Genomic DNA, 288358 nt, shown 5'->3' with positions numbered 1-288358 from the left:
GGCTTACAATCACACACTTGTACCCCAGCGCTGCCACGGTCTCTAACACCTATATATCTTATATTTTAATAAGCAAACATAGAAAATATTTTTATAAATTATATTAGAACAGTTTTTGTATTGGACGAGGCGTCGCCTTGACGACGTCTGCCGGAAGCAGCCATAGTTTACTACCTTTACACAGGTATGAGCGTACAAAGGCCAACCCATAAAAGTTATCCGCGTAATTGAACATTCATATCTTTTGATGTCAGATACCTTATAAGGAGAAATAATGAAGATTTTAGCATTATATTAGTATGAAATGATAGGAATATCTATTAAATTTCCACATTTATTAATTTTAAGGCCAGTGATGGCACTGGGACCCAAAGAGTGATGGTAAACGCGACTGGTTGTAGGTTCGATCTCCACTCGAGGAAATGAAATATTTATTTCAATTTATATTTTCAATTTTTCGGCAACTTTTTTCTGGCAACACATTAAAGAGGTTTGGAAAGGGGAGTCTCATCACTCAACACGCAATGAATCAAAACTTTGGCAAAAAATAGGTAACGAAGTGTTGTAACACTAAATTCCTCTGCCTATCCTGTTACATGCGGGATACAACGTATCAAATCGTAAAAAATATGTATTTAAATTAAAAAATAAATTAAATCAAACGTCAACACGCTGTATCCCGCACACAAATTTTAAAGGCATTGCGTGTTCAGTGGCGAAACTCAACGCCGCCCTTTGCCTCGACACCAGAGCGAAGACATGGAAATATACATTTTATATGTATGTCTTCATAAGTTTATAACGGTAGTTACATAGTAATTTTAGAAACGGTGGCTTAACTAATATTTCTCAGTATAATAAAATTCAATCATCCACTGATATTATAAGCGAAAACTCAAAAGCGAAACTGTCAGTTCAGTCAGTATAACACGAGTCCAACTGACATTTTGTAACTACTAAAATCGTTATATTTCAGCAAGAAATTATTCAATTTTGGGATCGCTTAAGCTACATAATTTTCCACTCTCGCTTATTATATTTTACCTTTACAAAAGTTTCCTCTTTTGCAAATCTGTGAAACAGTTTCGCGACTTCCTCCTTTATTATTTTCGGTAAATTTCTTTTATACGGAACCAGTGAATCAGGTGCTTCAGATAAGTGGGTGAACACTGTACTGTTTAATAATATTGTATTAAATTTAAATTTTATAAATATTTATTTAGAATTTGATCATTATTTTTAATCATATGTAAAACATAAAAATATTTTTTTTCTAAATTATATCACAAAAAATACTTAAAATATTGTCTCTCAACACGCAGTGCTTTCGGAGTTCGGCAGAAAATGGAAAACGGAAGTGTCTAATAAAAACGGAGTGTATTAACACTACGTTCCCATTTTCCTCCCACCCAGCTAGGTGCTGGATACTAAAAAAGACCAGAGCCAGGAAATGAAAATAATTTCCCGAATACATCCGTATTTACAGTCAAACGCTGTACTACTCCGCCATGACTGAATAGTTAGTCTATATATATAAAATCGAAAGGTCACTCACTCATCACGAAATCTCAGAAACTACATGTGCTAGGAATCTCAAATTTTGCATAGGAGTTACTTATAGGACGTAGGTGCTCGCTAAGACGGGAATTTGCAATATTCGACTCCTAAGGGGATGAAATAGGGGTTGAAAGTTTGTATGGAAAGAAATTTAAATTGCCACCGATTTTTATAAGATTTGAAATTTAGACTCTTAAAAATATTTCATTGAACACGTGTTTCATGGTTTATTAGGATTCACCCCTAAGGGTGCAAATAAGCGGGCGAAGCTGCGCGCGTCCGCTAGTTAATTATAAAACTGTCTCTTTTTCTTTTATTTACACAAATTTTCTGAAAATTAGAGTAAAGCTAAAGCTATAAACAAATAGAAACTAATTATAAGTCACAATGTTCTCCACCCATTTAAATACATAGCAATACTAAAACCCAAAGCCCAATTTCTTATGCACAAAAGTAAAAGTATTTAAAATACTGTTAGACTTATATAAAAACTTTATATTTTTACATTATAACTCAATTATCTATTTCTCCCAAGTTGGGCAACTTCATAAACTCTTTAATTTCATTTATTACCTTCTAAATTGACAAGCCGGATTCGCCTGATACTATTAATTTAAAAGTCTTCACTTAATAATGTAATAATCAACTATGTTCTGTAAGATTATTTCTTATTGTTTTTATTTTATACTAGTAACTGCTCGCGACTTCGTCTGTGTGTATTTTATGGCCCTTGCTCTGGTATACTTCCATATATCACCGGTTGTATAACAAAACCTACAGCAAGTGACAGATGAAGAGAAACCAGTACTAAAACACTGCGTTCTCCGTTTTCTATTGAAATTCGAGTGGCTTGTTGCAGTAAATAGTTGCAAAATAATAAGTTTAATATTATAAAATAATAATATATAAAGTAATAAGTTCTTGATAGTATACTATCAAGAATAGCGTTGATTTTATATTTTTAACTTAATTTTTTTTTTTCAAGAATTGTTCATCGAGAACGAACAACTGTACTACACTGTTTTAGTAACAACACCCATAAATATATGTACAGTTGGTAAAGTTTTCGCACATTCCCAAGAGTGTCTACGAAGTTGTATAAAAAACTTACTTTTATTTATAAGCTTTCTGTTTATTTGGCAATAAAAAAACGAACTACTAAATAGTTGGTATGTCTATAAAGTTATAAGATGACCTCGAGGTAAAGGGGTTCGATTTCCATTTGGGGAAAATGAATTATTTTTATTCCCTTGCCCAGGTACGGAGAGTCTTGCCACTATATTCCCTCGGTATACGCTGCTATCTGCGGGATACAGTGTAAGGTTAAAAATCGTTTAATCTGAATAATTTAATAACAGTAAGTATAATTTCAATATCACACGGATACTTCTCGTCGCGGCAAAGGACATTTCATCTCATCTCATCTCTCTCATTTTTTTCATCCTACATATAGCTAGGAAGGCAAAGGGAACCTAGGAACCCGATGATAAAATACTTCGTCCCCATCAAAATTTCATGTTCCACTTTCCACCAAATTCTGGATGCGAGTTAAGTTTAGAAACTCAACGCCACGGTTCGCCTGTTATATATCATTATTAATATCAAATAAACTAAACTATTCTATCATGGAAATGGTAAACTCTTGAACGAAGACGTACATACATATGTAGGTTCATTACGTCATTGTAACCCACATAGCATTACTTATTAATACAAATCTCATACGATTGCGTTATAAATTATTAAGTGTTTTAGAACTATAGGAATACCATTGCAGAGAAATAAAATAATTTTACTTAGGTGAGAAAACTAATAGAGGAACAGCTGGATGCGAAGAGCTGAAGATCGAGCTCAGTGGCGTGCCATTGGAGTGGCGTCCAGCAGTGGACGAGGGCAGGCTGATGATGATGAGAATACTAATTTATTTATCTTTTGATAGGAGTATTGTTTTATACATAATTACTTTACAAGAAGACAGCTGATACAAGCAGATTTCCTAGATGGTAACGGGTCACTTCATCATTGGAATGTTTCCCATACATTTGGTCGTATATGGAGTAGCATAATTTCATCATAAAAGCTCATAATTATTGCACCTTACAATCGAGTATATCATAATTTTTATTGACAATTTTTATTGTAATTACTTTTTAAATTATTTTAAAAATCTACTCGTAAGTATATCAGTGAAAAGTTGGCTTTACTATTTAAAGATGTTGAAAATAGCAGATACCATCATAAGCGCTATTATGGTGGGTTCAGATTGCTCTATTGCTGGAAAATACTTCTTCATATCTCGCAACGTCTTTAATAAGCAGAAAGTTAGGGATAAAATGATAAATCATTCACTGGTGCTTCTGACTATACCAAAATTACTCGTAAGTTGTATGTTAAGAATATACATAACATAAATGTGGCTTCACCTATGTAAATTATATAATAAAAAATCTTTATATAAATGGTAGGCCATATGTTATTCTAATGTGTAACTAATTTTATTGTAAAGTTTCATCTAAGATCGTTCAGTGTGTGAACAACAAACAAAAAGTGTAACAAACATCCATCCTCACAAACTTATACCTTTATATTATTAGTAGGATATAAAAAACTTTATTATAGAATCGAAATAAAATAATTACTAATTATTAGGGTAATTGTACTTACAACAGCAAGTTTAATTTGCAAAACAACATTTAAAGTGTACCGCAAATTGTCAAGCATTTGAGTCGCTAAGATGAGAGGCTCACAAAAACAATCCACAGAGTTTACGAGCGCGCCGCCATCTTTATTATCACCAGAAGTGATAACGGTTTTACTGAAATTGATTTGTGAAACTGGTATTTTACGTGATATCCATATAAAAAACTAGCGGCCCGCTCGCGGTTTCACCCGCGTGAACTATGTTATTATTAATTTCTGTCTCCATGACTACGTCCTAGTGACGTCTATCCAAAATTTGAGACTCCTAGCATTTGTAATAACGAAGTTTCATACAAACTTTCGACCCCAAAAACAACCCCTTAGAAGTCGAATATTGCAAATTCCCGTCTTAGCGAGCACCTACGTCCTATAAGTAACTCCTATGCAAAATTTGAGATTCCTAGCACTTGTAGTTTCTGAGATTTCGTGATGAGTGAGTGACCTTTCGATTTTATATATATAGATAAGATGAAGTACACTTATCAATTATACATGTTATTTAGGATTAAATTACTTTATTATTTTACGGAGTGTTTTGACACTAGGTTTCCAGGATCCCTCTGCTATGTGCAGGATACAGCGTGAAGCTAAGAAAAAGGAAAATATTTATATATGTATGTATATACAATGACAATATAAGAAATATTTTTATTATATCTAAAACGTATTTTATCTGACGATCATTACAACGTAACTGGCCATGTGCTTATTATCACACTTTATGACTATACCTTAATAATATAATGGAAGCGCTCGTGGCGCAGGGGCTTAAGGGAGTGACTGTAACACGACGGTTGTGGATTCGATTCCCCATTCAAGGGATTGAATTATTATTTCTTAATATTTTCAATTCTTTGCTCTGGCACCAAAGCAAAAGCCCGGCGTTGAGTTCCGCCACTCGTAACAGTAACGGTTATGTAAAGATTTTGATTATTATTTTATTTTTAAGATTATCTATTTGGCTACGGTATGTTTAATCTGGCTAGGCCGCGTTTAGATTGTTAGTTTTTATATAAAATTGATTTAATATAAAATCTTCAAAATCAAAGTTAGTTTTCAATAAGATTTTTTTCTTTGCCTTCACATAGCAAGGAAGGCAAAGGGGAACGGGAACCTAGTGTTAAGAATGTCAGTTCTCATTAACACACTTCCGTTCCCCACTCAACATTAATTATAAATATCTCTGTTTAGAAAAAACAACACCTATATTCCATTATTATAAGAGGCTTAATATTCCATTATTATTATAAATATTTTATTGTCTCAATTGTTAATTAAAAATCATTATAAATATTGACATAATTTATAAAATTTATCTATAAATATTTTTAGCATTAAGACCGTTCATATCTCTTTGGACTTCATTGGACGGAATAAATGGTTTTAATTATAATTTGTTATTATTTTTAAAAAAACTTATTAAAAATATCTAACATTAGATAAGTTTTTAATTATATATTTCCAAAGCTTTCTAAATTTTAATATAACTCCAGAAGTGCATTCATTATGTGTGACTCACGCGAATCCTATCCAATATCTTATAAAACAAAGTCGCTTTTCGTGTCTGTCTGTTGTTTCTAACTCTTCTTCTTCTAAACCACCCAACGGATTTTGATGTAGTCTTCACCATTAAGTCGAGTGTTTTTCGTAGAAGGTTTATATATAGTTTATTATTAGTACATTGTTATGTAAATTAACATAAATACGATAAATGTGTATAAAGTCCTACCCGCTGAGACACTTTCGCGCATGCGCTGCTCTAATGGTAAGCACTACATGAAAAAAATGTACTGGAGTATTGTTCCTCTTAATAAGATCTACAAAAAAGTTCCTGACAGCATATTCGTATCTTTTAAGAATAACGCGTAGTGATCATTTTTCTGTCTAAAAATAATAATTTCAATATATTTTTTTATTGTGAGGGATATTTTTCCATAATGGTATTAATCCTTATCTTTTAAAATACTTTATTAATTTTCTACGTTAAACGTAGATAAAATTTGCTTTTTACAATATTTCGAAATTGCGAATAGTTTTACAGAAAAACGCATTTAATAGTTGACACATCCCGCCGTTGACACATCAGCTGTATGTTACTCAAGTTTCACTTATCCCTTACTCTCAGCATATAAATAAGTACATTAGTTACGTTGGCCATTTAATGTAGACCAAAACTGTCTTTTACTGTTTTTCATTTTAATAAGTACTTTAGAAGTTGTTACAATATCAAAAAAATCCTTGCTGCGAAACGGCTCGCCACTCGCCATGCGTCCGCCGTGCCCGCTTGCCTTACACGCATCGGTGGTTCAGTGGTAGAATGCTCACCTGCCACGCGGGCGGCCCGGGTTCGATTCCCGGCCCATGCATTCTATTTAATTTTCCTTACAGGCAGCCACGTCGTGCTTGCTTTTCATCAGGGACAGAATACCCCCCTCAGCATTAACCACAAGCTCGAAAAAAAAAAAAACCCGGCTGCCTCTATAGCAACGAAGATTAAGTTAGATGCGTTTGCACGTATTGGATAATTGGAGTTGAATGTATTATTTAAGCTCGATATATTTGGATTCACATTTTTTGTAGTAGTTATTAGTAGGTAGGTTTTTGTTTATAATTTCTTCCCTTTAAAAATAGTCATTTAACTATCTAAAAATAGTCATTTAAATATATTTTAATAAGTACTTGAAAAGATTAGTAGCACAGATTTAAAATTACGGTACCTACTAAAAAATCCTTGCTGTGTAAAAAACAATTGGAAAATCCTTATTGAAACTACAAAAATGCGGGTTGCATTAGGGTTTAATTAATTTTCACATTATCTTAAGTGCTTTGCAAACATACATTACATGAATAATCCAATAGTTAAAGCGGGCGAAGCCGCAAGAGGGTCGCTAGTTATATATAAAACTATCTTTTACTCCGAATAATCATTGACCGTACATCAGCGCAATGTTAGTAAAACATATTATTTCAAACTATTCTAACTTTCAAAGTATATTATAAAATTTTTGAGACCAGTCGCACTCTACAGTTAGTGGATTTGATTTCCACTCAAGGAAATTTTTAATATTTTCATTTCTTCGCTATGTTGGCAAGGCTTAAAAAATTCTCTGGTCTGTTCGAAAGTGGGAAAACGGAGTGTTCTAACACTAGATTCCCTTACCTATATGTATACGGTAAACAGCATAAAACTGAAAAACATATATATATTACAATACCTATACCTCCAAACAACATAATGGATTCATACATACATTATGCAGACGCCTAATTACTCATCAGCCAAGGCCATCTCTATAGATATAACTGGCGTTGTTTAACACAGCAGCGTTGACAGGAGTCGTAAATAAGACAGTGTTATTGTAACACGTTGTACGTCAGTTACGACAGACGGGCTATTTGAAACGAACGCTTAACCCTTTTTTTATATTATGAATTTGTGAAAAATTTGAAACAAACGTTTTAAATGATGACTGTACAAGTAAAAGCTGGTAAAAGCTCATTTTAATATACATTATAAGGATGTTATAGTGCAGTGCCACGAGCGTGTAATTGTAAATGTGATGCTTGTAGGTTCGATACTCACTCATTTATATTTATTTATATTTTAATTTTTTCGCTCTGGTAACGAGGTAAAGCGCGGCGTTAAGTTCCGCCACTACACGCAAAGTCTCATAAGTTCGGTTTTGCTTTGCCTCGACACCAGAGCGAAGAATAACGATGAAAATTTTGTTACATATTACGCATTGGACGCATATAATAATTAATCAAGGTGTTGATTCTATGAATACTATCGATATTTTAATATAATAAATTAATAATCAAAATATTATGTTATATTATTAAGTTTATTAGTTTTAAATGTTATGTTATATTATTATTATGAATTTATCTATAAGAAAATAAACTAGATCAAACAAACAATAAATAAAAAAAAATCTTTATAACACTACATTATAAGCTCTCAAAAACTTAAAATATTATGTATTTGCAATCAATTGTCACTTACAAAGATATCGTTTTATGTGCGTGCAGAATAGGTTTGAGGTTGAGGTTTTATCTGTCCTCGTAATTTAAACAGCTAATAAACCCCGAGATGGATCAAATAATGCTCCAGACTTCCAGAATAACAAAAATCAATGTCGACCAGGATTGAAACTGAAATCCTCAATTATAGGGAATTTGCTCTTTCAATATTTAATAATAATAATAATAATAAAACTCTTTATTTCACACCATAATACATAGCATAACTTAAAATTAACAATAGCTTATAAAATAATAAAATGTGAAAAAGGCGGCCTTATCACTAAAAGTGATCTCTTCCAGGCAACCGAATTGTAGGAATAGATAGAGGGGTGCGGGCATAGTGCATGGGAAAAATAATTATGACAGTACACGAAAATAAAAACTATATATATATATATAAATATATATACTAGAAATATATATAGAAATATATATGAAATATAAATTTAAAATATATTTTTTTCCGCATATAGTACCCTACTATCAGTCAGAGAGAATCTGGGAACCTAGTGTTAAAATATTCCGTTCCCTTTAAGACACTTCCGTTTCCCATTTTCCGCTGAGTTCTGGAGATATTGCGTGTTGAGTGGCAGAACTCAACGTCGTGTTTTGGCTCCTTAAAACAGCGAAAACTCAAAAATAATAAATATTTCATTTTTCGAGTGGTAAACAAGCATACACTCGTTTACGGCCGTACGCTCGTTCCTATAATATCAACATAATATAAGGAAAATGGACCACCACTATATTCTAAATGAATGACATACGTTTTTTGCCCTTGTATATTATACATTAAAGCATTCGTGACGACGGTTGTAGGTTCGATTATCACTCGGTGAAATGAATTATTTATGTTTTTTTTTAATTTTTTCGCTCTGGTAATAAGGTAAAGTGCCATTGACTTCCCCCACTAAACAAACAATACCTCGAAAATTAGCATGGCAACGAATGCCTTAACACCGGGTTCCCTCAGCCTACACTTCTATATGCGGGATACAGCTTGAAGCTAAAAAAAATGTTTATAATATCAATGGAAGACAAAAAAAATCTATAAAATATTTAATAAATACTTTTTCAAAATTTTCTTTCCTTTTTCGATATTAAATTAAAATCTTATTGAGATTTTATAGGTGAACCGTCACGATTCACAAACAGATTATACTTAAGTTGTTTAATCTGTTTTCAGATCGTCTTCAGATTTCGCTGCCCGGGGGTTTGTTTAGACTCGTTTGTTTGTCTATTTATATATATGTATGTATATAAGTTGAGTAAGCTTTTAAAACAAGTAGATTAATATAGTACATTTACGATTAAATTTAAAGTAACTTAATAATTATGTTTGTATCGTTTTTCAAAAAACGTAATAATTAAAGTAAAGAGACTCTTACTTTCAAATTTTAATCCAAAATTATTTCTGTAAATAATAATAAGACAACATACGAGTAGATGGGCCGTCGATCATTTTGTTTCACGTAATAAACAATATAATTACTAAAGCTACCACAACGAGACCTATCGTCCTCTGAGGATACGTTTCAATTACACTTCGATCAGAACAGACATTCCTATAAGTGAGTATAGATATGTTAATGTATATTTTTTGACAATTATTGAGATGACAGCACCTTAACTAATATTGCACATAAAAAGTTACGCAAAGGGTACCTGGAAACCTAGTATTAGTTATTTCTTCAGTTTTTGAGTGATAGAAATCAACGCCGTGCCTTGCTTATCCTAATTTACCTTATATGGGTAGAATTATAAGAAAAGTATATTCCTTATAAGTCATTTTAATAGTTATTTTAATATTTATATATACTATTAACAGATATGACTAAAAAATCACTGACATTATTGAGAAAACGTTCGAAAACTTTTAATATCGAACTGTGCGTCCAAAGCTCCTTAGTCGTTGCACATATTAAAGTCCACGTGGCGGTCTCCTTTATGCAAACGACTTTCATACGTAATGAGATGCTGTAAGAACTAAATATAGAAGAAAGTATGTAAAAATATATGCTTCAAAGTAAACCAGTGGTCGTTATAAATCTCATAAATCCTAGCCTTTGCATGCTAAATCTTATTTAAAATTTAAGAAATAAGAATCGTGGACGTCTTAGGTGAAGTACAAATAATACTATTATTAAAAAGTTGGAATAACTTTTAACTAACTAGAGGCCAACGTCGCGCAGTGGCACAAGCGTGAGACTGTAAATGCGACGGTTGTGAGGTCAATTCCAATTCGAGGAATTAAAATATTTATTTAAATTTATATTTTAATTTCTTCGCTGTTTCGGGGCAAAGCGTAGTGTTGATTTTCGCCACTCAACACGCAATGCCTCCAGAATTTAGAAAGTGGGGTACGAAATGTCTTTACACTAGGTTCCCTCTGCCTACTCTGCTATATGCGTGTAAACAGCATGAACCTGAGAACCAGAACCAAATTATTATTTTTTATTTTTTCTTGAAAGTGCAGCATATTTCCCACTGATTTTGTGTTAAACGTTCTTCAACGCTTATTTACCTAAAATCCTACATTACTTTTAATTTATTATATAGACGGCGCACCAAAAAAAGTGATTTTATCATTATAATATTTTTTTTAGCTACACGCTACATCCCGTGTGTCGAGGGACCCTAGTGATAAAACACTCTACTCCCCATTTCCACTGAAGCTGCACTTTGAGTGGAGAAAGAGAAATTAAATTGACGACTGCCCTCATTATAATATTAGTTATCACATATTTTTATAAAGCAAGAGCTACCAGATTCTTACATAATGTCATCCAAGGAACACAACAATACACAAATAATAAACTTGTAAGCAAGTTCGTACAGTATTCGGCGAAGCGACAGGAACGTCTGTTATTCAGTCTCATATTTATGATATTAAAATTTAATTTACTCGACGCTCGAGTTATTCGAAAATGTATTAAAATTATAATTAAAGTAATTATAATAAAATATATGATTATAAGAGCGTATGGCCGCAAACAGATGTTTGTCAACTTTAAATGTTGTTCCCTTTGACCTACAATTCCAAAATTAGTACGGAATACTCATTGAGCGAGTCCGATTTTAACTTGACCTGAGTGGAAATCGAACCCAAAACAGTCACGCTCATCGTCCTATACTGCACAGCTGCGCCAAGACGACTTCTTTTCCAATTTCTATGTAAATACTTTTTCAATTTAAAATCTTGTATTGAAAATAAATCCAAGATTTTTCCAAAGCAAAGTCAACAAATCCTTATTTCCCTTTAAGCATCTAATTAAACAAGTTAGTTCATTTAATTTATTGCGAATAATTTACTCGAGAGCTTAAAGGAGAGGTATGAAGAGGTCTTCTCTTTTGTGATAAATGTTTTCAAGATCGGATAAGGCTTATTTTTTGTTTGAGATTTTTGCTAAAATGAACATACTGTACATATTGTTTCTTATCATTTACACGCGGTATCTCGCATGTAACAGAGTAGGCAGAGACATCACACACCGTTTTCCTCGAGTGGGAATTGAACCCACAAGCGCCACGAATGGCCTCACTTGACTTGGAAATTTCCTTTCCTTACTTATTTGACAACATATTATACAAAATTATAAATATTAACTTAAATATAGACTTCGAAAACAATCAATTGTACGCCATTAATTATAACTTCAAATTCAAATTCTAATATACCGTAAAGAAATTTGAACTCACATTTTTTTAATGGTCTACCCAAGAAAGATTATAAGTTTTATATTGAACGAATTAATTTTCTACACTTCTAGCTTATTTATAACAAGATAAGGAAAGTTGAGAAAATCAATGTCCAAAGTATCGCGCAGAGCGATGTTGAGGATATTTACTGTAGAACTAAGTAACAAAGTAAACTTCAATTAGAATATGAAAAACGAGGTACGCGTGGGCCGCGTGGCTAGCTATTGAATTATAGGTCACAGATTTCTTGGGGTTTACTGAACGTACTTCTTTCTATAATATATTGCAAAAAAAGCTTCATTCCGGATGGTCTACAATTATGAAATTTGTCAGCTAGCATCAACAGGTAGTACGAATTCAGGAAAAAATCTGAAATCTATACTTTTGTTGTCAAATCCGAGAAAATTATAACGTTTATTTGGTATTAAAGCCGCTAGTGAAAGTGACGTATCAGATAAAAGGGCTTTGGCTAAGTAAGCTAAGTCAGAATTTTAGAAAAAAACTCGAGCCTTTCAATTTTGCGCCCGACTCGCGCTTGTCCGGTTTTTTATGTTTAGCTCGTACCTTCCATCTCTACTGAACATACTCTCCAAATATACCACTTCATTCACTTACTCTAATATCTTATCAATTACACTGATCTTGCATTCTTCTTTCTTCATAATTTCGTTATATGCAAATATTAAAATCATTTAACTAATCAATTATAAACCAGAAAATCCAACGAACGCTGCAGGAACACTATTCCCAGGAATGTAAAATACTATAAGAAATGCCATTTAAAAGGCATCCTCATTTAGATATTGCTCACTAATGTACTGAAGATAAATATCTCCAGCATTTAAATGGATTCCTAACTGGCCTTAAACATTGTATAGTGATAGAAGTAATTGAAATATCTTCAATATCCTAATTATACTTGGTAATTAGTAGCTAAGAGTGTTATTTACTTAGGAGCACATAATTGTGTTACTCTAGAGAATAATATAGGGGACCGGCGGTTTTGGTATTGACAAAATGAACAGTTTAAACAAGGCAGTTGTAGCGCAGGCACAAAGTGTAACTGTAGACGAGACAGGTTATTGGTTCGATTCCCACTAGAGGGTATGAAGTATTTAATATTTTCTTTTTTTTCACTTTGTTGTAGAGACAAAGCGCGGCGTTGAGTTCCGCCACTTAACACGCAATGCCTCTAGAAATAGGCTGAAAGTGGAGAACGTATTGTCTGGACACTAGGTTCCCTCTGCGTAAACTCATACTGGATACAGCGTGAGGCTGATAAAAATTTACATAAAAGTTATAGAAATAGAATTTCTTTGTTTAAATTTTAGTCTCATGCCAAAATAAATGGAGTATAATCATTATAGCAAAATTTTTAAACATTTAATTGAGAATTTAGATTTTTATAACAGGAACATCACGACGTCAAAATACCATTTAAAATTGTACTAATGGAATGTCAATAAAAATCTACAAACCTGTTAAAATGGGCAACCCCTTTATAAAAAAACATCACTAAGATGAAAAAGCGGTTAAGTGCGAGTCAGACTCGCCCGCTGAGGCTTCTGTACCAATTTCTGGATTGTAAGGCAACAGGAAGTATAATTTACTAAAGTTGCCAAACTTAAGTTGGCGGGCATGTGCGCTCATTTTGTATGAAATGAATTACTTGTAATTTATTTTTTGTATGAAATAGCTATGAATTCAAATTTTTCCAAATTTTTCCTTTATATATATTGTTCTCACAGACAGGCATCAAAGTGATCCTATAACGGTTCCGTTTTTAACTTTTGAAATACGGAACCCTAAAAACCAACAAAAGAAATGGAACTTGACTTTTTTTTAATTTTCAGCGTTTTAGACAGATAGTACGTAGCAAACTTACAGCTTCTCGTTTTTTACCAAGGATTTCCGCTTTGCTGAATTATATTTGTTTTTCAGTTCAACTTTTCAAAGTTTCTGTTCAGTAATATAAATTGCTGTTTTTTAATATTTTAAAATGTATATTTCATAAAGCAAAAAACCCGCGACGGTTGATAAATTCCTTTTCTGTTTGTTTTCTTTACATTTATACATTTAATATACCAGATCTATGCTTATTTCTCCTTTTTCCTATTCCTTAGTCCAATTTTCAAAGACCAAAATTTTAAATTTTCGTAACGTTAAAGTTTATTGAAGTAAAAGTATGTTTACTAGTTTACTTTTAGTTAATGAAAAAGGTAAATAGTTGTGAGTTCGATCCCACTTAGACGAATTAATTATTTTAAGTTAATTACGTTAAGCGTGTTAAGATAAGAGAGCGAGGCTCGCTCTGCTAGGAAGACATGGTCGGCGTTAATGTCCACCACTCAACACATGAAGGTTTTTACACTACGTTCCCTCTGCCTACCCTGAATATGTAATTAAGATAAAAAATATACAAACACAAATATACTAAGGGCATTCAATCGCTGGCAATCAAATTTAGACGACTTTTAAATTTATTCATAGAATATATAACGTTCGCGCTAGTAATTGATACAAACTCTGGTATATTCGTTTATAAAGTTTATATATCTATATTTGAAATATACGGTAAACAAATATACGGTATATTTGAGTCAAATATTTTACATCGAAAAATTTTATACGAGACCAGTCGTGGTGCAAGAGCACAAGTGTGTGACTGTAAACGCGACTGGTTGTGGGATCGATTCCCACTTAAGAAAATAAAATAATTAATTAAATTTATATACATAAATTTATTTCTTCGCTCTGATGTTGAGGCAAAGTGCGGCATTCCATCATTCAATACACAATGCCTTTAAAATTCGGCGGAAAATGGGGAACGGAGTATCTTAACACTAGGTTCCCTCTGCCTTCCCTGCTGTGTACGCGATCGTACAGCGTAAAGCTGATTTTATTTAAACAAGTATATTTAATTTTTATATTTATTGCTATTTATTGGCTTATGTGAACAAGCCATGCCTAGCAAAAAACATTTAATGTTTAACGTCAAAAAACAATGAAGAGGCATTCAACATTGTAACATTTTTTTCGCGTTTATTTTTAAAGTGATCCTTTAAGTGAATAATACTCGAAAAATATGTGTCCATATATTTTTACCGCTTATAGGTGCTTGTGTGTGTGGGTGTGTATGTGTTTTATAAACAGGGTAATAATATATTATGCATTTTATTAGTGAAATAAAGTTTATCACATATTTACCTCATAACGATGAAATTAATGTATGCTTAATACATGTACCCACTCGTAGCTACGGTCCGAAAAGCTACGAAATATATATATATTTTTTTTTATTTCTCGCCCTATTCCGCTCATGGAGGGTAGACAGAGGGAACTTAGTGGTAAGGCACTCCATTCTCCACTCTTCACCAAATTCTTGAGACATTGAGTGTTGCCAGAACGAAGAAAAAATAATGTTTAATATTTAATTTCCTAGATTGGAAATCTAAACCACAACCTGTCACATTTACAGTTACGACCTCGAGCTTTTTTTTTTATGAAATGACTAAAATACATAAACTTTATTATCTAGACCTATTGATGAATAAGAAAACTACCAGTTAAACATATTAATTCTGAATACTTAAAACCAATCCCAAATTAATAATTCACTTATTTCCAACCCGTATTTCAACTAAAACCAAATACACTAACTACTAAAATCAAATATGTATTCTACCTCTATACACTAACTTTAGTGATGTAGGACTCTATCACGCATGTGTGGGTGCGCAACAGGTCACCAGCGAGCTGACAAAGCCTCCCTCGGCCAAACTTAATTATCTGCTTTCAATGTTTTCTGACAGAGCACGGTCCATGCACTTTAATTTAAGGCTGTTTAAATATTTTTGCGTTCATGGATTTGAGGGCAGTTGTACCGCTGGTTGTGAGTTCGATTTCCACTCAAGGAAATTAGTTATTTTTAATATTTTCATCTTTCCGCTCTGGTGTTGAGGCACGCAATGCCTCCAAAATTCAACGGAAAGTAGGGAGTGGAGTGTCTTAACACTAAGCACTCTCTGTCTATTCTACTGCATGGAGGAAACAGTGTGGAGCTGTAATTTAATTCAGTAAATTAGTTAATAATATTTTAATGAATATTCATTTAAACTACACTTAATTATTTTTCAACGTGCTCATGTCGCATTCCATTCAACACAAAGTTCCTCTCGTATGCATTACGGATAAAATTTAATTATATTTTGAATTTATCAATTTATTCTTTTAGTAGACTTTGTTAAGCTTCTGGCAAATAGCCGGATAGACAAAGGGAACCTGGGAACCCAGTGTTAAACTAACCTTTTTTTTAGTATATGGATAAATAATAAATTACCCGCTTATAATAATATTTTTGATAGACTTATCAAGCAATAACTGACAACAATAATGTACGTGAGATACCAAAAAGTAAATATTTTATATAAAAGACATTACGTCGTCCAGTCACGTCTTAAAGACGAAAGTTTACGACAGCGTGATGAAAAAAGCTGCAACTTTACATTTACTGCCATTTTATAATCACCATCGTTATTTTTTTAATTAGATAACACGGATATCTTTTTTATCTTTTGCATTTTTTTAATAAATTAAAATATTTTTTTCATTACTTCTATAAAATAAGGAAAATATATTAAGTTTTTGCTACATGTAGCAGATACAAGGAGTTTAGTGTTAAGGGATCTAGTGCTGAAAAAATATATTTTGGAAATAATCACTAAATAGTAAGGGGTTATGTGCCCCCCCCCCCCTTCTCCCCTACCCCGGTGACAGTATGGCCTCAACAAAAAAAAACAAATTAATTTAGTCATAATATAAACAACTATTAAGAGATTGACCTACGCATGACAAATTCGTAATTATTCGATATATTAACAACAGCTACTTTACAAGTTAAATGAGAGGACATTTCCATTTTCTTATTTAAGGTAAAAATCTAGATTCCATTATTTGTATTAGAACTTTACTGCAGAATTAAATATCGACGAGGACTTGAGGAGCCGCTGCCATCTAAGATCGTTTACCGCTCTGCTGAGCACTTCATGTTTCACAGGGCATCGCGCTGGCTCGCACTTTTATAATTATGAAAAAATGAAAGATTTTTTCATTCTTTGTAAAAAAAAGTAAAGGAATTCTTTGTCAGCTTCGTCATTTCCTTTTATCTTTTAATTTTTGTAAATGTGTTAAGCATTTTATGTCCTGAGTGTATATGTGGGTAAGTTATAACTTTTTAAGAGATATCATGATATATCAAAATATTAACAAAACTTCATCTTACAAAATATTAACCTACTAATTAATAAATAAAACTAATTAATTCATTTCTCAATACAAATTTCACAGAAACAAATTTTAAAAAGTTAATCTACTAATAACAAAAAAAAAAGAAAATAACTCGAATGAAAAACCGAATTCGTTGAAAACAAACCACTTCTTTTGAACGAGTGTCATACAATCGTGCAATGTACGAAACCGCAGTCTTTTATGTTACGAATTTCACATTTCTGCACAAAGATAAACTGACATGGAATATTGAAAACAATAAAATAAGAATTATACTTTTTATTTATTTATAATACTAATATTTTTTACGTGGCTATGTCTGACAGTGAGTCCGTCGTGGCATAGCGGCCCAAGGGTGTGACTGTAACGCGACGGTTATGGGTTCGATCCTCACTCCAGGAAGTGAAATATTTATTTACGTTTATATTTCCATTTCTTTGCTCTGGTGCCGAGGCAAAGCGCGTTGAGTTCTGGCCCTCAATACGCAATGCTTCCAGAATTCGGCAGAAAGTGGGCAACGCAGTATCTTAACACTAGGTTCCCTAAGCCTATCTTATACAGCGTGAAGCAGATATCTGACAGTAAATAGTCACCATTCCCTCGATTTCATCTAGATATGGGTAGAATGTTAATAAAAAATCATTAATTCCCAGTTCTTGGATATGAAGGCAGTACTATTACTGTTGCTTAATAATATTAATTTCAAATAGGCTGTCGCGGTACAGCGTCAGCATAACTTCTTAGTATAACAGTTGTGAATTCGATTCCCACCCAATAAATCATTTACCCACTGTAGTAATAAGGTAAGGTGCGAAGTGGATTCACCACTCAAAATAATGTATCTTGAAAATCGAGTGAAAAATGGGTAACGAACACTCTGTTCCCCCTTAACACAAGGTTCCTACCTACCTTACCTACCTTACTACATAAGGGATACAACGTTAAGTTGACAAGAAATTATATCTATATATTCATCTAAAAATAATATTATCTAAGGCACAAAGCAGAGAAATGCCAACACCGTGTCACCAGCACGTTGTGACAAGAAATCGATGTCCCGTTAATTGGAGCCAAGCGGTCTGACAAGCAATCAAAAATACATAGAGTAAACGGTCGCCCGTCCGCGCCATAACAATTTGTTTTCCATCAAAATCACTGATTATCTTTAAAGCATGGCCATGTTGGATCCTCTTTATCTTTTAAGGTATTAAATATTATCTAGAAGCCGTCGTGGCGAGAGGGATAGGGGTGTGACTGTAACGCGACGGTTGTAGGTTCGATCCCCACTCGAGAAAGTGTAATATATATTAAAAGCTTTTATTTAACTTGCAATGTATGTATGTGGGTTCGGGTGAAATCTTAGAGCTCAATTTTGAAGTAGATATCGTCAACCGATTGAGCTGAAATTTTGTATACACGTTTACTTTGAATGACAATGCACGATAAAATATGTGACTTCACTCTAAATGTAATATGGCGGACCAGGCAAGATGGCGGAATTGTTATTTTTAATGTACTTCTACAATATGGGTATCAAATGAAAGGACTCGTTGAGAGCAACTCGAAAAATAATGTGATGTCACTCTAAATCCCATAAGGAGGATATCGAAGATAGCCGAGTACCTATTTGGTCTACTTCTACAATATAGATATTAAATGAAATGGGTCGTTGACCGTAACTCTAAAATTAATGTGACGTTATACTAAATCCAATATGGCGGAACATCTAAGATGGCGGAATAGTTATTATTTATGCACTTCTGCAATATGGGTATCAAATGAAAGATCTTGCCGAGAACAATTAGAAAAATAATGTGACATCACTTGAAATCCAATAGAATTGACACGATTCAAGTTTTTTATGCTTTCATATAATGTAAGGTATGTTCGTACGATTGAGCTGAAATTTTGTATACACGTTTGGTTTGGATGACAATGCATGATAAGGTTTGTGACTTCATTCTAAATACAATATGGCGGACCATCCAGGATGGCGGAATAGTTATATTTCATGAATTTCTATAATATGGGTATCAAATGAAAGGGCTTGTTGAGAGTAACTGGAAAAATAGTGTAACGTCATTTTAAATCCAATATGGCGAACCATCCAAAGTAACAGAATAGTTATTTTTGATGCACTTGTACATTACGGGTATCAAATGAAAGGGCTTCTTAAGAGCAACTTGAAAAATGATGTGACGTCATTCTAAGTCTAATAAGGCGGACTATCCAAGATGGCGGAATAGTTATATTTAATGCACTTCTATAATATGGATATCAAATGAAAGGGCTTCTTAAGAGCAACTTGGGAAATAATGTGACGTCATTCTAAATCCAATATGGGGGATACGCGTTAATCAATATTTAATTAAATTGAAACTTTAAAAATTGAAACTTAGCAGATTTTACATAATTAAATTAGCACTAGTTTAGTTACACAAGTAAATCACGCGACAAGCTTTTGTGATCATATAAATTGTGCACAATGAGGTTATGAGTTGATAGTTAAAATTTAAAAGACAAATTTTATTTTCTCCTTTTTAGGGCTTTTAAATAAAAGCTTTTTATAAAAATGATTTTTTGCTTATAATTTATTTACATTTATATTTCACTCAACACGCAATGACTCCAGAATTCGGCAGAAAGTGGGGAACAGAGAGTCTTAACACTAGGTTCCCTCGGCCTACCCTGCTTTGTGCGGGATACAGCGTGAAGCTGAAAAAAAAATATTTAAAAAAATATCTATGTTAAATCCTTACTACTAATATTACATTATGTGAAAGTTTATAAGTATGGATATTTGTTCCATTTGCAATAACTACTAAACGGATTTAAATGAAACTTAACAGTAATATCCTATATCTTATAAAACAAAGTCGCTTTTCGTGTCTGTCTGTTGTTTCTAACTCTTCTTCTTCTAAACCATTCAACGGATTTTGATGCGGTCTTCACCATTAAGTCGAGTGTTTTTCGTAGAAGGTTTATATATAGTTTATTATTTGTACATTCTTATGTAAATTAACATAAATACGATAAATGTGTATAAAGTCCTACCCGTTGAGACACTTTCGCGCATGCGCTGCTCTAATGGTAATTACTACATGAAAAAATGTACTGGAGTATTATTCCTCTTAATGAGCTCTACAAAAAAGTCCGCGAGAGCATATTCGTATCTTTTAAGAATAACGTGTAGTGATCATATTTCTGTCTAAAAATAGTAATTTCCATATTTTTTTTTATTTATTTATTGTATTAATCCTTATCCTTTAAAATACTTTATTAAATTTCTACGTTAAACGAAGATAAAATTAGCTTTTTAAACTATTTCGAAATTGCGAATAGTTTTAGAGAAAAACGCATTTAATTATTGACACATGACGCCGTTCACACATCACCTGTATCGAGTCAAGTTTCACTTATCCCTTACTCTCAGCATATAAATAAGTATATTAGTTACGTTGGCCATTTAATGTAGATCAAAACTGTCTTTTCTGTTTTTCATTTTAATAAGTACTTTAGAAGTTGTTACAATATCAAAAAATCCTTGCTGCGAAACGCGCCTCGCGACGTTATGCTTATACAAGCGAGTCCGCCGCGCCCGCCTGCCTTACACGCATCGGTGGTTCAGTGGTAGAATGCTCGCCTGTCACGCGGGCAGCCCGGGTTCAATTCCCGGCCGATGCATTCTATTTAATTTTCGTCACAGGCAGCCACGTAGTGCTTGCTTTTCATCAGGGACAGAGTCTCTTCCCTCTCTCTCCCTCTTCAGCATTAACCACAAGCTCGAAAAAAAAAACCCGCCAGCCTTTATAGCAACGAAGATTTAGATGCGTTTGCACGTATTGAATAATTCGAGTTGAATGTATTATTTAATGTCATTTAACTATCTAAAAATAGTAATTTAAATATATTTTAATAAGTACTTGAAAAGATTAGTAGCACAGATTTAAAATTACGGTACCTACTAAAAAATCCTTGCTGTGTAAAACAATTGGAAAATCCTTATTGAAAATGCGGGTTGCATTAGGGTTTAATTAATTTTCACATTATCTTAAGTGCTTTGCTAACATACATTATATGAATAATCCAGTAGTAAAAGCGGGCGAAGCCGCAATAGGGTCGCTAGTAGCTTATAAATTAGAGTGACACAAAGGTTACAAGGTGTGATTACCGCCGTGGTGCAGGAGCACAATGGTGGGACTGTAACACGACGGTTGTAGGTTCGACTCCTAGTCCAGGGATGAATTTTTTTTTTAATATATTTTCATCTTTGCTCCAGCACCAAGGCAAAATATCTCCAGAATTCAGCGGAAAGTTTAAAACGGAAGTGTTTTAAAGGGAACGGAGTGAATTAACAGTAGGTTCTCACGATGCCTCTTCATACCCTGCTATATACGGGATACATTGTGAAGCTATAAAATAAGCTACTATTTATTATTTATAAAGCTAGCAAGCAAGATTGTTTACACTTGTACTACTAAACAAGGAAAATACATCATATCGATTAAATATTAACCAAGCTTATGCTTTCTTTCGATACATATACCTTAATGAGGATCAAGCAATTATTATTTCTATATTTTTATGTTCAAGAGAGCTTTAGCGTAGAAGGCATTAAATTAGATAAAAAAAAATAATAATAATAATAATATATAATTGATATATATTTGATGTGGGTTTGTCCATCACCTATATAATTCAATTATCAATTAACAAAAAAAATATCATTAAAAATCCAATTATATCGTTTAGCCATATTTGTTTACTGTATGTACCAAGTATTAACAAGATAGCAAAACATCGTTAGCGTCAATCTGGCGGAACTTGGAGCAGCTAGTGACAGTAGGAAGTAAATAGCATTTGCTACTCATGGGACCAGCCACTCTTAGAACTCATTATGGACTTCAGTCTTCTTGCAACTTTGAGCTGTTAAGCTGTTTATACAATGGATGATTTGAAGAAAATATTGCTTATGATTGTAAAATGTTTATATAAAATTCTATTATTAACTGAGTGACTGACGGACAACGCACAACCTAAACTATGGGGTTTAGTAGATAAAACAAAGTTATTCTATAAAGGTTTTTTTAATAAATAATAAATATTTATTTCAAAATTTTTATGTTGTCTAAAAACTAATTAACAAGTAAATCAACACTAAGACAATAATAACAATTTAAATTTGTTACTCATGATTAATATATTTTTTGTTTAAAATATATTTTAATAATTCTCTAAAACTGGGAAATGGGGAACGCACACTAGGTTCCCCCTGCGTACCATGCGTACATGCGTATATGCGGGATACAGCCTGGAGCTAAAAAATCTCAAAAAAAAAAAATTGTATAACGAACCACGCCCATAAACGGAAGGCGTCACTCAGGCTTGACAAGTATAACTAAATAAACTTCCTAATCAGTGACCGTAGAGGGATCTCGATGGCATAATCTCAAACTCAACCACTGATGGCAGATCGGACATTTCCACTAATTCTTGTCGACATTTTAGTTTCGAGTGCGGATTATTATTTAAATCTTTGTAATGTGACATACTCTTGGATTGTTTTAATTCTAATTAACTTCAGACGGCTTCAATAAACTACTGATGTCAAATAAGGCTGATAGATAAAGATTGTTTTTTTTACTGCAAGTCTCCGCCGAATGCGTATTTTGTATTTTTTATACGCGATATATTTTATGTTTGTATTGTATCTTTATATTCCGTTATATGTACTAACCTGGCAATTATTTACTTCCACTTGTTGGCAGAGAGAGATTTATTTTAGAAATAAACTTCTATTTATTTCTTACATGTTTCATGCCAGTCATGGTGCAGAAGCACAAGCGCATGAATGTAAATAAAATAGGTTGTGAGTTCAATTCCCACTGGAGGAAATTAAATAATGAAATTTTCATTTCTTCTCTCTGGTATTAGGGCAAAGCGCGACTTCTGAGTAAGAGTTGAGTTCCACCACTCAACATTATATGCAGAATCAACGAAAAATGGGAAGGGGAGTGTCTCAACACTAGGCTCCCTCTGCCTCCCTCTGTGGACTTCCTCTACCTCCCTCACTGAGATATAGAGATTACACTTACATAATTTTTTTCAAGTAATTGTTTCATTTTCTATTATTTAATAACAAAAAGCTTAAAATCCACAATATCTATAGCAAAACATCTAAATTTCATTGTTAACCTATAACATTTACCTATAAACTATTTTAGTAGAAATGCAATATAAGTTTAGAATTCGAGTCCAGTCCGTGCTACGCGCACAACTCAAACCCGAACTAGATATTAATCTACGTTCAGACGACACGGTTCCTCTTAGGGATGCCATATTTAAAAAAATATATAAAACAAAATTTATTCATTTATTTTAATATAAAAACGCTTATAGCATTATGTTTTGAAAATAATAAATAAATATCACTAATATATTATATTTAAGGGTTAAATATAATCTTAAAATAAATACATAATGTCCATAATTTAAATATAACTTTCCCTTATAAGCTGCACAAAAAAATCTAAATATATAACCTTTATATTCGAATAATGTCACATTTTATTTATACAGTGGCAACCCTACGCCCGGGGAGGCTGGGGGGTGGATAGGAGAGCAACAGGTGCCTGGAGCGTTACTCAGAGTATCTACAATGATCCGAGGACTCGTCTCGACCAATTTAATTATTGCCAGACCGTAGCAAATGTATCTCGACACCATTTTTGTTATTTCGTTATTGTTGTTATTACTGTTATCGTTTATGTTATAATAATGATAATATTATAGAAATTGACCTATTTTTTTGTAAGAGGAGGGCAGTAGTGGTGCACAAAGAGGCATTGTAAAAGCAACTGGTTGTGGATTCAATCTCCTCTCGAGGATAGGAAATATTTACTTAAAATTTATATTTCCATTTTTGCGCTCTGGTGTCGAGGTAAAGGGCGGCGTTGAGTCCCGCCACTAAACAGCCACCGTACAGTATAATGATAACTCTCTCTATATAATCTACCTATAACAAAAAAAAATCAGCTTCAAGGTGGATCCCGCACATAGCAGGGTAGATAGAAGCATCTCTCTATTATAGATACAATATAGATCCATTATAGATATATATATATATAAATACTTAGAATACTAAACTCATACTATTAAACTTTGCGATCTAAAAAAATATTTCAATATAACATGTTTATAATAAAAGATTGTAAATATTATTAAAATTTTCCTAAGTCATTATTTGTTTTTCTTTTTACCTCTACGGCGAAGTCTACAAGGAACGCCTTCTAAGAAATCATATTGAATCGTCTAAAATGATATGGATAGGATGTCATTGAAGCCAGAAAAAAGTTTTTTTAACAGGTAAAATTATTTAGGTGAAAGAAGTTCACCAAAACTTTTTAATTATTATTATTTTTTCTTAATTATTATTTTTTTGTTTTTTATGAGCTTCTGTATCCCGCACATAACAGAGTAGGCAAAAAGAACATGGATGTCTAGTTTTAAGAAACTCCGTTCCCATTAAGACACTTCCATTCCCCACTTTTTTTAATTCAATATTACACTTAAAACATTTTAATCTTCCTTGTAAAGGCGACGTTGAGTTCTACCACTCAACACACAATGCCTCCAGAATTCGATGGAAAGTGGAGAACGGAGTGTCTTAACACTACGTTCCCTCTGCCTACCCTGCTTCGAAGATACGAAGTTAGAAGTAAAAGCAAGTTAGCTATGTATATGGTCTATTCAAGCGTACCGTATTACACACGATTGATCTGTCAGCAAGCATCGTCGTACACAATAGGGATGTAGCGTTGTGTCCCTGACGTGATGTAAGGAAATATATTGTTCGTATGGAATATCACGATTTAATTATAATATGGATAATGGATATTCTAAAGCGGAAAACGTATTGTATTTCTTTATTATATAATATTTAGGAGTTAATATAATCAGTTAATTTTGCATTCTAAATAATATAAACTGTAAGTACGATTTCGAGTTACGATTTCACGCTGTGAGTTCAACGCCACGCTTTACCTCGACACCACAGCCAAGAAATGAAAATATAAATTTAAATAAATAATACAAGAACTTTAACAAAATAAAATGCGATACGATATTACAAAACAGAATATAGAACAAAATTACAAATAGATCTCTCTAGAACGTCAGCTTAAATCGAATTTGCTCGCACAACCCTATCGCACAACATTGTGTTACGAGCGTAAGAGCCTTTGAGAGTGCATCATGGCATCATGCTTATATTAGGCGTAATATCCTCCTGTAATTGACGTATCTTTGGATATTATATTAGTCTTGTATTAAGTAAAGTTTATAGTCTCATTTTCTTCGCGATGTATACCAACCCCCCTCCTCCCCATTGCATGGTAGGTGAAACAACCTAGTGTTAAAACTCTCTCCTCCCATTATCATGCTCTTGGTCCCCATTTTCCAACGAATTTTCGAGGCTCTTTAATGAGCAGAGGAAAAACATTGCTTGAGCACTCCGTCCTCTATCCGAATTTAAGATACTTAGTGTTAAGCAGCGGAACTTAAGCTCCCTCCTTGTCAGAATTAAAATAATTCAATGTAACAAAACGTTCCAAATGATGAGGGTTTTATTTTAAATCTCGGGTCAGCTCAGTAACCATTTCATGTTTATTCTTATCTGTTTTTACGATTTCAATTGTAAAACGTAAAATTGCTGGGCCTTTCCTCTATGACTATCACAACTAGATTCTTATAAAGTTATACAGTAAAAACTTTTATTAAAATTTAATTTATCTTATTAGGGCAAGACGTGACATGTGACGTGAAGTGTCACACAAAAAGTGACTGTAAAATCACCTGATTATAGATTCTGGTGTCAAGGCAAAAGCCGAGTTCGCCACTCAACACGTAAACCCACGAATTCGGAGGAAAATAGGGGAATGGAGTGTCTTAACACTAAGTTCCCTCTGCCTACCATCCTGTGTACAAGATATAGCGTGAAGCTGATTTAATTTTGATTTGAAATTTGATTAAATCTACCTTATAAATAACAAAACAACTAGATATTTTAATAAAGAAAAGGAAACAACCTGAATATCGAGTTTCTTTAATGTACGCTGCATTATAAGCTTGCTATTATCTAGAGAAGCAGAGGACCGTAAGACATATGGACTATGGATAATCTCTTGCATAGTGAATGGGTATATAATCTGCCCATCGATGATTGAATTTCATACTAAAATAAACAAAGCTACATATATATATATGTAGAAGGAAGAGATTAGAACAGATATTATATTATCTTAGATGTTTAATGATTAGCTTTAATATCATCTGTAGCAACTGTTTATAATATTACTGGCTGTGTTCATGTGAAAAATGACAATGTGTCAACACATTTGTATAGCTTCAGAGGAAGTGATCGAAAAGACACTAATTATTGGTTATTGTAGAATTACGATTAGCTGACTTATGTTAAAGAGTCTCCAATATGACTTTTATTAGACCAGTGAGGTAATTTGACCAATAACGCGGAGGCTTATGCCTTGAGTAGAGTCGTGACGTGTGAGGGTGAAGTTCGATTTTAAAATAAGGAGGAAGTTGACGATCGTGGAATGGTGTAGTCTTCTTATGTTTTGACGATCGTAGAATGATTCAGTCTTCTGATGTTTTGGAGAAAGGAAGGACTAGTGACGAGTGTCACGAATCTGCTGCGTTATTCCTGCTTGCATTAACCCACAATGGAGCCCACAGGTCCAATAAGAGTCATTTGCGAGCAATCTCCTACATATGTATATTATACTAGAAGGTTAAACGCGGTTTTGTTCGCTTAAACCTTTTATTATGTTATAGCTAAAGGATAATAATTTTAAAATATTTTTAATGAAAAGTATCCTATGTTCTTTTCAATACCTCTATAAATATGTGTACAAAGTTTCATGATAAGTAGTTCAGTAATTTAAGCGTGAAAGCGTGACAATATTAGTATAGTATGACATACGAAATGTATCTTGTATGTATATATAGATATACAAACACCGATCCTTCACAATTTTATTATAAGTTTAGATATAATATAGATATATACAAAACTTTATCCTTAGTAAACATTCACTTAACAGCTTATTACTTAAGGCTACCAAGAAATGTTAACACAAAGGCGACCAGATTTTCTTTCCCGTGAAGAATTTACATCCCAATGAATAATACATATCGCACCTTACAAATATTGTTTGCTCCTTATTCAAGCGTTTTATGGCTAATATATATATTTTTCATTTTCACGCTCTATCCCGCTTATAGCAGGGTAGGCAGAAAGAACCTAGTGTTAAGGCACTCCGTTCTCTACTCTGGAACATGGGGGATACAGCGTTAAGCTGATTTTTTTTTTCAAGTTAGTCACAAACAAGCCATTTTGACGTTAAAAATGTAAAATATTAGACACTAGACGATAAAAGATTTAGTGAATGTTCAAAATATTTTCCTTTTTTTTTCGTAAATTACTAAATAAATGTATAATCAAAAAAAATATGCAAATGCCTCTTCAATTTGGATAAGCAAATATATGACTACCGGATATAACGGCAAACGAAACCCCTATCCATTTGGGAACCCTTCAACCAGACCGCGACGCGTGACTTTTGGCCCAATTTTATGAGTACGTACCCATACTCCAATAACCTTCAAGCCCTTGAAATCAATTCATAAGCCTAGGCTATGTAAGGAGTGATTACATAGTGACAAAACACTTGCTGAAATATAAAACCTATATTATGCACCTTGGGTGATAAATATATGACTAGAATCTAAAGCCATCGCAGTAGTCCAATATATGATTGTAAATAGGATAGTTGCAGGTTTAATTCTCACTCGGAGGATGACTTATTTCCAGTTCCTAGGTCTGGTAGGGTAGGGTTAGGTAGAAAACAGACAGTGATTTGATTCTATTTTCTCTACCCATCTTACCATTTATATTTTAAGCTTTTCTCAGTATAATAAAACACCAATCCTCTAAAATAAACCAAAATATTAAAGTAACTATATTCTTATTTTATTTTTATCGTGTCAAAAATCAGATGTGACCCAAAAAACACAATTTTCGTTCCACATCTTGACTTTTCAATCAAGAAAATCTATATCGAGGACTCCCCTCAAAGGCATACATTTTGGGGAACAGCGGGGTAAGAATAGATGTAAAATGTAAATAAAATAAATGTTCAAAGAAAACAATTATTTGCTATAAGTAGAATATATTGCTTTTGTTGTTTATTATCAAGTGCTTTTGTTTTTGAGGTCAATGTGAATATGAAATACGTACTCGAATAATTAAGTCATCGTCACTGTTAGACAATGAACAGCAAAAATATTATTGTTTTTTCATATATTTGTGTTTCGCCATCATTAGTAATATGAATACCTAGTGTTAAGACACTCCGTCAATATTTTCCACCGAATTTCAAAGGCATTGCGTGTTGAGTAGCGGAACTCAACGCGGCGCCGTGCCTCGACCCTGGAGTGAAGAAAATGGAAATATTAAATATTTCATCTTCTTGAGTGAGAATCGAACCCAAAACCTGTTGTGTTTACAGTCAAACTTTGTGCTTCTGAGCCACGACTGGCCTCGTTTTAACTGTCCATTTTGTCTATACCACTTGTATATACACAAAACTGCTTGTCCCCGTCATTAGAGAATAACACAATTATGTGCTCCTAAGTAAATAACACTCTTAGCTACTAATTACCAAGTATAATTAGGATATTGAAGATATTTCAATTACTTCTATCACTATACAATGTTTAAGGCCAGTTAGAAATCCATTTAAATGCTGGAGATATTTATCGTCAGTACATTAGTGAGTCAATATCTAAATGAGGATGCCTTTAAATGGCATTTCTTATAGTATTCTACATTCCTGGGAACAGTGGTCCTGCAGCGCTCATTGGATTTTATGGTTTATAATTGATTGGTTTTAAAATTTCAATAGATACATATAATGAAATTTGTTTGGCGTTAGCACGTTTTACGTTTAATTTTTTTTTTCATTTTAAAGGTTTTCGGGAAGAGGGCTAGTTAATCGATGCAATTTACGATTGTTTTCACCTAAGACAGAAAGTCCTTGTTCCTATATACACCATAAAATGAAGTACTTACCTAAGTATCCATATATATAAACAAATCTTAAATTAAACTTATATGAACTATTTTATTTATATAAGTTTTTATTAAGTATAATATGGTAGCTCATAGCCCCTAGAGGAACAGTAATATTTGTATGACTAATTTGTAATCAAGTGTGCACCTTCAAATATTTTCACACTCATATCACGTTTTGTAAGAGAATCTTCCTGTCTGAGGTTTCTGAAGAGAATCATTTGCTCGCAATTGGATTTAGAATTCATTTTACGGAAAGTTAAAACTCCCCTCTCTATATGGTAATTCTTTGAAAAAGGCGAATATTTGCGGTTTCAGCTTTGATTATGATTGTTTTTTGCCTTATTCAATGGAAGATTTTGAATATTTATGACATTTTTAGATCGACAGCTTGAATATTTTAATGAATTAGAAAGTAAAGAAATACTTAATAAATCATTGCAGGATTTATATCATTTTATTAAATAATTACATTTAGAAATTTCAAAGCAAAATTTCAATAGCATGTAATATCATAATTTTTTACGCCAATTATAAACATAAAGTATAATTATTATTCTTGTATGATAAATAAAGGAATAAAAAAATCCTTTTAAAGGTCAAAAATATAAAATAAAAATATAGGTATGCTAAAATGGCTCGAGCTACGTGACGTAGACCATCTACGTCAAAACACCGTTGCACTTAACCCCACACCTTTCTGACCCTTTTACGATGCCGTGCTCTTTAAATAAGTAAAACAATAAAATTTAAATACCTTTTTTGTCAGCTTCATGGTGTACCCCACATCTGCAGGGTAGACAAAGGGAACACCATTGGAGGCATTGCGCGGGAAGTAGCGGAACTCAACACCGCGCTTTGTCTCGATACCAGAGCAAAGAAATACAAATATTTAATTTCTTCGAGTGGGAATGGAACCCATAAGGTTTCTCGCTTACAGTCTCACGCTTGTGCCAATGCACTACGACTGGCCCCAAAAAATAAATAATAAAATAATATTAGCTATAATTGTTTTTTTTACTTATTCTATTTAAGCCAAAAGTTTTAGTATTATACAAAATTTAGTTTTATACAAATAAAGACAATGTAGCTCATACAATAATATTCATATAAATAAGCAATATTAAAATTTACAAACTTTCATAAATAAGCCCTCGAAATATCTCAAGGGAATCCTTTGTATTCCTGCTATAGAATATTTCAAATACTGGCCTAGATTTTAAGTATTGCTAGCCATTAAATATTACTATGATACAAGTATTTTGGTCTAAATAACAGCAAAAGCTATGATATGTGTACATACATATTTACATGTATATATATAAAATCTCGTGTCACATTTTTTGTTAACCCAATCACAATTTGCTCAGTGGTTTGGTTTTGGAGTTTAGCTCCAAAACACCAAGATCTTACGATCGATTTACGTTTATATTTCCATTTCTTCGCTTTGGCGTCCAGGCAAAGCGCACAATGTCTCCAGAATTCGGCAGAAAGAGGTGAAAGGAGTGTTTTAACACTAGGTTCCCTCTACATACCCTGCTGTGTCCGGGATAATCTAAAATCACTTCTTACATGCGAGATCATTTGAAATTATTTTTTTAAAAGTAAATATCGTCCTTTATTTACTCATCATACTCATCCAAAGTTTCTCCAAATTTAAACAGAAATGTTAGTATACCTAAAACCAAATCTACATCATTTCTATGTTATTCTGTCAAGCAACATGGATATCACATCCACATCAAAGAGCATGATCTAAATACTAGTACGTCCAATAAATAACTATTTAAACTGACTCCCTCTGCCTTCTCCTTCCTCCTATATTTTTAGCTACCTATGTTATAACATACTAGCGGACCCGGACGCGGCTACGCCTGCTTGAAATATAAGAATATAATTTCTATAGAAATATAATTTTAATCTAGATGAAATGCTAAAAGTGACTATTATATTTATTTTCATAAGGATGAATATCAAAATGACGCGGTAACGAACGCGGTCGCGTAGCGACGACGGTTGTTATTAACATGGCAGAATAAATTGCATGTCAAATTAGAAAGTATTTTAATTTATTAGTACATATGTGTAATCTAATGTTATATAGCCTATAGCACTTCTGAAGAATGCAGCTTTCATACAAAACAAAAACAAAGTAAATCGATCCAGTAGATCCAGAGATCTTAGCGTTCAAACAAACAAACAAACAAACAAACAAACAAACAAACAAACAAACAAACAAACAAACAAACTCTTCCGCTTTATTATATTAGTATAGATATATAACATTATTATATTATCAAACTCTGGTATGCTACGACCGTTCAGTTCAAAACTAATTAAATAGAATTATACACTGGATAGAATTTTAAGCACTTTAGTTTTCAATATTCATTAATAAGTCAAATAATTATATAAAATTAATAGTGACTCATTAACGTAATTTGAGCATAATGGATGCAAGCTTCCAAAGTAATTATTTGGTTTCATTTCAGCTTCACACTATATCTCCCATATACCAGGGTTGACAAAGAGTCCGTACACTGCTTACTACTTGTTACATGTTGTATAGCGGATATTAACGCCGCACTTTGTCTTATCGAAGAGGGGAAGTGAAAATAACTCAATTCTCCCAATTGGCGATCGAAGTCCATCCGTTTAATGTTATAAAGTTACATTTACAAAATATTTATATAACAAAAAAATATTATCAAAACATATGAATGTGCATATATGGACAGCTTGGTATAGAATTATTCCTCTAATTGCACTCTCAAATCTCAATCTAGATTTTCACAAAGCAATCAAGTACCTATACTGCAGGATCTGAGTCTAATTGAATTTTTAAATTGCTAGAAAATGAAATAGTGCCAATGATTTCACTCATCTATTTTTTATATTATATTTTTATAACCTAATTTTGAATTTTAGGGAACGTTATGTGATGTGCAATCGTTTTTAGAGCCCGCGCAAAATAATTATTTAAAACATTTTACAAGCCTTGTAAAAATAACATGATATTTATATGCAAAACATATCTTTTGTTTTAATAAACATAAAATTACATTTGAATAAATCTATATTTTTGTGGCTTCACACTGTGTATTGTAAGGGGGAACCCAATGTTAAGACATTTTACGATGAATTCTGGAGGCATTGCATTGTGTTAAATATTTCATTTCCTGGATTGGAAAACGAACCCACAACCCGTCGCATACACAGTCACACACTTATGCCCCTTCATCACGATTGGCCTCACAAGAAAAAACAAATATCAGCTTACTTTATAAATAAAATAAATTCATACTAAAGAAAGAAATACCTGTATAAATCTAAACAAATTGAAAAATCGACTGCTGTTATTGATTCACTAAAACACTGGAGAAATATACGCACGAAGAAATACAAAAAAATATTTTACAACTAAAGAAATATGCCTACGTGAAAAAATAGTATACGTCATTTATTTTCCACGGACTGGAACGAACAACTAAAATTTATTTGCCAAAGCTTCAAAATCAACTAAGCGTAAATAGCAGTTGCGTTTAAATTTCAATAAATTAACTATTGAATTAATAGACAAATTGAATTAAATTTCATTCACTGATGAATTCTGTCATTTGAACTGGAACAATATATGATACTCGTATATATTTGTAGCTTCACACAGTCTCTCAGACTATTATACTAATAGCTGATAACATAGTGTTTAGACACTCCGTTACCATTAACTTCTATTCTCCGCCTTGTTTTGTAACCAGAGCGAGAGAAATGAAAATATAAAATATATATTTTTCTCCAGTTGGAATCGAACCCTCTACCTATCGAGCTTAAAGTCGCAAGGTTTTGCCTCGAAAGAATATATTTAAAGCACAATAGATAATATTTGTACAGAGAACTGGAGAGATATGTTTGAATTGTCCGTATGAGCCATTCCCAAAATAAATTGTAATCACTACGTACGGATAAAATAATATTTACGGTCGGTCTAACCTCGAAGAGCTTTTTGAGAAATGTTGCCACATAAAAAAATTAGTCATAGTTTTACAATTGGATTTTCGTAAAATTAAAATTTATTTAAGATATCTTTAGAAAAAATATTTAAGTTAATTTTATTTCTATTTATAGTCGTGCTATGTCTGTATTTTTTTTTTGTACCTACATTCATATTTGAAGACAAAGACATAATAACGATTAATGATATTTTATTGTATTAAATCTTTTATTATTCATACTGATAAAAGATTTAATACAATAAAAAACCTTACTTAGAAAATATATTTTCTTGATAATATACTTATAATGTCATATAATGGCAATTTATCTTTTTTTCTTCAATTTCATCAATTATTTAATTTAATTTTTAAATATATAAATTACAAGCGGCCTGCCCGCGGCTTCGCCTGCGTAAACTACGTTATTATTCATTTCTGTCATTTTGGAAAAGTTCAGGTACCTTGGATCCGTCATGCACGAGTCTGGAGGCATCGATCATGATCTCCTTGGCCGGATAAGAGTTTAGACGGTATCCTGCGATCACAGACCACACCAGTGACCTCCCGCCACTTAGCCCAGGCAACGCTTATCCGACTTAGGGGCTGGCCCAGGACTTATAAGGATAGTGCTCGAGTCCGAGCTCTCGCAGGCCATATACTCGGTCTTTGACACATTGCCAATATGCATTTCATTCATGGAGAATGGTTATGTAACGCAAATGCTGCAGTTAGAATGTATCGGAAAAGATACCAAAACGCTGAACGTCATCCCGATTATCGTGTATTTCGATTTTTCTCTCTTCAACAAAGAAGTAATCCAGCAAGTGTCGTACCATATTTGAATCCAGATTAAATGCACCAACTTTTAAAGTTACTTGCAAAAACAATGTAGTACATTTTTTTATAGTACAGTCGGTTAAAGTTGGGTGTAGTAAATATTTTGAATTTAATGTTTGGCAAAAACACCACATTTTTAACCGACTTCTGTAAGAAAAGGAGGTTATCAATTCGACTGTATTTTTTTTTTTTTTTTTATATATATTTTTTTTTATGTTTGTTACCTCATAACTTTTAACTGGGTGGACCGATTTTGATAATTTTTTTTATTTGAAAGGTATAGCTTCCCGAATGGTCCCATTTTTTTTTGGTCCATGTCTGACAATGGTATCCATGAGAAAATCACATAAGTCTTAAATTTGCATTATGCATGTGCGCGACTAATAGCCGAATAACTCAATGTCGCGCCAACCGATTTTGATGATTCTTTTTTTATTTGAAAGGATACACTTCAAGGATAATTTGGTGAAAGTTTGGTTAGGTTTCGATTATGGAATCCGGAAAAAAATTGAGAAAGTTTGTTTTTTTTGGTCAAAAATTAATTATACTGTAATAGTTACAAGCAAAAACTTGTTAAATTGATGTCAGAAGTGAGATTCCTGATCGTTGCATTTCTTTTCAACCAATCTCAAAAAAGAGGATGTTCTTATTTTCAACCAACTTCAAAAAAGGGAGATTCCGAATTCACCCGAATACTTTTTATGTTTGTTCTTGTCAATATACCAAAATGTAACTTTGCACAAAAATAATAGCTAATTAAATGAAGTTTTACATAGAACAATCACAACCACTCGTTGACAACCACTACCACCACCATCACCACTCGTTCAATAAGCATCATTTTAAGATCTACCCATCACTAAAAATCGTAAAATAAATTAATTTTTAACAAAAACAAAAACCGACTTCTAACAACGAACTAAAAAGTGAAAAATAATTATATAAAGATTTTATAATTTTGAAGTCGGTGTCAAACTAATGCTACAACACCTTTACTACAATATCTAATTACTAAGCCTGTTTGTTTTACTTGGCACCGACTTCAAAATTATAAAATCTTTATATAATTATTTTTCACTTTTTAGTTCGTTGTTAGAAGTCGGTTTTTGTTTTTGTTAAAAATTAATTTATATTGAAAACTAATACAGGTATGTTTCAATCTTAAACTGTAATTCACAGAAGAGTTACTCATGATTACATTACAGAAAAAAAAATGAAGAAAAAGTAATATTTGTAGTTCTGGGACTTGAAAAACTATCACAGGCAAAACAATTGTCGGTTTTTCCGATATTTTTTAAAATCAATATAATATCAAAAATACATGACAAAGATTTTTTTTTATACTTTTCTGATAAGTGTCACGACTTGGTCTATCACCTGGTTTCGTTTTATCGTTGACTCCTGGGACACCCTGTATATAGATAATATTTTTTATAATAAGGTAAAGGATACATAATGATAAAAGCATACTGTACAGTACGTTCAAGCAGTCGAGGCCGCTCTGAACACGCACAACCATCTACAAATAACCTCACAACGACCAAGACTCGTCGACCATACTATAGTTTTATATGAAAACTTACTTGTATAGCGAGTGGTCGAGCGGCGGGAGGCGCGGCCGGCCGCCGTCGTCAACTCGGCGGCATGGCTACCGCCGCGGCGGCCGGCGACGCGGAACGAACTCGCGACCACTGCCACCGCAACCACTTCACTTCACTTCACCACATACCACTTTGATGTGTCACTACCACTCTCATTTAAACCTCACTACACTTTGAACCTGAAACAAATTATATGCAGTTAGAAGAAATATCTGTTTATACATACATATACCATTCGTCGTGGCGCAGCAGCGCTAGGGTGTGACTGTAACGCGACGGTTGTGGGTTCGATCCCCATACGAGGAAGTGAAATATTTATTTACGTTATATTTTCATTTCTTCGTTCTGTGGGCGGTGTTGAGTTCTGCCACTCAACACGCAATGCCTCCAGAATTCGGCATAAAGTGGGGAACAGAGTGTCTTAACACTAGGTTCCCTCTGCCTATCCTGCTGTGTGCGGGATTCAGCGTGAAGCTTGAAACTGATTTTTTTGCGATAATGACACGTTATACTCGAAGCAAGAATTTGACTTTTATTCCAGTTTATATGTACACTGGCTTTGCCATTCGCTTTCCAAAAGTTATGAAGGTTGAACGAGAACCATTTTAAATTAAATTACTTTTCCGAAGTTCGAGTAATACGTTTTTTTGTAATTAATGGGCTAACATTTAGTTGCCTTTTTTAACCCACTATTGTAAAAGGAGGTTCTCAATTTGACTGTATTTTTTACAGTATTTTTTATGTTTGTTACCTTAGAACGCCGCTTAGAAGCCGTCCATGAGAAAATCATATAAGTTTTAAATTTGCTTAGTTTACCGTTTGATATCGGGTTTTAGTTGCATATTATAGAACACTCTTTTATGTTCAAAATTCTCCTACATTATAATTTCAATCCCGTTATACAACTGATACAACTATTGGCAACGTATGCTATGACGTCTAAGAAAACAACAATCAATCAATCAATATAATTTAAAATTATTTAAATTTAATTTAATTATAAATTAATTAAATATTTCAATATCATTCCTTTATATAGAAAAAAAAATCTGCGTTGTACCTGTCTGTATATTTATAGACACAGATAATATAACGCGATAGTTAGTGGATTCGATTCTTTTTTTCTTTTTTTTTTATTCTTTACTCTCTCGAGTCTCGAGGCAAGCGGTATTGAGTTGAGCCACTCAACACACAATGCCTCCATAATTCAACGGAAAGTTGGAAGCGTAGTGTCTCAACACTACACTTCCTCTTCAGGTTCACGCTATACTATAATATAGTTAACAAAAACAAATCAGCATAGAATAGCTAACACTATCGTGATGCTAGTACACGCACTCCATAGATTATCCTTATCTGAGTTTTAAGTGCCAGTAATGTATTCAGGTGCTGTTATATCGTCGTCTGATTTTAGTTCAGCTTTAGATAGAGTCGTTTTTAGCTATAAAGTAAATAGTTTATAGCGGAGTGTTTTATTATTTATTTTGTTTTTTATTAAATAGTAGCGGCTCGCTTGCTGTTTCGCCTGCTTGAACTACGTTATTATTAATTTCTGTCTCGATGAGTACCTACGTCCTATAAGTGACGTCCATGCTAAATTTGAGACTCCTAGCATTTGTAGTAACGAAGTTTCATACAAACTTTCAACCCCAAAAACAACCCCTTAGAAGTCGAATATTGCAAATTCCCGTCTTAGCGAGCACCTACGTCCTATAAATAACTCCTATGCAAAATTTGAGATTCCTAGCTCTGGTACTTTTTGAGATTTCGTGATGAGTGAGTGAGTGACCTTTCGATTTTATATATATAGACGAGGCCGTCGTGACTTAGGAGCGCAAGTGGGACGCAACAGTTGTGGGTTCGAATCCCACTCGGGGAAATGAACCACGTCCCACCCTTGTACCAATGCACCACGGCATCAATGGATATTGTTAGTGTTATGCTCATATTATAATCTAAAGAGCTTTTATATGGAAATACCGTGCTTGGCTAATAACTTTATAGGGCAAAAGTTTTATGAAAGCTGTAAGCAAGCGTATTTTCTTGTTTATAACGAGGGAATCAACAAGCATGAATTTTGTTATCGTATAATAATAATTAATAAATCATCGTTTTTCTATCAAAATTAGGCACTAGAATCAATTTAATAATATATTTTTTTCATCGACACGCTATAGCCTACCTAGTCAGTGTTAAGTGTTAAGACACTCCGTTCTCTGCCTTCTACCGAATTTCTAATGCATTGCGTCTTGAGTGGCGGAACTTAACGCCGCGTTTCGTTGTTTGACTTATATAAATATCAACAGGGTTGAATAATATTAAAAGGTAATTTTCTAAACGTCACCCATCTACCAATATCTTAATTACCGCATTTCACCCATCAAGATTTTGATGGTTATCAGAGCAATTATACTTAATGTTCTACTCTCACCAATAATACTAAAATGCTATTATACTCATAGTTTTTGATAGCCGCCATATTGCATTTGCAGTAAAAAATAATTATGTAAACATTAAATAACAGTGCCTAACTACATATATCGATTCATGGAAGTTACAAATTCTTTCATGATTTGCTTCTTTCTGATGATGATTTTTTGCTGTTATGGAGGGTAGAGGTAAGTAGAAGTAGGAGAGTGTATGAAGTGTCCGCTAGTAAACAATAAATTATAGTGCAAAATTTGACCGAAATAAAGCTAATATCAGGAGAGGTATGTATGATATTGACTGAGCAATAATAGGATTTTTTTTATGACTAGTTATTTGAATCGTTATTTTTGTTTTATTCTATGGCATCTATATTTGTTTTACCTATTTTGATTGAGACTTTTCCAAAAATGGCGACGTTCCTCCGTACCTCTATCCTCCCTGGTATAGTTATAACCTTCACATTACATAGATTATTAAATACAAAAAACGATAACTATTTCAAATTTTATTATCTTTTTTTTGTTTGCTTGTCACTGTTAGAGAATCTTATTCATTCTACCTAGTTTGTTATCTCTTATCTTCTATAACTTATATTAAAAGCTTAAAGTTACTAACATAGAAACATAGAATAATATTTCAATAAGTTATTTTGGTGCCTAACCTTTAGATAGCGTAAACTGTGTAGGCGCCCCAAAATCGAATTTTAACTTGATTGTAAACTATTGAAAATGGTTGTCAATATAAAAAAGACACATTTTTAAGAATTCCCTCAATAAAGTTAAAAATCTCATAATCGATTATGTGATGTGATTAAAAACGCATACGAATGAAACCAAACTTGCAATATACATCCAATGAAAAAAATATTTTTCACATATATACCTACAGGTGGAAACGTAACGCAATTAAAGTTTTGTGGATATCTTCTGGAAAGTGTTATATTGAATATTAATTAATATTATTCATACACTTAAATATATATTTAAATAATTAACCCAATTAGAAAAAGAAACCATTATATTCCACAACCTAGAACACATCCTCCTTATCCTCGCCTACGCACAAATACGCGTCCACTTCTTTCTTCTTAACGCTGTCATTAATAAATTTTCCTCTTCAAAAAAACAATGGTATTAGTAAGCCGCGCTAAGAGTCACAGCTTTGTTCTAAAGATTAAAATATAGACAGAATTTCCTTGTAATTTATTATATAATATATTATATTTATTTCATTGTTAAAATAAACAATAAAAATTAAACATTAAACATATATACTCGTTAATAAAAAGTAGAATAAGATAATTAAATAAATATATTACAACAAATTAAGTTATAATTAATTATATATTAATTTAAAAAAACACCAATTTACCTCCACAGACAGCACAAAAATTCCAAACTGAAGCACAACACTTGTAACTGGCCACACAATATAGCGTTCCAAATTCAAATTCAACGCTTATCCCGAGAGCTGTGACGTCGCAACCTCACTTCAACAGGTCGCATCCCGCACTGGCCGCCAGCGTCCCGAGCGCGCTCGCGCCAAAAATAATACTCCAGAAGGACTTCCCATTGACCGTGGTATTGGAAAATGGCTTTCCCTGGTACTTCATTATCGCCTACGATGAATAGAATTTGATTTGTCACATGTTGGAATACAATGAACGTTTGAGGTTCCTGATTTAGTTTTTTAGATAAGCTCCTAAATTTTTTTAAAGCTCCGTGAATACATTGCAAGCTATTTAATGTTATTTATGTATTATTATGTTTCATTAAATTACTGATAAAATTATATTTTTCATAATTAATTAACATAGTTATTTTTAATACATTTATCTTACACTTATCCGTATATTTCTTAAACGCACCATAGAATGACTTTAAAAATAATAAAAAAATGATCAGAAAAAAAATTATTATTTCATATATTGGTTAATTTCATTAAAACAAAATTTAAGTTTCTTAAATTATTTCGTTTATTGCTCTACATAAATATTTTGCCTTGGTATCATAGCGAAGAAATGAAAATATTAAACATTTCATTTCCTTGAGTGGGGATCGAACCCACAGCCTGTCGCGATTACTGTCACAATGTGCCCCTGCATCACAACTGGCCTGAAGTATATTAAAAACCTATCTTGATAACAGCATCGGCATGACTCGATGATAAGAACTTTATAAAAAGTCTGAATCACCGGATAGCGTGTCTGACACGGCCTGTAGGAAGCGGATGCCATACATTAAAATCTAGCACGAATACGCGTTAAAGATATAATTTTTTATCTCGATTTGGCCAAGCCTTATCCCGAAGAAAGCTTCCGACATCAAAACACAGTAAAGGGCAAAAAGAGAAAAATGATTTGTCATTATGCTCTTAAAAGATCGAAAAACAAAAATCCTTATTTTACTCTCCAAGTATGTATATTTTTGGCAAATTTTATTTGTACATGTTCATATGATTCTCAGGGGAAAAACCGATAACGCTCGTAAAAATCTACTTAGCAGGATATGGGTAATGGGAGCCACAATTTCATTACAGTACATTTATGTGTAATATATTTTGTTTACGACGCGGTGTTATTAAAAATTTTATAATTTATAATAACTTAAGTTCCTAGAGACCAGTCGTGATTGTAATATCGACAGGTCGTGGCTTCGATCCCCACTCGAGGGAATTAGATATTTTTTACTTTCATTTATGCGCTCTGTGTTGAGGCAGCGCGGCGTTGGATTTCGTCACTCAACATGCATTGCCTCCAGAATCCGGCCGAAACATGAAAAGTGTCATAACACTAAGCTCCCACTACCTATCCTGCTACATGAGACAGCGTAAAGCTAAGAAAATAGAACTTAAATTTCTAGTCTAATATTCACCAAAAAATGTAAAAAAAGAAAATTTGTTAAATTATAAAAAATCATTTCTACCTAAAACCATATATATCTCTTACCCCAATCCTTGAAATAGAAATGAAAAAGAAAGTTTTCATCCATTTCTATAGAACCTCCCTTCAAAACATGCCAAAACCGTAGCGTTACTTATGACTTTACACCAGTCGAATGGGCTTACTCACGCTCGCTGCTAACGGTTCAACACCTCTGATTGATTGCCCTTTCGCACGTAACGCTCTCGGAACATCACTACGGTACGCGCTATGGAATTAATAACATCACTAATCATCAAAACAACACTTTATAAGAGGAATTGCTCTTTATGTTTCTTCAAAAGAAATTAGGGGAATTTTATTTGGTGCAATTAGGTATGGTCACAAGTGTGCGACTATAATCGCTACAGGTTGTGAGTTCGATTATCACTTCAGGAAATCAGCTTCACGCTGTATCCCGCACACAGCAGGGTAGGCAGAGGGAACCTGGTGTAAGTCACTCCGTTCCCTTCTTTCTGCCAAATTCTGGATGGACTTGAGGAACTGAAATATTTAATATTTTCATTTTCTAATGAGCCCAGGAATGTAGTGTAAGACACTCCTCAGGTCATCAGCTCATCAGGTCTTCAGGTGCGTAAAACTAAAAAAATAACAAGGTGGATGATTGAATTTAATTTTATCCCTGAAATGATTTCAGTAATATTTTTGTTTTAAGCCTGAGCTTTTTCCCGCTTAAACCCGTTACCAATGCAAGACACTAACCAATTGCGACACTAGATCCACTTCTCTAATTAGTATACTAAGAAAATTTCTCCATCATCATCATCATTATATTCTTAGCAATTTTATTACAATACACGATAGGAACATTGGCTACAAACGTCAGAGAACAAAATCCAACACTATGATAAATTAGCCGGCAAACTATGAGCGTGGGTGTTTATTAGGTTTTTTGTTTAGCACTAAAATCTTAATCCGATCAGGTATTTATGTAATAAATTATATATATGTGTACAGAGTATATACATGTGTACAAAATATACATAAAAATTCAAAAATTAGTATTCTGCACTGCGTTAAGACACTCCATTCTCCACGTTTTGTCAATTTTTTCAAGTCATTGTGTGTGTAGTGATGGAACTCAACGAGCTTTTGCCGTGGTAGAGAAGAAATGGATAATTAATTTTCTCGTGAGATTCGAACCCACAATCATCGCGTCACAGTCGCACACTTGTGCCCTAGGACCAAAAACGTATATGTATATATACTAAGGCAGTATTTCATTTTAATATGTTAAATTAGCAAGAAAATGATTACTTGTGGTTAACTGAAACGTTCAAAATGAAAACTTGAAAAGTTAATTAATCATACAATTATAACAAGTAATTAAGTGTGAAGGGGCACACGAGTGCAACTGGTAACGTAAAAGCTTTTGGGTTCGATTCTCACCTGAAAAAAATAAGTATTTAGTATTTTCATTTTCTCGTAACGAGGCAAAGCAAATCAATAATTCGGTGGAGAGTGGGGAACGGAAGTGTCTCAATGGGAACGAGGCCTCTTAACATTAGGTTCCCAGGTTTCCTGCGTGTTACAGCGTGAAGCTAAACAAAAGTATAAAAATATTTTATGCATTACTTTACACTATTAGATTAAAACTTAATTTACAAAAACCAAAGTTGAACTTTATAATAAATAATATTAAAATGAAACAGCATAAAATCTGGAAGCGAAATTTATTCTTGAAAGAAAAAACTTCCATCATCTCTTGCATATATCGGGCCAAGAGTAAAAATTTACGTTTTCCTATTATCAATTCTTTTAAAGACATTTCGTATTAAGTAGCAATGCCTAGTTTTCCTTTCCAAACTAGGAAGATGGAGAGAGATATAATTCAAATAAAAAATAATTTTATTATACCTTTAAGCGGATATCGAACCAATACTTAACGTTTATACAGACCCCATACAAATAATATAAATTAGTCTAAAATATAAACTAATTCAATTCTACATGTTAAGACAGAAACATGAAGAGATTACACTAGTTTCACAGAATCCAACAGTTGTATACAGTGAACTATGCAAATGAGGAAATCAATAGTCAATTACGAGGGTTTATAACGTCGCGTCGGTACAAGCCCGAAACCGATACATTTCCATATTAACCTTCCAATCAATCAAAGAGCACTGGATAGACTCCAGTTAAATAAATATATGTCATATAATCGACCTGGTTTTTTTTATTTATGGCGGTACATATATTTTTTTGCTATTTTTCTAGTAATTATTTAAATGTAAGTGAAACAGATATTTATATATCTGTGTGCCTAAACTTTTTCTTCTTCCTGGCATTAATCCCGGCAACTACCAGGGTCTGCCTTCCTACTCAACCTACTCCACTTTGCACGGTCTTTTGCGTTCTATCTTTTGTATTTGTGTGCCTAAATTATTTAGTTAATTCTTTCTGTGACTGACAGTCGCTGACTGCTGCCATATTATTGTTAATAGCTGATGGTGGAATATGCAGTTACTTATTCAAAGGACTTCACATCCTTGTTTGTATTTTTTTCAGCTTTTCGATGAATCTATCAGAGGAAACCTAGTATTCAATTACTCCGTTCACTACTTTCCGTTGAACTCGAGGCATTGCATATTGAGTGGCAACGTCACGCTTTTGCCTTGATACTAGAGCGAATAAATGAAATAAATATAAATAATAATACATTTATATAAAGGGGAACCGAATTATTTCTTGTATGTGATGTATTTCTAATGAAAGTGAAGCTTGGGATCGAGGTAAAAGGTCACAACTCCTTAAAATTCAAAACGAGCAGGTAGGAATCAGTTCACCCACGCTGTTTCTCTTCCGGCATCTCATTACCATAAAACTATGCCCATTTCACTTTGGCGTATCAAAAACTTCAGTAAAGTATATTGATTTATATATATTATTTGTTCATTTAACATTTGTTCAGTTATATATAAAACATTTACAAGATGTCTGCCAATATTGAAATTTAAACATACCCCTAATTTCTGCATTATTAAATATATATATATATATATGTGTATATATATATATATATATATATATAAATAAAGGTTGCCAGAAAACCTTTATTTATATACTGGAGGAGGAGAGAGCTACTTAGCCATAATACCACCTTTTGTGCATTTTGTATTTAATAGGTACCTACCTATGTATGTTTGTTTCTATTGTGGTGTACAAATAAAGAAATAAATAAAAAAAAAGTGTTATCTGTTGGTAAGAAATCGTAAGTTTAAATCTTTGTAGACATTATTTAAAATCCACATAAGAAGTACCTGAAATAATAAATGTCATATAATGCAAATATCACTTTCAAAATATTGAAAAATTCAAAAACTTACATATAACAATTTACATATACATAATTTAATCACTAAAAGTTGTTTCAGCAGCTATACACATATAAGAAACAATATAGCTACTTCCGAGGCCCAAGCTCGATTTCTTAAAGGTTTTTCTATCAAGGGGGGCCATCGAACTGTACAACGGAAATTACTCCCCAAGAATTGGGCCGATCTAATCTAGCCGTTGCGTGTCCCGCCCGCGATCATTAGCGCCATCCCCCGGTACTGCCACACTTTGACCAGAACCAAGACAAATAACGATTTACTAGTGAAACAGTTTAGTATTTTATTACTTATATTTAAAATCGTATCTATGAACGAATGGGGCAATTGATTGACTGATTTTATCGTTCAAAGGTAGAAATTAAAGAAAGATTTTCAATAAAGAAGAATAAATTTCATATTGGATTCACATATAGTCCGCGAGATGTAAGTGTGGACACAGATTGTGTAAAATACACATACATAGAGACATTCCCTTTGAAATATTTATTGTATTCATATTTCACCTATAATATTTATTTGCGATAGTAAAGAGAGCGCTGTATTTCTAGTTTTATTAGTTTGACCTAAAGAATATCTTTCGAAATAAAATGAGAAAGTGTTTGCTGTACCGGTTTAAAAGAGTTTTTTTTATATTATTTTATTTAAAAGAGTTATCCTAAGCAAAAAAACATATTTTACGTACAAATTATATGTTTTTAAAGCTAGTTAGTCAATATGAAGTCAACGTCTAAAGGATATTCGAACTTTCTCTTTAATTTCGTAGAAGGTTTGAAACTTTCAATGTAATTAGGTTATAATGCTTCGCAGAGTACACGTGTATGACAATTGTAGATACCTTAAAATATCTCGAGACTTTGAAAAGTTCACCTTAAAGCAGTTCCTGTAGTTATTTATCATTTTATAGGATACCGTACCTCAATAGGTAAAAACGGATTGCGCTTCTGTCAGTCTGTCAAAACCATTTATCTCAAGATCATGAAGACGTATCAAGCTGAAATGAATATCAAATATTCAACTGGAAAATGAAAAAAAAATAGTTTTCTAAATCAACTCAGTTAAAAGATAGCAACTAGCATTTATGCATCGATTTTACTGCATTTTATATGAAATTCGCCGCGTCATCAAATCTAGTACTTCCCGTGGACCTATAGTTACAAAATTTAGCACTTACTGAATTTAAAAAACAAGATAACTTAATCTGAAAACTGTAAATTACAACAAACTTATATTTGTAATTTATTTCATAGAAAATGACTACCTACGCCCGCAAACTTAAGTTTGTCAACTTTTATAAGTTCTACTTCCTGTTGACCTACAATCCTGAAATTGGTACGCAATCCTCGGTGGGCGAGTCTAACTGTCACTTCATCGATCTTATTTGATCATACAAATGGAATCTGATGATGATGATGATGATGATGAATGATCTATCTCTCTATTTTCTATTTTTAGGCTCATTTTAAATGTTTATAAATATTGTTTCTAATAGCTTATTTTTTAATTAAGAAACATTTCTTACATAAAACTACTTTTTAACCTTACACTATATTAAAATTAATCTTACATAAAATATATAAGAACAAAGCTCCTTTGAAAGTGAATTAAATTTCTTGAAAACACTTAGTTCTTTAAAAAAATTCTATTCGTGACTAGCAATGTTGGGAACGAATTAAATAACTCGTTTCGAACTTAATATATTCTACGGTGGATTTTATCTGAAGCCTCGATGTTGGTCTGTTGAAAATGATTGTACCTTCAAATATGCACATAAATTATTAATAAGTTTTTAATTATTTTATTACATTTATTAAGGATTGTTATTGTGCTCTTTAAAAAAAACCGCTCAAACAATTTTTTCTGCTAAGGAAGGGTTATTATAAGTATACATAAAGTAAAATTATGACATTTTTACAATATTTAAATATCTCTTCATTAAACACACGTAACATAAATAGACTAATATATGTAAGTACATATAAAATTAATAAATTAAATTTTAATATTTAAATAAAACTAATAATTATTATATACTAAGAAGCCTATAAAATGCCGTCACAGCAAGGATGAGCACAATTACTGTCGCACCGAACGACGAGGGAGTGTCCGTACACCATTTATTACCAACGGCATTTAATCGAAAAACTTCGATTGACACCGGTTTTAGTGCGTCAATCACTATTAAGGCTAAGTACGTGAGTAAAGTGTTAATGTTGCGAAATCCCAGATTATTCTACTGGTGATATAATTAATTAGCTGATAAGTACTTAAGGTTTTACAGCTTATGCTGTGAAACTGAGGTCTTCCTATATTAAGTAATAGTAAAATCATCTAGATCTTTATTATGCAAATTATTTAACTGCCTGTAGAAAAATTAAATATATGAAATTTAATTATGTAATTATATCATATTTTTTTAGTATTATTTACGCAACTACAATGTTAAATATAAAAGTTAACATATGAAAATATCGATGTTATTATTATCTCTATTATAGTACTCTTCATATATCTTTAGTATCGGCGGAACGTTGACTTCCAGAACGCATATCTCGAAAATTTGCAAAAGAAATGTGGAAAGTGGAATTTGAATCACGGCTATATAGATAAAGTTCCCTGGTATACATCACAATTAAACACATAGCAAGGTAAGTAATTTTTTTAGCACCCACACATAGCAGTGGTACCTGGGAACCTAGCGTAAAAACCCTCCGTTCCTACTAAGACACTTCCGTTTTATTGCATATTGACTGGGGAACTTAACGCCGCGCTTTACCTCGTTACCAGAGCGAATGACAATATTAAATATTTCATTTTATGAGTGAGAATCGAACTCACAACCAGCCTCCATACGTACGTAATTTATATGTGTTTTTTTATTATCTTAATGCTCATTTCGATACATTAGACAAAAATTGCCTACATGTATAAAACACGTCAAAAAGCTCACGACCGTATGGCCTCAAAGAGTCAGTTGAATTCGTAAAACGACGTCTTTCGAATACATTTATTTACTTGTATTTATTCCTTGTAAAAGTGAAAGCATATACGTGTAAATATTTATAGGGTGTTATATCTATAAGCTGAAATTTGTCCCCGAAAAGGTTATTCTACTTTATATTTGAAGTCACGATTGTACACCTTTGTTACTTTCATTGTTCTTTCTAATATTTTTATAAAGATAAAATAAAAGTAAAGAATTTATACTGACAGATTGTTTTGCCTTAGCATAGGCCTCCCCCAAAGCCTTCCACATGTTCCTTTCGTGGGTTGTCCTCATCAACAATGTACCCGCAGCTAATAAACTCTGTATTATGATTTTTTAGATTGTTAATAAAGGCTTTATTATTATTATAATTAAAATAAAAGTACTAGTTGGATGCTTTTATAGCGCAGGTTGGCTTTTCCGACTAAATATAATATTGTGGATGAAAGTCCCACTAGTATAGTAATATATTTTTTTAGCTTTTAGCGGTATCCCGCACATAATAGGGTGGACAGAGGGAACCTAGGAATTTTATGTTAAGACACTTCTGTTTCCTACTCTCCACCGAATTCTCGGGGCATTGATGGTTGGGTGAGAAAATGAAAATATTAAGTGTTTTATGCATTTGAGCGGAAATCGAACCCACGGCCGTCACGCTTACCGTCGCACGCTTATACTGCTGCGCCAAGATGGCTTCATAGTAATATTATAGCTTGGTAAAAAAATAAAAAACATAGAACGGAATCATATAAAAACAGAGTGAACGATGACGTATATTTTAGTTAACCGCGTTTTTCAATTCATTTTTTTTTTCATTTTTCCTTCTTTATATTTTCATTTTTTCATCTTCACTCTGTATGTAGCAGGTAGAGCTTCCGCGTGTAGGGTTCCCGCAACACCGAGCTTTTTGGCTTAGTACCAGAGCGAAGAAATTAAAATATTAATAAATAACGATTTAATTGCCAGAGTGGGGATGGAACCCACAACCATCGCGCTACAGTCCCACGCTTGTGCCCCTGCACCACTACGGCCTCTGGTCAGAACTAAATTTTCTGATAATCAAATACAAAACCACTAAAATATTTCAAGTTTTTTATAATACCAGCTGATAAATGCTTTCTTTATACTACGCCATATAAGCTTTTAGAAGGAAATAGCTAGTATACTAGAACAAAATGTATATCTCACTCCGTAGAAAACTAGTTTAAAAGCTTTTGCAAAGTATTTGTTAATTGCTACACAGAAAATTTTCTAAAGTTTCATTGAGTTTTATGTCGTCCTCTTTAAAATGTTAAACTGAAATTCTTCTATTTCTATGACGTAGTAGTTGCTTATATGAATTACTAGCGGCCCGTCCGCGGCTTCGCCTGCGTGAACTACTTTATTATTAATTTCTGTCTCCCTGAGTACCTATGTCCTATAAGTGACGTCCATGCAAAATTTGAGACTCCTAGCATTTGTAGTAACGAAATTTCATACAAACTTTCAACACCAAAAACAACCCCTTAGAAGTCGAATATTGCAAATTCCCGTCTTAGCGAGCACCTACGTCCTATAAGTAACTCCTATGCAAAATTTGAGATTCCTAGCACATGAAGTTTCTGAGATTTCGTGATGAGTGAGTGACCTTTCGATTTTATATATATAGATATCCTTATTCTATTACTGGTACAATTAAAATTAAAAAAAAATCAAAAATTAAATTAAATCAGCTTCACACTGTATCCCGCACATCGGGTTAGGTAGAGGGAACCTAGTGTTAAGACCCTCAGTTTCCCATTTTCCGACAAAGTTTTGAGGCCAATGCCTCATGGTACCAGTACGAAAAATATCAAAATATTCATTCTTAAATAATAATAATTTATTCCTCCGACTGGGAATCGAATCCACAGCCTTTTACAGCTTCTCGGAATTAGTTATATTTTTCAATAACACAAACAAAACAGCTCAAAACTCCAGTAACCACCATAATTTACTTCCCCCCAAATGACAGAGGTGTGTCGTTCTATATTACGTTACGTCTCGAGACTTGTCTTGCTTAATCGAAAAACTTCCATTCGCACCGGGCTAGTTCGTTAATCATCATTTATACGGCGGATGTTTTATATTAAACATGCTTTTATTTTACTTGTTTGTTTGTATCTAAATCTATATTGAAATATTGAAACGAATGCAGTGTAAAAATAAGAAATATATGTAAAAAAATAATTATATTAATATTAGTATGTATATATATATAGGAAACATTACTTTTGTAGGTAAAAGTATAGTCGATGCCCATAAATTATTTTTTTACGAACAGAATGTAAAATATTATAACATAAGTTTGCAATAAGTAATTAAAAGGAACTCATGTTCCTTTAAATAACTTTATTTATGTTCATACATAAATAAAGTAATTTAACACTAAGTTCCTTACGTCTATGTTAATCTTATCTTATTTTTTTCCTTTTAATTCAGCTTCACGCTGATCCTGCATGTATTAGGGTAGGCAGAGGGAGCCTAGTGAAGCCTAGAGAGCCTAGAGTAGCATAACTCAACGCCGCGGTTTTGCCTCGACACCAGAGCGAAGAAATGACAAATTAAATATTTCATATCCTCGAGTGGTAATCGAACCCACAGCCCGCCGTGTCTACAGTCACGCTTGGCCCACTGCACCACGACTGGCCTCTATATGTCTTAAAAGAACATAAACTATGAAAATGTGTTTTCACAAAATGAAACCCATCACGATTATCTATTTGATGTTATCTGATAACTGTAGTAAAAGGAAAGGGGCTTACATAATTTATGTACATACATATTTAGGCACCTTAATCTGCTTAAGAGCCTACCATTAATAGCACTACACCTTATTTTTTATCAATTTCGTTAACATGGCTAAAATAAATTAATTGTAGATTTGTAAACTGTCAATATTGAATAATAAAAAATAAAATACCACATTTGTTAGGGTAGGTAGAGGACCTAGTGTTAAAAATCTCCGTTCTCCACTTTCCACCGATTTTTTTTCAACACATTGCTTGCTAAGGACTTTTTCTATCTTGGTGCCAGAGTCAAGAAATGAAAATATTAGTGAATAATAATTCTTTCCCTGGAGTGGGGATCTCTCCCACCATGTGCCCTTATAGTCAGATGTGGCCTTATAGTCACATCCTTGTGGCCCTGCGTCACGACGACCTCAATACTGAATAATAATAAAAACTTAGTATTTTAAATAAATACCATTTTTATTTTTTATTCTATATTAAGACTTAAGAAGTACATAATCGTCTCATTCCCCAAACAGCCTCGTTCAAAACGATCGTAAAATGTCTTATATGCTATAATTTTTTATATTATATAGATATTAAGTTTGAAGATATTCATACTTAAATTATTATGTTTATCAATAATTAATTAATTTTAAGTTCCATTATATATAATATATCCCCTCCTCCTCCTGCTCCATATATATTCAAAATTATAATCTTTCGATCAGTCGCAAGTCAGATAACGAGACAACGTGCTGCGTTGAGTTACGCCATTCAACAATTTCCAGACTTAGACGAAAAATGGGAAACAAGTGTCTTTAGACTAGGTCCACAGGTTCCCTCTGCCTACTCTGCTATGTGCAGGATATAATGTAAAGCTATAAAATAAAATCTATTTCCCCAAACTCCTACGTCTATAAATTGCTTAATGGGACGTGAAATGTGACGTGCTAAGTAGTTGAACTAACATATTCTACAAGTACGTAAGCCGTGTGAAGTTTGTAAGCGGAAAAGATCTAGTTAATCTATTTAAAACTTTTCACAGCATTGCTTTAGAAAAATATATAAGTATGTTAAAAACCAAAATGGATTTAAATCAAATAGAAAATTAAGATTAATGTGTTACGTGAGGTCAGGCACAAGCGTGTGACTATAAACGCGATAGGCTGTGGGTTCAATTCCAACTCGGGGAAATTAAATATTGAATATTTTTGTTTCTTCTTTCTAGTGTCGAGACAAAACGCGGTGTTGAGTTCCGCCACCTAACACCAATGCCTCCAGAATTCGGCGGAACGATAATAATAGTAAATGTACAGCATATTTATATTTCTACTATTATACAAGTAATATATTAACTTGCTCTACTTCTATTCATTAATATTAACATTCGAAATGGAAATTTCATAAAAGATTTTTGTAATCATTTTAACATTCGAGAGCTAATGTGAGAAAATAAAAAATGTATACAGATACGAGTATTCCCCACTTTCAAATAAACATGGTGTCAAATACCTTCGTTAAACTTATGAATTACTGTCTGACCTATTTTAGCCGGCGTAAGCAGTCAAAATATGCATGAAAATGAAAAATAGTCTTATGCATGTAAAATTTATAAACAATTTAATTAAAGTATTTTATTACAGTTTAAAATTGAAATAAAATAAAAAAAAAATTGTATTTTATTATAGTTGTTTCTGGTTTACGTTATTATTTGAATACATATTATAGAAGTACATTAAAAATAACTATTTCGCCATCTTGTATGGTCCGCCATATTAGATTTAGAATGACGTCACATATTTTATCCTGCATTATCATCCAAACTAAACGTGTATACAAAATTTCAGCTCAATCGGTTGAAGATATCTACTTCAAAATTGAGCTCCAAGATTTCACCCGAACAGCAAGTTAAATAAAAGGTTTTAATAATGATATTTTAACTGATAAATGTTAGGTATTAGTGACGCGACAGATTATGGTTTCAATTCCCCCTTGAGAAAATGACATATTTATTAAAAAAAATAATATCCCATTTATTTAATTACTTCTCGAGTGTAGAGTACACTGTGATAAATTTGTTTTGCAGTAAAATTCAATGTTGTTTTAAATGTTATCGATGATATATTATTCTAATTATTTCCATAGTGTATAGCAATATTAAATTTCTTGTTGAAATTAATAAACTTTAGTCTAAACATTAATATGAAGGTTATAACTTTATGAATTATTATAATAAGATCAGATTGTACGAGCATAAGTCTCGAACAATAATTACATAATAAACATTAACAGTCATAAATCACAATTGATTGATTAATTAATAATTCATATATACTTTTAATTAAAAACTTTCACCCTCCTTATTTAGGCTAAATGTTCAAATTTGATTAAATAAATCCCGCATACAGTAGGGTAGGCAGAGGGAACCCAGTGTTAACACACTCTGTAAAGTGTTCCACCGAATTCTGCTTCTTCTGGTATACAGCGTGAAGCTACTACAATATATAAGTATGTTTTTTTTCTATTTTATTCCGTAAGTATATATTAAGAATGTATAGAGCAATTCTATAAAAAAATATTTATTATACTCTACAGATTCCGCTACAGTATTAAATGTAGAGAATGAGTAAAGTAAGCCAAGTTAAATTACATTATCCAATACTTTAGCTCATAAAGTTAATTAATGTTCACATTATATTTTGGTAAAGGACCATTAAAATATCCGCTTAATCTATTTAAAAGCAGCCTATCAAAAGGAATTGAACACAAACCGTTGATCGATTACGGAAATCATAAATAATATTTTCAAGTTAATTAGATCAATATTAATAAAAATAATAAAAATCATAATTCAATCGTTACAATAAATATTAAAATTATTTATATATTTTTTATTTTGTGACAGCGTGAGCCATCTTAATAATTAAAAAAAATGAATTTCAAATAACGATTTATTAATAAAAAAGAAACGAAAAATATATTTAAAACTACCCATCTTTTTTAATGCGTACAAAACTTATTGACACTTATTTAAAAAAATATACAATTAAATACTAACCTTTTCTATGAATATATTTTAAATAAATCCATATATATAAACGATCACACCATTATAAAAACACTTTTTAAATATTATAATTTTAAACATAAACTCATATAAAAAAACCTTTAACGGTTATCCACGGTTCACTTCGCTCAGTACTGGGACGTCCTAACGATAATAAATCGCGTCACTCACTGGCCGGGACGCCTTCGCGCAGTTCCTCACACCTCTTCCTATAACTGTTGCTTCTCTTCAGATTTCTATAGAAATTATATATTTTTCTTATATATGAATTTGTCTGGAAATTTAAATGTTTATTTAATAAATAAATTTAAGTTGCATTAAAGTTTTTTGTCTATTTTGTGGTTATAAAAAAGCAATTATAAAGAAAATATATTGCAATAAATTGCTCCAGTGTTTTTCTAATATAATTGATATGAAAATCCTTTTAATCTAAGCCTAAGTATACACAGAAATCATAATTAAATTTCTAAGACATTGGTGTCGAACAAATTCCATTATTCCAAGATTGTTACGACCGATAAGCAGCATAAACTTTCTCTATTATACAGGGCAAGGGTAATTTCAATATTCCATGATTCATAATATTAATATGGAATTTGACCAAAAAAATTTTTCTTATAAAATAAATTGCATCTGGCAATAGTATTTATATATGTATAAATTTTATATATTTTTTAAAGCAGTAAAACGAGTGGAAAATGAAAGAATTATTGTATTTTCGCTGGTATGTCTGGTGTGCTTGGTAATAAAATCTAAAAGACAGGATGTTCTACAACATAAAAAGAGGAAATTAAAAATACTTATATTCTTATACGATTCGAACTACCAACTCCATATACAAAAAAAATATCTAAATATCCACTGTGTCAATAGGGTGATAGCACAAAAAGTTTTCTTTTAAATAAAACAGCTGCGACTATGCGCGCGTAGATAACGTGATTGATTACTAAAGTGCTATTTGACGCGCCTGTGTCTTGTAATTATATGTATTCAGAATGTATTACCTTAATATTTAGATTTGAGAGTTTAAGCGAAGGATTATTTATTTATTAGCTTCATATATTGTACCCTCACAAAACAGGGGAACCTAGAAGGAACCTAGTAAGTAAGTAAGACACTGCGCTACCCATATTCCGACGAATTCTGGACGACGGTACTTAACGCCGCGCTGTACCTCGACACCGTAGTAAGGAAAGAAAACATTAAACACGTATTTTATTACCTCGAATGGGAATCAAATCCACAACCTGTCGCGCTTATAGGCACACGCTTGTGCCCCTGTACCTCGACTAGCTTCAAAGAGAGCTAACGATTCTGTGTTTGAATATAAACATAATAACTGTCATAAGAAATAATTTAATATGAAATCACATTATTTTCGCAAAAAGTAAAAGCTTTTCATAATTGGATTTCTCAATTTTAATTATTAGCAACACTGACCCAATTTTCCAAACCGAGTTATAAATGTAGGTAATACAAGAAACTTAAATAAAAACTAATAAGTATACAGTTTTAAAGGCACTAAGCTGAAACAAAAGTAAGAACTTAAAATAAAGTTTCTAACAATAGAGTTTTTTTAACCAAAATATTAGTTGGTATTACTTTTCTCTCATTCAAACAAGCGATTGTTCGTATCTTACTGAAAGGAGCCCAGCTCGGCCTAGCGTAGCGCTAGTGCTACGTGGCTACGGGCTACGTAACTTATTTTATTCGTAATAAATTTGTTTTCTATAGAGAAAGGTGTGTCAAAAAAATTATTTGAAGGCCTTTCGTGGATCAGGCGCATGTGATTGTAAACACGACGGGTCGTAAGTTCGATTTCTACGCGACGAAATGAAATATTTTACATTTTCCTCATTTTTTTTATTTTTTTTTCTTCGCTTAGTTCCTTAGCTTCTCAGCACGGCGTTCCGCCACTCAACACGTAAAACCTCCAGAATTAGGTGGAAAGTGGGGAACAGAAGTATGTCTTGATACTAGGTTCCTAAGTTCCCCCTGCCTACCCTTCTAAGTTTATGATACAGTGTGAAGCTAAAAGAAATATATATAAATAGATTTTTTATATAATTTACATAATATTATATACAAGCTGTTGTTAATTAAAATCAAAAACATCAGGCATACTAATAATAACAAAACAATAAATTTTAGTACAAAAAGTTTTCATTTTGAGTTTCGAGTTTATTTTATTTCATGAAATAATTATATAATTTAAGGTACTTTTTCGCTATAATAGTTAATATTTTTTATTTTTATTGCATAATAGATCTTCTTTTTAGTATCTTAATCGTCTTTTTCTGAAAAACTAGTATGCAAAGTCGAAACTTTTATGTTAATAAAAGTAACAAGCATCGTAAATTCAATATTTATATAACCCATAATTTTTCATAACTCTTAAAATCTGTTCCTTTTATCTTTATACGAAATATTCCTTTGAGAACTGAAAATAAATGCAAAACTGACTTCTGAAATCTAAAGGTAATCAGAAAATACGTGTATATATTCTTTCAAAACTTTTTCTTAAAGATTCACATTGAAACCTTTGTAAAAAAGTTTGCTACCCAAAAATGACTTGTCTACCGTAAATGTTTTTTTTATGTTTCCGTATAAGATGTTATTTTTATTCATATAATATATGAATATAAGAAAAAATAATATACGGTATAAAAAACTCAATTACATACTACTAGTTGCAATAGATAAATGTTCCCCTAATAGAATTTAAACCCATAACATCCGTGTTCTGTCAGGCTCATGCACAAAGCCACACTTAATATACATAATTTATTACGTGAGAGAGTTTAGAGTGAAAATAGTGTCAAGTCACTCAATACTCCACGTTCGTCTAGAATTCTAAATAATTTCTTTAGCGACATAACTAAATCGATTAAATCACGTTTATCTATATATATAAAACTAGCGGACCCGGACGCGGCTACGCCTGCTTGAAATATAAGAATATAATTTCTATAGACATATAATTTCAATCTAGATGAAATGCTAAAAGTGACTATTATATTTATTTTCATAAGGATGAATATCAAAATGACGCGGTAACGAACGCGGTCGCGTAGCGACGACGGTTGTTATTAACATGGCAGAATAAATTGCATGTCAAATTAGAAAGTATTTTAATATATTAGTATATATGTGTAATGTAATGTTATATAGCCTATAGCACTTCTGAAGAATGCAGCTTTCATACAAAACAAAAACAAAGTAAATCGATCCAGTAGATCCAGAGATCTTAGCGTTCAAACAAACAAACAAACAAACAAACTCTTCCGCTTTATTATATTAGTATAGAAAAGGACTTGTCCTCACTGACTGAGGTAAGACGCACGCACAGCCGTAACCGCTGTGCGTAGAAACGTGAAATTTCGACAGATGTTTACTTTCGCAATCTGGATATCTACTAAGAAGGGATTTTGAAAAATTTTAACTCTAAAGGGGTGAAAAAAAATTAAATCGGCACCGATTTTTATAAAATTTGAAATTTAGATTTTTAAAAGTATTTAATTGAATACGTGTTTCATTGTTTTCTAGAATTCTCCCCCTAAGGGTGCAAATAAGGGGTTGAAAGTTTGTATGGAAAAATTCTTAAATCGCCACCGATTTCTATAAAATTTGATATTTAGAGTCTTAAAAATATTTAATTGAACATGTGTTTTATGGTTTTCTACAGTTCACCCCCTAAGCGTGCAAATAAGGGGTTGAAAGTTTGTATGGAAAAATCTTTAAATCGCCACCGATTTTTATAAAATTTGAAATTTAGACTCTTAAAAATATTTCATTCAACACATGTTTCATGGGATATTAGAATTCACTCCTAAATACGCAAGCGAAGCTACGCGCGTCCGCTAGTCATATATAAAATTATACCTACAAACGCTTTTAGACTGCGTTTATTTAGTGCTTTGAAAGTGTTCCCGAGTCTATACTTAAGTTGTAAATCAGCCATTCCATTTGAGACCATAAACTGAACGTTTACGAAGCCCATCTCATTTACAACCGAGTGCTACCTGCAATAAACCGCTCACACTAATATAAAAAGCATGAAAGTACAACTGAATTAGAATCGAAAACCCTATGGTAAAATGGTTAAAGTAATTGTTTGCTAAGGTAGATTAAATTGCAATAGTCGACATTAATTTTAAAGTCTATAGGCCAGTCGTGGCGCCGGGGCGCAAGCTTTCAGGTTATGGGTTCAATATCCATTCGTGGAAAAGAAATATTTAATCATTTAATTTCCCTCGCTCTGGTAACGCAAAAGCGCGGGGCTGAGCTCCGTCACTCAATACCCAATGCTTCCAGAATTCGGCGGAAAGTAGGGAACGGAGTTGCCTTAATAGAAACCGATTGTCTTAACACTAGGTTGCCAGGTTAACTCTGTGAATCTAAAAAAATAATTATAAGTGCAACACCACACTATAAGTAAAGTCAATAATATTATAATATCGCAACAGTAAGTCCGATAGATGTGTTTATATTAAAATCGGGCAACCCTAAGAAAATTTTCATTAAAGTACTCTTATAGAAATAAAAAATTACATCTGAAAAGGCAGCTAGCGAATCCAGACTAAAAGAATTTCTATTTTATTTGCTCTTTTGGAAGCGAGTTCAAACATTTTTAATACACTTAATGAAGGACTTGAATAAACTGCACCGTTAATGTTTCGTCTTTCTACGTAAATGTCCTCTAGCAAAGGAAAAATTAACTTTACTTTTTTTTCTTCTATTGTATCTTAAATGCATATTTTTTATAAAGTTTTTTTTATTTATTTATCTTGTATATTATATTAAAATCGTACATAGAAATGTACATATTAGTATATTAGGAAAAAAAATTAGGGTGGTAAAGAAATAGTATTAGGAAATAAATCTATTTTTAGTGTTAGCAACACCAATTCTAATTTCAAATTTTCTTAGAACATGCTTAGAACGTTATAATCAAAGAGGTGAAATGAACTTTCTTTTAAAGGCAGTTCTAGTACTTCAGTTCAGTGTTGAGTGGCGGAACAAATCAAATCAAATCAAAAATACTTTATTGCACAAAGATACATAAAGATACATGAGAATTATAGTATTTAAATATAGCGCAAGGGCGGCCTTATCACTGTAAGTGATCTCTTACAGGCAACCTTTTATTTACAAAAACTAATAATAGGAGATCATAGTTGGCGGACGCTGCACAAAGATATTTTTGTTATATATCATACATTTATATATATATTCAATAAATACATATATACATACATACAATCATACATATATAAATAAAGTAATATATAAACATATAAACATACATATATATCAATACAGTATTATACAATAACAAGCACAACGATAGAAAATATTAAATATTTCTTTTCCCCCAGTGGTAATAGAACCCACTACTGTCGCGTCCGCCACGACGCCCTCAAAACAAACGATCTTCTCTATATTATATGATAAACAAATCAAAATTAATATTAAAAGTAAAGGACGCGATGAGGCTGGCTTACCTGAGCCCACATATCCGATATTAAATTAAGCATAGCTAATGGTTGGTCAAAGGGGCTTTATATCTTTTTTAAGCCTCTTAAATAATATTACGAATCTGTTCTACGTACTTACTTTGTAAGATATATTTTATATAAAAAAATCAGATATAGTTGTATGATAGCCAGAGGGAACCTAGTTTTGAGACACTTCGTTCCCCATTTTCAGGCGAATTGTGGAGACATTGCGAGTTTCAGAACTTAATGCCGCGGTTTGTCTCAACATATGCTTTATAAATGTTTATTATTCTAACTGATATCTAGACATATACGCTTTCCGAATGTTTTGTGTTTTTTTTAAAAACTTCTATATATATTTAAAAAAAATACATTTTGTTAAATTAAGAAACAACTATCATATTAAAAAAATATTCTTTCTTTTCCTTAATATTCTGAAAACATACCATAACTTGTTAATTACTTCAATTGACTTTTAAAACATCAGTTTTCAAACCATAAAAAGATTGAAACAGCCTATACATAATTATCTCAAGCCATAATATCCGGGGAAAATATATGGATAAAATATAATCCATATATTTTAAGCCACAGAGGGTAGATTGAAATAAAATACAAAACTCACACATATTGGGAATAGCACCTCGCTGTGTATGTTTAGGACGAAACAAATTAACCCTTTGACTCACATTCGGTATCCATTGACCTTCCTATGGATTGATCTTATAAATTCAAAAATAGTATTTATTATAGAATAATTCGAAAATATTGCTACAGATATTACTTTAGTTTCAATTTGTGTTTTTTTTTTCTTTTAATTAAATGTAATTTGTATAAATAAAGCTTATACCTTTGATGCCAAGGCTAAGAGTTAAGTTAATATAATAATAGAGGCCAGTGGGTTCGATTCCCACTCGGAAAAATGAAATATTTTATATTTTCATCTTGACTCTGGTGTCGAGGTAAAACGCGGCGTTGAGTTCCGCCACTCAAAACGCAACGTCTCCCGAATGCGGCGGAAAATGGAGAGTGGAGTGTCTTAACACTAGGCTCCCTCTTCCTACCCTGCTACATGCGCGAAACAGCGTGACACTGAAGAAATAATAAATACAAAAAATAATAATAGCAAGCCCAGATTAAATAAACAAAATAAACAAAATTTCTATCAGAACAGACTAAATAATACGATTATCTCGTAATAAAATCTCACCAGATGATGTGCAAAGGAATTTGAGAAAATAATCAAAGCTCTTTCCGCTCTACATTTAACAAATGCAAAGTGGAACTTCACCAGAATGTTATTTTAATGGTGAGAATCTTAACAAAGCCGCCGTTTTCCTTGTTTGTTGTGTTTTATTCTTACGTTGTAAAAGCTTGGAGTTCTCCTGGTAATTCAGTTAATTAACAATTTGGTTAATTATATCTAATTTTGTTTCTGTATACAGCAATTAAGTCAAATGTTTTTGCAGCAAGAATATACTCGTATATACCTGATATTTACTTAGACTTGTTAAATGACCAAAATTATGTATTTAGGGTTCCGTACTTATTAAGGAAAGGGTTCCCTTATAATATCATTTTGTTGATCGTCCGTCCATCTGTCTGTCTAGGACCTTTATCTCAAGAAAGCTTGGAGATATCGAGTTGCAATTCACACCATATATCTACTAAAATATGCGATCTTTCTTCCCTTGATTTCCTGAAACTGGTACTTCTGGTTGACCCAGAACTATGAAATTTGGCAGCTAGCATCTACAGATAATACTAGTTCAGGCAAAAATCTAAAAACTATACATTTGTGGTTAAATTCAAAAAAAATTACAAAATATTAAGTATTTATTTCTCTTTTCTTCTTCTTCTCCTACTTGCGAAATGTACGTCTATATTATAATATGTACGTATATACTGTGTTAAAGATAAGTGTAACAGTTTGACCTTAAGTTGCCTACATTTATATAGTAGACTACGCAAAGTTTATGAGCACACACAAGTGCTAAAACAACATCTTTAACGATACATGCGTAAACTACGTATTTTGTATATATATATGTATAATATATAAATTGGGAGGCCGTCGAGAACCAGGGGTACCAGTGTGTGATTGTAACGCGATGGTTGTAGGTTCGAAATTACTCGAGGAAACGAAATATTTACTTAAATTTATATTTCCGTTTCTTCGTTCTGGTATCGAGGCAAAAGCGCGGCGTTAAGTTCTGCCATTCAACACGCATTGCCTTCAGAATTCAGCGGAAAGTGGGGAACGGGGTGTGTTAACACTATGTTCCCTCTGCCTATCCTGCTACGTGCGGGATGCCGCGTGAAGCTGATTTATTTTATTTTATAAATATGTATGTATTATATCTTTTAATATATGTGAACGGAATTGTACAAAATGAAATTTCAAATTATACAATAATTACAATTTAAAGAAGAGATGAATAATTCAATTTGCGATTATTTTTATCCAATATACAAATATTTTAGGGTATAATTTATGCCTAAAATAATTATTAATACATTACAAAAAAAATTCTGAGTAGATTTGAATTCACGCCCACTAATACCCTTTCAAATTGTTTCATAAAATGTCATAGTTGACTGAATAAATTTACAAAATTATCTTTATCCATATTTGATAAAAGCCTTGAGGCCTGTCGTGGCATAGGAATTTAAGCGTGGGACTCCTCTAAGCGCGATAGGTTATGAGTTTGATTCCCATTCGAAGAAATTAAATATTTAATATTGTCATTTCTCCGTTGACTTCCGCCACTTAACACGCAATGCCTCCAGAATTCACAGGAAAGTAGGGATCGTAGAGTTTTAACATTAGCCTCCCTCTCTCCTGTTATATGCGGGATACAGCGTGAAGCTGAAAAAGAAAAAGGTTTTATGAGATCATATGTTCAAATCACCAATGCAATAATAGAAAAAAATACTTTTAAATGAATCCAACATGAAATTTCAATGAAATAATTTCAAACTATACCATTCAATTATATAGGTATTCAAGCAGTCGTGCCTAGATCAAAGTGTAAAAGAAATCAAGATACAAGACCCGAGTTATTATGGAATGAGGCGGAATCGAATGCAACTTCCTCTTCCATTTTTATTTGAAGAACTTTCAACTCTCCATTTTGTTTGCCCTGCTTTGATTTATTAAGTTTATTTTTCTTATTGCGTCCATTTCAAAACTAAATAAGAATTTGCAATTATAATATTGTATTGCCTAACAAATTATGAATTAAAGTTGTCGTTGAGGCGCAGGGGCACTAGCCGTGCAACTGTATTCGCGACACCTGTGGGTTCAATTTCCACTGAAGGGAATGAAATACTGAATGGTTTAATTTCTATATTTAACTATATTTAGTAGCCAGGCAAAGCACGGCGCTAAGACGGAAACGAAAATATCAGAATGGAAAACGTAATGCCCTAATATCAGGTTCCCAGGTTCCATCTGCCTACAGAGCCTAATTTAGCCTTCTTCTATAAATGTTTAATCCAACATTAATCATAATCATTGACGTAACCAAACAAAAAATTAAATTTTATAATATTAGTACAAATTATTACCATGAACGCAGTCCAGACTAAAGAAATGCCGTAACAAGAACTCAACCTAACAAATATCATATTTATTTGAGCAACTAACAACTGCGCCATAACAGTGTAATATATAGAAGACTTATTTATATAATACATACATATATACTGCCTTCATTTATAGTAGATACATATTGATTGTATAAGGAAAAACTCTTCGTATTTCCTCTGTTCGCACTCGTTACGTCGCCGAACCAATTTTTCAATAGGTGACATTAGTCAGGCCAGGGTAAGCTGCTAATCTTATCGTAGACCGCGTTGTATCGACACATTTGTTTCGTATTTGCTACCTCCCACCTCCGTAAAAGGCCAAGACCATTAATCTTTAGTTAACGTCGCTTTGAAAACATTGTATTGATTTAAGGGTTGTTATAAAAACTTTAAGGGTATGTATATTATATGTATGTTAATTTTCATTATAATAATTATTATTTAAGATTTAAGCCCTTTTTTAACTTTTTACGTATACACTATTCATGAAGTGCCGAAATCATTCGAAATGCGTAATAAAACAAAAAAATTAGAAATATTTTTAGTATTAACTGTTCCTATTAAAATGTTAGTATTAAAATATTTTAAAATTATTTTCAATGTCCTATTATTACAGTTATATATTGTACAAATCGGAAGGACCTGAGAAAGAAATAGGTTCACACTATCTAACGGATCGAAATTATGCACTTACATGTAACGTTGACATTTCAAAAGATTTCTAGGATTGATACCCACGGGGCTCCTAAAACAGATTGTAGATTTACGCATTTTAGGTGAGGATACCCTCAAGTATCTCTATATGAGTATTTTATCACAATTGAATTAGCAGTTTGGCCCTGATTGCGTAAAAAACAGACAGACAGACAGACAGAGCTACTTTCGAATTTATAATTTAAGTATGGATTGACATATTTTATAACACTATCAAAACTTGTGAAACATCATATTTAGTCAAGAAAAACATGCCAGGTAAATAACACATATTAGACATACATACAATACTTAATATCTATATATATAAAATCGAAAGGTCACTCACTCATCACGAAATCTCAGAAACTACAAGTGCTAGGAATCTCAAATTTTGCATAGGAGTTATTTATAGGACGTAGGTGCTCGCTAAGACGGGAATTTGCAATATTCAACTTCTAAGGGTTTGTTTTTGGGGTTAAAAATTTGTATGAAACTTCGTTACTAATGACATTTGTCTTTGTCATTCGTTACTAAATGCTAGGAGTCTCAAATTGTGCATAGACGTCACTAGGACGTAGTCATGGATACAGAAATTAATTATAACATAGTTCACGCGGGTGAAACCGCGAGCGGGGCGCTAGTAATGGATATATACATAATTGAATGTACATTTAGTGCTCTGCTCGGCGCACACTAGTAATGTATAGAAATGAGGCAACGTTTCAAATAAAACTACTACTGAATGCGAAATAAGTGGAGATTTTAATCTATAGGAATTTAGAGTTTTTGATTTAATTTTATGATATAATCCAAACTAATATAGTAAACTTGAAATAACTAATTCTATACAATATTAAGTAATTGTTCGATTTTAAACATAATGTTTAACTATAAATATGGTATTTCTACTGGCCCTACCGTCGTAGGGTATTTTTCAAAATACTGCAGTAGCAAGACACTTTTACAGTAGGTAGAGATCTTACAAAGCTAACTTAATTAACTAAGTTGTGGGATCGATTCCCAACCAAGTAAATGATGTATTTAATATTTTCATTTCTTCTCTATGGTGTCTCAATAGGCAATACCTCCAGAATTAAGAAGAAAGTGGGCAGAGGAGTATGTTAACACTCCCTCTGCCTATCCTCCTGTATGCGGGATAGAGCATGTAGATAAAAAAATATTCTTAGAGTAACATTGAAAACATTTTTAGTTATATATCTTCATACTTTAAAACATATACAGTATATAGCACATATTATTATAAAATTTATAGGCTAATAAAAATGTTTTTACTATAATTGTACAGTGCTATAAGGCCTATATAATACAAAACCCATTAGTATTCCATAGGAAAAATTACTTACAATGCTTTTTGGTATAATAACACGCTTTATTCCTTGTGAACTCTCTGGGGTGGAATTGAGAGAATCGTTTTTGGGGGTGGCCGTTTGCCGTCAATGTTATAAATAAGTTTTTAGGGGTCGTGGTGGAATGTAGAATGTTATGACAGCGTTGATAGTTTATTACATATCAAAACGTAGTGGATTATAGTTTATTTTTTTTTAAATCTTCACGCTGTATCCCGCACACAGCAGGATATGCAGAGGGAACCTAGGGTTATAGACACTCCGTTCCCCATTTTCTGCCGAATTCTGGAGGTATTGCGTGTTGAGTTGCAGAACTCTACGCCGCGCTTTGCCTAAACACTAGAACGAAGAAATGGAAATATAAAGGTAAATAAATATTTCACTTCCTCGAGTGGGGATCGAACCCACAACCCTCGCGTAACAGTCACACCCTTGTGCCGCTGCGCCACGATGGCCTCAGGTTTATTTTATTATGACCTTAATCTGAGACGAATCGTATAGGATTTGCTCTTGGCAAAGCTTTGATGGCAAAGTAGTTTTAGTTATTATAATCCTTCTGGTTTAAAATTCTATTCTTGTAGCTGCTATTGTATGACTCTAGATTTAAAATTATTTTATTTATTAAAGAACTGACGATATACAATATATAATATATCGAATAATATAATTAAATTAAATAAATTATTCACAACATTTTATTTGAAGAAGCTATAAAAGTTTAAAATTAATAAAAATATATAAACACAGAAGAGAAAACAAAATAAACAAAATTTTATTACTCATAAATCCATACAAAACACACATCAGAAGGAACTCAAGAAGAATGAACCGATTCTTTGTGGGAAATTGAAATTTGTATTATCCTCATGTTCCAAGTCCACAATATTAGATAAGTCCCGCCGACAGATCCACAGGTATTTGTGAAATATTCCTCTCTTGCAAGAGTTTTACTAAAGGATGTAAGTTTTTTGTGTGAAAGTCTTACATTACTAATTCATTTATGATTATATCTACATTTGCTTAATAATTTAGATTATTAATTGAACGACAATATTTTACTTTTGAAAAATTATTGAATACAAGATGGTGACTTGAGGCCAGTGGTGGTGAAGGCATAGGGCGGCGTTAAATTCCGCCCCTCAACACGCAAAGCCTCCAGCAAAGTGGGAAACGGTGCGGGATACAGCGTGAAGGTGATTTAATTCAATTTAATTATAAAGATGGTGACTGCAGCTTTATCCGTGTTGGCTTCGTTTTTAGCATCTATTCTCTGAGCGATCCAATTTAGATATTGGACTTTTAGATTACACCTTATTATACGAGCTTTTATATATATAGTGAATTTTGTATGAAATACGAAATCAGATATTTTCCGTGGACCTACAATTGTGAAATTTAGACTTTCGACCAACTTTCGACCCCAAAAACAACCCCTTAGAAGTCGAATATTGCAAATTCCCGTCTTAGCGAGCACCTGCGTCCTATAAATAACTCCTATGCAAAATTTGAGATTCCTAGCACTCGTAGTTTCTGAGATTTCGTGATGAGTGAGTGACCTTTCGATTTTATATATATACTAGTGGGCCCGGACGCGGCTACGCCCGCGAAAATATAAGCCTAAATAATTAAAATAAGTTAAAAAATAATAATAAGTGGAGATTTATTATTAGAAAAAATATCTGAGTAACCGAAGTGAACAAACCAAAGAAGTAAAAGTAACTAAAGGAAATTCTTAATATTAGAAAAAAAAACCTAAAGTTTGCTGTGCGCGCGTACTAAACATTTTTCTATATTAAATAATTATTAATTTTTGCGAACAATATTAAATAAAATCTCAAATGATTAAAATTACGATATTTTAAGTGTATAACATCGGTATAGATAACCGAACTGAGATAAATTAATTATAAGCAGCAAATAATTACATAAAAAATAATAGTAATTCGAAAATCTATAAAAATTTACAAAATCATCAAAGTCATCCGCCCGTTCGCGTCGGTCATACTCATATTATGCCGCCCGAAGGCTAGGTCATTTGGAATCAGTCACATCTTAATTACCTATATATTAGAATGTTATACAGTAAACTATAATTTCCATCTAGACGAAATGCTAAAAGTGACTATTATATTTATCTTCATAAGGATGAATATCAAATTATAGAAATCATCTAATTTTTGTTAATGATTTGTATAAAGAGATTTGTATAAATCTATATCGGCGCGCGCCATGTATGCATTAAGCAAACTCACTGTGGGTGACGTTTTCTTAAAACAGCAAACTTTGCAAGCCGTTGCTTAGCAACGCGTAGCGACGATTGTTATTAACATGGCGGAATAAATTCCTTGTCAAATTAATTATTTTAATATATTGGTATATAACGAAAATATTACAAATATGAGAAAAAAAAGTATCCTATGTTCATCCCGGGACCCTCAAGTATCTCTATATGAGTATTTTATCACAATTAAATTAGCGGTTTGGCCCTGATTGCGGAAAAGACAGACAGACAGACAGACAGACAGACAGACAGACAGAGTTACTTTCGAATTTATAATATAGGTATGGATAGATAGACAAAAACTATTAGATACAAATTTAAGTTTTACTTCCTGCTGTCCTAGCCATAAAATTTCTACAGAACTCTCGGCTGGCGCGTCCGACTCGCACTTGACCAGATTTTTAGATAGATATACCAACTTATAACCTCATTTCTACAATTACTTATATATAAAAATTTAAAATTGCAAATAAAACATTTACCTTTATAATTTGTTATACTGCTATTACCTAATAATGACGTTGGGCGTCCGACGTGTATTTATTGTGCGAGTAACATGGCTGCTCTATTAAGGCGGTAATTAATCAATCAAGCGTACGTCATATCAAAATAGCTATAAATAAAAATAAGTTTTGACAGTTAATTATTTAATTAATTTAATAATTATTATTTGTTTATAAAATTACGGGAAATTTATTTATATAATTATATAAAAAAATTATATAAATCATTAATTCGATCAGTGTGAGCATATTTAAAATAATAATCAAGATTATAGAAATGGAAAAAAAATATTGAATTAGTTTTTGTTTATTTGTTTCTCTGCATAAGGCCGTCACGGAATGTAGGTGTCTTTTATACTGAAATATCTAAAGCTGCTATGGCTATACACTTAAGGAATTCATATGCAAATTTTCCAATTCGTAGTATAAAGCACTGAATCGCCATATAAATTTGTACTGAAAATGTTGTAAGAGAAAGTTGCAGCTTTTTAATATACTTTAACAACTTTTACATATGTTATCTATATTCTTTTATCTATATAAAACAGTGTAAATGTTGTCTACATATAAAACATATTTGCGAAAAATAAAAAAGAGAAACTATTAAACTTTTAAAATATTTATTTATCTGTCTCTTTGTTCGTAATAGTAGCGTAGTGGTCCAGCTAAAATATACTGACTGACACTATACTTGTTGTGGGTTCAATTCGCACTCGAGGAAATTAAATAATGAATGTTTTCTTTTCCTCGCTCTAATAACGAGATCAAATATGCGAAAGTGCAAACACATATATGGAGGCGACATCAATTGTGAGGACGAGAGATCACATGTGTAGACGTGACATTAACCGTGTGGATGTTAGTCCCTACAAGTATGTGTAATGTATATACCACAGCCATATATATATTAGCTTTCTTTAAACGGGCGAAGCCACAAGCAGGTTGCTAATAAATACATAATTTCTCCATTATTGATTAACTTTTAATATTAAAAAAAATTAAATATCTAACGAACACACTACTAACTCATCAATATGATAAGGCGGGGATAGAAAGACGTTCCACAATATCCCAAGGGCTCGCTGACCTAATTTTTCTCGCTTTATCTTCTATAATAGAGACTGTATAAAATTATGGAAAGCATATTACTGGGAACCCCTGTGGGTTACCCTTTATTTTTATAGAACTACTAAGGAAATGTTCCGGCGTTGCTTAAAATATAATGGTTATAAAAAATCAGCTTCACGCTGTATCCCGCACGCAGAGGGAACTAGGGTAGGAACCTAGTGTTAAGACACTCCGTTCCCCATTTTCCACCGAATTCTGAAGGCGTTGCGCGTTGAAAGGAGGAACTCAACGCCGCGCTTTTGCCTCGACACCAGAGCGGAACGACTTTTCCTCGAGGAAATATAAACGTAAATAAATAGTTCACTTCCTCGAATGGGGATCGAACCCACAACCGTCGCGTTACAGTAAAGGAACATAATAAAACCACAATATAACTACTAAATTTTTAATTGCATCCAACAAGTTATTATTATTAAGCAAGATCCTTAATAACTCTGTATACTCTAGGACATAATGGCTAAAACACTTTATATTCATCATTTGCACATTAGAAAAATATGTGAATCTTATAAAACAAATGAAATGCACACTCATCTCTGATCTGACTGGCTGACTACTTGATGATACACGCTCGGTCGATTGTCCGTAATTCCGTAAAACTAATAAAACCTTATTTATATATAAAAAAAAACTATTCACAAGCCAAAGGCCGAGCTCTCAATATGGAGCCGCTATAAACAGATCGCCGTCTGTGCGCTATCTGGAACAAACATAATCAAAATTAATAGAAAATAGTACATTTTTACAATTATTAAAAGCTGAGTCCATTGTGGTGCAGTGGAAATGTTTGACTCTAACTGGAATGTTTGTGGGTTCGGACCTCACTCGAGGAAATGAATTATTTTCATTTTCTTGTCCTGGTAGTAGATAATCTATCGAGTTTTGCCGTTTGAATTAAGAATGTATTGACAATAGGATCACTTTGCCTACCATGTAGTATGCGCCCCAAAAAGTAAAATAATAAAAGATCATCATTTTAGTGAAAACAACTAAGACTTTATAAAAGTAATACAGATTCTCTAATAACTAAAGTTTACACAATATTTTAATATAAGATGAAGATATTTTTTCATCACATTTATGAATTTATAGCAACATTACTACAATTCACTTATATTTTTTTTACTGCTCCACAATTTTTAAATGAAAAATAACCACAAAATATGTGGTAATGAGAACCATTCCACTCCAATATTTAACATAGATATTTGCACTAAGACGGTAAGTAAAAGGGCAACTTGAGATGTTTTGTTTTGTGAAATAAAAATGTGGAATCCCGCATGTTTGCTTATATAATTGCGTTAAAGAACGTTGTGACCCTCATACTTTGCCCTTTTACACAATAGTAAACTGTTCAAATTCACAAGAATGTTTTGGAAAATTGCTAGAAGTAGTTTGAGAAAAATGGAACATTAAAAAGTTATAACTAATAAGCTATATATTAGGACTGGTTCACAATATGAATACACTAATAAAAATAAGATATAATTATGATATTATAATATTATTTTACTATGACAAAGGACCCTGGGAATTGGAATAATATAAAAGATTGAAGTAAATGTCTAAAAGTGAAAGGTTGAACACTAATAAATATTAGGTATATAAAACCAAACAAATTGGGATTCCTAAATATCTAACAATCAAAGCTACTGGCCTTGTGCACAAGCACACAACATATTAGAAAGAAAAATATTACTGATAAATTGGAATAATATTTTATTTTCACATCATTGAATAATGTAATAAAATATTATATCTCACTTAAATCAAATATTTTTTTTTAAGAATAAATAGTTTACATTAATATATTAAAGTGTAATTTTAAAAGGTGAATAAACTGACAGTTGTTCAAGGCAGGTGTGCCTCTCACACCTGCTTATAATACCACCATTATGCATGCATAGTACTTTTAAAATACAATTTCTAGAAAAGATTATTTATATGGTAAAAGATATTAATCTTTCTTGTTTATAATGGGAATAATACTAATCAAGCATACTTTAAATCTATATTGGCTTAGTCGCATGTATATGATGCAATATTGTACAAGTTTATTACACAATATTTCAAAGTGTTAATGTTTGACCATATCCATAAAAGAAACTTAACAAATAATTTGTGAGACCCTAATACAAAATAAGCCTTTAACATCTCTATACTGTTATTTGTATAACCTTTGATATATTTTAGAGAAAAAATGTCTTGAGTATAGAGAAATAATAAATTAATAATATAAAAACTATCATAGTTTCAGTGGCCCTGTATGTCAAAGTGCACCTACATCCTACCTAAAGCACAAATATAAATTAAAAAGATATATAATTGATTAATTAAACTTACCAAGCAAACATTACGTGTCACTCTTCCATAGTTTGATAGTCTTGTCATTCTCTAGAGCAGCTGAAGCAATAATATTTTCAGTGGGATGGCATGCGGTGCATAACACCGTGTCTGTGTGTCCGGAGAGCCGTTGCACTATCTCCTTTGACTGGAGGTTCCATATGTACACGAGATTATCTTCCGATCCTGATACTATCCACTGTTGGTGGAAAATTTTACTTAGTTTATGTTGGTATATATTTTTACATCTTTGTATAAAATACAGCTTAAAAAGTTAATTATTAATTATATATCTGTCTGAGAGATATATATTTTTTATAAAAATACTTTTTTAGACAACATATAAAAATTAAAGATTTCTTTAACTCTTAAAAGTAAAACCATATTATTTAAAATGATTTGAGATGTGTTATAATAGTTAATAGAAAAATTCAATTACCTTTCCACCAGTAACACTGAAGTTAGCAAAAATACAATATTTCTCATTCTTATGTCCAGTATATGTTTTCAAACATTTGCCTCTGCTGTAGTCCCACAATTTAAGTGTATTATCGAGTGTCGCCGCTAGTATATATTTGCCGTTTGGAGAGAATTTTACAAAGGAAACTGGTGGATTGTCATCGTCTATAAGAGTTTTAAGGCACTGACCGGACGCTGTGTCCCAGATTCGACTAAAATAAATAAAAATATTAATTAACAATATATGCAATGAGGCTGTCTGAATATTAAAATGCTAACCAAAAAGAATTAGTTATTTTTACTCTCTCAGTCTGGTAAGACATTGAATTTAGTATAAAGAAAATAATAGTAATAACAATCAGCCAATCAAAAAAGGGCATCTGTAGAACGTTTAGAAAAATTCCACACTATTGTCTAACATTATTATTTATTATCTAACAAAACATAAAATAAAAATAAATGTGAAATATTCTCACCATAAACCATCATAACTTGAAGATACAATAAGACTACCATCTCTGTTGAAATGTACTGCCGACACAGGATCCGAATGTGCTGGTAGTGTCTTTAAGCATTTACCTGTTGAATATAATACATAATTAGAGATATAAATAAATAATTAAATAATAAAGCAATATTAAATTTTAGAATTTATAAATAACAACTTTTATTAAAAAGCACTTGTATGCATAACATTAATAATATAAATTGTTTTTAACAAAATAACATATATTACATGACTATTTTCTTACCTGTCCTGACATCCCATATCCGCACACTCTCATCAAAACTACCAGAGACAATAAGATTACTTTGTGGGTTAAAATTACAGCAAAACACATAGTTGCTGTGTCCTTTTAAAGTTTTTAGACATTTTCCAGAACTCAATTCCCAGACCTGAAATATAAGTCATAGATTTATAAAAGTACATTAAGTATTACTTACTAAAGTATATTTTTTAAGTATTTTACAATATTCATATAATGAGAAAGAAACTTTTTAGCATTCTATTGTAGCTGAATTTACCAAGCTATTGATGTATTGATTTATTTCCTACTTCTACCAAACAAATAAACTTTAATTTACAATTTGAAATACCTTTAAAATACAACTACATATATATTTTGATTCATAACATGTTAAAAATATATAACTATTGAACCTTATCAAAATACCTTAGTTGTGAACATTCTAATCAGAACACTGGTGTCACTTATCTCTTAAGATAAGAGGTCAATTACCGTGAGAAATTCAAGTGTTGAAGACACAAAATAGTTTTTACCCTACTTTTCAACACTTTACTGCTATTTATATATAGGAAATGCTTCTTGTTTGTAAAATTATTTACACATGCATATGTTCAATTTTAATAATTAACTAAAACACATTTATTATTATGGAATAAATGCAAAAAATTTAGAAACATCATTAGCTAACTAAAAAAGTACCTTTAAAGTTTTGTCATCACTGGCACTAACAATCAACCTGCTATCTGATGACCATGCCACATCACTGATTCCCATCTTATGTCCCGATATAGTCTTTTCAAATTTGCCATCATAAGCTCCCCACACTTTAATAAGTTTGTCAGCAGCTGGAAATCAAAAATATAATTACAGAAATATAACAATAAAAAATGTAAATATAAATAATAAGAAATTCAATATAAGTAATACATTAGATAATAATACCAAGGTCATCAATTCATTCTTTGTATGGATGTTAGTGAAGTTTTTTTTATCTAAACTCAAAACAAGTTTCTTTTCTTTGTATATTTTTTTATATTACACTAACAATTTGGTAAATAAGTTTTGGTAACTCTAACTATGAACTTATTATCACTTCCATTATGTCAAAGAGCATGTGACCTAGTTACAAGTGTGCATGAAATACATATTATATGGAAAAAAGTAACTAGCTTTCAATACATTTATGTAAGGTATACCATTTCAAGTATGAAAATATATACAAATATGTAAAATAATATATTTAAATTAAAGCATCATTAAGTAGGGTATTGAATTAGTTTTAGAGTAAAAGCCACTACATTTTTTGTATATGATAATGGATACTTTATATTTTAGCATAATTAAAATGTTACTATAGCACAAAAAGAGTAAAATATTTATTTCTTATTTAGGTAATACTAATGTAGTATCTTTTTTATTTCTTTGTTATTTAATTTGCCTAATGAAAATGCAAATGCTGCAAATATTCAATATACAGTCTACTATTACTACTTGTAGCGCAAATTCTACGATGTACGTTTTACCAGTTCAATAATTTCTATTAGACATAAATAATACAAAGAATAAACAAATTTCATGAATATCTTATCCAGTATACTTACAGGAGCTAGCGAGCCATTCGCCATTGGGACTAAATTTAACGGACGAAACGGCTTTTGTGTGTCCAGCGAGAGTAAATTTTAATGTGTAGTTCGGCTTCTGAAAAAGCAATATTAAAATTAGCGCCAAATCGCACGTGCTCAAACTAGAAGTTACATAAACATGTGCGACCCGCCAGATTGATGCAAAACCGTTTAAAATTAAGCAATATTTCTCAATACACACCGCTACTGACGACTTGTTCGATTGTGACGAGCTCTGTGATAACGAATTTGGACCGGATAAATTTGTAGATGGCCCGCCGTGCGTTTGATGTGCGGTAGGATGGCCTGGCCCGGGTCCTAGCGGCACCATGTTTCAACTTTCGACGCACTTCTGTTAACTTTGTTGGTCAACCAAAACAATCACTAATACACACTAAACAAGAACTCAAATAAAACTTTTGAACACAAGAGTCACAAAACTTATCACTTCGTAAAGAAGTTTCATTTAATTCAACGTAGATTTTCAAGGAACATTCTAAATCCGAGCGTCCCAATGCGTGCATTTCGCGAAGAACGAGCAGTGATGCCAACATAAACCGAACAAAAAATCCCTCCCGCGTTCCTATCACTCGCCTCCGCCTACCAACATTACGTCATCAGCATATATAGTTTATGGTATTCTAAATTTACATCTCTATACGACTGTATAAAATGTCCGTTTTGTTAAGTTTGTCAAAACTTAAAGTAATATTACATTTAATGACCAAACCTTACAATTATTGAACTAGTCTGGGGTAAATACAATTTTGTAGAAAAAATCACACATTACAAAACACTATAAAAGATTAAAGAAGTAAATTACTGAAGTAATATTTTTTTAATATAGCAAGAATATTTGACCCTATTGACATTTACAAGGTCAAAATTGTCTAAGATTGACCAAAAATTACTGTGCGCCGATTTATAAATTTCCTCTGCAATTACATTAAAATATTAAAACATAATTATGGCTCTTAACAAACTCAGCATTGATGCCCTCAACTTAAGTGGGAAACGCGTGTTGATGAGGTAAATAATTAATATAGGGATACTATTTTACATATAATTAAGTATACAAATTCTTGTTTTAGTGTGTATATATTTTTTAATTTTTAGGGTGGATTTTAATGTACCTTTAAAAGATGGAGTTATTACCAATAATCAACGCATTGTAGCCGCTTTAGATTCGGTTAAGTATGCTCTGGATAAGGGTGCAAAATCCGTAGTTCTTATGTCACATCTTGGTAGACCAGATGGTCAAGCAAATAAAAAATATACCTTGAAACCAGTAGCAGAAGAACTTAAGAAACTACTAAACAAGTAAGTGTTTTCATTGTCATTTGAAGGTCGTACAGAATTTATTTCGAAGACATCATAATATCGTAAATTGAATCCGTCGTGTTGTAGTTTTTCGCGCTAAGAAGCGAACGGAATATCTTAACATTAGGTTCTACCTACCTATGAAAAAAAATAAAATAAAAAATATTAATTAACAAATTTTAGAGAAGTACAGTTTCTGCCAGACTGTGTGGGAGCTGAAGTTAAAGCAGCTTGTGCTGATCCACCAGCAGGTTCAATAATTTTACTTGAGAATCTTCGTTTCCACATTGAAGAAGAGGGCAAGGGTGTGGATGCTAGTGGTGCTAAAGCCAAGGCTGATCCTGAAAAAGTTAAAGCATTCAGAGCTAGCCTAAGGAAACTTGGAGATCTCTATATTAATGATGCATTTGGTAATATAACAACTATTTCTTATACTAATCAGATATTTTTTTTTAGTTTTGCTACTTAACAATCAATGTCCTGAAGTGTCTTGATAGTGGGTACACCCTCCCTACCTTGCTAAATGTCGAAAACAATTAAACTCTATAACTAAGCTTTTAAAACTCTATAACTAAGTTAGAGTTTTGCTTCACCGAATAGGGAGGAATAAATTAGTGTCCACTCTTCTCTACTAACTCATTTGTTTTTTTTTTAAATAGTATAAATAGAACCTTTAATTTATATTATTGTATTTTAGGCACTGCCCACAGAGCTCACAGTTCTATGATGGGTGAAGGTTTTGATCAAAGAGCCAGTGGATTTTTACTCAAAAAGGAATTGCAATATTTTGCTAAGGCATTGCATGAACCAGAAAGGTATGTTTTAAAATATTTAATATATCTTAATTTGCAAACAAGTAAACTGCAACAGTTGATGCAGATTGAAAATATTGTTATTTTTTGCAGACAACTTCTTAAAAATATTTGTATTACTAACCAGAGCAACATAGTCATCTTAGTGATTCAGCTCTTAAAATGAGAATAAAAAAACTTAAAAAAAAAATTTTGGTAGAAGTATATTTAACAGTATACAGTATATTTAAAAATTAAGGTACAAAATCAAATATGTACTATATCTGCATATATATATTTTTGTTAGCTTCACACTATCTTGCGCACAGCAGAGTAGGCAGAGTGAAACTAGTGTTAAATCACGCCATTCCCCTTTTTCCACCGAATTATGGAGCATACATATATTTTGCATTTAACTTTTTCCATATATATTTTTTATTGTAGGCCATTCCTTGCCATCCTTGGAGGTGCAAAAGTGGCAGACAAAATTCTTCTCATAGAAAACTTATTAGACAAGGTTAATGAAATGATCATAGGAGGTGGTATGGCTTATACCTTCCTTAAAGAAACTAAGGGCATGGCTGTAAGTATTCAAATTTTAAGTACAAAATCTAAATCAAATTTTATTTAAATGTTGAATTTCATTACTTATAAATCACAAAAATGAACTAGAGGCTACTATAAAAATTGAAAATTATACTAACACTAGCGGACCCGGACGCGGCTACGCCTGCTTGAAATATAAGAATATAATTTCTATAGAAATATAATTTCAATCTAGATGAAATGCTAAAAGTGACTATTATATATATTTTCATAAGGATGAACATCAAAATGACGCGGTAACGAACGCGGTCGCGTAGCGACGACGGTTGTTATTAACATGGCAGAATAAATTGCATGTCAAATTAGAAAGTATTTTAATTTATTAGTATATATGTGTAATGTAATATTATATAGCCTATAGCACTTCTGCAGAATGCAGCTTTCATACAAAACAAAAACAAAGTAAATCGATCCAGTAGATCCAGAGATCTTAGCGTTCAAACAAACAAACAAACAAACTCTTCCGCTTTATTATATTAGTATAGATTTAGACTGAAATATGCTATTTATTTTCAGATTGGTAATTCCTTATATGATGCTGAAGGTGCAAAAATTGTTGCAAAGCTCCTGGACAAGGCTGTTAAGAACAATGTAAAGGTGCACTTACCTGTTGACTTTGTTACTGCTGACAAATTTGATGAGAATGCCCAGGTAAGAGAATAGTATTAAAATAATAAATACTTCATGTAAATTTTATTATTGTGCAAAAACTATTTTTTTTGTAAACTATTATATATATATTTTTTGTAAACTATTATATATTATATATATATCCAATCTAAAGTTAAACAAATATTTTAGAGACCCTCCAAGTCCTGGATAGTTTCCATGGTGTTTCATTTGAGTCCTTTATAACTATATACTTTTTTTACTTTTTCTAAAATATGATAAATTATTCATAAGTCTTACAAGGACTATATGTCCTACAGATATTATTATATAGTATTATTTACAGTGCTATTAGCACATCTTCCATCAAACTTGTAAAATCTTTTTCTGATTTGTTTACCATTTATGTCACAACTCCCTGAATAGGGCATAGCAACGCATGCAGGGCTTCGACTGCTTTTACTTATTGATATATTATATCCAAATTATACAAAATCTTAACATAAATTGCTGATGCTAAAAGCTATGTGTTATTCTTCTATATTATAAGGTTTCATCCAAATAAATTAAGTCGTTTTTGAGTGAAAGTGGAATCCCTCCATACAAACTTTCACATTTATAATATTAATAACATTGATGGCTTAGAAGGATGATTGAAATTGAGAATTTCCATTATAAATCTTATTAATAGGTTGGATCAGCTGACGTGGCTTCTGGTGTTCCCGACGGCTGGATGGGATTGGACGTTGGACCTAAATCTAGGGAACTTTTCGCCGACCCCATTGCTAGGGCAAAAGTTATTGTATGGAATGGGTGAGTCTTACAAGAAGAGTAAATAGATATTATGTGTTATTTCACAGACATTTCTTTGTATGATTTCAATTTTATTTATTGGGGAATAGGTGAATTTTCCGCATGTAACAGAGAAGTCAGAGGATGGTTGTGTTACTGACACTGTTTTACATTTTCCACCCAATTTACTATTTGTCTGACAAAATTGGGATGATGAAAACAATTTTAATCTATATATTTTTCTTAAGTCTTATGTTTAATAAGAGATTGAACTCACAGCCATCACACTATGTGCCTATCTGACATACTATTTAAAAGATAATTTAGCATATCATAACCTGGATTTTTTTTAGCTTTACTGTGTATCTCGAGTATAGCAGAGTGGGTAAAGGAAACCTAGTCTGAACAGATTCTGTTCCCTACTTTCCGACTAATTATAACTGAGACAATGCATTTAGTTAAGGAATCCAACTTTATTTTCTTACCAGAGCGAGATCTTAAAAATAATTTATTTCTCCTAGTGGGAGTTGAACTCATGACCTTCGTAACCATTTACTATCAAACACTGTGGTTTCAAATGTCTGCTTACATTTCTATACTATATTGAGATTTCTTTCTGTATTATTCTCATTTCTTATTTTAACAGACCCGCCGGCGTATTTGAATTCGAAAAGTTCGCGGGCGGCACCCGCGCTCTCATGGACGGAGTTGTTAAAGCTACAGTAAATGGCGCTGTCACTATTATTGGTAAATATATATTTTTAATATTTAAGAAAAGCGAGATTTATTTTATACTTTCATATCAATTATATTTGTATCCTGTTTATTATTTATATAATGTATAGTTATATTGGTATTCATAACATTTCTTAACATAAATTGTAGCCTTTATTCTGAGTTAAAAGCTATATTATTGTAAAGTTTCATCTGAATTCGTTCAGTCGTTTTTGCGTGAAAGTGGAACAAAAATCCATCCTAACAAACTTTCACATTTATTAGAAAATCTAGTAAAATTATATGTTTTTTTTTTTGTCCAGGTGGTGGAGATACAGCAACATGTTGCGCGAAGTGGGGAACTGAAGACAAAGTATCCCACGTGTCCACCGGTGGTGGAGCTTCCCTAGAACTGCTTGAAGGTATAATATTTAAATTATTTAGGTAAAAAATATATATTAAATCTATCAATCGTGACCTGTAAAATAAACGTTTTCTGGTTTATTTACCTCTTATCTCACGACTCCCTGAATAGGGCATAGGTTCCCTCTACCTACCCTGTTAAGTGCGAGATACAATTAAAAGCTACAATAAAATGTACTTACCAAAGATGTACATCAAGCCGTCGTCTTATGATAGGCTAAAATTTGTTGATTTTTAATTTAAAAATGGATCTATCAGTTTCGCCTTGCCATTATTCCTTCACCCGAAACAAATTGGCAGATAACAAATGTATAAACAAAAACCGATTTATAAAACTTCTAGCTGTGTATTCGTTTGGTATACGATGACGATATTTGGGCCATATGTTATTCATATAACATATATTCATAGAGGGCAGTCGTGGTGCAGAGGCACAAGCGTGCGAGGTCGTGGCTTCGATTCTCACTCGGAGAAAGTAGGGAACTATAATGTTTTAATGGGAACGGAGTGTCTTAACACTAGGCTTCCAGATTCCCTCTGTCGATCCTATTATGTGAGGAATACAGCGTAAAGCTGAAAAATATATATATACATAATCCTTATTTACATATGTACATATGTATGCAGGCACCGCAAAACTCATAACCGTAAATAAGCCGCTGAGCGTTGCAGTCGTTTGAATGCTTTTATAGTTTGGCCGACGGATTAAATACGACCTATTTATATAGGTGCGTACTTATTTACAGTACAAAACGTTAAATTTAAAAATATTATTAAAAATTTAATCTTCTAAACATGTTTTGAAGTTTGATCCTATTTAAAAATGCACATGGTTGGTTGGACCTTTTTATTACGTTCCATTTATTTATTTTATGTGTATTTGATATTTTTTTTATTTGATATTTTTATTTAATTTTTTCTACTGTCACGCTGTGTCCTGCACTCTGCAGGGTAAGCAGAAGGAACCTAGTCTTCAGTTCAGACACTCAGTTCCCCATTTTGTGCCGAATGCTGGAGAGATTGCATGTTGAGTGGCGGAACTCAACGCCGCGTTTTCCGTCGACACCAGAGGGAAGAAATAAAAATATTAATTAATTAATTTCCTCGTGTAGAATTCGAACCCACAACGTATTATCGCATATCCAGTCACACTGCCCCTGCCTCACGACTGGCCTCTATATACATATTTCATATATAGTTATAGTGTTTAGTAATATGTAATTGTACATTTCCATGTAAAAAATTGCTTTAAATTCAAAATTGAATAAAGCAATTTACTGCAATAAATAACCTTCGCTACGGCTGCGGTCGTCGAAATAAATTGCCTTACTTAACCTTAGTAACAGAGATAACAATCTACTTTATGTAATCGTAACATGAAAGAATAGCGATTTAATTATAAAATACGTCTCTACATATGCATATAAATTATATTTAATTTTTTGTATGAATGTTTCATAAAAATATTTTATGAAAGTATTTTCAAATATTGAGTCAATTCCGTTCCGTCACTATTATAATAGCACTCGGAGCACGCGAAAAAATATTAATTAATTAATTCCTCCGCGCAGTAATCGAACCTAGAACCGTCGCGTTTACAACTATTTGATGTCCTTCTCTTCAGCTTCACGCTGATTCCCGCATATATCAGGGTAAGCAGAGGGAGACATTGCGTGTTGAGTGGCAGAATTCCACGCCGCCTCCACACCAGGACGAAGAAAATGAAAATATTAAATACTTCATGTACTCAAGTGGGAAACGAACCCAAAACCTGCTGCGAGAAGTCACACATCTGTGCCCTTGCGAGTTGACTAGTCTGATTATATAATTATTTAATGTATGTTATTTTTTCTATTTCAGGCAAAGTTCTTCCTGGTGTAGCAGCTCTGTCCGACGCTTAAATGAAAATAATATACGAAGGGCCCAGACAGTCAATCTATTTTAAAATAGAAATGTTAAAAGTGAAAATGTTATACAAAATATTATAAAAATAATATTTGTATTAAATATTAGCACTGTTATTGTTTACTAGTCGTAAGTTGAAAATTGAAACAAACTGTGAACTGTATTGTAGTAAGATCATCGAGTGTTTCTGAATAAAATAATATATTATATTTAAATCAGATTTGCGTGTTTTATTATCTTAATATTTTTTTTATTTTCTGTTTGTTCTTGTATAATCTCAAATTATTTTATTTTCTATGGAAGAAAATCAAATATTTTCTTCTTGCGAAATCTTAATAATAGTGTGATTAATTTAAAAAAAAAAACGTTCATCAAAATATTACATACAATAAGAACATTTTTAAAATACGATTTAAATTATTCATATTTTTAACACAAACTCTTCGAAAATAAAAGAAAAACATGTATAGAACAATCATAGCCTTAATTAATGCAAAACATAATATTCGTAATTGGACGTGGCCTGCATTTATTGAACCTTGACTCTGTAATGAGCACGCTGATGTCCCTTTTCCCCTACCTGTTACCTACTTTCGTATCGGAGACCTAGTATCGATCTGACCTACGCGCAAGCGTCATTGCTATACCCTGGACAATTTACCAGAATTCTATATAATAAATTACTAATATAGTTTATATCAATAAAGATATTTATTTAAATATAATTTATATAAAAAATCATCATAAAAATTGAAGGAAATTAAATCTCATAATAATCGAACGATTAGTAAACAAAGCAATGCATCCTAGGCCCCGGTCAACCCAATACATTATATGAGTTCGTTCCAATTGGATATAGTCAGCGCATGCCCAAAGCGCCTGATCGTAGAGTTCCCCAGCTAAAGTGTCAGTGACGCAGACGAGCTCGGTTGCCGCCGGTTTTCCGGCAGGCGCTAAAATGTATTTTCTATCAGAACTCGAAGTGCGTCCTCCTCACGTTTAAATATAAGATAAATTAAGTTACTATCGTCAATTTTTGTATAGTGAATATGAATTATTATTTAAAAAGTTGTTCTAGATATTCTTAAAAAGGTGAGTGTTAATTATTATTCTTTTCTCTACATGTCATCCGTATTTTGTTTATTTTGCACCTGAAAGAATGCCTTAGAAGTGATGTGGGAAGGTTAAATATTGCTTGACATTGATTTCGAATGCATGCTTAATTATAAGAGGGCGTATACGTAGGTATGTGAATCATCGCAGTGGTTGCCGGTTTAGATTAGGGAAAAATAAAATAAATTATAATCATTTTTAGAGATTAAGTAGAGTTCTAAGAATATATTAACTAAAATGTACACTATGAATAAATTAATATGGACATAGCAAGCTGTTCTGGTTGTATATACTACCTGCTTAGGTACATGAAAATCGATAGTCAGTAGCTATGTATATTGCAAAATATTAAAAAAATACCAGATACCTAAACAAATAATAACAAAACAATAATAATAATATAATAATAACTTTCTGACATCCCAATCCCATTTTTCTTTATAAGGAAAGTTGTCAATTTAATCCCCACTGGGAATATCCTCACATATCGACCTTTAGCGCAAGCAGCTGACTAAGAACCTGTTATATGAATTCGGAGTATGGAATAAAGGAAATCTTTTTAGTTTTATATTATAAACTTGAGCTTGTAAACATTTTTTTGTTTTTATTAAAAACCTTCTTCCTTCCTCCAGGCCAGGCCAGGCCAGGCCTATCCTCCTATTAAAAACCATACAATACTATTCAATTGTAGCTGCTTAACGCTATATTCCGCACACAGCGGGGTAGACAGAGGGAACTTAGTGTTAAGACACTACGTGCCCCACTTTCTGCCTAATTCTGTGTGTTGAGAGCGAAGAAATTAAATGATTAAATATTTAATTTCCTCAAGTGGAAATAGAACTCACAAACAATGTTTATATTAAAACAATAATAAAATTCATATATCATCTGACTCCCAGATTTCTTTAAATATAGATTTAAAGAACAATATTAAAAACAAAACATATTTCAATTTACTTTATTAAATACTAACCCAATAGTTAATTCTAAGACGCATTTATTATTAATATATAATAATAAATTAATCAATTCTTTAAAATCCTGTATTCATCATCGCTTCTAAGCTCAACAACTCGTTCTCAACATTTGTTTACACTTGTACGCCTCGCTCATTATGTCAAGCATCTAACAAACAACAAGCATTAGTATATCACAATAGAAATAATGCTATATTTTTTTTTCTTGCTTTCCTTATTTATTAATTAACTGATTTTTAAATTATTGATTATAATTATAGGCTTTCTTGATATAATTTGGATTTATTAATAAAATATAAGTTGATAATAAACAGTTTAATAAACACATAATAATCATTAAGGTCAGTCGTGCCTGCGCACACAAGGTGTGACGGTAAGCGCGATAGGTTGTGGGTTCAATTCCCACTCGAGGAAATCAAATATTTAACATTTTCATTTCTTCGCTCTGGTAGCGAGGCAATCTCGCTCGACTATGTTCCCTCTGCCTACTTTCTTGTTCGGAATTGAAACTGATTGAGCTGAAGAAGAAGAAGAAGGTCCCTTGTAGCTGATTATAATTATATTACTTATACCGAGTATATTAGAAGTATCGTATTACAATATAATTATGATCATACGTTAGTGATCATTCTCATATTTTAGTTTACACAGTCATTTCTTGGGTGATATCCAGCGATGAAACACGGAATTTCCTATTTGTCATTATTATCCATCATTACCTATGTAGGTAAATTTACAAATTATAAAAACGTACCTATATAATTACAGCAAGATTTTATTAACGCTCAAAAACAATTAAACTTCGTTTTATATTATAAATTTAAATTAAATCAGTTTCACGCTGTATCCCGCACACAGCGTAGGCAGAGGGATCTTAGTGTTAAAACACTCCGTTCCGTCCATACTTTCCGTCGAATTTTGGAGACATGAGTGGCAGAATTCTTTGCCTGGATACCAGAGCGAAGAAATGAAAATTTAAATGTAAATAAATATGTATCTCATTTCCTCGAGTCCCCGCTCGAGGAAATACCATCGACCATAATCGAACCCACGACCGTCGCGTTACAGTCACATTCTTGTGTCGCTGCGCCACGGCGGCCTCGTATATATTATATTTATTAATTAAACTGGTTCCTGATTCCTTTTTAAACCATTTACGTTTTTATATGAATATAGCAGTCTCTCTTTTTTTATTCGTTCAGTCTAATTAAATAAAAATAATTAAGAATTATGACAATAGGACCTATTCTAAACGCCTAATAAACAATTAACTTAACCAAAGGCATGTTACAATTTACTTTCCTCGACAAATAAATCGGACACAATAACATAACATAACATAAAAACTCTTTATTTCACACCATATTAAATATTTAACAAAAACAAAAAAAAACGTACAAAAAATAAATGTGAAAGGGCGGCCTTATCACTAAAAGTGATCTCTTCCAGGCAACCTAATTTTAGAAGAATCTATTTAAAAGACAGGGCATGGCGCGATCAATCATATATATATTTATACACCTGCATAAATACTATCTCATAAACTACATAGAATACACATACATAATAAAAATAAATAAATAAATAAGTAAATAAATAAATAAATAGATAAGTGCATAGATACATGACAATTACGTCGAAATATATAAAAATACTACATACTAAGACGTTTATAAAGAAAAAATAAAAGTCCTTATTTCAGCCTCATACTATATGAGGTTAAAGGGTTCACATGGAAACAAGGGGAAATATAAACGAGGAGGAAAATGCACCCTTCAACTTTATACTATTATAGCATAGATCACCCACTGATAGGTGGAATTCAACTAACCTTTACTCCACACGACCGGACAAAGGTCAGCATGAGTACCAATGAATGTTCCCATGCACGAGATTGGAACTTGGAAGTACTGGAATTAAAATAGTTAAATCAGATGTGATGAAACTTTAATAGAATTATGTTGTCATAAAATATTAAATGTAGGTATATCAAGATTTAAAAAATCTCACAGCAATTTTGAATGACACTTTAAAATATTTTAAATTAAAGTCATCTCTCTATTAATAGACGCTCACAGCCCACTTACAAAACTTAAGAATCTAAATTTAATACTATTCAAATTTTAATTAATATATTTTATTAATAGAATTGTCTGAAGGTAAAAAAAATAAGCTTCGTTATATTAATTTTACTTAAGAATGACGATTTTTCGTGTATTTCTATACATTGCGTTATTTCTATTTTGAAACACTTTTTATATCGGATTCACACTCATGCATTGATTACGAGAAATGTCTTCGTTTCACCAATTCTTTATTTGGAGCCAGAGGCCCCTCACTTGGGGGGAGGGTGGGGGCTTCAAGAGTGCCCTGTAATCAAGTTCAGCGTGTAATAATTTATAATTTATTATTTTCCGACTGGGTTTCATATTAAAGTATACTTTAACAAACTAACTTGGATATACATAAGGCGACCAACGTGTCCTCAGACTGCACACACTAAATGTGATAAAAAAACTAAATATGAATAAACAAGAACAAATTAAGTTACATTTAGGTTCTTTAATTTAAATATCTTTTTTAATTTAAATAAGCATCAGTTCTTTCGAAATAAGATAAATAATAAATATTTTTTTCTGCCGATTTAAATATGTCACAGGTAACTAGAACATCTATTATAATCAACATTCATTTTGGTTTCCGATCGCGTCAAAGCTGGGATCTCTTTACAAAACGCGGGGAAGTATTCGGTTCATTGAATTGAAAAAACTTGATGACGATATCTTTCACGTAGACTTAATACATACCAACATATAAGTATTCACGATTGCGCATTAGAGTGGAAGCGAATTTATATTTACAATATTGTTGATTAAGTCAACTTTAAAAACCTGTAATTTATCTTGACCTAATGAGATGTTTATAATACTGTTAATTTTGCAGAACATAAACTACTTGTATAAATAAAAGTAACTTAGTAACTTGGTGTCATAAATTAAGCATTATATAACTCATTAATAACTATCTTCTCTATTTTATAAAGAGAAGAACTGGGTTCGATTCCCACTCGGGGAAATTATATATCTTAACACGCAATGCCTCCAAAATTTAGCAGAAAATGGGGAACGGAGTGTTTTGACACTAGGTTCCTTCTGACTAACAACTAAAAATAATATAATAATAATAACTTTTAATATATTCTACAGTGCGGTATATGCCATTACCAATATCATGTCTATTTTTAGAGAAGTAAATTTAATATATTTGAAAATTAATTCAGTGCAGATATAATTTAGAGGCCTATGTAACGAACTTTAGTTTTATATTAAGACCTTAATTAAATTTTAAGATTTATGAAGTGCCATAGAAAACGTCATTAATTTTAACCACGTTTTATCGTATATCGATCGTTGTTGACACAGAAATATGAAACAAAGAGAGTTAGTTATTTGTCTCGTAAAGAAACTTTTGCATAATTCCTACATATTGTATGATATAATACATATATAAACATATATATATAACTTAAAGTTTGAAAATAAGCTGTTGTGATGCTGTTCTGATGAATATGGCTTGCCATACCTGTTTCAAATTATAACTTTAGTTTGCCGATAATTAAAAGATGATAATATAATTTTAATAACATTCTTTTCATTTTTTATTTGATTCAAAAAGAAAAAGTTGCTGCTATTTATATAATGCGAGATATTTGGAGATATATTACGGACGACAGTTGAAAAGATTCCAAAATAGAAATGTTTCTTAGAAAATATTGTGGTCTGCAACTCAACACACTGCGTTGCTTACGAAAGTAGAAACGGTGGTGATTTTAATTATTATTTCATTAAGTTATCTCTTTAAGGAGATTAAAACCAAAAAACAAAACACAATTACATGGAAAAACATAACTAACGGTATAAACCATTATAATATATCAGCTTCACGCTGTATCTCGCACACAGCAGGGTAGGCAGAGGGAACCAAGCGTTAAAACACTCCGTTCCCCACTTTCTGCCAAATTCTGGAGGCATCGGCATAATTACTCAAATAATTATTCATTCGTATATTTTCAGATAATTAAATAAATAATCATGCCGGATTGGACCTGGTTGCTGCTGGCAGCTCTCTTCGGAGCACTGTCAGCACTCGCTGTACCTCTAGCACTGCTGCTATACTTCGTACGCCCTTTTGAAAAGAAACCACCTGTAGAAGAAGAATTCAGCATACCTATTACTTTGCCGCCGGTGAGTTTTATTTGTAATACAAATAGAAATACTCAAGCTATCTGCAATTTATTAACGTTTTAATTTAATAATAATTATTAAAGTATTTCATTTAATAAGGCCAAAATTTTAATTGTCCTTTAATTAAATATAAAAAGGGAAATAATTAAAATTATACACTGAATTAATTATGAAAACAATATTTAAAAACAATTTAATTGCTTTACTAATTCAATTTTGCAATATTTTCCAGCGTAGCCTTAAACTTAGATTGCAATTTGATAACCGATATAATTTCATTTTTTAATAACTAATATATAATATTCTTGACGATGGCATCTCTCTCAGTTTCACTTAAGGAACTGCATGTGTCTACATCCGCCACTAAAACTATCAGTTGAGATTCGCGACTAAAACGCGGCGTTAAGTTCTGCCACTCAACATTTTTAATTTAGAAAATTGTATGGAAAATAGGGAACGAAGTGTCTGAACGTTTGTTTTCTTCTGCCGAGATACAGTGGGATACAGCGAGAAGCTATTAAAAAAAATACATAAGACTTGGTCATACTTGTAGAAAGTGCTCTACAATTCTATAACGATTCTTTACTATAACATACAGACTAATAGAGACGACCTCACCCCCCTTTCAATATATGTTTTTCGCGACTGTTTTACCAATAACTTTGCCACCACGTAACTTATATGAAATATGATATTATACATTTCCATTAGAATAATTGAACTTCGATATTGAATATTTCATACTCTAGGGACTGTAGAGATATTGCGGTACCAGACGTAAGTGTACAGCTGAAGAAACTAGCCTTATATATTGGATTCTAGTTTTTATAGTCACTTGCTTGGTTTATGTTCACATAAAAGGGACGTAAAGAGTATAATTTATTTTCTTGACATATATTACTGGGGGTATAGGGGGGAGAGATTAAGCACACACATTTGTTTTTTAATTTCTATCAATTAATTGACGCTATCGTATCGTAGTTCGGCTATATCGTAAAAAAAAAAACAATAATTGTGGGTTTACATACGCAAAAAAATATATTTATAATTTTTTTCACTGCTTCACGCTGTATTTCCCTTATAGCAGAATAGGCCTAGAGACAGACACTCCGCTCCCCACTTTCTGGAGGCATTACATGTGGAATGGCGAAATTTAACGCCGCAAATTTGTATTTATAATATATATATTCCCTAGTCTCAACGTTTTCTAATACCTATTATTTCAAAATGAAAAAAAAGTCGAGAGGGGCTACCCTAAAAAGGTTCCCTAAGCTCTTACTGTCTGTCTAAAATTATGCAGCAGATTTTTAAAAATAAAAAAACTTATATAGGTTTCGATTTTCGTAGATTTAATTATAATTAAATTTTAATTGTCCCTTAAATAACTAGCGGCAAAGCATTTCATTACCACTTGTAGTTTCGGGCTGCAGTATTGCGGATCGACTGCGGGCAATAGCGTGCGATTTGCAGCGAGTGCACGGCATTTACCGCTTTCAAATATTTCTTTATTGAAAAGGCCGTTTTATTATAAACTGCTTTTAATATTTTTATTTGACAAATTTATAGAATAATAATTTTAACTATAGCCATATAATCTTGCTCTTCTTAAAAACTTCAAGTAAAGATTTGTTGACGAGGAAATTTCCTATAATTGTAGGTAATTATAAATTCTAAAATCATCCCAATTTTGTAGCTATCCCGAGCGGAAGAATCCGCTTTTCACGTATTGTGAGAAATCTTTTTTAATTACTTTATTTTTTTAATAACTTAGTAAGAATTTTAGAGATATAGCCTCCGAAGACTTGATTGCGTTAGGTACAAAATAAACCAATCAAGATATTATTATAAGTATAATGACGTTTTACCATTAAGAAATATGTTATAGTTACAATAAAAAGTACTATTAATTTATATTTCTTCTATGACCGACCCGCTTTTGGCGACAGAATCCAGCTTTTTTACTTAAAACGTTTAAAATTTCCTGTTTTTTCCCAAGGTAAAAACGCTGCTACACACAAATAAAAATTAAAAAATTAAATAAAGTGCTGGAAAATGCAGGCTTTGTATAAAAACAATCGACATATTTTATTAAACTTAGAAGATTTCGTGAACATATTTAAAAGATCAAATACGTCAACAAAACGTATGAAATTTTATATTTACTTAATTAAAAGTTTCCTTTTGTACCCTAAAACAACCTTTATGCCATATTTTCGTGACCGTAGTGTAAGGGAAAACGAGGGATCGTTTGATGTTTAAACAAAGGTAATCTGAGCAATTCCACGTTATTTTCAATGGCCTCTTTTTATTTTAGTAGGGAAAGTTGTCCTTCAGCAGAGAAAAATATTTTTGCTCTACAATTGTGTTTGTAGATGTTATTGGAAAAGCTTTTGTTTTTAAGAAAACAATAACTCAGCCTAGAGTTCGCTAGTTTAAATTATATTTAATTTTTATTTTTATTTAGTTAAAGACGGGTATTTTTATTATATTCGTTACCATAATATTAGATTCAAATTTCAGAAACTTAAATATATAATATCTTCGTTTAATTACAAACTTAGGACTGGTTTAGGTTTTTATTTTTTGGCGTTTTAATTGAAAAAGATTATACCAAAATTTAGTAATAGATATACTATTATAAATCTTAGTTATCCCTCTGTCTACCGTGTTATATGCGGGATACTGCGTGACACAAAAAAGACTAAAGTACTAACTACTATTACTTGCACTATCGACTTACCTTAACGCTTCTTTATGTACCCACCCAGCTTAGGATAACCATATTATTTTAACTATAATATAAACATTCCTCTGACTGGATTATGAACACAACCATTTAATATTTGATAACTTCTTACAAATTAAATCTTTTTTTATCAACCTAGACTTAAGACACTCCGTTTACCATTTTCCGTCGAATTCTGTAGACAACGCCGCGCTTTGCCTCGACACCAAGAAATGAAAATATTATTTTTTTTTTCCTCAAGTTAGAATCGAATCCACAACCTGTTGCATTTGCAGTCAGGCCACACAGCCTCCATGCTTTCTACGCCACAACAGGCTTCAACTAATCAATAATAAGAAGATTTTATTTCATTGCAGGAAATTTTAAATGAGCTCACCCGCGGTGCAGGAAGCACTCCCGAGGGGGCTCTCAACGCGATGCTGCAGTTCATCTTCCAGCAGAGCACTGCAGACACGCGGTGGCTACGCAGGCGTATGGCCAACGAATTAGCTGAATTACTGGCTAAAACATCTTCTGGGAAGATTTTTGAATCTCTTACGGTATGTAATTTAATATAATATTAGCTGTTACATACAAAATACCTTGATGGCTCAGTGGAGCATCGCCTGATTGTAAACGTAATGATTGTGGGTTCTTTAAATGGAATAATTAATTATTGTCATTTCTCCGTTCTCTTAAGACAAAGGGCGTGAGTAGAGAACATTAATTTCACATTAATGTCACAAATTCGAGTGAAAACGATAGAGTATTGACACTATCTCTTGATATAAGCAGGATAGAGCGTAGAGGTGTAAAAAAAACACTTACACCAGTAACGATTTTGTGACTATGAGTAAGACATTCATTTCATAACCTAGCAAAATAAAAGGAGTACAATTTGAGTAAAAACATTGTAAAACGGAAGTACTGCAATATGTTTGTATCTGGTACTTATCGAGGGTAGGATATAATAATGCAATAATATCGATTTACGTAAGTCCTTTGTTGATTCATAAGATAGTGTCATATTAATATGAAATTGTTTTAATTATCTTGCCTAGATTAGGTAAATAATAATAGGATTATTACTATAGAATTGTATTAATATAATTTATTATTAAATAAATAAATATATAAATATATATGGGTATATACATTTTTTTATTAACAGCTCCGATCATTAGAGGTGGGCACAGAGTTTCCTAGTATTACAAATTTACGCCTCGTGAACGGAGAGTTAGAAGATGACGGTGCGAGGCTGCGCTCTCTAGACCTAAAGTGCGACCTTCAGTACGACGGCAGTTTTAGAATAGAAGTTGATGCTGTCATGCTGTTGGGAAAAATAGCTAATATTTCTATTACAGGTGGGTAAAGTAAATAAGACTGAGGTGGTGATTAAGGAAAGGCATTAACATGAATAAATTGATGGCATTTAATATGTTTATTTCTTCGCTTTAGTAAAAAGACAAAACGCGGCGTTCACTTCCGCCATTCAACACGAAAATTTAAAGGAAAATAGCGAACAGCGTGCCCTAAAACTAGGTTCCTTTTGACTAACCTAGTATATGCAGGATATATGCTGGTACATGTATGATACAGTTTTAATCCAAAAAAATAAATAAATAAAATAAATTTGTATGCAACTTAGATAAAATTGTATCTCTCTCTCTCTCTTTCTCTTAATATCTCTTATTGGATCAATACAAATATATAATTTACCAAGCAAAAATAAATAATACTTAATTTTCAGTGGAGAGTATAAGCGGCAACGTTCGTATAATGTTTCGACGCACACCCTATACACATTGGGCAATAGCGTTCGAAGTACCCCCTCGTCTGGAACTCCGGGTACGAGGACGATTTCAGGGGAGGCAACTGAAGCCACGTCTGGCGGCGTTAGTGGCTTCCCATATCCGCCGTGCTATAGCTCAAAGACATACTCTTCCTAATTATAAGATCAGGTAAAATTGTTTTCGTATACAAAACTCAAAAGCATAAATTCACTTTGTTAGCTGAAAAAATATCATAGAACAATAAAAAAGAAAAACCATTTAAAATAGTTATAAATTATTATATTATGTTTCTTACCAAATTACAGGTACAAACCATTTTTCCCCAAGTCCGAACCTGGTAGTGCTGATGGGGAAGATGGACCGACACCGCACGGCCGCCTAACTGTAAGACTAGTTGAAGTGACACGTCTTCATTATACTGGTATTAACGGAAGTGTGCGAGCTGCTTTAGCTGTTGACTCTCATGGATGGGTAAATAAATATATCCTTTTGTTTTTATTTCTTGGGGAATGGTAATCGGTCCCCCAATTACTTACAAAATTAATAAAAAATGTATGCCAGTTGTAAATAATAAAAAACATGTTACATACCAATCAGCCATTTGTCTATGCTATATTTTTGTATTCAGGTGTCGCTTCGTCGTGGTATTTTAGTTCTGGATGTAGTGCTGCCAGCGGTATCCGGGCCTCTAGGGCTTGTGTGTTGTCAAGGAGTGGGTGCAGTATTAGTAGACACTGTTGTGCCAATGTCTCCCGCTTATCGAGCTGATCTGCGGCGTGATGATGTAGTACTTGCTATTGATAATAAGCCTGTTAATAATGTGGCTCAGGTATTTACCATTACTTGTTATTTATAAACGCTTAAGCTTTCGAATTACATATTGCATATTTTGAGATAATCATTTGTTATTTCAGGAACTAAATAATATTTGATTTTTATCAGGTTGGTAAGCTGCTACGTAATGTAGAGCGTCGTGCAGTCACAGTTCGTGTTAGACGAGGAGGTGGTGGAGGTTCCGCTAGAAGAGAGGACGAGCCAAAACGACTACGAACAAACTTCTCCTTCAGACGAGTTTCTGAAGTCATGGAAGGAGTTCGGCTGCAAGGGATGCGCTCAGCTGTCTCAAAGAACAATTTAACAGTAATTAGTCAATTTAATTTTAATCATAGATTTTCTATGAAATACCTTATTTCCTATAAATCAATATTTTCAGGAATCTGATTCACCTTCAAAGTCGCCAGAACAGCAAAATGATACCGAAAGCCATTCCAAACAAAAGGGTGATTCTGTCCGTCAAATGTCAAAAGCACCAGAAATAAGTCCCGCAAACTATGGATTACGCAAACGTAGATGTTCAGTGGAAAATAAATCGTCAGATAGCTCTGCGGGAAGTACTCCACCAGCTTCAGGAGCAAGCACACCATTACGACAAGCAACCACTACAAATAAAACTGTAAAGCATCCAGATATACCTATTATAAGAACTGACTCAACAGAGTGCAGAATAACAGAAAAGGCTGACAATACTTTAGAAGAAGAAGAATTATTTGAAACGGGTGGACCGAGACAGACTGAACATGTGGAGATATGTCAAATGTTTTGGACTAAATGTGTACAAATTAGGCCAATTATACCATTTGACGAAGAAACCGAATTTAAATTAAATGAAAATCATAAGTACCTGAATATAAATGTATGGGCAACAGTGCCTGGAGAGAAAGAAGAAGTGTTGTTAGGATATTTAAATATACCATTGGCGGCATTGCTAAGCGAATGTCAAGATTCTACCGTTCCTCATAATATGAAGCGGTACCAGTTCTTACCACCGGATGTTGATATTAAATTTAGGTGACTTTTTATTCACTTACCTTGCCTTTTTTGCTTATATTCTTATAAACTAAATGGCAAATACTTATATATATAGTTTTTATAGTAAAACCCACAAACTAGCGTCTCACGCTGGGTTCGAGCCGTGCCTGTGTTTTGGTGACGCACTTGTTTGGTGGGAGTGGGAAGATGCTGGCAGTGTAAGGACTCCACGACCACCTACCCGAGGGTCGGTACCACCACGAGGCCCCACTCAGCCAGCAAGATCAGTTCACGATTTTGTTCGCACACATTTTCATAGATCCACTCAATGTGATTTCTGCAACAAAAAGGTACGACGCAATTTTTCAATGATGCGATTATATTTTTAATTTTTATTTTAAAGTGTATTATTAATATACAGGGAGACAAATGCAATCACAAGAGATATAAATTCCTATACTACACTGGAGGTGAAGGAGCGTAAAAAAAAGCTAGCATTATTATTAGCCTCCCCATAACTTAAAACTTCCGCTAAATATTGATTCTAAATAATGTGATACTCTCTAATAATAATAATATTGTAATATGATAATTAAAAGTATACATTTTTTTTATATAACTTGTAGTTCCTTTCCTATTTCATTCTGACTGATCAGTTATATTACGGTAAAGTTTCATCTAAATCAGTTACCTAAGTACTTTTTGCGTGAAAGTGGAACAAACATCCTTACAATTATAATATTATATACTAAATTTCACATAATATTAGTAAGATTTAATAGAATTGCATTCTTTTTAGATATGGCTCAAAGATGCAATGCAATGTCGTAATTGCGGTCTGTGCTGTCATAAGAAATGTGTAACGAAATGCCAAGAAACTTCGCCTTGTGTGGCAAGGCAGGACCGTGGTAAGTAGAAAACAAATGTAATTTACACAACCTAAAATACCACGAAAAATGCAATCTTTTTCAAATTGCAATTTTATAATATAAATATTGAAAATATCATGAAGCCGTCGTAGCGCATGGACACAATCGCGATGATTATGAGTTCAACGCCCACTCGGGGGAATGGATTATTATTTATTGATATTTTTTACTTCATCGCTCTGGTAAAAAAGGGAAAGCGCGTTTCGTTTCGTCACTCAACCTGCAACGCCTCAAAAATTCCTTCCGGCCGTTCCTTCTGCCTACCCTGCTATATTGGGGATAGAGTGTGAAGCTTTAAAAAGAAAATTCTACATATAAGTCATACTAAACAGTTCTTAGACTGTTGTCAATCAAGATAAAACTAAAGTACATGCCATTATTTTGCTATTCAAATAAACAATGAACTTGACTCGGTTGTATTCTAAAATATGTTTCTAAATTTATAGTTAGACATTTCAAAAATAACAATATATTTATCTGTAAACTTCATTTTAAGAAAAAATACACAGAGAACATCAAAAAACATTTTTTGCGGAAAGATTGACGGCCCCTAATGTCAGCTCCTTAATCGTCAGACATTGGTTAATTAGCTTACCGACAATTTTTATCTTGCATATTGTTTAAAAGAATACTTACAGGACTTTTCTGTCACTTTGAAAAATTATATGTCATTACTAATTTATTTATTTATAAATATTAATTTTGATGTATTCGATTCATCCTCGTAGCATATACTCGTAAATATAAAAGAGTAAATATAAAAGAAAAAACACTTTATATATTTAATTAACCTATATAAAACTATGTGCGTCATGATGATATTATAAATAATGCTCATTTTTATTTCTGTGTATTACATATTGGATTTAGAAATATATCAACCAATATTCCTTTGTTACACGTCCGAGTAATTATAATGTAGAAACTTGTACGTCTGGAAGGACGCGTTTAGGCCTTATTCCATTTTTAAATACCTTTGTTGACGTTCCGCCAAAAGTCTTAAAAGAAAGAAAAACATACAAATGCGGCCAGTAACCTACACGCTTTCCTTGTATATTTTTAAATTTTAAAATGTGTTAAAAGTAATTAAAGAGTTAAAGGATATTAGGATTAATAACCGTCATGTTGCTTTTTATTTTATTACCTTTCTGCTCTACTTAATCACAAATTAATTTATATTTTATATTTTGAAATAATATTTCCATTCATTTGAGTCGTGGTCCTTAATTCAAATTATTTTTGATATAAATACTAATAACATAATGCTTCGCTTTGAATACATTTTCATAATTCTTAAACGGAAACTGTAATGTGTACCAATAATAATTCATAATTAAATTTGATATTTTGATATTTTTAATTCCAAGTCTTTCGTATATTTCGTATATATATTTTATTAAACACATGTTAAATACATGATACATACTGAACTCCATTTAAGTTACTAAAGAAACTTTATATTTATGTAATAATATTTGTAACAGATATAATTATTGTATTTCGAAAAGACACGAATGAAATACACCCAGATTGCGTGGACGTTACGAGCGAGATGTACGAAACGCGGAAGTAGAGCCGTGGCCGCGTATTCTATACTATATTACTATATCAATTTGATCTAAAAACTTAAATTAACAATTAACTATAATAATAGTAATCTAAGTAAATTTATTAATTAGACATATTTATCTATTTTTTTTTTAAATAAAACTGGTTTAAAATATTTATCCTTCACTTTGTTACGCATGTTCTTTATTTAAATGTACTAAGCATTCTAAAATTCAATATTGTGTACAAATATTTAAACAGTTTACTTATGTTCATTTATTGCATTTTTTGATTAGCTTTTCATAGATACAATTATAAAAAAAATACATACTACCAAATGTTAGGATAATAATTGTATGAATCTAAAAATTACACATCGATTATAGAACTTAGTGTTTAGACACTCCTTTCCCTACTTTCGTCGAATGTCGTGTATTCTGGAAACGTTGGTTTTGCCTCTTGGCCAGAGCGAAGAAATGAAAATATCAAATATTTTCCATTTTCCATTTTTTGTTTCCCCAGCGCCACGATTGGCCTCTACTCTACATGAGACATAACACATACTAAACCTGCTTGACCAGTGGTAAAAGGAAAATATAAAGTTAATGAGTCATCTTTTTCTTTCATTTATGTAGATTGTAGGTTTTATTTTTTTATAACTGTTATCGAAACCAACTAATTTAAGATACTTGTATGACGCATACAAATCTCCATTAGTTTGAGGATAACATACTACTTAATTAATAAATAATGCGTATATAGTAAATCCATCATCCACTTTCTCTTACGCGTCATATTCTCTACACGCTATATTTAATTATGTATTTATTTTTATTATTTTGTATTTAAAGATTATATATATTTTCATAAGAATTATTTTTTCTTATTTGCATCAACATATAAATGATATTTTAAATTAATTAGGTGTCTAGAAATTATAAAAATGTGCAATTTATTTCATTTAAATATAGTTAACTTATATTTAATGTGTAAACGTGACCTTGATAAATTCAATTAATTAATATTTTATTACAATACGCAATTAAATTTAATATTTGTATAAAAATATTAACTATTTAACAATTTTTTTAGCTCTGCGCTGTATCCCGCAGCAAGATAGGCAGAGGAAACATGTAGACCTACCGTCCAGGCACTCCGTTCCAAATTAAGACATTTCCATTTTCCACTTTCCGCCGATTTCTTGAAACGTTGCGTGTTGCTTGGCGGAACTAAACATCGCGCTTTTCCTCGTTACCAGCGAGGTAATGAAAATATTAAATTTATTATTCCCCCGAGTGGGAATTGAACCCACAACTGTCAGGTTGACAGTCGCACTCTTGTGGTCAGCTGTCTAATTGTCTTTACAATATATAATTTTTACAGATCAATCATCGGGGGCCAACTGTGCTCCTCCAGAGCTCATAATGACTGAACCAGATATTATTATAGATCCTGAATCTGATGACGATGAGAAATCTGAAAGAAAGGACTCTTTAGACGTCCAAGAAGAAGGTACGTTGAGAATAGAAACACTTGTAATAGCCAGTTCAGTAATGCTATTATTTCAATAGATAATTTTTTGCTACATATTACAAATATATGTTATTTTGGTTCTAGTTAAATTTTATTTTAATTAATGATCAAAAGTATTTCAGAAATTATACTCATTTTATATCTTACTGAGTACTATATGTGTTATCATTTCATTGTGTTTTTATATCAATTAGTTGCCAACATTAGATAAATAGATAGGTATGTTGCTTGATATGTCTTATAACAACATTAACGAAATTTTCATTAAAATTTGAATAATTTTCTCTAAATTAATCAAATATATTTAAAATTTAAGGGAAACAATACATAATTAGTTAATTAAGCCGATATTATGGTAAATCTATCATCAACTTGACCAGATGAAACGCGGTATTTAGTACCGTCACTCAACACGCAATGTCTTGAAAATTCGATGGAAAGTGAGGAACGAAGTGACTTAACACTAGGTTCCCTCTGCCCTGTTATATACGATATACAGCGTGAAGCAAAGAAGTAAACAAAAGATTACTTTTGAATATAATTTCTTTTGTACAGACGAGCTACTTGAATGCTGACGAAAGTGTTATTAACACACCCGGACTCTTCCGACACGTACCGACACAAATACATTCAGGTTTTTCTCAAAGTCTGTGTTTTGTCCCAAAAGAGATTATTGAAATGATCTCAGAACCATTTGTAACTAATGAACGCCTCGTAAGAGAATATTAATCCTCTTAGTCATTATGCTAGTTGAATGCCTGGATTGCTCATCTTTAGAATCGTTGGTCTACTGGAATGTTGGGATGGTATACTGTATATTGATATTTGTTTTGTCCTTATTATTATTTTCTGTTATTACCTGATATGACTGATAATATATAAAGGTCAGTCCTGTATAAAAGAAAATATACCCATCCATTTGAAAGTTTGGCAAAAGTAACTAAATATTGCATAAATAAATAATAAAAAATCCATTGAGTAGCAACTAGCATGATTCAAACTCTTAGACGCTTATTGCTGATCAAGAATTTAGCAGCAGGCGAAGAACCATAAAAGAATAGCTTAAAACCCACCACCACTAGAATAGAAATTGCTTATGTCTTTAGGTTACGAATATGGATATTACGTACCCGTAGCTGCCTGGTTTATCGACCGCATCCAATTAAACCCACTAGTGAAATTTAGAAGCCTATATTATACATTTTGCCCAATTCCTTGTGTAATTGAAAAAAAATTCCAAATTTTTTTATGTATTAAGAAATTTTTGTATCACAATCGTAGCGAATGTACGGTCTGGTTAATTTTCAAGGATAATGAGTAATTAGAAGACAATGCAACACAGTTCTTATGTTTTATCTATAGATCTTGTTCAAGCCTCGCTCGCCGATGAGTTACTATTTTAATTAATTAGGTTCGTGTGTGAAAATAAACTCTATTTTGTAATACACACGTTATACATTGCTTTGGAGTTTTGGAATTTTGTGTTGAATAATAAACATACTTAATAAAGAAATAGGTATGTAAATCCACTCGTTTTCAATAAAGTTGCTTCAAAACCTAGAAACATAAACAGCTCATATAGAATATTACTCATTGAGCTAGAATTATTATAAAATAAATATAATAAAATAGATATTCCTAATCATAATTATTATAAGTTCATTCACCTGTATAGAATAGAAAGTATATAATATCTAATTGGACTATCGGTATCAGCAAAATACTTTTACGCTGTCAGGAAATAAATATTATTTTAACGATAACAAAAACGAAAATATAGGAAATGGAAACTACACTAATTGGCACGAAAGAATAGCGCCATTATACAAATATATATATTATTATATTTAGTTAATAAATATACTATAGAATTGTAATTTTGTAAGTAATTCGAATTAATTTAACGTAAAGGCGGAGGTGCAATGAGTGCACTGGTAGCGGGTCTGCGGCGCGCTGGTTCTGCTCATTCTCTCTGCGCGCCAAAGAACAACGCATCCTCTCGCTCTCTGCCTCCTTCACCCAGCCATACTCCCAGGTAAACAAATAATCACAATTATTGTAAGAAAAAATATTTAAATTATTTATTTTTATTAAAAAAGGTTTTTTTCTAAACATAACTGAGTTCCACCAATCAACACACAATGACCACAAAATACGGCGGAAAGCGGAGAAGATAGAGTCTTAACACTAGGCTTCCTCTGCCTAAACAGATATAGCATGAAGCAGAAAATAAAAAGGTTATTTAGCTATTTACAATAGGTTTCGTTACTAACATTATTTTTTATTTTAATTGGGAAACGGTGCGACCTACTGGACTGGACTCTATTCTCTATTTATTATGAGAATCATTACAAATAATAGACAACTTGATATAAATTAGGTATGAAGCTTAAAAAGCGTATAATCTATATATATAAAAGGACTTGTCCTCACTGACTGAGGTAAGACGCACGCACAGCCGTAACCGCTGTGCGTAGAAACGTGGAATTTGGACAGATGTTTACTTTCGTAATCTGGACATCCACTAAGAAGGGATTTTGAAAAATTTTAACCCTAAAGGGGTGAAACAGGGGTTGAAAGTTTGTATGAAAAAAAAATTAAATCGGCAACGATTTTTATATAATTTGAAATTTAGATTTTTAAAAGTATTTAATTGAACACGTGTTTCATCGTTTTCTAGAATTCACCCCCTAAGGGTGCAAATAAGGAGTTGAATGTTTGTATAGAGTTTTTTTTAATTGGCAACAATTTTTATAAAATTTGAAATTCAGACTCTTAAAAGTATTTAAGTGAACACATGTTTCATTGTTTTCCAGAATTCTTCCCCTAAGGGTGCAAATAAGGGGTTAAAAGTTTGTATGGAAAAATCTTTAAAACGCCACCGATTATTATAAAATTTGAAATTTAGACTCTTAAAAATATTTCAATGAACACGTTTCGTGGTTTATTAGAATTCACCTCTAAATAAGCAAGCGAAGCTGTGCGCGTCCGCTAGTAAGCATATAAATGGTAATGGCGACATGGATACTTTAAGATAACAAGAAATGATTTTCTCCTTTGTTACCCTTACAGAACGACCCGAGAAACGAAAGTAAACATTACGGAGATTGTAGGTACTTACTTTAAGAGATATTATAAAAGAAAGTGTCGTTAAAAGGTGCTTGCTTAAATTATGATCTTGTTTTTTTATATTTAATCTTTTCGAATCTCATTGTAACTGGTGCAAAAATAATAAATAGCACATAGGTATATTCTTTTCTAAAACTAAACAATAGAATACAAAAAAATCTAAAAACTATATTAAACCAAAAAATATTTAATTAACCATTTATTTATTTATTCATTTATTTTATTTGTCATTCGCGGCAAAAGTTATAATTTAATTGGAATTTGAACCTTACTATACATTTTTCTTTATTCTTTATAATATACTAGCGGACCCGGACGCGGCTACGCCTGCTTGAAATATAAGAAATATAATTTCTATAGAAATATAATTTCAATCTATATGAAATGCTAAAAGTGACTATTATATTTATTTTCATAAGGATGAATATCAAAATACCGCGTTGGTAACGAACGCGGTCGCGTAGCGACGACGGTTGTTATTAACATGGCAGAATAAATTGCATGTCAAATTAGAAAGTATTTTAATTTATTAGTATATATGTGTAATGTAATATTATATAGCCTATAGCACTTCTGAAGAATGCAGCTTTCATACAAAACAAAAACATAGTAAATCGGACCAGTAGATCCAGAGATCTTAGCGTTCAAACAAACAAACAAACAAACAAACAAACAAACAAACTCTTCCGCTTTATTATATTAGTATAGATAATAACAGACTAAAGGTGAAAAAGCGGAGAAAGATAGGAACTGTGACGAAATGATGGAGGATTTTATCTGAAACTATATCTATTATTCTTCATTTATCTATCTATCATCTATCTTCTTTTTTATAGAAAACAGTCGCTAGATTCAGCCAATCCGTTCAGTGGCTGCGGCGCCACGTGGTTGGCTCAGGGCGGCGTCAGTTCCATGCTGCAGCCCGCGCTACGGAGTGCTCTACCACCGGACGCGCTACTGGCCGCCGCCCGCGACTCTGCCCCCGACCTGGCTTCGAAGTTGACACCTACACAGATACATGAAATGGTCAGTGAAGTAATATTTGTTGTTTTATTTTTGTTTTAAGACGGACAAATGGGGAGATTTTGTTAGAAAATTGAAAATAATTATAAAGATTTTACGGCTTTCGATATGTATAATTAAAATATAATACCTATCTAAAAAAAATCTTGAGATGTAAATTGCCAATCATTTACTTACTCATACCTTGGTAGGTAAGAGATGGTTCTCTTGATGAGTAATCAAAGCCTAACCTGTTTCTCGTGGAGCGTGCAGAAACGTTCATGTAATTTCTTATATTTAGTAAAGCTTTTTCCTTGTACAGTTCGCGGATACCTATTAGATTTAGTTTTAACTGTTTCTTACTTTCTTGTTATATAGTAGTTATAGAGGTCGTCGTGACGCAGCGGCACAAAGATGTGACTGTAACGCGACGGTTGTGGGTTCGATACCCACTCGAGGAAGTGAAATATTTATTTACGTTTATATTTCCATTTCTTCTCTCTGGTGTCGAGGCAAAACGCGGCGTTGAGTTCTGCCACTCAACCCGCAATGCCTCCAGAAACATAAACCTAATACTAGGTTCCCAGGTTCCCTATGCCTACCCTGCTATGTGCGGGATATAAGTGAAGCTAAAAAATCTATCTATGAGTAGTTACAGAATACAGTCATTATAAATCCAATATGGCCAGGGTCCCCGCGACGAAACGATGCAATAAATGCATATTTTGCAGAATTCAAATCAAATATAACCAACATCGTAAAAACAAATTGTTTTAAAAATAATATTGTAGATACTTGTTTAAAAATTACTAATATCATATATTTTACAGCTACAAGCAGTACGCGAAGAGCTGTCGGCGTCGGACGCTGGTGGTGAAGAAGGCGGTGAAGGTCGGGCGTGCGCTCTCACCGCGCTCATGCTGCACTGCTGCGCGGCAGCACAGCTGGCGCAGCAACGCGCCGCCGACGGCCTCAATACTGGATAACGTTAAATAGATTAAATTAAATAAATATACATATATGTTCATGTAGATGTGCTGTTTTATTTGGAATTTGATTTCATATTTAAATTATTTGAATCGGTTTTCAGTTCGTATAAAAATATTCTTATAAACATGTAACTTGTACACAAAAGAAAGCTTTTTCCTCGAGTGGAAATCAATCCCACGACTTGTCGCTTTTACAGTGACATGTTGCTGTGCCGACTAGCCTTTTTACAATTTATAAATATTTATATGTTTCCTTTTAGCGTGATTAGTGATATTACATTACAGTATGAAAAAGTATGAAAGTAGTTGAATGAAAGATGATAGAAGAACTCTTGAATACAATGTCTCTGGGAAACTGTTTCTGAAACTACCTTAACTTTCTTAAAACTACCAATATAATTTTAAATAAAAAAATTTGTGTGCGTAAAATTCTTTTATTAAACAATATAATAAACAACTACAGCAAAAACACACAACGTAAATATTTTTTACTACATAAAGAATAATTTCGAACTAGTTAATAATCCCATATTGTCTAAACAAAGAAAAGTCAGAAACGTATCCAAATTGTAGAGATATGTCATTTTCACTATTAACTCTAGGAGTTAGAGTATATTTTCGATTGCACCTAAATCAGATCAAAGACCCGCGAGCGTGTTCAACTGCGCCGTTCGTCCGTTCGGACTTGGCCGTTTTCCAGATTTTCCAGAAATAGCACAAAGGATCGACCTCTATATTTCGTTAAAAAACTTCTGCGAAATGTCGGCGGTCGCGACTCGCGAGCGAAATGGCGGAAATTTTGGTGCGTCACCTGAGCTACGGCGTGCACGGTCATGGCTGGCGTGAGAGATCATTGTATAAAGTAAATCTTATGCAATAATAATATTTATTATTATATATTGTTGTTGAATACATAATGGCATAGTTAGGAAGATTTCCTTAAGGAATTGTTACAGATTCGATTCCATTATAACAAATATACAGATTTAAGAAAATTTCGTCTCTGCTGTCTAATTACGTAGACAAGATGTAAGCACATTTACTTTATTTTTTTCTTTTTGTAGCCATTTCACTTGCTTCGATATTCTAGACTTAAGACTAAGTATTACATAAATTATAAAATATTAATTATAAAATTTAAACATCCATTTAGGAAATAAAAGCGAAAAGACAAAGAATATAAATTTAACTTGGAAAATAAATTTAAAATATTTAAAATCTACGACAAGACCTATATTTTATTCTGTAGTTGCGGAAATCGTAATGAAGAATACAAGTGGCATGTAAACAGCGTATATATTCGTATTCTTACCTAATAAATAACCGACATGTGTCTCAAACTGGGCCGCGAAAGAAGGAAGCTACTTTCGTAAACACAAAGAAAAAAATTACATTGGCATATAAAATATTATTTGGCATTTAAAATGCCAGAAATTTTACATTCGGGTTTTAATATAGTACTTTTGTAGAGTATAATTTATCTTATACTTAAGCGTGAGAGAGTATGGAGAGAATATAACAACACCATCACATAAATGAGACCAGTCGTGGCAAAGGGGAACAAGTGTGTGACTGTAAACACGATTGGGTGTGGGTTCGATTCCCACTCGAGAAAATGAAATATTAATTTAAATTTACATTTTCATTTCTTCGCTCTGGTGTCGAGACAAAGAGCTTTGTTGAGATTACCTCCAGAATTCGGCGGAAAGTGGGGAACGGAGTGTCTTAACACTAGGTTCCCTCTACCTACCTTGCTGCGTGCGGGATACAGCGTGAAGCGTGTTTAATTTATTCCGAGTTTAAAATGAACTCGTAAACAGTTAGAATTGTTCGAATTAAGTACGTCACGTTAAGGATTTCCCAATTGTGAAAATTTGTAAAAACAAATGAATCGTCTCAATAATATATTTTTCAAAACAGCTACGTTTCCTTATTTACTTTATATATCTACATATAAATAAATAAATAAATAGATTTAGATTTAATTCGGAGCACGGGACTTGGGAATATACCTAAAGCTGGCAGCGGTTCAAGGTTGTCGAATTTGTAATTTTGCATCTCTGTTTGGCCAAGACATGAAAACAGTGCGTTGAACGGATGCTAAATCTACGTCAACATTTACCATCTGACGCAAATAAATAATGTATATATGTTATTAAACAAGAAACAGCTTCAAAACAAAGAAAACTTGTAAATTTTGATCATTAACTTTTGGTTGTTATTTTTTTATAGTATTTACGAAAATTCATTTAATTTAAAGTGATATAGAGTCGTATATTTATTAATTTTAACTTGTAATCTTCTGCTCGCGTAGAGTTAAGATATTCCGTTCTCTAATTTACGTTTAATTTTTGAGCGTGTTAAATGGCAGAAGTCAACATCGTGCACTATAAGTGAGGGTTGATTAAATAAATATCAGTAATATAATATCTAATATTCTTATATTCTTATCTCATAAAGAATAATTATTTAAACAAATTGATATAATATTTAATATTCAGAGAAAAGTGGGGAACGGAAAAATATAGTAAATATCTTGGTAAGAAAAGCAGCTTATTAGCTTGCCTTTGTTCACAAAATTATTTATAAATCAGTTTCAAATTATAAAGGAAAATTAAAATTACTCACCCAAGTAATAATATTTAACATTTATATTATAGCATCCTTGAATAAAACATTGCTTAAGTAAATTTCATTGCGTTTCTTTAATCACGATCTATGACATTCAACGATTGAAGGTTTTCATTAATTGATTGGTTGCGAACATTTCCATTGGTTAGTGGGTTATATACATATATATATATATACTAGCGGCCCGCTCGCGGTTTCACCCGCGTGAACTATGTTATTATTAATTTCTGTCTCCATGGCTACGTCCTAGTGACGTCTATGCAAAATTTGAGACTCCTAGCATTTGTAGTAACGAAGTTTCATACAAACTTTCAACCCCAAAAACAACCCCTTAGAAATCGAATATTGCAAATTCCCATCTTAGCGAGCACGTACGTCCTATAAGTAACTCCTATACAAAATTTGAGATTCCTAGCACTTGTAGTTTCTGAGATTTTGTGATGAGTGAGTGACCTTTCGATTTTATATATATATAGATAGGTACGTAAGTATATATATATAGTGTATGGTTATGGAGGCCAGTGGGGGTGTGGGTACGAGCAGCTGTAAACGACTGGTTGTGGGTTTGATTCCGACCTGAGGAAATCCAATCTTTATTTTTATTTTTTTATTTCCATTTCCGTGCTCTGTTAACAAGGTAAAGGGTTGAGTTTCGACAGTCAACATCTTAGAACTATGTTATAGGTTCCCTTTGCCTAACCTAGTAATTATGTATTCTACGTAAATAATAATGTTAACCTATGTATTCTACGTAAATAATTTAGAATAGTCAAATAAATTACAATAATAAAGTTCCGCAATAAATTACGGCAACGTAAACTATTCACATGATAGCGCACAGCGAATTGGGCTGGAAACTTTTATTCGACCATCAAGCCGACCATCCTTTCACATTGAACCCTCACGCAATCAAACATTCGATCGATGATAAGATAATATAGGTAATAATTCCGATACTATTATTATTTCATATTAACTTTTTTTTTAATATCCCACACACAGCTGGGTAGGCAAAGGAAACCTAGTGTTAGGTCACTCCGCTTTCCTTTTTCTGCCGAATTATGGAGGCGTTCCGTAACGCTACACTTTCGACACCAAAGTGAAGAAAAGAAAAATATTTCATTTCCTCAAGTGGGAATCAAACCCACATCCAGTCCTTTTATTTCCTTCATATATTTCCACCATACATTTTCCACGTGCTTCCGCGAGAAAAGCGTACAGCGTCAACTGCGCAGACAGTGCGAGAGAGACGTCCGTTTGTTATTGTTGCCGTCTCGCTCTCGCGTCATGCTTCTTTGTTTTGGCGACGATATAAAGGCTGGATGGGAACGGCGCTCGAATTTACAAGTGTTGCCGTTCACCCAGGCGCTTTTGCGTTTCGGAACGGTGTATTAAAAAATAAATAATTAAAAACTCAATATTTTTTGTAAGCCTTTTGTGTTTTTAAGCAGTGATTGCTTTAATTGAGGAGTGCAGTGTGATCAAGTGCAGTGATGAGGCCTCCCACGGACTACGATGGTACGAGGGTGCCCGCGGAGGCGGAAGAAGGTGACCCGAGGGCTCCAGCGATGATGATCTGTGCTAGATTAGCTGGACGAGCTATCATTAGAGTGGTCGGCAGGTGTGAGGATGCCCAAGAAAATAGTCAATTAGGTTAGTTCCTTTGTTTATTTTTTCTTTCAATTCTTATCATGTGGCTATAAAATATTTGATTAAGAATATGTAAGATAATAAAGTTGAAAGCAATATGTAAATGAATAAGGTATAATATACCCACTGGTGTTAGTCATACGTTTTACGACTTTCCTGTAACGGATACGTAAATTCAAAGTCACCGGAAAGATTGCGCACTTTAGTTGCACCTATTACGAATAAAAATATTTAACATTTTTAATATAAGCATTCTATAATGATTTTTCTAATTAATATTTGCTATTATGTATTTTATAAGCTTGCGATACAATAGAGTCTTTGAAGTTGAACTATCCCGTAGAGACATAAGCAACAATTGAGAGGTATATTTTTGCACAAATAAATAATAGTACAACTTTTCTAATAATATAAGTAGGTATTTTAGATGAAATTTTACTTCTCATTTCTCCATTCCACTGTTTCATAAAAGTAATTAAAAGTAGGTCTTCTTATTTGAAAGTAGGTCTTCTTATTACTCAAAAAATATTTATCTATACTAATAGTTCACTAATTGTATTCAAAAGTTTGACTTTTACAATATAATAAATCACTTTACTCTAGTTTGTAATTCATTTGCTAATATCTTATCTCGGCAACTACGTCGTAACATACATACATACATACAAAATGCGGACGTGTTGGCGAAGAAACTAACCTATTGTTGAAGTAGGTTAGGTCTTCTGGGTTAAATCATTAAGCAATACTTGTCAGTGAACTGATCGTGAACGGCCTTGACCCACTATCTAATATTACTAACTCGTAATATTTATAGCAACTCCACCACAGCAACAAAAGTATAAACACTTTTTTTTTAAAAAAAAAGTATTAATCTAAATATCTTTAATATTTTCATTTTCTGGCTCTGGTGTCGGGACAAAACGCGGCGTTGAGATCTGCTACTCAATACGTAATGCTTCCAGGATTCCGTGGGAAGTGGAGAGTGTAGTGTCTTAAAACTAGGCTCCCTCTGCCTAACTTGCTCTACAACTGTGCGAGGCTGAAAAAAAATAATCTAAAAAATAATATTTCTTATTTTCTTTTACAATTATCAAATAGAATAGCAAATGATATGACGAATTACCTATATAGATAATACAATAGACAGTTCCCTCTTATCTTTCATCGATATAAAGTAAGAGCTCTACATATAAAAAATATAACAAATTTCAATTTAATTGCAAGTGAAATTATTTCTTCTTAATTATAACAATTAAAAGTAATAAGAAATTAATGAAGTAACAGGAAATTTAAATTGAGCAACCAGCAACAAGTAGACACCGTAATGTTAAAGCCTTTACACTGTTAGTCATTTGTTTCTTTTTTTTGTTTTTTTTTTGTTTCAGTTAATTTATGTTTGTTTTTCGTTTTGTGTTTAAGTTAATTAATTTTATTTTATTATAGTGTTAGAAAGTGTTAAAATAAATAAATAAATAAATAAAGTTGTAGGTATGAGATTACCTACATAAAAGCTATAGGTATTTATGCCATATTAGCTAAACATATAAATTTAATCGTGAGGCCAGTCGTGACGCATGGCCACTAGCGTGACTGTAAATGAGACATGTTGTGAGTTCGATTCCCACTAGAGGAAATGAATTATTTAAAATATTCACTTCTTAGCTCTGATATCGAGGCAAAGCGCGGCGTTGAATTCCGCCACTAACACGCAATGCCTCCAGAATTTCTCGCTACATGCGGGATACAGCGTGAAGCTGTGTGTAAGTAGGTACTTCATTAAAATTAATATAGATAGACAGATAGATAGATATAACTCTTTATTGCATACATAAACAAACATTAATATATTTTAACTTTAAATTAGAACTGATGTGAAAAATGTTGCAACGTTAACACTTCGCTACTGTTACATATTCATTTTTATATTTGCTCCGACTGATGTAAATGTAAAGTGTTAAATGTTGTAATATTACGTTAGATTAGAATTGCAATACTAAAATATATATTATTTTACGCTCGCGCGGTTTTTATTTGTCTTAATATTCTTTTTAGACTGTGGTAATATTTTTTTATTGATGTTGGATTAGTGCAGTGCTTTATAAAAATAATTTAAAAATAGTTTTATAAAAATTTAAATAACTTCATTATGAAAATAATATATAAATATATTTGTTTTTTTTTTTAGTTTTCGGTTAAAAATTAAATTTTGTACTAAATTAATTATTGTATGGCCTACCTTTATTATGTTTGTAAATAACAAATATCTATTAGTGTGATAAGATAAAAAATCTATTTAGAACAATTTTTCACTATCTACCTAATATCGTGACATCCCTAGCGTTCACCTTCATATAAACTACGAATTCAATTAGAAATAATATTTTGTCGGTTTCATAACTTTTATTTTAAAAAATATTTGAAGTAAATATACAGATGTTTATCATTTAAAAATACAATAAACATTAATAGATATATTACACGTAATATATGGTGGAAAGTGTCACTTCTCTACCGTAAATAAACATTAGCTAAACTACCGTTTTTACGTCATAATGACTCTTAACAACACAGTTAGTTATACAACGACTTTCTATTCGCGAAACTTTGTGTTGGTATTATTAGGAATCATTAGGGAAGCATACAAAAATTTTGCTTATTTTTTTTATTATAAATAGACAATGACTTTAAAACCTGACGAAAATGATAATCGATAATGCAAACGTTAGGGTTACGGTTTTTTCTTTATTTGTATTTATTTTATATTTGTAATTAGATTTAATAAATAATAGATTACTAACCTATTTAAGTATTCATAGTAACATTGATAAGATAAAATGTACATATTTACCATATAGAATGAAATTGCAGCCAGAATTACAATAAAATAATTAAATCTAAATAAAAAAAATATAGTTATGATATAAACAGTGAGAGTAAAGTGCCTTTTTATTATTTTATAATTTAATTATGCATCCATTCTATTTAAATATAAACTATTTAAATATAAACCAATATTCGTAGGCAAGATAGTAACAGGTGCTAGAATTAATTAAGACATCGCAAATATGTACAAAATTACGACGCACATTATTTCGATATCCATGTCTTTGTTAGTACCTACGTGTATTTTTTTCTTTTTATGTTTGTTTTGTTTTTATAAAATTATTATTAAGTATTATTTGTATTCTATATATATTTTGATTCCAAACATACTTTTTTCTTATATTTTTTTATTGATAAGAGCTGAAAAAGGTGATAGATAACGATTGGGTCATACAGCCTAGATTTAGTCCTTACTAGATTTACTAGATATATAATTATCGTATGTTAAATATAGATAAAAATAAGCAGTTTATACAGATATGTAAATATCTATAAAATAATACATACACTAACATTTGGCATGGCTGCCATGAATTGTGTTTCTCTTTTATCCCCTAATATTATGAGAGTTTATTTGGAGATTTCTGCGCAGTTGCCGTTTTGTGCGCGCGTGTCGACGGCCACTTTATCCGGCGATTTCGCCGTGCGTGTACACGGTCAATTATTTTTTTTTTATCTTTGTATGCCGTTTTTTTTTAAATTTCCATACTATTAAAATTGATCTTGTAACAAATAAGTATGTATTGAAAATAATAGATAATTTGTTAGATAATACTGTTGGTTAAATATTCATAATTAAATATTAGCTTATATTATAATGAAATTAAAACTAATTTATCGTTATTGTAGAAAATATAATACCTATATGGAGAAATTTCTTATTTGAGAATATTTTTGTAAATTTTCTTAACTTTATATGTAGGGTGTATAATTGACTCCCGGAAGTCTGTGACATACACAATGAATGTTCTTAACATGCGGAAGGCGGCTACTCGCATGGATTTATTGCGTACTCCAAACGATATCTACTTGACGCTAGTCTCGTAGACATGTGAAGTGATAGATTTAGAACATCCTCGGTCACTTGTAGAGACTTGTGTAAAACGCGTTGACCTTAGAGAAACAATTTACTCCATATAAAGACAACTAAGAACTGGTGGTTTGAGGTCACTGTTCGTTCAATGTATTTACTTCCTAGTTGGATTATCGCTTATATGTAATGCTTACTGCTTAGTAATAATATAATGTATAGCCGTATAATTAATTATTTGATCGTTGCCTTGTAGCGCAATATTAAAAGTAACAATAAAAAATAGGAAGTCAAAAGTACATTTGATTTTAAAAACTAAGCGTATTATAATATTAATCTTAAAATGTATTCTGTGAATTCTTCTTTCCTAATGTACGTAAGGACGTAACTAAGGAAATTTTCTGGAGTGGGCACAAAGCTATTCTGGGGTGGGCACAGCCTTCTCGGCCCCTCTTATTCCTAATAATAATATAACAAAAAATATTTATGTTAGCAACGAAAAAGAAGTACAGTGCTTCTTTCTTGAAAGCACAGTACGGTCGACCTCCAACTAGTCGTAGCCGCTTTGAAGCAGTTCCTAAACTTCTGCACCTTGATCACTTAAAAAGGAAATAACCAGTAGTAAAAATATGCTTACTTCTGATTATTTTATTCCTAAAATCAAAAATATACAGTCACCTACAGCTAACTTTAGGATGCTCCACAGTCTCCGACCGCACGGTACTTTAAAAGCTGCACAAGTATAATAATTTCGACATTCGACGAGCTCGGACACTGGAGGGAACTTTAATGCGTAGAATTTTAAACCTACACTTAAAATAAATTAAAAATAATTTATTTCATATATCATAAAAATATTTACAGAAAGTAAATATTATAATAAAAACATAACACACTTCTATTGCAATTTTAAGCACTGATCTGAGCTCCTCATCCTGCAACACAATGGATTCGGCGCCTATACGAATTCATGAAATGCTAAATAGTTTCTTATGTCATCATTTTTAAGGTGTTTTTATAATTTCTGAACTAAGTTTGTAAATACGGTTGGCAATTTTCAACACTGTCAAGTATCTATGATACGTCATACCACTGACTAGACATGGGCCGTAACGTCTTTTAAGCATAACCGGTGATCACTAGTTTCGGGGTTACGCGTAGCTAGTTTCAGAAACTAGTTATTTCTGTAACTAGTTACAAATGTTTCATAAGCAGTTGGAAGTTTAATACAATTACTTTTATAGTTATGATTGAAAACGTTTTAGGTTAAATTACAATATCTTGCTACTAAAATGTAATTATTTATTAATTTATTTTATATACAATTATTTTTATATATTTTTTTTATATACACTTTATTATATTATATATTTTTAATATATAGAATTTTATATAGTTTTTTCGCTGATCGTTTTTTAATAATATTTGATATATTTCATTACGGAGTGAAATTAAAATTCCAAATTAAGTGAAAACAAAAAATTTACACACAAAATACATTCAAAAAGAGTAATTTTACACTTACAGAATGGAAAAAGAAATTTAAAAATACAAAAAATAAAACATAAACGCGAAACTGACACGTAATAGCAAAATATTATGGTTTAAAATTGGATGAAACTTGAGACCAAACTTGAGGTAAAAACCAGATGGTTATGGGTTCAATCCCCACTCGAGGAGATGAAATATTTATTTAAATTAATATTTTCATTTCTTCGCTCTGGTGTCGAGGTAAAGCGCGGAGTTGAGTTCTGCCACTCAACATGCAATGCCTCCAGAATTCGGCAGAAAGTGGGGAACCTAGTGTAACAGAGTGTTACACTAGGTTCCCTCTGCCTACCCTGCTGTGTGTGAGAAACAGCGTGGAGTTGATTTATTTATCTAGTATTTAAATTAAAATTAAATTTTAAAATTTTACTACTGAATATAAATAAATAATAAATAAATAAAGCCTTTATTCGCTGACCATTTCAGAATTTTTGTTTGCATAATTAACATAAAGTATACAATAAAAATTTAAAAGACTTAAAATTAAAAACATTTAAAAAGTAATTAATTTTAGCAGCCTGCATTATTGCTATATAGCTAAACATAAAACAAAAAAAAATAACAAAATACAAAACCAAAATTAAGATCTTAAAAAAAGTTAAAAATTGTAAGCTCAGTTATGGATTCTTTATTACGTATATAAAATATTTTTTCTGTTGAGCTTTATACAAACGTAAGGAATTATTAAAAACATCAAATTCAGATTTTTGCGCTAATTTATTATCAACATTCAAAGTTCTATTAAGTGATGGGTGTAGGCCTCAATTTTTTGTAGCGAACCTCGTTTCTCGGAATTCTTAAAAGTCTTAGTAGATCGCATAAAAAATCCCAATGTGCTTAAGATATACGAGTGTGAAGTGAACGTCGCAAGCCATTGTAACCGAACCTCTTTTAATAAATAATAAACATTAGGAAAGCTACGTCACGCTAAACAAAAAAAACTCGGAATTGGTTAAAATCCACCGTCGTGGCGCAGCGGCACAAGGGCGTGGCTGTAACGCGACGGTTGCGGGTTCGAGCCCCAATCGAGGAAACTAAATATTTATTTACATTTATTTTTTCATTTCTTCGCTCTGGTGTCGAGGCAGAATTTATTTTTTAATTATCGATATAAAATAATAATCGATCAAATTGCATTAATGCATACATATTAAATTACTGTCGTCTCTTTTTTTCTTGCGGTACGTACTAAAATAGAGCAAGATGCAACTACATAAGTGTCAATGTAGCTAATAAAAATAATATGGTTTTTTCTTGGAATTTTCATAAAACTATAAATAATATAGCTTAACTTCTGCGTTTAGTTTAGAATCGCTTTTTCGTTTCATTGGGTGTATAATACAAAAAAGTACGATGTTTGTAGCTTTTCAATCAAATTCGCCTATTCTCGTCTCTATTTTTGTTGCGGTACGTACTATAATAGAGCGAGATACAACTGTGCTAGTGTCGATGTAACTTGATTAGTGCTTACTGCTTACTCTCATGAAACTACGTATGTGAAATAATGGCTATGTGTACAGACACATAACCACAACGCAACATGTATGTAGTTTCGAATAACCGCGTAGCTCACAATCACCGCGTAGCTCCGAATCATCACAATCACTAGTTTCGACGACAGCCCGAAACTAGTTATGCCGTGATTTGGCTTGTAAGCAGTTTCTGAAACTAGTGACGCTACGTAACGCCCATGTCTACCACTGACATATGTTATTCGATTTTCTGTCATTTAGTAAATCTTCATACTTCGTTTTGTTATATTTCTTTACCCAAGCAATATTGAAATTATTAATTAAAATAAGCTAGACTACTTATATTAGTGCCATTTTGATTTACCAAAATATTCTGTTATAAAAATATTTTTTAAAACAGTTAAATATTGTGCAACCTTGAAGGGAGAACTACTAAATTTTATAAATAGATCATAGAATCTTTCTGATCTATGAATTCGTTAGAAGTTTTGTACTTTTAGACGTTAAAAATAACTAGGTGCGTTTCTTAGCACATTGTGATTTTTGCAAAGTGTATCTTATAGTGTGAGACTAATATTTTCCAGTCATATCTAATATTTGCCTTAAAAAATGGCTTTAGCTGTTACACGTGTAATTTTAAGGTGTGAAAACGCACAAGAAACCCAAGTATTAGGTAATATACCATTATTAATATTTGATGTTCTTAATACCAATAAGAGCTTCGTTTGTTCAGTTTTGAAATCCATTTAATTATCAAAACAGAAATCTTGAGGATTTCAACTCTTTTTATTCAAAAATTAAACTGAAACTTGATATTTGAAAGTATTGAATAGGCAATTAGTTTTATTTAGCTTAAGGCAAATTGATATTATGCTTTAAAAAATTTGAGATAGTGCCTTATAGGAGATGAAACTCAAAGCCTAATTTTATTTTAGCAAAGAATTGACCACAATTCATTCCTCCCAAAACAGAGATTGAATACAAGCCAACATATTTTTTAATCAAATGCTGTCCCACTGTGTCATAATATTTGATATTTTTTTTGAAAATTGGCTAAAATTGTTTATTGCTTGACATTATTATTATTAACAGAAATTATGTTCTTTTTATAGATCTGTCCGAATGTCAACTTATGCAAGTACCTGATGCGGTGTACCACCTGATGCGACACACAGAACTCAAAAGTTGTGATCTCAGTGGGAATGTTATCACGAAAATTCCACCTAAATTTACTGTTAAATTTAGTTTAATTACAGGTAAATTGTAATCATTTTTTATTAAGAAAAAAAAAGTCTTACTATTACCATTATCCCTATTTCCTGCAGAACAGGGGAACTAAGATATGCTATATCCCACATATAGTATGCCTATGCAGAGCGAACCTATGGGTAAAACTCTTTGTCCAATTTCAACCAAATATTCTAAGCATTGAATGTTGAGTGGCATTATATACTGCCTCACTGGCTTATTACTAAAGACTATGACAGCTACAATAGTATATAATTACATGAAATTATTCTTTTCTAGATTTAAACCTCTCAAACAATCAAATAGCCAAGCTGCCGGACGAGCTCTGCACACTAGCATGCCTCCAGCGTCTGGACATCTCCCACAACACATTTGTGGCCCTCCCAAGTATTGCCTTCCAGTGTCCCAGTTTGCACACATTGTTGGCTCACCACAATCAAATTATTGGTAATTGAATTCTTATTTTATTGTTTAGTTCAGGATAATCTTATATTCATGGAATATAAAATTAAACCATATTAATATAGATTATGTGTAATTTTATCATGCTATGAATACATCAAATTAGTTATTTAAATATTTTGGTGAATAATATTTTAAAACATAATACTGCACTGTTTCACTGAAAATAATACAAATAAATATATTAAATATGAGCATTATCCTAAAGTTTATCTTATAGCTTATATATTCAATCAATCATGTTAGCAAATATGCTTTGAAATGTGCTTTAATGGCACCAATGTTTAATAAAAATAATTTAAGTAATTGTAGTATGATAAATTTCTTTATTTTAATTATATTTTTAATTAATTACAGAAGTGGATGTGGACAGGCTAGCAAGATCTCGGGCACTCGAATATGTAGACTTAAGTGACAATCCTATTCCGCCAAGAATGCATGAAGAATTAAAACAGTTGAGTAGGCCTTCCATATCAGTATCGGAAAGACAAAAAGAAGATTGGGAAGAAGATCTCCTAATATAGTATAATACATTTCCCATGTACAAGACTTATGATATATAATATCTAGGGACTAGAACAATAAGAATCTATGAAATAGTATTGCCAGATCTAATAAATAATTATTATGTTTAATAAATATATTTTTACTTTTTGTAATTGATATAAAAAAAAATATATAATTTGAATACTTATAGCTGGCAAGACTATGTGATACATTTAAATGGTCCTAACTCAACTGTGATTTAGCCTTGTGCAAATAGGATTTTTATAAGATTACTTAAGCATATAGTGAATGGAGTCCAATAAAATATTTTAAGATTTTATATATGAAATATCACACTATGTGCTCAAAATTATAGTACTTAATTAGTTGGGCTTTAATAACGCCCTAGTAAGTTATATCGTCGACTTACAGTGTAAAACTTTATACCATTTGAATGTGTAAAAAGAAAATATAAAATTACCCTATATTTTATTTCGCAAACTGGAAAAAGCAAATAAATTTTCTAAGTTCTAAAAATCTTGTGACAATATTTGTATACTTATAGTTCTTTAAAAATGTTTTTTGTCTCTCTTGGGGATGGCTAATGCTTTTATATGCTTATACTCTAAGCCGACGATATTTATTTTATCAATGTGAAGTGATTTGGTAACTTTTCTATGTTGACATATGAAGAAATATAGAGGGTGCTGATTTTTTTTATACATATTGGTATATACTTATTATGGTCAACTATATGCAGTTGACTTTTCTTATTGAATACTAGTCGCTTATAATAATTAGGTATGATTTTTTTACATTCTAACACTTATTACTCGTAAAATGAAATTTGAAATGAAAGTAAATGATAATATATTATATACATTATGCACAAAATTATTGTTAATTAAAAAATAAGTTGTATAAGTTTTAATAAATTTGAAATTAACACATTTAGGTTATTTTGCTATATTTTATAATGAAAGTTTGTATGTTTTACCATATAAGAGCTATGTTTTGTTTATAATATGTATCTTTCAAAGTAAGAGGCTCTATATATTAAATAATACTCCAAATACAACTGATTTATTTGTCATTGTATTCAATTGCTAAATTAACTATTTTATGCACATTTGACTTATATAATAAAGGCATTTAATGCTCTAACTGGAATTTTATTTTTTTTAATTTCTATACAGTCATATTATGACATTTGGATTTAATTTGACTTCAGGGACAAGCATTCACTCGATAAATAATATATATATTTTTTAAATCTTTGATTTTTCTCCTCTTACTAATCGTCAATATAAAAAAATAAAAAGTATATATAACATAAATATACATTATATATTAGGACTAAAAACTTTTTGAAAAATCCAAGAGAAAAAAAATGTGACACTCGACGTTTTCATATAATGTTATTTTTTCGTGTTATTTATTATACAAAATTAAAAGAAATATAAAAAATGGCCGGACAAGGAGTAGATGATGACCCAAATTTAAAAGGTTTAAGCCGATACTTCAATAGTCAAACAAATAGAGGACGGGCTAACGTTAGTACCTTTATATTATTTGTAAATAGATAGTATAACAGTACGATTGTTTATCGTATCGATAACTCGTGTTAATGATATTCTTTCTCAAATACATACTTTATACCTTTAAATAATTATTTACAAGCAATATGAGACTATGTATGTGAAACAGTGCTATGGAACAGTTATCTTAATCTTAAGCGTTGTTGAGTTCCGCTACTCAGCACACCATGTCTGCAGTATTTAGTGGAAAATGGGGAACGGCAGTGTCTTAATAAGAACGGAGTACCTTAAGGCTAGGTCCTCTGGTGGGCTACATACATATGGGCTACATATTCAAATGCTTATTAATTTTATAATTTTCTTCAATAATATATAATGCTTTTTTTTTCTACGTTTGGTTTTTAGGTTTCAAAAGTAACAATGGGTGGTATTGCATTATATTACATATACTACAAATTCTTTAAAGTTAAAAAAAAGAAGGTCCCAGATTAGAAGAAATGATTGTGGCAAATTTTGTATTTATAATATATATTAATCCTAAAAAGGTTTTTTTTTATTATATTTTCAAATAAATAAACTTAATATTGTTCTTATAATATTTGTCATAGTAGCATTTTGCTGCTTGTAAAGAAACGTATTTCCATCTGTCAGTGATCAGCCGCTATCAATTTCGTTTTCCCTTGGAGGTTGTAATTACATAAGTTTCAGATTTTACATTCAGGTAAATATAAAGTTATATTTTGTGTTTTAAAATCATCTTAATATAATTATTGTTTCTTGTTTTATAAAAAAAATCTAATAATTAGAATAATAGAAAACTAATTGTGTTTTAGAATGGCTGGTGGAGACTCCGTCGATGAATCCCAACTTAAGGGACTCGCTAAATACTTTAACAGTCAAACAAATAAAGGGCGAGCTAATGTAAGCATATTTTAATTAATTAATGAATTATTATTTCAACTTTTCTTGTTACCATAATCTCTCTTTGTACCTACTACCTACTTGCGGTATTAATTGATATTACTTAATGCCTTTCAAGTGTGAGTTAAAAAACCAATAATTTTAAGGCATATCTAAACTTATATTTTGAATGATTACTATTGGTAATATAAAATTTTTCAGTATTTTAGATATTAATGAATAATGTTTTCTTTCCAGACTGCTAAGGCAACATATGCATTCTTTGGAGTTGTAATACTGTATTTTGCTTTGAAACCAAAATCAAAGTAGGAAAAATTTTCAATTCTATTTCAATCTAATTTAAGCAATTTAAATGTCTTTAATTCCCACATCAGCAATTATTTAGTTAAAGTGTAAAATCATGTATAATATTGTTTTTATTAATGAGATAGGAGAGTGAAAATAAATAATCTGTTATGTCATAAATAATACTTTTATTTCATATCTGAACATAAAAACGTTACACACATTTAAATGTTATACATAAATTATATTTTATGGATTTCAATTTCAATAAAAAAAATTAACAAAAAGTTTTGTGTGCATCTTCTTTGGTTGCAAAAAATTACATTTTGCGTTATGTAAACAAAATTATATTTGTAATAATTCACTGACACACACACACATCTATGTGATAGTTTAGCTTTGTGCTTGCTATTAATTCTTGATAAAAATGTAAATATTAAACAAAAGCTCTAGCACCATAACTATTAGCATGCACAATTGATTCTATTTTATCAATTGCACATTAATATTAAAAACATGTTCACTTTATTTTTGAACTTCATTAACAGACATGTGTTTCTCTAGTTTTCGTCTCAGCATAAGATATATTAGCAAAGCCTTGTTTGTGGTGAAAAAAGCGTGTGAACTACATAATACAATAAATATTCAAATTATGATTACACAATAATGACAATAATATCAAGCCTTACACATTTCTTACTATGACTAGCGTTACTTTGTTCTATAAAATGCACCTTCCTTTATATTTTCTATCTACCAAAATACAAAAGCAGTCTTGTTAACACTACTTCTAAATATTTTACTACAAGATTATTACAAAAAAACAATTCAATTAAATTATTCAAAGTTACTAAATACAAAATCAATTATATAGCATTACATATAATAATTTGTAATATATTAACATAATTAGAATTTAAAGGTTATCAAATATATAGAAGTAGTATTATAATGGTGAATGACCAGTACAGTCTTAGCACACATTGAGGCCCATCTGAAAAGAAAAAAATTAAATGGTTCAGGCCATCCAGGGCCTCTTACTTCACAAGGGCATGTCCCTCAAGTGCCTTAAAGACAGGACTGTCATGCAATTCACCCCTTCATTAATATTCATAATTTCAACATATATATCATTCTTCTTTTCCAAATACCGATAAACCATTACAACATTTGATGTTATGGCATTTCAAATACAATTCTCTTTACAAAGCCGTCAGGAACAAAGATGATCTACTGTTTTCCTATCGTAAGTTATTTACTATTATTTTAAATCTATTTTTAAAAAGTCTTAAGTGACAAGATAGAGCAAAAGTGATCTTGAAAAAGATTTTTAGTAACAAAATTATATTTTCAAGAATAGATTTAATAAAATAGTTATATTTTTATTCTTTAAAATAAGTTTAAAATGAGATTACAGGAAATACTGGAATCAGGACTGTGGATGTCCATTTGTTGTAAAACTCTATATTCATCATTCATACATGAGGGCATATACAATACATAATTGTGAATATTTTAGCAACACCCAAACAAGTTTGGATGGAATGTTTCATGTTAGAGCAATAATATTATTACTTCAGCCTCATGAAAATATGTTGAATAAAATATGCTAAAAAAGTTTTTTTACATAATGTTCCCTTTTATTATTTTGTTATATAGTAATGGATTTCAGCCGAAAAGCCATTATTAGTAATGGCGGCAGAGCCTCATAGCCAATTTTGTTTTAATTTTTACAACACAGTATCTTAATTATGATTTAAACAATTATGATTCGTGAAACAAAAAAGAAAGCCATAAAAATTATAATACCATAAGCTATATAAACCAGACAGACATATTTCACAACTTCCAAAATTTCACATTTTTTATATTCCTTACACATTACTAGTATAAAAAATCTTAATCATTAAGCCAATTATACTATTGGACTCGTTCAAATTATTTTCATAACGAGATTATACGCAATTAATTTTATAATATCATTTTATTTAGATAATTTAAACATTCAACAACACAAGCATATATTTGTTTCATTTCGATGTAAACACAGTCATCGCTAATTCTGTAACGTACATGTGCGCATAAATAGTAACTTTATAATCATGCTGTATCCCGCAAATTGCAGGGTAGGGAGAGGGAACCAAGTGTTAAGGTACTACGTTTCCCAGGTACCGCTCAATTTTTGAGACGTGTGTAGATTGGCGTTACTAAACGCTGGACTTTTGTCTGTTTATCAGAGCAAGAAATTGAAAATAATTCATTTTCTCCAAATGAGAATCGAACCCACAATCGTCGCGTTTACAGCCAGACGCTGTGCTGCCGCCGCGACGGCATATATAGTAAAAATAATGTATTCATTATAATAGGTACTAATTGCTTTAATGAATTCTCTATAACCAAATAACGGTAAGCGCACATAGTTACTACACAAGAAATCTTAATACATAGTGGAGTAACAACTTAATATAGATACATAATATAGAGGTCGTTTTGAAGAAGTAATGAGAGTAAAAAAGTATAGGAGATTTCTACAGGACTTTCAAATTCAATTGCTATTCGATACAATGTGCGCATTCCTGTAATTTTTTTTTAAAACGGCATGTCATGCTTACATTAAATTCGAGATCCAAAGTTAAATTTTCACAATTATTATTATTATGGATATGTGGTGTTATCAAGCCTCTATGTAATTACAACATCAGTTATAACAAAATACTGTATTCAATATTCTATTAGTATTCGATAGCAATAAAAATATATAGCATCTCAACTGTTTCCTATACAATTAACAAATTAATAGAGCGACTTCCATTGAGTGCTAATATACACGCGAGTATTCGAAAATTCTGTGTCGATACATTTGCAGACGTGTATGTATTTTGAATATAAAGCCACAAATAGATTATTAATAATTTGGTGTCGGTAGAGAGAAGCTCTAACAGTGGAGGATCTTTAATTTCACAATTTATAAAGATCGCAAGCTCCAGGCACTGGTTTGAACGCCTAACATACCAACACAATGAAACCATGTAATGCTAAGTAATTTCCTATCATCATCATAGAAAGTCGTAATAGACGAGTCGTGGTCGCACTAAAGTTAGTTGCAGATGGCTTCGCAGATTTATTTATTTAAAGAAATTTTCTTACATTTTCTTATATTTTTCTTCCAAATATAAAACATGAAAAATTTCAAAAAACCCAACTTTAAGGGGACCACAATACATCAGCCGTACAATATACTTTTTAATATAAAGCTATACAAGCCATATACATAATAATCCTTTGAAATTGTACGAATACAGTAGGAGTTAGTAGTTCATATCCACATGGGCAGCCTGGCGAAGGAATACAGTGCGGGCTGCGGCGCGGGCGGCGGGGCGCCGTCGCCCTCCGAGTCCGACTCCTCGGAGGAAACCCTCTCGGCGGCGCTGAGCGCCACCCGCGCGTACTCGTCCGTGTCTATACTTTTGCAGAAGTGGATTGCGTATCTAATAAAAATAGAGTTAAATTTCAGTTATGGTTAAAATTTTTTAGGTGAGTGTGGGGTAAAGTGGTACAGTGGGACAGAGTATGATGGTAAACGCGACGGTTCCACTCAGGGGAATAATTAGAATCATATTTATTTTAGTTTCTCTCCTCTGGCAGAAGACGCGATATTGAGTTACGCCACTCAACACACTGCCAATTTTTTTAAAGAATAATAGTAATAAATAAATTAAAAAAGAATAATAATAATATAAAATTAAAAAAGAATAATTTTTCAAGATATTTTTTTAATAAATTGGTAAATGGTTTTTTTCCTCGATTTTTATTCGATCTATATTTCTCCATCAACGAATCACAAGTATGGAAACTCCAATAAATTTTGTATATTATTTCTATCTAAAACTTAAAATTTCAAGTTATTGTTTACAGTCCATTCTTACCTCAGTTTTTCTCGTAAAACAGATTTGCAGGAATATCTAGGCATTTTCAACAAGAAAAAACATGTGTAGCTCTCTGGCAGGAAGTGGTCTGGTGGTTGATATTTGTCGAGCACCTAAAAATTATCGCATGTAATATATTGTCCAAAGTAGATATTTAATATTTTATAATGAGAAAAAATTTTAAAAATGCAAATAATATATTATGTTAAACCAAAAGCAATATTTATTTCTGTCTGAAAATTAGTTATTATACAAATAACTCTTAATTTTTCATCATACTGACTGAGCAAATGACTAAGCTCGAAGGTTGAGGGTTCAATTTTCACTTAAGTAAAAAACTCTTTAGTAAAAAAGTAAAATCCTGGCGTTAGGTTCCACTAACATGCAGTCCCAAAATATTACACAAAAAGCAGAATAAAGCGCGAAACAAAAAACACTAATACCTGTAATACAAAATCCCTCTGTCTCGGATCTTGCGGCGCCCGCGGTAGGCGCGTACGTCCCCATACAAAGCGCAGGAATAACGCGCGCTCGCTGCCCGACAGCTCCTCCATCACCTCCCAGAACCATTGCACTAGTGGTGCGTTGGGCTCTATTCCTGATGGTATAATGATAATGTTGGTATATAAATTGTAATAATTGGAGTAAAATAAAATGTATACAATTGTTTAATTAAATTATATTCTTTTTTATATATATGAATCACATGAGTCACTACATTCAGCTTTTGTTTTTTTTACTTAAAATACTTAATTTTAAGTCCTATAAAGAAAACAAACCAAATTTGATTTTCATTCTCAATTATTTCTTAATGGACATGGAACAACAGCAAAATGCTGTAATACTTCAAAAGAAAGATATTAAACATCTAAATCATTTATCTAAGGAAAGCTATTTACAAAACATTGTTTTCTCATAATACCTTTATAAGTGGCCGAGGCGCGTAAAGTATGTACAGGTATATCTGGGGAACCACACACTAAAGTCTCTAATTCCGCCGCGTTGAATAGCGCCAATAGCGGTGCGGGTATCACGCGAGACATGCCGTCTCGTACTGCTCGCACTTGTTCGTCGAATTCGTGTAATCTAAAATGTTATAACAAGAAATAAAGTTTATTAACTAAAGGAAGAGAGTGCGTATTATTTTCATTTTCTTCTAGTAACAAACACGGTGTTGAATTCCTCGGCCCAACAAGCAATTTCTTTAAAATTGCGCAGTACGTGAGAAACGGATCTTTACACTAGGTTCCTTATGCTTTCTCCCAAATATTTAATTTATTATTATATAATAATATTTAATTTAATATTTTAATTAAAAAAATAGAAGTAGCTTGATTTGTTTTTATATTGAAACTATTTCGGTGCAATGGTATAGCATCTCACTGTTAACGCGAAAGTTTTGGGTTCGACCTCACTTGGGCACGATTGTAATTAATTTAATGAAATAAATTTCAACAGTAAGCATTTACAAAAAATATTATTTTTAAATGTTTACCTATAATGAAGTGCTAACTGTACATATTCTTCTTTATTATCTGGCGTCACTCTTTTATGCCTTGTCGAAAGTGGAACTTCGTGTCCGGCCGCAGATGGTATTGAAAATGGTAGCTCTAAATTTTGTAGTTCCTAGACAGAAAACATTTTTACAATTAAAAACAATCTCGACTAGCAACAAATCAAAACAATAAATGTTGTTATGTCGGTCAACCAAAGAAGAAGCAACAATGTAAAACAGAGACTTAGCATTTTGAGATATCTAAATGGATATAAAGGCTGTAAATTTACATGTTTTTCTAAACTTTTTATTAAACAAACCGCCAGTTTTAGTTATGGTGTTCAATAAATAATATCTCTGTAGTAAAAAAATGAGAACTGGAAAGTATAAGAACAGCGAAGTTGACGGTTTTATAGTTTTTGTGGTTACGTTTTATTTTATGATATATTTTATACGGTGTTATAGCCATTTTTGAGAAGTGCCACCAATTGCTATTTATTTATGACAGAAGAGCTAAGCAACATTATTGAAAAATGAAAATTTTGTGCATTAAAAATAAAATATTCCGATTGCATTTACTTAAGCCATTTCATTATTTTTCTCATATACGGTAAGACCCAATTGTTACCTTATTGTTAGCAGTCATATCTCGTATACACAATAACGCAGGTAGGAAGTCCTTGTCCACTTCAGCTAAATCTTGTGGCCTTAGTGGTTGTCCTGCCACCTGCCTCCACACACCCTCTGCTAGGGATAGGGATAATGGCGATCCAGTTCTGATAGCTATACCCATTAGTACACCTAGGGATAGAAATATAAGGACAGTGAATACAATGTTTGACTTAACTGACAATAAAATCAGTGTATTACCGCAATAACCATTTAGACAGTGTTGCGTTTTGGAAATCATTTAAAATCATATATCTTAATGAAATATATTGTTCTTGCACAGAAAAACTTTTATCCGAAAGGCAGATGCGTAAAAATCTAGCAGTGAGATAGGTCGTCACGTCATTATAAATAACAACATTATAAATAATATTTATATACTACTTGCATTATATTAAGCAAATAAATACCTAAAAATCTAAAACAGTTGAGATGCAACGGTGTATTAGCGGTTGGGTTGAGCAGGAAGGCGTCGCGCGAGGCGCCGGCGTCGCCGCGCCCGTTGGGCGTCGCCATGAGCAGCGGTAGGGACCCGTTTTGTAGCTCCTCGCACATCTCCGCAATGCTCTCGCTGTAGCCACCGCCGCAGTCGTCTACGCTTTCGCCTGTGTTGGTTCAAATACAAGTATGGGGAATAGTGATTTAACAAATTTTGTTACCCTAACCTAAAAGTATCGTTATAATATAAGCCTTTATTTTTTATTTATCTCTATATAAAATTAATTTTGTATATATAATTAATGATATTGGTAACGTTTCTGAGTTTTATTTGTAAGAACCATTAATATTTTCATAAATTTAAATACATTATCAAATTCTAAGTAGGTACGTAAACAAATGACAATTATGAAAAATTTTAATAGCAGAGAGACATTCGATCACAAGTTCCAAATATCAATAAAAAATCCTCTTAGCAATAAAAACATTAACCTATCAAACGTCACTTTATTTAAAAAAGAACCTCAACACTCGCAAAAACAACAAAACCAACCAACAAACAAACCTACCTATAAATTTCACCTTCCACACTCTGTGCGGCAGCGCGAGCGCGTCCTGCGTGAGCGCGGGCAGGCGCGCTACCATCTGGCCGAACACGGAGCGCATGCCGTGCGCGCCCGCCAGTCCCGCACCCCCTCGCCGCGCTTTGCGGGCGCCCACGCGGGACAGCTCCACTATGGGCCCGTGCTGGCGGTCGCGCACCATCGTTGACATTATAGCCTAGGGAAATGTTGTTTCTATTATATTTGTACACGTTACATAAATCATTATATTAGACTTCGTTATTAAGGAACGTTTCCCTAAATATGTGTAGTTTATACCATATAATATAAAGATGAGTAAAGAAGATTTGCTTCTCACCTTTCTAAAAGCACCTTCCTTAAGGCTATAAAACAACAGACTTCGTAATTGATCCAAAGGCTCATCGAGAATGAGAAGCGGCAAGTTGGGACAGACCAATTCCGAAAATTGATGTAAAAGTACCTAAAAAAATAAATTAAATTTTAACATAAATAATTGCATTATAAAATCATACTTATCAACAAAAAAAATGTTTTTGACATATTTCTATTTAAACACCAAGAATCAAACAATCTCTAATTTTGTTTATTATTATTATTTATATCAGCCCTACAGACACTTGGTCCGTACCCTCTTTTACTTTTTTATTATATCTAATTTTCTTATAATATACATATATTAATCACATTATTGTTTTCATACATACAATTAATACCTATTATAAGAAAATATATTTTTTAACTACATTATTTTATAAAATTTCACTTAAATCTTAAAGTGTTAAGCTAGTTTAAAGTCAAAGCCATATATAGAGCAGACTACAGCGCAGAGCTACCTCTTCTTCTTCAATAAATGGACTGTTCAAATGAAATTTTACCACTGTGTGGCCACGGCTTCATTGCACTGCCATAATGAAATTATCATATAAGTGAATGTTTTTTTTATTTGTCCGCATATAGTAGGAAATCTATTAAAAAAAATCTTGTTCACACTTTCAGCCCAATTTTCGAGATATTAATATAGAATAGCTAAACCTAACGCAACACTTTTGAGCGCTATTTACTATCACTTACCAATCTATTGCATATGAGGTTCTGCGGCATATCCCGGAGCAAGTGACACTCAAGAGGCGGCGGAGGAGGCGGGCGAGGTGCCCGCTGTGCCTCCACACATAGCGCTACCGTGTGCGCGCTGCCGCAAGCCACGCGAGTTACGCGTTTGCCCTATTAATATTTATTATTATTGTTACAAGTAAACGTCTTGTTTTTTTAGGATTAATGAAAGAAAGTAACTTAAGGTACAAATATTTAGAAACGTACAAAAAAATTCGTTTACTCGAACCCACGTCTCTTTAAAACAGTCTAAGTCCAAGGCACGTTAAAAATTTTATACATATCTAAATAGTTGCCTTTCCTTAGCATGTAAATAATATTTTAGCAACATGAAAATTAAAAAAATTTCAAAACTCACTTTATTTTTTATTAATATACACACTTTATTGAAAATACTCCACATTTAAACATACTTGTAACGCCATAAGGAGCCTCGGTCTCTGCGCAGCTAATGTCGTTCCATCACCTAACTGACCTTCATCATTATCTCCCCAAGTATACACTTCGCCTGTGTCAGTACATGCTACGCAATGTAAGCTACCTAAAATTTTAATTATCAATATAAGACATTTAATAATATTGTCATACAGACTTAAAGAAGATATAAAGAATAAAACTAACCTGTTGCAATAGACACAATCATTTTACCCTGCATTCCTGTAACTCTCATTGGTCGCCTTACATGTTCATAGCTTCCGTGACCCAATCTATGATAATCACCTTTACCCCTGAAAAATAATAATAAGAAGCTTCAAGTCTTGCTATGTAAAATTTTCATGTGCATTCTAATTATGCAAACATATGTATGGAGAGTTTTTTATTCAATTATTGAACGCTTCATAAATTTAGGTCTCTTACACAAACGTCCAGGTAAACCATTACACCACCATATCCATTCGGTAATCTGGAGAAATATCTATCAAACTATCCAAGAAAATATCTCTAAATATTATGCGGATAAATTAAACTAGGATATAATTACCAGGTATAAACACTGCCGCACTGGCATAATGCTACTGAAAACTGAGATCCACATTCTACTTTTATAACTCGCAAGCCTTTTAGACAATCTATTCTCATAGGCAATTTACAACCTTCTGAACCTCCACGACCTGTAAATAAATTATCATGATGATTATAATGATACACACCAAACCGCAATAATTATGGGTTTCACCCAATAGGACGTAGGATTGTATTGAAATAATTTCTAATTTCGGTAAAAAAAAACACTTTTCAATGCATTTTTTTAAATTGGGCTGAAAGAGAAGATTCCGTTTCTTTAATACGAGGTTCAAATTTATTTTAGTAAAAAAAATAAGGGAATTTACCCAATTTGCCATAGTCCCCATCTCCCCAAGACCACACGTTGTCGTCGTCTGTAATACATAGGGTTTGAGCGTCTCCGGAACCACAAGCCACGTCTATTACTCTGTAAGATGATAGCGCTTCCACCTAAAATTATTTAAAGTTTTCTTTAAATATCCTAGTTTTGTATGGTTAATTCAACTTTTTTTATCTAAATTTGTGATTCTTCAAAAATCTGTTCAAAAATAATCACTCAATCTTAAAAACCTGAAAAAGTCTATTGTTATAAAATAATAATATAATATGCTATAATGTCTCCACTCGAGATGAATTAGGCTTTTTTTTCGTTCGCCATCTCTATCCTATTAGCATATATAATAAAATCTAGCTCACCAATTTAGGTAAGAGCTGGTCCTCAGAGTCCCCATGGCCCAGCCTCCCGTACCTGCCCTTGCCCCACGTGTATATGCGGCCGCGTGCCGTGAGGCAAGCGGAATGGGCGCCGCCGCACGCTATCGCTACTACTTCTAAGCCAGATAGCGCTGTTATTAGTTTTGGACGGTCGTAGCTCCTGTTATAAAATAAGTTCTCATGAAAATATGTTTTTAGCCCGTCGTGAGCACAGCGTCTGACTATAAGCGCGAAGAATATGGGTTTAATTTCCACTTAGGAGTATAAATAAATTTTATTTCCTCGCGGTGGTAACAAGACAGTGCGCGGCGTTAAGTTCCACCACACACAGCTTCTTTACGTTTACTGACTTTGACCACGTGTTTGCACAATTATGGTAATTTCATTTTTCCCATCATAGTACAAATATTCGATTATCTTCGTATGAGTTTAATACAATATGCATGTACGACATGTAACGTACAACCCTTCCTCTTGAATCATTTTATCTCTTAGTGAAACACACGTTAAATTGAAAAATTTTAAATTTAATATTTGTTGCAAAAAATCGGGATGCTGCTCTGTATTATAGTATGTAAAGCTTATATACAGTGCTAATAAAGTTAATTTTCGTAATGTTATAACCTCAAACGTATACTTACACTCTATTACCGTGACCCAATTTGCCATCTTCTCCCTCACCCCAGCTGTATACTTCACCGTCGGCAGACAACGCAAGGCAATGTTTACCACCCGAATTACAAGCAACCTGACCAAACAAGTATTAAAAGATCAGCCTATACCTTTTTCAACTCGAAAATAATCATAGAAGACAATTTATGATGAAATAAAATTAACTTTAAACAAGACTATACATATGTACATTTATTTTACTCGTTATTTAATATCTTAACTAAGAAACTTATTTATAATAAAGATTATCATAAGATAAAACAAAATGATTACAAAAACAGTATAATATAAAAATTTGACTTATTCTTTCGAGTTTGTATTACTTAGGTAATTATATTAAATCAATAAAAAAGGGAGAAATACCTTAGTAATAAATACATGTTGGATGGATGCTAATAGAGTCGGTTGAGCAACAGAATCTATACCGCCTATACCTAAACGTCCACCAGCGCCATATCCTAAGAAAATCGCAACAAATTATATAATAAGAACTTTTTATATAAAATATGTATCTTATCTATTTATCTTATATAACATTTGACATATGTATCATAGTAATGTTTATTTATATACATGATTATATAATATAATATAATATCTTTCTTCTCTCTCAACTTGATATTTTCTTTTACATAGCGGAACGGGCAGAGATAACCTAGTTGTAGTGTCACGATATTCCCTTCTCTGATCACTAATTTAATCACTTTTTATTTTACTAATTACTTTTTAACGCATAAATACACATAGACATAATAATCAATTAGTTATTTTTAAGTTATGATTGTATAAATTCAAAATTTTAATTATCATCAAAAATTACCATTAAAAAACTAACTCACCAGTCGCATAAACCTTCCCATCCGGTGTAACAGCAAACAAAGTCTGTTCTCCTCCCACGATCAACACAGGGTTCAACGCCGCTAGCGCCACGCAGGGTGCCGGGTTGCGTACTTTAGCGCCCTCTACACCGCCTAGCTGGCCTCTGTGATTGTGACCCCAGCCATATACTGAACAAGCTTGAGTTGTGCTTATCCACCATCCACACCAATCTTCTGGTCGCCTAAGATTAATATGTCAAACATAGTTCTAATTAATAATATTTTGAGCTTCATCCTGCAATACCCATATAACGCAATAAATGGAACTTAATATTGAGACGCTCCGCTTTCCCATCCCCACCAACCAATTTCACACCCATCCAACTTTTGAATGAATGAATTGATATATGTATTCAGTTTCTTGCGCCGCTTCTTCTGTGGCAGTTTCAATGAACTTAATTGTGTGATGCACTTTTTATTTAGATAAAGTTATTTGACTTTGACTGAGCTAGACCAAGGTGTAACGTTTGAATCAAAAGTAGTCCCTGTATATTCAATACTCACTTATTCACCCAATGCAACAACTGTTCATCATGTTGCCTGGTAAATTTCGTGTTATCTTCCCATGAGTTCTGTACTTCCGTGGCGTCTTCGGCGTTATACACTCCCAAGTCTGCCAATCTCTTCCTAACGTCGGACAGGAAGGGCACAGGTAGAGGTGTCCTGCGTATGAGGGAGTCGGCGGTGCGCATGCACAGACAGTAGCGTTTGAACCAAACCCACCGGGCCGCGTCTGTACCAGTGCACACGCGGGAGTCTACTCGGAGGCCACACGCTAGCCATGCTAGCTCCTATTGAAAATTAATAACAAAATATTTATTATTTAACTAATTACTAGACCATTACAAATATTTTTGAAACCAATGAAGTTGCATAAAAATGTCATAAATGTCAGTCCTACTGGAATATATCTTTGCGTCATAAAATATATATATCCATACACTAAAGGTTAAGTTTAAATAATAAGAGTATACTCCTTTGTACCTTAAGTAGTTTGAGTAGGAAAGCAGACCCTGACAATAGCCGGGATTAATGCCAGGAGGAAGAAGACTCCTTTGTACCTTAAGATAATGCGTATGCAGGAGGTGCGTGCCGGTGCGCAGCGCGGACTCCTCGTGGTCGTACTGCGCATGCAGCAGCTGCGGCAGCGCGTGCAGCGCGGTGGGAGGCGCCACGCCATCACCGGCTGCGCCCGCCCCCGCCCCGCAAACCACGCCGCGCAGGCGCCGCACGCACCACACGCGGCCGCGCCATGCTATTAGTAAATTTTATTTATATACAATTTATTTGCATAAAATTCTACTTGTATGATAATTAAAAATGCCCGACCAGAAACATCGAAAAAGTAAACATATTATAACATATTTTTTAAACGGCTGAACTTATTTTCTTTAATCACTTGAGCTTGAGCCAAAAACATTACCGATTAAGTTACCATATACCAAAAAAATAATTTAAATCGGTTTATTTATTAAGGAGCTACGATGCCACAGATAGGCATACAGTTTGATGTGTATATGTGTATACAAACAAGTTAAGTAATAAATTGTAGTACTAAAACTTACATAAGGTAGGCATTTGTGCGCATATAGCTAAGGCTTGTGCCAATCTCGGTGCTAGTTGGTGATCATTAGATATTGCTGTCAACAGAGGCCCGTCTAGTAGCCGCCATGCTAATTCCACTGACGGACAAGACAACACGTATCTATCTGTGCCGTTTTCCTGTTAACAAATAATGTATCAAAATCTCAACCTACATAAAAGAATATGTATGTGTTTGAAGATAATAAACAAAATAGCAAACCATATTAGAATGAGAAGGAAGAACAGGATGAACTGTGAAACGCCATCCCCAGCCGTTGACAGAGCCGTCGCTAGTAAACCTCCACCGTAATTCATCACCTGCAAAAGGAGAAGCGAAAGAGAAGAGAAAAATATTAATATACAGTGAAACTTAATCTTGTAGTGAGTAAACACAATAGTTTTATTTTTAAACGCCTGTCCATAACAGGAATTTGTTTGTTTACAATATAATGAAAAACATCTAATAAAACGCGTAATGTAATACATAAAATCTACCACTACTTGCTGGAAGAAGAAACTTACCACTACATTTTTTACCAATCTTTAATGAATACAGAAAGAGTGTCCGAGCTTCAATACAAAATTATTGAATTGTATCTATTGTATCTATTATGGAATGCATCAAAAATATTTATAAGTTTTAAAAGAAAAAACAATTTAAAACTTACCATTCACGACAATTTCCTGCGCCCAATCCGAAGGTTCTCTTCCGGAGCGCGTCGCCAGCACTCTACCAGCGCTGTCCGATATAGTGAGAGGGTCGTTCCTCCGCTCAGTGGAACAACCCTGCTCGAATGTCACTCGGAGAGATGATGCTCCGGGAATTTTAACAACACCTGATAAATTATTGGGTATTATTTAAATTTCAACTCAATATGTTAATATTTTTTTTAAAGACAATAATATATTTTTTCACCAATTACAAACACTCTTCTCTCACACGATTTTTTTACATAACTTTTTTTAGAAATTAATTGAAAAATATAAGCAATCTATTTTCACCCAAATATAAGAATATATTAAAAATGTTGAACAGGCTTGGCAGTCCATGCTGGAAAACCATCTTAGAGATAAAAAAATCACACTAAAAGAATATTCATATTGGCATTTATGACAAAAGATTTTATGATTTCTTTTTTAAATGTGATAATTACTCCAAAACATCAATTTACCTGATATATCAGTATCATCAGCATAAGGATGTGGACTGTCCACAGTGACCGGGTGTGGAGGAGCTCTGTTCCCGCCCGCAGCTGCTTCTTCTAGTTCACATACACACACTTCCACTACCATGTCTGCGACCGCTGGTTTGCTTGAGCATAGAGCTATAGAAAATTATACTCATTATGACAAAGACATACTTAAAGAAAAAAGGCAACCAAAATATTTTAAAACGGAGTGTCAAAACATTAGGTTCCCGTATCCTCTCTGCTTACCCATAAGCACATCCGTAATAACTTTAACAGCATTGCTCGAATCTGGAACTCGGCCGGCAGCAGCTAGCTTCAATAGATCCACTAGGGCGCGAGCGTCAGATTCGCCGAGCTGCGATGTGAAGTCGTCCAACGCCAACTATAATTAAAACAAAATATAATAATATTATTGGTAATTAATTTCCGCGCCATGTAATTTTGGAGGCATTGCGTGTTAAGTGGCAAAACTTAACGCCGAACTTTGCCTAGTTACCAGAGTAAGAAAATAAAAGAAATTTTTCATTTCCTGGAGTGGGAATCGACCCCACAACCTATCGCGTTTACAGGCCAATACTGGCCTTTTACCAATATTTTTATTTTAAATTAATCCAATACATTAATAATACACATTTTAATCTTATAGTAGTATGTAACCATTAATGTATTAAAAACCACTACTATATCTTATTAGATAGACATAGTTTAATAAATAAAACTAATAAAATCAGTATAATTTACTTTAGGTGCCTCAGCCTGTTGCACTGTCATGGTCGCCGCGGCCACCGACACTGCGCTCGATGACATTACAGCTGAGTGGCGGGATGATATCGACCCACTGAGTGGACTGCTCGCACCGCTCTGTGTGTTATAATTACATAAGTGTATATAAATAATTGTTATTTTAGCTTTACTGTCCGTATCACAGTATATAATGTTTAATATTAGTTAAGGTATGTTTAGGAGTAGTGTGTAAGGCTTAACATTGATTCTTTGCAAATATATGAATTATGTACTTCTGTATATTTTAAGAATGGCAAGACAACTAATTTTAATACCATTACTAAATATTGTTCCTTCTTAAAAAAATATATAAAAATTCAAAAATATTCTTCATTTAATTCAATAACAGTCATTATTTTTACATAACTGTATAGTGAATATAGAATATATGAATCAAGTCAAACTCCCGTTTTTGTTAGCAGTTTCGCATTTCAATAACTATATTAATATAAAGTAACTGTCATCAACCAGTAATCTAATAAAATCAAAAATATTTTCTACTAATGTTTCGGAACTTACAGGTAAAGTAGCTCTATCAGCCGGAGCCTCCCCGCCCCCGGTGCGCGCGTCCGCCTCCACGTCGTCGTCCTCAGAGTCCATACCTGCCACCACCGGCGGCGCCATGGAGCAAGCTTCGTGCGCCCTCAATGCTTCCACTAGGAGGGTACGCGCCTGTGATGCCATTTGTTTTATATTAGTTTTCCCAAGTATTCGTTTTTAAATGCACATTAATGCTCACCTCAGCAATCCGAGCTCAAACGCACACACAGTTTATTTAACTATTTGATCGTTTGATTAATTATTTGATAGTTGGAATTTCTGACAACTCGGACACGTAACATTGCCTTACATTTATAACGAAATCGGTACTTTTAAAAAATAGAACAAGAACAACCATTATTAGATTTTATAAAAAGTATCAAAAATATCCATCACCTGTGTAATATGTAGAGCTAATAATATAAGAGACAATGCATGCTGCACAGCCACAGGCGGCTCTAGCGCTAGTGAGGACGCCGCTAACGACGGACGTTGGCCTTGCGGCTCATCTACAGCCGCTTCGTCTGAGTAAAGACCTGTTGTATTACAAACAAATTTTTATATTAATAAATAATATGTTAATGTATTGGTAATATACCTTATTTTTTTTCTCATCCGCTTTATTGTCGACCTAGCTTTGTAGTAAAGTGAATACATATAACCAATGATACAGTACACTGTTATATTACCACAGCGCTCGAGTATGCAATTTTCCTGAACCTAATTACCAAACCTACAACAGGAAATCCACTACTGTAAACAATCAATCCTTTTAAACTAACGAAGTAAGTTTTTTTTTGTTACAAAATGATAAAAAAAATAAACAAATAAAAGATCACCTAAGCTATGCGCCCCCAGCGGATCCTTCAGCGTGGGGAAAGGTAAAGGCGTGACATGCGGCGCCTGCACGTCCTGCTGCATGGCGGGCCGCACCGCCCACGCGGCCGAGTGCGAGGAGCCTGCGGCGGCACGGTGGACGCCTTCCACGCCCGCTACAAGCGCCGGGCGCCGGTTGACACACGTGGTGCCGTTACCTTGCTGCCCGTGGTCGTTATCGCCCCATGCCCACACCTTCAAATATTATCGCGAAGTAAGTAAGCTCAATTTTTTAATATTGTGACTTGTGTGTAAGGCAAAACTCATGATACGGCCATGAGTTATTTGTCTTACTACCAGACCGAGAAAATTTGCAAAGAATATCTTAAAATCACAATCACAAATATTGTACTATTCTAAATGAATTATATTATTCAAGTCATAAATGGATCCAAATAGAATGAGTAAACCCAAAATATTATTTCTTTGCTTTATTTCAACTAGTGGGTGAAAATGTAACCTTTGAAAATTTGATATCAACTTAAGTACCGAGGTATGGTTTTAATAAGAATTGACAATAGAATATTAATTTTATTATTTAAGATTTTTCTTCTTAAGTAGCCTGCCACTAGCACAATATTATACCTGGTTCTCACTAGTAACGGCCAAACAATGTAAAGCGCCGACAGCAACATGTATAACGCGACGGCCCCGCAACGCTTCGACTATGGTGGGACGGCGGACATGCGCGTCGCCTCCGTGTCCCAGTCGGAAGTAGTCGCCTTTACCCCACGTCCATACCTAATACATAATAAACAGAAATAAGCAAAAGAAGTTTTCATAGTCATAATTTTAATATAACATTCATATAATTCGGATCCCAGGATCTATTGATGAAAATAAAAAAAATACAGTTGTTTTAGATAGACCACTTGTCGAAGATGGCTACATATAGGCCATATTACACCACGTTAATCGTTTCAATGCTGTACCTGCGGTCATACACATAGTCTTAGTGCCGTACTTTTTAATATATATTTGAAATAAAATTTGCAATAATATTATAAAAATTAATTTATTCTTAAAAAAGTTATTACCTCTCCATCCCTTGTCAAAGCTAAGCTGAACTGGGCACCGCATTCTACTTGTACAACGCCGAGTGTGTTCAATCTTTCTATGTTCATTGGAACTGAACACCCATCGGATCCACCCCGTCCTTTGAATAAAAAAATCAGTTAGTTACAATTCTTAGATTTTTAACAAGGAAAATTTATATTTTTCTACATAGTAACTAAACTAAACATTAAGAAAATATAGTTTTATCCACTTTCGAAATGAAGGAAATGAAACTCTCTTAACGGATCATCAATAAAAATAAAATAACAGAATCTAACGCAATGTTCTAATCAACAAAAAGAACATAAATAACAAAAAGAAAAAAATAACAAGCTTATACCTAATTTACCAAAGTCACCGTCGCCCCACGAGAATACTTTGCCACACGCTGTGAGAGCAAGCGTCTGAGCGTCGCGCGACCCGCATGCTACTTGTATCACCCTGAAACCCGCTAGTGCTTCCACCTAGAGAATATAAGTAATGAATATTTTTATTATCTGAAATATAACTTCTATTTTCTTCTATCTTTATTAATTAATATAACATGTGATAAAGCAGACTAAATACATTTTATTATTTTTGTGTACTATAATACTGTAAGGATGACACTAAATTATTATAACAATTTTTTGCACTTATCCTAGTTCACCATATTTATAAAGTTTAAGAAAAAAAATAAAGTATATATAAAGTTATATATACTTTATTTATACAAGTTTCTTGTAAAATACAAGAAATTGCAAAACTGCAATAGGTGGATATTTATATGTCGATATTTATCCGCTAATTGCAGTTTTGTTTTTATTGTACTTACATTATTTCCCTTTGAGAAAATATTTTACTTACATAATTTCCGTAACAAGTTTCAAAAAAAATAAAACACTAAAAAGAAACTTACCATCTTAGGCAAAAGCTGCGTAGTGTCCTCCCCGTGCCCCAATCTCCCGTACTCGCCCAATCCCCAAGTGTAAAGGTGTCCGCGGGCGGTCACACATGCACTGTGGGCAGACCCGCACGCTATGTCTACTACTCTTTCACCTGACACAGACTCTATAAGGCGTGGTGCTTCTAATGTAATGCGGTTGCCGTGACCGAGTTTTCCGTCTTCACCTTCTCCCCATGAATAGACCTGTGCATATTACATATTTTTTTGCCGCCGAATGATAGAACATAATAATTGTCAAATATATGAAAAACCTTTTTAATGCAAATAAAATTTAATAAATACTGATTCCGAAACAAACCTTCCCATCAGCAGTAAGAGCAAGAGCATGTTTTCCACCAGAGTGTACGGCGATGCGTCGCACGAGCACGTGTGACAGATAAGGGTTTGCGCGAGGCGTCGACACGTTATTGCTGTGGCCCAGGCCTAATCTACCGTTTGTGCCTTCACCGCAGGCGTAGAGCTGGAAAAAGTACTTTAATTACTGATTTGTATTAACTTAATAATATATTTACCGATAGTTAAAAGTATTGAATGTCTTTGGCAGCATTGTGCTATGATTTTACTAATAACGTTAGCATTGTATTTTAAGCAACTAAAATATATAAATGCTGCTAACCTCCACCTCGAATAGTGAAGTGAAGGCGAGTATTAATACATGTTAAAAGGTCCCATGAAGACAAACAACAATAAGAAAAAAAAAATCAAGAACAATTACCTTTCCGTCATGAGATACAATAAACAGCGTCTTAGATCCACCAGCAATGTGTAATGGACGTAAAGCACTTAATACTGGAGAAAATACTGGAACTTTAACTTTAGATCCTTTGACGCCGCCTAACTGGTCTTTATCATTTAGCCCCCAGACATAGACCTATAATTAAGACAAAACTTGCTTAAGTAGATGTGATACTAAGCATTACTAACCGAATGAAAATTATTAATGAAAATAAGTTTCCTTAAAATTATTATAAAATTACGATATACTAATAATAACGTTTAATACCTTTGGACAATCATTTGGCAGTGTAGGAGGATTATTATCAGAGTTTACGACGCTTGTAGGATTATCTTTTTCCATCCAATCTTCAGCAACGAAATTCATATTCTGAAATTAAAAAAACATTTCAGGTTTTTGACAAGTGTCCTTCAAGATTGTTTAATTAATATAAAAAATACATTTTGAGCTTACCGATAGAATATCAGTGTACATAGGATTTGGTCTGAAGCCGGTAATGTACAACCCATGTACTCGACAATCAGCATTCACGTTTCGATTTTGCTTTATTCCAATTTCTATGCATGGATAATACTGCAACGGAATATATATTATTAAATAATATTTTTGAATATCATATATGATTTATATTAATGTTTTTTTTATATTTATGAAATTCCTTATTTAAATTACCTAATATATTTAATATATTTTTCAAATTTTTCATTTAATAAAAGTTTTTTTAAAATCTTAATTTGGAATGACACATTTAAAATGTGGGAAATAATTAATAAATAACACTCTCTCTTGTCAAGTCACCATTGTTAGTTTTCAAACAGCGGAAATTGCTCAAGTATTTCGATACAGAGATTACACAGTTTTCTACGTAACGTTTCCATAGTGAGCTTCCATTCCAGCTTAGTGGTTAAAGCACTAGGACCGTGTGGAGACTAGCTACGTCCAAATTTTTATACACTTTCTAAACAATAAAACTCACCAATTTACAATCGGACAACAGCTGTATCTGAGCCAGGTGCGTGGGCGGGCGGTCCCTGGAGGGCGGTGGCGGCGTGCACGGCACGGCGGCCAGCGGCGACATGGCGGAGTCGTCGAAGGACGCGCCCACGCGCACAGACAGCGCGGCGGGGCCGTGCGCGCCGCCCGCCACGCCGAGGCCAAGACGGCGGATGCGGACTCCGCTACGCATTTCTACGCGAATCCAGTGCTGCAATAGGTTTATTGTGGTAAAATTATTGTTGCGAGTTTTGTTGCCACTAATTTATGCTATTAATTAATAATTAAATTATAACCGCCGTTATGAATCGATTGCGGTATTTGGCTATCATAAGGAGGCATCACTACTCAAACTAGGGACAACAATTATACAATTTCTTCATTATAAATGGTATAAATTATGATTCATATGATTTACATAATTGATAACAAATTATTAATACTTAGGCCCTAACAGTGAAGCGCAGCTGGTATGATTCGATTCCACTCGATGTCTCTCGACTAAATTATTGTCCTCTTTTCACATTTTTGCAAATAAAATATTCTTATTTCCTCGCTATGCCAAAAAAATAGGGAACAGAGTGTTTTATCTTTAAGTTCCCTCTTTCTACCCCTGTTATACAGCGTGAAGTACATACAGCGTGAAAGTAAACAAAAATCACCTGTCCAGTCCCACTGGAACTCTGCCAGTAGGTGTGCGGCTGTGAGTCGAGCAGTCGCCTCGCGCCGGCGCCGGGCCGGCACGAAGAGACGCGCACCGCACGCACTGCGCCGCGCCACCCTACTGCACTACCACCCGCGCTCTCGCCCCATTCCGCTGTTAGGAGAAACTACTTAGTATTCCATGGATTGCAAGGTGAGAAAATCAGAGTACTGCCTGGAACCTACGATCCTAGTATAGGTTTAAAGGGCTTCCTTAAATATACCACTGACCGAGCTTTTTAATCTAACAACACTAAATTCCAAATAATTTTACTAATGCCGTCTTCGAATAATTAATGTTAAGTATTTATCATATTGTGTTCATAAAATTAATAAATAAAAAAAATCACATAACTTGGTATATAAAACAGTGTGAAAATCAAAATCAAAACGTTATCAAATAGACGAAAAGTAAAAAAATAATTATTAATCGTTATCTAGTAACATACGTTTATAATTTTTTTGAAAATATTAATAAAATATGCTTACATTGATCAGTCACCAGTTCCATTTCACTAACTTGTCCCGTCCAGCCAGGCTGTTGAGGAAAGTCGACCGTCAAGTCACGCCCATTTGTAGATATTGCTGAAATTAAATAACTATAAGTCTAAGCACAATAATTATATAGGATGCCTATGTCATTAATTTAAAAAAATAATACTTTGTCTTAATAGATTCGTAAATAAACGAATATGTCATACTAGGTAGACATAAAAGAACTGCGTAATAGCACATATATAGGCAAAATATTAGTGGTATAACGCAGTTCCTGTTAGACGCCACAGAAAAAAACAAACAATATATAAAAAAACCAATCCATTCCATCTCACCAGTAACGGTGCCGACGCAAGTGTGATCTATACACCCCCACTTGTAACGCGGTTGGGTGACGGCGGCACGCACGCGCACGCGGTCCCCTGATGCGAAGGGCGGCGCGCCTGACACTACTTCCGCGTGTAGTGCGCGTATGCCTGACACGCGACCTAGGCCTCGCCATTCGACCTGGACAGATAATATAATTATAAGATAGAAAAATATTTTATTCAAATTTATAGAAGTTATGGGAAGGCTCTGATTTTAGGTAACAACGAGAAAACATTAAATATTTAATAGTAATCATAGTTTTTCGGAGAGCGCAGCCTTGAACGTTATACTTAAACAGACAGAGACTGTGATAGTACTGTTAAGTTAAGTTAGGTCGTATCTATAGCAAAAATAAAATAACTTACGTGTAGGAAAACATTTTGCTTAATATCGCGTTCTACTTTTTGCACTTGTCCGACATCACCTAATGCGATCTAAAAATATATATTATTTTTTTATTTCAGTCAACGAAAACCTAAAAAAAATAAGTAAACAAAAGTTGAAAATCTGTAAAAATCCTTACACTTTCATAAGCTTTGCAGCATCTAACGGTCATTCCCGGAGATATTATATCAGACAAGTATTGAGCATATTCATCTTCAGAAGCAAAACAACTTCGCCAACGGTATGGAGTTTGTTTTTTCTCTTGTTTAGACGATGTTGGTTTCACTTCGAATACGGAATCGTCCATGCCTTGTTGGGGTAACTCTAATAAATACGCTACTAGAGCTTCAACTGAAGGCAGGCTCGTTCCACCTAAAAATATATTTATTTTGCTTTGTATTACAAAAAAAATAATACATACATTTTGTAGTCATTCTGAAATTCATCAAGAAAAAATTGTGATTTCTTATTAGTATATTGAAATTATTAATAATTATATTTAAAAAAAGCATAAAAATTTACCTAGAGTTTGAATAGCCCCATATACAGCGTGCCTCGAAAAGCCCATTTCTATTACTTGTTGGACTTGTGAAGAATTGGCCCAAGTATTTAAATCCTTACGTGCTAAAATACAAAATTTAAACACGTATAAACAGTATTCAGATGAAGTTAAAAAATTTACAGTATAAGTGATGCCTAAATAAATCGCCTAATTAAATAAAGCAAAATGCGATTTATTACAATAAAATTTAATTATTACTAATATACTTTCAACTATTATTAGTATAATTTATTAGTTAATAATAATAATACTTACACAACGAGGCTGTACTAGTTGATGGTCCCATTGACACTTGCATAACATTACTTTTGTCTATGATAGGTATCTCTGGAGGAGTGTCGAAATCTTTTTCATCTCCTACAAATAAAAGTTAAATAATTTCCTGATATTCATAAGCTTTTTTTGTAGTTTTCCAGAAATATGGCAAAATTGTACTTGCGTGTTGAGTGGCGCAACTCAATCCATAATTGTGTTATATTGAATGTCAATATTTTCAACCTATATATACCTGCAATATGAGCTGCCAACTGCTGAACAATAGTGAGAGCAGCTGCAGCCAGATCTTTCGGAGAATGTGATGCTGCGAGTGGACTCGGTCGAGTTGCCAATGATAGTAGACGTCGGAGTAACGTGCCTTCAGTACCTGTTGTAGCTCTTTCTATTGAACCTGTTATTTTGAAGTGAAAGTTGGAGTAATGGTTATTGGCAGACAACATTATTTTAATTAAAATAAATGGAATATTTAATTTTATTCGATTTAGAGACAATTGTAGCTAATTAATATAAGATTATAACTGTAAAAGCAAAGGTTATGGGTTCGATAGTCACTTGAAGTAATGATTATAATATATTGAAATTCATCCATCCATCCATTACCTCACTCTAGATAACAATATCCCGAAAATTGGGCGGAGCGGGAACTATGTTTCAACATTCTACCTACCCTGATATGCTGGAAAAGCGTTAAAGCGGTTTTTTTATTTTTAGTACTTAAAAGTATACTACTTGTTTACATATTTTAAATTAATTTAGTTGTATAGTTTATTTCTCTGTGCTGTGTATTGCTGTATTAAAGATTTAATAAATTAAGTTATACGTACCGCCATTATCTGGAGGCTGCATCAATACTTTTCTCAAACGAGTTCGAGTTGTTAATAATCCTCTTACGGCACACAGTGTAAGCAATTCCATTTGTTGTCGTCGAAGACCAAAAACATCCACTTCAGCTAGAAAAAAAATCTCAATTATTAAAAGAAATAAGGCAAAATTGTTTACTAAAAGTTTAAAATAGAATTATTTATACCAATAATTCTAATATAACAAAAATCTTAGAATTTTAGATAAAATTTAAAATAAATCTTTTTTTTTTTAATTTACCACTGCCACAATATTTAATTCATATACAAATAAATAAATAAATAAACAATACCAGGTAAATGATGCGCATGCATAGGTGAGGCTTGCGGCCCCGCGCCTAACAATGCTGCGCATACCCGTAACGCACTCTCGCCTCCACTCAGCGCTTGAGACAGACGTTCACATTCTGCACTATGAACGTTGTTTACGTCAATCTGTGATATTAAAGTAAATAAAGTTTATATTTAGTTTAATTGTTATGACGTCATAAAGACGACGGCTGTAAGTTGAAATTTCTAATCAAGGGATAAATTATTGTCATTTCCTCGCTCTGGTAATATGACAAAGTGTAGCGTTGAGCTCCGCTACTCAACATGCAATGTTTTAAGAGTGGGAATCTTTTAGATTTTATTTTAAGGACTTTAGACATTTTTTATTTAACTTATTTCATTTATATATTTTTTATAAGAAGAATAATCATAAAAATAAAAATCATTACGTAAAAAATAGTCACCTGTATTTTTAAGTTTGTATAAAAAAAAAAAGATTAATTATTACATGTATAAATACTAAGAAAAAGCAAACATCTGTCATGTTACTTTGACAAAATACCTTAGCAGAAGTATTATCTTCATGGATCAGAGTAATCTTAGCTCTTGATGATAACTGAGTGACGACACCGTTCTTAGGTGGAGAACCGGCGTACACACGCTGACCGAGTCTTATCCGCCATTCCATTCCACCTACTACTCCTAATGTTCCAGCTGAAAAGAAAAATAACTTATTGTAAAACAAAATACATTAACTTCTCTTTATTTAAATTCTTATTCATTGCTGAATGCTTTATGTAAACATTGCTAAAGCTCAATTTCTATTTATCTAATTTAATGTGTATATTAAATTTAATAAGATTTATTTTAAAAAAAGATGAATTAATACGAAAAAAACTTTTGAAAATAACACTATATATTCGATGTTATGGCATGCATACCTATAAGACAACTATTTAACGAGGGCGCAGATGGTTTCATAGTTTGCGTTAAATCTTGGCTAGTGTGTGGCCACCAATGCCAATCATTTGTAATCTGTAAAAAAAGTAAAATAAAAATGGATGATTCTAAAATGTATGTGTTGGTATATCTGTAAAATGATGTTAAAAAAAAGGTGGAAAAAGTTCCAAACGGTGGAAAAAGTTATTTATCGGGAGTGAATTTGTTTACTATATCCAATTTATAGTGCGTAGCCTGTAATATTCATTATATATAGAAGAAATGTGAATATATTAAACTATCATATCGAAGATTCTATTTTTAACGTTCGTTCGTTAACGAGTTCAAGGTCAAGTGAAAGGTGTTTACTACAAACGCGTACGCGTAGTTATAAAGCAAATAAACGTGCTATTCGTTGCATTATGGAATGTAAATTGTGTTCTGATTTTTTAAAGATTGAGGACTCAATCAAATGCACGGCCTGTTTGGGATTTTTTCATTACTCCTGTGCCAGTTTAAAAGACATTGATTTTAAAAAAATGCTGCCTATGAACAAGGCCAAATGGAAATGTCCTGCCTGTAAGCCTACTAAGAAAGGCAGCACTAATATTAGTCCTGGATTGTCCGCTGCAGGTTCAAGCTGTATCGCCTTGGAGTCCACTCAACCTCAATTACAGTTACTGCAAGATAGTGGTTTGAAATCAATTATCACTTATTTTGATGACCGTTTCAATAACCTTCATGCCATTGTGGAATCATTTAAATGTTCCGTCACTGAGGAACTTCGAAATCTCTCTGAGGCTGTTAATACCTGGTCTTCAAAAATTGCTCATATTGAGTCCTCTGTCAATTGTCTAACGGAGCAGATGAACGATTTTGACCTACAACTGTCTAAATTAAATAACTATTGTACCGAAGTCGATGATTTGAAGCTAAAGATTAAAGAATTGTCGGAAAACTCCATTAGAAGTGACCAATGGGTTCGTCGTTCTAACATTCAAATTAACGGAGTGCCGTATAAGAAAGGGGAAAACTTAATCCAGATTGTTAAAACATTAGCATCTAAAAGCGGCTTTCCTATTAATGTTGATACGGATGTGGACTTTGTAACAAGAGTAGCAGTAAAGAATGATACTACTGACGGTAAACCCCGTCCAATTATTTTGAAAATGCAGTCGCGTTATAAAAAAGACGACTTTCTCTCATCAATACGCAAGCTGAAGGGACTACTTGCGTCTGACGTGGGCTTCACCGGCATAAATAATCCCATATATGTCAATGACCACCTATCTACATATAATAAGGCTTTACTGAATAATGCTAGGCGCAGAAGTAAGGAGAAAGGGTACATGTATTGCTGGGTCCGAAATTGTACTGTTATGGTCCGTAAAACACATAATTCTCCGGTTATCCATATCTCTTCTAATGACTGTTTAAAAAAAATCTCGTAAGAACTATAGTGATATTGATATACGATTATTGTGTTTGTGTTATTTTGTTAATTAGTTTTTATTTTATTTACAATTGTTGCTTTATGGAAGTGTTAAGGTGTCTCTATTTGGGCTATTATAATTATTTTCATCTTTATTCTTGCGTTTCGTTGGTTTACTGCAATTATACTCAGTCAATTAATGTGATATGTCCTTTATTATTTTTATTGCTATATTCAAATTTAAACATAATTATTATACCTTTGTTTTTATATAATTATTTTTCACATTATTATGGCTCTTAATATATTCTATCAAAATGTCAGGGGACTTCGTACTAAAACTGAACAATTTTATCATAGCTTGCTAAACAATAATTATGACGTAGTCTGTTTAACGGAGTCGTGGCTGTTAGACGGAATTTGTGATAAGGAACTCTTTGACCCCCGTTATATTGTATACCGAAATGATCGGGACTACACACGCTTAGGAGTAAAGAGAGGAGGTGGTACTCTCATTGCTATCCGGCAAGGAGCCGCATTTATTGATATTCAACACCCCAGCGCGCCCCCTCAATTACCTGATGCTGATATAACGAGCCTTAGTTTGATTCTTGGGCAAGGCTCATATCGTAAAAAGTTCCACCTATTTTGCTGTTATTTCCCCCAAAATCCGAAACAACGCGACTCTGAAGCGATTTTCTTTGAACACATGTCGGACCTTTATTTTAATAACCGCAGCGATAACTTTATTATATTAGGTGACTTCAATATTAGCGAAGCAAGGTGGTTGTTACAGTCTGATGAGCACCTCGCTATTCAGAATCCCTCTGACAATAACCTAATCTTACAATTGTTCGCATTCATGTCAATCACCGGATGGAGACAATACAATTCCATTTTTAATAAGTATAATAGGCTATTGGATCTCATTTTATCCAATTCCGCTTGTGTTGTTGCGAGGACTGACCCATTATCACTACCTGAAGATGGCCATCATCCAACTCTTTTAATAAGTGTGGAGGAAGGTGTCCCTCACAAATTATTGAGAGAGCCTCCACGCATTGTACATCGTTTCCATGATGCCGACTATGAGGCCATTAACTCTGAATTAAATAAAATTAATTGGGTCCAACAACTCTCTTCTCACAATGTCTCGGACGCAGTTGATAGATTTTACCTTTTAATAAATAATGTTGTTGACAAATTAGTTCCAACTAAAACTGTATACAGCAATAACAAATTTCCAGCTTGGTACTCTAGACGTTTAATAAAACTAGTAAATAAAAAACTTAAATTGCATAGGAAATGGAAGATTTACGGCAGAAGTAGTGACTATAAAATATTTTCTGATCTACGGCATGAGACAAAACATATGGAGTTGGAATGCTATGTTCGGTTTATTGATAAAGCTGAAAGCAATATTCGTTACAGTTCAAAACAATTTTGGTCCTTTGTCAAGTCAAAACGAGTGAATGATTGTATTCCTGACAGCATAGTTTTTAACGATCAAATCTCCTCTGATGGCCAGGCTATTGCCAACACTTTCAACTCTTACTTCCAATCTGTGTTTGAAGTTAATACAAGAATTGTAGTTGGGGAAACTAATTGTGCTTCGGAGAATAATCTTTCTATAAATAATGTCAGTATTACTCGTGAGATCATAAAAAAGTATCTTTTGAAACTTGACCTTTCTAAAGGTTCTGGGCCTGATAAATTACATCCTATATTTTTAAAATGTTGCAGTTCTGAAATCTCTGTTCCATTACACATATTGTTTTCAAAATCTTTACAATCGGGGTCTTTGCCTCATATTTGGAAAAGGTCTATTATTGTCCCAGTCTATAAAAGTGGTGATAAGCAAAATGTTAAAAATTATCGTGGAATATCAAAACTTTCTGTTATTCCCAAATTATTAGAAAAAATTATTTACGATAATCTATTTCCTCTTATACGTCCTCAACTAATCCCGCAACAACATGGTTTTATAAACAAACGCTCCACAGAAACTAACCTCTGTGAGTTTCTAGTTGAAGTCCTCTACGCTATGAATAGTGGGTATCAAGTCGATGTTATCTATACTGACTTTTCGAAAGCATTCGACAAAATTTCACATTCTTTGTTAATTGACAAAATTAAACAAGCTGGTATACATGGTGATCTTCTAAGATGGCTTGAGTCTTATCTCCGAGATAGAACTCAAGCTGTTGCTGTGAGGGGCTTTACTTCTAGTTTTGTGCCTATTACTTCTGGTGTACCACAGGGTTCCCATCTTGGACCTCTTCTTTTTAACATTTTTATCAATGATATTATACAATCTTTTGAACATTCTAAGATACTTCTTTATGCCGATGATGCAAAAATTTTCAAAATTATAAGAGATCAAGAGGATTGCACTAAACTGCAGGAGGATCTAGTCAATTTTGATAAATACTGCGCGTCTAATCAATTATCTCTAAATCTTGACAAATGTTGTGTAATTAGTTTTTGTAGAAAGAAATCTCCCATTCTATTTGATTATCTGATTCGCAACAGGAAAATAAAAAGAGTCTCCATTGTTAAGGACCTTGGTGTATTATTGGACGCCGGTCTTTTATTCGACAAACATATTGCGAATATTATAGGAAAAGCATATAAAATGCTCGGTTTTATATTTAGACAGGGGAGTGATTTTAAGAACATACATACATTTAAGCTTTTGTATAATTCATATGTTAGACCTTACTTAGAGTATGCCTCGCCAGTCTGGAACCCACAGTATGATAAATATGTATTTGCAATTGAAAGTGTCCAAAATAAATTTATACGGCGATTACTTTACAAATTTAAATTAGATAACTCTCATAACCTAAATATACTATCATTAAAAAACGAAGAGGATATAGAGATCAAATTTTTTTGTATAAATTGTTACACAATCTTATAGATTCCAATTATCTGCTAAGTAATATTCACATAAAATGTCCAACTTTTAGTGCCAGATCTAGGGACACCTTTTACATTTCTGCTCGAAAAACCAATTATGCCCAAAATTGTTTTATACTAAGATCTTGTAGGGCATACAATAATTGCTTTAGTGATATTGACATTTTTCATAGTAGTTTGATGCAGTTTTCATGTAAGATCATTGACAAAATTCAAAATTCTGTAAATCCTAACCTAATGTAAACCTTAACCTTTCATTCGTAAAAATCTTTGTTTTTTTTTTTTTTTTCTCTTTAGACAGTAAATTTAATTTTTAATTGTTAATTAGCAACATATTCACTCCATGTTTTATGTATAAGTGGAAACTTTATTGGCAGTTGGAATATGGATATGTATTATACTAAAAAGTACTGTAAAATGCTGTTTGTTTCCCAACTTAAAATAAATAAATAAATAAATAAATAAAAAATATGTAAAAAAAACGCTACCAATCTATTATTATTAGCTAAAATAATAAACAAAAGTTACGTTTTCATAATGAATTGTCATTAACTTTTATAATTTTCTTTTATTAAATTTGACTAATATCTGTGATGCTACATTTTCGTAAATGTGAGAAACTAACAAATTACATTAATAAGATGCTATATCAGTTTAACTTTTAAGCTTATGTTTAGACTATGAAAAAACATATATTTTCAGGAATAATTATTTTACTCAATATCATAGTTTAGAACTGTAAGTTACATCTAATAAGCTAGCCTTTGCTAGTATATTTGAATATATCTAAATTAATTTCAATCTACAGCTATTATTAGAAACTAATAAAACTATCTACAAATAAATCTGTTCTGGAACAAAAGTGCAAATCCCGTTAGAAGGGTACAGCATTCATTCGAATTAATATTATATATTTTAATTTGGATATTATATATCCCATATTTGTGCGAATACGTCGTTAATTGCCGCTACCATTAATAGTGATATTTGAATAACTGATGAGGCATTGCGTGTTACGTGGCGGGACTCAACGCCGCACTTTTCTTCGACATCAGAGCGAAGAAATGAAAATATTAAATATTTAATTTTCTCCAATGAGAATCGAACCCGACGCTTTTACAGTCACACGCTTGTGCTCCTGCACCACGACTAGTCCTTGATAATTACATTTAAATATTGATTCGAAGGATAAAGCGGATATATATCTGATATTCGTTTATTTGTATAAATTACCATTTGGGCGGCCAGCTGTAATTTCTCAAGTAACAACGCAGTTATAGGGCCGTGCCACTGTGGCGTGGAGTGGAGTTGCCGCACTAGGTTGACGATGGCTGCGCATGTAGTTCCTGTATAACTAGCCGTGGCTGGTGCACGCCATCTATTGTCTGTTGAATTAAATATTTTGTGAATAAAATAATAAGACTTATATATAGAATTAGGATTATTAGGAATCATTTTCAGTTTATTTCTTCTGGTAATAAGACAAAGCGTGGCGCGGCTTAGATACGCAATTAATATGTAATCTTGAAAACTAGACGGGAAAAGGGAATCATGTGTGTCCATCTTACTACATGTGTGATACACTGTTACGCTAAATAATCCACGCAGAACACAAACCCACCTATCTCCTCCTCTTCAACGCACACAGGCGTGGCCGTGGGCGCGTGCGCGTGAGCCCGCAGCGCGGGGTCAGCTGCGTGCGTCTCCAGCCACAGGCGGCCCGCCAGCGCCAGCAGCTGCGCCGTCACCGTGCGCCGCCACTCCGCCGCACCACCGTGCTCCGCCAGCACGCGCCGTAACAGCCATAAAGATTGAATCTGACAAGTAAGAATGTATATTTGACGCTTATTAAATTAAATCAAATTAAATCAGCTTCACACTGTATCCTGCACACAGTGGGGTTGGCAGAAGGAACCTAGTGGTAAGACACTCCGTTCCCTACTTTCTGCCAGTAACTCTTTTCTCCGAATGGGAATTGAATTGCGCCACGTCTAAAATATGATTTAAAAAATGTACTTTATATTACATAAACCTTATTAATATGAATAATAAAATACTGTAATGTTTAGATGGTAACAATTTTTATTTGAACCAACCTGCATGTACATCAGATCCTGAGAGATTGTTCTATCTGTAGCTGATATAATACTGTAGCATAGTTCAAACCAGGAGTCCGTGCAAAGAGAAACTTTCATCTCGGGACTTTGAGCACTCGCTGAAAATGCAATATATAGCATTAATTGGACAAGTAAAATTTCAATAGATAAAAAAAGTTTCAATGATTTAAAATTATTATTACTAATATGCACTAAAATTAACGTTAAATAATTTGATAGTCTGTAATTAAATATAATATATAAAAGTATCCAAATATAAGTTTACTTCTCAACAACGCCAGAGCCGTATGCATATGTCCAGCGAAGGCAGTAGGCGGCGGGTACACATTGGCGTGGGCCAACGCCAGCAACCGCCTCTGTAGCGCCGCCACGTTACGACGCGCGGCCGCACCCGCCGCACCGGTGCGTCCCGCGCCCACACAGAGCGCGCGCACCGCTGCTGTACACGACGACCGCACTTCGCTTACCGGCCAACACTCTATGGTGTTCTCGACTGGAATTATTTGTAGTTTATTTGAATATTAAAATAGGCTCTGCGATCATCTTAAGGGTCTCTCTACCGTCCACCGTAAACATCTGTTCAAGTAAATGATTCCTTAAATATTTTTTTATATGTTTAAATTGTTTTTATATCTATTATAGCTATACCTATTATGGTTTTAGTAAACCTTTATGAGCCTTGTTTATGCATACAGTTAGAAGATAGGGTTATTTAATAAATTATTAGGAACTCAGATTGAAACATGATTTTCATTTTATAAATTATTATAATTATCATTTATAACTTTACCATTTCCTTGTACAGTTTCATCAACCGAAGGAGGAGGTGACGGTGATCGTGCCAGTTTAAGATCATATTTCCCCTCCTTCCCCATGCGGTATGAATTGGTCCCGCCCGCGTCCCATGCGACGCGAACCCAGCCATCTTCCCCTACTTCTCCTATCACGCGACCTTCTCCGCCAGGTACACCATCCTTTTAATAAGTTTTTTTTTCAATGAACATAAAGCCTTTACCGGATTCTATCGACTATTATTCATATTATTAATAATATAAATAATTATTGAATTTTAAACACATTAACTACTTATTTTACCTGATCACCCCACTTCCAGTCTTTACCACGAACTACGCGCGTACCAATTTTCATGAGTGAAGCAAGCTCGGGGCCAGACAATGACGCTCCTCTAGCACGCGCGCCTAATCTTTCATCCTCATAAATTATTAAACATTCCGCTATAAATAAAATATATATAATTAAGTATACCTATATATCAATTTCGTGACAAAAAAAAATGTAGAAATTTGCAATGCATAGAAAAAAAAAGTAACTCACATTTTGGTTTAAATCCATTACATATTAATGAGGTATGTTGCGACGTATCTCCACCAATTTGTTTTAGCAAAGTTAAACAAGAACTTAACGCTCCGCCATTAATTAACTGCTCTAATTCTGGGCCCTGACATCCTTCGATGAGTAATGACAAAAGTGTTATGAGAAATCTACAAGCAAATAAGTATCATATAGAGATTACAATTTTCTATATATTGAATTTTTGTAGCTTCATACTTTATCCCGCACAAAACAAGGTAGGCGGAGGGAACATAGTGTTAAGACACTCTGTCCCCCATTTTCCGTTGAGATCTGGAGGCATTGCGTGTTGAGTGACAAGTCACCACCACTCTTTGCCTCGATACCAGAGGGAAGAAATGAAAATATTTCATTTTCTTGAGTGGGAATCGAATCAACCACAGTGTCGCGTTTACAGTAATACGCTTCTGCCCCTGCGCCACGACTGGACATAAAAAGTCAATGAAGTGTTATTACATTAAAGTACAAAAACCTTTCATATAGTCTTTAAGTATATTTTATTTGTTTTTCATATATTTTTTAAATATACATTAATAATAATAGCACATACCTAGCTCTAGAAGGCTTGTTTAGTAGGGCATGTGCTCCATAATTGGCACTCATTTTTAATGGCAATGGTTGGCTCTGTTCGCCTTCAAGAACTCTAGCCCTTAGCTCGATAAGAACATAATCCATTAGTTTCGATCTTTCTTGAAGAACCATATATTTTAAATACGGTATCACAGATTCTATTTTTTCTAAAGGCACTGTCATTGGTATAGAAGGTTTAATTGGAGCATTTGGCACTGAGTCCGCCATCGAAGCTCCTAATAAGCCAGAAAGAGCACCATACTTCACACTTTCCGATAAAGTTTGGGAAGAATGTAAGATAGTATTTATAATTGTGTAGCCAGTTTTTCTTATTTCTGCTCTTTGTACCTGGAATTAAATAAAAAAGAAACATATTAATGTAAAATATTACGTGAATATATTTAAAAATTTTGTTTATAGATTTGATATCAATACCTGGCAATACAAAGCCCGTCTTAATATATCAATATCACAGGGTTCTTCAGTCATGACAAAGTCAATGATAGCTGCCGTCAAACTCTGTTGCTCTGGCGTCACTTGCTCAAGCATCCAGTATAAGTCTGAAATCAAATACCATTATAGCTACTGTCAATTTAATTCTAATCTAATGCCTCACATAAGTCTACATTATTATATTACCTTTTTCATCGCATGCCAGTCTCGCCACCCACGCATTAACAAATTTATTTCTTTCAGAATTATCGTCATCTTTTTCTTCATCCGCCACTATTAGCTCATTTTTCAAGTCATCAGCCAATAACAATACTTGTTTTTCACTTTCCAGTGATTCTTTGAACACCGAATTATCTGTCATTTCATTGATAGAACTTATAGAAATTTCGTTCGTGGGTGTTTTGTCGTCATCTTTGTCGTACATTTCATCTCTCTCTGAAAGCTTTAAATCAACACGACCTTCATGCCGCATGTCATCGAAATTCGAAGCATTTTTTAGTTCTTTGTCGAGTGCTCTATCTTTGAGTTTTAATTTGGGTTTAGATTGTAAATTAGACAACTCTCTAGGATTTGGATCACTGGATCCTTCTAAATTGCTCTGAATTTTAGGTGGTTCTACGATGATCGTTTGAACGTCTTCTATTTTAATATTTTGAGTTCCTATAGTAGATTTAATTAATAAGGCGTCTCCTTGCAATAAGCTACCTGTTGCTTTCAGCATGCTCTTGCTTAAACTATTTTGCCTATTTCGTAAATCTTTCGTTGTTTCGAAACTAAAAAAATACAAATTATTCTAAAATCATACACTTCTCTAATTTATAAATATCAATCATCTTATACCAAGTGTACTTACCATTTATTAAACGAAGGTGATTTAGCCATCCTCATGACTTTCTGAAATATTCTTTTAGCTGTGGGCGGACGGCGCGCGGGCGGTCGTGAGTGAAGCGCCGATACAGCCGGCGATATTGCCGCTCTTACTTCGTGTAACAGAAACCTTGCTCTTTCTAATGGAGCTGCACAGACCTAAAAAAAATTGCTTCACGGTATATCCTGCATATAGTAGGGTAGGCAGAAAGAACCTAGTACTAAGACACTCAATGTCCCATTTCGGACTAATTTTCTAGACGCCACACGTCTTGCCTTCTTACCAGAGTGTATAATTAAAAAATAATTTATATCCCCAAATGTGGGAATAAAACCTGCAACATTTACGTTAAGATAAATTAGACACCGTGCCTCTATGCTACGACGGTTTCTAAGTTCTCCCTAAAAATTTATAAAAATATACAATACATTTTTATTGGCTAAATAAAATTAATAATTATATTTGAATATATTAGATTAATTTTGATTAGACTAACCTCCTTGTATCCTCTTGATAGCTGCTGCCGTGTCCTCATAAGAGTCCATTTACTTTGTTGAACAGCTTTTACGATTTCGGACATAGCTGGAGACAGTTTTACTTCACCTTTATCTTTTTCTAAAAAATGCATAAATACCAAACAATACTTAAATCGAACGAAATCATTCCAAATATAATACATAAAATTTTAATATGTTGTTTTACATTGTATTTCTGTGAACTCTATATTTTTTTAAGAATCACGAAGTTTCTTAGTCCGGTCCAATTTATTTTAAAGTATTTTTGTAATTTATAGCAATGTGATTTAATGTATTGTAACATTGTCTGTGGGAGGATTAAAAAGATAATCTTATATAGATAGTCTAACAGTCTAATTAATTATAATTAATTAATACCCGCAGTAGCTGTAGCTAGAGCATGCTCTTTCAATCCCGCATGATATAACAAAGCAGCTAACAACGCCCGTCTTAGTTCCTCGAGGGGATGTTCTGGAGGGAAGTGCGGAGCGCAGCCTTCGCGACGCTCACAGGCCCACCATAAGTGTAACGCTAAAGTATCCTAGGAACATAAACTTCTATTAAAAAAGTTAAATCAGCTTCACGCTTTATCTCGCACACAGCAGGGTAGGCAGAGGGAACCTAGTGTTAAGGATTGAACCTACAAGCAGTCACACTTTGTGCCCCTGCGCCACGACTGGCTAATAAATTACTATGATTTTCAATATATTCAATAAAATTTTTGGTTTCTGCTATATGTTATAGCAATTGCGAGCTTAAATTAAGCTCGCAATTGCTATATAGTAACAAAACATAGCTATACCAAATAACAAAAAAATAAGTACATGTAACTTAGGCTCAGCTAGCGCAAAAAGAAGGCTATCCGCCTTCACATGTGAGACAGTGACATTGACTCTAGGGATGCGCATGCGTGTTTGCGGTGGTAGCAGGGTGTTGGCGAGGTGTGGCACATCACTAGCGGGACTGTTCCCGCCTGTAGAGGAACCACTGCGGGCCTCTGCTTTCTCTTCCTCGAAGGGGTTTGCTGGTTGTGAAGTCTGAAAATTTTAATAATTGAATGATGTCTTTATATCTTTTGCAACTAGTGTTGTGACAAATACTTTTAGTCTTGATTATTTCGATTTTCAAGCCGACACTTACTTGAAGACCACCTCTAAGAAAGACAGCGGAAGCGTAGGTCGCCTCCCTTTCCGCTTGTTGTGTGGGCAGGGACCTTGCGAGTCGGAGGCCGCACTGGGAAAGGCCCAGCGCTAAGTGGAACGCACACGACGACAATATATGGTGTGTACGTAGGCTAGACGTGCTTTCCTGTTGATAGAGAAGAAAATCTATTATTATAAATAAATAATTTATGTTTCATTGCCCACGTAGTTTTTTAAATTGAAATGTATTGTTTTGAGGATAATAATTTTGTATTTTTTTATGTTAACAGCCATTCATATAAGAAATTATACTCATTACTACGGTTGGGAACGCTTAAACCAGTTGTAAATGTTGATGTCAGTATCCTATTAATACTAAGTTTAAAAATAGTAAAAAATATAATAAGTTAACATTAAAATCATTTAAGCAATGTTTAGAAATAAATTAAATTATTAAGCACTGAAAGTAATATATTTACTATTAAAACCAAAAGTATCAAACTTACTTCACAATGATGACTATGTATCTGCGTAGCATACATGCCAACACATTTATCAGTGATACGCGACAGATACGCAGCGTGGGGGGCGGTGCTCAACGCTGCGGTGGCATCGCGCCCGCGTAACTTGCGGACAAGCTCCACCGTGCTCGCGTTGTCACATTCAAATTTGTCCACGTCGTATACATATCCTGATACTACAATCCAGGATCCGCCTTCTCGAGTGTGGTTTTGTAGATCGCACCTGCGTTTTTAAAATTTATATATTTTAATGAGTTGAAATTTTTAAAATAATTTTAATTTAATGAGGAATAGACGCAATCATACATATGTATATTTAATATTTTCATTCTCTCGCCTTGGTGCACGCAAAGAGCCTCATTGAGTTTCGCCACTCAACACACAATGTTTCTAAAAAAGTGGGGGACAGAATTATCTGGATGGGAATGCAGTGTCTTTACACTAGATACCCAGGTTCCCTCTGCCTACCTTGCTGTGAATGGAATACAACGTGGGCCTAAAAAATGAAAGTACAACACGTACAAGTACAAGTACACCCACTTGATCCCACATTCATATCCAGGCACAAAAAAAATTCAACATAAAGAAACTACCCAATACAAAATAAAGTACCAATATACCTTCGTATAATACTAGTATTAGCCGCATGTTTCTTAGACATAAGTCCCGGCCAGCCCAACAAATCCGCGTCGAGCTTGGCGGCGGCGGGCAGAGCGCGGGCGGCCGCGTCGCACGCGCGCACCACGCGCACTATTGCGGGCATGCAGTCTGACAGTGCTATGGCGCAGCGGGCTGCGCACGCGCACACCCATATTGCTAGTTCACTCATTACTCGACCTGTCGTGGGGAAATTGTAAGAATAATATTTATTAATTGCGGATATTTTTTTACATTAAATTGCTAGCTTCCTGTAGAACTATTTTTGTAAATTTTATGTGAGTTGACTATTCAAAACTACTTGTAATGGCGTACAGAGTGTCCTAACACTAAGTTCTTAAGTTTCCTGTACCGACCCTGCTATGTGAGTATAGAGCGTAAAACTAAAAAGAAGACAAAAGAAACACTAATCTATATATATAAAAGGACTTGTCCTCACTGACTGAGGTAAGACGCACGCACAGCCGTAACCGCTGTGCGTAGAAACGTGAAACTTGGACAGATGTTTACTTTCGTAATCTGGACATCCACTAAGAAGGTATTTTGAAAAATTTTGACCCTAAAGAAGTGAAATAGGAATTGAAAGTTTGTATGGAAAAATCTTTAAAACACCACCGTTTATTATAAAATTTGAAATTTAGACTCTTAAAAATATTTCATTGAACACATGTTTCGTGGTTTATTAGAATACACCCCTAAATAAGCAAGCGAAAGCGCGTCCGCTAGTAGAACATATATAGCATAGATCGCAAGACCAATATAATATAGCATACCAACAATATCAGCCCTAATAAGATCGCACAACTCTTCAAGATGAGCATCATCAGCTCTTCTGACAGCCGCAGTGAAACAACTGAGCGTGGAGTGCACGTGGTCAGCGAGTAGGGCCGTGTAGTGCGCTAAGAGGGCGCGCACGCCACCGCGACTGCTGCGCCCGCCGCGCGACCACATCGCCTCGCTGAATAGTAGCCTGGGTAATGTCAAATATTATTTTTATTTTATGTTTTCCTTAGTATTTGTGTATTAAACTTGTGTTAAGGCTGTTGTGGTTTGGTGGTAAATAAATGCGTGTGATTGTAAACGGGACGGTTGTGAGATCGATTCGGAGAATAAAATGTTTAATATTAGTTACGTCACACAATACGCAATTGCTCCAGAATTCGGCGGAAAGTGGCGAATGAAAGAGTCTTAATAGTATTAAATAATTATATTTATATAATTGTGTACGGAAAAACTACACTTAGTTACTTAGAAAATATTTGAGATACGAGCGAAATACTAGAATGTTTATGTATTAAATGTTTGTGTTATTTATTACTAACCTTTGAAATCGTATGAGAAGATCACAACTTGGACTCACGGTATCATGACCTTTCAGATCATCAGTTTTGCTTGTGTCATCGTTTAATATTAAATTTATATGCATTTGTGTTTGACAACTTGTATTTTGTATCAAATGTTTAACCTGTTAAATATATAAAAAACATAAAAATACTCCATAATTAAACTTATTATATTATATATAGAAAAAATATGGTCATACATTATTTTGTATACATACCAAATGCATTAAAGGAACTGAAGTCCCACTATCACAGTTAGTAGCGTTATTATTTATTTGATATTCGTCGACACATGGGGCTATTAAAATAATAGTGAGAAAAATTATTAATAATAAAGAATAATATATGAAATATAATAATAATTATCATAATTAAAACCTGAACTTACCTTGAATAGTTTCTGGATCATCTGACATAGTTGTAGTCGGTACACCACGTTGTCCCGTCACAATATCAATCTGGTCATATTCACTAGAAATTATAAATATATCTTTTTCTATTAATTTGAATGTTTCGTCCATAATATTAGTTTCTAACTATATTTTTATTATTTTTTACCTAGTATTTACGCTACATTTCTGCAATATGTAAAGTAGTACATAAATATAAAGTAATTAATATTTTTTTATCTTTTTACTTACTCGTCCAATTGTAAATGGTTATATGAATCTGATGAGTGCGTTTGAAGTGCATTCCGTAATGCATCTCGAAGACCGCCGCCACCAAGTAAGGACCACACCAGTAACTCCGTCATGAAACGAGCACCTGTACTTGCTGGTGCTGACCCTGGGATATCAATAATTGGATGGCTTTTATATAAACTGCTTTCTTCTTTGATTTACATTTTTTTGTTAGGTACATACTTAAATTTTATAACTCTAATAAGAAAATATACTACCCAGGTAATTTATTCTATCATTATTCGCAATATTAATGCAACGATTATGGGTTCAATTTCCACCCGGGAGAATGAGTTATTTTCATTTTGCCGCTATGGTAAAAAGTTCAAGCTTCAGCTTTGTCTTCTTACGCCGCCACTCGACACACAATATCTCAACAATTGAAAAGTTTCACTTCTTCATGGTAACTCTTATGGATTATGGATTAGACTTCACAGATTTATTTATTTAGTTAAAGAATGCACTCATTTCCAAAACAAAATTACTTTGATTAGTTTAGTATGTTTAACCATTTCTTCTGAACTTTCTACGTCACAAAGTCACCCTGAAGTTAGCTGTAAGCGGCTGTTATTTGATATTTGATTCTAGAATTTATTTTACTTTCCAATAATTTCTTCCCAAGTGAACAATTAACAAAAACTCAGTAAACCTAATTTCTCAACAACCACGACATATCAACCGCACTGTACCATTATACTGTATTATACAACAGTTTTCACTATCAAAAACCAACCCTGAGGCAACAAAGCGATAAGATGCTGAGCGCGTATCTGCGGCGTGGGCAGCAGCAGCGGCCAGGCGGCGGCGAGCGCACGCTTGGCGGCTGCAGCGGCGCTCGCGCCCGCACGCCCCTCTACTAGCGCCACGAGCGCTGAGTGCACGCCCGCGCACCATGTGCGGCTGTCCGTGTCACTGCTCTCTTTGTCGCTGTTGGCGCATTGCCACGCGTGGACCTAGGGTTGTGGTTATATTAGTTTACGTTTACATGGTTATAATGTTTTCGTTAAGGTTCTCGTAGGAAATGAAATATTTATTTCAAATTTATATTTCTATTTCTTCGCTCTGGTGTCGAGGCAAAGAGCGGCGTTGTGTTTTGCCACTTAACACACAATGACTCCAAAATTCAGCGAAAACTCGGGAACGGAGTGTCAAAAAAACAGGCATATTTACTAAATACAGGTGTTATTTGGCGTAAGCAATTAGACAATAATTTCAATTCGTAAATTCTTTCACAGATTTTTTATAAAATTGTTAGAATTCAAAAATATGACTTACTTGTAACCTTAGGAGATTCAAACAAGAGATTGCTAGGCATTCATTGTCCTTTATGTTAGCAGTTCCACTTTGTTCCACCACTATTCTTAATAATCTTTCTAAAAACCTAAAAGTAATAACAAAATAAGTTTAATATTTTAGAATAATGAGCATTTGCTGTAATTTTTTTATTTCATGCTGTATCCCGCATACAGTAAGTAGGTAGAGGAAAACTAGTATTAACACATTGCGTTGCTCTCGCGGAACTCAACACCGCGATATATCTCGTTACAATAGTGAGGAAATGAAAATATTTGATTCGGCCGAGTGTGAATCGAGCCCAAAACATGGCATTTTGCAGCCATACATTGCGGCACGACAATTTTATTTTGTAGTTAATTTTCGCAAACAGGTAAAATAATTTCAAACAAATATACATACTTAAAAGTGTTATCTGACAAATCAATAACGAATGGTAGAGAAGATGGAAGGTCTCGTGGATTTTCTTCACTCCATGAAAATATTTGAGACGGACCACTTGCAACACCTAAAATTATAATATTAAGCTTTTAGATAATGCCCTAAAATAAAACAGCAATATTTTTCTTCACTAAGAACTATAGATTTTTAGGGAACAATATAAATATACATCTTTATTACCATTAGCTTTAAACGATGGATTAAAAACTTGTAAAGGCTGTGGTATTTGATTCAGTATCTGCGCTCGTTCCTGAGTGCCCCACGCGTACAACGTGCCTTCCGATGAAAGCGCGATACCGTGCGACACGCCGAGAGACAGATCGACTATTTTTATTCCTAAAGCAAAATATATGAGAATAATAAGTTAATAACTGTTAAAGAATAACATTTCACATGAGATTTTTAACTGGATTATTCGCGCATATTTTTCGTATTATGCATTTTTTTTTCACCTAAAACTTTGAAGTACCAAAGCCATCACACCAGAGGACAGGATACTGTCTGTCACCTCAATCTGCATGAATCCAGGATAGTACACGAGATAATAAAAGAATCTTTGAGGGTAGTTAAAAAATAATTGTGATAAACATTAAGTACGTACCATTAAGTGCCTCCACTAATTTTGGTATTTTAATTGACTCAATATTCCCATGGCCTAATCTGTAGTCATCACCTTTGCCCCATGTGTATACTTGACCACTGCAAAAATTTACAATGATAAAAAAATGTCTTTATTTATTTCAATCCTGTTTCTTACTTTTTGTACTTTATTAGATATATTTGTTTATTTTTTGAACTACTTCAGCTAGGGATAGTAAACGTTGGCAGTACCATAAAATACATATAAAAATATATAGTACATTACAAATTATCCAGTGTTTTAATATATAAAAACATTTAGAACCTATGTTTTACATAGATTTTAAACCACAGTCGTGTTTTTATTTTTGATTTCATAAAAAAACTAGCGGCAGACATTCTACCCAACATACCGACCGACCTGAAAAGTAGCGAAATAAATAATGTATTTTAAATTGTACGTCTTTATTTACCTTATTTCTAGATATCTTACAGTTTAGTGCTGTGTGTTTAGTCTATTACAACACCTCAGCGCCATCTACCGACTCCAATTATATTTAAGGCATTCAGGGGACCCATTGAAACATAAACACTAAATTTCATCTTAATCTGTTCCAAGTAAGATCACGAACACACGTAAAAATACTTATTTATATACATATTATATAAAAAACTATTATACTATATAATTAATATATCATCTATCCTCACCCATCAGTCAAAGCGGCGTGCCAATGCTCCCCTGTGTAAACTCTGGTTACTCGGAATGTGGAGAGCGCGGAGAGTGCGCGCGGTGTGCCCGCCTCGCTGTCGCCAAATACTTGCACGGCGCCCTCCCAGGTACAGCATAACGTTTGTCCTTCACCCCAGCCTATTGTAATAATGATAAACTTATTATCCTAGTATAGAAAAAATATACAAAATCTTGTAAAACTTAAATCAAATCTTGTAAAATGCAAAATCCGTGCCTACTGCATGGATTTTTTTTTAAGATTTTTGCGTTAAGGAATAAGCAACCATCTTTAAAAATCCGATTAATAATATTATATACTAGCGGCCCGCCCGCGGCTTCGCCTGCGTGAACTACGTTATTATTAATTTCTGTCTCCCTGAGTACCTATGTCCTATAAGTGACATTCCTGCAAAATTTGAGCATTCGTAGTAAAGAAGTTTCATACAAACTTTCAACCCCAAAAACAACCCCTTAGAAGTCGAATATTGCAAATTCCCGTCTTAGCGAGCACCTACGTCCTATAAATAGCTCCTATGCAAAATTTGAGATTCCTAGCTCTTGTAGTTTCTGAGGTTTCGTGATGAGTGAGTGACCTTTCGATTTTATATAATTACTAGCGGCCCGCTCGCGGTTTCACCCGCGTGAACTATGTTATTATTAATTTCTGTCTCCATGACTACGTCCTAGTGACGTCTATCACAAATTTGAGACTCCTAGCATTTGTAGTAACGAAGTTTCATACAAACTTTCGACCCCAAAAACAACCCCTTAGAAATTGAATATAGCAAATTCCCGTCTTAGCGAGCACCTACGTCCTATATGTAACTCCTATGCAAAATTTGAGATTCCTAGCACTTGTAGTTTCTGAGATTTCGTGATGAGTGAGCGACCTTTCGATTTTATATATATAGATAGACTAACGGCCCGCTCGCGGTTTCACCCGCGTGAATTATGTTATTATTAATTTCTGTCTCCATGACGACGTCCTAGTGACGTCTATGCAAAATTTGAGACTCCTAGCATTTATAGTAACGAAGTTTCATACAAACTTTCGACCCCAAAAACAACCCCTTAGAAGTCAAATATTGCAAATTCCCGTCTTAGCGAGCATCTGCGTCCTATAAGTAACTCCTATGCAAAATTTGAGATTCCTAGCACATGTAGTTTCTCAGATTTCGTGATGAGTGAGTGACCTTTCGATTTTATATAAATAGATATATATAGATGATAAGGGCGACATGGCGTCGCATCATATAATATATGGTTCGCATTTCATCCCCACCTCCATTGTAATAATACAAACGGGAACGTTTAATTCCGCCAATTCACACAATATCCCTGAAACTGTGCAGAAAATGGGGGAACAAAGTGTTAACACTAAGTTTCCTATCTACCATTCTATATTATAACACAAAAAACTAAATAGTACATTACCAAGAGCAACATCTATAATCCGTTCAATATTGTGCGCGTTAAACGACACCGGCTGAGGAGTGAGGCAGCTCTCTATGGTGCCGTGTCCGAGGCGGCCGTGCGCGCCGCGCCCCCACGTGTAGAGGGCGCCACGGGAGGTTATCACCGCACTGTTTATATTTCAAAATAAATGTTATATTATATACCAATATAATGTTAAAATCATACATCATGTTACTTGACAGCCAAAGAATCTTCAAGTCCAAATCTACAAATACTATTTAACGTGTAAAATATTTTAATTTATATATACGTCATATAGATGTAGTATTTATACATATTGATTTAATTACCCAATTATATTTCGTCATGATTTGAAACAAAAAAGGAGCATTAATTATTTGATTTCAACATTAAAATATTTACATTACACCATAATTGTAGGTGATTTAATATCATTTATATATATATAGCTATTTGATGATAAATTACTGTCGTTATATTTTTTCATTTTTGATTTTTTGGGTTTTTGTGTAGGAAAATAATGAAAAAAGCATTTATGTATGTATATATTATTATTTATGTATAAAAAAAACGAAAAAAGCAAAAATTTTAAAGACTCATGTTTTCAAAACGAAATTGGAACAATATACTACGAGCATAACAAAAGCCTCCCAAACAACATAAAAACCCACACCCCACACAAACACACCTGCACGCGTGCCCAGCAGCGACACCCACCACCTCGTGGTGTGCGAGGTGATGGAGAGGTTGTGGGGCGTCCCTCGAGGCCGTGTCGCCATGGCCGAGGCGACCGTCGTCGCCCACGCCCCACGACCACGCACCGCCGCAGGACGAACGGCAGAGATAGTGTCGGCCGGTTGGGTGGGAAGCTACTTGAGTTATTGATTTGTTTTCTAGACCTGTGGATATTTTTGTGTAAATAGTGGGTGTAAATAGTTTTTGTGTAGTGGTAAGATAAAGAGTTAGACAAATAGTATAGAGATAAATTTCAATAGATGTAAATTAATTATTAAATAATTGTAAATGTTACTCTGATAAAGATATAAAGAGATAAAGAGCAGTGTTGAACCTTCTATTTTACTACCGCGAAAAAAAAAATCAAACCTGGAACAAGATGCGATGTCATAGTGTCGTACGGCAACGTGTACACAACCCCATCGTGAGTCAATAGCAGCGCTAGTTTCTCGGCACACGCTATCTGTTGGATCCTTAGACTACCTAATTGCAAGAGACCTGACCCTACTGATACCACTTCTTGCGCTGATTCAGTGCACTATAAAAATAAAAAATACCGTCATATTAAAAAAAATAATATGATTTACTTTCATTGTTAAATTTTAAAAAAACGAGGATATACAATATGCTTACTGTAACAAATCCTTTCAATGGCGGTAATAAAGGAGCGCCAAGTCGATCCATATGGCAGAGTAAAGCGATGCCTGCCTTTTTCACACTCATGAGTCCATCACCACTTGGTATATTTAATTCTCTAGAAAAGAAACAAATTACAATTAACATCTATACACTCATAAAGTGACTAATAAGATTAACTAATTAATTCTTTAATATTGCATTGTGGGAACAACTTTGTAAATCATTATATTCCATTACATTGTAAAGGAAAAAAAAAATATCAAATTCTTTACACTGTATCCCGTATACAGCAGATTAGGCAGCAGAGTAGGCACCTTTCACACTTTCCGCCGAACTTTTCGAGGTATTGAGCGTTGAATAGCGGAACTCAACGATGGGCTTTAGAAATGAAAATATTAAGAAATAATAATTCATTTCCTTGAGTGGGTATCGGTGGTTACACTCTAAGGAGAATCCTTGTGCCCCTGCGCTATGACAGGCTCAAAATGTGGAGGTTACATTTTATTTAAAAAATGCTTATAAAATGACATACTTGAGATATACTTCAGTTGGATTATTCTCAGATGTTGATTCACTGTTGACTATTGGATTAGGAGCGGTTACTTTAGCCATCCGTCTTAGAAACGGACCTAATGGTGCTGTGCATTCTTCTAATACGATTCTGAAATTGTTTCATATTTGGTACATAAACAACACTTTTATCAGAAATATAACCTTATACAGTTATAAAATAATATAAAATATATATATATTGCAGATATAAAGAATATCTCACCTATTATCTGGTTGCCGTTTCTGCTTAGGAGGTAAAGTGACAAGGACGTCAGCTGCTTTTAACAATGCGGGTAGTTCAGCGCGTCGGGCGCACAGCTCCACCCAAACACAAAGAGACGTACGCCAGTCACCCTGTGGCACGTTGCAACCTACTTCCCTGTTATCGGTTATACAATTTTAATATTTAACCAAAGAACGGAATATGTTTCTTTTTTTTCTGCTTCACGCAGTATCCCGCATATACCCTGCTATATTGCCTAAGGAACCCAGTGTTAAGGCACTCTGTTCCCCAATGTCAGCGTTTTGCTTTGGTACCAGAACGAAAAAATTTAAATATTAATAATGCAATCCCCCACGAGTGAGGATCGACCCCCACTACCGTTCACACGAATATATTTGTTTCATTTATCTACTTTAACAGATATCAATTATTATTATTATTCTTATTTTAAGTGGTAATTTTATTTTAACTGATAAAATATTAACACAAGTCTATCCGCGATCACAAGTACTCGTAATATCGTAATAAAAACTCACACAGCAAAAATAAATCTAATACATCTTTAAAATTGATCTCATAGAAATAATCAGTAAAGTTGTATATTAAACAAATATTTAATGCAAAAACTTACCCCGCAACAACTTGGTGCAAAAATTTCGCAGCACTGTCCACAACTTCAGCCCAAATTTTCTGAGACCGAGGAGCCTGTTGAGCTATTGAATTTTGCTGTCCCCCTCCTGCATATAAAGCAGCGTCGGGCAACGCTCGTACTGCATCTAGGGCATCCCGTAGTAAAGCCGAACAGACATCTGCGTCTTCCCCACAACGCCACGCACGTCTTACTAGGGATAGGGCGAGACGTAAGGCAGCTCGGGCGCCTACTCGTGCTAGACCAAACGCGCTAAAAACAACAATTATAATAATAATAATAAATTATTGTTATTTTTAAACGATCATGTTAATTGGTTTTGTGTAGTATGAAGAAAAAAACGAGAATGATGTCATATATTTTTAACATGTTCTGTCATCAAACAAAAACAATTCCTTGTCTATCCCAGAACAATGAGGCCAAAATTTTGCCAATAGTAGGACTGTTCGTAAATTCTGTTCAACGCTTTAGCATCGTGGTAGTGACAATGGTAACTTGATGACAAAAGTAATATGGATGGAGATTGAAATTACTAAACAATAGAACATATCCTGTTCATAATTCTTTGATACCTTAGGAATCAGTTTAAATTAATTGGATTCAGTTAAAATTACAAATTTACAATCAGAAAGAGGATAAGTTTCACAGCTCAATCAACCCATTTTAAATTCAAACTCTATTGCCCAAGTTTTGCTAGACATTAAAAAATATTTCTTTAGTGGACATTTTTTTCAAGCAAAAGTACAGTGGACCTGCAGTAATCCAAACAGGAAACCAAAACAATGTTGAAAAAATGTTTTATAGGGTGATGTTGGATTATAATTACCACACTATAAAATTGATTGAATTGACACTACAAATAATTAGGTATGTATTTGTATAAAATTGTTTATAAAAAATGTCCTGCTGAGTTTCTTGCGCTGGTTCTTAGGTCTGAGGCATTAACTTCAGTGAACTGGTGGTAAATTGTTTGATGTTAAAAAAAAAAAAATAAAGCAGTAACTTCTTATTTTGAATAAAAATTATTTGACTTTGACTTTATTGACTATATTGGATTCTTATGTATCATATTCAGCACATAACAAATTACTACTTGTGAACAGAACTACCAAATCAAGTGTAAATGTGAATAAATGTTATATGATTGGCACTATTTAAAATAAATATTAAAAATCCTCTAAGATTTTTTGTTCTAGCTGTAGATTATTTGACTATTCAAAATTACTGAGTTAAGAAAAAGCAAAATTGTAAAGAATTTAATAATTTTAAGTGTAACTTTAATATGAAAAAATATTACATACCTCTCAGAATCTTCAGTGTGTTCCTCACTTTCTTCTTGAGTTTCACTTGATAGGTCCACTTGCTTATTTAATGTAGTAACCACATTGCTTAGAGCTCTGTTGCTAACACCATGAGGTGGTTTCTTTTCAAGTGGAACTTTCTTCACATCTTTATGATTATTTTGGTCCCTAGAAAAATTGTAACATTTTGTTAACCACTACTAATTAGAAAATTATAATTTTAAATGAAAATTTTCTTACCTTATCACAGCTACAAGATGTCTATGACAGAGCACAATGAGGCGGCGTATTTGGGATATAAATGGGCAACTGACTGCAGTGTTTACGGCTCTCACACGCTGCTCCCATACAAGAGCATCCATTAAATTTTGTAAACATTCTGGACCTGATATTTATCAATTAATGTATGTTATATTTGTTAGTCTATAGGATTGAATTTCCAAGTTTATAAAATAAAATTTCAAAACACAGAAGAGCATCAAAAGTAATTTTTGAATATGAAGTATTTACAGTACTTACTACACCACTGGTAGATAAATAGCAGTATAATAATCTTATTGTTTATTTTAATTTTAAATTAAAAAAACACAATATGAAAGAATCATATTATATAAAAAAGACAAGTGTATCTTAGAATAAGAAAAAAGAAATCACCTGGATCTAGTTTCCATTTTATATCATCTATAACCTGGAGAGAGGGCTGTGGTGCAACAATTTTAGATTGAATAGAGGCACGTAATTCTTCTTCAGTGGAAAGAGTAGTGCAAGGTGCGCATGCGCAACCCGAATGTGGACCACAAAGACCATCACAACAAGTACATGTCAAAATCTAAAAAGTACATTATTGGCAGTTACAGAAATATCTAAATATAATTTTATTTATTGAAAAGATTTTATTTTATTTTAATTTTACAAAACTTACTCTCAGACCACAATAATATTTTCCACTGTCTCCGAGTTTAGCAGTAATTCCAGCCCCATTAACCAGCCCATTTCTTGCGTCAAAATATATTTCTCTATCTTGTAATAGGCTATTAAACATAGAACATAATGCCTCTGGATCATGAAGAGCCTCTTGTAAGTCAGGATTAAGCCATTTGGAGTCTAAATGTTGTTGCGGGCGAAATATGAAATCGTCCTGCTCCTCAGGGACAGACATTTTCACCACCGGTTGGTTTAACACATTGATGACATCGTGCGCACATAAATTTTCTGTCAGGAAGCATTTAAGCAAATAATATCATATAGGACTTTGTAAAAAGAGCATGACAGAACTATTTTAAATTATAACAAGAAGATAATTGCTTCAATCAATCGGATGCAGAAACGAAACATCAAACAATCGGTCTTATGTCAAAATTTGACGTTCCATTATAACTAACAAATTATTAAATAGCATATTTATAATGAAATTAATTTATAAATATTATGCTTATATAATTAATATACATTTAAAAGAAGTATTCTCAATCTTTAAAAGATATTGGTTTAATACCAATCCATTAATTTACTTGTATATAGTTTATCTCAAAAGTTTTATTTTAAGACGAAAATGTTTCTGTCATTAGTCAATGCACAAGTAATAAATATAAAAATTCACAGATTATAACATAAATAAACCTGCATGTTGTTAAGGCGTGATGTGTTGTAGTAAAATTGTCTTTATTAAAAGTTAAAAAGACAATACAGTGATTCCCTCCATGGATACAGATATTCTGGCCGAATATCAGGGGTGTCTGTACGGTAATTACCAAATCCTTGTTGTTTACATTATGTCCGGCTGATTACAAAAATAAAGTGCAATATGCATGTTTGTTCATAATGAAACAACAAATGCTAGACTAGTTGACCTTCAGGTTAACAAATCTTTAAGTAACACTTTATTTATTAGTTGCCAATAAATACACTTTCGATTTTTAATAAGCATACTTACTAGATGAGGCATGCTATTATTTGAACAAGTGTATGTTGCACATTATACGTCTTATATAAATACCCTTGGAATAGTATAAATAAATAATTATTAAACATAGAAATTTTCTTTAGATGAAGATCTTCTAGACCAACTTACACAAGAGTACAATGAACAATCTTGGTTAGGTGCCACAGATGCATCTCCTAGTCAAATCCTAGCGGATGCTGGTCTAGTACCAGTAATATCTCCAGTACAAAGTGTTAAATCTTCATCCAATGAAAGCAGTAACTCTGATTCTGGCAGTGATGATGATTCAAAAAAGTGAGTTCACATATTATATACTTTACTATCTTAATCCCGATTACATTGATATAATTTAATAAAATATAAGTGACTGTTATGAAAAACTAAAAAGTATTATTTACAGTAGTTCATGCTCTTCATCTGCAAGACATTTGTCACAGTCACCACTTGACTGGAACTTTCAAAATGAACCCACCAATCAGTTGAAATTAGAAGATGTTGAACTCTTTCTTCAAAAAACAGGTTTATACTTCTTTATAAATGTATTATAAATTGTTTGTTATGTATTGTTAGTATTTTTAAACTTATTATTTTTTATAGTACCAGATAATATAATTTCAAAGAGTTGTGAAATACCAGCAAATAATAAAGTTTTGGATAAAACTTGCCATGTCATGACGATAGAGAATGGTATTATCAAGGTAATTATAATTAAATTTGACTCCATATTACATACATTATAATTGTATACATATTAGTCTATATTGAAAATCGAAATATACTCTACAGGTAAAGAAAAATGACTGTCAGCGAAATGTTATACATAAAGTAAATACTAAAATAGAAGGTATAAACCACTTTTTATCAGTGTGACTGTGGTAATGGTTACTTAGAAAGTTTATTTAATGACCTGATCATTTACAGATACAAATATCCATGTTCCTAATCAATTTTTTAATGTTGTCAATGAAAATTTTATAAATGGTATTAAAAAGGATGACGATAATAATTGCATTGAGAGGAGGTTGCCAAGAATTTTAAAACCTGTAGCAGCTTTGACAAAACCAAATATTGTATTGCCAATTAAGAGTACAAAAGATGGCAAGGTGTCCATTACACCATTGCCACAAAACAATCCCACACCAATTTCTAATAACTGTTACCAAATTGAGGTAAATTAAAAAATATATCACAAATATTTTTAAGTTATTGTTTCGTATAATAAGCCCATATTTAAGATAAAAAATATAGTAATTACTTTCTTAAGTATTATATGTTTATTATTTTTCAAACTAAAAAATTATAATAATATTTTAAATTTTCTATATAAATGTCAACTTTGTTTTAGACTGCACCACCTCCAAGAAATATAGTAATAAGCCCAGGGCCTGATGTACATCAAACTTCTAACAAAATACAAAGTGTGAAAGATGAACCAAGTATTCCCATCATGGACTTATCAAGATACACTGAAGCCGAAATAAGAGCTATAAAAAAACAGCAAAGAATGATAAAAAATCGGTAGGAATTTAAAAAAAAAATACTTTTTTCACTCTGTATCCTGTATAAAGCAAAATAGGGAAAGGGAACTTCTTTTTATTTTTCTAGTCTATATTATTTTTTCGTCATTATGTCTGCATTGACAAAGTTTTTGTAATTGGCAAGTTTTTATGGTAGTTGATAACTACTTAAGTACTTATGTTATCAATTTATTTCACATTATTTATCACAATATTAAGCCTTACTTATGGTATTTTTGATATTACAATAAATATTGTTGGTTGCATAAGTTATCTTATTTATTTTTATTTGGATCACTTTAGGTCCAAACAGCATTTAACATTTTTTTTATACAGGGAATCTGCATGTCAATCTCGACAAAAGAAAAAAGAATATGTAACTGCTTTGGAACAGCAACTGCTTGAAGCGCATCAAGAAATTGCTAGGTTACGTCTAGAAAATAAGTTGCTACGAGACCAATTGACATCTCAAGGGAGATCACGAAAGGTATGTTTGTAGGTTCAATATTTAAATTAAAAGGTACATATTATTAGAATATATAAAATTATTATTTTTTAACAATAACATTGGTTTTACATTATTACCAAGATCATGAAATTGAGAGCGATTTATAAATACGGAGCTTAGCGGATGCAAATATTTTACATATTATAAGACAAGCCTTGTCTTATAATATGTAAAATACTACCTTTCCGGCTGTAAAACATTTAAATAACACATAAAGTATTTAGTTCACGCTCGTTAAGATATGCAAATTACAATCGTTCCATACTTGCTTGTATAATGCCATCTACATATGTAACATTTGAAATAACATTTTAGTTTTTGCCTGAATACATTAAATAATTAAGTACTTAAAGACAATGTTAGTTGACCCAGACGTTGTGTCTTTTTTAACTTTACGCTGTATCTTGCATATGCTATGCTATATGCTATAAGCATATTAGGGTAGGCAGAGGGAACCTAGTTTTAAGACACTCTCTCGCTTTCCGCTAAATTCTCGAGACATTACGTGTTGAGTGGCAGAACTCATAGCCGCGCTCTTGACTTGGTTCCGAGGCAGACTGAAGAAGTGAAAATATTAAATCCCCGAGTGGGAATCGAACCCACAAACGCCACGTTACAGTTACACACTTTCTCATTTAACGATTACTTTAATTTTATGATACCTACTCAATTTTTACCTTATCAGTTGCCATTTTATTTTTCCTATAAAATTTACTAAACAACTATTTTGAATTTTAACGAATTTGAGTTTTGTTTAAATAAAAGATACAAAAACTATTTAAAATTTTATGCTTTTTAGATACCTCGCTTGGACTCTTCAATTTTAATACCCAAAAAGAATATAGCCGTTATCTTTGCTATGGTGTTTATGGTATCTCTGAATTGGAATTTTTTAGGGTAAGTTCAAACTTCTTTCACTTTCTTTGCTCAACGAGTGCGTTTATACAACATCATGGACGAAGATAAGAAATTAAATAACCATAAATATATATGGAATATATAATAATCGACCGGGAAACACAGTAAAAACAAATATTATTTAAACTTTTCCTGCATAGTAAAGTAGGCAGACGTAGTTGATGACATAGTTTCAAAACATTTCCTCTGAATTTTTGTGACATTGCTAGTTGTGTGGTGGAACTTAACAACAATGAACAAGAAAAAAATGAGATATAACCATTCCCCCAATTGGGCAAGCAATCGACAACCATCGTATTTATATTCCACGCTGTCCCACTGCGCCTCTCCGGCCTTACTAGTATAAAATTTTGGATAGATGCTATTTATATACCCAACTTTGACATTCAACAAGAAGTGGCTTACATTTCCTCATCATCAGACTTTAGGAGCCGCGTGACACAGGCTATCTCCCCTAATTCATGTAAAATATTTATTAATTTCAGATGGAATACAAGAACGTATAGTGCGCCAAGTGCTACTCACGTGAGTTCACGACATCTGTTATGGTCTGATGAAACCAAAGATGCAATTTCAACTGGTAATTTAATAATTTTACTTTATTTATTTATACTACATAGGCCGACGGGCTCAAGGGTGTGACTGTAACGCGACGGTTGTGAGTTCGCTCAACTCGCAACACCTTGAGAACTTCGGCGGAAAGGGTGAAATGATCTTAACAGTAGGTTCCCTCTGCCTACCCTGCTATATAGCAAAATGCAGGATACAGCGTAAAGCTGATTTACTTACTATGTAGGAATATAGTTTTATATGCTTATCTGCTTAACGTAATTAGATATTGGAAAACATGTACCTACCATACATAACAATCACACTAAATTAAACGAGGAATAATTGTTTCTTCTTTTAGTAAGAGTAATATAATTGTATAAATATTATTATTTAGTAGAACATTCGAAATTTAGAACCATGCATAAATCAACAATTTTATATTTTGCGTGTGTTAGGTTTACTACAATTTATTTGTCTTTTTAGATTATGATTCATTTAATCGAAGTACTGAAGGAGTTGACTGTCAAAATGCTACATTAAATGATATTACTAAAATAAATCAGACCGAGAGTATTCGAATAGTTGGAGAGCTAAAACGGTGGATTGGAGGTGGGAAGACGTTGAATTGGACTAAAACACCAAGAAAGAATAAAGTGTACTTGGACGAAGAACAAATAACTGGTAATAAATGTTTAAAAGCTAAATAAAGATCTATTATATTTTTTTTCTCATTATTTTTGTAATTGGATTTTTTTTTCATTTGTTTTAGGTGGACTATTGGAAACATATAGGCTTTTTAATAAACTAAACCTAGACAACAGTATCATCGATATACCTACAAATAAAAATGGTAGAAACGTTCGAGATAAATCGCGCCTAAAAAAGTTAAGACGAAACGGACAGACGGACAAAGATATATTTTCGGATAGTCCAATGTATTATGAAAGGTTATATCACAACCCATTAAGAAAATCTGTTGATGAATTGAATATGGGTGATTTTGGTGAATGGAATGCTTTGCTTCAAGCTTTGCATAGAAGGGACGATACTTTCTATGTAGTGGGTGTTGGAAAAGGAGAACATTTGTTGTTGCCAGCTGTAAAACACAATGTGACTAGACCACCCAAAATGGCGCTGATCTTACCAGCAAGATCTGGTAATGGTAAGTTTCATTTATATTATTATAATTTTGCAAAAAAATCAGAACTAAGAATAAAAATTTCATTAAAAAACAAATATCTTAAACTTTCATCTAATATCTAATATTTACAGATTCTCTACTAAATGGTCATGTGACCCTTATGCAAATTGACTGTTCGGTCGTAAACACAACCCTAGTCAAGCTTAAGTCAAATGATTTACCAGAAAGCTTAAGAAAAACAAATCATATTGATAACAAACCCACAAATATGAATCCTAAACCTGAAAATAGAAGTATGAAATTAAAAAATGAATCTAGTCCAGGTGACACAGCGTATAATACAAGTAACAACTTGTCCAATGTGGTTAACTACAACAAAGACGATTTAGGTGATATAGATAAGAATGACTTATTCACACAATATTTATTATCTAAATCGCGAAATGCGAAGCACGACCCAATAAAAATGACAAATGTAGAATTAAGTGAAAACAATAAAATAAAACCAATAATTTAGACTATAAATGTAATTAGTATACCTTGGTATATATTGATATTCCATATAAACAAAATGATGTCATCAATTAGGCTCTATACAAATATTGACAAGAATTTTGAAAAACTTTTATATAAATTCATTGTTACGTAAAAATATTTTGGAGGCAGAGGAGGCCATTTGCACTCATTTGCAATTTGGTAATACCATTTCACAATAACCGATATACAGTGGTAAATGTAATCCTATTAGTATGGAATTGCTTAAAAAATACATTTTAAATACTTATGTTATGGGTTTCCTCACTTTGTGATCATTCATTTAAGTTTAACAATGATTAAAAATTCAGTGTAGGTAAACAATTTTATATTAATAATTATTGAATTTAAATGATATAATTTCTTATTTATGTAATAAATGTTAAGGATTAATATATAATATTCCTTATAATTTATAATCAAATGTTGATTATACATATTATTATTATTATGATATGACATGACATTATAATTTTTAAACACAACATATACATAGGATCTCATAATAATTATTTAAACTAATATAATATCTATAATATTAAGATATTTACGGCGGCAATAATTCATAAGACATATTTAGTATTTTACTATTATATCTTATGTCAATTTAAATACTGTTCGCGAGGTGTAAGCTAATCACCAAAGTAGAGCCGGAATTTTTTTTTTATTAATAGTAAATTTATTAATACGAACTTTTTCTTTGACTACTTTTGCTACCAGTACAAGAAGTGAAGTTACATTACTAACGAACTTACCGGCAGCCAAAAAGTAGTATTAACTGATTTTAACTAAGCAAGGGATGCACAGTTTAAGCTGTCGCACACCAACACTATCTGTATTCACTCGTGCAAATGCAAAGCTCAGCTTAGGCCTCGCGGACTGTACAAGGAAATGAAGATAGTTGACAATATTGTCAACATTCGTTTTTATAAATTTAGGTAAAACAATATTTTATACATTTATAAGATATATTTTAAGAAAAACAATAGTTACATGCCAACCTAAAGCAGATATGTAAGATAAATTGTAAACTATAGTTTACAAAATCATGTCTGTTTGGTGGCTGTTTTGTTTTGTGTTGATATTTTAAAAGTAAATGTTATATATTAAAAAACTACAGTACGGTCGACGAGCCCTGGCTGCGCAGATATTTTGCGCAGTTTTAGAATTTTTCATACTTTCGATTTCTTTCTTTCCAAATGAACTATGCCCAAAGTTTAGAAAGTATAACTTCGATCTTCTTCGATCGTCGATCGTACTGTACTGCGTTGCATAAATATTTTTATCAATTAGATTTTTGTTATTGTTTTGTTTAAAATTTTGTATTATATTTTGTAATCTATTACACCTACATTATCGTAATATTCGTATATTAATTACACAATTACATATTTTGTTACTTAATTTATCTTTGGCTAATACAATAAAAATTGGTTTATTTATATATTCCATATTTGTTTTATTTCTTAATCGCAAGAGTAGTTTTTTTTTAGCTTTAGTTCATATATTACCCGACTTCAGTGATTTGAGGAGCCCCTCTTTTTAATGACCTACTAAGGAAGGTTCCTTTACACATTTTAATTCGAACCTGTTAAAATTTTATTATTTAGACAAATGTGTGTAAATCTATAATGGCTTCCGTTTTTAAACGGTTTTATTCACTATTAAGTCAATGAACCCTGAAAGTTATAATTGGTGGGTATTCTAACAGAATCTGTTTACATATCTAATTATTTCGTTAACATACGTAAACTTTTCCAACGCCTTTTTTACAATAAATTGAAATTGTTAAAGTCAGTTGTGTTCAACTGGTACGTTAGAAAAAGCTATTAAGAACTAAAGAATCGAACCGAAATGATAAATTTAGGAAAAGAGAAATAAAAATAAATTCCTCGTAGACATAAATGTCCATTTCATTTTAGTCGCAGCCTCGTAACCTTATATCAAATTATTACTAGCAAATCTGGCAATACCTAACATATAAATGTTTGAAAATTGACAATTGACATTGACAGTTATTGAATTAAAATATTAACCTTTAAATATATTACTTTTATTTTCTTGCACTGGGTTCAGCTATACACAAAGATCAGATATTTTAGTTTTAACGCTGTTGTTTAATGATGTTTATTTTAATCTAAGCGAAATAAGCTCTAGCTGTTTTTCCTTTATACTATGAAAAGAATAGTTGGATTATTTAAAACCAGATAAATATTAATAAAAAATGAACTGTTTACGTTTGTATAAATCACAAAGGATATTTTCTTTATGTAGAGTTGGTTCTATGAGATATATATCTCAGAATCATTTAAAAATTCAAGAAACTGAAGACAAATGGAGAACAAAAGATGGCTTATCAGAAAAATGGAAGCTTATATATAAAGCACCGATGGGTGACATTCTTAACTATGCTGTGGTATACTTAACTTGTTCAACTGCTATAGTATCTGCTAGTGCTTTGTATTATGCAGCTTTTGTCTTTGATATTACTACAATGAATGACCCTATTCTATTTGGTCCAGAAGTAGTTGTTGCTAATAATGTTACTGAATGCATTATATACGTTGGTGGATTTATACTATTTCATACAGCAGTCAAAATATTAATTTCTAAATTTGTTATACGTTTATACAACTGTAATGATGAATATATGGCAATTTTTCGAGGAAATTGGTTCAATTCTAATGTCAAACACAAATTTCACTTGCAAGAGTTCAAAAAGTTAAACCCAACCTTTGTTGTGTCCTGGGGAGATGCAAGATTTGGACTTGGAAAAAAACATGGCATTTTGTTAAGAAATTATTTTAAAACACCTGAATACTTTAACTATTTACTGTATAAACGAAAATCTCAACATTAAAAGTTGTACATATGTAAATTTATAATATTTATGATGTTGAATAATAAATAAATAGAAAGTTATACATTAAATACTACTTTTTATTAACCTAATATTCCCGAGTTTTAAATTAAAATCCTCCTGAAAAAGCATTATTCCATTTATGCCTAGAATCCCTTTTTATTGTTGTGGAATCCATTTTCCTTGGATCTTCTTCAAATTTTTCTAAAGCTTCAATTTGTCTTTGTCCAGGTTCTAAAGTCTTTGTTACCAAACATTGCCCATTTTCTTTCAGAATGGTATATTTAACATCCACCTCTGTAGGTTCTCCATAAGGAAAAGTTATGGGTACTATTTTAACTAAATGCTTTATTTTCCATAATTTAGCATTCATTTCTGGTATGTTCTTTACTATTGCTACTCTATTCTGAAAAAAAAATATAATAAAGCATAGGAAACAAGCAAGTAACATTAAGGTAAATAATAGTATAAAAAAAAAAAATACTTCTTCATTTAATTTAAGTTCAGCTAATACTTTCTTTTCCCACCATGGATGATGTTTAGCTGTCTTAATTTGCTCAACCCTAAATAGTTTTGAGGGTGTGCATTCAGGTTCTTTTTCATCTGGTCTCCTATAAAGCAAAAATAGTAAAGTAAATTAATTTAATTCTCGATTGATATGTCATAGCAAATTTTGTAAACATTTTTGATTCTTAATATAAATAATCGTTTTTGGATTAATAAGAAATATTTAAATATAATTGTATTTATTTTATATAAACAACCTAGGATAGTAAGTTATTCCTCCTGGATAATTAATTCCTCCTGGATGTTTATAGGATTTCCAACGGACAGAGAATGTTAAAGGAGGAAAAGATTTTAGGAGTTTGGTATTCATTTTTGTATATTAAAGATTTAAAAAAGTACTTTTCAGGTTATGTTTAATCTGACAAATTTATGACAAAATTGACATATTAAATAAAATAACTACAGATAAGTAAATGTTTTATAATAAAATATTAGAAATAGATAAATAATAATACATTAGTAACAGCAAAAGAAAATATAGTAGAATATGATGTAAACCTAAAAGTGAATCAGTTTTTCAACACTGATAATGTGAAGGTAAAGATCGATATTCGATAATGATGTTCGTTAGATGGAAGTATTTTGCGTATGTGGGCATGCGGTGGCTGCCGGGGCAGCGATCAAGGAGAAGATACAAGAGCAACTGTTGAGTTTCTTGTCAGCTCATGTCTGTAGAAATGGTTTTCGAACCGATTGTAGATTTATGTTTATTCGACGATTTAAAAGTACACACAAAAATCTATTTCAATAAAGAATATTTTGAATTTGTTCGAAACGACGGGAAGTAAAAAGTTACGTGAAATGTAACTTTTTCTTTAAGTGTGAATCATTATTATACTCGCTAAGTGGCTACTTTTGTATATTGCTATATAATAGCTTATCTTATAGATGTACCGTACCGTACTACTTTTGTACCTTACTTGTTAAATTCTATATAACTTATCTGTAGTATTAGTAATCTGTACTTTACAATATTACATGAATATTGTTTGTTGAATTTGAATTTTGAAATTTTAAACGTTAAAAACATTTCCTCAATTTGGCTAAGCAATTGCGGATAATAAGCTATATTATAGTTTTTGTGCTTCAAAATCTGTTCCTACATCATTTTTGTAATGTTCTATAATAGATAAGAGAAGAATAAGACTACTATAAACTTAATGAAGAAAGTACGATTTGAGTCTCCCATCAAAACTTTTAAAATTAAAAGAATGGAAGATTTGGAATGCCACTCTCCTCGTCCGCTTATCGAGAGACAAGCTAACTTGACACCAAATATAGACATTTTTCATTATAAATCAGTGCCATATACAAATGATCCTGTTCAAATTTATGAATGTAGTAACTCATCACCATGTCCTAGGGTAAGTAAAACACATTTATCAAGTATATCAAACGACAATAAATGGTCACCGTCTAATGAGTTGGAGCTTAGCACACTTGACTGTGCAAATACTAACACTCCATTAAGGAAACAAAACTTAACAGCATATGCAGATGGTAATGTTTATTTACAATCTTGCAAAGGTCAATCACTTAGACAGAATGGTTTTAAACAAATATTGAAACCTATAGAAAATATAGTAGCACCGAAACCAGCCAATTGCTTAGGATCAAATGATGATTTTTTTCTTAAAAAGGAGAGTTTAAAAGGTTTGGAAGATTTGAAAATGAAAATGAAATCTGTACATATAAATAAAGAGAATAATCCCCTGGTCAAGAAAAAGGAAATAATGGACTTAGGAAGTTCTTATGAATCTGCTAAGATTAATTTTGATGCCTCCAGTAACAATGACAAAATGTGCAGATGTCATCACTGTATTCATGTTTCTCAGCCCAAACCATGTTTCAAGCAAGTGCATGAAAATAAAGGAGTTTTATCTACATGTCAAAGTAATTTTAACACTTGCCCCTGTGTACCTAAGTCTAATCATAATTTATGCTGGCCTTGTAATTATCACACAATGAACAATCAACCTCTGTGTCGTGCTCCCCTATCGGAAAAAGTTGAAAAAAATATTGTTGATAAAAAAACATGGGCTATTGAAAAATATGAACAGGCTCAAAAGGCAGAATGTCTAGATGTGGAATTACAAAATAACATATCTAAACAAAAAAGAGAACCAACGGTTGGTGATTTATTCAAAATAATAAAATTACAAAATGAACAATTACAACTATTGCAAAAAAAAGTTGATGATTTTATTACTACAAGCAAAAAGCAAGACACACCAACTGCTATCCCACCTATTAAAAATTATGTGACAGAGCATATAGAAGTTGAGTCTGTTGGCACAGAACAAAAAATATCTATAGGAGTAATGACAAGTTTCGAAATGATCCGGACCTCTACTATCATAAATAAAGAAATAGTCCAACACAATGAGGCACAAATTCAATGTAATCGGTCCCAAATAAGCATTAAAGAGGTTGTAGCAAAATCCCACCCAGGAACCTTAAATTTTCTTGATGGTTTAACTCCTGTGCCTAAGGAACAAACAGTATCTGAAAATAATATTGATGAATGTGTAGATCTCATGAGGAACACTGATAATTTTCTAGAAGACAAAACACTTAACGAAATGAGCTTATATAATGTACAAGTTGACAATGCTATAACACCACTTATGTCACCAGAACAAAGCTTGTATTTGGATGTAAGGGATTATAGTGAGTAAGTATTAACATATGTATGCTTGTATAGTATTATATTAATTATTGTAAATAATAAAAATAATTCAATATTGAAACCATAAAAAATGTTAAATATTTTAATTACAAAAATGCATTAATATTTTACTCTCTCCCTCTGCTTACTTTGTTATATGCACAGTACAGTGTGAAGCAAAACAAAACATATTTAAATTTATTTTCAATGTTATAATCTAAAGTATATAGTATAATTCATATTGTATTTTTTTATGCCACAATTACATTATAAAATATACTAATGCCATATTCAGATAAATAAAAAAATATATTAAAGTTTATAAATACTATTTTTTTTAGTTCTGATGCCAGTAGTGATGACCAATCTAATGTTGGATGGACTTATTATAATAAAGTAATGGTAAGATTACTACTTTATTTTTTTCCATTAACATATTATTGGATATACATATATTTAATGAGAGGACAATGTGGTGCATAAGCAGTATCTAATTGTAAAAGCAAAGGTTGTGGATTTAAATCCCAATTGGGGGATAAATTATTTTCTTTTCCACACTCTGGTCACAATTGAAAGAGTGGGATTGTGGTTCTACCACTTAACTTGCGAGGTCTGCCTCTGGGAATCCCCTCTGCAGATAAAAAGAATCTGTATTTTATTAATTGTCTTTCATATCTTCAGACTCATGTAAATGGCATACTACAAGAATCTGACATGCCGTCTTCAGCCAGTGCGTTATATAGAAAAGCTCGACAAAAATGTATACAAATTGATAAAACTAATGTTAGTGTGGCTAAAAGGTAATATTTTTATTTAATTTACAAAATTAATGTGATTACTCTTTTCACTGGGCCTAATTTTGTTTTTAACTAATTTTGTATTGTCATGATAATTTATAGTAAAAAAAAATTGATTTGTTCATTTAATGAATAAACAATATATTGCTTTTAAAATTAATATTTTTGATTGAAAAATTTCTTGTATATTATATGGTTTACTTTGTCTAATATTTTCTGTTACCATGACAACTACATATTTTTTACCATAGCTTGTGTATATATGTTCCAATATTAGACCTAAAAAATAAATTATATTTTATTATTTTTTTTATTATTAAAGGGTAACATTTGGAGATGATCCGTTAAACAATCCGAGAATGCAGGCACCAGTCCCTCCTCTAACTGACACTAGTCTAAAAATGAATCAACTTGCAGCAAAATATCTTAAGAAAGATGCATTTATGTCTAACACTCCATCACCAAAACCTGTAGACATGTCTTTGGCTACAAGAAATTATATGGAGAAACACAAGATTATGCACCAAGGTAATTAATAATTAATGCTTCATGCTGTAACGCACATGCAGTGTTAGTCCAAGGTAGGCAGAGGTTACCTAGTGTTAAGACACTTCATTTTCTATTTTTCGCTGAACTCTGGAGGCATTGCGTGTTGGGTGACGAACTCAACGTCGCGCTTTGCTTTACATTAGGATCTCTAAGTCTTATTATTTAGTTATTTTTAACAATTTTAAAGTGCTTGTGTATGTGCACTTTCAAATTGCATGTAATATCTTGTTGTATAAGTATGTAATAATTAAAATTTTCTTTTTTTAGGTACAAACCTTACTCCAAAACCATCATTACCTCAAACGGAAATTCCTAGATTTTTAGATATAACAGCATTGAAGCAACAACCTAAATTATTATGACAGTATTTTCTGTTTTAACTGTATATGTTTTGTTTTTTAATACACTTATTAGTTTTTATTTGTTTTAGATATATTGAAAAATTGTATATTATATACGAGTATATGTATTTGTAGGTACACATTTAATAATTTTGTAGAACTTAATTGTTATTTATATGAGATATTGTATGCATTAAGATGGTTATTGAAATATCATAAAGAATTTGTATGTAGTGCTTACGTTTGGATAACTAATTTATCGTAGTACTTCTTAATATATTTTTTAATTTATTGAGTAGGAGCCTTATTTGTATTTTTATGACTTAATAATTACATGTATTTGTTAATTATTTTTAAATAAAAGACATTTGTTTATTGAACAGACATTTATTTAAACTTTACAGGAAATAACAGATTAAACCTTCTAAATTTCTGGTACACACCATTTTTGGAATAGTTGAATCCAAAACATTTTATTATAAATTATTTACAGTTATATTATGTTAACGAATATATGGTACTATATTATCGAAAGATATCTAAAACTTAATGTAAGATGGATACATATTTATACATATATATATTAATAGTATTAAGATTTCAAATAAAACAAATTCATAACACTGAATCTAATCAATTGTATCAAAAAAAATATTAACTTATTTTGTTACTACTTTAAAAATAAAACATCTGAATTATATAGTTTTTAATTTGTAAAGAAAATTGTTATCGAGGCCGTCGTGGCGCAGGGCTACAAGTGTGAGATTGTAAACGGGATGGTGGGTTCGAATCCCACCAGTAATATTGAATCATTTTAAATTTAATTTTAACACATGTTGAGGCTCTAAGGCATGTTGTGGCAATTTCATATTTAAAAAAAAGGCATATATTAACATTAATCATAAATGCAATATAATAAATGTAGGAAAGTGTAACTTAATCGATCTCCTGTTACTATAATGGCCATTATTTACTTTTAATAATTTTAATAATTTACTAACACGAAAGTTACTTTTAACCAGAGACAGCAGATGCTTACAATATTTTTATACTTAGTATTATTATAATATATTAACGATATCATTTAAAATATTTTTTTGTAAACATTTATTTCTTAGTAGCTATCAGTTTGGTTCATCCATTAAAGTATTTTCTAATAATTCCTAAAAACACTGACCATTTCTAATACTCTCTCTACACGTAAATTAAGTATACAAAGAAGTTTAAACTGGTTTTAAAATTACATAATTATGTACTAAACAATATTTACAATGTTTTTTTTTCTATCACTTAAATAATATTTCAATTCTCTTGCATCGCAAAGTTTTCTTTTTATTTAATTCTAAAAATAATAAACAAATATTTGGATGGCACTTTAATTATAAACAATCCAGTAATGATTTCATCATTAAGTCTTAAGTAATCTATATTACATCACTTTATGTCTTGCATGTTCGTCCACTTTGACTAGTTTACCTTAAAACATATGTACTGTTTGTATCATTTACGTTTTTAAACTGGCAGTTAAGATTATCAGAGTTAAAAGAAGATGAGAACCATTATTATATCTTCATAATGTATTCCGCTTGTAGCAGGATAGGCAGAGAGAACCCAGTGTTAAGACACTCCTTTCCTCACCTGGCGATTTTTTTGAGGCATTACATCTTGAGCGATGGAATTCCACGCCGAGCTTTTGCCTTGGCGCTAGAGCGATTTATTCATTCCCCCAAGTAGGAATCAAACGCATAACTGTCGCGTTGCAGTCAGACCTTTGTACCCGCTGCGTCACGACGGTCTCATAAGATTAAAACATAAATATAAGAAAATATTTTTTTAAACTATCAATATTTAATGTGTAATTTTATTTATCATGCAAAGTTAGGTTCTGTCCACCTTTACTTTGTAGTATGATACTCAAAAAACATTAATGACGAATAATTGTTTGTTGGAGTAGTGTTTTCCGTTAACTATTTTTCATCTCAACTGCCAATTTAAAATGGTCTTACTATAATACATAATACCTTAAGTTCATACAATTTATGCTTTTACATAATATAAGTAAGAAATATGTTATAGTAACTTTAATAATCACGCCTAACTTAATTTATCATTCGGTTAAAAACGTTTATTTTACTTTAAATCGTTATATCTATATTTTCCAAGTAATGATTCAATAGAATCTAGTTTTTTCGAGCATATTCGTATCTAAATTATTAAAAAAAATATTTAATTATATACTATAGATTGCTTCACATAAAAATATAAACAAATATCACAATGGATATTACATGGCTCACGTTGGTTATCTTTTAACTGCCATTACACACGAGTTGTACTTTTAACTCTATAAAAATAAAATTTTTGAACATTTATAATGTATTCTCTTTAAATTGAGGTACAGCAATAAAAATATTTCTTTATTTGTATTATACAAAAATAATTTATCAGGTCATACGTTTGTACTCTAAATAATAAATTGGTTCAATATTTTTAATATTTAACATAGTTTTAACGGTCTTTAGACAAAATATTTTATTATTAATGATATAAAAACGTTAGCGACGATTACATCACACTAAGTACTTTAGTCCACTATTTTTTTTAACTTGACGCTGTAATCCACACATAGCACAGAAGGTAGAGGAAATATGGGAACCTGGGGTAAAACATAGTGTTAAAACACTTAGTTACCATTAAGACAATTCCGTTCCCAACCTTCCGACGAATTCTGTAGGCTGTAAATTCTTGTATTGAGTGGCGGAATTTAACGTCGCAATTTGTCTCGTTACCAGAGATCATTGCTTCGAGTTGGAATCAAACCCACAGTTTTAGGAGTCCTCAAAGAATCTAACTTCAAATGCAACAACAAGTATTATATTGTAATCGCCGCTATATGCTTATTATGATTTCGCTTATAAAATATATACATATACTATCTGTTGACGATTACTTGGAATATTAGACTTTATATACTATTAAATCTTAAAATTTTTATCTTAATTTTAATTTCATATTCATAACTCTTCTATTGTAATAATTATTATTTTCTTTATTTTAGTTTAATTTTTTGTGTACTTTGATTTAAATAAAGTAATATTACGCCAATAAATTATTATTCTTAATGTTTTTGATAAAGAACTTTTTTATAAAAAATAAATAAGGTAGTACTAGTATCTGCTATATTTGAATTGTCATATGAAATTCTAATATAATATTAACTGTGTGACTAACAGCTTACAATATCATCATAATTTTAATATTATTTATCAAAGTTTGGTTACATTTATTTAAATTACAAATGAAATTTTAACATAGTATTATATTGGACACATCACGCAAGCTATTCTATTCTTTTTGAAAATCAGTCAACTTACACAGTTTTATTGGATTATAATAATCTACATTTAATTATATTCTAGTATAAATTAAATAATACTCATTTTTTTTTAATCTTAAATTTAGATATATTTTAATTCTTATATTCACTTATGTGAATAAGACTTAGATATCTTTGGAATAACTACTGGTTTGTTGAATATCTAACTAACGACTTACGTCTCATCTTGTAATTCTTATATTACTTTTAACAATAATTTTGTGCAACCGTAACAAATAAGTATTTAATTTCTTTTGTAGAAAACTGGAAATTTTCTTTTGTTTTTTCGAGGGATTGTTTTTATTAGTTTTAAGGTCCTTTTATAAGGAAGTACTATTAAATTAAGTTACAGTCATGAATTCTTAAAAAAGAACTTTCCATACATACTACTAGGCCCTCTTCAGGTCTACCGGTACATGAAGTAATTGTTATTAAAAATATTATAATTCAAAAAAACATTAAAAATTGATATGGATGCTAAGTTGTAATATGATTCATCTCCTGGAAATATATAGTAGTTTATAACAATAGGATCTATTATAATATCATTTACGACGGCTGGTAGTTTGCAATCTCTATCGATTCATCGTTCGACTTGCTGTCGTATCTCAGTTCTGCAAGTCTTTGCTTAATACTGTTTGGTCTGTAATTAAAAAAAAGTATATAATATGTATTAATAACAAAGAAAATATAGCTTTACGGTGTCTCCCGCATACAGCAGGGTAGGCAGAGGAAAAGTGTTTAGACACTCCCTTCCCCACTTTCAGCCGAATTTTTCGAGTCATTGCTAGCGAGCGAGTAGCGGAACTAAACCTCAGACTTTTGCATTGTTGCTAGAGCGAAGAAATGAAAATATTAATAATAATTCATACCCTCCTGTGGGAATCGAACCCACAACCGACGCGTTCCAAAACACCCTTGTGCCTCGGCACCATAACGGCCTCATCCTATATTATTAATAGTTTAAATATTTTTATAAATAACCAATTTCTTACCTATCAGAAAAGTAATCGGTAACGACATGATCCGCGGAGACGGACTGGCGCTGGTAGGCGGCCGCGCTCAGGTTGCTCTGCGGCACCTTATAGATACGCACGCAACGACCGCTATTTTCAGGTACTAAAATAAATAGATTTATATTAAAAAAATATATAAAAAAATGTATCAAGTATCATTTAAATATATTTTATTTGAAATAATTTATAATCATAAGCAATAAATTTAATTAAATCAGCTTCACGCTGTATCCCGCACACAGAAGGGTAGGCAGAGGAAATATATAGTTAAGACCCTCCGGTTCCTACTTTTCGATTAATTTTAGAGACATTGCGTGTTGAGTGGCAGAACTTAACGCCGCGCTTTGTTTCAACACCAGAGCGAAGAAATGGAAATATTTCATGTCTTCGAGTGGGGATCGAACCCAGAACTAGTCGAATTAAGTCGCAACCCACTTTGTGCCCCTGCGACAGAAGCACAGAGAGGGCTAAACATTTTAATTTTGAAATAAAAGTGGGAACTTATAAATTAGTGTATTTTCTACCTTGTGGAGAAGTCGGTGGAGATAAAGGCGTCATCCGCGTCAGCGGCGGGCGGATGTTCTCTTGCTCTGATGATATGGAACTACTCCGACTCGAGGCTGAGTTATTGTCAGGCGTGCGATTGTTTGTTTGGTCAGTCCTATAATAATTAGTTGAAATCGTATTATTTTACAGTTTTTAACTTATAAGATAAATAATAAATATATATCCGGATATAATAAATGTTAAACCAGTTCTTATATGATATAGAATATTTTTTGACAAGTTGACATTTTTAAACGAGTTATAAAATATACAATTTAATCTTGCTTGATAAGTTTTTTCATTACATTACAAATTATTTATATATTCTGTTTTAAGAATACATGTAAACTATATACTTCTCATTCCCATCATCATCATCAATGGAGTACGGCCCGCACTTGCTCATCTGGCGCACGAGCTCGTAGTTGTCGTGCAGCGCGAGGCACGGGTCCATCTCGCGGCTCAGCGGCACGTACTCTGGGGCGCACGCCACGTAGAATATATCCTAGAAATATTTAATATTTTTTTTAGCTTAACGGAGTATCCCGCACATAGCAGCGTGGGCAGAGACAACCTGGGAACATCGTATTAAGACACTTCGTTTCCCATTGAGACACTTCTTTTAGGCATTCCGAGTTGAAGTGAACATTTATATATTGAAATAATTAATTTTTAATTATTTTATAATCAATGCCTAGAGTAGGTACCTACAGTATAAATGTTATATTTGACTAAAAGATCTGCATGGTCTATGATCATTTATGACTTTTCATTTTTTTATGTGTTATAAGTACTTACCCGTCGCCCAGAAAGTATTTTCAGTCCTGGAATACATGCTGCGTGCACGAGCGACCCGTTCGCCACTAGTCTTATTTCCAGCAAATCCTCGGCAAACGCCATTATGTATGGAAACGCACACACTAAAAATCATTGAAATTGGTTAAAAAAATAAGGAACTTACATTATCAACGCCGATTTCTAATTATTTTAGTTTAAATTAGATGCCTGGAGGTTCCATAAGTAGGAACTAAGAAATTATCTAAATTTAGTTGTAGTTTCGCTAACTTCCTTACCTACAGCAGTAGGAACAGTTGTCCAGTGAAAATCGTATTCGTTATCACTTTCTAAGCCTTTACTCGTTAACCGCTCGAAGTGGCAGGTGTCTGAAATAGATATTACAAAAATATTTTATTTAACAATATTTAAATTGATTTTTTTTATGGAAAAAGGACAAGGCAAACGAGCGTTCCGGTCACCTGATGGTGATCACCGCCGCCCACGACCCCGTGCAGCACCAGAGGAGCTACAGGTGCGTTGCCGGCCTTTGTCCAAATTGAAAATTATTCTAAACCATATTATTGTAGTATTTTGTTGAATAAAGGTTGTAAGTAGTAATAAATAAATAAATCTTTACTAACGATTATAACATAAAATGATTTGTCCGTCCCGTTCGTCCCCGATTCGGAGTGCGTTGACGAGAGCTCCACGTCGTGGTCCATTATCGTCTGAGCCTTCTGCTCTTTTAATACTCTAAATAAACACAACAACATTATAATTACAATTTAACGTTTATGAAGTGCTATTTTATACTTAGGAAAGAAGAATACTTTTTAATATAAAATTGTTATTATTTTTAACAGCTTCAGACTTTATCCTACTAAACAGAGTAGACAGAGAGAGAGAAGAATATATATAGAGAATTAAAACGTCATTTTTTTTTATAAAAAGTAAAAAGAAATCACTTGTACATTTGTACCTGCGTAGTATTGAGTTCAAGCAATTCCCAATGGTGTTTGTAGCCGACAACCATTATCCCGTACTCGCCGTCCATTAACTTTATTAATATTGGAGATTCACTCAGTTGGATATCCTATGGAGCAAATATTATTGTGATGATAGTAAAAAAAATCAACTTCACGCTGTTTCCCGCACACAGCAGGGTAGGCAGAGGGAACCTTATGATAAGACCCTTCGTTCCTCACTTTCCTCCAAATTTGTCGAGGCATTACATGTTGAATGGCGTAACTTAACACCGGGCTTTTTTGCCTTGGTGCCAGAGTAAAGAAATGAAAATATTAAAAAAATAGATCAACTTCTCGCTATAGCTATCCCGCCCACAGCAAGGTAGGCAGAAGGTACTGTGTTAAGACACTCCGTTCCCCACTTTATGCCGAATTCTAGAGGTACTGCGTGTTGAGTAGCAGAACTCAACGCTGCTCTTTGCCTCGACTCCAGAGCTATTTCCATTTTTTTCAATGGGAATATAAACGTAAATACATATTTCATTCCCTCGAGTGGGGATCGAAGGTCGAAGCCCACAACCTTCAAGTGACAGTCACACCATTGTGCCCCTAAGCCACGACAGCCTCGTGCATGATAGTACAATATTATTATAGTATTTTAACAACTTACTTTGATATGCATATATTCGAATCCCATATCGTTGTCAGCGTTTGCTTCCTCGGATAGCAAGAGAACTCTTCGACCGATGGCAATGGCTAGTAAAGTTTTACCATTTTCACCTGCAGATATTAACACAATTAATTAAAAATGTTACAGATTTTTATAAAGTAGAAAAAACACAAGCGCTCTAACCACTAAAACATGGAAGTGGGGGCAATAGAAGTGACGTTGGAAGAATAACACTTTAAAATGTAAAGAATACTATTATTATTTATCAAAAATATATATTATTGAATTGGCTATTTCGTATATAAAGCCTTACCTTGTTCTAATATATCAAAGAAATGTGCAGTCTTGGTCCTCGGAAGCCTCGCGTGCTTGCAGTCTTGCAGTGGCCTCATGGCCCAGGCCCCAGCAGCCAATTCAGGCAGGGGTAGCGCATACACCCCCGCGCCCCCCGCACCTCCCGTGGTGGAGCCCCCGCCCGCCACCACGCGTGGCCCCACACGAAAAAGGCCGGCGCGCTCTGTAACACGCGCTGAACGGACACAGCCTTCCCATCTGAGCACTACTTTTGTTGTGCCGCTTTCTGTAATTTATTTATTATTTTTTTTTAATTTTTTTTTCTAGTTTTTCGATGTATTCTGCGTATAGCAGGATCGGTAGAGGGAAGCTTGTGTTAAAATATTCCGTTCCCCAGTTTCTGCTGAATTTTCCAGTTATGAATGTGGAACTCTACGCCGGGCCTTGTCTTGTTAGCAGAGCGAGGACATGAAAATTATTCCATAAAATAATCTATATATATAAAAGGACTTGTCCTCACTGACTGAGGTAAGACGCACGCACAGCCGTAACCGCTGATGGTAGAAACATGAAATTTGGACAGATGTATACTTTCATAATCTGGACATCCACTAAGAAGGGATTTTGAAAAATTTTAACCCTAAAGGGGTAAAATAGGGGTTCAAAGTTTGTATGGAAAAAAATTTAAATCGGCACCGATTTTTATAAAATTTGAAATTTAGATTTTTAAAAGTATTTAATTGAACACGTGTTTTATCGTTTTCTAGAATTCTCCCTATAAGGTTACAAATAAAGGGTTGAAAATGGAAAAATTCTTAAATCGCCACCGATGTTTATAAAATTTAATATTTAGACTCTTAAAAATATTTAATTGAACATATGTTTCATGGTTTTCTAGAATTCACCCTCTAAGAGTGCAAATAATGGGTTGAAAGTTTGTATGGAAAAATCTTTAAGTCGCCACCGATTTTTATAAAATTTTAAATTTAGACTCTTAAAAATATGTCATTGAACACATGTTTCATGGGTTATTAGAATTCACCCTTAAATACGCAAGCGAAGCTGCGCGCGTCCGCTAGTAATAATATAAAATGGACGTTAAACTTTGTAGGGCATCTGTTTCCTGCTATAAATAAACAAGAGTATATTTGAGCTCTCAGTATAAAGATCAATCTTCGAAAGGTTTACTAAGTTATCAATAAAGTCAATGTCAAGGGCCTGCACTTGATCGCACGTTCTAAAAAGAAATTTTATCGTCTAATCTATTAAGATTCTATAAATATATGAGAAACCAACAGATGTTTTAAATTGAAATAGAATTCGTAAAAGTAAACTTTTACTTAAGCGTTATTCGTATAGCTTTAAATAATATTAGAATGTTGAAGTTGTCCCGAAATTATATGTATTTTGATAAGTAAATATGACCTTCCAAAATGTAAGTATTTGAAGTAGTAGACAGTAAGAGTCGTCCTTCAGCTAGTTGTTCAGCACATATAGGTGTAGCGGGAAGAGGGGCAGCTCGCCACAGCCTCCCTTCCCAAGGAGCACGGCGTGATCCTCCAGAACCTTGAATTTAATGAAATAATGACATAATAAACAAAATCTTATAATGCACAAATGTTGTCGATGTTGTTAAAACACTAAAATATTGGGTTATAACATAATTTAATGTCAGCATTTTTCCTCCAACATCGAAAATAAGTATAACTTCAGAACTCACCTGTAGATACTAAGCTCGTGGGTGCGTCCCCCCTCAGCACAGCATCTAATTTCAAAGCCTGGCCTACGTGCAAAAATCGTTCTGTGCGTGCTGCCCCCGCGCCGCCTGCGCCAGCGCCGCCCGACCACACGTCGGAGAGAGCACGACGAGAGAGCATCGGCTGAAATAGCTTATATTTTAACAAACGTCTATCATAAACATAATTTGTTTTTTTTTTCATCTTCACGCTGTATCCCGCATGTAGCAGGATAAGAAGATGGACCCTAGTATTAGAACACTCTACTCCCCACTTTCCGCTGAATTCTGTAGCCGTGTGCCTGAACTTAAATCCGCGCTTTTCCGTCGACATCAGAACGAAAAAATTAAAATATTAATTTATTTATTACCACGAGTGAGAATCGAACCCACAAACTGTCGCGTTTAAAGTCACACGGTTGTACCACCGCGCCATGACCTCTAATTATCTAATCTAATTTATATATTTTGCTTTATTTACGTATGTAAAATAATATTTATAATCAATTATGAAATAAAAATTTATAACAAATAATATAATTTATAAAAATTTATATACTAACAGCAAACTAAAAGCCTATTATATAAAGTAACATCGTACTCCATAACAATAACTTTATTTACCCAGCTACTCTTACAACTTGGAGTTGCCAGTAAAATTAATTAGTATTTAAAACAAAGCCCGAGTTGAAAATTGTATTGGTAACTTTAAATGTCAAATGAAAACTTACCACTCTATGATCCGAGCAATGTTCCGCGTATATGTCTCGTATGAGGGTATCTAAAGTTCGCTGTCGTTTTAAAGCGAAGGTGGGTGTTTGGAAAGCAGCTTTCTCACCATTCATTAGTTTGACCTGTAAACAATTTATTATTAAATTACAGAATTCTAGATTGTTAAGTGCTCGTTTTGTATTGAGGTTCTTTCGTATAATTTTCCTTATATACATACAAACATAAATATTTCATAATTTTCTCTATCAACCGTATGGTTGATGATAATAGTAATATATTAAGATTACAAAATTATAATATTATTAGAGAAAATAACTATTTGGGTTTATAATGAAAAATATTAATGTGTAATACTTTTTTTACATGGCAATTTTTGTATGGCATAGGCAATGTCTTATCTATTGAAATAATTCCTATATAATGTAAAATGTAATTTTTCAAAGGATAAACTTATTATTATCAAGTATATAAATATGTATTGAAATATTTATTACATTGCAATGGAATGTAGGGAACAGTATCTTAACACTAGGTTCCCTCTGCCTACTCTGCTATATGGGATACGTGAAGCTGGAAAAAAAGGTAAAAAAAGATGTTTTAAATCACAACAAGATTTTCTTAATAGTCTTAACGAATAGCTCGACAGTTCAGTGATTCCTTCCATCTCCTAATGAGCTAATTATATTAGACTCGTCCGCTGAAGTTAATAAACTTACTAACGGGAAATTCCCTACTGGTCACGACGAATGGTTAGGGTGGAGGAAAAATATTTGACTCCATTTATATTTTGTTATAATGTATTTTTTATTTTACAATTTTTTATGTTATAATTTTCGCATCTATAGTAAGCCCGACGGCCTCTTAACTTTAAAATACAATACCTAGCAATTTGTAGATTATTATTTTTTTATTTTATTTTTAAAATTTTTCAACTTTACGCTATTTCGCACATAGCAGAGTACGCTGAGGGAACCAAGTGTTAAGATACTCTATAACCTATTCGAATGTTTTCGTTCTCTGCATTCTTGAGCCATTGCATTATAATACTAATAATATTTAATTCCCCGAGTGGGAATCGAACCCACAGCCGTCGTGTTCAGTCACACATTTGTGCCACGACGCGACGGTCTCACAAATAATTATATTTAATACATTATTCAAAGGGGAGGTTAATAAAGTAGAATAATTTATTTTAAATTAAAATAACTTATCAAGTAAGGTCTATCAGTAGAAGTATTCTAATTTGGGGCTAGCTATCTTCATTAATTCAAATTTAAATTATTTAATCTCAAACTTAGATTGAGATTCAAAGTTATTGCAAAATATTTCAAAAAGATTACTAATAGTGAGCTATAATAATCTTTAGAATTAGGCAGAAAATGGGGAACGGAGAGTCTTAACACTAGGTTTTTTCTCTCTACCCTGTAGAAGAGTGCGGGATACAGCGTGAAGTGATTTCATGTGGAATAACACTAAAATATACAGGGTGGAATTGTCAGCACCACTTTAAATGAAACCACAGTTTTAACTACTCTATAAAAGCCTAATATAATTCAGAAAAAAAATAATTCCCAAAAAAGAAAAAGTTATTTTTTCAAACAAAATAAATAATAAAATTATCGTTTTAAAGTAAAACGCCATTTGTAATGTATAACATAGGCACGCACACACTTACATGTCAAAGCGGCAACGTAGTACACTTATGTGTGCGTCACACGAAATACAGGTATGGATAAAAATCGTGAAATGAAAAAAAAATCCTACGTCCAAACTGTTGAGGTACCTTGATTAATTTTTTTAGCTCTGGGATTGAAATATTTTACCCTATATGCAGTTTCAGTTAAAGAAGCGCTGCCTCTTCTACGAGTACTTAAATTTTTAAAATATATTTTTTGCTTTACTATTTATACTTACTAAAAGAAATTCTCGGAAGAGCTGTGGATCATTGAAGATCGGAGGACACGGTAGGGATGGTCCAAATGGAGGAACTGTGTCGTCCGTGTAGACGCTCAACCTGTAACCTTCTCCTTCCACCTCTGATACTACTGCAAAAACATCTGATTCGTATATAGGATTATTATTGTTCATTATATATTATTTATTATTATATTATTAAATAATAAATATGAATCTAAATTGTTTAAGTAGGTATGCTTGTAAAAAAATAATTTCCGTTACATAAAATTAGCAAAACATAGTAACAACGTGTACGCCAAAAAAAAAAAGAAATAGCTCGTCTCCAATTAAAAAAAATAACTTTTTTTTCAATTTCGTGTTAGTATTTGGGTGAATAAAACGTAAAATCGTCATACAAAACATAATGAATGGAATAAAAGTATTTTTAAAGGTAAAATTAGTATTTACGAAGGAAAAGAGAGCAGAAGCGGTAGGGGGAGGATCTCGGTTGACCTTCGAAAACACAGAATCAAAGATACTGGAGGAAGGACCTCCGAAGGGCATGGATGAAGAGGTTGATGAAGAGAGGACGAGGCGAAAGAGGTATGCAGAGACCGCAACGTTTGGCACTCCGTTCCTTCTGAATACTGAATAAGTCCTAACCTAAGTCTAAGTGTAAAGTTAAAATTAATTACAAATTAAATACTTTTAATGGAAATTCCAAATTGCATTCACTCATTCAGCATATAGCATATAGACTCTTGTTGGAATGATTGTGAGAAAATTACTAGGTATTTGTATTTTACATCCCTGTTTACTATTGGCGAGCTCGAGCGTTCTACATAGCTAGTACGAGTATATTTGCGATGCAGTTTCAAATAAGCTTTGATAAAATTTAATGAAGACCAGCTTTACACGAATAATAATGGCCGTTTTAATTATACAGCTTCATTTCATTTTGTAGATTTCGTGTTCAACTATTATTTTGATAATTAAACGAAATTATTATAATGGTTTTTATTTAATGTATATTTAGACGTTGTTACTATTTTTATTTATTTAATTAAGAAGATTATTTAATAATTTACTTATTTTCTACAAATATTTCATTATTGTTCCTTTTTTATGGAAAGGCAAACGAGCGTACGGGTCACCTATTTTGTCATTAATTGCATAATGTTTATATTATTTGAAAAATGAATGACGTAATTAACTGCGACCTTCCTTTAAAAATAAGAAAAGCTTCACGCCTTATTCCGCATATAGCAGAGTAATCAGAGGGAACCTAGTGTTAAAACTCTCCGCTCTCCACACGTCACCCAATTCTCGAAACATTATGTATTGAGCCGTTAAACATAAAGTAAGTATATAATTAAAAATATTACATAATATTTATTTAAAAAGGATACGAGTAAAATGGCTTTTCACGCATTGCGGGTTGAAGGTGTTGTGAACGGAGTCTTCTGTGAATACAATATTGACGATGTCGTTCCCGATGTGACGCTTCCTCTCCAGCTGTATTGACAATATTGAAAGTGGTTAAAGCATTCCGTACTAAAACTTAACAGAGGTACGAGTTGCTTGAGATAGTTTCTGAAGCTAATATTCCAGTAGTTGCAGTACGAGTGGGCTAACCTGAGCTTTGCTATTACATTTTAAGTGATATCCAGAAGTAGAGTCAGAAAATCCTGAATAACTACGTTTCTTTTCTTCGTGGTTGTCATAATCATTGTGCTGCAGGGGCATAAGTTTACGTTAAAAGAGGTTCGAGGTGAGAGAGGACGGTTGTGGATTCGATCCCCACTCGAGAGAGTAAATTATTATATTTGAAAGTGGCGAACGGAGTGTTTTAACACTAGGCTCCCATTATCTCTTGTCGAACGATGACTCTTAGTATTTATCTTTGGTTAGCGAAATATTGTAAAAATTTCCCTACAGAGATGCTAACAACATAAAAATGTAACAAGTAAAAGAATGTCGACGTAGGTTCACGAGAACGTATGGCTTACTGTACAGGTTCAAGCGCTTCCTAAGTATGAACCTAGTACTATTTTCTAAAGTAAATAATTGTATTAATAACTTAACCGCTCATTACAAGCAGCAATTACAACTATAGCTAGTATTGCGGCCATCGACATAGAGCTTTTAGTAGAACATATAATGCCTCTCAGGAAAACCATGCTCGCACAACGTGGATTTGTGACATGCTTGTTTAATATGAATAGATGACGTTCAATTTTGGTTTAATATACATTCAGCTTCACGCTGTATCCCGCATATAGCAGGGCAGAGGGAATCTAGTGTTAGGACACTACGTTTCCCACTTTCCGCCGAATTTTGGAGGCATTGCGTGTTGAGTGGTGGAACCCAATGCCGTGTTTACCTTGGTACTAGAGCGAGGAAAATGAAAATTAAAATATGAATTTTTCTCGAGAGCGAATAGAACTCGCAACCTGTCGCTTTTACGCACGCTTGTTCCCCTGCGCCATGACTGGCCTCAAACCATATAGATTCCTTAAGCTATAGAGAGAGAGAGATCTAACTTATGGATAATGAATTCAGATTAAAATCAGTTATATTATTGAGATAGCAAAATATATTATACGAGTATAACAGGAAAACTATCGGCAACTTTAACATGTATATACTTAGGAAATATCAAATTATACTAGGCACGTATACTATAAAAATATTAGCTAAACGTGATCCTAATTCTAGTTTATTTATGTCTTGTGTGGGTCATACAATCTCAATGTAATTATATAGGGGCTAGTAAGTAACAGCAGGTATACTCATAATGCAATTCCATTTAAATAGACCGAAACGTTTTGGGCAAATACGTATTAAGTATTTATTATGCACTTTACAGTTTAAACTGACTACCGAAATATTTTAATAATATTTTTAATTTTATGTTAATCTCCTTATTGTTGTTTATTTTCATAAATGAGTGATGTGTACATTAGAAAATAATAAGAAAAAGAAATTTTATTAAAAACTAGTGGACCCGGACGCGGCTACGCCTGCTTAAACTATAAGAATATTTTCGCGTCGGTCATACTCATACTATGCCGCCCGAAGGATAGGTCATTTCGAATCGGTGACATCTCCTTAATTATTTATTAGAATATTATACAGTTAACTATAATTTCAATCTAATAATCATAAGGATGAATATCAAAATGTCGCGGTCGGTCGCGTAGCGACGCAACGGTTGTTATTAACATGGCAGAATAAATTGCATGTCAAATTAGAAAATACTTTAAAATATATGGGTTTATATGTGTAATGTAATGTTATATAGCCTATAGCACTTCTGAAGAATGCAGCTTTCATACAAAACAAAAACATAGTAGATCGGACCAGTAGATCCAGAGATCTTAGCGTTCAAACCAACAAACAAACAAACTCTTCAGCTTTATTATATTAGTATAGATAGTATAGAGTATAGATTACATCAAATTGGGTTAAGAAATATATAACAAAAATAATTATATTCTAAATGTGTTATTCTTACAGATTAAAAATATTTATTTAAATTAAGTGGTTGCAATAAAAGAGCCAAAACAATTAAGTTCTTAACAAAACGGAAGAAGGAAAAAAATAAAAGCCTAAAGAAACCAGTAAGTGATGTTGACAAAGATCTCTTAAATAACATGCCTTAACCGTCGGGGTTTTTAAGAAAATTTTATATCAGCCCCGGATATACTATTTACCGCTTCGCCTAACTTGATGCTTTTAACTTGCCTCGTTCTGGATGTGGGTGAAAATACTAAACAGGGCACTTAACGGTTTTTTTTATTACAAGTGTTATTTCTGATTTTTATTTTTCTTTATCCTGTGATTATTATTAATAGATACTAGAAAATTACTTTTTTTGGAGACGATGTACTCGCAAACAGCAGAGTAGTCAGTTAGAGGGAACCTGGTGTTAAGATACTCCGTTCCCCACTTTTCACCGAATTTTTCGAGGAATTCCGTGTTGAGCGGCGGAACTCAACGCCGCGTTTTGCCTCGACACCAGAGCGAAGAAATGAAAATATAAATTTCAATAAATATTTCATTTCTTGGAGTGGGGACCGAACCCATAACCATCGCATTAAGTCACACCCTTATGCCACTGCATTACGACAGGCCCCAAAATATAAAGCTATTCAAAATATTTCTCATTATACTTATTTACAATAGCCTAAGGAACAAAACACAAATTTCCAAGATTCAGGGGCCTACGACCTGTAAATAAAAAGGTACCCAGTATAATTGTCATTTACGAGGCTTCTTCGTAAGTAATATTCGTAGTAATACTTTAGGTACAGTGTAGCTCATTATCGTTAAGAGGCCGTCATTTTGACGGAAAAGTTGCTAAAAAGATAAATTGAATAGGGAAAGACGGCGTTTTAAAAAATATTTTCGTTCTACGACGAGTTCTATAGGCTTAGAACAGTGGCTGCTACGTTTACACTTAATTTACATATACGTGAAAATTGACGTTTAACAATAACTGTAGCGTATACTGATTCCTTATATAGTTATATTTTTTGTGAACAAAATGATTGGAACCCAAATAAATAACCAAATTATTATTTATTAATATTTTCATATTTTTTAGAAATATTTTCATTTATACGCTTAGGCACCAAGGCCCGGCATAGAGTTTCGCCACTCAACATGCAATGCCTGGAAATATTCGGTGGAAAGTGGGGAATGGAGTATCTTACTCTAGGTTCCCCCTGCCTACCGGACGGGGACTGTGCGGGATACAGCGTGAAGCTGAAAGGTATATTTTAGTCTAATCTAATTTAACCTGTTGTTTGTTGTCCTTTGAAAACGGCAGCATGGTAGACACGTGGAACATAATTTCATGCCCTTGATGCATAGTGTATATTGAATGGCTTCCAGTCATGTCACCTAAAAATTTCAATTATTAATAATATATTTCTCCTGAAATACAAAATAATTCCAATAATTAAGTAGGAGCTATAAATGTTTAAGTCCTTTCAACTGGTTTTATAATTAATTAATTATTTTTATTTTTGTCATGGCGCAGGGGCAAGACTGGTAACGCGACGGGCTGTGGGTTTGATTCTCCCTCGAGCAAATGAAATATGTAATATTTTCATTTGCGCAATGAGTAATATTTTTTAAATACTACTGAAGCTTAAGTAAGTTTTTTCTAGGTGATCCGATCTAACAACATTTTATTAACAATTTCAATAACAAATTTAATATAATACAAAAATAAAAGGAATAAACGAAAATGGGGAAAGAGGACGAATTGTATAAATATTTGCCAAATCCTTCAAAACGTATAGAATATCTACAATATAAAATCAACAATCAGAACCGCGTTCGTCCGATATTGGACTAATATTTAGTTTTGAAAACCTCACCTTTCACGTCTAGGCCTCCACGGAATCGGTTCCATCCTCTTAATCGAATTTTATCACCTAAAAGTGATATAAATCGCTCCCATTTCTCGTTGCCTTTCTCTGGAACACAAAGTTTTATTTAATTTATCTAAGAAGTTTTTAAATTGACTTAAGAGGTTAATATAATTTTGTGGTTTCATCAATCTTTGGCAAGTAATTCGGCTGCCATGTCTAATTTCGTGAAATATTATTTTACAGCTCCATAAGTGTTATTTACGAATAATACAAATTGAAAAAGCTATTCTCGTCTGTTGTTTTTTTTGCAGTAATACTTTAATACCGCTTGTTTAAATTTAGGATATTACCATATAAATTATCATCAAAAATATTACATAACTGAGAATAGAAAAAGATTTGGTTAGATTAGCGGTTCTAATATAATAATTTATTTTCTTTTATTTTCAAATTTAGGTTATTTTTCTAATCTATCTATCTATATATATAAAAGGACTTGTCCTCACTGACTGAGGTAAGACGCACGCACAGCCGTAATCGCTGACGGTAGAAACGTGAAATTTGGACAAAAGTTTACTTTCGTAATCTGGACATCCACTAAGAAGGGATTTTGAAAAATTTTAACCCTAAAGGGGTGAAATAGGGGTTCAAAGTTTGTATGGAAAAAAAATTAAATGGGCACCGATTTTTATAAAATTTGAAATTTAGATTTTTAAAAGTATTTAATTGAACACGTGTTTCATCGTTTTCTAGAATTCTCCCCCAAAGGGTGCAAATAAGGGGTTGAAAGTTTGTATAGGTTTTTTTAAATCGTCACCAATTTTTATAAAATTAGAAATTCAGACTCTTAAACGTATATAATTAAACACATGTTTCATGGTTTTATAGAATTCACCCCCTAAGGGTGCAAATAAAGGGTTGAAAGTTTATATGGAAAAATCTTTAAATCGCCACCGATTTTTATAAAATTTGAAATTTAGACTCTTAAAAGTATTTCATTGAACACATGTTTCATGGGTTATTAGAATTCACCCTTAAATACGCAAGCGAAGCTGCGCGCGTCCGCTAGTAAGAAATAAAACTGAAATACTCGTATAATATATAAATTATATGAGTATTTACAGTTTTAAATATTTTTCATCGATTTGATAGCATTTGACAAGTCAATTGTAAACAAGTGTTAAAAATATTAATAGCACAGCAGATATAAAAAAATATTTTTATATCCATAGAATATATTTTACCGTTAGAGAGCATTTCGTCGTCCGTCTTCTGACCAGGCTTCATTATCATAACACCTATTTTGAAATTCACGGAGCCCTCTTGTTCTTCAAGCAGCAAAACATCCTTTTGTAATTCTGGACAGGTAATCTAAAAAAATATATTATATATAAATGCATACTTACATTTCATACAACTACATCGCTCTGGCACCAAGCCTGGTGTTGAATTCTGCAACTCAACTCGAAAAGCCGCTCGGATACAACACAGCGGAGTGTCACAACACTAGATCCCCTCTGCCTTTCCTGCTATTGCGGGATACAGCGTGAAGCAAAGCTACATATCTATATATATAAAATCGAAAGGTCACTCACTCATCACAAAATCTCAGAAACTACATGTGCTAGGAATCTCAAATTTTGCATGGAAGTTACTTATAGGACGGAGGTGCTCGCTAAGACGGGAATTTGCAATATTTGACTTCTAAGGGGTTATTTTTGGGGTTGAAAGTTTGTATGAAACTTCGTTACTACAAATACTAGGAGTCTCAAATTTTGCATGGACATCAATTATAGGAAGTAGGTACTCATGGAGACAGAAATTAATAATAACGTAGCTCACGCAGGCGAAGCCGCGAGCGGGCCGCTAGTAAATTTATAAAAAAGATATAGAATTTTCTTAGCCTTGATTTGTCCGTTGTCGCGATTCATATCTAATGGTTGAATCATTCTCGAGTCTATATTCTAAAAGTGTTGGCCGTAGAATTCTATTTAATTCCATAAATTCGTATAGGTAAGATATCGCTATAAACGTATTGTAGGGAATAATATTTGATTTTGAATTCTAGAGGCATTGCGACTCGACATTAGAGCAAAAAATAAAAATATGAGATATTTAATTTCCTCGAGGCAAATGGGAATTGAACCCACAATCCATCTCGTACACTCACACGATTGTGTCTCTGTGCCATTACTGGCCTCAAATTTTCATATATTTTGTTAATAACATACGTTTATTACGTAAGAACGTTGACTGTCAAATGCATTCGTGGACTAGTTTTAAAAGTGTATTGAATTTTTCTGTTATTTTTCAATCAGTTACAATACGTGTTTCTAGTACAACATTTCAACATTTCAATGCTATTCGTGTTGAAATTCTAGACGTAACTATTATATTGATCGATTTCTCTTATCCGAGCGATCTATGGCGTTTTCGCTATTAATAGCGCATAGCTTACTTTGAAAAAATTGTTGGTAGATAACGTGTAACGTGGAACTATAGATAAACCTCTTTCTAAGCTCCTATTAATAATAATATTAATAACATTAGATTCATTAAATGACTTCTGTGAGAAGAGATTCTCATTTTCACTGTATTTGTTTAATGTTTGTTACCTAAGAACTTTTTTACTTAAAAGCTAGTGCTTGCCATGTGACATTTCAAATTGGTACAGTTTAACAATACCATCCAAATAATACAAGTAATATTAAATTTGCATAGTTTATTTACTTTTTGAAGTCAATTGTTTTTGTTAAAAAATATTTCTATTGTATTAATGCCCATTTTAATTATGTTAGTCAACTGAAGACAGAATATGTTAAAGGTACAATATTTCCATATTTTCACAATTCATAATGTGAGTTTCATCCCAAATCCCAAATGTAGAGGAGAGGAAGCTTTAGGTCCTGTGACAGGAGACATTGCCAACTTTAAAGTTGGCACTGGTCTGATGTTTTTGGACAGGGATTTTATATGATAAATTACTTAAAGTACCACTGGGTTTGAATTTGAAAAGTTAATATCTTTGGTTCCAATAAATTCCCATTTATATAACTAAAACAAAATATGTAAGTATATATATTCTAAAATACATGTAATTGTAAAAAAAAATAAAAAAGTAAATTATTATTTATTCAAAATAAATATCATTTTATTTTATATAAAATATTGATAATAGATATCTATGCATTGCACTTATATGAAGAGTTGGCATGAATACTATTTGCAAGTCTACGGGTGCTACGAACAAGACACGTCTCTGTAGAGAAAGCGCGTACCTCGTAGCGACTACGGTATTGGTTGCGACGTATATTATTGCAACATATACATATTTAGCATATAGCAAGGTAGACAGATGGAACCTAGTAAGACACCACTAGGTTCCCTCTACGCTTCGAACTCTACGCTTTGTTTGCCTTGATACTTGGAAATTGAACACACAACCTTCATTTACAGTCATACTAACTAACTAACTATCTTTTGATGGCAAAAAATATTTTGTCTTACCTCCCTTGGCATTTTGTCGATCCTGTCGATGGAAGTGAACTGGGCTAGTATCTGTTTCAGTGTAGGCCTCGTTGGAGCTTGTCCACCACCACCGCTCCACGCACTCGCTGGCAGGTATATCTTATGAGCCCCCTTTTCAAAAAAAAAAAACATATTTTGTTATTATCTTTCATTGATTCTTTATATTTGTAATTAATTGAAGAAAGAATCGGTCGGAACACAGTCAGAACAGAAAAACAGAATAGCCAGTCATGGCGCAGGGACACAAAGTATGCTTCAAAATTGACTGGTTGTGGGTTCGATCCCCACTCGAGGAAATTAAATATTTATTTAAATATATATTTTCATTTCTTCGCTCTGGTGTCAACGCAAACCGCGGTGTTGAGTTCCGCCACTCTCCGAGGAACGGAGTGTCTTAACACTCGATTCCCTCTGCCAACTCTGCTGTGTGCGGGATACAGCGTGAAGCTGACTTTTTTCAAATTTTAGAATTATGCATCTCAAATTTATCTCTGGCTAGTGGCCACCCTGGAAATTCCGGGGAGACAAAAAACTAATACAAATAAACACGTGCTACATTTAACAAGAACACGTATTTATTTTTAGTCCGAATATCATTTTCCATTTCCTAACAACGAACACGGAGATCCCAAGTGTAAAGTAGAGCGACGTAGACGGCAATATTTTTATTCAGACTGAAATATAATCAAGAAATGGGTATGATATTTGTTATGGGATTAAAACGACGACAATTACAATATTAAAAGATAAATAAATGTAATGAAATGTATTAAATCAGTTAAATATAAATTGAAACTCAAGATAATTATATTTAATGAGGAACGGAGTATCGTATCACTAGTTCTCTCTGCCCATGATGTAAGGTGAAAAATTGAATAGTCTCTTTTATTCCAGTATGAAATAAATACATATTTTGTGCCAGTACCAGTGCACTCGATAATTGAATTATAAGCGACGGATCGTAAAATGAAGTTAATGTTTACTAAAAATATATTAATTTAAATTAAATATTGCATATGTTTAAAATATTTACTTTAAATACATTTCAATACGTTATATTTTAAGAATATATTTATATTTTTATTATTGAATGCTGAAGTTTAAAAATAAAACTTGATAGCATATACAGTATATTTTTAAGTTAAGATAGTTCTATTTTCTGTTGAACAAAAATAATTCATTGAGAAAAGATTATATTTTTAATTTTTATGGATGCTATAGATGGATGCGATAGCGATGTAGGCGTTAATGACGTGACAATGTTGGGTATTCTTGAAGGGTTTAAAGGTTTATTAATAAACTACTTATATTTAAACAGTGTTTGTAAGATTTTTTTATTATGAAGTAATTTTATAAATTATTAGGGTATTTTATCTCCATAAATTCCGTTTTGTGTATATGCTCATAAAACTATTTTACAAAAATATTTTTTATAAAATTTTATAATTTATATTCATTCTCTTTTATACTGACAAACTAAAATTCTCTTCAAAGCTAAAAAAAAATAAAATAAGCACTTGTTTTATCTAACTTCCATGAAAAAAAAACCACTATAATATGTATTTCTAATTACTATTATACTCAAATATTCAGTATATTTCGCATAGAGTAAAATTTGTATGTGACACAAAGGGAAAAGAAGGATTAGTCTATACGGAAGCCCTTACCATTTTATTAAAGAGAATAGCTCGTAAAAGTCCTGCGCTCTCTTGCACCACGCTGAGAAGATACGGTTCCCTTGCCCCGTCCACTCCAATGTAATTTTGGTGCACTGCATAGAAAATATGTGAAAATATTATTATAAGAAAATATTTGAATGAAGTTGAATCTTATTATGTTGAATATATCTTAAGTTATAAGGAGTACATGGATGTGACGATGGTGGATTCGATCCCCACTCGAGAGAATGAATTATTTTTATTAAACAGTTTTCTTTAGCTCACCCCGTTTGTTTATTTATTTGTATATTTGTTTGGGTCAAATTTAGTAATTGAAATTTAACCCTCTTCCCGTTAACCGATTGATCTGAAATTTGGTATACGCTTTTGATTCTGGTGACAATACAATTATCCATATTCAATATTATTGTGAATCCAAGATGGCCGCCGCTACAAGATGGCGGACCACTTAGTTTTTTTCAATCCCATCAATATGGGTATCAAATGAAAGGGCTTGTCAAGTAGAATGAGGAATGGTAATAGGTATGAAATAATGCTTCAAAGTTCGTTACAGTAAAGTTTTTACGTATACAAATACACTAGTTTTTGTTTCATTAAAAATAACCAAGTAGTTATGATTTTACAGGCATTTGAAGTTTGCAAAAATTTCAAATGCCGCTAACAGTCCCGCGGCCGGCGGTGACGTCACAGGTCTGGCAGAACTCACTAGTCGCCAACGGTGATAGGAGATCTCGCGCAGTACTTTGTTTGTTTGTTACTCGCTTGTGTTTAGTGTTAATACAATAAAATGGATGAAGGATTCGAAAAAGGTTAATCGGATAACCTACCTGTAATAGATGGATTTATGGTTGCCGATTATTTATCGGAAAATAGTGATTTCGTCGCCGCAGAAATGCGAGGAGTAAAAATGCGAAGGTAAGTTTTGTTGTCTAACTAGTAATATTATGTCTGTTTGGGGTATAGATAATAACTAGCTTACGTTATTTTATTTGAAATTATTTATTTTAAACTGTAATGTAACCCAACCTAACTAGTTTCATATTGTAGGTAACGCGTTAAAAGTAACAAACTTTTTATTTAAGTTCAAAGTAGTAAGATTGTTTTATAAGTGAAAATAATATAATAATAATATAACTAAATTCATGCAGTAAGTTGAGCATGCACAATTTTTTTTAATGTAGATTTTTAATATTTTTATATATGTATATCTGAATATTATTTTTATTGTGATTATTGAAGATCGGCAAGAGAGTTATGGTCATGATGCGTACTATTGCGTGCTATTGCGTACGTATAAGTTAAAAGAGTAGCTTATGTATGTATTGCCAAATATAGATTACAGCAGAACACCGCGCATATATTAAACTATATTATTGCAGCTTAGAATGCAATGAAAAGAAGCAATAAGTTTATACGTAATCTGCGAAGATTGTGCCGCCAGCAGAGGTGATTGTAAACATACCATGGCATTTATAATGGGCTACATCGTCGAAGCGACGAGTCTTCAACAACTGCAACCAAGTCTTCTTTTTCTTGGCATTAATCCCGGCGTATGTTGCCAGGTTCTGCCTTTCTGCTTAACCTACTCCACTTTATACGGTCTATAACGTCCTGAGTGGTTCCTGCATCACGACATCCAAACACCGCATTCTTGGGCGTTCGGAGGTCTAGCTCCAGGGACAGGACAGACATAGCAAGGAACTTGCATCCGACATAGTTCCTACGCCGGCGCGCAACGTTGCCATACCATCTTAGGCCACGCTCTTGGAGCTTATCCGCTACGTCATGGATCCCAAGACTACCTCGAATGCGTCAGACCTCAGCATTTTCATTTCCGTGACGTGAAGCTCCTCAGCGTGCCGAGATAGTACTGGCCAACATTCGCTGCCGTATAATAGAACCAGTCAGATGATGCTCTTATATATCAGCCCGTTGAGCTTGGGTGGTATTCTGTGGTCGCAGATCACACCAATAACCTCCCACCATTTGGCCCAGGCAGCGTTTATCCAGCCATGGACATCGTGATCGTTGCCTCCAGACTCGTGCATAACGGATCCAAGGTACTTGAAACTTTTCCAACTTAACGGCTGGCTCAGGACCTTTAAGGACAGTGCTCGAGTCCGGGCTCCCTCAGGCTATGTATTCGGTCTTCGACACATTTTGTTTAAGACCGCCGTTATTATGCCTCCAGCATTAGTTGCTTCTCTTCAATGAGTTTAATGTCATCGGCATACATCATCAGCCATGGAGGTTGGTCCTGGATGTGAGCCGTAACAGTACACTACAATAAATAAGAACGAACTGAAAGCCGAGCCTTGGTGAACCCCCTACTGTAGTGTGTCTAAAGGGTTTGGTGTCGCCAACAGCAGTCCTAACCATCGCGAATCGCAAAGCGGGATCGTGGTACATATCTCTGATGGCCTCAGGGATCCCTTTCGATCGCAATGCCCTCCAAAGACATTGACGAGGCACACAGTTAAAGGCCTTCTGCAAATCTAAAAAGGCCGCAAATCTAATGCAGAGCTCTTCTTTTTTTCCTGTATGCCTCCATCAAAGTTCTGAGTAGTCTCTGCATTAAAGTACTGATTAAGTTTGTGGTAACGCCCAAGCGAAGCCAAGTGTTGTTGGAAAAAATTCAAGCTTTCTAGTATCGATACTACAATAAAAATAATCAAAGCTAAAGATTTTGGTACAACACGCCATGAAACCGAGCAGAATAGAACTGTTTTTTTGACAAAGTACTATCAAAACTTCAATATCTTAAAATACAATGCTCACTATTACATTATGTATGTGAAAAAAAAAAGATTTTAAAAATAGATCTATATATTATTTATTAAACGAAACTAAATTTGTGGTGGAACGCCAGCTAAAAAAGAGCGCGAACTGCGAGTGAACGAAGACGAACTGAGCGAGCGAGTTTTGCAAGACCTGTGACGTCACGCGAGTCGGTTACGGCCAGATGGAATCTCGCGTCGTGCGCTTACTTTAAAGGACAATATCTCAAAAACTAATAGACGTATCAAAATAATTCTTTCACAAGTATTTTTTATTTTTAAAAGACAATACGATGAGCTAGAATTTAAAATTAGTGATTATTCTCCATTCAGTGCACTATACAAAATCAAAATCAAAGATGGCCACTGCTGATGATGGCGGATAATGTAGTTTTTAATCCCATCAATATGGGTATCAAAATAAAGGGCTTGGTAAGTATAATACTATACAAAATTACAATATGAATCTCCCACCTAAGTCAAGATCTGGTATCCTGCCGAGGACTGTGTGGCTATAGGGTGGCTAAAAATGAGACGTCGCTAGGGGTACACCACCCAAGTTAAGGTAAAAGGTAAAAGCGCGCCGAGAACTGTATGGCATTAGGGTGGATAAAAATGATATGTCGTTAGCGTTTTCCCCTCAAGATTCAGGCACATCTTGTTGTACATAGCCTTGCCCCTCTATTGGACCTCTGGGGGGGTCGATCGTAACATTCTCCATTAACCTTGCAATAATGAGGCACTCAACGAATTGAATAGCATGAGAAATAAAAACTAAAAACTTAATAACAAAAAAGTAAAAAAAAATTTAAGTTAAACGGTTTTATATTGCGGATAAATGTACTAAAAGCTAAAAAATAATTTCATGGAAATTATGATTACTAAAATAAAATCGTGGGGCACGTCCAATATCTACAATCGAAAGACATGGCAAGAGACTTCACCCACCTAGTGGTAAGTAGCAAGTGTCCCCACGATTTTATTTTAGTAATCATAATTTCCATGAAATTATTTTTTAGCTTTTAGTACATTTATCTGCAATATAAAACCGTTTAACTTAATTTTTTTTTTTTACTTTTTTATTTACTAATATTTTCATTTCTTCGTTTTGGCAATACGGCAATATAATAATGCTTCGAAAAATTGGGCGAAAAGTGGGGAACGGAGTATCGTAACACTAGGTTTTCTCTGCCTACTCTCCAGTGTGCGGGATACTGCGTGAAGCTGTTTTTTTTTTAAATAAAGTAGTTATTAGAAATATATTTTTGAATTATTTATAAAATATGTACAATAAGTAAGATATTTGTCGATTAGGTAAATGTATCTAACGCTACATTCCGCGTACTAAATGAGCTTTCAGCTTTGTTAAGTGCTGATTTCCAAACTAGTTTTCCTTTGTTTCTTTTTATTGTTCATTTCGCGTCAAAGTGATTAATAGTATTCTATAATGAAAGAAGGAAAGGTTCTTTGATTTTTTTTGTGGTACAAGCAAACATACTGTAGAACAAATGAAAATTATTAAATATTTCATTTAATATTTTCATTCGAGGAAATGAAATATATTAATATAATGTATTTATATATAAGAAAAACGTTAACAAAACAAGGAAATACAGTGATTTACCACTGATTCGGTAATTTATGTATACGAGTATCTCCCCCAAAAGGGACACAGGCATGCAGTGACGGTAAGCATGTTTAGCCAGTTATTTATTGGTACGCCAGTATCATAAATGTAATAATATTACGATATATTATATAACTAGTGGGCCCGGACGCGGCTACGCCCGCGAAAATATAAGCCAAAATAATTAAAATAAGTTAAAAAATAATAATAAGTGGAGATTTATTATTAGAAAAAATATCTGAGTAACCGAAATGAACAAACAAAAGAAGTAAAAGTAACTAAAGGAAATTCTTAATATTAGAAAAAGTACCTAAAGTTTGCGGTGCGCGCGTACTAAACATTTTTGTATATTAAATAATTATGAATTTTTGCGGTACAGGTAACAGTATTAAATAAAATCCCAAATGATTAAAATTACGATATTTTAAGAGTATAACATCGGTATAGATAACCGAACTGAGATAAATTAATTATAAGCAGCAAATAATTACATAAAAAATAATATTAATTCGAAAATATATAAAAATTTACAAAATCATCAAAGACATCTGCCCGTTCGCGTCGGTCATACTCATACTATACCACTCGTAGGCTAGGTCATTTGGAATCAGTGACATCTTAATTATTTATTAGAGTGTTGTACAGTAAACTATAATTTCCATCAAGATGAAATGCCAAAAATGACTATTATATTTTTTTTCATAAGGATGAATATCAAATTATAGAAATGATCTAATTTTTGTTAATGTATACAAATCTATATCAGCGCGCGCCATGTATGCATTAAGCAAACTCACTTTGGGTGACGTTTTCTTAAAACAACAAACTTTGCAAGCCGTAGCAACGATTGTTATTAACATCGCGGAATAAATTGCATGTCAAATTAATTATTTTAATATATTGATATATATCGAAAATATTACAAATATGAGAAAAAAAAGTATCCTATGTTCATCCCGAGACCCTCAAGTATCTCTATATGAGTATTTTATCACAATTAAATTAGCGGTTTAGCCCTGATTGCGTAAAAGACAGACAGACAGACAGAGTTACTTTAAAATTTATAATATAGGTATGGATATTAATTTTAATGCTGTCAAAATTAATGAAAATAAAATGTTATAAGCAGGTACCTACTTTTTATTGTATATTCTTCTTACGTTAAATCATTTTTCTATTGTATTAACATTAGACGGAGAGTGTCTTAGCATTATGTTCTTTCTGCCTCCCCTGCTATATACGGAATATAGCGTTAAGCTGATTTGTTTACAATTTCCAAACGCCTTTATGTAATATAATATCTCAACCAAAATCTTATTTACAACTCAAGCAAGAACCCTTATATAAAGGTCGAAGCTGCCGTTTCAAACATAATTGAAAGGAAATATTTCAGCTTCGTTCGATCAAAGCTTTGAAAGATTAAATTTTTTATAAAAAACCTTTACATAACATTGTAGTGTTTCTTATATGTTTGTAAGGAAATGCTTAAGAAATGATTATACTTGTGCTAATTTAGTACTTTTATTAATTACTTTACGAGTACGTAAAGAGTTGTTTATTTCTTCGCTCTGGTATTAAGGGATACCAGAGCGAAGAATTATCGGAAAATGGGGGGTGGAGTGCCTCAACACTAGGCTCCCTCTGCCTACTTTGCTACATGTGGCATACAGCGTGAAGCTGAAAAAAAATTTAGCTTAAATATATTAATAAATATTTTACTATGTTAAAGCCGAACTAATTAATAGTAATGAAATAATTTAAATTAGTGAGACCTAAATATATTTGAGATGCTAATTTCGTGACATTTAAAGCATAAATATGACCCTTAGGGTTCCTAGGTGCTTGAAATTGATTTATAGCAAAAGACCAAAATCTAGGTCATGGACTGAGAATGTCGTCGGGTGAAAAAATGAAATAGGGTCTCGTTCAATTTTCATATTACAGTTATATTTTTTAATAATTTCCTTTATTTCGTTATGAGAAGTTGATATTTTTACTTATTGTTTAAAGATAACAAAATATGCTTTTACATAAATCAATAATGAATTATATATCAAGCAAAACCTGTACTAAATGAATTGCTTGTCTTATCTAACTCATCCTGATAATCTCTTAAGTCTAATATGCTAATCCACTAAGTTTCCCATTAAACTATCGGGAAATATGGTGATGCCTTAATCCCTCTGGTAAGTGAAAAGTCTTGTATGGTATAAATTAAAATTAAAAAAGATTAAAATTAAATCAGTTTCACTCTGTATCCAGCATACAGTTGGGTAGGCAGAGGGCTAGTGTTGAGACACTCCATTCCCCATTTTCCGCCGAATTCTGGGGGCATTGCTTGTTGAGGGGCGGAATTCAACGCGTTTTGCCTCGAATGAAGAAATGAAAATATAAATTTAAACAACTATTTAATTTCCTCGAGTGAGAATAGAACCTACAACCAGTTGCCTTTACAAGCCCCTGCAGCACGACTAGCCTCTTTAAATATAAAGGTATAAAAGAAAGTATTTATGTTATTTATACATATATATTTCCCTACATTTAATAATTCTTCGTGACGTAGAGAAATGGAAGCAAACACAACGAGCGTCGGCAAGGAACTGTCAACGGGAACGACGAGATAAATTGTAATAAGCTTGAATTTTCGAGGAAATATCTTGCATATAATACTATGGAATTCGTATTTAATATAGAATAGGTAGGTATATTTTAATGGATTAATTATTAAATTTCGAAATTCACTCGTGAAATAGTGATTTATATATATGTTTTTTATAATTATTATTGTCACGTTAAATAATGTTTTACAATTACATAGTTTTTGTAAAGTGTACAATGATAATGCTTACAATATGATTAAACTGTTTTAATATCATAAAAAAATATTTTAGTTTTTTACTTTAAAAAGGAACAATGCGTAATAGTTCCTAATTTCATCTGTACTGTGTATAGGTAGTAAGAACCTAGAGTTAAGACACTTCGCTTTCCGCTTTCCGATCGAATTTTTTGTTTTGAATAAAGTTTATAAGTAAAAATATTTGACGTAATAGTATTTTTTTATATTAATTTTTAAAATAATCAAAAATCTCAAAATGAAGTCTCACTTCTATTTTTTTCTCTATAATAATCTTTATATACAACGTATATATTTTTCATATATATTTTTTGAATCATCGAATGTATATAGAAATTAATATCGTATGCTTAGTCCGTAGTACGGAGGTATGAGGCATTTTTAATATCTAGATTCTAGATAAAAACATCTTAAGAACGCAGCAGTTAGCTAACGTTATATATATTAACATTTTCCAGTATTGTTATATTATATCTTTATTGTAGCTGAAATTAGTTCCTCGAAAGTATAAAATATCGAAACGAGTAGGTAGTAACGAAGGGGCACGAGCGTACAAATCTAAACGCGACCGGTTGTGGGTTCGATGGAAAATAAAAATGAATTATTTATTATTTTTGTTTCTTTGCTCTGGTGTCGAGATGAAGCGTAGCGTTGAGTTTTGCCACTAAACACGTTTCAAATAGAACAGAAATGGAGTGTCTTGACACTAAGTTACCTCTGCCTACCCTACTACATGCGGGATAGAGCGTGAAGGTATGAAAGGATGGAAAGTAAAATATTTTATTTACAGTGAATCACATTTCTAAATCAATGCTTTTATATATAAAACGTTGCCTTTTATTTCGAAAGCCTCCCCAGCGATTTGTGTAAAGAGATTGTTCGAAAAAAGCATGTCAGCTGTTCTCGTCGACAAGTTCCCCTTCAGGAATACTCAAACTTTGCAATGAGTCCACTCTAATCCTCTTACACGAAAGGTCAAATTCGGGAAGTTGGACATTGAAAATTTTGTGGGATTTGTTGATAAAATCACAAGCAGAATACTATGAAGTTATAAACTAAAACTAGAACTCTAATTACTACTTACTACTTCAGAGTCCAGCCAATCTTAATAGGAACCATCCTATTCTAATTATTTCTGCTTACAAAGCACCAGCTTTAATTAGTCAAAGATGAACTTAAACTTAGCTTAAAACATAAGCGTCATTAAAGGTACGAATAGACTACGACACTAAGGTACACTAAGTGTCCAAGTGTCTAGTGTAATAGAAAACATTTCGAGCAGGTTTGACTATTACTGACATTAATGTCTGACATTTATGGTGAAATTTCTATCGTAGTCTATTCGTAGCACAACCGACAGTCACCGTGGACAATGAATCCACGGAAAAGACAAATTTCAACATATATAGCATATATAATATGAATATTAGAATTACGTAGCTATATTTCTGTTGTCGTTCGCAAAATGTGATTTCCGCAGACCTTTCTGGCCCTGACAGTTGTCGGTGTCGACATAAAAAAGAATATTATCCGAAATTCATATGTCAATACAATAACTCAAAACATTGTAAGCATTTTCTGTAAGTACCATACAGATTTACGGCTGACTTGATATTAAATTAATCTATATATATAAAAGGACTTGTCCTCACTGACTGAGGTAAGACGCACGCACAGCCATAACGGCTGATGGTAGAAACGTGGAATTTGGTCAGATGTTTACTTTCTTAATCTGGACATCCACTAAGAAGGGATTTTGAAAAATTTTTACCCTAAAGGGGTGAAATAGGGGTTCAAAGTTTGTATGGAAAAAAAATTAAATCGCACTGATTTTTATAAAATTTGAAATTTAGATTTTTAAAAGTATTTAATTGAACACGTGTTTCATCGTTTTCTATAATTCTCCCCCTAAGGGTGCAAATAAGGGGTTGAAAGTTTGTATAGATTTTTTTTTAAATAGGCACCAATTTTTATAAAATTTGAAATTCAGACTCTTAAAAGTATTTAATTGAACACATGTTTCATGGTTTTTTAGAATTCTTCCCCTAAGAGTGCATATAAGGGGTTGAAAGTTTGTATGGAAAAATCTTTAAATCGCCACCGATTTTTATAAAATTTGAAATTTAGACTCTTAAAAATATTTCATTGAAGACATGTTTCGTGGTTTATTAGAATTCACCCCTAATTACGCAAGCGAAGCTGCGCGCGTCCGCTAGTCATTAAATAAGATATTAATAAATATTTAATACTAGCGGCCCGCTCGCGGTGAACTATGTTATTATTAATTTCTGTCTCCATGACTACGTCCTAGTGACGTCTATGCAAAATTTGAGACTCCTGGCATTTGTAGTAACGAAGTTTCATACAAACTTTCAACCCCAAAAACAAACTCTTAGAAGTCGAATATTACAAATTCCCGTCTTAGCGAGCACCTACGTCCTATAAGTAACTCCTAAGCAAAATTTGAGATTCCTAGCACATGTAGTTTCTGAGGTTTCGTCATGAGTGAGTGACCTTTCGATTTTATATATATAAATGTATCTATTTACTTTTTTTTCAGCTTCACGCTGTATCCCGCATATAACAGGGTAGGCAAAGGAAACCTAATGGTAAAACACCCCGCTTCCCGCTTTCTGCCGAATTCTAAAGCTTGGGTTTTGCCTGGACACCAGATAGAAGATATAAAAATATTAAATTTCCTCGAGTGAGAATCGAACCCACAACTTGTCGTCCTTTACAGTCACACGCTTGTGCCATTTTGCCACGACTAGGCTTATATATTTAGTATGTAATGAAATCTAATATATGAAATAAAAGCTTTGAATAGAATCTCAAGAGACATCCATATTTCAATATTAAAATACTTCGAAAATCGAGTTAGACTACGATGAGTTAACAATCTATTCATTAGAAACGAGTCTTTGTTTTATTACTCTCTGAATTTATACTTATGCCGAAAATTTAATTTAGTAATTAATTTATTTAATTAAAATTGATTCCATTTTATATATACGGTATAACTACAAACAAGTTACAAAAAACTAAATAGCAGTAGTAATAGCGCGGCGTTTATTTCTGCCACTTAACACGCAATGCCTCCAGAATTCGGCGGAAAATGAAGAACGTAGTGTCGTAACATTAGGTTCCCTCTGCTTACCCCTGCTGTATGCGAGATACAGCGTGAAGCTGAGAAAAAAATAAGGGTAGCTTTATTATATTTGCTCATAAAACTATGCTAGTAGAAGAAATACTTAGTATAGTTGTTTGAGAATTTTGGAATATTAGAAGAGAAAAAAAGTCTTTTAATTTTTTCAGGCACACGCAATGAACATATTAATAAATAATAATTAATTCCCTGCATGGGAATCGAACCCACAACCGTTGCGTTTACAGTCACTGCGGGACGTTTCAGATTGATGGGAATAATTTATTTAATAAATGAATCTGTGTCCAATCATTTAATAAAACAACAATTATAGAGTATCATCAATTACTCAAGTTCGGCATTCCATTTTAATGTAGATATTATATTATTGAATAAAACATGCACTTTCTTTATTGCAAGACCTGCTTTTATTTATAGTCATGTAGACAAGGAATTGATTGCGGTATCCCGCACATAGCAGGGTAGGCAGGGAAACAAGTGTTAAAACACTCCGTTCCCTACTTTCTGCCGAATTTTCAGGGGACATTGCGGGTTCAGTGGCAATCAACGTTGCACCTTTGTACCAGAGCGAAGAAATGAAAATTTGAATAGATAGTAATTCATTTTTCCGAGTGCGGGAAATAATAATGCGGGAAAATGCGTGAAATAAACATCATATTAGCTTCACGCTGTATCCCGCATACAGCAGGCTAGGTGGAGGGAACCTACTGTTTAGTGTTTAGACATTTTCGAGGCATTACATATTGAGTGGCGGAACTTATCGCCGGGCTTTTAGTGGCAGAGCGAAGAAATAATTTATTTTCTTGGTCTATACAGCTACTTTTTTTTAGTGAATTGGCTGTGTGATTATTCAGGTTTCTAATTTTACGGGCAAAGGAAATATTTACATTAGATATTTATTATATAGAAACATTAGTCGTCTTTATAATATATCAAATATATGCCTATGTTAGTTGTCAGGTGTGGTAAACCGACCAATATTGATTTCAACCAAATATGTTTCACTGGGTGAAGGAGAGAATAATTGATCTTCATGTCTTAAGTATATTTACTTTGTTTAAACGGGAGAGAGAAATCAAGATTTTTTGTTGTTATTTCCTAAGTTATTTAAGCCCTTCTATTAGATCTCTATGTATAAAGTTCACATATAATAATTTGTGTGGTTCAGACCAGTCGGTGGTGTGAATCGAGGAGGGAATTTAATATTAAATATTTTCATTTCTTTGCTCTGATGTCGAGGCAAAGCGCGACGTTAAGTGCCGCTACTCAACACACAATCACTCCAGCATTTGTCGGGAAATAGGGAAGTGTCTAAATAGTCCCAGGTTCCCTCTGCCTAACCTGTACAGGGTGCGAGTAAAAAAACAAAAATATAACAATTTCAGATATGCCTACACTTGTCATACCCTTTTTAATATTTATTGAATTCAACAAGGATTGCTTACACGGTATTGCACTTAGCTACCATCTTTCTGGTATAAAGAGATTATTTTGAAATGTATGAAATTTGAAAATAATATCAAACTATATTTCGCTAATAATGGTAATAGGACGTATTTACAATAATTAAAGATAAGTTAAAGTATGACATAAATTATATAGCAATATTAGTTGATGTTTGTAAGCATCTTTCTTTAAATCTCTTTTCGATAACATTTATTTAGATTAAAATATTTTTTAAAAGCTCATTGATTGTCTTTATATTCTATGAAAATGCCTCGTAATAAAAACTGTTTAGATTTTTCGTTAACCTTTAATGGTAGGCTCTAACTGTTAAAGTTATATTTTTAAAGACATTTTTTTATAAAAACATATGTTATTTACATGATACTGTTCTTGAGTTTTAGGATACGGTTAAAAAAAATACAAAACTAATGCAGACTTACTTTTGCCGAGGAAATATTTGAAGTACCATCGTGTTTGGAATTCTGGGTTTTCAAGTACTGGTGCGCTGGGTGGCCCGAACAGCTGTAAGGGATTTTATTTTTTTTATTTTTGTTTTGGAAAAGTCCTTGTAAAAAAATTTTAGATTTTTTCTAAAATTTATTAAATTTACTTTACATAAAAGTTATAATTAACAGTGATAGTTTAAATTTATTACTTGAGGTTTATTTATGAAATAATTATGTATATGAACTTTTTCATTTAAAAATAGTTTAATGTATTTTTACCACAGCGCGAGCAAATTAAATATTTTCTTCGTTAAGTGTAAATTTTTCTCTCTTTAAGTGTTCTTTTCTCTTCCAATCACAGAATGATAGAAGATCGTTTTACATTGTAATTAAGATGATGTGAATATGTTAAATTCTATACCTACATAAATTTATTTTAACTCGATATACGAGCTTCTGTCACGAGTTCCTTACCTCGTCCTTTTCACCAAGGGAGTTTCCATTTTCAAGGCGATAGCGGCGTACCACTGTGTCCGCTGCGCCACCGACCTCGCTTGATGCTGATAGCTAAAATAAGATAAATGAGAATGCTTTAGAGGAAAAAATATATGGTGGTCGATCTATTGATAAAAGAGTATTCTCTCCATGAATTATAAGTACCTAATATAGGTATGTAGGACATATACATAATAAAAAATGTTTTAGAAATTATAACCAAACAATTGTTAAATTCGAATTTTAATGTATGGTAGGTATACGACAATCATTTTTTTTGTCTTTTATCTTTTAAAGTATGACATAAATGTAAAAATAAGATAATTATATAAAAATGTATACAATATTAACACAGAATATAGTGAAAAAATTATAACATAATATAAATTTACTAGAAAAATCAAATTTGTTAGAACACTTTTATTAGAATATTTAAACAAGACATAACTCCATGGTGGCCAATTGACTGGGGGGTGGTGGGTAAGACAATCTATATAACCTGAGTTTTGTATTACAAATATATCTAAATTGGATCCTGACATCGTCAATTTCCTCTTATTTAAATTTATCTCGTACGTTAATTATTATTTGACATTAAGAAATAATAAAAGTAGAAAATCTCTTACTAAGAGAATATATAAATAAGCATAACAATATGTCATATTTCTTAGAACATATTACGCATCTTATTAGATGATATTTAAAAGATACGGTGCCTTTTAAAAACCAATTACCTACATAAGGAACCTACCGTACACTTTAGGTAAGTCGTGAGTAATCTACGCTTAAGTTTGTGCTTGTCAAAATTGAGCTTGTTACCAGATCTCATTTCCTGAAATGAAATCCAATTTGCCTCCGTAATATTGGAAAGATGTTTTATTTGCTTGAGCTGTTAGAAGTAAGTATTTATTTATGTCATTTATATAAGTTAATGTCAACAATATCTGAGTTGTTGTACTATAAATTATAAGGAAATGGGAAAAATAATTAAGGGTGGAAAAAATAAGTGAAATATTTTAAAGAATTATTATCGGGTCAATAGAAATAGTTCAGTGGTTGCAACTTTCAAAACTGCACTAAAATATAAAGGTTGAGTGAATTAAATTCTTACAATAAAGATATTCTTCATCACGTGCTATTTGACTAATATAAAGTCAAGGAGGAAAACTTGAGCTTCGTGGAAGTGGAGATAATTATCTCTAAAATTTCTTGGTGATTTCGTTGGCAACTTTCTGGTCATCTCTGAATGCGATTCCAATTTTCTTAATCGAAATACAGATAAGAAATGAACATCAAAGCAATGTACTAATTGGTCATTCAACTGATTTGGTATTTATTCATATGTTTAATTTAAAATCGATAATATGTATAGGAAAGGTCACAGTTACGTATGTAAATGTATCATTTAATTCTATATTTTAAAATTTTTATGCTTCCTACATTTACAAGTTTAATATTGACATCATAGCGCAGAGGAACAGCGTCTCTGAACTAAAAACTAAATGAAGAGTTCGAATTTCTATTCCGGGGGGAAAAATCCTTTCATCGCTCTGGCTAGGTTGCTTGTCTGTCTGTATATTGTCCAGCTGTCAAGCTGAAATTAATATAGTAAATAAATAATATAAAATAGTAGATAAAAGAGTAAATGGTCGTTTAAAGTACAGAAAAAGATAAATTTCTAAGTCGACGACACAACAGATATGAGCATTTATTCCTCTTTTGTTACTGCTGCGAAATTAAAATATAGAAAAAATACGACCTTAAAGTTAACTCTGTCAACTCTCATAAGGTACGTTGAGTTGACCTATAATCATGAAATTCTCGGTGGGGAGACCGACTCACGCTTGACGGACTTTTATGTTACATCGTTAAAACAAAATGATGTAAACATCGCTTTTAGTTAAGTGTCACACGACGGCAGTAAACTCTATGTATTACCCATTGATAGACATCTTTATGAGTACTATACTTGAGATATCGAACATTAACCTTTACAACTTTCTGTCGTTAAATACTTCATTGTCAACTGTCAGCGATTAACCATAGATTATGAATTTATTCCTGTAAAAAAATGTAACTGCCTTGAATGAATATTGATGAAAAATTTAATTGACCTCAAAACAATTATTTTATATCTTAGAAATAATGATAATATTAATATTTCTGAAATATATGAACCGATTTTGATGTAATTTTCACTTTTGTATTAATGGTAAGCTTAAGATTTAGTATTTTAGGGTTCCGTACCTCACAAGGTAAAAATGGAAACCTTGCCATAGAAAAAAATTTTAAGTCAACGCAATTATAAGATACGCATTTACGCATTTACGCATCGATTTCTCTGCATTTTGCATGAAATTCGCCACGTAATTAATAATCCTGTAGTTCCAGCGGACGAAGCCGCAAGCGGATTGCTAGTAAGAATATTTTTGTTATTTAAACAAAATATTTTTGTACCTATCGTGCTTATATCAGTATTTTATATGAAATTAAAATAAGACGTTAGCTTTTGACTATACTTTCACATTTGAATGAGTAAAAGTAGTGTATGGGAGACTCCACACAAGAAATTTACCAAGTAATATTCTTTCATAAGGTGGCAAGTATACACTATATCTGAATTTATAGAAATACTAAGCATATAAGCGTAAAATATGAGATGTAGCTTAGAAGCTTTGTCATTTTCCATAGAGGAAACGTGAAAGTCCATTTTTAGTTTTCTACTCGTAATAAGTAAACAAGTGCTCTTAAAAGGATGAAATGAGAATGACTTGTATATATTTGTATGATGTCAAAATGTAATTTTTTAAATTCGAAAATTATTAGTTATTATTGTAGCATTCTAACATCACCTAATTAATGCGTTTCAAAGGCTTGATAACATAAATTAAATATCAAAGTTGTTTTTCAAAGTATTCAAATTTAACGTTTATATTTAATTTCACACTTCGATTAATTCAAAACAGATCTATATACAGTCGATTAACTTTATTTGAGGTCAAAGAGAATTAAGATTTATTTGCGTCGTATGAATGTATAAATAATCTATATATATATATAAAAGGACTTGTCTTCACTGACTGAGGTAAGAGGCACAGCCGTAACCGCTGTGCGTAGAAACGTGAAATTTGGACAGATGTTTACTTTCGTAATCTGGACATCCACTAAGAAGGGATTTAGAAAAATTTTAACCCTAAAGAGGTGAAATAGGGGTTAAAAGTTTGTATGAAAAAAATTTTAAGTCGGCAATCGGCGATTTTTATAAAATTTTAAATTTAGATTTTTAAAAGTATTTAATTGAACACATGTTTCATGGTTTTCTAGAATTCTGCCCCTAAGGGTGTAAATAAGGAGTTGAAAATTTGTATAGATTTTTTTTTAAATCGGCACCAATTTTTATAAAATTTGAAATTCAGACTCTTAAGAGTATTTAATTGAACATGTGTTTCATGGTTTTCTAGAATTCACTCCCTAAGGATGCAAATAAGGGGTTGAAAGTTTGTATGGAAAAGTCTTTAAATCGCCACCGATTTTTATAAAATTAGAAAGTTAGACTCTTAAAAACATTTCATTGAACACATGTTTTATGGTTTATTAGAATTCACTCCCAAATTACGCAAGCGAAGCAGCGCGCGTCCGCTAGTAATATATAAACAGCTGAGCTTATACTTGTATTTAAAAACAACCAAGTAAGTATATTTTTTATAATTAATTGTATTTTATTTATTAATAGTTATAATGAAATATTATATATTTTACTCTAATAACGACGTAAAGCGAGGTTTAGGTTTCATTTAAAGTTTTTCCTCACACAAAATCATTTTCTTTTTCCACTTTGGTATAACTTAATAATACGAATTAAATTTGACAAAAGCTAAGAACCGAGTGTCGTAGCACTCTGTTTTCCCATATAAATTCATGTGTTATCCCTAAAATTCAACACAAAGAATTCCTAAACTTATAGCTTGCTATGAAAAATTTTCCTTTTCTAATATATAATTTTAATAATGTCTAAATTTTCATTACGACGGTGCGGCAAAAGAAGAGAAAGAAGAGATGAATAATTTTCATTAAAACCGGATAACATTGTGGGCTGAAAAAATTGAGAACAATACTTCATTGTTTTTTGTTTGTTCACCGTGAAACGTGTTATATGTATAAAATGTTTTAGGATGAAAAAAGCTTTTAAAATTAAGGTTTATTTTAGGAAATATAGGGCTTATATTTAACATATTGAAGCAATGTCAAATCTTAACTACGAATAATATACGACTTTTCAATTGCTTTGATGATATACCTTTTAATTACATATATCTTCATACAAAAATATTATTATTGCACTTATACACAAAATAATCAAAGAAATCGTTATGTAAATTGACTTCCAATAACAAAAAACTTTAAAATGCACTTATGTTACTTATAATTTAAGTAAAAACCTGGTTTATAATAGTATTTTTAGATTGCTGTAGCGTACTAGAAACTTTTTCGATTAACTATTCTGCCTTCTACAACACGCACATGTGACTCCAGTTGGAGAAATGTTTATAGATTTAGGTATATAGAAAAAACAAAGATCTTTTAAAATATAAACTGCTTTATCATCAAAATGTTTTACATGAATTTTCTATTAAAATTTCTTTTTAATATTAAAATTTCAAATGTATATACACATCACATCACATAGGTATCTCGTGCAATAAAATGAAAAAAAAAGTAAAATTTCAAAAAATATCGAAATAGAAGGCAAAGCTAATGAAATCACAGTTCGTTAAAAATTTAATTATTACGACGACAAAAGTTCAAACGACTACATGATTAAAACTTTTAATAAGGGTTTTTTGCCAGCCTCTCATAAAAATACTTCACTTTTAATTATTGCTATAACATAATCTTTTTTATGAACTAGAATGTATACATATATATAGATACTAATGGGCCCGTGCGGGGCTACGCCCGCTTGAAATAGAAATATTAATAAAGAAATTGAAAACTAAAGATTCAGTCAATTCAGTAAAACAGTTGTATAAAATAACTGTTACGGCAATTAGCAAATTTGTCGAACTTTACTATTTATGAACTGATAATAACAAAATAAATCGTATATGTTTTCGGAACCTTTTGCTATGTAAAGTGTGCCTGGCTTCAAAAAATTTCACAAAAATCTGATAAATATTACTTAAACAGTATAAAAATCATATAAAATAAAAAAATGTGTTTCTCTAATTGTTCTAAGAAGTTCCCAGCATATAAATATATAGATATTAATGAAATAAATCTCTACGATATAAAACAAAGTTATTTGCCATTTGTAAGTTTCAACCGCTGGCAAACTTTTTCCTTCGAGTTTGGAAACTTATAAACAACTAACACTTTGAGGTAAAAGTTGTAAAAGTAATGGACGAAACCAACATATACTCGTATAACCACTCGTAAGTAGGTACTAAATTGAAAAGGTCAAGCTACGAGTACCTAATGATTACTTCGTGAAGAGTTTGAAAGATACAAATGATTCTTGGAAGCGATGGTGGAGTTTTAAATATTGACGAATAAATACTTACTTTAGTATTACATTAATAATGTTTCTAAGGAAAACAGAAAGGATAGTCAATAAAATTGTAATAAAGCAGATATAGCGAGTGCGTAATAGTAAATGTTTTCTTCAATGTGAATTATCAATCTATGTCCCGGATTTATAAACTGCTCTCAAGTCTGAGATCGCTTTTCATATAATTTATGAATGAAAACGCCATCTTAAGATCGAGCTCAAACTTGAGAGCGGCTTATAAGGACGGGCCTAAGTAATTATCTTAAGAAACGAAACTTAGTATTCAATTAATTACAGTGAATAAAAAGTATAACATAAAAACAATATAAGAATTTAAATTGATATTTTTTTTTATTAACTATCTAACAACTTTTTAATGGACATGTCATTAAAACAGACTTTTAACATAAATTTAAACGAAATTAAATTTCCATTTGATTAAGTTCATGAGAAGTCACGAGTACCAAGCCAATTCTCTCGGGGGAGGATCTTTCAAAAGTAATTTAAGATAACCCTTGATTGATAGAGCAAACAGTGTCTTTAATATTGTTAAGTAATAAATGTGTTTTAATTTATAATATATGAAATATGAAAATGTCGATGTCGATGTACGAAATGTGTCACAAAGTTTTCTATTTATTAAGAGAAGATAATGTGCAGCAAAAAGAGAAAAAGGAGAATCTTTAAATTAGTTAATGTAGATTATAGGTATATAAAATGGTTGGCTAGAAGAAGAAGGATTTCTTGCGTTTACATTTATTCTAATCCTTAGGAATGGAGAGTTCATGTTAGTCCAATATTTAAAGTATTGTCATTATTTGATTCAAAATTAAAATCATCTATGATTACTTCTATAAATATAACATTTTTTATAAAACAAATATAGGGAAAAAGAAAAAAATATTGTACTTACATACATTAGCGCTATAGTATTTGTAGCGCTAGAACTTGTAGTTCAAATTCTGAGCTTAAAGATATTTTTATGGGAAGTAGGCATTTATATTTGTTTTAATCTTTAGGCATGACTTGCATTGCAGTTGAGTTAAGTAAGGATGGAACCTACATCCATCGCGTTTATATTTAAATTGGTCATGACGTTCCCATCACTTTTGGACAGGTTCACTTAAATAGGTTCACAACTAACTTTCATTAGATTACATGGCAAGCTCAGTAACTGGATTCCTCTAGTGACCTATTTCAATATAATTGCTGTCCAACGCCGCCCAGTGATTGACTGTAAACACATTAGTGTCCATGTGTACGGGTCATAGTCCAACACCAGAGGTGTGTCCATGCCCATGATTGATATACGAGTATATACTAATGAAGCAATTAATATACTTCGTCGTCTTTCCGCCTTGTTTAACATGACAAGTAGACATGTAGGCGCGAGTGATTAATTCAATTTGAACAGTTATGTATAATATATTTATTTATAATATAAATATATTTACGTCTCCTTTAATATTGTTAAGTAATAAATTTCTCTTAATTGATAACTGATGAAAATTGAAGGCTTATATTAGAGTTCCATATCGAAGCATCGTCAAATTTTAACTAATATACTATTTTCGATCGGCTTGGGTGATATACCTTTTAGCTACGTTTCCTTAGAAAGTATATTTCTTTCTTATGTGCGAAATTATCCCTTAAAAAATTATAAAGGAAAAAAATTAAATTGATTTCAAATAAAAAAGCTACACTTACAACTTACAATCACATACTTGTGTTACTTATAATATTAGCTAAAACCTGGTTTACAATAGTGTTTTTAGATTACTGTAGCGTACTAGAAACTTTTTCGATTAACTATTCTGTCTTCTACAGCACGCAAGGGTTGTGACTCCAGTTGGAGAAATGCTCATGGAACTTAGGTAGGTATATAAACAAAGATATGGAAATGCATTGTCATCAATATGTTTTGAATAAATTTTCTATAATTTCAATATTATTATTTCAGAAGATAATACACAAAAATAAAATGAAATTTCATGTGAGTACCTCTTGGAATTAACTGGAAAAAAAAAACTAAAAATTCATACTCATAGAAAAAAAATGGCAAAAATACGAAAAATGGACAGAGAAGCTAATGAAATCACAGTTCGTTAAAAAATTAATTATTACGACGAAAAAAACTTCAAACGACTACACAATCAAAACTTTTAATAAGGGGTTTTTTACCAGTCTCAAAGTCATAAAAATATTTCTCTTTTAATTATTGCTAGAATATAATATTTTTTATGAACGAGAATGTACATAGATATTATGCAATTTAGTACTTAGTAGAACTAAGTTGATCTAGTGATATTAACTTTATAACTACATATGTAACTTAGCATTCTTGAAGGAAGAACTGACTGTATTTTATCCTCTGGTGTGGTGCTTTCGGAATTCAAAGTTTATGTAAATAGTATGTCCCAGCCTCCCAGGTTTTTCTACACTTGCGAATCGATCCATATCGATAATAATTTTATCTATGACAAAATATAAATTTGAATAAATTTCCATTCCTAAAAGAAAATTCTATTCTTATCAATAAATTTATTTTAAGACAAGAAACAAATTTTATTTTCCATTATAAATTAAGGACATGATATTGGGAAGGCATTAAAGAAGTGGTATATTTTAAAGCGATTTTGCCAAGTGGCTAATGCTCTTGTTGACTTGGAGGTTCAAGAGTTGTGAATAAACAACATAAGCAAAATGAAAATACTCTTAGAATTTTAATTATCACGATAGGACTCTTTCAGCCAAACTTTTAAAAGGACTTTATAAAGAAAACAATGCCATATTTGATTTAATTAACGTTTAATTATTTATTGAAAGACAAAAAAAATACTAAAATGCCTTATGGCTTTTGAGGAATTAGGTTTATTTAGCGGCAATATGTATAAAACCCTTATTAGAATAAAACATAGCTTAGCCCTGATAAAATTATGATATATAATATTGTTATTAGAATTTTACAGAATAAATATATATATATGATGAGGATTACGTCGGACTGTATAGAGATGATAAGTGAAAGTACGTAGTAAACTTACTCGAAAACTTACTTCAAAAGCTTTTATTTATGATAGAGATATTTATCTGCAGTATATACTAATGCTGTATATTTTATAATTTTTTTAATGTTATTATTTTTACAATACAGACTCATAGTATTTTTGTTATTTTATATATTTTTTTCATTGTTAATAGAAGTTAATACGCAGGTAGAGGGAATCTAGTGTTAAGACACTCTGTTCTCCATTTTCCGCCGCCCAGGTATATAATGAAAAATTCATTGATATAGATAATATGCAAAGTAATACAGTGCTTACCTGTTCCACGGAGCCATACTGTCTGCGCGAGAAGACGCCCCGCCTTGAGATAAGCTCACTCGCTGACGAGCTGTGAACAAAAAAGGAATAACCTGTAACTTTTTACCTTTTTTTTCTTTTTATATCTATACTAATATAATAAAGCGGAAGAGTTTGTTTGTTTGTTTGTTTGTTTGTTTGAACGCTAAGATCCCTGGATCTACTGGATCGATTTACTTTGTTTTTGTTTTGTATGAAAGCTGCATTCTTCAGAAGTGCTATAGGCTATATAATATTACATTACACATATATACTAATAAATTAAAATACTTTCTAATTTGACATGCAATTTATTCTGCCATGTTAATAACAACCGTCGTCGCTACGCGACCGCGTTCGTCACCGCGTCATTTTGATATTCATCCTTATGAAGATAAATATAATAGTCACTTTTAGCATTTCATCTAGATTAAAATTCTATTTCTATAGAAATTATATTCTTATATTTCAAGCAGGCGTAGCCGCGTCCGGGTCCGCTAGTCTTAATTATAAAACTTAAAATAATAGCCATTGTACAAACAATGGCTATTATTTTCACTAAAATATTAAATATTTAATTTCCTCTCGTAGGAATCGGACCCAGAACCTATTGCGTATACCGTCACACTTTGTGCCCCTGACCTGGCCTCATAAAAAAAATAATAAAAAAGTCATCTTCACCCTATGTCCCGCACACGGCATGGTAAGCAGAGGGAATCTAGTGATAAGACACTCCGTTCCCCACTTTCTGCCGAATTCTGGAGGCATTGGGTATTGAGTACTGGCCTCATATATTTATTATCTTTTGTATGCTACAACTTAACGGTCTACAACATACTCGTAAAGGTCTCCCTCTTTAACATTTGAGGGGGAAGTATACCTAATCAAACTGACTATTCAAAAGCAAGGTTACTACATCAAGGTTGGCCTTATATGGACGAAATAATATTTTTTATGCTCACAAAAGACTTATTATTGAAAAATATGTGTAACATCGTTTTACATATCGTTTATGGCAATTAGTGAATAGAAGCTACTTTAAAAATAATTTCCTGGTTCAACAATTAATACTATGCTTAGATTCAATGTGCAATATAAGAGTTATCTATAAATCTAACTTGAAAATATTTAAAGGGGGTATTTAAATAAAAAAGGGGGGTATTAAGTATTTAAATAAATATTACTGATATCTTATCAAAATATTAATTAGATTTCTTAATTTGACGTATGATATATGCTATAAATGTACTAGCTACCCATTTTTTTTCATTTTAACCCCTAGAATGCCGATTTTGCTTAGTTCTAACATTAAAAATCAATAGTGTATGGTTGGAGGTGTTATGATCATATAGAGTCAAGTTCAAGGACAGTAACCTAAAGCTTTAGAATATATATTACAAATTAGGGCCTCTATTGCAAAAACGTATCAGGGTAGGCAGAGAGAACCTGGAAACCGAGTGGTAAGACACTCCGTTCTCATTAAGACAAATCCGCTCCCGACTTCCCGCTGAAGGAAGAAATAAAAATATTAAATATTTAATATCCTCAAATAGAAATTGAACACCCATCTATAACGCTTACAATCACACGCTTCTGCCTCTACGCCACAATTGGCCTCTACGGTTGGCTCCTATAAATGCAAAATATGGCAACCCCGACTCTTTCAAAAGAATTAAAGTTAAAAAAAATCTATTTTAGAAAGGACAGTCCCAGTGACCTTTTTGTAAGTGGAAGCAATTCAGATATGGCTTACTGTGGCTCGAGGCTTTCTACACTTCAAATTCAATATGGATGGCACTCGAAACGTTTTTCGTTTGTAGGTATCAAACTTTTAGTTGAGAGTTTCAATTTTTATATATCACTTTCTATCTACGTCATTTATATATATATCCGTCCATCCGTCCTTCCCTTGTGGCGCCGGGGCACAAGCGTGGTTGTAACGTGACCGTTATGGGTCCGACTCCCACTTATAAAATAAAAAAAAAATCTATTTAATGCAACAATTCTTGGGAGCAAAATCACATGAACTCCCAATATACTTAAATTACGTAAGTATGCACTAAATAGATATTCATACTAATATAACTAATATTTTTTTTCTTAAATACTTAAATAAATATTCCATAGTCAAGCAGGCGAAGCCGCGCGAGGGCTGCTAGTTATTATAATAAATATTTATATAAAAAAATACTTATTTAACTGCTTAATAAAAATTTTCCTTAACTTTTTGTCATGACTGAGAGGTGCAAAGATCAGTGCCAAGTAACCTTTTCAAAGAGAGACACTTAAGAGATCACTTACTATAGGAAAGTTCTTTAGATGACTCGAATTAGATACGATATTGGTACTCGTACTGTAATTCTATAAAGACAGATTTCTAGAAACTACAAAATAGCAAGTGGGAACCTAATGAAAAATTGAGTGGAAAATTGTTTTCCAATTAGAGCGAGAAATTGAAAAATATTTCATTCTTCAAGTGAGATGCGAACTCATAAGTTTCAGGTAATCCTGACATTGTACAACAATTATTACAATACATTAAGTTTTGGATCGCTAGTAATACATAATATGGAATATCTTCTCTGGAAGGTGTTGCCTTATATTTTGCAAAGCTTAGTGTGATATTTGTACTATTATTAGGAAAATAGACTAATAAAGTAAATACAAGTAGTTATTGCAAAATTATCAATTCAATTTGTTATAGGTATATAATAGTGCTTATTTTAAAATGTTTATATAATTTTCACAGTGGGCGGTGAAGACCAATTAAAACTAAAATCAAGCCTACGACAACTTGATTTTATAAATAACAATTGTTGTTTCTTTTTAAAATGACAGAAGTTTTTCTAATTAGTTTGTAAGTATAAAAGAAAAATCAAAAAGTCTTTGAATTTATTACTCAACTAGCCGCCCGCCCGCGGCTTCGCCTGCGTAAACTACGTAATTATTAATTTCTGTCTCCGTGAGCACTTACGTCCTATAAGCGACGTCCATGCAAATTTTGAGACTTCTAGCATTTGTAGTAACGAAGTTTCATACAAACTTTCAACCCCAAAAACAACCCCTTAAAAGTCGAATATTGCAAATTTCCGTCTTAGCGAGCACCCACGTCCTATAAGTAACTTCTATGCAAAATTTGAGATTCCTAGCACATGTAGTTTCTGAGATTTCGTGATGAGTGAGTGACCTTTCGATTTTATATATATGGATATAGAGATTTGCTTCCAAATTATGTACGTTATACCACTTAATTGAAATACTTCGAAACCCATGCGTCACGTCACCCCCACATACGAGATTAATAGGGAATTAAGGTACCATAACATTTGCTTAAAGTTACCCGCAAGTATAATGATTTCGACCGTATACTGTAGGCTTAGTAATATTTGACGTGAATATGACACTTTGCTGAAAATTTTCAAACATGAAATAAGCTTAAATCATCATGATCAGCTTGTCCCTGTCCACTGCTGGACTGGCACGCCACTGAGCTCGATCGTCAGCTCTTCGCATCCAGTGCTCGCCACTTTGCGAATATCGTCACCCCATCTATGTACCTAATGTCTAATATGTCCATAAGTGTATGTACCATAAAGATATTAAGTCATTCAAGATTTCTTTTCTTCAGCTTCAGGCTATATCCCGGATTAGCAGGGTAAGCTTAGGGAGCCTAGTGTTAAAACACTCTGTTCCTCACTTTCTGCCAAATTTTGAAGACTGCGTGTTGAGTGGCGGAACACAACCACGTCACATGCTTGTGCTGTTAGGTGCTGTAGGTATTCTCTGGATCTTATAATAAATCATTCAAGATATCCAGATATCTAAAACTACTTTATATATTGTCCTCATAAAAATATACTTTTACACACAATTTAATTAAATTAGTCTTTTATATTTGATTTATATCAACTCCTTTTGTGTGAACGAGCAACAATAGGGTTCATTTGCTTTGATTCCCTCCCTTCAGGCCATTGAAGTAGTTGGTGCGTACAACCGCAGTTTGAAGCCGGTTTCTATCATGTTTATATTCTACGACACAATCGGAAACTTACAGTCCAATAATTCAGTTTAACTATATTATAAACTACCCGGCGGCTTCGCCCGCTAGAATAATACTATGCTTTATTTACCAATTCACTAATTATTATCGTGTTCTAGTAACATCGATATTGAAAATTTATGTTGAAAATTTATGAACCTGAAATACTAGTGAAATTGCACTTAAATTGGTTAAGCCAATTTTGATATCAACGTAAACAAACGCACAGACAAATAAACAACCGACATGAGCCAAAAAAAATACAAATTTTTTATGGGTTTTAAATAGTTAATCTATTATTAGGTACATTGATTAATAAGAGAATTACTCATATTATATTTTTAGTATTTTTAAAATGTATTATTATGTAAATATGTAAACATATATGGTATACTAGCGGACGCGCGCAGCTTCGCCCGCTTATTTGCACCCTTAGGGGTGAATTAAAATAAACCACGAAACATGTGTTCAATGAAATATTTTTAAGAGTCTAAATTTCAAATTTTATAAAAATCGGTGGCGATTTAAAGATTTTTCCATACAAACTTTCACCCCTTATTGGCACCCTTAGGGGGTAAATTCTAAAAAAACCGTGAAACATGTGTTCAATGAAATACTTTTAAAAATCTAAATTTCAAATTTTATAAAAATCGGTGCCGATTTAATTTTTTTTCCATAGAAACTTTCAACCCCTATTTTACCCCTGTAGGGTTAAAATTTTTCAAAATCCCTTCTTAGTGGATGTCCAGATTACGAAAGTAAACATCTGTCCAAACTTCACGTTTCTACGCACAGCGGTTACGGCTGTGCGTGCGTCTTACCTCAGTCAGTGAGGACAAGTCCTTTTATATATATAGATATTAAGTAAGAGCGTAGAGCGCATTCCGACCGCGGTACCGCCCGGACGTCTCAATGTCCGCTTGGCATCGCTTTCGCAATCACCAAAACCAAAACCAAAAAACCCAAAAACCAATCCACGCACGCGCGCACTATCGACCTACGCCACCCTGCAACACCAAGAAGACGAAGAGGACCGATCGGCGTCGTTTTGTTCGGCGAGCGGCGATCTCCGTTGTTTTGTGTAGTGCAGTGTAGTGTGTTAGTGTCCATAGGATTTCACCTGGATTCCATACCCACGTGAGTACTTTTACACAGTGTTAGCTTAAGCTAGGTACTCACCCCGGCCCCACCAGGCCGAGACATTAGGTCAAAGTAGGCACACACCCCTCGCCTCGGCGGGGGGTCAAGTTTAGTCAAAATGGTTCGGATAGACTCGGATAGTCTACTTAAGTTCGCCGCAGACCATATCCCGTCATGTTTCTTTTTGGAAATAACCGCATTCGTGGAACGCGAAAAACGCCAGCAAAAGCAGGAGGCCAATCCCGGCGAGACCAACGCCGAATCGGACGAGGACGAGGCTCTGGACATCGTTCTAGAGTCCGAGTCCGAAGCTGAGGAGGCGGCGGCCCCGCCGGCCGAATCCTCACAGGAGGAGGAGGATCAGGACGGTTTCGAGACCGTCATATCTAAGGCCGCCAAACGCAAGGCAAAACGATCCCCCGATAGTTCAGGCAAACGCGCCGCGAGCACGCTAGATTCCCCCGCTTCCCCGCGGTCCTCACCCCCGCGCAAAAGTAGGGCACGCGCGCAGGTAGCAGAGAAGGGTGCGCAGGTAGACAAAAACGGCCCCGACGCCGAAATGACTGACAAGACTGACAATTCAACTGCTAGTAATAATAATAGCAATAATAATAGTTCGATCCCCGCGTCCAACTCTGGCGACGGTTCGGTACCGCTACCGGCCGGCGTTCGTAGGGACAGGTTACCTCCCCCGATAATAGTCCAGGAAAAGAAAGCCTGGGATAATTTACAACTTTGGATGTTGTCCGCTAAAGTGCAGTTCAATTCTGCCAGATCCACAGCTCAGGGAGTTAGAATTCAGGTGTTAACACCTAAAGACCACAGGGTCCTTACGACCCACCTTAGGAATTCAAAGATAGGGTTCCATTCATACGCTCTGGAGGACGAGCGTCAATTACGTGTAGTCCTCAAGGGTATCCCATCCGAATTAGAGACCGAGTCAGTTTTCAGGGACTTAAAATCCCAAAATCTTCCAGTTAGAGCAGTCCACCGTATGTACAATCAGTACACTAAGAAAAGCTACGACATGGTCCTAGCTGTCCTAGACCGCAGCCCTGAGGGCAAACAAATTTTCAATATTAAATCCATCTGCTCACTCACGGGCATTACTATAGATAAGCCATGGTCTCGTGGCATTCCCGGGCAGTGTCACCGCTGCCAGCTCTATGGGCATTCCGGCAAAAACTGTCACGCAAAACCCAGGTGCGTGAAGTGCTTAGAAAGTCACGCTACTGCTGACTGTCCGCAAGGTCCCAGACCCGGCCGTACCTCCCAGCTGTGTCTTGTGTGAGACCCAAGGGCACCCCGCAAATTACCGCGGATGCCCTAGGGCCCCACGCAGGTCCGGCGGAAAGGGCGGCAGGACGCATAAGGCTTCGATGCCTTCCCGTCCAGCGCAAAACCCGTCCGGCCCTCAGCCACTACTCCAACCAGCCCCTCTTCCTTCCACCAATGCGTGGGAAAAACCTCTACCAGAGACCCAAGCCGCCAAGGCCTCCAATCCCGAACCCAAGCCCTCCAGGGCCACTTCCTCCGTCCGCCAGCCCCGTGGGGAGGTAAACCTAGAACAGGATAGTATCGAAGACGCGATCGACATTATGACTAGCTTCTTAGATATACTAGATAAAGACGAAATATTAGCCTTCGCGAAAGGCTTAGTAGACTCAAACGGCGATCCTAAAAGTCGACTTCAAGTAATTAAGCTCAACAGAAAGTTTATAGCCAAATTACTACTTGTCAATGCTCAAACTTCCAATGGCGGTCAATAATAATGTAGGGGTATTGCACTAGTCTTATTATATTCTGTATAAACACGCTATATCAGCAACCTGAATTTATTCGCTACAAATGCAATTGTGAAATTATGTTCCACTATTGTTTTGTAGCGTATAAATAACCAAATTAAATATGCAATAAAAGAGTTCAATATTAAGTCTCGTATCATTAGCATCACCCCGATGCTATAGCCCACATTGGTGACCCCGACGTCAGTCTGACGAACCCAACTACTGTCCGACGCAAATCTTCATAGGATTGGTGAGTGCACATTCTAATCGGCCTCCCACAAGCGGGTCTCACCGGTTAGAATTTCAAGAGGCAACGAATTACCAAGTCCTATATATAGAGATTTTCGGGAAGTTAAAGGGTCAAGATGTTTCACCCATTGATGCCTGACGCTCCGATACAGCAACAAGTTAATTTTCCCGGCCCGGGACTTACTCCATCAAACATAGAAACGCCACCAGAGATATCAGCCATAAGTATCGTAGCCAGGATACCTGATTTTTGGCCTGAAATGCCACGACTGTGGTTTGCTCAGTTCGAGTCCATTGTAAAAGCGCAAAAGCAGGGGGACGAAACTAAATTCCACTTAGTCATCTCGAAACTAAGTAGGGAATCTATTCAACACATAGGTGATCTGTTACTGAATCCGCCGTCCGAACAAAAGTATGACATAATAAAGCAAAGGTTATTGTCAATTTATGAAGAATCCGCTGAGCGTCAATTTCAAAAGTTAATAAGCGAGATGGATTTAGGCGATCAAAAGCCGTCACAGCTACTACGAAAGATGTCCGAATTAGCAAGGAATGCGAATGTCGCTGACTCAACACTACACAGTTTATGGCTGCAGCGATTACCGAGCTCTATAAGAGCCGTCCTTATGGTTAGTCAAGATCAAAAGCTCGAAAATTTAGCCGCTATGGCAGATAAAATTATGGAAAATATGAAAATTCACGAGGTATCACAAGTCGACGCCTCATCATCAGATTTCATTAATAATGAACTATTGTCACAAATCAATAAATTATCTATTGAAATCGCAGAAATAAAAAGCTCATTCAGATTTCGGGGGCGGCAAAGAGAACCATATAGAAGAAATAGAAGCAGTTCAAGATCAAGGCGAGATTCACGAGGCAGGCAACATAGCCTATGTTATTATCATTATAAATATAAAGAATTCGCCCATAAATGCGAGCCACCCTGCTCCTGGAAACCTCTTCAAAAAAACTCACAGTAGTGTTGACGGAGACGGACGTCAATGCTATTTTTCCATCTAGCCGTCTTTGCGTTATCGACCGCAAAAGTCGATATCGTTTTTTAATAGATACGGGAGCGAACATTTCGGTAATTCCGAGAACAAATAAAGCCTCAATATCAAATCAATATAAATTATATGCGGCCAACGGTAGCGAAATTAAGACGTACGGCGAGAAAACGCTTATATTAGATCTGGGATTACGAAGACAATACAGATGGACTTTCGTTATAGCAGACGTAAAGCAACCTATTCTAGGCGCCGATTTTCTAGAAAAGCATAATTTATTAGTCGATATGAGCCGTAAGAGGTTAGTCGACGGCGTCACAGGATTATTGAGTGCGGCAAGGATAATTAATACTAACGCACCTTCAATTACGACAATCAATGTCGAAGCGCCTTTCGCAGATTTATTGCAAAAATATCCAGATATAACCAGACCATTTTGCGCAAAAGAGACTCCTAAGCACGAGGTCGTACATCAAATAATTACTCAAGGTCATCCGGTCGTTTCAAAGTGTCGGCCGTTGTCAGCAGAGAAGTTTAAACTCGTTAAGAAAGAAATTGAACACATGTTAAGTATGGGCATATGCAGGCCTTCCAAAAGCGCATGGGCCAGTCCTATCCACGTCACGAAGAAAAAAGAAGGAGGTATTAGACTATGTGGTGATTATCGAAAACTAAACGCCATTACTAAGCCCGATCGATATCCTATTCCGCGTTTGCTGGATTTCACATATCTCCTGCCTAAGAAGACAATATTTTCGCGAATAGATCTCAAACGAGCATATAATCAAATACCAGTTGAAGATGTTGAAAAAACCGCTATAATTACTCCATTTGGCCTTTTTGAGTTTCCACGTATGCCCTTCGGACTACGCAATGCCGGTCAAACATTCATGCGTTTCATGAACGACATAATGCGTGGCCTCGACTATGTATTTTGTTTTGTCGACGACATTTTAATTGCGTCTGAGTCTGAAGATCTTCACCGAGAACATATTGAGGAAGTATTTTGCCGTTTAAGTAAACATGGTATTACGATAAATACAGAGAAATGCATATATGGCCAGTCTGAAATAGATTTCCTCGGTTACAGAATTTCGCCAGAAGGTATAACTCCATTATCAAGTAGAGTAAAGGCAATTGACGAGTATCCCCTACCGAAGACAATTCGTGATTTAAAGCGATTCCTAGGGATGCTCAATTTTTATCGTACAAGCATCTCGAACGCAGCTACACATCAAGCGCCGTTAAATAAATACATGTGTGGCCGAACTTCAAAGAGAGACAATCGCACAATCGAGTGGAACGACGAAACTAGGGAAGCTTTCAATCAGTGCAAGGATAGCTTAAAAAGAGCCATTGCGCTGATTCCACCCTCTCCGCACGCACCGCTGTCGATAATGACAGACGCATCTCAAACATGCGTAAACACCTTACCATGCAACAAAAAATTATACTGCGAAGTGTCAACAAGTGCAATTCGACCGTATGTACCGCGAGTATTTCGAAATGAAATATTCAGTACATTACATGACGTAACGCACCCAGGCGTCAGAGCGACGCTGTGGGGATGTTGGCTAGCAGGACAGCTAACGAGGAGGTGACGCAGTTACGGGCAGCAAACATCCGACTGACCCAAGAACTGTCTGAGCTGCGCAAGGAGATGTCCTTAATGCGAGCTGAACTGGAGCGCTCTAGGACCCAGCGACAGGGCCCCGAGGAGAAGAAGAAGGAGGACGACGTGGCGCGTACAGTAATGGTGCAGGTGGGCACATTGCTTAATACGCGGCTGGCGGCGCTGGAGGACAGGCTCCTACCGGCAAAGCCAGTTCGTCCTCCTTTAGCGGCGGACAAAAGGCGTCAGGCGGCCGTCTCAGCGGTAGCCGCAGAGCCTACTGTGGCGACCCTAGTAGCGCCTGCCAACCCTGGCCCGAAGCAGAAGCAGGGCCCTAAGAAAGGGAAAGGCAAACAGACAGGAAGAAAACCCCTACAAGCCGCACCGGTAGAGCCTCGTCCGCTGCCTTCCGCTCCTGCAGACCTGAACGAAGGTTGGAGTACGGTGGTGCGTAAAGGGAAGAAGAAGGCGACAGCAGCGAAACAGACAACGCAGAAGGCAACGTCGAAGTCGGCTGCTAAGCCCAAGTTGCGCCCTCCGCGATCCGCGGCGGTGACGCTAACTCTGCAGCCGGCTGCCGCCAGTAAAGAGTTGACGTACAAAGACGTCCTGTCGCAAGTTAAGCAGGCGATAAAGTTGGAAGACCTGGGCATTTCTGACTTGCGTCTCAGAGTCGCCTCTACTGGTGCCAGGGTTCTGGAGCTACCTGGCGCCAATAGTAGCGAAAAGGCGGATGCCCTGGCTCAGCGGCTGCGCGGGGTGCTGGACTCTAGCGAGGTGTTGGTCGCAAGACCAGTGAAGTGCGCAGAGTTGCGGGTCAGTGGCCTGGATGACTCTGCCACTTCGGAGGAGGTGGTGCAGGCCATAAGCCGAGTTGGCGGCTGTGATGCTGGTCTGGTCAAAGTAGGGGAGATCCGACAGGACCAAAATGGCCTAGGCACAGCTTGGGTTCGTTGCCCTGTTATGGCAGCGAAGAAGGTCAGCGGGTCGAGGCTCCTAGTGGGCTTCGTTTCGGCGCGTGTGCAACTGCTGCAACAGCGAGCCCTGCGCTGCTATCGCTGCCACGAGATTGGTCACGTGGCGGCGAAGTGCAGCAGTGCACATGATAGGAGCCAGCAGTGTTTCAGGTGCGGACAAGCTGGGCACAAACAAAATCAGTGCTCGGCGGCACCTCACTGCCCGGTTTGCGTGGCGGCAGAACAGCCCGCAGACCATACAGTGGGAAGCGCCATATGTGGAAAAGCCAGCTCCTCGAGGAAGAGGAGGAGTGGCAGGAAGGGAGGAAATGGGCCACCAGCGGGCAAGCCAGACGCCCCAATTGGGCGAGAGGAGGCGCAGCACATGGAAGACCAATAATGGCTCTCCGTGTGCTGCAGGCGAATATAAACCACTGTGCCAGGGCCCAGGACTTATTGGTCCAAAGCCTGGCGCAGTGGTCTATCCAGGTGGCGGTTGTTTCGGAGCCCTACAGCGTTCCCGACAGAGACAACTGGGTAGCCGACAACTCCGGGGTGGTGACTATTATCACCCAGGTCGCGGCGGGCTCTCCGCCCTTCTCACGAGTAGAGAGGGGTGCGGGATGCGTCGCTGCACTTGTCGGCGACCTAGTTGTCGTAGGGGTCTACTTTTCCCCCAATCGAACTCTTGCGGAGTTTGAAGACTTCCTTATACGATTGGGGGAAATGGTAGAGCGATTTCGTCCGGCGGAAGTGTTGGTGGCCGGCGATCTCAACGCGAAGTCCAGCGTGTGGGGCTCCGCAACGACGGATGTGCGTGGTGTGACGCTGTCGGAGTGGGTTGTTGCCACCGGTTTGTCTGTGCTCAACCGAGGGACCAAGAACACGTGTGTGCGAAGGCTGGGCGGATCCGTCGTGGACGTTTCGTTCGCGAGCCCGGCCCTAGCGTGTCGTGTTCGGGGCTGGCGAGTGCTGGATGATGTGGAGACTCTCTCGGATCACCTCTACATCTTGTACGAGATCTCCACACATCCAGCGGTGCAACCAGCCCCCAGTCCAAACTCGAGAGAGTACGGACCGCGGTGGCAACTGGGTCGCCTCGACAGGGAGTTGTTGGAGGAGGCCGCGATAGTGGAATCCTGGCTGCCCCAGAGCTTGGCGTCTGCAGAAGACGCCGCATCCTGGGCGCAGGGGGCGCTGACGCGTATCTGTGACGCGTCAATGCCCCGTTCCGGGCGCCGCCCTCAACGGCGGCAAGTGTACTGGTGGTCGTGGGAGATCGCGCAACTGCGTAACACCTGCGTTACGGCGAGACGCCAGTACAGCCACTATCGCAGACGGGTACAGAAGGTGCAGGAGGAGGAAGACCGACTGTACCGCGTCTATGTCGAGGCGAGAACGCTGCTGCAGGAGGAGATCGGTCGTGTGAAAGGCGAGTCGCACGACCGGTTGATCGCGGGGATAGACCAAGACCCGTACGGCACACCTTACCGAATGGTGCTCGGTAGGTTACGGGCTTGGGCACCACCACTGACGCAGACACTCCAACCGGACATTCTCCGAGGGGTTCTGTCGTCGCTATTCCCGCAGCGGGCCAGTTTTGCACCACCCAGTATGGCCCGCCCTGCAGCGCGTGAGGAGGAAGAGGAGGACGACGAGGACAGCGTCACACCACAGGTGGAGGAGGAGGAGCTCGAAGAAGCTGTACGCCGGTCTCGGCTCAAGAGCACCGCCCCGGGCTTGGATGGCATTCCCGGCCGGGCGCTAACTCTGGCCCTCAACAACTTAGGGCCCAGAGTGCGAGGACTATTCACTGCCTGTCTGGCTCAAGCCATAATTCCACAGCGGTGGAAGACAGGCAGGTTAGTCCTCATCAAGAAGGAGGGTCGCCCGGCGGATTCAGCCTCCGCCTACAGGCCCATCGTGCTCTTGAGCGAGATCGCCAAGCTCTTCGAGCGTGTTGTAGCCAGGAGGCTACAACACCATTTGGAGGGGACAGGTCCGGATCTCTCGGACCACCAGTATGGCTTCCGCAGGGGGCGATCGACGGTGGATGCCATACTGGAGGTAAAGTCCTACGCGCAGGATGCGGTGGCCCGAGGCGATGGAGTCTTGGCGGTGTCTTTAGACATCGCCAACGCCTTCAACTCCCTGCCATGGCCCTGCATAAAGGAGGCACTTTTATACCACCGCGTGCCTCCATACCTGCGCCGCGTCATCGGGGCTTACCTGTCCGGGAGGTCTGTGACCTTTCCGGCTCCTGGAGGAGGTTGGGAGGAGTTCGTTGTGTCGGCCGGTGTTCCACAAGGATCGGTGCTGGGTCCGATCCTCTGGAACATCGGGTACGACTGGGTGCTGCGGGGCGGCACCCTGAGGGGGATAAAGGTCCTCTGTTACGCCGATGACACGCTGGTCTTGGCGCAGCAGAGGACCTATCGGGAGGCGGCGGTCCTCGGGACGGCTGGAGTGGCGGAGGTCGTCGGCCGCATAAAGCGGCTGGGTTTAGAGGTCTCCCTCAACAAGTCCGAGGCAATCTACTTCCATGCTCCTCGAAAGGGCCCACCGGCAGATGCCCACATCGTCGTCGGTGGCGTCAAAATCGACGTCGCCCGGAGCATGAAGTACCTCGGACTTGTTCTGGATGGTCGGTGGAGTTTTCGGGGCCACTTTACATCTTTGGCCCCGAAACTGTTGAAGACAGCGGCGGCACTGGCGCGCCTTTTGCCCAATGTTGGTGGGCCGAGCGCCTCTAGCCGTCGGCTGTACACCGGAGTGGTCCGATCGATGGCGCTCTATGGTGCTCCCGTATGGGCGGACGCCCTGGACCGGCATAACATCACTCTGCTGCGACGTGCGCAGAGGGTGATGGCCATCCGGGCGATACGGGGGTACCGGACCATCTCCGGTGAAGTGGCGTGCGTGCTGGCCGGAGTCATGCCGTGGGACCTGGATGCCCTTTCTCTGGCGTCGGTCTATTGCCGGCGTCGGGGCCTGGCGTCCGGGGAACCGGCAGGCCAAGCACGCGCAGAGGAGGTGCGGGTAGCCGCAATTGAGATGTGGGAAACTCGGCTGGCAAATCCATCTGCCGGCCTGAGGACGATCGAGGCGGTTCGTCCAGTGTTCCGCCAGTGGTTAGCGCGGCGTCACGGCGTCCTAACCTTCCGCACCACACAGGTGCTCACGGGGCATGGCTGCTTCGGGGGTTACCTGTGTCGGATCGCTGGGAGGGAGCCCGACGCTCGCTGCCACCACTGTGGCGACTGCCTCGATGAGACGGCCCAGCACACGTTGGAGGTGTGCTCAGCCTGGGCGTCTCAACGTCGCGCTTTGCGCGACGTCATAGGGGACGACCTTTCCCTGCCGGCCGTGGTCAAGGCCATGGCCGGTAGCGAGACGTCGTGGGACGCGGTCTCATCCTTCTGCGAGGCAGTGGTGCTCGAGAAGGAGTCGGCGGAACGGGCGAGGGAGGCTATTGCCGAAGTCGCCATCCGCCGTAAGAGACCGGGTCGCCGGAGGGCGGCATACGATCGCCGCCTTCCGCCCTAATGTGCCAGAGGGCGGTCAGCTTGGGGAAGCTGGCTGCCTACCAACCTGGCCCGAGTAGGCGCGCGCAGGTCGCTCCCGCGCGCTACTCCGAGCAGGCCGTCGAGGGTGCCCACACACCCTTGACTCCGCGACGTGCCTTGCAGGCTCCCGCCGCCGCGATTCGTGGATGATTCTAGTCCCCGCGTCTCGCGGCCAGTGGCGGTCGAGGAGGAGCACCGTGAGGTTTTAGTGGGTATGCGGACGGCCTACATCTGCCAAGTCCGCGAGTCCCACATAACCCGCTCGAGTCCCCACTCGGGCCGGTATCCGTAAAAGGATTTCCTCACGTTAAAAAAAAAAAAAAAAAAAAAAAAAAAAAAAGGCGTCAGAGCGACGAGAAAAATGTTAACGTCTCATTATTTCTGGCCTGGAATGAATAAAGACGCTAGTACGTGGGCAAAACAATGCGTATCTTGTCAAAAAGCGAAAATCACGCGTCACAATAATTCGACACTCATGCAGTTCCCCGAATCTGAACGATTTGAACATGTGCACATCGATATTGTGGGACCTTTACCTATATCTAATAATAACCGATACATTGTTACGTTTATTGACCGATTTACTCGGTGGCCGGAGGCAGCCCCGGTAGCCGAAGCTACCGCCGAAACAGTGGCAAGGAAGTTTTACAACATGTGGATCTCAAGATTCGGATGTCCATTAAGGATAACAACAGATCAAGGACGTCAATTTGAGTCAAATCTTTTCTCATCCTTGTCAAAACTACTAGGAATTAAAAAACTTCGAACAACAAGTTATCATCCGCAGTCAAACGGAATAGTGGAGAGATGGCATAGAACTTTGAAAACAGCTATTATTGCACGCGGTAATTCTACTAATTGGTCACAAGAGTTACCTACTGTACTATTAGGACTTCGCACCGCAATTCGAGATGGTAGTGAAGTCAGCCCTTCACAAATGGTATACGGTACGAATATTAAAATTCCCGGAATATTTTTTGACGTCATTAAAGAAAACAACATAACCTCGTCAGAAGAGTTTGTTCAACAGTTACGTCGTATTTTTCACAAAGTCAAGCCAACATCGTATGAGCGGAAGAACAAAGACAACAGTTTCGTGTTCAAAGATATGAGTACATGCGACTATGTGTTTATCAGGACCGACGCTGTAAGAAAACCACTGATCGCACCATACGAGGGCCCCTACAAAGTTTTGGAAAAACATGAAAAATACTTTAAAGTTCAACGCTCCAATAAAACAGCTGTCATATCGATTGACCGACTTAAGCCAGCCTTCGTTATAAACAAAGGCGATGACTCCACGAATGCAACATCAGCAGGACGACAACAATGCGCAAACGCTGGAGCCTACGACAGCAAAACACCGCTTCAAGTCACTAGGTCAGGCCGAACAATTAAACCTGTAGTTCGATTTGGTTTTTAAACAATTAATTTTTGTTATTTTATATTTATTTTTGTACATTTTTTTCCCAAAGGGGGAGAGTATTGTAGGGGTATTGCACTAGTCTTATTATATTCTGTATAAACACGCTATATCAGCAACCTGAATTTATTCGCTACAAATGCAATTGTGAAATTATGTTCCACTATTGTTTTGTAGCGTATAAATAACCAAATTAAATATGCAATAAAAGAGTTCAATATTAAGTCTCGTATCATTAGCATCACCCCGATGCTATAGCCCACAATAATCTTAGAATCAACCCGCCCGATTTAAGACTCGCGCGAGTCAAGCCGCGTTCTCTCAACATAGGTTATTTTAACGCTAACGGTCTCAGTACGCAAATGGGGCTAGTCCGCGATTTTGTTACAAACCGACAACTCGACTTATTTCTAGTTCAGGAAACGTTCCTTAGAAATTGCAATAGGGATCCCAAGATAGCCAATTACCGTACTATTCGTAACGACAGAGACGGCGCCAAAGGCGGCACCGTCATCTTTTACAGAAAGACGCTTCACGTCATACCGCTCGATCCGCCGCCGACGCTCACTAACATCGAAGTTTCGGTCTGTAAGGTTCACATGACTGGACATCCACCCACTATTATAGCTTCCGCCTATCTCTCTCCATCAAAGAGTTTACTTAAAAGCGACCTACAGACACTACTGGACATGGGGGACTCGGTTATCATAGCCGGGGACCTTAACTGTAAAAGTACCAGGTGGAATTGCAACTCCACAAATAGAGGAGGAATCGAACTCGAAAATATCTATGACCTGACCACCTCTCACTTTGAGATAGTAGCCCCCCTCACTCCCACTAGATTTGGGCCCCGGGGCCGACCTTCAGTTCTCGACATAGCCATCCTGCAGGGCGTCTCTCTCAGGCTGCGCTCTATCGAGGTAATACCAGAGTTAGACTCAGACCATAGACCTGTAATAGTTAAATTAGGACCCGATTGTCCTCCAGTTCTCCCTAAAACCACCATCACCGACTGGTCTAAGTTCGCGGAGCGCCTAGGCAATCCCGACACGGAACCGACAGACGACATACCTGACAGATTCGACTCGGTGGAAGTAGTCGAGGCGGAAATTAACCAACTTACTGACAGACTGGGTAGCACTCTCGACGAGTGTTCTAGGGAAATTCCAACTAATCCAGAAGGACATTTTAAGATCCCGCGAGATCTCAGAAAGCTCATGAGACGTAAAAACATCGCCAATAGGGCGCACGATTCATTTCCGTCGCCGGCTAACCGCGCTAAACTCTGGAGGCTCCAAAGACAGGTTCGAGCCCTGTTCGAGGACCTCAGAGACGAATCTTGGGATCATAGGTTATCAGAGCTTACGCCATCGCACGTAGCGTTCTGGCAACTAACTAAATCATTCAAAAACGACACCGTAGTCGAATTACCGCCGTTAATCCGTCCGGACGGAACACTAGCCTCAGACGATCTCGAAAAGGCCGAATGCCTAGCGGATAACTTAGAAAGTCAATGCTCCCCCTCGGAACAACCGTGTGATCCAATTCACGTCGCCGCGGTGGACACACAGGTCGATACGTGGGCACCGTTGCCACCAGCGGGCGAACCTATAAGACCGACCTCTGTCGAAGAGGTACAAGACATTATAAAGCGCCTTAAGCCAAAGAAAGCCCCAGGATCCGATCGCATCTCGAATAAGATCCTTAAAATTCTTCCCATTCACATTCTAACGCTTCTCGTTGCTATTTTCAACACTCTTTTAAAAGAGTGCTCATTCCCAGACCAATGGAAAGAGGCAATAGTCATAGGTATTCACAAGCCTAAGAAACCTCGCACATCCCCGTCCAGTTATCGCCCCATAAGCCTTCTCAGTTCAATGGGCAAAATATACGAACGTATCCTCCTCACTCGTCTCCAAGCCGCAGTCGTGGCCAATGACATAATCCCCCCCGAACAATTCGGCTTTAGAGCCAAGCACTCCAGCATACACCAGGTACACCGCCTCACGGAATTCCTGTTATCCCGAGCCAAATTAATGCCATCAGCGGCAATCTTCTTAGACATTGCAAAAGCGTTTGATAAAGTCTGGCACAATGGCTTGATTTACAAGTTACAAAAGACTAACGTACCTGACAGACTCGTGCACATCATTCGAGACTACTTATCAAACCGCTCATTTAGATATAGGGTAGAAGGCACCCTTTCCTCCAGTAGGCCAGTTAGAGCTGGAGTCCCTCAGGGCTCCATACTATCCCCGCTTCTGTACAACCTGTACACTCACGACATCCCCAAAACCCCAGGTACAAACCTAGCCCTTTTCGCAGACGACACCGCCGTCTATACGTCCGGCCGTGTATCAGTCTGCATAGCTAACAGACTCCAAAAGTCCATGGACCGCATAGGTCAGTGGCTATTTCAATGGCGCATAGAGGTCAATCCCGATAAAAGTAACATCATTTACTTCCCCCTTCGTAGGACAGACTACCTGCCACATGTCCGCCTTTTAGGCAAAATAATTCCCGAGGCCAAACAGGCCAAATACTTAGGTGTCATTCTCGACAGTCAACTGTCCTTTAAAGCCCACATTACTTATGTTCGCCGCAAAGCGGCCTACGTCCTAAGTTGTTTGTATCCACTCATTTGTGCTAAAAGTAAACTCTCACTTAGAAATAAAATCCGACTCTATAAAGCATGCGTCAGACCCATTTTCGCCTACGCCTGTGTTGTGTTCGCACAGACAGACCTTAGCCGATTACAAGTAATCCAAAACCGTTTCTTGCGTAATACTACCGGTGCCCCGTGGTACATGCGTAATACCGATCTCCATAGAGACGTCAAATTAGATTCAGTAAAAGAGCACTGTCGCAAGCTCTCTAGTAGTTATTTCACTAAAGCCGAATCGCATCCGAATCCGCTGGTGGTAAACTCGTGTAATTACGCCAAACGTCGCCCGTGGGATCGCCGTCGACCCCGGGATATCTTAACCGACGATGCTGACCCCATCACTAAAGCGAACGACCCTAAATTTGTAGGTAGGGCCACACACAATCGCACACATACACGCTACGCACACCGTCCACGCCGGTGGAGACGAGGTCCCAGCTTTACTGTGGCCCAATCGCGCCTCGGCGCGAGAGGAGCCCGCACTCATTAATCCAATAGGGCATCAAGAGCCCTCCCCAGTAGGCTTTGGTCGAACCGATCGAAGCAAAGCCCCCCACTACGAACGGTGTTCGCAAGTCGCGGTCCGAGTCTCAAAGGAGACGCCCTTGCGCCACTGTGTTCTCTTTTGTTGGTACCTTCCACGGTAGCCATGCCAAGGTCAGAGCTCGTCTAGCTCGGCCTCCCCAAGCCCGGTGACGCTGTAGAGGCCGATATGGCCAACAGCATACTGCTCAATCGAAAAACGAAAAACGAAAACGAGCGTAGAGCCCTCGTAGCGCAGTGGGTGGGTGGGTGCGAGTTCCAGTCTACCAGCCATTCATAGTCAGTCGGGAGACTGAATGTATTTAAATTACTTCCATTCGATCAAATAGCTCCGTTGAGATCTCTCTGGCTGAGTTATCTCTGACATTACTAGATTTTCTCTGCTTAATCCGTATCTATGAAATTGAACTAAAAAAAGTAAATAGAAATTGTGGCTCAGGGATATAAACGCGACGGTTTGGGGTTCGACTCCCATTCAGAGAAAATATAAATTATTGATAGAGTATGAAGTAGGAGAGAGAGTCTTCCACTAAAGAGAACTTCCATCATCATGATGACCGTTCTAATTCGCGATGTACCTATCCAATTTTGATAGATAACATATGGAAAATTTTGTATGAAAGCTGTTAACTTTGTTAATAATTTATGCAAACACGTGGAATAAAAGGTAAACTAAAATATTCAGTACTTGTCAGAGTTGTTCGAGCTGTGCTATGCTCATTTGAATTTAGGTCGAATTAATTGCCAACTTTCGGTATGTTTTAAACTTCAGTAATAAACAACAGTAACTAGCAAAAAAGTTTTCCATTTATGTGAAAACGTTATAGCATTTTTTTTTGTATTTTGCTATTGAAAAAATGTATAATTGTATATATATGTATAATTGTATATGTTATAACTTATTACATTTACTTGTAGAAATCATCTTCGCGCTTTATCCCACATATAGCAGGGAAGGCAGAGTGTTGAGACACTTTGTTCCCATTTTCCGCCGAATTCTATTGCGTGTTAAATGGCGGAATGCAACGCCGCGCTTTGCCTTGACACCAGAGCGAGAATCGAACCTTTTGCGTTTACAGTAACACGCTTGTGTTCCTGCACTATCACTGGCATCAACAGCAATACGGCTAGATATTTTTTAAATACAATTTAGGTATATTACAATAAAATCATAATAAAAAAAAAAACTATTACATACTATGATGTCAACTCTATAGTAGCCACACAAAGTATTAAATTTTTTCATCCAATATTGAAAACGATGAAATAAAGAATACCAATAAAATTTTCATTTCTCTAACGAGATGCTTAATTAAATAAAGAGCTACCATTGTTCTTATACGATTTTGTACCTTGATTTATTTCAAGACCAATGAAAATGGGTTTGACCCAGTCCCCAATCCCCAGTACCAGTAGATATATATTGCAAGAGTTGCTGATACCAGTCTGTCTCTTATCGTCGTGTATATGTAGGGACCTACATATTAGTGCCGCAAATTGAGGCCATTCCACGTAATACAGCGATTTGTATGTCAGTACAAGCGTTTACTATGCAAATTATTCACTATTTGTGAACCATAGAAACTTATGTTCCATTAATGATTTTATTTGCTTTTAAATAAAATTATTTCATTATTATATGATTTTATAAAATTTGTGCCAGTCAAAAGCGTGTGATTGTAAACGCGGCAGGTTGTGGGTTCGATTCCCATTTGAGGAATTGAAATATTTAATATTTTCATTTCTTCGCTCTGGTAAGCGAGACGTTGAATCCCGTACTCAATACGTAATACTGAGAATAGCGGGATATATATGATTATAAAAAATAAATAAATATATTACATATTGATTCATTTTTGAATATCAAATAATTTACCACCAGTTCACTAAAGTTAATGCCTCAAATCTGAGTAGAAGGCGCAAGAAACTCATGATTTTTTAAGTAAATTAAAAAATCTACATATAAATACACATTTGTATATTTATATTTAGATTTTTTAACTTTTTAACACACACATATTTTAACTAGCGGCCCGCTCGCGGTTTCACCCGCGTGAACTATGTTATTATTAATTTCTGTCTCTATGACTACGTCCTAGTCACGTCTATGCAAAATTTGAGACTCCTAGCATTTGTAGTAACGAAGTTTCATACAAACTTTCAACCCCAAAAACAACCCCTTAGAAGTCGAATATTGCAAATTCCCGTCTTAGCGAGCACCTACGTACTATAAGTAACTCCTATCCAAAATTTGAGATTCCCAGCACATGAAGTTTCTGAGATTTCGTGATGAGTGAGTGACCTTTCGATTTTATATATATATATATATATAGATAAGAGTAGCGCTAATTAATGAAATGTATTCTGCAAAGTAAGTAGAGAATTTACATATAAAAAAATCTTAATAAGATCTAAGTTTATAACGAGCGTGTGTGCATTCCAACATGTCTCATATCTCATACGACAAATTAGTACTACAACATAAAAAGCTTGATTGATGTCAGTGATTTTACTGACTCAAGCGCGCGATTGTAAATGCAATAGGTTATGGGTTCGATTCCCATTCGAAGAAAATTAATTATTTTACGTTCTCCTTTGATTGCCTGTTGGCAAGGCTATTGGAATGCCTCCAGAATTCGGCGGAAAAAGGGATATGAAAGTGCCTTGAATGGGAAAGGAGCGTCTTAACACTAGGTTTTCAGGTTCCCTTTGTCTCCCCTACTATGTGCGGTATACTGCGTGAAGGTAAAAAAATATGTATTATAAATACCCGTATATTTAACCAGTATAGTGTGTTAAACGTGCTTTATCATAGCCAACTATTTAGCATTCATTAACTATGCCGAGGTAATCATTGTTTTGCCTGTAGGTACTATTTCTATGTATTATATTTTGTGTGTGGATGCATTCAAGATTTTTTTTTATGTTTAAAATAAAACTAGCGACCCGCATGCGGCTTTCCTCGATAAATGGACTATACAGACAAAAACTTTTTACAATCTGTAAGCTTGAAATTAGCGGGTTTTATAATATTAAATATAATATATAATTTAAATAAATAAAAACTTTCAAAATATTTAAAGATTTTCGCGTTGATTTTTGTTGCGTAAATTATAATTACAAAATTGTTCTTGTGACCTATAGTCAACAAAGTGTAAAAAATTTAATTTTAATTACTTGTTGAAAAAGGCTATAAAAAGATTAATTGAAAATATAATAATTTTCAGTTTACATAAAATAAACACGAATCGAAAAATATGTAGGTGCGCGCTCTTTTGTGACGAATTGAACGTTAAATGCTTTTAATTACAACCTTTTAGAGTTACGTGACATTTTAAAACGAAGTTATATTCATTTTTCCCTGCAATTGTGGATATTAATCGCCTATTATTCATTATTGAGAACAGTCCTGGCACAGGAGCCGGGGCCGGGGCGTGGACAAGTCTGTGAATATGGAGAACGGAGTGTCTTAACACTACGTAAAAAAATATGCACACTATATATATATATGTACAGTATATATTATGAATTTAGGACCCATAATCTTCACGAAGTCATGAATTTTAATAGTTCTTAATTCTATTATATTTTATTGCAAGAATTTAAATAGCCTATATAAAAGTATTTAGAATGTTTAAATTCTTGCAAGTAACATTTTCAACGGACACGCAAACCGCAGAAACAACGGTTGAAATTATTAAACTAGTTCATTTGCTAAAAATATCGTTTGACACGATATTTAAAATAAATGCATAAAAAGAAGTGAAATAATGAACGTTAAGTAAAGCAAAAATTTAATTTTAAATACAAAAGTATGTGCTTCCTTTAGTAAGACTTGTTACCGTTGGTTGTTTATCGTACTAATATTATAAATATAAATAAATTGAAAAATTCGTTTTCACGCCAAAACTACTAAACCGATTGTGATGAAACTTTGTATACATATCCTTAGTGGTATTAAAACGGTTAAAGAATACTTTTTATGAAAAAATATATTATCCTTTGGCAATAATGTGACTGTAACACGACGGTTGTGGGTTCGATGCTCATTCGATAAAATGAAATATTTATTAAAAATTCAGTGAAAAGGTAAAAGGTTCCCTTTGCCTACCCCAGTACATGCGGGATACAGCGTGAACCTAAAAAAATGCTTTAAACTTTGTCATTATAATTCTGATGAAAGTATGAGCGTCTAAAACTTATAAATCTGTCTTACAGGGCAATGGTTTTGAAATTATATAATTTAAAATGTTAAATTGCACTGAAAGCTTTTGTATGTTCCAGCGCACTCAAGAGGTAATTTGTTTTTGATGGCTACTACATTTAAACTACTTGTTCGGGTCATTTAGAGGTTTATGTGAAACTATTTAGTAGTTTAATGATATTTACTGCCCGTTTCTTCATAAGTGCAGCAGGGTGTGACTGTAACGCGACGGTTCTGGGTTCGATCCCCACTCGAGGAAGTGAAATATTTATTTACGTTTATATTTCCATTTCTCCGCTCTGACGTCGAGGCAAAGCGCGGCGTTGAGTTCTGCCACTCAACACACAATAGCTCAAAAAGAAAATAGCGAATGCAATCTTAACAATAGGAACCCTGCTATATGTGGGATGCAGAATGAAACCGAAAAAAAAACTTTAAATGAATAAAAATTAATTAAAATACCAATCAACTTGTACCAAACCACATATACCAAAATTTGATTGTATTTTCTCTACTGACCTACAAACCTGACCTCTAGAGGTTAAAGAGGTTAAAAATTTTACGACTGTCGTAAGCACGTTTCGCTGTGAAGCAAATGACAACTATGTATAACATATTAACGTGTGCAGGTTTTAAATTACTACTAGTCATGTAAGCTCCATGTCCAAAGATACTTTGAAGATTAGGTTCCTTTTGGTAATATTGTTTTTATTTAGCTTGATGCTGTTTTTCGCACATAGCAGGGTAGGCAGAGGGAACCTAAGAACCTGCTATTGAGACACTCGTTTCCCATTATGAAATTTCCATTCCCGACTTGCGGATGAATTCTAGAGACATTACGAGTTGAATGGCGGATCTCGCTTTGCGTTACCAGAGCGTGAAAATGAGAATATTAAATATTTCATTTTCTCAAGTAGGAATCGAATCCTTAACCTTGCTTACAATGATTCGCTTGTGCCTCTGCGCCACAACTGGCTTCAATAGTCAGTTAATATTTAATCGCAAATTTAATAGAAATTAAGGAGAAATTATATGGAGAGGATTCAAGTGTTTTTTTTATTTTCGTGGTCTACGCTCAAAGTCCAACTAGGGTTGTGCATCCCGTTCGATACGTTCCTTGCAAATAGGTCGATCAAATTCGTCATTTTGGCGTCAAATTGCCGGGCTTCACACAAGCATTGTCAACATGACATCCTTTCCGTGTAAACAATAGGAACGTGATCTACACTTAGTTGAATTATGGCTTTACAAATTAGTTTTGCACAGTAGGGTGTGGGTTCAATTCCCAATCGAGGAAATTATATATTTTCATTTCTTCGCTTTGGCGTCGATTAAAAGCGCAGCATTGAGTTACGCCACTCAACACGCAATGTCTCTAGTATTCGACGACAAGTGGGGAACAGAAATGTCTTAGTGTGTCTTTACACTAGGTTCCTAGTATTCCTCTGTCTATGCTGTAATGGGCATAATGTTAAACTACATAAATAAACAAATTACTACAATTCATAATTGCGATTTCAGACGTCACTTTAATTAATTTATCTATGTGGATTAGTATGTAATTCTCATGTGATTAATAGGCATTATATAATAATCCATATCGATACATACATACATATCTAAATCTATATATAAAATAATAGTGGAGTGTAAAAAATCGGAGTATTTATTAATATTACAAAAAATAAAACAAGGAATGATTCCAAACACTACCAGAACACATACGTAGCGTACCCGCTATTCTCAAAACCTATTTAAAATAGTAGAGTTTCTAGAATTTAGCAAAAAAAGTTGTTTTGCCAAATTTCAAGAATTTTAATGGTTTTAGAAAATAGCGACAGGACAAATTACAATTTAACCGAATTATTTAAGTTCGCTTTGCAGAGGTCACAGCTATATTTAATTAGAGAATATCGACTACTTATACATATGTAAATACTTATTTACTTACTAATAATTTAGAGTATGAGGTTATTTCATATTATTTTCTTGACAAATTATATATATTCAATTAAATGTTTAAGACAGTAAAAAGATTATTGATATGTAATTCGAATATGTCTTTAATATTGTGTGAATTATATTTTTAAATACAGTTTAAAAGATTTACTTAAATTTAGAGAAGACATCTTCATTCTTTTTTAAATTTTTAGGTACAAATGTCTGTAAATTTCTTTAAAATGTTCTTTGCAATGCTGTATAAAAAATTTCTTAGTATAGAACTTGAATAGTTCTATTTGGTAAGGAAATTTATGCAAATCTTTGGATTTTTCTATTGTTGGTTACTGGCTTGGTGGACTTCTACTACTAAAAGTATTATGTAAGATAGGAATCAAATTGAATATAAGGATTTAGTTGTTACGATCAAGAAGTAGGCAAAGTTTTTTTGACTAACTTACCTTAAGTTATTAAAAAACTGAGTATATAGTTTGTATCAAATACCGGGACAGAGACCGGTCATATTCGTTATGGTGCTTAAGAATTTTTATTTCTATAATTTTCAATAATATTTTATCGATAAAGTTTCGTTTGCAATGAGATGCTTAACTAAAACATTATAATAAAAATATAATTTAAACTTCTATGATAGTATGAAATTATTTACATATTTTTTAAGTTCAATATTAAGTTTGGGCAATTTACAATAATTAAGATAATTTCCAAAAAAATATTTGTATTTTATTTGCCTTTGCGTCCTAGTTCTACCCTACTTTATCATGCTAAAAAACACCCTGAATTTTTTCGAAATAAACCTTCTAAGCATGTCACGTACTGACCAGGAAATACTTTTCGATCGTGAGGTTAGTAAAAATGATCGACGGTTGCCAAAGTTAAAGGAAATAGTTGATTGATCTATGTTAAATTAGATTGTGGTTCTGATATTTCCCATTATTCTATTAGCTTATTAAGCTTTAAAATATATATTTTTAAAACAAATTTTAATAATAATAAATATAAAAAATGGCAATTTTATATAACACAAGGCCATGAAAGTTTTAGTCTTAACTCAGAGCAGTTCCGAAGCAAACATTATCTTGCGGACAAACTAACTATACAAACTTCATCAACTGTTGAGGTCGGTAGGCACTTTAGAGGATGTGTTTCACAGATACATATTAAAGTTTATGTTTAGAAGCTAAAAGTGCAGTTATATTGAATTATGAGGCCAGTCGCGACGTAGGTTGTGGGTTCGATAGCCTACGAGGAAATGAGATATTTTTATTTCTTCGCTCTCGTGTCGAGGCCAAAGTGCGGCGTTGAGTCACTCGCGCCACGCCACTCAACACTCAATGCCTCAATAATTCGGCGGAATATGGGGACCAGAGTGTGTTAACAACAGGTTCCTCCCTTTGCTTATTCTGTTGTGTCCTATTAGACCAAATTTCAGAACCCATAATATGTTTGTTTCAATTTATTTGTTTTTTTTTTTATTTTCGTTATTTCATATATAAACTATGCATACAAATAGGTGTCATTAACCCAATTTGGGCCTTAGAATTTAGAATGCTAGTGTTAATTATGGCCTTGCGCTGCCGCGAGTACAAAATTGCCAGGACATTCATCACAGGCGGTTACTTTTTTCACCCCTACAGTTACATTAGACTTACAAATTACTTTATTTGCATATTGTGTATTAAATTATTAATTTATTGTAAAATATTAAAATATAAATTAATAGGTAGTTTTGCTGTGAATTATTTATATGTTTATTTCGTCGCCCTGGTGAGAAACCGCGGGGTTGAGTTCCGCCACGCCAATACTCAATATGTCGAAAATTAGTCAGTTTGAAGCTAAAAAAATTTTACACTCTACACATTACATTATTATCTATAATAAAAAAAAACTGAAAGCTATATAGATTTGACATAACTTGCATGTTTTTATAATTTTGACCATGTGCTGTCAAAATAGAGTTCTAGTTGAAAACAGCTTTCGATTTTATAGCGAAGTCTAAAATTTCAATTTATGCTTCAACGGCTACAATACCAAGCTAAACCTTATATAAGTATCTACGTGGGGGGTGCAGTAAAATGAGAACTCACGAAGAGTTCATTTTATGGAGTATTTCTCGTTATAAGCATAAAAAACATGTTTTTAGTATTTTTTTTAGTTTATTTCTTTTTATTTTTTCTCTTTTTTATTTTTTTTCCTTCAGTACTCATTGTTAGGCATTTCTATATTATCATTTAGCTTACAAACAACGCGTGCAATGGACGCCTTCAGAATTCTCGGATCTTCATTTTATCTACGCTATGATAGCGCCTTTTTAAAATATGCCTTAGTGCCAGAGCGAAGCAAATGTAGTATTAATAAATATTTATAATTCCCCCGACTAGGGATCGAACCTACGTCGCCCTTCGTCACGACGGCCTTTATTTAATTCTAATTTTAATATCAACGCGGTTTCAGCTTCGATTTTGAGGGTTAGATCAAAATACTTATAAATTACCCTGTTATCCCTCTTCACACCCTAATAATGCATACTGGCTGTTAGATAGATAGATAACCTAATATAACGTTACACTTTATTATCGAGTTCTCGATTATTTAAAGAAAGAATTGTGTTGAACAAACACGAGGGGCACAAAATGTGAACCGACTGGTTGTGGGTTTGATCCCCACTCGTGGAGATGAAATATTTATTTCTTCGCTATGGTGTCGAGGCAAAGCGCGGCGTTGAGTTCTGCCCCTCAATGTTATGTCTCCAGAACACAGCAGAGAGTGGGGAACGGAATGTCTTACAACACTGCGTTACACCAGAGCAGGAAAATGAAAATAATTCATTTCCCTTAATGTGGATTGAACCTATTGCACTACAATAGCCTTGAAAGTCAAAAATAATTATTGAAATCGATAATAACATAACATATTTTAACAAACAAAATTAGATATAAACGTAATACTTGTAGGAACCAAGTAAAACAATTACTTTTCCAATATTTTTTTGTGCTCAGGTTCCCAGTTACTTGGCACTTCAGAAAATTAATGCAGCGACGGTTAATTAATCTTGTCGAATGTGTTACCAGTGAAACGAACGGTCGTTCCTAGTTCCTGGAGGTCACGAGGCAATCATTCTATATAGCCTATCAGATTTAGTAGGTGACTTTGACACAGATTCGCTAGTGTTATAATACTAAATATTATATTTGACTACATAAAAATATAATTAAATAGATATTTTTTAAAGAATTTCATGCTGTTTTGCTTTTAATGGCGTAGGAAAAGAGTAAGTTAGTGTTTAAACTCGTCGTTCTCTTCTTTACTATGGAATTTGTCGTCGCACCGTATCTTACCGAAAATCACACTGTCCGTTCATTTCACTTGTTTTTTTTTTTATTGTAGATAGGCAAGCATTTGTCCGCTATCTCACCTGGTGGTAGACGATCACTGACGATGCGAACGATGGTGGAGCATGCTTAGATAGTGCCTATTCACTCTTGCCTTGAAAAGGGCTTGAAAAGTTGTATTTATCGGGGAACAGTTCAGCAGGCAGAGAGTTCCACTCTTTAGCTGTTCGCATTAAGAAAGTGGAGTGGTGTTATTTATTTAAATTACCTACAATTATCAAAATAATGTGACAGTGGCAAAATCCAATGGTGCCTCATTAGCTTATCCAAACTTTATTATCCCTTTTTGATTAAAATATACTTTTACAATTCCGAAGTTAGTTTTGTAAAAAGTAGACGAATATTTAAATATTATTTAAGTAATTTTTAGTTGGAGCAACTTTTAAGTAAAAATGATATGGTATCGTTGTGTTGCAAGATACCTTTGCATATAATATACTTTTTTTAAAATGCTGGTATATTTTGCGAAATTCATTCTTAGAAGAAATGAATAATTATTACGTTAAAACTGGATGATTACTACTAGAGTAGAAGTATGAACTAAAAACTGAATTTAGCTCAATAGAATAGATTATATAAGTTTGACTTGAAGCCCGTTTTATTATGAAACTCGTTTGCGGTGATCAAAATGGCCGACTTCAGTAATAAAAATCACCTCAACGATCTGAAACTTTCTTCTAAAAACTGTAAGAAAAAAGTTTTAATATATGTATGTACCTACTGAGTTAAACATGTCATACAACCCACATACAGCGTGGTCGGAGGGAACCTAGGGAAGTATATAATCCTTTATTCTTTAAAAATAATTATTTAAATGCCATCCTAAACTCCTTGGCACTTCGCAGGTGCTGATGCAAGCACTCCAGATGAGACCTGTCACGTAGCAAGCACAGCTTTGTTTTATTAAAGCTAGTAATTGGTCTTAGGTTAATTTAGCCTGATGTAACGTACGAGTCCTTCAACGTTTATTACAGAGACGTGCGTGACCGTATGTTGTACCAATTTTCTTTCATTAATAATTATATACATTCTGCTATTCGGTTCTTTTATTAACTCTAGTATGATTTATCGTTACTTTAGGCAAATCTGAAAACACTCTATAGATTTTAATTAGATTAGAATATTACTTTTGTATGTTTTCTGCCAAAGATAAAACGTTTTTAATGAAGAACTATTATAAAAAAAACAACCAATAAATAGCTTCATATACATGGCAAAGTATGCAGAGAAAACTTGGGAGTGATTGTTAAGACACACCGTTCCCATTAGAACACTTTGCACTGAATTCTGCAATGCTGTGAAAATATTAAATATTTAACTACCTCGAATGGGAATCAAACCCACAACCTATCACGTTTTCCGTCACACACTTGTGCCTCTACGCCACGACTGGTCAAAAAAACTACGCTATATTTCTCTTATTTTCACCAAATCAATATTCTCGTACTAATTGCCTTACAATAGTGAATTTAATAGTTAAAAACTAGTGTTCAATTTAGTTTTAGTCATTAGGACACACTGTTGCAAAGCTGAGTGCTGATTTATTGAGTTAAGAACTACTAGAAGGCTGCACTAACTACGTATAGTCTATAACTCTATACTATGTTCTAAGTAACGGATACGACAGACGTATTACATCAGCTGTTTCCATTACAACCGTTAATTGCTGTGGTAATATATATGTGCATTATTTTTTTTTTGTTTTACAAAATTTATGTTGACAATGGTAGAGAAAAAAGATATAGATAGATAAAAGGTAAAGATTAAAAATTATGTTCTTTGTGGGTTGTGGATAAATAAAAATAGTAAATCTGAATATCGTGAAAAAAATTGCTTAAGATTTTTTTTAAATGTTTCTTAAAAAAAGAAACGCGTGTATATATCTGTAGATCGAGTTTCATAAAATTTTCATGTAGGTATATTATCAATAAATATCGACATTATAAAAAATCTGGGCAAATTATAATATATTTTTTAAATAATATATTTTCTTAACACAAATCAAATGAGCTTTACGTTGTATCCCACATACAGCAGAGTAGGCAGAGAGAACTTAGTGCGAAGACACTACGTTCCCCACTCTCCGCCGGGTTTCTGGAGACATTGGATAATGAATGGCAGAACTCATCGCCGCGCTGCACCAGAGCGAAGAAAATAAATGTAAGTAAATATTTCTCTTTCTCGAGTGGGGATCGATCCCACAACCAGTGGCCCTAAGACTGGCCTTCTTCTATGTAATTTTAATAAAATTGAAGCCCTCTATTAAAAGATTTAAATATCTGAAAACTTATAATAAGTTTAGATTAAATTGCCAGTCGAGGGTTGCCTTTGGTCTTTCTCGTAGTTGTTCAAGCACAAAATCACTTATAAGAACTGTCACGTGCAGTTTTAATTGAAGAGTCGGTCATCGTGCTGAAAACAGAAGGAAACTAAATCTGACTACCTACTTAAAAGGGTATTTGAATCCATTATATTCATATATTCGTTATGGCCCAGCGGTACAGTGTCTGTAAGAGCAATGGTTACGGGTTCGATGCATACCCTAAGGAATGGATTCAATTTCCTCGCTTTGATAGGAATACAAAACGTAGCGCTCAATTCCGCCAAATCTATATATATAAAAGGACTTGTCCTCACTGACTGAGGTAAGACGCACGCACAGCCGTAACCGCTGATGGTAGAAACGTTAAATTTGGACAAAAGTTTACTTTCGTAATCTGGACATCCACTAAGAAGGGATTTTGAAAAATTTTTACCCTAAAGGGGTGAAATAGGGGTTCAAAGTTTGTATGGAACAAAATTTAAATCGGCACCGATTTTTATAAAATTTGAAATTTAGATTTTTAAAAGTATTTAATTGAACACGTGTTTTATCGTTTTTTAGAATTCTCCCCCTGGGGGTGCAAATAAGGGGTTGAAAGTTTGTATAGGTTTTTTTTTAAATCGTCTCCAATTTTTCTAAAATTTGAAATTCAGACTCTTAAACGTATATAATTGAACATATGTTTCATGGTTTTCTAGAATTCACCCCCTAAGGGTGCAAATAAGGGGATAGAATTCACCCTTAAATACGCAAGCGAAGCTGCGCGCGTCCGCTAGTAATATATAATATAATAAGTGTGCTGAAATTTGTTTATTAGTACCTATAGACAAAAATAAACTAACTAAAAAGAAAGATTATAATAATTTTCAATATATTTATAACGTACAGTTGACGTCATCAAGGACTACGAGTAATAATATAGTAACGACATATCGGACCACTCAATCAGTGATGCATTCAAGATATATGTAATGATAACTTTTGAATTCAAATATACACCAATGTTTTTTTTCCACATACAATAAAAAAGAAAATGAATTTATTTTTTACTGTCACAGAGTTGAATCGAATTTTTCAGCGGTCAACTACGATACAAAATAAATAAAAGAAGAATATAAAATCGAAAAAGTTGAACTACGACGTATAACAATATTTTATCGATTGAACTACAAAATAATATGCGTTTTAGCTATTAAAATATTTCATTTAGTATTTGGAACAACAAATAGTAGTGTTAATGTCTTTCGCTTCCTGCCCAATAAGTAAAATAATTTAAAGAGATTAAAAAAATAAATATGACGCATATCTACATTGTAAAAGCACTTTTATTAATCTTAATAAATTTTATAAGATTAGCTTCACGCTGTATCTCGCAAATAGCAGAGTAAGCAGGGGGCCCAGTTTTTCGACTAAAAATTTGGCGGAATTTTTCGAGGCATTTCGTGTTGAGTGGTGGAACTCAATTGCCCTGATGCCAGAGAATGGGGATGGGAGAGAATGGGGATCGACAACCACCTTGTTCACTCATATCCTTGTGTCCCTGCACCACGACAGTCATTCCTCAATCTTACAAGATTATATAGCTTTTCATATAGAGCCATTATTTTTTCCACAATTATCAAAGGCGTTTGACGAGGTCTGGGAAAAATTTGATTATTAAAAAATCATAAATTTAGCTAAACATTTTCCTTATTAACATAAATATTAAAAGCTCGAGAACATTTAAATTTTTATTTTGATGGAAATTTTAGTGAAACAAACCTTTAAATTTATTGCGAAATGTTTTCCCCGTAATTGTTCGAGCCAGTGTAATTGTACCAGGAGCTCTGCTTCTTTCTTATTGTATTTTAAAAGGATTAGTTTCTAAAGATAATAGAATTAGAAATGTGGTGCTGAAAGAAAGAAGAAATTCTATCTTCTACTTGTCACAAAGTTGTGCTAAAGCGTAAGTTCGTAGAGTTTATGATTGCTTATTAATTATCAATTTGATTCATTAACTAACTTAATGAGTAGATCTAAATATCTATATTATTAAAAATCTTATAAAACAAAGTCGCTTTTCGTGTCTGTCTGAACTTTCTAACTCTTCTTCTTCTAAACCACCCAACGGATTTTTATGCAGTTTTCACCATTAGGTCGAGTATTTCTCAGGGAAGGTTTATATATAGTTTATTATTTGTACATTCTTATGTAAATTAACATAAATACGATAAATGTGTCTAAAGTCCTACCCGTTGAAACACTTTCGCGCATGCGCTGCTCTAATGGTAAGTACTACATGAAAATAATGTACTGAAGTATTGTTCCTCTTAATAAGATCTACAAAAAAGTCCGCGAGAGCATATTTTTATCTTTTAAGGATAACGTGTAGTGATCATATTTCTGTCTAAAAATAGTAATTTCAATATATTTTTTATTGTGAGGGATATTTTTCCATAATAGTATTAATCCTTATCCTTTAAAATACTTTATTAAATTTCTACGTTAAACGAAGATAAAATTTGCTTTTTACACTATTTCGAAATTGCGAATAGTTTTAGAGAAAAACGCATTTAATTGTTGACACAGCCCGCCGTTGACACATCAGCTGTGCCGACTCAAGTTTTACTTATCCCTTACTCTCAGCATATAAATAAGTACATTAGTTACGTTGGCCATTTAATGTAGATCAAAACTGTCTTTTACTGTTTTTTCATTTTAATAAGTACTTTAGAAGTTGTTACAATATCAAAACATCCTTGCTGCGAAACGCGCCCCGCGACGTTTTGCTTATACAAGCGCGTCATGAGCAGTCATCGGTGGTTCAGTGAATGCTCGCCTGCCACGCGGGCCCGTGTTCGATTCCCGGCCAATGCATTCTATTTAATTTTCCTCATAGGCAGCCACATAGTGCTTGCTTTTCATCAGGGATAGAATACCCTCTTCAGCATTAACCACAAGCTCGAAAAAAAAACCCGCCCGCTATAGAGGCATAGCAACGAAGATTTAGATGCGTTTGCACGTATTGGATAATCGGAGTTGAATGTATTATTTCAGCGCGATATATTTGGTTTCATATTTTTTGTAGTAGTTATTAGTAGGTAGGCTTTTGTTTATAATTTCTTCCGTTTAAAAATAGTCATTTAACTATCTAAAAATAGTCATTAAATATATTTTAATAAGTACTTGAAAAGATTAGTAGCACAGATTTAAAATTACGGTACCTACTAAAAAATCCTTGCTGTGTAAAACAATTGGAAAATCCTTATTGAAACTACGAAAATGCGGGTTGCATTAGGGTTTAATTAATTTTCACATTATCTTAAGTGCTTTGCAAACATACATTATATGAATAATCCAGTAGTAAAAGCGGGCGAAGCCGCAAGGGGGTCGCTAGTTAAAAATATTTGTAAATTTAGAAAGTCTTGGCATTTTGTTTGTTTGTCTCTATGTCAGAAACAGAACTGAAGTCAGAATTCAGATGAGTAAATAACAACAAATAACAAGCGAAGCCGCCAGCGGGTCGCTAGTTTTAAGTATAATTATTACCCCGAATGAACTTTGAAACCATAGCTATCGCGTTTACTTTGAGACTGTCCTACTGTTAAATATTATTTATTACTATTTTTTAAAAATCTGATAATATTACATTCCCTACACAAAATATTCACCTCGAATACAACATTATAGTACAGTTAAAAGAGCTTAACTGTACTATAATAAAAAACTTATTTAATCCGTACGCAAATTGGATTAAAATCGAATATAGTGAATTTAACTAAAATACTTTAAAACCCGGCGTTGAGTTCCACTATTCAACACGAAATGCTTGAAAAAAAAAATGACGGAAAGTGGAGAGTGGAGAGTTTTACTATTTGATTCCCTCTGCCTACACTGTTGTATACGGGTTTAAAGCATGAAGCTGATTTAATTATTTATTTCACTAAAATACTATTTATAATATATTACACTTATATAATCCGTATTTTTGTGTTTTCTCATGTGACCTATATACTCGGCCTCAAGCGTAAAGAATAAACTATATATCTAAGAGCGAACAATAGTATATTGTAACAAATGACAAGCCACATTTTAAAAGCTTAGTTGAAGAAAGTATATAGTTGCTAAAACTGCTCTAATATAATTTTTAGTTTCACGCGATATATGTATATTTGGAGTATATGATAGGAAGAACCACTAGTGTTAAGACACTCCGTCCTTCATTTATCGCTCGAAGTAATTACCCGAAGTGACCAGATCTTATTAAATTTTTTTTGTATTTGTCACGCGGGATATACTCATACACAGCCTGCCTGCTCTCTCTCTATTCCTCATTTCTTTCGAACGCTACAGACATTACGTGTTAAGTGACCTAACTCAACGCCGCGCTTCACCTCTTGACCAGAGCCAGAAAATGGAACTATTAAATATTTCAGTTACTCAAGTCGATATCGAACCCACAACCATTCGTTTTTAGTTAAACTTTGTGCACCTGCACCACGTCTCTTATTATCATGAATATATGTTTTTTATATTTTCATATTTTATATTGTTTCACGCTATATCCCTATCGGGATAGCCAGATTGAAGGGAACCCCAAATACTATCCTTACTATCCTACTATATGCAAATTACAGCGTCGAAGCTAATAAAAAAATATAACAAATTAAATTATTTTCATACTAAGCAACACTAACTGGAAATTTCGCGTTAATTACGTGTCAAATTATTGGACAAAATTTAAACCGCATATTCAAAATTTATTAGTGGAACACTACTAAGCTTTAATTATAAAGGGATTGAGAAATGCCAGTTATATAATACAGTAAATGTAATAACATCAGATTAGCTTCACGCTGTAACCCGCACACAGCAGGGTAAGCAGAGGGAACCTAGTGTTAACTGTTAAGCCACTCCGTACCCCAATCTTTAAATCGAAACCAGAACGAAGAAAAAATGAAATAAAAATTTAAATAATAATAATAATAATAATAAAACCTTTTATTTTCCTATAAACATAAAATTGTACACATTTCACAGAGTTTACAAAAATAAATAAAGTTTACGGTAAAATTTACTACATACATATTAAATTGGAACTACAATTTTCACATGTTATTATTATTTATTTATTTATTTTTTCTTTTTTTTCTTTTATATATATATGGTTCTTTTTTTTATTTATTTTTTATATATGTTTTTCTTTTTTAATTTTATTTATTTTAATTATATATAAATTTAAATACATATTAAATTTCCTCGAATGGAAATCGAACCCACAACCAGTCGCGCTTACAGTCACACTTTGTGCTCCTGCACCAGGACTGGCCTCAGTATATCACTATATATCTGTTATTTTAGCTGGACAAACTACAGTATTGATAACAACTGGGTGAAGGATATGAAACGATCTATTTATCCAATCAGTGAGATGGGTGATTACGAAAATAGATGAATCTTTTCATATAGTGGAGTGTTTTAACGACTTACTCTCTCTCTCTTTGTCTTTTTCTATCTTTAGCATGATGGGAGAGGCCTTCGTGGTGCAGAGGAACAAGCGCGCGACTGTAAACGCGAAGTTTGTGGGTTCATTTTCCACTCAGGGGAGTGAAATATTTAATCTTATTAATTGTATTTAAATATATTTCATTTTCACATTTTCCCTTAGCACCCAATATGTGAAAAATTAGGCGGAAAATGTAGAACGGAGTGTTTTAACACTAAGTTCACACCCAGCTGTATGCGAGATATAGCGAGAAGCTAAAAAAAAAGAAATATAGTCAACATTTAAACAATCGCTTTTATGTCAACGGAGCCAGGGTGTCTACACAAATAACATCCTACACAGAAGCGCGGTAGAAAAGTTTTGCAATTTAGTCGATATACAACTATGTTTATACGGAACATTGCAATTACAGATAAGTATCTCGTCGCTGCTATAATATAAAACTACTTCTTTCTAAACTTTCTTAGAAGATTTAAAATCGATTTAACTAAATAACAGCTTAGCCGAAATTAAAACTTTATACTGCACGTAGCAGAGTAATCTAAGACATTCCGTTGCCGTTAAGACACTTCCGTTCCCCCTTTCCGCTGAATTCTCAAAGCATTGAAGAAGAGAATATTAAATATTTCACTCCAAGCAAGAATCGAACCCAGAATCATCGAATTTTAAATGATTATCTGAACTCTAACATGCATACATGACATCATTTACCACGTAATTATTATAAAATATTAATCTTTTAGTAGAAATATAAAAATATTCCGCGTAGTTTACGTACTAACCAAAATGAAAGGGCTTTTGTATAAGTATATATTATATACAAATATAGTTTCACCTTTGTTATCTAGCGACCTCACCCGCTATACATCTGGGTCAACGACTTGTACTACGAGTCTCTTAGATTTAACCGTGTGACAAAGCCTGTGTTTCTTGTTCGTAGTCTCAAAACTTCAAGAAATAATCTTAGACATACTATATGTATGAATTATTTAATAAATATACGAAATTTTATTTCCTCGCTCTAGTAACAAGACAGCACAGCGTTGAGTTACGACACCCAACACGTAATATCTTTAAATTTGGTCAGAAAGTGGTGAATGGATTGTCTTAACACTGGCATTTCTTGCTATATGGGAAAAAGCGTGAAGCTGTTTGCATACATTATGATTTTTTTTTGGAACGAAGTTCCTTACGGCAGGCTTGGAAGAGATAGGGATTTCGCTGCGTGACCGAACTGAAAAAAATGTGATAGTAAAACCGTAAGAAAAATGCGTGGAATAAAACCGTTAAATGAGACGTGCGCAGGCGCGACAGTCGCATACACAGACGAATAGTGTATAATACCTTTCTCTTTCTCCCTCTTTCTATATATTTATTATTTCCTAAAATACTGAATTTCCTAAATACTTTCTTGTACTTAAATAAAAACGAATCAGCAAAATTTAAGAGAAAAATCAAGAAAACCTACATAAAATTGAGCACGACTTTTTTTGCAATTTGTGTCGATTCTACATTAGCCGAAGGAACTTCGTTCCTACCTGGTGCCCCACGACACCACACCATTATATTTTTCTATTAATTTACAATAAGGTTAAATCTAATAGTAAAGTTAATACAATACATAAAAATAACCAAATAAATTAATTTTTAACAAAAACAAAAACCGACTTCTAACAACGAACTAAAAAGTGAAAAATAATTATATAAAGATTTTATAATTTTGAAGTCGGTGCCAAGTAAAACAAACAGGCTTAGTAATTAGATATTGTAGTAAAGGTGTTGTAGCATTAGCTTGACACCGACTTCAAAATTATAAAATCTTTATATAATTATTTTTCACTTTTTAGTTCGTTGTTAGAAGTCGGTTTTTGTTTTTGTTAAAAATTAATTTATTTTACGATTTTTAGTGATGGGTAGATCTTAAAATGATGCTTCTTGAACGAGTGGTGATGGTGGTGGTAGTGGTTGTCAACGAGTGGTTGTGATTGTTCTATGTAAAACTTCATTTAATTAGCTATTATTTTTGTGCAAAGTTACATTTTGGTATATTGACAAGAACAAACATAAAAAGTATTCGGGTGAATTCGGAATCTCCCTTTTTTGAAGTTGGTTGAAAATGAGAACATCCTCTTTTTTGAGATTGGTTGAAAAGAAATGCAACGATCAGGAATCTCACTTCTGACATCAATTTAAAAGTTTTTGCTTGTAACTATTACAGTATAATTAATTTTTGACCAAAAAAAACAAACTTTCTCAATTTTCTCCGGATTCCATAATCGAAACCTAACTAAACTTTCACCAAATTATTCTTGAAGTGTGTCCTTTCAAATAAAAAAAGAATCATCAAAATCGGTTGGCGCGACATTGAGTTATTCGGCTATTAGTCGCGCACATGCATAATGCAAATTTAAGACTTATGTGATTTTCTCATGGATACCATTGTCAGACATGGACCAAAAAAAAATGGGACCATTCGGGAAGCTATACCTTTCAAATAAAAAAAAAATTATCAAAATCAGTCCACCCAGTTAAAAGTTATGAGGTAACAAACATAAAAAAAAAAAAAAAAAAAAAAAAAAAAAAAAAAAAAAAAAAAAATACAGTCGAATTGATAACCTCCTTTTCTTACAGAAGTCGGTTAAAAAGTTCATCGTCTGAATACATGTGTAGAGTATTATAAAAACGAATTATAGCAAGTAAAAATATAGATTTTTTCCGCTTCAACCGTTATTCTTAATAGTAATGGAGAGATAGAAAATAGAGCAAAAACACTACATTATGTATTACCCGCTCATTTTCAGAGATCACATGCTGAGTGGCGAAACTAAACGCCGACATTAGATTAGATAAAAATCCCTCCTGAGAAGGTATCGAATCCACGACCGTTTACATTCAGACATCCTATATGATGGCTTCTTATATAGGATGGATTCTTATCAGAAAAAACTTAGCTGCAATATCAAGTTTCCTAATCTTGATTTGTTAAACTAATTCACAGTGTAATTTACACCTACCGTCATTTGAAGCATTAGCGTGCGAAGGTGCAAGTAGGTCACAATTCCAACAAAAAATAATAAATCTTCAATGAAGCTTAATGGTTTCACGAATTACGAGGTTATATATTCAGACGGAACAGTCGTAAGGAAATGTTCATGTTTTTAAATTTATTTACTGCAAATGTAAGAATTAGTAATAATTTCATAATAGAAAAAAATAATGTCAGCTTCACGCTGTATCCCGCACACAGCAAGGCAGCGGGAACTTAGTGTTAAGTCACTCCGTTCCCCACTTTCTGCCGAATTCTGGAGGCGTTGCGTGTTGAGTGGCAGAACTCAACGCCGCGCTTTGCCTAGATATCAGAGCGAAGAAATAGAAATATAAACGTAAATAAATATTTCACTTCTTCAAGTGGGAATCGAACCCACAACCGTCGCATTACAGTCACACTTTTGTGCCGCTGCACCACGACAGCCTCACGTATTTAATGTTTTTTTATGTTTATTACCTCGGAACATTTAATTGAATGAACCGATTTTGACTTTCTTTTTTTTAATTAAAAGCCAATGCTTCCCATGTAGTCCCATTTAAATTTGGTCCATTTCTGACAATGGTATCTATGAGAAAATCACATAAGTCTTAAATTTGCATTAGGTATGTGCGCGACAAATGGACGAATAACTCAATGTGGCGCTAACCGATTTCAATGATTCTTTTTTTATTAGAAAGTATACACTTCAAGGGCCGTTTGATAAAAGTTCGGTTAGATTCTGATTATGGAATCCGGTTGAAATTGAAGAAGTCGGTTTTCTTTTAATATCTTAATATTAACTTTAAAGTATAATTTGCCTAAAACTTTATGGAATTGTATAGTTCAAATATGTATTACCAATATAAAACCACTTAAAAATGTAATTAAGATTTTTTCTAAGCGTCATTTTTGAACATAAAGGTTCAAACAAAAGTCTAAATATAATTAAAAGTTCGATATAGTAAGGTTTATAAAACAGTATTGACGTATAATTTAATAAAAGCTTGTTTTTCACAAATACCTTCCAGATTTGTACGGGTTCAACGTACTATGCATCTTAATGCCCATTTTCTTGGAACGACCTAATTTGTCCTTATTCAAAAGTAGGCCACAACCATGACGCGTCATTTTCATTGCTCCTTTGTTTTTTTCACTTCCTATGTTGGACCAACAATAGAATAATATTATTCAAATAATAGAAAGTGCTGTTATATAAAATGTATATTACCTTCTGTCCGCGGCTTCGCCCGCGTGGTGTGTTGATAAAATCCACTCTACAATCTATAATCTATAATCTTACTAATATTTTAAAGTTTAATGTTTGTAATGATATATGTTTATTCCAGTCAGTAGTGTCCGCTTTTTCACACAAAAACTACTGAACCGATTTGGATGAAACTTTACAGTAAATGTACTCGTAGCTTATGTATCAAAATAATACAGGAATTCATTCATTTAAATATTTTATATTAAGTAAAGTTTCTCTTCTTCTTCTCTTAAATCTAAGTCCTGTAACAGACTTAGATTAAACTTTACACAAGTAGTTTTTTTTTGGAATAAATATAAATCCCCACAAACTTTCACATTTATAATATTAGTAGTATTAATATATCTAAATAAAACATGTATCCTTCTAAAGGTTTCCGAAAAAGGCCAGTTGATGCAATGAAATTTCCACCTGATCATCGAAATGGAAAATTCCATTCATTCATATTAAGATGAAGGTAAGCTTGAATGAGCATTCTAAAATTATAAAGGTTCCGGAACATTTATTTTTAGATAATGATATTTTATTAATATCCCATTTATATTTTTTAAATCGTTAATCAGTTAATCTAATCAGCTTCACCTGCTGGAGCCTAGTGTTTAGACACTTCGTTTCCCATTTTCCGCCGAATGCTCAAGGCATAGCGTGTTAAATGGCAGAAATCCACCCTGTGCTTTGGCTCAACACCAGAGCGAAGAAATGAAAATATGAAATATACCATTTTCTAGAGTGGGGATCGAACCCACAACCCCACGTTTACCACACCACGCCACACACTTGTGGCGCTGCGCCACGACTGGCCTCGACGAATATTAATCTATTCGCGAATCGAGTTCCACATCCAGGCCAAGTACCAATTATCAATTACCATCTGTTTCTATTAAGAGCTAACTCATATTCTTGTCTCTCTGTCTGACAACTCCCAATTTGCGTAATACTATTCGCCTCCTTGACTCTTGCATAAGAAATCACATACATTTTCTTGTAGAGACAAACTGAGAAAACGTCAAAAATATTATTTAAATCATTATTTATTTGGTGTTTTCGTACACATATGATATGAAACGCGATTGTGTACTTTAATGTCATTTAGGAAGTAATTTAGAATTACAATAACGGTGTTATGTAACCACCTGTGTGTTGAGTGGCGGAATTCAACGCCGCGAATGGGAAACGAACCCACAACCTGTCCCGTTTACGGTCACATGTTTGGGCACCTGCACCACAATTAGCCTTAAAAAATATCTACAAGTAAAAACTAAATAGATTATTTTGCAAAGATTTTAAATAAATTTAAGTTTAAATGATTATTCATTTAAATTATAACGTTATTATAAACACAGCATATATTTTAAATATTTAATTCCTTAAAATATACATATATTTCGAACAATTTCATTCTCAAATGTTGAACGAAGCAAACTTTTGAATGTTCAAATGCAGTTGTTATATAATCTTCTAAGTGAAGTTTGAAAATTCAAGAAATTTTCCTGAAACTGCTTCTCTGCTCATATTATATTGTCACAGAATGTGCAGTGGAAAATTTTTAAAACATAAAATTTATGAAGAATTCTTAGTAAAGTCATATTTGTATATATTTTTTGAGTAATGAGACTCATATTCTCCATGTACTGTTTATTTAGTGAGCTATTAGTTTAAATATAAAATTGAGGTCCTTTTTATTTTTCCCTCAATTTCCACTTGAGGAAATGAAATAATTAATATTTTCATTTCCTCACTCTAATATTTTTCTCTAGTACAAAGGCGGCGTAACTTCCTCCACTCAACACGCAATGCCTCCAGAATTTGGCGTAAAGTGGAGCACAAAAAGGTCTTAACACTATGATCCCAGGTCCCCCCTACCTAAAAGTACATGAGGTCGATTGGTATAACATTAGTAAAGTAGCAAAGACCATGGTTACTAAACCCCTTTTTTATCAAGCATAATAAATATAAATATATAGATTTATTTGTGTCACATTTCTATTATTGAGGAAAAATATATACGTTTTTATAACAAATCTGATGCGTTTCATTGTTGTTCATTCGATTGGAAACTTGGATCCCACAATTCCCGCATACATTTCGAGTCTCTTAGCAAATAACAGGGATAAAACTATAAATTAACTTTGAAAGAAAAATATAGAAGTCGTTTAGTCCAGTTAAGTAAAGTTTTACAAATGGTCTAACCCTTGCCCATTACATAACGAAAGTCAACTTGTTTGACCCACTAGTATGTAGATATGTAACGAATGTATTAAATAAGAAATTTTAATTGAAATTGAATCAGCTTCACGCATTTACATCCCGCATAGAGAAGAGTAGGCACAGGGAACCTAGTTTTATGACACTAGGTTCCCTCTGCCTACCCTGCTGTCTTATAAGAAGTTTAGCCTTATAAATAATAGAAATTATTCAGTATTCTAGATATTCTGTCGACATAAAGTGGCAGAGACGGATGCGATGCAACGAACGAATCGATCCAAAATGTAGCTGAAGTACAATGCCGATGCTCCGTTTGTTTTAAATTATCGGCGGTTGACATTTCTTCTTAATTATTACGTGAAAATGAAATGTTGTGGATCGTTTACAGAGAAAATTCTTTTTATATTATGTAATTGAGGCGTAACGGTTGTGGGTTCGATTTCCACTCAGAGGAATTGTTTTTTTTTTTAATTTTCTCGCTCTGGAAACGAGACTAACTGGAACTCGTTCCTCCATTGAACACTCAATGTCTTTAAAATTGGGCGGAAATAAGGGAACAGAGTGCCTTAGCACTACGTTCCTTCTCTAACCTGCCATATGTAGATACAAAGTTTAATTTGTATTTGATTAATAAAAACTAAAATAATAAAAAGGGTTGGTAAAATTTTTATGGGCATAGCAAAGGGTAAAATATGTGCATATCGTATGCCACTTTCAATTTCAATTCGATGATTGAGTAAGCATATCACGTTTCCTGAAATTGATTTTCCATTAAGCATTTTTCGTGCGTTTAACGATTTATCTAAATATGAGTAAAATGAAAAGCGAACGTCGTTAGTGTACTTAAGTAGTTATAAAAGATAATATAAAGGATCTATATAACAGTAACATTTTATTAATAAAAGACATTTTAAACATTTTACAATGATTAAAAAGACTAGGTTTATTTTTTTTCAATATTAGTTCCATTTGCTTAAAACCTGAAATCTTATTCCGAAAACATTTTAAATTAAGATATATTATTCGTTTTTCAAAATAAATATATATTCTACAGAACTAAATATTATTTTTACTAATTATTATCGAAATATATATTGTTAGAAATGTGTAACAATCATTAACTTTTAATACTTACATAGCACTACTAGCTCGTCTATGTAAAAGTTGGAGAAGACTACCATCTGCTGCTGAAGAGCAAAGGCTACGGGAGCGCGTACGCCGACCGTCGCGCTCCCCTCTCTCTCTCCACCGTGTCATCAGCGACTCCAGGCAAAGCATGGCGCCACCATCGCACACCATTCGATCAACTTAACCAAATTTTATATACAAAATTGTTTTACACTTCTGTTTTATATCAATCATATATATGTGAAATTTAATGAATATAATAATCGATTAGTAATTAAATTTATTTTAAAGAGTTTTTAATAAACGTTTTAAGATAACGTATAGCAAGAACTTTTAACTCCAAGTTTTCCTTTAAATCTTAAGTCAGCTTTTCTTGTATAAACACTCAACAAAAGTATCAAGTTCAAAAGTTTTCACATAAGAATGAATACGAAATTGCCATTCGAAAATACAATATTCATCTAAATTTGAATTTCACGTGTCTCTAAAATATGCGTTACTCTGGCAACTAGTTAACTTTGGTTAATTAAACACTGGAAAACAATTACAACTGAAAATGGCCCAAACTTATTACATCACATCGTTTGAACCCACTGTGTTTATAACACATTAAAAATATTATTATTATATATAGATTTATATTTAAATTTATATTAGTTGGAATTTCCCGCGTTTCCCTGGTTTCCTGAACGGCAGGGTAGGTGCAGCTCGGCCGGGTGCTGTTTCGCGACTGAAAACAGACGTGCCTGGCGCTACGGATATCTAACCTTATGACACCCTTTTAGGCCTTTACACTGACGTACTATAGCGTCTTATTTGTATTGTATGAGCATTTTGGTGTCAATGTCAGTTTCTTTGAAACTATGATTGATGTATTTAAATTAGTTTTTAGTTGGAAAATTATTTATTGTAATTTATATTACTAACAGGAGGTTGTTATGGCGCAGGTTTGTGGGTTCGATTCTTATTTGGAATAATGAATTATTATTTATTGAAGTTTTTATTTAGTAAGCAAAAGCGGTGTGAATTCCGCCACTCAACACACAATGTGTCGAAAAATCAGCGGAAAGCGGACGGAGTGTCTCAACACTAGGTTCCCTCTACCGTGATATATGAGAGATACAGAGTGAAACTGAAAAAAAATATATCAGTAAGTTAGTAATTTATATTTTTTTATAAATAAAAATATGTAGTTAGTACTGTTTCATGATTAATTTATTAATTAAAAATTGATTTATCAGTAGTAAAGTAAATAAAAAAATGAAATTTATTTATAATCATGAGTAATATTAATAAATAATATACGATGAATTCTTTTCAGTGCAATTCGACTGTTAACAAAAAGCCGAGCCGCAATTAAAAAGTGCAAATTTAATATAACAAGTGACATTTTGTATAATATTTATAGAATACAGACACAATCAAAGGTTAAACAAGCTTTTCATGTTATATATGATAATTTTTAATAACCTTATACTTAACTTACCTGTACCTGTGAAAAGAAATTAAAATAAAAATCTATAAATTTTGGAGTTTAAAATTTTGAATAAATTTTCAGTTGGAACTAATAAAGCAAAACAGCTTATTGTTCCTAAATTTTAAACTGCTATATTGGAAAAATTGTTAAATAAATATTTTTTACTTATTGAAGGTGTTATTTCAAACTTAAACGGTTTCGGGTTCAAATCCCGCTACGTTCAAATTTATATATGTTTTCTTAAAAAGTATCGTTAAATAAATTTAATTTCTTTAGTATACCAATAAGTTATACATTTATTTTGGGTTGGATTATTTTATTCTATCGCTGTTTCAGGCCTATTATTCAATAAAGCTAATTATTTTAAGCAAGAAGAGAATATGAATTGATAATAATAGGCGAAGTTAAATATTCTCAAATAAACAAAAGCTTTAGCTTTAGCTCGCAAATGAAATACGTGACTTGCCATTCGGATGCGCGCTACTTTTAGCATCTGGCACTTAGTACTACACCAGACCAGGTTTTAGTAGGACAATGGAACCTAAAAGATGTTTTAAATAAGTCTACTGGAAACTTGAGAGATAATTTAAATTACAGCTGGCGTAGAAAAGAGAGTGAATATATTTTTTATTCTGTTTTTGACAACTTTTGACAGCTCACGTAGCAGGTACCTCCGTTCTTCAATTTATGTAAGAATTTCAGTAATTGCTTGTAGAGTGTGGGAGAGTATTGTAGCTATAGGTACGCTTTTTAGCTAGACAGACCAGAAAAAGAAAATAATTGAAATATTGATTATATTAGCCTTAATGGGAATCTAACCCACTACCACCATATATATATATATATATATATATATATATATATATATATATATATAATAGCCACATCGTTCCACCAGTAGCAATAATTTATTAATAAAGTGTGATTTATTAATTAGTTATTGCTAAAATTGTATTGTTAAGTTTAAATTAATAAATATGTTATTTAAATAAGATTTTTTTACTTTCCTTTCATAATTGGATACGGTAAACGTGTTTTTTCAATTGGTTATTAATATTTTATTTTGGAGTTCTACTTTTTAAACACTGTAGTGTTATTAGTCTTAATTCACTTTTTGGCTCAAAGATTTTATAATAATAAGAAATTCCTATTTATTAGAAAGACGGTAGATGAATTTAACAAACTTTTAAGTGCTCTAATTACATACTATGAATAATGTTTGGTGGCTTCGGTTGCTTAAATGTAGAAAATTAATTAAGTTAGTATAAGACTTCAATATGAGTGCGTGAGCACAAACACCCCTTTCATTGAAATTTGAGTTGTAGGAGCTAAATTTTATACCCAATATAGGGTAACTTATTAATTTATTATTTATCTAAAGTTTTTAAGGCAGTTATGGCGCAGAGGCATACATGTGATGTAAACGCGACTGGTTGGGGTGCGATTTCGACTTGAGGAAATTAAATATTTAATATTTTCATTCCTTCGCTCTCGAGTCGAGGCGAAGCGCGGCGTTAATTGGCGTTCCGCCACTCCACACGCAATGCTTCCAGAATTCAGTGGAAAGTGAAGAGCGAAATATCTTAACAAAATAATAAAAGAATAAAAGCACAATGGAAAAAAAAATACATTAAAACGCCCTTATTATTAAGCGTGCACCATTTGACGTAAAGTACCTTTTAGACAATAAGTAACTTAAGCTGTTAGTAATCTGACTACGACCGCGTGGAAACCACAATACGGACGCCGTGAACAATGTTATGCCGGTGTTAAGTTACGCTGGTGTTAGTTTAGCTATCTTAATTCATTATAGTTATTAGATAATTATGATAGTTATTAAATTATTATTATTAATTATAATTATGTTATATTAAAATATTTATTTTGATATATTAATCTATATATATAAAAGGACTTGTCCTCACTGACTGAGGTAAGACGCGCGCACAGCCGTAACCGCTGTGCGTAGAAACGTGAAATTTGGACAGATATTTACTTTAGTAATCTAGACATCCACTAAGAAGGAATTTTGAAAAATTTCAACCCTAAAGGGGTGAAATAGGGGTTCAAAGTTTGTATGGAAAAAAATTTAAATCGTCACCGATTTTTATAAAATTTGTAATTTAGATTTTTAAAAGTATTTAATTGAACACGTGTTTCATCGTTTTCTAGAATTCTCCCCCTAAGGGTGCAAATAAGGGGTTGAAAGTTTGTATAGGGTTTTTTTAAATCGTCACCAATTTTTATAAAATTTGAAATTCAGACTTTTAAACGTATATAATTAAACACATGTTTCATGGTTTTCTAGAATTCACCCCCTAAAGGTGCAAATAAGGGGTTGAAAGTTTGTATGGAAAAATCTTTAAATCGCCACCGATTTGTATAAAATTTGAAATTTAGACTCTTAAAAATATTTCATTGAACACATGTTTCGTGGTTTATTAGAATTCACCCCTAATTGCGCAAGCGAAGCTGCGCGCGTCCGCTAGTAAATAATATAGAGGCGCAAGAACACAAGCTTGTGGATGTAAATGCGAAGGTTGTGGGTTCGATTATCGCTAATGAAATGAATTATTTAACATTTTCATTTCCTTGCTTTCGTAACAAGGCAAAGCTTGGCGTGAGTTCTGTTAGGAAATCTGAGTATCTTAGCACTAGGTTCCCTCTGCCTCACCTGTTACATACGAGATACAGTATAAATGAAAAGAAATAAATAATATTTTTTAATCTTATATATTTTTTGTTTTTGTTTTGTTAAGTTCGTCTATTTTATATTAAAAATAGAAAAGATGTAAAAGAAATAATAACAATATATTTTATAAGTAATAATAAAAATTTAATCTCTGCTGGGATGCCATCTGCACGATGTCATTAAATACATGCCACTCAGACTTGGAGTGGTCTTAATAAGGCTAAGCCCTCGCTAGTGTTGTCCAACTTACTTAGCCTCGGTCATATAGTTCCTATATAGTACCTAAATGGACATGATGTCCAAAACAAATGTTTGTGTAAACGCTACTGGTTGTGAGTTCTGTTCCCATTCGAGGAAATTAAATATTTATTTCATTTTATATTTTCATCTCTTTGCTCTGGTGTAGAGGCAAAGCGTGGCGTTGAGTTTCGCGTTTTTCACTTAGCACGGAATATCTCCAGAATTCGGCGAAAAATGGAGAACGGAGTGTCTTAACACAAGGCTCCTCTGAAAATAGGAATATACATATATGTATATGTATTTAATATTCTTACATAGACCAATTTCAATTCAGGTCCCAATTTAAGGATCAAGTGCTACTAGAAGATAACGATGTTTAAATAGGTACGAGTATATGTTACAACTGTTATTATTATGTTTTTATTCAATAATATATCCAATATTGAATATATTATTATATGATTCTTACTTCTTTTATTGTTTTACAAGACTGAAGAAGTTGAAAAAAAATCGAAATTTTCAAACAGAATTAGATATCAATATATACTTAGATATCAATATCCATACCTATACTATAAATTCGAAAGTAACTCTGTCTGTCTTTTACGCAATGCCAAACCGCTAATTTAATTGTGATAATACTCATATAGAGATACTTGAGGATGAACATAGGATACTTTTTTTTCTCATATTGATGACCTCATATGTGACCGTTGCTAAGCAACGATTTGCAGTTTGTTGTTAGAAAACGTCACTCAAAATGAACTTGCTTAACGCATCTCTCTATTGAAAACTGAAAATAATTTCATAAATATATTTAATAAATATTCCTATAATTCAAGCGGGCGTAGCCGCGTAGAGTCCACTAAAATTATAGAAAAATAATCTCATAAAATTAAGATATTAAAAAATAAATGAAAGAGAAATTTATATTACATACACACAATATAATAACTTGTATAATATCTGGTTATAACGTTTTTACGAAGCAAATAAAAATAATTCTATATAAATTTTCACAGCCACCCATACATGTATGGTACAGTACCTAGTACCTTATAACTTTTCCTAGTCATTGCTTTTTATTCTTTTGATGTTTGTTTTAATGCAATATGTATGTAAATGAGGCATCATGAAAGAGCATCAGTTCTCAATATTAGATATAGATAGATAGATAGATAGATAGATCCTGACTTTTATTGTATATTTCAATATTTATTGCTTCTCAGATCGACAACTAGAACTACCTCACTTGTTTTGATATCCCCATATGATAAAGTTCAATAAGAGCAATAGCAAGCGAATATTATCTAATAATGCTTTGATGTTATTTCGCTATATATTCATATTCAAATATTGTTTATATTATTTTTCAATATTTATGTCTATTTTTGTTAGCTTTATGCTGTGTTCTGCACATAGCAGGGTAGGTGGACCTAGTGTTAAGACACTCCGTTTCCATTAAGACTCTTTCCTTCTCCACTTTCCGCCAAATTTTGGAGTGAAGAAATGAAAATATTAAATAATTCATCACCTCGACTGGGAATCGTATCCCCAATTTATAGCGTTAATGAAATAACTACTCTGTACATATATATTTTTATTGAATAAAAAAAACAAATTTGTACCCTTTTTAATTAAGACAGAAGTATAGTTTCATACATAAAGTAATAAATATCTCGATCCTATGATTTATTTTTTCAGAAAAAAATATTCTTTTTACCTGAAAAACGATAGGTACAGTAGAATCAGTATAGTGAAGATTAATGATATGCAATTTGTTTGTCTCCAAGGCCTGTGAATGGCGAATTAGAAATGGCAAGTGTGAAAAAGAGATGGCATAGAGTTGACAAAATTATGAAAAATTTATTATATTTTTAGAACACTTTTACAAACTAGGTATTGCTCGCGACTTTGTTCGCGGGGACATTGTAAACTTTCTATTAACTAAAATCGTACCTAAGTCGTCTTTGTTACCATAATGGGAGATACTGAATATCATAATTAATGAAAATTAAGTTAGTTTTCAAATTTTATATAATTTAACTGATTTTTCTTTTTATATTATGAAGTTGCTTGTAGTTGTTCTACTCAATAAACTTAGATTTTTCTTGTATATTTTTATTATTATATTTAGCTCTAGTCGCATGCTTGTGTCACGCTACGACGACCTCAAAAGGCATCCTTATTATTTTAAAGAAGAAATAAATATCCTCGCAACCAATCGATTTTGCAGCACTTTGTGCCTCAGCGCCACGACTGGCCTCGCTATATATATATTATAATGTTTGTTTTGAATAGATCTAAAAAAATCGTAGATTATATATTACCGTAATCGTATAACATAGTACATTAATTCAAATTCTACACCTACAGATTAGGGCACGAAATTTTAACCCACGCCCTATAAGATAAGAGGACTCTATATACCACTCAAATTGCATAATTTTAGGATGAGTTTTCTTACAACTTTAATAAAACAATCTTTATACAATTTAATACAAATTCATTAAAAAAGTTTTATTAAATTTTATCTACGTTTTGGTTGATCGGCATTTTGATTTTCTGAAACTTACGAAACTCTTGTTCCGGACACTCGTTTGAACTTTTATGTAACAAGGCTTTAGATGTTGGCCTCTGTCCAAGTTTACTCTGCCTTTTGTTTATCTGACTCCGTCTAACAAGATGCAGCGAAAATAGAACTGATATTTAATTAATGTTATCTTTTTGATGATGATATGTATTTTTTTTGTTATACATTATTCAAATGAAGAAAGAAACGGAATATCTAAAATATATAAAACCTTATATGTATACTTTAGGCCAGTCGTGGTGCAGGAGCTCAAGTAAATGCGACTATTTATGGGTTCGATCCCCACTCGAGGAAACGAAATGTTTATTTAAATTTATTTCTTCTTGTGCCCCTCCGCTACGACGGTAAATTATTCGAACTATGTTTTTTTCTTCAGTGGTACTCTGAATTCCTATGTAGTATGTATATCAATACATATCAATGTAGCGAGGTAAGCAGAGAGAGTCCAGTGTTAAGACACTCCGCTCCCCACTTTCCGCCAAATTCCGAAGGCATAGCGTGTTGAGTGAGAAAATAATTTTTTTAATTCATAATATGGTGACATCTGTCGGATGCGTAACTACCAACTACCATGCCTCGTTTATAAAGCGACATCTAGAACTGTATAAGCAAGCTGGAATGAACTTTAGTTCATATATTAACCGCTAGGTGGCAGCTGTTTCTGCTTCGACTTTAATCAAATATTACTGTCTATAATATTTACATAAAATATCATTTATGTTTGTATTAAAATGCAATATAATTATAATAATAATAATAACTGAAATAAAAATAAATTTTTCACTGATCAGTAAATATTGTTGTTAAGTTTGACATTTGTAACTGACGTCTTGAAAAATCAATACATTTCTGTCTCTGCAGATGGGCCGTGTTTACTTTTTAGCGTAGTTAAATCGTTCTAATTTCTCTTAATGGAAATACACATTTGCCATTTGAAATATTAAATCGTGTTTTATTTAGTTGAAAATAACAGGCTGTACTTACCGGTTCGACCAACCTTCCAACGAAGTACTTCTGAATTCAGCTTTGCATTTCTTGTTATGTACACTATTTAATCTATTTTTAATGTGAGCAGTTAATTTCTTTGGACTACCAGGTAACTTGAGTGTAGTCATGTCTTATTTACATTGCAAAAAATTATATTTTTCCACTTCAACACTTGTGCTAATTATTAGGATTTTTTCAAAGTTCTTTCTATTTTCAGACATGGAAGAATTGGATTATGAAAATTCTGATACTGATGGTGAATTTGCTTTTGAAACTGACCACTTAGCACTAAGAGGGAATAATGATTATTATGATTTAATAAAATACATAGTCAATTTAGAGGCACAAAAGGTAAAAGCATTAAAAGATATAGAATACTTAGCAGAAGCAGAAAAAAAAGCATTAGATGAACCTTTGGAATTTGTTGAGGACTTAAAATGTGGGAAGATAATTTTTCCACCAAGACAGTCAATAGCAGATTTGCCTTCTATTGATTGGAATAAATATGGAATTGATATATCTATGACAAATGAGACTGACATTAAGGAAATAAAAGAATTAGAATCCAGTACAAAAGTGAGAGGTAGAAAATTTACAGATAACAAGCCTGAAACCTTTAATCAATTGTGGTCATGTCAAGAACAAAAAAGATTGGAAGAATTGTTGGAAATATATCCCGAGGAGGCAGTGGAAGCGAGGCGTTACAAGAAAATAGCTGATGCTCTGGGAACACGCACCCCTATTCAAGTCATGAGTAGAGTTCAAAAGTATTTTGCCAAATTAGCAAAAGCAGGCTTACCCATACCTGGAAGAGCACCAAAAAATATTGGAAAAGATAAGTCACGTTCCATATTTTACAAAAAATCTACATTTTTCCCACAGCTTCATGTGCCTGTTAAAATGGAGGATCCATACGACAATAGTGAAACTCGAGAAGGTCCCTCAGAATCGAAGGGTCTTAATAAAAGTTCTCTAGAACTATTGAAAATGGCAAAAGAACAAAGGTTATTAGATGAACATTCCCCTGTATATCAATCAAAGACAATGTGTGTTGGATGTCAAAAAACTGGCTTTTTGGGAGCCAGATGGACTGACAATGCAGGGACAGACTACTGCACAGATTGTGTTGTAAAACTTTTGCCGAATGAAAAGCTAACACCAGTTAGGACTACTACTTTATAAATAACAAATATAATATACAATGTGAATAATTATTATTCAGTGTATCAGTGCATTGTTTAAATTAAAAATGTTGTTTTTAGCAAACAAATATTTATAAAAAAATAAGAATCTGAATCTGATGAAATAAGCTTAATAAACTTTTTTATAACATTCTTATGACTTTTCATTGTTTTTTTTTTATAAATTTATATATACAACCTATGTATGTCAAGTGAAACCAGAATGATACTAAACTAAAATGTAAACAAAATTTTTGTGTATGAGGACAAAGCCTGAAATCATAATGTAAATTACCACTCATGGATCTCGATGAAACATGGATGGTTTTGGAAATGTATGCAGCTAAAGCTATCATTGTTAATTTGACATGCTAATACTAATACATTTTAAGCATGCTAATATTTTTTTATTATTTGTTATAGAGCTTAAAAAATTATATATATTTATTATTTTTATTAAGACAATGTTTTCTTAAGTGTTTTCTGAAAGACTACGATATATCTGCCGCCGTGGCGCAGTAGCACAAGAGTGTGACTAACGCGACAGTTGTGGGTTCGATCCCCACTCGGGAGAATGAATTATTATTTGGACCGTTTATTTTGAGAGTGGTGTAAGTCCATTTTCTTTTGTTTCGAGAAAATTAAAGGTTAGTATGTCGATGATTATGCAATTTCATTTACCGACCGATTTTAAGTTGTTCAAAACATGGGTTTTTTTTGAGAAATTAAACACGGACTAGTTATATATAAAAACATTACATTAAATTAAGCATGAATTACGTGATATCACATTTTTCTCAAAAATGGACTTACACCACTTTCAAAATAAACGGTCCATTTATATTTTCCGCTCTGGTAAAGGCCCACTCTATAAGCAATGCTTTAAAAATTCGGCGGAAAGTAGGGGAGGGAGTGTCTTAACACTAGGTTCCCTCTGCCTACCCTGCAACAATATATCTGCCAATCTTCAGTCTATACCAATCTTAATCTAATCTTTAAGGAAAATTTCGTTTAACGAGTAAATCAACACAGTTGAACGAGTGTTGATTACACTTCACACTCGCGTAAACACTGGAAATGAATGTACCAAATGTAGCGTATTTATTACAGTATCTTATACGTTGTTATATAAGAAACTATATCCAATTTTAATAGAACTCCTTTTTTTAGTACGAATAAAGGTTTACTTAAAAAATTCTAGAAATATTTTTAACTCTATAGAAGTTAACCTTTCTATTATATAAATTAATTTTATCAAATAAATCAATACGTGAAAGGTGAAGGTGTTTTAGATGCGGCCAAAAAGTGCAAAATATTGTGCAATATTATTACAAGCGAACTCAAACGAAGCTTTAGGTTAGTCGCAAACTTTGGCACACTCAAAAGTTTTCACTCAAAAATTTCATCACTATTAATTAAAATTAAAATTTTATATAAAATATCACACACGTTTAACATAGCTGAGATAAATCTGATAACTGATTGAAAAATAAACTTTTATAGAGCGATCGCGCATAGTGGGTATTCGACGCGAGTGATGAAGAACCACTGGCCTGGAACAGTGAACACGGCCACCACTGTTCCCTTTAGATAGATAGGTCTTGCGGCCATACGCATATGTATTTATATAATCGATTTTTTTTAAGATATCGATAATAATCTAGTTTGATTAAAGTGGGGGTTGTTTAGAAATATAGGAAGAAGTGATTTGACACTGTTTTCTCTTTATCAATATTCTAAAGCGATGTATAGATTCATATTTATTAGGTATACCAAATAAGAATGCCGCGGCGCAGGGCGCAAGCGTGTGACTTTAAATGTGACAATTGTAGGTTTGATTTCTATATGGGGGAATGCATTATTATTTGTTAATATTTTCGTGTAGTACAGGGTGAGTCATATTGAACTTTCCGATTTCAATAAGGTGTGTATTAAAAACAAAGCGACATGCAGTAAAAATTATTTTATTGTTTGAAAGCACATAACATGCAGTTTTAATTTAGTTGGTTTTAAAAATGATATCCTGTAAATGTCTACCTCCATTGACCACACACTGCTGAAGCCTTTCCCGGAAGTTGTCCATTACTCGTCGAGTCATATTCAGCGGAATAGCATTGATTTCTTCCGTGATTGCAGCCTTCAGTTCATCGATGGTTCGGGGACGATGCGTGTACACCTTTTCCTTCAGGTAACCCCAGAGAAAGAAATCGCAGGGGGTTAAATCAGGTGATCTCGGCGGCCACCCAACGTCACCTCGCAAAGAAATGAGATGACCGGGAAACATTTGTCGCAGGATTTCCATTGAACGCCTGGATGTATGGGCTGTAGCACCATCTTGTTGGAACCAGATGTTATCGTTGTCATGATTCTGCGTTAATTCCTCCAATTTCGGTTTCAGAAAAGTTTCAAGCATGTCGCAATACCGAGCAGAGGTAATTGTGACGACTTGACCATCTTCTTCAAAAAAATAGGGACCCCACACACCAAACTCTGCAATAGCGCACCACACTGTCACTCGAGGGCTGTGAAGTGGTCGTTCGTGTAGGTTTCGTGGGTTATTCTCAGCCCAGTATCGAAAATTCTGTTTGTTGACTGTTCCGGCGAGGTGAAAATGTGCCTCATCACTGAAGATCAAAACAGCAGTGGGATCTGCTGAATGTCGCGGCATAAATTTGTTCGTGTGTCTAAGTCTCTAACTGTTAATTCTTGCACTACCTGAATCTTGTATGGGTGAAATTTAAGGTCTCTATGCAGTATTCTGCGGACACTACTGAAAGATAATCCTAGTGAAGCGGCATGTTTCCGAACAGAACGCCGAGGGGATTGTTGAATTGAAGCCCGCACTCTATCCACGTTTTCCGCTGACGTTGACGTCCTAATTCGGCCTTGTGGTCTTGTTTTTAATGCTGATGATGTTGCTCTAAAATTTGATACCCAATTTCTGATTGTTGGTCCAGTGGGAATGGGATCACGTCGACGCACGCTGTGTTGTGATCACGGAGCCGCCATTTTTAATAAACTCTTCAACTACGAACGCACGATGTTGTCCCGACCAAGCCATTGCTCACACTAAAACTGCATGTCATGGCGCGTCTAATGACACCATCCCCACCCTTCTACTCCTTCCCTTCTTCGTGCAACGTCCTTCCAAAACCGGAAAGTTCAATATGACTCACCCTGTATATAGTAAGTTCCATTACTCAAAGACGCAATGTTTCGAAATTTCGGGGGAAGTGAAGAATGGAGTGTCTTCTAGGTTCCTTCCACCTACCCTACTATATGTGGGGCGTATCGAAAAGCAAAAAATAACTTACCAAAATAAAAACGTAACGTTATTTTAAAATACTTGGATATAATTAATATAATGATTTTGGTTAAATTGTTTTAAATATTTATGAAAAAAGGGATTTAGCGACTAATAAGCACACAAAGGAAATTCTTGGACAAAACTAAACGATGACCAGCAAAAAGAACGAAGTAAAGCGTATTGCGCTCTCGCGTGGTCGACCCTTGTCACTCAATACAACCCTAAAGAATTAAAAAAATGTACAAATTAACTATACATAAGCAGCTACATATAAGCTACTAGCCTCCAGAATTCGGCAGAAAGTGAGGAACGGAGAGTTTTAACACTAGGATCCCTCTGCCTACCCTGCTGTGAGCGGGATACAGCGTGACGTTAAAAAATAAAAGTAAAATATTTTACATGAAAACAATCGTAGATATTGTTTGCTATTGTACGGTATTTCTTACTGCCTACCTTTTATTTGTTAGTGATATAGCCCCTGCCTATCGGAGCGCGTAAAGCGGTGGTACTAAGCTGTAACTTTATATGAAATGGAATCTAGTATTGTTTGCTATTACAATAAAAAGAAACAATATAATATATGTATGTTGACTGTGGACGACGGTTGTAGAAATAACATTTGTAAATCATTATTTTTTTTAAATAAATAAGAAAATATTCGTATTTTACTGATAAGTACATTAGATTACCTACGCCATGGAACTGGCTGGTAAAGTGTCTGAATATCACTAAGTTTTATTTAAAATTTGAATTCGAAATTAAAATGTCATATCCTAACGTCTTTTCATATAAAAGTATTTTATGACGTTCTTCTAACTAATAATCAAAAGCTGAAAATGAATATTTGTTTTAGCTTTACGCTGTACCTCGCGCATAGCTAGGTAGGCAGAGGGAACCTGGGAAAGTACATGTAAGTAATTCACAAGATTTATATTATTAATAAAGTATTTTAAACAAATATTATATTATAGTGTAGTCTGACTTTTCGCAACTTAAATTATGTTTTTGATGGAATAAATCAATATCAAATATCATTGCTTATTAAATCCCGAATTTCTCTAAAATAATAAGAGCCGGAAATTGAATACATAACAGGAAATTACTTATTGCTTTGAAACGTCGTCGTATAAACAATTGTTGGTGGATTTCATAAAATATTTATTAAACGAATTGAACTTAACATGTGGATATTAATATTTTAATAACTACAATGCTATAAAATACAGTTAATAATTATTTTATATTTTTTATCCTTTCTTTGTGTAAAGTCGGAGGCGGTCGTGGCGCAGGGTACAAACGTATGAATGTCACGCGACGGTTATGGGTTCGATTTCCACTCAAAGGAATTAATTATTACTTATTAATTAATATTTTCATTTCTTCCCTCTTGTACCAAGGTTAAAGCACGGCGTTGAGTTTCTACTGCTACTCAACACGCAATGCTTCGAAAAGTCTACTGAAAGTGGGGAACAGAGTGTCTTAACTCTAGGTTCCCTCTGCCTACCTTTCTATGTGGTGGATGAAATATGTGCGTATTAAAATAAAAAATAACAAAATAAGCCACGAAACGTTTTTTTATCAAAATTATAGCCACATATATACCTAGCTGGAGTAGCGCCAGTATCTGCCCTCGGGGTTTGGCAAATTGTCATTTATTTAGGCTGTTACCTACCAACCACAGTTCAAAACGTTGAACATATTTTTTTTATCTTTTGTCCTTTACGAATTAGTACTAATAAAAAAATATAAAAAGGTAAAGAAATATTATCTTTTTTAATCTGAATGGAATAATTTTATATATTGTTTTGTTTATCGTTTTATGAAAAAAAAACACTATAAATATTTTTGCGTATATTTTTTTCTAGATCAAAGCGGCCAGACTATAATTATGTTACCTAAATGCCAGATTAATTAGAGTTGTGCAAATAAATTAATAATCTAAACATAATTTATATAATATATATATTTGTGAGTATATCTTATTTACATATTTTCAAAAATAAATATAATAATTATTATTATGATCTTTTTATGACATATTTTAGCTTTTTTTTAAAAATCGTGCATTAATTATCTTGTAACTTTTCACACACTGCCAACTAACTTCCTATCCAAAGCCATCTAAAGCATTAATAAATATTTCACGCATTGTCTACTGTGCAAACCTAAACTTACCTAGGGCCGCTTTTGCTGTGGTACACTGAAATAATATTTATTTTATTATTTTTTATTTATAAGATTAAATGTATAATTTCTTAAATATGGCGTTTAGACTTTACAATAATATAACGTTTTAGGGAAATAATTAGTATTAAGTACGATGCAATATAATATACAGAATAAAATTAAACCTGAGAAGCCAGTGATGGCTGTCAACACGACAGGGTGTGAATTCGATTCCCACTCGAGAACATGAAATATTTTTTCCTCATCCTGGCAATGAAGCAAAGTGCAGCATTGAGTTCCGCCACTACACGCAATGCCTCCAGAATTCAGCGGAAAATGAGGAACGGTCATTTTTATCACTAGCTTCCCGCTACCTACCCTGCTGTGTGCGGGATACAGCGTGAAGCTGATTTAATTTTGATTTTGAGATTCGTGTTAATTTATTATTGATTTCCTTCTAATTTACCACCTCATAATGTGAGCGGGCAAAATGTAATTCCATGCATTTAAGTAACTCTTTGTCCATCCTTTGCAGGTGTTCACTTTACACAATCATTTTAATTGAATGTTTTAGTTGAAATATCTTTTTTTCTCCATATATATCTCTCTCCTTATACATATAATAGCCACTGTCCGTACATGCAGATTAGTTGCTCTACGTCGTTTGCTATCGGACTAGGGGCAACTACAATTCAGGTCAAACAAGTTGTGGCAGTGAATAAATACAGTTTGCTTCACATTGTAGAGGAGCCAATTATTCATGGATATTGAACCTGGACTCGCTTATAATGTCAATGATGGCCAATTTACTCTTTATCAATATAGAAATAGAAAAATAAGGCCAAAAAAAACTTATGGAAAACCGAGAGCCCATTTTTAGGGTTCCGTACCTTTTGAGAAAAGAAAGAATCCTTATAAGATCATTTTGTTGTCCATCCGTCCGTCTCTCTATTAGAAAAAGCTCGAGACCTCTAATTTTTGTACGGAACTCTCGGTGAGCGAGCCCGACTCACGCTTCTCTGGTTTTTTTGCCACGATAGTGGTAGATTCGATCACTACTCGATTTTGATCGTAAATGGTAACTTCCCGTAAACCCGTTTCTTCAATGTAAATGGATTTTCATGTTAAGCATATTTTTACATTTATAAACAGCTTTTTAAAATATTTTTGACAATATGGTTTATAAAGCTACCTAAGTACCTGGTGGAAAAGCTTAAACCCGGATTTGCGTCAACCGTCGATGCAAACTAATAGCTTGGGAGCTTTGTTTGATATGCAAAATACGTTAACCCGATAACTTCTATAAAAATTGAGAAAATGTGCTACGAGTAGCTACGATAAATATTGTAGCTACTAATATTATAAATGCAAAAGTTTGTGAGTATGTTTCACGCTGTATCCCGCACACAGCAGGGTAGGCAGAGGGAACCTAATGTTAAGACACTCCGTTCCCCATTTTCTGCCGAATTTTGGAGGCCAAGCAGAGTGAAGAAATGGAAATATAAACGTAAATAAATATTTCACTTCCTCGAGTGTTGTTCCTCTGTTGTTGTATGGATGTTTCTTCACGTAAAAACAACAGAAATCTTTATATAATTTTAACGTTAAATAATGTATAATTTACTTTAGCAAACATGTGATATTATTATGTGTTTTTAATTAATTTACAGGGAACGATGGAACTGACTTTTTGTATTGTATTTACTTAAAAAGCCCATAAATAAGAACATTTAAAAAAAACCGAACGCATTTTGATGAAACTTTACAATATTATAGCTTATACATTTAGGAGCAAAATAAATATGACCATAATATAAGGTTTTTTACGCGTCGTCATCCCTATTTAGATATACGCCCTAAGTTATGCGACAATAAACTGGTAGCTTTACTTAGTAAAGTATTCCGGCGTGTTGTCCTTGGGAAACTCTACCAACTGCAAAATAGGCCGTTTTGTTCTATTTGTTTATAAACTTTCGTACAAACTTTGAACGAGATCAAATAAGATTTAGATTTTCAGTCCAAACTGAAACAAAATAACTTTGCTTTTGTTCTCTCGAAAATGAAAGTAATGTTTGTATTAGAAATTTCAACAAATAGTTGAAGAGTTTTTGAAAATAATTACTATAATAACAATAAACAAGTTAAATTGTGAGAATCGTAAGAAATATTTAAAAGAAGGTAAAAAATAAAAATAACTGAATACATTTTTGTCATATGAATTTTTTTTTATTATCTCTGGAGGGATTGTTGAGAGGCAAAACTCAACATCGCGCTTGCCTCGTTACCAGAGCTAAATGAAAATATTAATATTATTTATAACAAATAAGTAAATTTAAATACTTGTTTAAATATGTAAAGTTAAACGTTTTTCATACTTATGTTCAACACAAAGATGCTAAACACTAAGTTTAAATTTAAGATCGCGATTTATTTAGAAAATTTGTAAGAATGGATAAAAAAGAAACTCTATAGTAATATAATATAGCTATGTCAGAATGACACATAGACTACAATAGATATATTAAAAGCTTTTTTATTTACTTTTAAGGGAAACATACAGTACATTCAATATATTCTAATAACACACTATAAATATTACATATATCAATCAAGTTTAAAGTACTTCCTTATAAATCTAAAGAACAATAATTTATGTACGTATAAAAACAAAAAAAAAATGGAAAACTTCCGTTCAGGACAAAAATATACAAATAAGATAGATGTTAACATTTTGTATAATTTGGCCATAATAAACCATTAGGTTAAAGCGGGCGAAGCCGCACCTAAATCGCTGTTAATTGATATGTGATTAAAAGCAAATTACAAAACAGAAAAATATAAATTTCATACAAATACATTATATTTCTTGTATGCTCTCTTACAATATTTATTTAAATACAGCGAACATCCTTTGTAGGTGCTCTTTGAATATGTGGACGACGTCGTAAAACTGACATAAAGAATATATTGCTATTCAGGAATATTACCAATGTGAAATGGGGTGATATAGACCTACATCATCACAAAACACCATTTTTATTATACGTACTAACGGAAGCACTAAAATTTGAAACATTTTAACTAGCGATGTGAAGGATGAAATTGTTCCAATGTTTCCAATTGTGAAAATAAAATTAATACGGATCAACAAATTAACAATTAAATTGGAATTTTGATTGAACAATGCCAGCTTTTTTTTTCAAATAGTGTGTATTCGTAATATTAATAATCTTTGAGGTCAGTTGTAGCGCAGGGGTAGGGGGTTGTGCCTCGCATGTAGCAGGGAAGGGTTCTCTGCCAATCCTGCTATATGCGTGATACAGCGTGAAGCATTTTAACTATTAAATTATATTTGTAACGAATAATTTAACCTATTATGTCGTAGAGTTTTGGTACAAATCCTACGCGGATGAATATTTATTTTCATAATATACAAGTTGTCATAATTGACAAGAGTTATGTATAGTACGCATTTTCCATATACCTATAGAATTATACAAAGGAATCTTTGCAATGTAATTTTATTTTTTTTAATTTTTTAGCTTTACGATATGGGAGAGGGAACCTGGGAACCTCTTAAAACATTTCTCAAGACTCCGTTCCTATTAAGACACTTCCGT

General features: G+C 33.5%; 13 protein-coding genes and 1 non-coding gene across 21 annotated transcripts; 10 read left to right on the top strand and 4 right to left on the bottom strand.

The window, feature by feature from the left end:
* The first annotated feature begins 20881 nt into the window (after nt 1-20881).
* Nucleotides 20882-20952, top strand: TRNAD-GUC (transfer RNA aspartic acid (anticodon GUC)). Its single transcript has one exon. It is a non-coding gene; the product is annotated as a tRNA-Asp (tRNA).
* Nucleotides 20953-68793: 47841 nt separating this feature from the next.
* On the bottom strand, nt 68794-74159 carry wds (WD repeat-containing protein wds). The gene is made up of 8 exons (XM_085193403.1): nt 73798-74159; nt 73575-73671; nt 72673-72818; nt 71977-72121; nt 71701-71803; nt 71205-71436; nt 70766-70964; nt 68794-69122 (listed from the first exon to the last, which is right to left on the bottom strand). Exons 1-7 carry the CDS (start codon nt 73924-73926, stop codon nt 70776-70778), a joined length of 1041 nt encoding a protein of 346 aa, XP_085049529.1. The 5' UTR covers nt 73927-74159; the 3' UTR covers nt 68794-69122; nt 70766-70775.
* A 303-nt stretch (nt 74160-74462) lies between these two features.
* Pgk (phosphoglycerate kinase) lies at nt 74463-80975 on the top strand. Its single transcript, XM_085193402.1, has 10 exons — nt 74463-74624; nt 74712-74915; nt 75099-75325; nt 75613-75730; nt 76151-76289; nt 76829-76963; nt 77613-77734; nt 78360-78460; nt 78751-78849; nt 80711-80975. Exons 1-10 carry the CDS (start codon nt 74563-74565, stop codon nt 80749-80751), a joined length of 1248 nt encoding a protein of 415 aa, XP_085049528.1. The 5' UTR covers nt 74463-74562; the 3' UTR covers nt 80752-80975.
* A 732-nt stretch (nt 80976-81707) lies between these two features.
* On the top strand, nt 81708-102588 carry Pdzd8 (PDZ domain containing 8). 4 transcript variants are annotated; one of them, XR_014878412.1, is made up of 16 exons: nt 81708-81847; nt 86919-87089; nt 90192-90374; nt 90986-91178; nt 91565-91775; nt 91913-92078; nt 92236-92436; nt 92550-92747; nt 92821-93455; nt 93541-93766; nt 94216-94324; nt 97277-97405; nt 97982-98060; nt 99338-99461; nt 101392-101581; nt 102388-102588. XR_014878412.1 is itself a non-coding variant. In XM_085192754.1 (15 exons), the coding sequence occupies exons 2-15, from the start codon at nt 86937-86939 to the stop codon at nt 102541-102543; spliced, it is 2874 nt and encodes a 957-aa protein (XP_085048880.1). In that variant the 5' UTR covers nt 81708-81847; nt 86919-86936; the 3' UTR covers nt 102544-102588. The 4 variants fall into 4 exon arrangements, 3 of the variants coding, with proteins under 3 accessions (XP_085048880.1, XP_085048881.1, XP_085048882.1); XM_085192754.1 differs by lacking the exon at nt 97982-98060; XM_085192755.1 differs by lacking the exons at nt 92236-92436; nt 97982-98060.
* A 3914-nt stretch (nt 102589-106502) lies between these two features.
* On the top strand, nt 106503-117120 carry Sclp (leucine rich repeat containing protein 20 sclp). Of its 2 annotated transcripts, none has more exons than XM_085192763.1 (4): nt 106503-106830; nt 114873-115016; nt 115288-115455; nt 115828-117120. In XM_085192763.1, the coding sequence occupies exons 1-4, from the start codon at nt 106671-106673 to the stop codon at nt 115992-115994; spliced, it is 639 nt and encodes a 212-aa protein (XP_085048889.1). In that variant the 5' UTR covers nt 106503-106670; the 3' UTR covers nt 115995-117120. The 2 variants fall into 2 exon arrangements, with proteins under 2 accessions (XP_085048889.1, XP_085048890.1); XM_085192764.1 differs by lacking the exon at nt 106503-106830 and adding an exon at nt 114062-114433.
* Nucleotides 117121-118059: 939 nt separating this feature from the next.
* LOC146534758 (ATP synthase F(0) complex subunit k, mitochondrial-like) lies at nt 118060-118880 on the top strand. Its single transcript, XM_085192593.1, has 3 exons — nt 118060-118215; nt 118328-118415; nt 118653-118880. Exons 2-3 carry the CDS (start codon nt 118329-118331, stop codon nt 118722-118724), a joined length of 159 nt encoding a protein of 52 aa, XP_085048719.1. The 5' UTR covers nt 118060-118215; nt 118328; the 3' UTR covers nt 118725-118880.
* A 617-nt stretch (nt 118881-119497) lies between these two features.
* On the bottom strand, nt 119498-168259 carry HERC2 (E3 ubiquitin-protein ligase HERC2). The gene is made up of 89 exons (XM_085192591.1): nt 167848-168259; nt 167580-167754; nt 167166-167310; nt 166926-167093; nt 165607-165876; nt 164976-165131; nt 164733-164861; nt 164195-164315; nt 163931-164099; nt 163515-163725; nt 162824-162972; nt 161368-161527; nt 160679-160776; nt 160258-160413; nt 160039-160144; nt 159619-159724; nt 159077-159296; nt 158305-158449; nt 158052-158134; nt 157882-157961; nt 157643-157785; nt 157094-157290; nt 156284-156500; nt 155649-155886; nt 155141-155308; nt 154825-155037; nt 154379-154541; nt 153982-154100; nt 153471-153643; nt 152804-153390; nt 152600-152724; nt 152145-152512; nt 151559-151725; nt 151319-151458; nt 151014-151197; nt 150489-150716; nt 150203-150321; nt 149728-149923; nt 149340-149491; nt 143755-143848; nt 143376-143527; nt 142837-142978; nt 142508-142633; nt 141916-142074; nt 141663-141764; nt 141368-141469; nt 140985-141217; nt 140827-140895; nt 140428-140599; nt 140087-140182; nt 139558-139712; nt 138879-139106; nt 138356-138475; nt 138170-138271; nt 137882-138037; nt 137465-137626; nt 137119-137349; nt 136561-136684; nt 136202-136320; nt 135750-135905; nt 135128-135359; nt 134685-134824; nt 134268-134420; nt 133707-133826; nt 133212-133347; nt 132948-133100; nt 132444-132611; nt 131996-132093; nt 131757-131913; nt 131253-131446; nt 130696-130982; nt 130153-130373; nt 129677-129771; nt 129283-129389; nt 128624-128801; nt 128254-128377; nt 127905-128034; nt 127544-127650; nt 127336-127463; nt 126884-127033; nt 126150-126272; nt 125798-126008; nt 125201-125395; nt 124750-124922; nt 124122-124252; nt 123549-123712; nt 123070-123224; nt 122627-122739; nt 119498-122188 (listed from the first exon to the last, which is right to left on the bottom strand). The coding sequence occupies exons 1-89, from the start codon at nt 168082-168084 to the stop codon at nt 122017-122019; spliced, it is 14496 nt and encodes a 4831-aa protein (XP_085048717.1). The 5' UTR covers nt 168085-168259; the 3' UTR covers nt 119498-122016.
* LOC146534757 (uncharacterized) lies at nt 143955-145339 on the top strand. Its single transcript, XM_085192592.1, has one exon. The coding sequence runs from the start codon at nt 144175-144177 to the stop codon at nt 145201-145203; it is 1029 nt and encodes a 342-aa protein (XP_085048718.1). The 5' UTR covers nt 143955-144174; the 3' UTR covers nt 145204-145339.
* Nucleotides 168260-168509: 250 nt separating the features above from the next.
* On the top strand, nt 168510-175486 carry Atf6 (bZIP_ATF6 domain-containing protein ATf6). 4 transcript variants are annotated; one of them, XM_085192585.1, is made up of 13 exons: nt 168510-168668; nt 168972-169161; nt 169271-169386; nt 169465-169565; nt 169654-169711; nt 169789-170036; nt 170213-170385; nt 170721-170871; nt 171692-171789; nt 172296-172390; nt 172846-173043; nt 173132-173524; nt 173635-175486. In XM_085192585.1, exons 1-13 carry the CDS (start codon nt 168626-168628, stop codon nt 174018-174020), a joined length of 2250 nt encoding a protein of 749 aa, XP_085048711.1. In that variant the 5' UTR covers nt 168510-168625; the 3' UTR covers nt 174021-175486. The 4 variants fall into 4 exon arrangements, with proteins under 4 accessions (XP_085048711.1, XP_085048710.1, XP_085048713.1 ...); XM_085192584.1 differs by having other exon boundaries at nt 169268-169386; XM_085192587.1 differs by lacking the exons at nt 169654-169711; nt 169789-170036.
* A 602-nt stretch (nt 175487-176088) lies between these two features.
* Nucleotides 176089-177860, bottom strand: mRpL30 (mitochondrial ribosomal protein L30). The gene is made up of 3 exons (XM_085192590.1): nt 177662-177860; nt 177382-177508; nt 176089-177303 (listed from the first exon to the last, which is right to left on the bottom strand). The coding sequence occupies exons 1-3, from the start codon at nt 177772-177774 to the stop codon at nt 177007-177009; spliced, it is 537 nt and encodes a 178-aa protein (XP_085048716.1). The 5' UTR covers nt 177775-177860; the 3' UTR covers nt 176089-177006.
* On the top strand, nt 176262-176968 carry LOC146534754 (uncharacterized). Its single transcript, XM_085192589.1, has one exon. It carries the CDS (start codon nt 176262-176264, stop codon nt 176895-176897), a length of 636 nt encoding a protein of 211 aa, XP_085048715.1. The 3' UTR covers nt 176898-176968.
* Nucleotides 177861-178418: 558 nt separating the features above from the next.
* Nucleotides 178419-182197, top strand: LOC146534752 (uncharacterized). The gene is made up of 5 exons (XM_085192588.1): nt 178419-180138; nt 180474-180534; nt 180814-180932; nt 181252-181457; nt 181746-182197. The coding sequence occupies exons 1-5, from the start codon at nt 178625-178627 to the stop codon at nt 181838-181840; spliced, it is 1995 nt and encodes a 664-aa protein (XP_085048714.1). The 5' UTR covers nt 178419-178624; the 3' UTR covers nt 181841-182197.
* Nucleotides 182187-270818, bottom strand: LOC146534751 (GTPase-activating Rap/Ran-GAP domain-like protein 3). Its single transcript, XM_085192583.1, has 24 exons — nt 270103-270818; nt 226100-226169; nt 217208-217300; nt 216728-216809; nt 204406-204509; nt 202718-202849; nt 200455-200581; nt 199217-199315; nt 198631-198734; nt 195236-195341; nt 193845-193987; nt 191930-192052; nt 191184-191343; nt 190889-191029; nt 189483-189749; nt 189170-189279; nt 188514-188627; nt 188176-188287; nt 187831-187920; nt 187556-187677; nt 187114-187262; nt 186736-186872; nt 186191-186314; nt 182187-185838 (listed from the first exon to the last, which is right to left on the bottom strand). The coding sequence occupies exons 1-24, from the start codon at nt 270264-270266 to the stop codon at nt 185745-185747; spliced, it is 2967 nt and encodes a 988-aa protein (XP_085048709.1). The 5' UTR covers nt 270267-270818; the 3' UTR covers nt 182187-185744.
* A 7091-nt stretch (nt 270819-277909) lies between these two features.
* Nucleotides 277910-279418, top strand: Atac1 (Ada2a-containing complex component 1). The gene is made up of 2 exons (XM_085193358.1): nt 277910-278193; nt 278302-279418. Exon 2 carries the CDS (start codon nt 278304-278306, stop codon nt 279264-279266), a length of 963 nt encoding a protein of 320 aa, XP_085049484.1. The 5' UTR covers nt 277910-278193; nt 278302-278303; the 3' UTR covers nt 279267-279418.
* Nucleotides 279419-288358: the final 8940 nt, after the last annotated feature.

The sequence above is a fragment of the Heliconius melpomene genome, chromosome 11 (assembly GCF_056956725.1).
Source record: "Heliconius melpomene rosina isolate 202511_hmr_F chromosome 11, ASM5695672v1, whole genome shotgun sequence".
NCBI classification, from domain to species: domain Eukaryota; kingdom Metazoa; phylum Arthropoda; class Insecta; order Lepidoptera; family Nymphalidae; genus Heliconius; species Heliconius melpomene.
This window is presented reverse-complemented; position numbering and strand designations above follow the sequence as displayed.

Coding starts and splice junctions, on each gene's coding strand:
- wds (XM_085193403.1), bottom strand. CDS start 73,926: ATGGTGCCGCTAGGACCCGGGCCAGGCCATCCTACCGCACATCAAACG. Junction 72,819..73,574: donor CGAATGGCTCGCTAGCTCCT/GTAAGTATACTG, acceptor TTTGATTTCCAG/CTGCTGACAAACTTATTAAA. Junction 71,804..71,976: donor GATATGGGATGTCAGGACAG/GTAAGAAAATAG, acceptor TATATTCAACAG/GTAAATGCTTAAAGACACTA.
- Pgk (XM_085193402.1), top strand. CDS start 74,563: ATGGCTCTTAACAAACTCAGCATTGATGCCCTCAACTTAAGTGGGAAA. Junction 74,625..74,711: donor GGGAAACGCGTGTTGATGAG/GTAAATAATTAA, acceptor TTTAATTTTTAG/GGTGGATTTTAATGTACCTT. Junction 75,731..76,150: donor GCATTGCATGAACCAGAAAG/GTATGTTTTAAA, acceptor TTTTTATTGTAG/GCCATTCCTTGCCATCCTTG.
- Pdzd8 (XM_085192754.1), top strand. CDS start 86,937: ATGCCGGATTGGACCTGGTTGCTGCTGGCAGCTCTCTTCGGAGCACTG. Junction 90,375..90,985: donor AGATTTTTGAATCTCTTACG/GTATGTAATTTA, acceptor TTTTATTAACAG/CTCCGATCATTAGAGGTGGG. Junction 91,776..91,912: donor CTTCCTAATTATAAGATCAG/GTAAAATTGTTT, acceptor ACCAAATTACAG/GTACAAACCATTTTTCCCCA.
- Sclp (XM_085192763.1), top strand. CDS start 106,671: ATGAGGCCTCCCACGGACTACGATGGTACGAGGGTGCCCGCGGAGGCG. Junction 106,831..114,872: donor CCAAGAAAATAGTCAATTAG/GTTAGTTCCTTT, acceptor TTCTTTTTATAG/ATCTGTCCGAATGTCAACTT. Junction 115,017..115,287: donor TAAATTTAGTTTAATTACAG/GTAAATTGTAAT, acceptor ATTCTTTTCTAG/ATTTAAACCTCTCAAACAAT.
- LOC146534758 (XM_085192593.1), top strand. CDS start 118,329: ATGGCTGGTGGAGACTCCGTCGATGAATCCCAACTTAAGGGACTCGCT. Junction 118,416..118,652: donor CAAATAAAGGGCGAGCTAAT/GTAAGCATATTT, acceptor TTTTCTTTCCAG/ACTGCTAAGGCAACATATGC.
- LOC146534757 (XM_085192592.1), top strand. CDS start 144,175: ATGGAATGTAAATTGTGTTCTGATTTTTTAAAGATTGAGGACTCAATC.
- HERC2 (XM_085192591.1), bottom strand. CDS start 168,084: ATGTCTGTCCCTGAGGAGCAGGACGATTTCATATTTCGCCCGCAACAA. Junction 155,887..156,283: donor AATACTAGTATTATACGAAG/GTATATTGGTAC, acceptor TTAAAAACGCAG/GTGCGATCTACAAAACCACA. Junction 128,802..129,282: donor TTGGGTCACGGTAATAGAGT/GTAAGTATACGT, acceptor ATTTTATAACAG/GAGCTACGACCGTCCAAAAC.
- Atf6 (XM_085192584.1), top strand. CDS start 168,626: ATGGATACAGATATTCTGGCCGAATATCAGGGGTGTCTGTACG. Junction 169,712..169,788: donor AGTAAATACTAAAATAGAAG/GTATAAACCACT, acceptor GATCATTTACAG/ATACAAATATCCATGTTCCT. Junction 173,044..173,131: donor GGACGAAGAACAAATAACTG/GTAATAAATGTT, acceptor CATTTGTTTTAG/GTGGACTATTGGAAACATAT.
- LOC146534754 (XM_085192589.1), top strand. CDS start 176,262: ATGAACTGTTTACGTTTGTATAAATCACAAAGGATATTTTCTTTATGT.
- mRpL30 (XM_085192590.1), bottom strand. CDS start 177,774: ATGAATACCAAACTCCTAAAATCTTTTCCTCCTTTAACATTCTCTGTC. Junction 177,509..177,661: donor GGAATAACTTACTATCCTAG/GTTGTTTATATA, acceptor TTTGCTTTATAG/GAGACCAGATGAAAAAGAAC. Junction 177,304..177,381: donor AACTTAAATTAAATGAAGAA/GTATTTTTTTTT, acceptor TTTTTTTTTCAG/AATAGAGTAGCAATAGTAAA.
- LOC146534752 (XM_085192588.1), top strand. CDS start 178,625: ATGAAGAAAGTACGATTTGAGTCTCCCATCAAAACTTTTAAAATTAAA. Junction 180,139..180,473: donor GATGTAAGGGATTATAGTGA/GTAAGTATTAAC, acceptor TATTTTTTTTAG/TTCTGATGCCAGTAGTGATG. Junction 180,535..180,813: donor CTTATTATAATAAAGTAATG/GTAAGATTACTA, acceptor TCATATCTTCAG/ACTCATGTAAATGGCATACT.
- LOC146534751 (XM_085192583.1), bottom strand. CDS start 270,266: ATGGTGTGCGATGGTGGCGCCATGCTTTGCCTGGAGTCGCTGATGACA. Junction 204,510..216,727: donor CAAATATTTCCTCGGCAAAA/GTAAGTCTGCAT, acceptor TTTTCTATGCAG/TGCACCAAAATTACATTGGA. Junction 191,344..191,929: donor ATTGCTCGGATCATAGAGTG/GTAAGTTTTCAT, acceptor AAGCTATTTCAG/CCGATGCTCTCTCGTCGTGC.
- Atac1 (XM_085193358.1), top strand. CDS start 278,304: ATGGAAGAATTGGATTATGAAAATTCTGATACTGATGGTGAATTTGCT.